At 41.9% G+C, this 232,123-nt stretch overlaps 11 protein-coding genes across 14 annotated transcripts; 8 read left to right on the top strand and 3 right to left on the bottom strand.

The window, feature by feature from the left end:
• The first annotated feature begins 4,716 nt into the window (after positions 1-4,716).
• On the top strand, positions 4,717-11,489 carry GCM1 (glial cells missing transcription factor 1). The gene is made up of 5 exons (XM_065731143.1): positions 4,717-4,806; positions 6,130-6,382; positions 7,158-7,270; positions 8,226-8,354; positions 10,965-11,489. Exons 1-5 carry the CDS (start codon positions 4,732-4,734, stop codon positions 11,487-11,489), a joined length of 1,095 nt encoding a protein of 364 aa, XP_065587215.1. The 5' UTR covers positions 4,717-4,731.
• A 9,689-nt stretch (positions 11,490-21,178) lies between these two features.
• FBXO9 (F-box protein 9) lies at positions 21,179-38,954 on the bottom strand. The gene is made up of 13 exons (XM_065730801.1): positions 38,660-38,954; positions 35,846-35,923; positions 34,898-35,056; positions 34,453-34,510; positions 32,756-32,855; positions 31,494-31,624; positions 27,673-27,787; positions 26,991-27,109; positions 26,488-26,578; positions 25,425-25,520; positions 24,599-24,692; positions 23,558-23,712; positions 21,179-22,582 (listed from the first exon to the last, which is right to left on the bottom strand). The coding sequence occupies exons 1-13, from the start codon at positions 38,660-38,662 to the stop codon at positions 22,474-22,476; spliced, it is 1,308 nt and encodes a 435-aa protein (XP_065586873.1). The 5' UTR covers positions 38,663-38,954; the 3' UTR covers positions 21,179-22,473.
• Positions 38,955-39,131: 177 nt separating this feature from the next.
• On the top strand, positions 39,132-53,296 carry CILK1 (ciliogenesis associated kinase 1). Of its 2 annotated transcripts, none has more exons than XM_065730815.1 (14): positions 39,132-39,198; positions 40,890-41,139; positions 42,789-42,843; positions 43,770-43,891; positions 45,562-45,641; positions 46,493-46,625; positions 47,063-47,234; positions 47,691-47,858; positions 48,533-48,829; positions 49,901-50,091; positions 50,714-50,865; positions 51,942-52,070; positions 52,552-52,665; positions 53,129-53,296. In XM_065730815.1, exons 2-14 carry the CDS (start codon positions 41,039-41,041, stop codon positions 53,281-53,283), a joined length of 1,869 nt encoding a protein of 622 aa, XP_065586887.1. In that variant the 5' UTR covers positions 39,132-39,198; positions 40,890-41,038; the 3' UTR covers positions 53,284-53,296. The 2 variants fall into 2 exon arrangements, with proteins under 2 accessions (XP_065586887.1, XP_065586888.1); XM_065730816.1 differs by having other exon boundaries at positions 39,150-39,198; positions 40,969-41,139.
• Positions 53,297-57,781: 4,485 nt separating this feature from the next.
• LOC136045122 (glutathione S-transferase 3) lies at positions 57,782-64,083 on the top strand. Its single transcript, XM_065730825.1, has 6 exons — positions 57,782-57,882; positions 60,659-60,710; positions 61,673-61,805; positions 62,166-62,307; positions 62,918-63,049; positions 63,323-64,083. Exons 1-6 carry the CDS (start codon positions 57,796-57,798, stop codon positions 63,464-63,466), a joined length of 690 nt encoding a protein of 229 aa, XP_065586897.1. The 5' UTR covers positions 57,782-57,795; the 3' UTR covers positions 63,467-64,083.
• A 10,845-nt stretch (positions 64,084-74,928) lies between these two features.
• LOC136045123 (glutathione S-transferase-like) lies at positions 74,929-83,355 on the top strand. The gene is made up of 6 exons (XM_065730826.1): positions 74,929-75,078; positions 75,734-75,785; positions 79,132-79,264; positions 79,605-79,746; positions 80,767-80,898; positions 83,085-83,355. The coding sequence occupies exons 1-6, from the start codon at positions 74,992-74,994 to the stop codon at positions 83,208-83,210; spliced, it is 672 nt and encodes a 223-aa protein (XP_065586898.1). The 5' UTR covers positions 74,929-74,991; the 3' UTR covers positions 83,211-83,355.
• A 6,616-nt stretch (positions 83,356-89,971) lies between these two features.
• On the top strand, positions 89,972-96,075 carry LOC136045127 (glutathione S-transferase). Its single transcript, XM_065730830.1, has 6 exons — positions 89,972-90,111; positions 91,229-91,280; positions 93,163-93,295; positions 93,935-94,076; positions 94,809-94,940; positions 95,887-96,075. The coding sequence occupies exons 1-6, from the start codon at positions 90,025-90,027 to the stop codon at positions 96,004-96,006; spliced, it is 666 nt and encodes a 221-aa protein (XP_065586902.1). The 5' UTR covers positions 89,972-90,024; the 3' UTR covers positions 96,007-96,075.
• Positions 96,076-96,543: 468 nt separating this feature from the next.
• LOC136045129 (glutathione S-transferase-like) lies at positions 96,544-107,613 on the top strand. Its single transcript, XM_065730833.1, has 7 exons — positions 96,544-96,592; positions 100,091-100,204; positions 101,294-101,345; positions 102,475-102,607; positions 103,089-103,230; positions 104,143-104,274; positions 107,298-107,613. The coding sequence occupies exons 2-7, from the start codon at positions 100,118-100,120 to the stop codon at positions 107,415-107,417; spliced, it is 666 nt and encodes a 221-aa protein (XP_065586905.1). The 5' UTR covers positions 96,544-96,592; positions 100,091-100,117; the 3' UTR covers positions 107,418-107,613.
• LOC136045124 (glutathione S-transferase) lies at positions 96,548-133,860 on the top strand. 2 transcript variants are annotated; one of them, XM_065730828.1, is made up of 7 exons: positions 96,548-96,592; positions 127,416-127,522; positions 128,600-128,651; positions 128,905-129,037; positions 130,062-130,203; positions 132,275-132,406; positions 133,276-133,860. In XM_065730828.1, exons 2-7 carry the CDS (start codon positions 127,436-127,438, stop codon positions 133,396-133,398), a joined length of 669 nt encoding a protein of 222 aa, XP_065586900.1. In that variant the 5' UTR covers positions 96,548-96,592; positions 127,416-127,435; the 3' UTR covers positions 133,399-133,860. The 2 variants fall into 2 exon arrangements, with proteins under 2 accessions (XP_065586900.1, XP_065586899.1); XM_065730827.1 differs by lacking the exon at positions 96,548-96,592 and adding an exon at positions 124,249-124,378.
• On the top strand, positions 117,244-123,191 carry LOC136045126 (glutathione S-transferase-like). The gene is made up of 6 exons (XM_065730829.1): positions 117,244-117,363; positions 118,456-118,507; positions 119,926-120,058; positions 120,643-120,784; positions 120,980-121,111; positions 122,881-123,191. Exons 1-6 carry the CDS (start codon positions 117,277-117,279, stop codon positions 122,998-123,000), a joined length of 666 nt encoding a protein of 221 aa, XP_065586901.1. The 5' UTR covers positions 117,244-117,276; the 3' UTR covers positions 123,001-123,191.
• Positions 133,861-135,626: 1,766 nt separating the features above from the next.
• TMEM14A (transmembrane protein 14A) lies at positions 135,627-141,946 on the bottom strand. 2 transcript variants are annotated; one of them, XM_065730799.1, is made up of 5 exons: positions 141,902-141,946; positions 140,746-140,829; positions 138,918-139,019; positions 136,694-136,781; positions 135,627-135,722 (listed from the first exon to the last, which is right to left on the bottom strand). In XM_065730799.1, exons 2-5 carry the CDS (start codon positions 140,819-140,821, stop codon positions 135,683-135,685), a joined length of 306 nt encoding a protein of 101 aa, XP_065586871.1. In that variant the 5' UTR covers positions 140,822-140,829; positions 141,902-141,946; the 3' UTR covers positions 135,627-135,682. The 2 variants fall into 2 exon arrangements, with proteins under 2 accessions (XP_065586871.1, XP_065586872.1); XM_065730800.1 differs by having other exon boundaries at positions 141,937-141,943.
• Positions 141,947-174,716: 32,770 nt separating this feature from the next.
• Positions 174,717-230,107, bottom strand: AGPAT5 (1-acylglycerol-3-phosphate O-acyltransferase 5). The gene is made up of 8 exons (XM_065730797.1): positions 229,699-230,107; positions 214,904-214,973; positions 214,585-214,700; positions 209,128-209,217; positions 200,810-200,900; positions 190,862-191,023; positions 177,364-177,487; positions 174,717-175,459 (listed from the first exon to the last, which is right to left on the bottom strand). The coding sequence occupies exons 1-8, from the start codon at positions 229,915-229,917 to the stop codon at positions 175,234-175,236; spliced, it is 1,098 nt and encodes a 365-aa protein (XP_065586869.1). The 5' UTR covers positions 229,918-230,107; the 3' UTR covers positions 174,717-175,233.
• Positions 230,108-232,123: the final 2,016 nt, after the last annotated feature.

Here is a 232,123-nt window from a genome sequence, read left to right as displayed (position 1 = left end):
TCCAGGGGTTTTAATTCACCAACAGCCTGTGCAAAAATAAACCTCTTGTAACTCCTCTTTGTGAAGGAAATATGGGTAAGTGAAAAACAGAGAAAATGAGAGACAGGCTTCTGTCTTTCAGCCTTTTGTTCTGAGAACAAGGTGTAAGAAAAGCCAGTGATTCTTATTAAACTTCCACTGCAGTTCGTGCTGCAGCATGATAGCAAATACAGAGGCCATCACTGGAGTGTGTCATCAGATTACCAGAAAATTGCTGCACCGTGCTATTAGATAGGCCGGAAACAAACATAGAGTAATAGTCTGTTTCGAGCAGACTCAGAACAACCTGCAATACTGTGCTGTTTGTGTGGATGGACTTTCATAGCAACATTGGTCAGGCACCCATCAGATTGGGTAGAAAGGCAGAAGGACGCTTTCTATGTCACGATGTGGTGCAATGCACCGCTACATCCAGCACAGCTAACCAACACTGGCAGAGCACCCTGTACAACTTCCAGTACCCAACCAACTACATTGTTTTATAGAGATATACCCAGATTTCAGTGAGCTTTATTCAGGTTTCTTGAGGGCTTCACGACATAATCATTATTCTGCTAATGCAACTGAGTTAGTTGAGCCTAACTAAGGGAGGTCAGAGCTAAGGAGTATATCAGGTATCCAGGGCTACTAGTCTTCCTGCCCTCACTGAGCTTTGTTTGGGCTGCTGTGAAGGCCAGGGGGAAAATGTTTGAATAAAATATTTTGGAGCAGCTTTAGTTGGATGAGATGAAGCCAGTGAGGTGCATGGAGCAAGCTGAGGGATTTCAAGGGATGACAGAGAAAACTCCAAAGTCTGCATCGTACTGCTAAACCTGCACTCATGGTTGAGAATCCTCTCCTAAGAGCTTCAGGGATAGGATCTGGGATCAAATAGATAGCTAAGTGTAATCTGGTATTTCCAAAGCTGAAAAAGACCTGATCTTTTATCGTTGTTCTAATTCCCACCAATCTCTTACATATTGAGATGAGTTCAATTGGAAGATAAGCTATGCTTTCTCAGGGGCAACACAAACTAAGTCCAAACAAAGCAAATTATCCAAAGCTTTAGAATTTCTGCACAAAACGTGAATCCATGTCAAGATGTAGTCTGTAGAAACTGCAACAGTGTGTGTACATACTAGATCACTGTAGCAGATGATTATACAAGCAACAGTAGCTGATCTGAATTTTGTATGTGGGAAACTGATAGGAATTTATTTTAAAATTGCCTATAGGTGAGGCTGGATTCATCAGAGATGATACTCTATCTCACCCTCGAAAAGAAAGAGCTGTCAGAGGCAATATTAGAAATGAGTCAGCTCCTACAAGGAACAAGGAAGACAATAATCATCTTGACACATTAAATTTCATGTGGACATGTGTAGCACAAATGCTAAGTCACAGCTTGAACCAGATTGAGCACCTGGTGGGAAAACAGGGCCAACCCAGGGGAGCTCAGGTGCATGCGATGTACCTGAGTGACCGGAAGGGGTGGAGACAGGATCCACCCCTTCCCAGACTTCATTTCAGCTTAGGCAGTGGAGGCAAGGCTACCTTTCTGGAAATCCCTGCCTACCTCAGGCTTTCTAAAGGTAGGCAGGTTTTTCTTCCTTCATGTCTATGACTGCTGTGTTTGGGCTTGTCCTCTTTTTGCTGTAGCCTAGGAATTTGTTTCCTCACCCCATGTGCTGTTCTTGCTGTATGTTCTCTCACATTATACTCATTTAGTAGTCAGGTGCTCTTCAGATCAAGAAGTGTCAGTCCATAAGATGGTTTGCCTGGAAGTAATGTTTGCGCTATGAAGGATGAAGAAGTTAAGTGTATTTGCACCAGATACAACGAAAGGATGAAAAACTGACTGTAAAATCAAGAAGTGCTCTGTATGAAGGCACTAGACTGTGAAGATTAGCAATCTTCACAAGTAATCACAATGTCTGTACAATAAATTTGTTTTTGGACTGCTCTAAGCTATTGCAATGTATAAGCATAAGACCCCCCAGAATGCATTGCAACTGAAATCTTGGGTAGCTTGGAGGAGCCACTTATTTTAACAAGAGTAGGGGAATTTATGACCCTATAGAATATGCTAGTCCACATAACACTTTCATACAGATGATGTTTTGGAAAGAATGGGAGATTAATCTTTGAAGTTTAAAAAAAGAAAGAAGTGTTCAGCCTCAATAAAGCCAGTTTCAAGTAGGTAATTAAAGAGAAAAAGTAAACAAAGATTTCAAATTGCATCTGTTGTTTTTACAAAGTAACCAGATTACCACAGGGAAGACTTCACTCATCTCTTTGCAATCTTGAGTGGTGAAGACAGCATAAGCATTTCAGATGATGTCAAGTACAGAGGCAGCAATTTGAAAATGTGTTGGAGCCACCTGGGGCAAAGGCTGTCTCCAGAAAATAAGAAACATCCCTGCCACGTTTTGCACAGGCCATAAGCCGTAACTTCTCTCACCACCACTGATATGTTGCTTGTAGAAACAATACTTTTAACAACGCTACTGCTGTAGAAACTTTATGCTTCATGTCTGGGAGTTTAATCAAATTGCTCTATCTTGCTGCCACAGTTGATCAAATGAGAATGATGATAAAATCGGTATTTTAAAGTCTACTGAATGACACTGGGGAAAAAAAAAACGAAGTCAAAGAAAAACACATTTTCTGATCAACTTAAAGAACTATTCTACAAGGAGTATCTGTACTATCTTAGTATGGTGCTGTCAGCTCCTTGTACTGCATTCAGCAGTAATGAAATGAGGACCAAGAGAGGACAGGAAAGCAGTGAGGGCCTGCACTGGCTGCAAGGTACATGGGTTGCAGGTGATCTTAGGGATCATCTGCAGCCTAACTGCTTTCTGTCTGATGCTTTGCATTTATAGAACTGCCTACATGGATATCCCTCAGTCACTTCCATGATTTAATTCAGACCTCTGTGAAATAAGTACTGTATATATTACCCTTCTAAACTCAAAATATTTTAACAGGGTGAAATATGGGCAGGTTTGGCTGGATACGTTCTTGCAATCCATTTTTTTGCCCCTTTCTGCTTTCTTCCCTTCTCTAGATCATCAATAAATACAACAAACACTGGACCGAAGCCAGCATCTTGCTACACCCTGCAGTTTACCCTCTGTTTTGATTACAAGAAAAAAGAAAACAAAAATAAAGCAAAGGGCAGGAGAAGAACTAATTACTTTACTGTTACAATTCATCTCACGTTCCACTACCTCTGGAGGTAGTGGAAGCCTATCCTGAAGTTGCAGCTTGTTTTTGCAAATCAAAATAAATCAGCACTGATGTTTTAATTATCGCTTCTTATCTAAGAGGAGTAGAAAACTGCTTGTTTGTTCTAGACCTGCCTTTCTCAAGCACTTCATAAACCCAGGAAGCCACTCCGTATTGCCCTTTGGGGAGGGAAAAGGGATGGAGAAAACCCAAAGAAGAAAACTAATTCAGAATTTGTATTTTATCAAGCTGTGACATCTCAGTAAAAATTTTAGCAACACAAACGATACTGAAAAAAGTCATGTGTTGCATCATCCTGTAATTATTACTTACAGTTTTCGCTACTCTTTCAGCCTTTGCCAGCAAGTAGCTGGATATGTATGACTCACTGTAAATTGTGGATTTTTTTTTTTTTTTTTGCTTAATATCATCAAGCTATCACTGTCTTTCATTAAGCTTAAAACCATAATTAAATAATACCTTAATCTTTATCAATATAACATAAAAAGAAGAAATATTCTATTCTCTCTAATAGGGTGGAAATTAGAAGGCAATTTCCAAGAGGTCTCATTTTGGAAAGTTATTTTAAAAGCAATGGGACTGCCATTTTGGATTAGGTAACAATTGATTTCATGTTTTAGAGTGCACAATAGACAAGAGTTATTTAGTATATTTATCCTAGTTTTCCAGTGCAGCTCATATTTTGTTTGTCCTGACTCTGCTAACTCCACCTCTGTTGTAATGCAATACGGAAACAGTTGAGGAGCTGATGTTTCCTACAGCCATTTGTATTCCAAGGCAGCAATATCCCCCTCTCCTACTGCCTACCATTTCATCTGAACCTGTGGTGCCCTCTCAGAAACAGCTCAAAGCCCTGCACGAACACGTGAGTAGCCCAGCCTTCTTCTCCACCCTTCCCCTGTGCCATTGATAAGCTCTCAGAAATGCCAACTATTTCTGAAATGATTGAGAGCCTTCTCATTTGGGGTGATGCAGCAGTACACTCTTGCATCTCACCTTTGTCACACATCGTATGTGAAAACACCTAATGAACAACCAGCAACTCAAAGAGCCCTGTGCAACACATTAGTTTAGCTCTGAAAATAGTGAGCTAGAGTGGGTTCTTGCATACAAGGAGTCTGTCAGCAGAGTTACACGATTGGGTGGGAGAGAAAACACAGTAAAATAACACAGAAGAAAGCGTGATTTGCTTGCTGTTCACCATGCCTTTGAAACTTCATGGTCTGTCTCTAAGCTATACTTTCTACTGCACTGCTGGCTTGCAAAACTTTTAATGGAACAAGTTTTTCTGGCAGAAGAACACTGATTTTTATCTTTAATGAGCGGCCTCTATCATTTTGCTTCGGGAAACAGCTTCCTGGTTGTAAACTGCTTGAGAGTGCTGACAACTTCAGAGGCAGCCAGTAGAGACGTTCTTGCAAAGTTCGGGAAGGAACTCAAAAGGCTGCAGACAATTTTGCTATGGAGGAGGAGGACTCTGCTTCCCAAAATGGAGAAATGACAAGTTGGGATATCAATGACATCAAACTTCCCCAGGTACGTGTCTGTGTCTTAGAAATTTACCTGATGCTGATTAGTGTTTTCCACATCAGAACTCTCTCTTTCATCTATGCCTCATTGCATTTATGCTCTTTGTCACCTTGAGCTATAGGACACTGTTTTGATTGAAGGGCTAGAAAATATCCAGTAAAATGGTCTTTCCCTTCTTCCATCCTTTTCCGGTCCCTTTACCTACAAATCTTATCTGTGTCCTCCACGGAAAACCCATGGCACCCCACACCTCAAAGCTATCTCCCTGTCTCTTACCTTAGTACGTATGTACTGGATTCCTCCTGCCATGCTCCTTTGCCATCCAGCTCTGTCCTTCACCTTCCAACCCAGCTTTCTTTCCTGAACACAGTCTCTTCCCTGCTATGTGACTGCCACTCACCCAAAGTCTCCATGTTCTCCTCAAGGTCACCTTCACCTGCATTCAGCCTGGAGGCTTCCCCTGTAGCCTTCTCTATGCTCTCTAGTGAGGGAGCTCAGCAGTTTTTTGTCTTCATATTCTTACTGCTATAATGGCTCTCATTGGCTGGGAACAGCAATTTTAAGTACAGTTCTATTCAGTTTTTATACCTTTGTTATGATCAACCTTTTCCCTCAAAAACCATCAGTGGGTATGCTTCATGTTTTACAGCTTACTACATTTTACAATGTTGACTGTAGCAATAAAGGAGTCGTATAATTAGTCCTTTGCCTTATTTTATTTTCCATTGAGATGTTTTGTTCTTTTATTATTCCTTACAGTATTATCTTTGGGTTTTTTTTCTTTGTTTTTTCTGCTCATTCCACAGTGTTGAAAATAAAACCTGACCTTTGGTTTTGGACTTCAAAAAATCACTGTGGAAGTTTTCCATGGTACTTTTAGGCCAAAAATCCAGAATGAGAGACCTGCAGATGTGCAAACAGCCTCAATCTGATTCAGTATTTGCCCTTTTTCCAGTGAACTGAGATAAATCAAGCCAGATGACTCAGTATAACACTGTTTTCATGACCTGAATGACAAAGCAGAACAGCATGTGTTGTTGTCTTCTGTCAAGTACCCCATCTTTCCCCTCTGGAGCGGTTCTTCATTGAGCTGGACCCACAGGCCAAGCCTCCTGGCCAACCCTTCCTGGCTCTCTGGGGCTTATGAGGAGCCTCATTCTTTCTGCCTTCCTCCTGCCTCATTCTCTGAGGGCTGAGATGCCAATCAGCACTGCCGCTGCTGTGCCGGAATGATCCAGAATCAGGGAAACCCAGCAGAAAGCCATGCTGGGTTCGTACCTGGGCACTCCTCCAGCCTAACACTTTTGTCTCCTTTTTGTCTCGTTTCAGGACGTGAGACAGACAGACTGGTTTCAAGAATGGCCGGATTCCTATGCAAAACATATTTACAGCTCAGAGGATAAAAATGCTCAGAGGCACCACAGTAGCTGGGCAATGAGAAACACCAACAACCATAACTCCCGTATCTTAAAGAAGTCCTGTCTTGGGGTGGTGGTCTGTGGCAACGACTGCTCCACCTTGGATGGCAGGAAGATCTACCTGAGGCCAGCCATATGTGACAAAGCTAGGCAAAAACAGCAGAGTGAGTATGGGGATGTATGCTCATTATATGGCAGCTAAAAGCGAGCACCACGTAAGCCAAATGAAAGTAGAGGATACTCTTTGGGTTGCCCAGCCATTCCTGTACTCAGAAGCAACTCTTGGAATACTGCACTTTACATTTCGTAGTATTAGAGGGTGGTGTTTGTTTGTTTTCTTTTGGACTTGGTAATCCTTATAGGTCCCTTCCAACTTGCAATATTCTATGACTGTGTGACTTTTTTTCTTATGGAAGATGGTTGGAGGTTGATTTGCAGTCTTCTCAGGCCCTGCTGACCTGAGTGTTGGCTTCATTATTTCATGGGTCCAAGAGTAACTTGGGAAAGTCTTGCAGGAAAGACAGTGCTCTTTAACTACAATGACTGGCAAACAGGCCTCATGGCCGTGTCACCAGAGACAAGACTGTACAGACAGAGAAAATGAGCTGGACGCACATCCTCCATTAAGGTATTCCTCAATAGAGCTACTGATTTCTGAAACCAATGAACATTTTAGCTAAAGAGAGGTTTTACTTGAACAGTCACTGAAGTCAGAATGATGTCCCATGGAAAAATCAGACAAGAATGTATCTGAAATTTCAGACACTTTCAAGTTAGAACTGAAGGAAAACATTAAAACTTTTGAAGGTGAAAGCTCTTTATATAGACATAGCTGACCATACTTAACGTGGAGATAGTCTTTGCTAGTTGCATTTATTAATGAAATGGAATAAATGTAATTATTTATTTGTTTCTCTTTGACTTTTGTCTTTGCTCCAGGGAAATGCTGTCCGAACTGCAATGGACCCCTGCGGCTCCTTTCCTGCCGAGGCCATGGGGGTTACCCAGTTACCAACTTCTGGAGGCATGAAGGACAGTTCATATTTTTTCAGGTTGGTATAAAATTACCTTTCCATTATGCAGGTTAATTTTAAAGATTAGATAGATAGGTAGACAGACAGACAGACAGATAAAGGAGATTATCTTGATCCAACAAATAAGGATCATGGAATATGTCAACAATGCAGTTGTAAGGTCAAAAATTTTCATACAAGTTCCTGAGCAATGTGATCTAACTAAAGGCATCCCTTTGAGATGAGCCAGACCTCCAGAGGTCCTTCCCAGTATAAATTAAAATATGCTTCTTTAATTGCACAGCACATTTTTCATTTGGGCTCCCACAAAAACCTGTTGAAGCATTTTTCCCCACAGAAAGGAAACGACAAGTGATCAAAGAATCAGAAATGCCAATTTATATCAGCCTTCCCAGGGAACCTTGTGTAGACATGCCGTTCCAAGGGATTATGTATGGAAAACACCATCTATGCATTATACTCAACCTATACCTGAAAAACAGTGCATCCAATGTTTAAATAATTTGAACTAATTTTGGAAGCTATAGTCCTAATTTAGTACCCTAAACACTGCATTGTCTTCCAGTCTTCTGAGTCTTTATAGTTCTCTTTCACTTACATGCAGGTTAAATAAGATTAATTCTCTGGGGGAGCTAATGGAAATTAATGTTCTGCTAAACTTTTCTAAGAAGAATGATAAGAGCTGCAGGGACAATGTAGCCAGCTGACTTTGTGGCTTTAATTGGGTCTCCAGTGTGGGGAGTCTCTACTGCGTATCAGTGTGGGGTACTGCTTTGTGATTTAAGGGAATTTCTGCCCTATCACACTTCATCAGCGATCTACTTGTTACCTGAGCTCAAATTAAATGTCTTATTAAATACAAAGCATTAAACTAGGCTGTGCATCTGTTTTCAGCCTGTGCAAAAACTCCTTCTCCTTAAGGTTAATAACAAGGCTGTTTCTAAATTTAACATATCACAATTACTTTCTCAAGTCCAAAGGGGCTCATGACCATCCACGTCCAGAAACAAAACTAGAAGCAGAAGCAAGGAGATCCATCCAAAAAGCACATACAGCTTTTTCTCCACCTTCTCCAACATTAATAAGACTCCAGGAGATCAAGGTAACTTTTATTATCAACAAATGAAATTGCAGGGCAAGGGATCCATGGTCCAAGACACTTCTTTTGAGAGCCTTGTCTTTGGGAAGGAGTGGGCTGTATGTCTCCACATTTCATTTTCCTGTCCTGAGCATCTTGCTCAGCTCAGCACTGAGTCCATTGCTGTCGTTCCCCTATCAGAGCCTCTTAGGGCTGGAGGGCTATCACGTCACTGTTCACATCATTCCTGGCACTGTTTTGCCCATATAACTCATGCTTGCAAATAGTTCTTGGCCTCATTTTATTCAGTGGTATGTACGTAACTTTAGAGCTGCAGTTTTTTCCTTTTATAAAAATGCACAAATTGCTTTTAGAAATTTTTCCATAAGTTTAAGTGCAGCTCCAGAAATTGAATTACTCATAAACAGGCCTGGAAATAAAATAATTAGGTATTTGATCAATTCTGTATTGACATTGGAGGAAAACATTAGTAGGTTTTAGATGGATTTTAACTTTTAGTATAAGAAAATTTTAACTAATGAGCACAAAAGGTGGGACATCTATTTGACAATAACTGGGCTCATGAGGAGTATATGTGTTTGTGTGTGCATATAGATTCTACTGTTTAACTTCTGAATACCACAAATACTGTGTAGTATCACCTATACTATATCTCAGTCATATACTGACTGTGGCATCTGGACAAAACAAGCTTGTCATTAACAAGGCAGATCTACAATCTCTGCCCTGGCAGCTGGAAATGGAAACTCTTGTGAAAGGCAAGCTACAAAGGTCCTGTAGTCATCTGTGTGCCTGATGGAGGGAGAAGGTAGAGCAGCAGGGCTGCATCTAGTGACTATCCTTGCAAGGTTGTGTATAGCCACCTGTATACCACTTGTCTCCACATGCAGTTTGTCTTTTGAAGTGCTGGATATGGTATATCTTCCCCAGCCCCATGTCAAAGATAGTGCTCATACCTCTTCATCAACAGATAAAAAAGATAGCTGGACCAAATGCAGTAGGACTGCGTACATTACATGAGGAAGGAGGGGAATTCAGAGCCCACAAAGTAGTTTACAAGTCAGCAGAAGTTAAACCCATTCAAATGGTATATGAATTTAAAAGCTGCAGCTATTTCTACTGGAAATATGCAGAAGGACTCTAACAAACAGAACTTAGGTGTGATTCTCATGATGACACACTGATGTGGGGTGGGACAGTTGGGGAAAACACAATGGTCTCACAGTGACCTCTTGACATAGGTGCACGGGAACAAAAGAAGATAAACCTCCATGTTAGTATCTAACAAAGTCTGAAACAATGATTTTCATAATGTTGGTTTAATTCTGTCCTTTTGAGGAAGACACATAAGAAATGAGGAAGATACTAGAAATTCTTCACCTAGGAATCTTTACTGAGCCATGTGGCTTTTTTTATTTTATATCTGAGCCTACACATCTAGAGAGTCCTAGTCTTCATCCTTCTCTTTCTGCAATGTCATCCTGTTGTTTTGAGTTCAAATTTTAGTAGGTGTAGGAACAAATCACATCTTCAATATCTAATTCTGTAATAAATACTGAAAATAAATACCACTAATTAATATCTAGTGGCCCATTCTTCAGCTGGCCTGACATCATGCAGTCAGAGTGGGACTTGGGAATAACTCATAATATTCATGTTTGCTATGACCAGTTGTAATACAACAGCTTCAGGAACCGGTTCTCATGTGCAGTCAGTATTGCTGAAGCTCCGAGAAGTCTCCATAGAAGATTTGCCTGTAATGTTTTGACAAGAAATGAGGTGGGAGAGCCATAGAAAATACATGAGCCAAAAATAGAGTAAGTGATATGCAGGATGTTTTCTCTCTGGCATCACCTGATTTTTAGCTGAAGATGTGCTGGTCCTAAATAGGTAAGGGGAGAGCAGTTGAAAGGAGCTTTGCTACTCTGAGTTAACAAGCCAGAAAATCACTATAATTAAATGGACGCAAAGGCAGTACTACAAGGAACAGAGATCTGTAAGTACTAATCATAAATGATAGCACAGAATAAGAATTCTGACAGGAATTAAATAGTGTAAAATTATAATCCAATAATTAAGGTGTTTAAAGAAGTTACAAAGTATCCAGGGGAAAAAAATGACTCAGAAGAATAATTCCAGTGTGCTGCTCCCTCCTTCAATGAGAGGAGTTTATGGCAGAAAAAAATAATAATATTGAAGATAATAAAAACAGTCAGTTAAGAACACTTCAGAGCAACCAGTTTATTTATATATATATTGTATTTTTTTTCCAAACTCCATGGGAATAATTTAAATTCTGTGGAATCATTTGTATTTCAATAGTTTCATTTTTCAGGTGCTCCTTCAGTATACCCTCGCAGCTGTGAATGTGAGATCCACTGACTCTTTTTGTTTGAAACAGAATTTAGCTGAAAACCAGTGAGCCAAGCCCAGAGCCATGAGCTCAGAGCCCTGCTAGGTTTGCCCATGGCTCTGCTCTAGAAGGAGGCCCTGCTGCTGCTCCTGCTTTATTCCCTGCATTAACTTAGTGCCTTTTTGAAAGCACTGACTGCTTTTTGTTCATGTCACTAGTCTGGTCTGTGTTTCACTAAACCTCACCTTACTTTTCCCAAGTCCCTGACAGGTGAGGTGCCCGCCCAGGAGGCTCTGCCTTTGCTCCTTTCCAAGCCGGACCCATGTACGTTCCCTGCCAGTTTTGGGGGATGTTTAAGCACACGCTCCCTGCAGCAGACATTGGGCCACTGTGTGGAACAGCCGCCATATCCAAGGGCAGCCGAGGAGCACGTGGAAGGCCGAGTACACCCTGCCCATGGTGGCTCGTGCACACAGGCCTGGAGCAACCCCCTGCACGTCCCTGGTGTGCTGCTGGTGACAAAGGGAGGCCACCATCCCCTCAGGCCCAGTGCTGGCCCTCTGGGGGAGGAATCCTGCGAGGGAAGAGCCCCTCTGCCCTACAGCCTCCCTCCTCCATCCTACCCTTCTCCTCAGCATGGGGCTGGCCTGGGGGGCTCACACCAGCACCATCAGCACCTCCCAGTGCTCCTCAAGGGAAGCCGTGGTGACATGGAAGAAAGAAGGCCCTGTGCGAACCCCAGCTGCTGCAACAACTTGTTCTGTAACCTGTACCCATTACGGTGACTGGGTTAACGTTTTCTCTCAACACCCACCTCTGGCAATGGGCAACATCTTCACTTTTAGACATAAGGAAGGGCTTTTGTGCCTACAGAGCTCTCTCTTCTTTTTTTGCTTTCCCCTGACTGCTTTATTAATTTAATGAAGTACTCATCTCTCTTATAGACTACCCCGGTTGCTACCAGGCAGCTTGGTGGAATTTCATGGTACCAGTCCTATAACTGTACTACCTGACCCAGTTTCACACATCTCTGTACTGCAGGTGCCTTGTTGCTTTTTCCAGACAAATTCCACCTGTAACAAATCCTTAGCAGCCTCTCCTGCACATAACTCTGTGTTTCAATCGCTTCTGTAAGCTATACTTCAGCAGAAGAAATCAGTCCTCTAATTTGTTTAAAAGGTAGGGTGCCAAAAATGAATTTCCTTGCCTAAATTCAGTGGACAGCTTTGAGATTTTTGGCAAAGACTTCTTTAGCTTTTTTTACCATAGCTCAACCTGAATTTCCTAATGTGTGTACTCACTGGACCATGTCTCAGGGACCACCATCAAACAGCATGCAGAGAGAAGCCCCAGTACATGCCCCCACTGTCATCTCTGCAAGGAAGAGCTAAAGGACAAGAAGTCTGGAGCCACATTGATGGCTGGTTCCTCCAGCTTCTATGGCTCCACATGCTGCCCAACTCCTGGTGTCAGACACAGCACTGGCAGTCCTGACTGCCCTGCCCTGCCTATGGAGAAAGCCATGCCCAGGCAAAATAACCTTTTTTATTGGGATGAGTCTTGGCGGACAGTATTACAAAACCAGTGGCAATAAAAATTTCATAGTACCTCAGACCATGGCATATCTGGTATCCATCAAAACAGATTTGGTCTTCTCAGGGCAACTTACAGTGGCCTTTCAGTACCTGAAGGGGGTCTACAGGAAAGTTGGGGAGGGACTGTATATAAGGATATGTAGCAAAGGACAAGGAGAAATGGCTTTAAACTGGAGAAGAGTAGATTTAGGCTAGATATTAAGAGGAAATTCTTTATTGTGAGAGTGGTGAGACATTGGAACAGGTTGCCCAGTATGTTTGTGAATCATCCTCCCTGGAAACATTCAAGGCCAGTCTGGATGGGGCTGTGAGCAACCTGGTCTAGAGGGAGGTGACCCTGCCTATAGCAAGGGGTTGGAACTAGGTGATCTTAAAGGTTCCTTCCAACCCAAACCATTCTATGATTTGTCTTTTTTTCCATCTTGTTGCCAACTTTTTAGATTCTATCTTTTTTTCTTTCTTTTCTCCCTTTTTTTTTTTTTTTAGGGACTTGGGAAAGCTGCTGTCATTATGGAAGGGTGGAGTTTAAAGACATTTACAAGACCAAAAAATATTATATTTATAGAATGTTTCAAAATGTTTGTGTAACAAAGGATGTGTAGTGATTTTTTTATGTGGAAAAAAAATCTAAATGTAGATCACAAAAGGGCAGCCCACTGTTGTACACAAGGGTCAGTTCACCAAACTGTGCCAATCCCAAATTCTGTGTGCTTCTTACACTCCTTTGGATCAATGTCTCAGAGAAGAAATGTCAAGGATATGAACATCCTCCACCTCTAAGGCAGCAAAAGGGAAATTGATGAGAGCCATTAGCACTGGTTCTTGGAGAGGTAAGGTGCAGGAAGGGCAGACAAATCCCTTGGGGCTGCATGTCCCATTGCTGAGATTCCTCTGTGGCTGCCCAACCGGCCACACCAGCACTGGCCCTGCCTTACGTATGTCTCCCCTTTCCCCCAAATTCCTTACAGCATGCAGCTCCTGCTCATGACCCTGTGCACCCAGGCTCCAGGACCATAACCCACTTTGGGGATACAGCTGGCCCCCATTGGTGCATCCCACTGATTGCACCCATAATTCCAAGTTAAATGTCGTTTAGGCTTGGGGATAAAGTGCCTTTTGAAAAGGAGGGAAATGAGACACAGGATGACCATGTGATTTTCCTCAGGTTAAATAAGCACAGAAAGGCCTTCCAGACTTGTACAATGCCAAGGTCAGCTTGACCTTTCCACGTTGTTTCACTGATTTCTATGCTGGCAGTAGCTCCCTCCATTTTTGGTACAATCACACATTGGATCAGAATGGTGCCACAATTATAACCGTTTGGCTCAGAATATGAAAGCATGTCCCAGGTGTGGCCTTTGCAAGAACTTTTTGCAATGTATTTAGAATGCGTGATAAGAAATGTACCTCTCTGCGGTAACTCTCTCTTAAGCACTTGTAAGGTATTGTGCCCAGCTGTGAGCAGTGACAGGAATCAGAGGTGAAAGAAAGCTCTAGGTACATTTTATCCTGCAATTTGTAGAAAATATCATGAACGCTGAGCCAGTTGCACTGCCAAGGCTTTGTGAATATCACTGCATGGCACGGAAAGACTACACTCGCTGCTCTCCCAAGGATCCAGCTCTGGAAGTCCTGCCTTTAATATTCTTTGGAAGCTGTCTGTGCTTGCTTCAAAGCAGATGATATTTTGATCGATGATAAGCTCTTATGAGGCCATTGGAGACACTGTAGAAAAGTTACTCAGAACAATACACATAGCTAAGATACATCTCACAAAAATACAGTATTTCAAGTGTGTTTCTGTTGCTTTTCTATGGATTTGGGTTGATGCTGGGTTTTGTGTTTTTGTGGGTTTTTTAATCATGCAGAATTTGAAGATGAAATATAGACATAAAATTGATAATGATATCAGGCAGCAACTGGACACCTCCAAGTTTTAATGTTGCTGTCTCGAGAATATCATTGTAAGGGAGGAAAATGCTTCTGTATCAATCACAGTAACAGAGAAATGAGAATGCTGAAGAGAGATTAGATCCACATCACCCAAGTGCTGGGTATGGGCCCTATGCAGTTTCTTTCTTCTCTAACTTTGCAAGCAAAAAAAAGTTTCAGTCTGAATACAATCATACAATTCATTTTCAACCACTAATACAAAATCACTCTTTTTAAAAATTTTTTAAATTATCAGACTGAGTCTATAAACTATGTGCAATACAAGGGGCTGTTTTCTAAGGTACACTCCTAAAAGCATTCTCTCTGATTTTAAATAAAACAAGTGTGGAGTAATTTTATCAATTTTATCAAATATTTTCTCTCTTCTTGGCCTCTGTACATCTGGTACTCATGGAAATGTTGCTTCACTTCCCCACACTGTCATCATTTTAGACTTTTTTAGTAGTTAGTTATGAATAAGTATTTAGAATGGAACTACGTAGTCTTTACCACAAGGAAAATGTAGAAGTGGCCCCATAGCGGAATTCAGTAGGGGAACAGGATAGGTGGAGAAGGATGAGGTAGTGGTGAATTCTAGTTAAGAGGAAAAAGTGAAAGAACTCTGATGATAGCTGATTATAAATAGAAGCAATCAGCAATCAAAGCAGAGCATGAGTAGGATATTAATACTGCACAGCCAATACCCTGAACAGTTTGAAGTAGGCTTTTGTGCAATGTCCCGATTCAACACAGCACTTCCTTCTCTCGGAGCTGCTGTAGTCTCCAGTCTCCATGGGGTTTTGCCTTCCAGAAAGTAAATTTCAATAGAGCTCACCTTCAGGTGCAAGGAAGCATTACCATCATCGCAGGATAACAAGTATATGGGCCATGGTAGGATGCTCCCATGGGTCCTGGTGGCCATCAAGTGAACATGAGACAGCAGTGCATACACGTGGCCAAAAAGGTGATATTCAACGTGTTCCTGGGCCCACTGCTCTGGGTGACCCTTAAGTACAAGTTGGACCTGATAATCTCAAGAGATCCCTTCCAACTTCAACCATTCTAGGAACATTTAATATCCAATGTAGCTCATCTCAAGTCAGGCAGTTGCAGTCTCCTTCTTGGGTGCTTGAGTTCCATGAGTCACAGGACAATGTCCTGGATGACAAGCACTTCCCAAAGCACTGTCAGAAAACAATGCAAGCCAGGAAGGCCTCTGACCAGCTTTTCACACCATGTTCATTCCTTCTGTTTTAGGTTAGAAAATGAAGAGCCAAAAGCAGCTGGGAGGGCTTGTCTCTGGTTAGAGCGTTCTTCATTTCTCAAAAATAGTTATGTCAACATTTGAACTGCAGCTCTTCACATCATTTGGCAACCATACCATCAGTGATATGACTTGTCTTCTGTTATCAAGCATTGCACTATTTGCTTTTCTAAAGGCAGTCTTAATATAAATCACTAACAATGTCCTCTTTGCTTGCTGCTTTCTGTGCTTGATGGAAACTTACCAGGCAGAGGCCAGAGCCATGGGGCCAGCACTCCTTGGTGCTTCTGGAGGAGATGGTGAACACTTTGGCCACAAACAGGTACTGACAGCAGTGAGAAACAGCCGCCATACACACAACTGCAAATAAACAAACTCCTGTGGACTGGTGTGTCTTGAAAGGCTGTTTGCCAAACTAGCAGATTTCTTGTGCAAAGTAGCACAAGTCACAGCAGTGACAGGAGAGGTATGATGTCATGGAGGAGGAGGATGCCAGCCCCTCAGCCATTGCCTTGAGCAGAGCAGAGCCTCTGGAGGCAGAGGCTTTCCCACAAGGTCAAGTGGAGTGAGTTCTGTTTTTATTTCCATTTTATAGCTCTTTCCTGTAAAACTAATGCTTTCCCAAAAAGGTTCCTCTCAGGTACCAAGGGACCCCTTCAGTGTTTCTAAGTCTTTCTTTTGTTCCAGTAAGAGAAGAAAACCTCATTAAGCAGCAGTAAGTTTTAAGTTTTTCTAAATAGATACTTTTAAACATCACCCATGGGCATTTGCATCAGAACCGTAGAACTGGTCAAATTCAGGAGTTATTAATGGGAACTGTCAGACCAACAGGGAGATGGCTAAATATCAATCTGCGTTCACAGGGCTGGGAATCCAGGCACATCTCTTACCATTTCACTGAAGAGTGACTGCAGCACAGTTGCTGCTTCTGCTGCAAGTAGCTGTGATTGTCCAGATACACTATGTAACATGGTCTTTTTTCCAACGAAAGAGTCTCTGCATTTCCATGATGACTATAGCCTTTCTAACTCCTATTCCATCTTAGTCCTGCTGATAGCTAAGCACAGATTTACAGCAAGGGAGCAAAAAAACCTTTAACCTTGCGCAGGTTGCCTTCCAGAAATGCTACCATCACAGCACTGCAAATGGCAAAGCAGCGTTAGAAGCAGCACTCAGTCGAGGAAGTGAATGTAATTTCTAAGCCAAAATTGCTATCCAGAAAGTCCTGATTTACTTTATCCTAACAATGTAGGCTGTTTGCTCATAGTAGGAACAGAGATGTAGGAATTTGAAACTACCACCACCAAACTTGCTGTTCCTGCACGCAATCAGCAGCAGCTGTATAACCGCAGCATAACTCTCCTTCAGATTTAGAGACAAAAGTTATTTTGTGCCTGGATCTTGTCTATTAAAACAGTCAAGCCTGCTTCCAGGCCTGGGCTGCAGGAAAGCTCCTGAGCATAACAAGAGAAAGCTGAGCTCACACATTTATACCTGGAGGCCAACATCACCTCTGTCTGAAAAATGTGCACCTTGGGCACAGCCAGAGCGAGGGTCACCAGCCAGGTGTCCTCTGAACATATTTGTAACACAAAGGCTCCTGGGGAAAAAAAAAGGGGGGGGGGGGGGGAAAGAAAGATAGGAATAAATGTAATCAGAACTGCTGCTATGCCACAGCTCAGAGATCACAACACACCGATCAGCAGTGCATCCCACTGTGACTGCTTTGTTGCAGCAAGGTGGCAATCACATGCTACGAATCACTGTATGTTTTGGGTCTCACAAACACAACTCTAACTCAAGAGTCCCTGGAAAGGAAAGAAAAACTTGATCCTGGACTTTGGATGTACCCAGACAAATATTCGTCTTATCATCAGGTTGCTTTTTGCTGCAGTTTTTCAGGTTCTACAGCCCTTGCTTTACATGAAATTTTTAAAAAGACACACTCCTTAGAGAGGGAGCAGGTTCCACATGAAACTGCTGGCAACTGCTTTGTTGGTTGCTACAAAAGCTGTCACCCCCCCTGCCCTCAGCTCCTTCCACTTTATTGCCACTGGAAAGTGCAGCTGACTTTAATATCTGTACGGTTATTTTCCCCAGCCTTTACTTTCCAGATCACCATCTGTCTAGACACTGTCAATTACTGATGTGTGTAACTCAAGGTGAGTTTAAGGGTACTCAGTATTTTCTTCTCCCCATAATTAAATTGCCAGGCAGTACTGAACCAACCCACCGTATTCATATTCGTCATTTCAGGCAGACGTCATGTTATCTGCAACAAAGGAAAGTCCCTTACATTGATTTTCACTGAAAACGGAGCGTAAAGTGTTGGGAAGTACCCTGGATTTCAGAGGCTTTCCCTTGGGTATCCCCTGTCTAAAAAATATTAAGGTGGGGAAAGGATTCACAGACACGAGCTGTGAGCTGATGCTATGTTACACACTTCTGAGAAGGAATGGGAAAGCTTTTGAGGAGCAGTGAGACTAATGATACCCATCCCTATAGTAACCTGTACAAGGAATGATTTGGCTTTGCTGGAAAAAAAACATTTGCATTCAGCTTAAATTCAGTATTCACTATTTCCTGATGCAGTCAGACCCTCCTGTATATTACAGAGATGCAGAGGCAGCTCTGCAAGCACTGCTGCAGACATCAGGTAGCCCAGAACTGAGCATTCAGCCTGCACATCATGACACAGAGCTGAAGAGATTAAGCTCTCTCTATAGCTCAATCTCTGACACGGCTGCTCTTGAAGTTGTCATAGCCAGTAACACAGATCAGATTCCATTGTGTTCCATACATGTAGAATCATTAAGGTTGGAAAAGACCGCTAAGATCATCTAGTCCAACATCCTGGGCCATGCATTTTATAGGGTTTCTGCAGGGACATCCAGCCTTCCTTGTCAAAGCTGTTCTGCAGCATCTAAATTGGTCATCCATGCTTCAGGGCAGAATGACCAATGCCTCACCCTAAAGCATGTTTGACTGAGCTAAGGAGTCAAGGCCCCAGCTTTGCCCTAGGCAACTGGGGCTTTGAACAGACATTCACAGAGCACATCAGGGATGGAGACTGTAATTGCTGCTTTGGAAGTATATGCTCCTCAAGTGGCTGTGCTGAAACTGCATTTCTCTACAGCATACCATCTTTCATTGTGTCAGGATGTTCCCATTTAGCATGCTGGCTGCTTTGGATCTCATTTGGAAGCTGTCCTCCTGGTGTCTGGGATGCAAACTTGGGCCTTAAAACTCCACACAGATTCAAACACACAAAAATGAAGAGCAAGCTTTCCTGTTTCCCATTCATCTTTTAACATGGGCATCTGACTGGCAGGAACTTAAGAAGCTGAATGCACTAAACCTAGAGCTTGCTGTATTTTCTGTTTTCTTTTTCCTGGAATGTTCTCAACTTTAAAAGGAGCTATAGGGGAAAATAAATATAAATGTTATTAAAAGCAAGTGGAAACTCTCAACTGTGGTATGCCACCTAATGGCAAAACAGCATCGTTCGGCACACGTAGCAGTAAATACACATCAGAAAGCTGCATCCCAAAGCTTATCTTTATTACTAAGCTTCAACAACCTGCAGAGCACCATAGCTCTGGGGGCAAAAAATAAAAACACAAGAAAATTCCCTTGCAAAAACAAACTCAGTCAGGCAGAATTTTCATTCATTCAGGAAAAGAATGTGTGTAGAAATGTCTACTCATCTTGGCTTTCCACACTGAAGAATCATTTAATCTGATGGGATTTACTAGCCTTAATATTCTCTCTGAATGTACCCAGCTATTGCTCACATAACATTCTGATGCTAAATTAGCAGATGTGTTACAGACATATTCAGGAGACACCGGAATACATGCAGTTGGTGAGGTAGGAAAGCTGTCAATCCAGAGACATGTAGGAACATTATCTTAGTTGTATTTAATGTATTTTGCCTGCCTATACCCAGATCGCGTGTTTCACAAAATACAATGCTATGTTGTGATTTTACAGTCTGCTTCATACTGCCCGAAGCAATGGTCACACAGCAGTAATCAGACCCCTTCAAATGGGCCACATCACCAGAGCTCAGATATGTTTTAGCTAAGATAAAGTGCCATTTCATGCATCGCCAAAGCTCCCATTCAGTAACAGACTCCAGCTTCTCTTCTAAATGCAACATCAGCAAGGACTTGTGGTTTTAAATGCTGTTTTAAGGATTCAGGAGATACATGCTGGGAGTCACAGTGTCTAGTGCTCCTCTCCGTTGACAGGCCAACATTAGCACCTGCTGACACCGTGTGCAACCTCTGATTAGACTGACTCAAATTAGCATAACATTCAATCATCTGAGCATCTTCTCTCCCCTCTTATAAATGGAAGGAGGGCTATAAGTGAACACATTCCAACAACCACCACCACCTCCTCTTCGGAAAAAGGACTGCACACGTGTATGTACACACACATGATCCTTCCATTTCACAGAATCACAGAACTGTAAGGGTTGGAAGTGACCTCCAGAGATCATGGAGTCCAACCCCCTGCCAGAGCAGCTCCCAGCCCAGGTTGCACAGGCGGGTCTGGAATGTCTCCAGAGAAGGAGACTCCACCACCTCTCTGTGCAGTTTGTGCCAGTGAGCAGTAGTTATGAGTAGTTTAAGTAGTTATTAGTATGAATAGCTAAGGACAACTTGCCAGCAGTAAACCAGTTATACCAGTGTCATTCTATAGTAAATAAAAGGACAATAAATGCCAGCAGTAAAAACACAGAGCCATTAGCTATGAAAGCCTTCAACTACATAAATGAAGAAATATTAAGTTCTCACCTAGTTCCTTGCTGAAACTAATGCTATTATAGTAGTTGCACATGAACAGACTGTAACTGCTGACAGTAAACCATTTCAAGACATGAAGTAGCTTGACTTTCTCATATTGCTAAACATAAAAGGAGCAGCATATTAGTCATAGCTAGCTCTCAGCAGGAGGCTCACATAACTTTCCAAGAGAATAAGTAATTCACACAACCTCAGTCAACAAAAACATCAGGCAGTGAATCTACACCTCAATTTATAATAACCTCAACTTATAATAGGACATTAGATAGTTTTTCCTTGGTGCCTAGAGTGTATTTCACAAAAAAGTAAACAACAGAAGCTCAGAAGTTTTGGTATAAGGAGGGCTTTGGACTGAAAGGATAGCTCAATTACACTTAGCTTGGTACTGGACATAATTAATAATTGCTATCATCTTTTGATTCACATCAGAAAGGCTTTTGACTTTTCTCAGCAGAAAGAATCTGACCTTTATCATCATCAACAGAAGTGGAATCAACTAGCAATCTCTGCTCACAAGCCCGTTGATATTTCATTACTTATCTTCAAAACACAAAGCTGACATACTAAGCAGCCATTTTCCATTCAATAACGAAAATATAATGCACTGAATTAACATGAAGTATGAAGTAATAGTGCGACTGCAGCCTTTATAATCCAAGGACATAGGCCAAACAAGGGCTGCTGGCAAAGTCTTACTAGACAATGTAGAAAAAGCATGAAGTTGTAGCTATAAGCACCCTTATCCAGAACTCAGGTATCTGACAGCACCTCTGCAGGTAGTTCACACACAGCAACTCCTAAGTAATCCTTCACTGTGTGAAAATAATGACTTCTCGACAAAATAAGAAACTGCAAGAGACTGTGTGTTTCAAAATCATGTTTTATTGATGTACTTTAATTGTGTAACTCCTTGCAAAGATACACTTTATAAATTATGGAACAAGTATAGTTCTTCCCACATCTCTTTCACACTTTAGTCCTCAAGTCCAGGTCAGTATTTTGAAATGAGATGTTCAAAGGTAGATTATGCAAAATGGCTTAAAAAAAAACTACACTAAAAGCTTCAATTCTTTCAGAATCTGAGACACATATGATATAAGCAGTGTAACAGTGTCTGCACTACACCCCCAAGCAATATATGCAGGAGAAGCAGCATACAGTACCTGCACCAAATCTCAAGGTACACTTCATGATTAGCAGTACACAGCACCTGAACATCTACAGCAGCCTCAGAATTTATCTTAGTACAACAAATGCTCAAAGGATTTACAGCATCTGTAGCAAGGTTAGATGAAGGATTATAGCATGTTACAAACACGTTCAAGCGAGCTCTGCCTGCTTGTGCAATCAGACCCTGCCAATGCACAAGCAACACACACAAGCATTTTACCATTGCACTGTGACGCTCCCCAAGCAGAGCCACGTACCCTGCCAACTCATCCTACTAGAAGAGAACAACTTCTAGTCACTGCCCACAACCCTCTCCTTTTTATGTCCATGCTGTTGAGAAGGCAGGCTCCACAAACTCGTATAAAGATCAAATTACTTACTATAATCAACTGGCATCATTGCATTGGTGGGGATGCACCTCTGCATTGAAATGTTATACTTCGTGACTGCCTGCCCCGATTGTTTTTTCTTAAGGTTGATGTTGATATAATGCCAGATCTTGAAGGCAAACAAAATTAATTTAATTTAAAGAGAACATTTATTTGAAGTTATTTTAAGTCACACAGTTTAACAGACAGAAGACAACCTTCTCCCATTCACATTTCAAGTCTTCACCTGAGACCACAAACACTGTCCCATGGACAATGATAATTTCCTATGGCAATTCCTTTTGGATAGAGCAGTGTCCAGTGAGATGAAGACTCACATTCTGAGTAGACTGATTTATAAAATCTGTTTAAAAAAAATAAAAACTTGGTTACCAAATTCTTGTCACAAAGTAAAGGTGTTCAGTACTGAGAAGCCTGATCTCAGAAAAAAACCCCAGCCGGTCATAACCAAAGAGAACAACAATGCCTTCAAAAAACAAACAGACAAAAAAAAAAAACAACCCCAGAATTTTAAAATGCTCCAAATATATACACATTTATAACTTAAGTGCTCATTGGCTACAAACTTTTATTCATGCATGACTTGTGAGAGGAAAAGGTGTTTCTCAGAGAGGCTTTTCTGAAAATGCAGTGTAACTCTTCACTCGTGCAAAGAACAAAGGGGTGTACATCTTGTCAATGTCAAAAGTAGTAACTGCTGTCTCACCAGTGGATCTGCAAAGAGCACAGTAAAAGTTACATCAGGCACAAGCTGCAGTTTAACTCCCTCAGTTATGCAGTCACTATCCACAGTTGAGCATGTGCAGCAAAGTGCAGTTGGAATGTAAGCCTCCTTCACACCACCACATTCTGAAACCAAACTATGGCTAGACCATACCATGCAGAATACACCTTTATGCAAACTTTAATAGTAAAAGCAGGAAGGGGAAGGTGACTTCCTTATTGCTCATTCTGAAACTTGAAGTAGTGCAGGATATCACTGAAGTCACCAAATCTTAAAGTAAAACATCCCCTTTCATTTGTTTCAGTTAGAACCATGAATTCAAAATACAGGAAACTTTTTGCTCTTACTTTGTATTGCTTACAACGGAAGAAGAGACAACAAAAAAAAAACCCACAGGTATTTTTAAACATTAATAACAGGAAGCATGTGTCCTCCTAGCTGTGGTTCATACTCCATTCTAGTTTCACAAGGACACCAACACACTAGCATATAAAGCAGAATGTGAGCAAGGCACCACATTGCTCACACAGTGGGCTCAGAGACTCTCACATAATGGTACCTTCTGAAGCATTTCTATGCATTCACAAAGGAAAAAAAAGCAGACCTTATTATTTCTTTCCTGCACCCTTTTAACGGCATCACTCTGAAGTCATTCAACTCTGACTCAGTCCTGATATCTTTCCAATACTGCACAGATCCTTTAACTGACTAAAATACTGCAGTTCTACTACTCAGTGTACTTCCCATACCATTAGGGAAGAATTTACTCAAACCTTGGGATTTCTTAAAGTAAAACTCATTACATTTTAACAATTCAAGACCAGTTACTCTTCCCAAGACATTTTTCTGTCAGACCCTCATGTGTCATGAAATTATATTTCTTAAACTGAGCACTGGGCGAATTCCTGTCACATGTATTTCTACAATTAAGTACCCCTCTCTGATCTTATTCTGCATTTACTTACTTGTAAGTTATGTGACAAGAATGATGGATCCAAACAAGTTTGTTGAACCTCTGGCGCCCACTGGAGCACAACTGAAGTCCTACATGAAAACTATGTTCTGTCTCTTGTACCGGAACACGACGGAAATACCTATATTTGTGGTAGTCAACTGGTTTCTGTACAAAGAAAAAAGGCTTTGTGACATAGAAAGAACATGAGGAGCAACTACTTATCACCAGGATGAAGTAAGTATGATGTCAGATTGTTAAACCCTCAAAAGCAAGTGCTGGTTTTCCTTTAAAATACATCAATTTTGATGCTGATAATAGACTGAGTTTTCAATAGAAAGGTAAGGATGGAGGACACCACCCAATTATGCAAACTCATTGTAATGTATGGTAACACTTCTACCTAATTTAGTTTTGTTTAAAGCTACAGAATGTAAACACAATCAAATTTCAGATACTGAGCTCTTCCACTCTTCCCTCCTGTTTGTTAAAAGCTACCTAACAGGAACACCAATAGTAATTAAGTCTAAGGGAGAAAAACCACTGCTGAAATGTGAACCAACTATTTATCTGCCTTAGTAATGACTGAATCATAGAATTGTAGAATCAAAAGGTTGGAAAGGACCTACAAGATCATCTTGCCCACCCATCCACCCATTACCATTGCTACCACAAGCACTAAACCATATCTTGTAGCTCCTCATCCAGATGCCTCTTGAACACTGCCAGGGACAGCGACTCCACCACCTCACTGGACAGGCCACCCCAGTGCCTGACCACACTCTGAGAGAAAAAGTTTTTCCTTATGTCCAAAGATCATTACAAAAATTTACAAAGATTATGTTACAGATTTGAAGGGGAAAAAAGGGTAATATAAATGCCCAGACTTAGTTATGTCATTATTCTTATGATATTTAAACATGAAACTCATTTTTCAACCCTTTTTCCACATCCGTAATGCTAATTTTCAGGTGCCTTAAAATATTCATATTGAGAAAAACCTTACTACAAAGCCCTCTCTAAACATTTTTCTCTAACCTATTTTGAAACCTACCTCTTCTTTTTTCTTCATTATTACAGCAAATACTTTGGTTTGATTGTCTGTTTCCTGGGAAAGGCGATAATGACCAAGCAAGATTGCATCCATTCTGAAAGGTTAAGAGGAGGATAGTATCAAGGACAAAGATGTTTCATGTCCAGACACTTCAACTGCCTTCAACTCATAATGCAAACATCAGAAACAGAAAGAAGAATACATTTAATAGTCAAGGAAACATTTCTGTTCGCATTCAGAAAATATCAAGCTCACTTACGTTATGAAATGTAGAAAACATTTTGGGAAGATACTTTTAAATTGTCATACATACAACTAATTTTTACTCTTCCATCTTGGGTACTGTTAAATATTTTCAGATTTCTGGTGAGCAGCTCAAGCCTGTTCCAAAGTCCCAAACAATTATCTATATTCATGCAAACACCAGCAAGAAATCAAGCAAAACCTTGGTCAAATCCCACCAAAGCCTTTCCTATACTCCATGCAGTCAAGGAAGTGCAAGAAAGCAAGTACTAACAAAATAGTATCTTTAAAAGTAAATGTTGTTAGATTGGTGATTTCAGTATTTTTTCATCTACTTCCTTTCTAAGTTTTAAATCAATAGCCTGCAATCTAACTACAATACCAGGAGTTCAAAATGAAAGATATCTTGGCACGAAGATCAGAACTTATTGCAGTTCTCAGTAGCTCTCACTCAACGAGAACATTGTTAACAGCTTTATTCTCACTTTGCTAAGCACAAATACAGAAACAGAGACAAAAGCAAACAGAAAGTGACAGGGAAAAAGCAATGGGAAAAGTATAAACCAGTAATTTTTTCACTAACCTTGTATTTTTAGTCCGTAAGCGAGGAACAATAGACTGCGGATCTTCAGGGGTTGTAAGCATCATAACTTGACCATCTGGAAAGAATCTCAAATACCTGAAAAAATAAAATCACACAATGTAACTACAGATTTGATTATTTTAAATCAGAGCACATCACAGAAGAATATAAAACTTTATAGGAAATCAGATTTCCAAATTTATTTCTTCGTACAATGGAGCAGAAGAGACCAGAAAAAAATATAGCTATGAAGGTTAAAAGACTACGGTATGAAGAATTATGCAAAAAGACAAATTCTGCCACTTCTCAATAAAGCAAACACGCTACCCTGAGACAAACCTGACCCCAGCTTAAGTTTCTCCCCCAGCAACACTTTAAGACATATGCTATAAAATCTCAATTACAGTGTTAGTACTGAACGGACAACATCATGTGATCTTTTTCAGGTTCCAGGATCTGAACAACTTTTACCATACTCATATTCCACCTTGTTTGATGTTTGTAAGACTCTGTAAATAGCTAAGAGATTCATCAATTTCTATTAACAGTTTCCAGCCTCAGAAGGGACAGCAGAATGGCACAATAAGACTGGTGAACATCAGGATGAAGGACAACAGAAAAACAGCCAGAGGAACAAACATATTTACAGCACACTGGGAAAGCCCAGCCTCTTGATTACTTTAATTGGCTAAAAATGAGTTAAAAAACAATTCCTGCATAATCACTTGCATTCCCTTTCCTAAAATGGATTAGTATTTCAGAAATGTAAAGTAAAAAATCTTGGGAAAGAAATCTGTGGATGATATATAGCATTGTTGTTGTTTAATTCTTATTCACAAGAAAGAGTATAACTGCAGATGAAATATGTTTATAAACTCACCTCTAATTACTGCAATAAATCCTATTTCTTAAGACCTATTCTCAAAGTATTTATATATAGCTTTACACAGAGTAATCTTCCACTGGGATTTACAGACTTATTAATGTTTGGGTTATCAAGGGCTGGATTTCAAGAACTTAAGAGAGAGAAACATTTCACTCACTCATTGTACTACAGTTCTACCTGTAATATTCCACTTGGTGCCACGCTCTATAGAAACCATCAAGAGATTGTTCTCCTTGGCGTATGTATGTTGTCTTGCTGATATATACACCTATAGAAATGAAGGAAAAAGGTATATGAACAAAAATGAAGCACACAGAATTCTTAAGATTAAAAAACAGTAATCGAAAACTTTGAATTTATTTTACTTACTAAAATACACAAGTTTCTATTTTAGTTCCTTAGATATTCCTCTTGCCTTTACAAATAGTCTAGAGATTCAAAAGCCCAATTCAGAATCATAGACTGGCTCAGGTTGGCAGGGACCTCTGAAGGTCACCTGGTCCAAACCCCATGTTCAAGTAGCAGCACCTAGAGCAGATTGCTCAGGATCACATCCAGGCAGCCCCAATAAATTCAGAATAAGTCTAACAAGATCATAAATATAAAACCCATCTGACTGCCTCTGTCACAGTTACAAGTAATAACAAAAATCTGTTCCCCAAAAAAAAACAACACCTCACCATCAAATCGAACACGAGGCCTTTCCAAAAACATTTCCCTCCAGGAGGAATATGGAACAAGCTTATTGCAGCTCCTACCCCATACTTTCAAACAGACTTGATGCCAGATTTCAGGATCTCTGGAAAAAAAATGAGGGAAAAAAGCTCATCACTCAAAACTTTATTGCAAACCTTATCTTTTATATAAAAGAGCAACAAACTCCATTCTTTGTTTGAATGCAATTTAAAGAAACCTTCTTGAACTCCTGCTGCCATCTGTCATGTGGCACCAAAATGGCACAGGATATTGGCACAAAGGTTCACTGTCCACTGCCATACCACCAACATCTGGCCCTGACATCACAGGCCAACACAACGTCCAAAATAAGAGGAAGTACTTTCAGAGCAGCCCTTGTAAGATACTCATTACTGGCATACTGCAAATCTGGTGAGCACTGTGAGCAACATAACGTAGAACTTTCCTTGGGAAGAAAAAGCATGACATGGTTCTATACATTAGATGGCTAAAATGCAAAACCAAAAAAAACAACCCCAACAACAACCCAATTTCTCCAGTAGATTAAATCCATATGAGAAAGTTTTCTGTATCTCTACATACAGCCTACAAAGTGCTGTGAATAAAAAGTTCTTATCTTTCTTAGAACAGAGAGAAGCTTCACTGTAGGTAGCTTATTTACGATACCTGGCACAAATGTAAAATCCTCGACAAACAAGAGATAATTGCTCTAATGATCTCAGGTCCAAGTCACTCGAAACCACCCATCGGAAAATGTACATTAATACCTCCAGAGGCAATGCTGCAAATAGATCAGAATTTCTGGTTAGATGCTGATGTGTAAATCTATAATTCAGTAACTGATGTTTTGACACTCCACAAAAATAAAAACGCAACCTTACTCTTCCACATGCTAGTCAAATGCCAAGGATGCTATCAAAAACATTTTTAATAAGGAAATTATTATGCATTAGAAAAAAGAAATCAAGAGAATGAAAAAATTATCAGGAGTTAAGTGAATTATGGAAAAAACAATAGGATAAAGCATAGCGACAATTCTAGTGCTACAATTCTGAGGTGTCATAACAAAATTTCCACAGATACACTGTACTTATGCAGCATTTGTGTTTTCTTCAAACTGACCTAATGTGCAACACTGCAGTACATACTGTTCTTCTGTATGACAAGCTCAAATCAGGTTCAGTATTGGAGAGAAAATCCTAAGAGCAACCTGTTAACTGTGAAATCTGTACTACACCACTCTACATTTTGTGGTACAGGTCCAGTCATCAAAAATGTTATGGCTGTGTTTAAAAACTTTAAAAATGTAATACAAAATGATGAAAGTCATCATCAAAGCTTCAAAAGATCATATGATACTTTTCCTAGAATTAGAAGTTCAGTGAGAGTGCCCTAGGAAATGCAGCCAAAATTCTCTCTCATAACTTTCTGCCTTCCTGAGTTTTCTCTATTTTGCTTGCTTGCATATTCTCTTGTGTACTAATCTTCTATCATCTTCACTTACTTTCAACAAGTGCTGCTTTCTGGAGCCTATGGCTTGACCTGTAATACCATGCCCACAAGAGACTCAATGACTTTACTCAGTATAACAGCTTTGAGATCAAATGAAGAAAATAATAGCTGAAGCACAAAGGCACATTAAACAGTAACCAGCTGTAAATACCAGGGTTGAGACCACAGTTTACTAACATTTTGACATCTACTGTAAAAACATGCTTACTACAGCATGAAAAATGTGTGGAAGTCCAAGGAGACTGTCTTTACTACAAAAATTGATAAAACCAAGTTTTCTATTTCAGAATACTGACATGATTAAAAATAACACCTCATTAGGGCAACAGTTTTTGTACTCATTTAATACACATCCCCTCATTTTATGAATCTGAATTGATCATGTTTCACTATGGAGTACTCACGAATTTACAGTGTTGCTTGTATTTGTGATCATTAAATTCATGTTCCACTTATAAACAAAAGATGTGCAGATGCATATATTACTTCAAGGGACAAAACAGTTTCTGGCAATTCATCAGCCCTTCAGCAGACAAATAGGAGATACAAAGGCTTAACATTCTGTTAGCAGCACTAACAGGTAAACACCTTCCACTCACCAGTAAAGCCTTTGATTATCTCTTCATCACCCACCCTTCCAAGTTTCTAGTGAATTAAGGATTGTTAAGACCCTGTTTCAGATACTGGGCACACCCTGTAGGAAAATCTTGCTGGTGAAGAATGCCAAGTCCTAAGCTTTACCCATGTAACAACAATCTCAAAAACAACATACAAAGGAAAGTCACTCCCCAACAAATAATCTTACTTTCCTTCACTATTTCTGTTATGTGTCAGAGGACTAACCCTGTCCTGTACTAAAGTTAATCAATGTTATAAGACTATGAGGGCTAATAAAATGAAAAATATAACAGAAGAAAGGGAATCGGTTGTTTTAAATATGTTGCTTCATGTTTTGATTTTCCTTTGACTGCTGAAATCTGTGACTATTGTACTACTGGGACGATCAATAGGAATCCTCTCCAGCCTACCAAATTCTACAGCAGATATCACGAATTAACAGTTTTCACTGTATCACAAAACACAGATGTGGGAAATAATGCACAGGACTGCCAGAAAGGGAAATAATAAAATCAGAAAGATTAAGATTTTCCCCCAAGGGTCAGTTTTGGGGCCCATCTTGTTTAATATCTTTATTGATGACCTAGATGAAGGAATTGAGTGTACCCTCAGTAAGTTTGCAGATGACACAAAGTTGGGAGGATGTGTCAAACTGCCTGAGGGTAGGGAGGCCCTTCAGAGGGATTTGGATAGGCTGAACAGCTGGGCTGAGCTCAATGGGATGAGGTTCAATAAGACCAAGTGCCGGGTCCTGCACTTTGGCCACAATAACCCCATGCAATGCCATAGGCTTGGGGCAGAATGGCTTGAAGAATGTAGAGAGGAAAAGGACCTGGGGGTGTTGGTTGATGCTCGGCTCAACATGAGCCGGCAGTGTGCCCAGGTGGCCAAGAAGGCCAACAGCATCCTGGCCTGTATTAGAAATAGTGTAGCCAGCAGGAGCAGGGAGGTGATCATCCCCCTGTACTCAGCTCTGGTATGGCCGCACCTCGAGTACTGTGTTCAGTTTTGGGCCCCTCACTACAAGAAGGACATTGAGGCCCTGGAGCGTGTTCAGAGAAGGGCAACAAAACTGGTGAGGGATCTGGAGCACAAGTCTTATGAGGAGCGGCTGAGGGAGCTGGGATTGTTTAGTCTGGAGAAGAGGAGGCTCAGAGGAGACCTTATTGCACTCTACCACTTCCTGAAGGGGGGTTGTGGTGAGGAGGGGGTGGGCCTCTTCTCCCTGATAAGTAATGACAGGACGAGAGGGAATGGCCACAAGTTGCGCAGGGGAAGATTTAGATTAGACCTGAGGAAACATTTTTTTTCTGAAAGAGTGGTCAGGCACTGGAATGGCCTGCCTAGGGAGGTGGTTGAGGCACCATCCCTAGCGCTGTTCAAGAAGCGTTTAGATGAGGTGCTAAGGGATTTGATTTAGTAGTTGGGTAGGGATAGTGATAGGAGGATGGTTGGACTAGATGATCTTATAGGTCCTTTCCAACCTTATGAACTTATGAAGATCAGTGTTAAAAGATGATGTGTCCTGAGACCATTTTATAGTAATGATCTACAATACCTTGACTTTACTCACAAAAAAAAAAAAAAACCCAAAACTTTGATTCCCAAGCATACAGTGCCACACTTGTTACAAATAAGAAATCTCATTTTTTGTTTTTATTTCAGCAGACTGATATATTTATTTTTCTTCCTTAAGCAGAACAGATTTCCAAGAACAACTGATAACTGTAGGTGCAAAGCATATGTTTTGAAGGCACTGATTTTAAGACAGTTCACAACTTATAAACTGTAGAGAGCATGTATATCTCGTAAGGAAGTCTCAGGATGACTATCCTTTAGTTGCAGCACTGAAAATCATTAACCTTCAAAAGCCCTTCTAACTGTTACGTGGTTTTGCTGAACACAAAATCATTTGCTGTAAAGAATCTGATAGAGACAGATAAAAACACAAAACATACACCCCTTCACAAATAATTGTCTCTTTCTTACACTTCATGATTAGAATAAATAAGTGCAAACTAAAACAAATAAACAAAGAAAATCCACAAACCAGAAAAAAAATTCAGCATGTCAAAGTAGAAAAAACTTACTGAAGTAAGCTGATTTCTGGAAGTTATTACTTTAGCAATACTCTTTCTTAGTCCAGAAAAACTGTATTAGAAGCACTACATAAAAAAGTTGTGGGACTAAGATACATTTATCATGCATGGCTTTGCATCTAACTATAAAGATAAGTAAAGAGATACTGTGTTCACTTAAAAGTACCTTCAGAATGAAACAGATAAATGTCTTTCAAAAAGATAATGAAACATCCTTAGAATGTCTTCCTCTGAACATTCACAGTCCTTAACTCATACCTGAGATATGGGTCTGGTTCACATCAAGCTCAGGCTGACAAAGTTTGACAGAAGACTCCTGGAGAGTTAACTGCTGCTGGAAATCTGACAGGAGATCAGCCATTTTGCTATCCTCTTCAATATCCTCAGCACTAAAAAAGGGAACGCCAACACTGTGATATTGGACAAAACACAACAACAAATGTCCTTACCTTGTCATCAATCCATCTTCAACATTAATTTCATTTTATCATACAATAAAACAGCTACAGCAATCCTTTCAATCCATCCAAGAGTGTTCGTGGTGCTGTTAGGTTGATAGTTGGACTTAATCTTAGAGATCTTTCTCAACCTTAACGATTCTATGATAGTAATGGCCTCTTTTTTCCCTTGTTTAATTACTATTCCAGACTCATGTTAGAGTTGAGAGTTCACAGCTCCCTCATTTAAGCCAAGTCCCTGAAGGATTGCCTGATCCCATGAAAAGACAAATCCTATTCTTTAATTTGTCTTATAATTAATATAAGCCATACATAGGAAATAAATCATAATCACTGACGGAACGTTATATTTAGAAATATCTCTCACACTGTGAAGTACTGCAAGCAACTAAGGATTGTTTACTTATTTCTACTTCTGCTTTATTCACCGAAGAGTGACCCCTAGTGGTTTTTACCGATAAGGAAAATTTTCTTTTGGGAAAACTATGTTGTTTTTTCAAATTAACAGATGTAAATTATTTGGGAAGTGAGAAAAAGATGCCCAGAATAGAAAAATTATGCTTACTACCCACCAGTGAGCTTGAAGGATTACAAAGATAACACTACTACATTCAAAAATACATACAATTTACATTTAGGTGTGTGTGTATATGTATCATAGAATCCTTTAAAATAAGCAGGTTTGCCTGCACAAGGTAACCACAAACCATACAATTTTCCTTAATCTCATAAAAAGTACCTTCCTTTCTTTGACCTGGGACAGATACTTGCTAAATGACCTTCCAGTCACTTCTTAAATATCTACACTAAACAAGCTTAATAGAATGAGCTAAGAATATAAAGCCCCACCAATAATAACAAGACATACCAATGGGTCTTAAAATGTACAGGACAGGAAATCACGTTTGGGCCTGCTGTAACTAAATCCATGACGAGATGTTAAACCAAAACCTTCCTTTATTTTGAAGACTCAGACAGAGCCCCAGTAGCTACAGGGCATACTATTAATTGTTTTTTCAGGTCTCAAATACTCTTACATACTCAGCAAATTTTCACACTTACCACCTCTTTCCAACTCCATCACCATCTGGGGATCGTGAATAGGGAATCTTAAACTCTATGTCAGGGACAAGCTGCATGGCAAGACGGTAAAACTTGATGGCTGAAAACAAAAGTATAACACTGAAAAGATGCCTATCCTAGCTTATCAAAGCAAAGATTTTACCAGAGATTTCTTCTAGCCAAAGTGTGAAAAGGAAGTAGAAAACTCCTTTGTGTAAGTCTCTACTGACTGAATTTAAATTCAGTACAGAAGGGAAACAAATCTAACACTGTCAAAACTAAAAACTTCATTTACTTTATCAGAAAAAGATCTCCTATCTTTCATCTTTTACAAATTTACCTTAACTGCTGAAAGAAAATTCATAAGTGACAGAGAATACAAAATTCTACACCAAAATGTTACCAAGTCTTGATTTCATTTGTTGCACAGGTTTTTCAAAGAAGCCAAAAAGATTTTAGGCGTTGCTGTCTTAAGTAACCAAAAGATATGTGAAAAATAGTTCAAAAGAAGATGCAAATGTACGTTACATATCCATTATGGTGCAGGCACTTCAGCTCTACATAACACTACAACAGTAAGATGGCAAAAAATACTGTTGCATGTTTAAAAAACTACAACAGATTCAAACCAAACATTACTGTGGTACAACCATGGAAAGTAGAGAAGGCACAGGAGCAAGCCACTCAGAACACTGAGAGTGAGGAACCTGACTGGGGGAATGCAGCCTGTACAAAAAGTTAGGCAGCTAACAAAAGATCATGGCATGTGAGAGGAAAAATGACAGCTGGGACTTCATCCAGCATTCAGAAGTACGGCTGCCTTTAGCACTCCAAAGATTTTAGAAACGTTGAGCAGAGAAATAGGAAAAGGAAAAACACTGATATTAAGATCATGTATGTATTCATATGTATTTGCGTGTCCTATATTCCCACGTGATGATTCCCAACCTGTAACAGGATGGCTATTTTCTCTTGACACCAAACAGTGAGTTTGGTTATTCTAACAAGTTTGAGAAGCCTGAGTTTGGGGCAAATAAGCATTATTTCCTTGAGCACATGTCAGCACTGCTGACTGACAACGAGTAGCCTCTGGCTGGCAAGGATGAGGAATACCAGCAGCCTCAGCTGAACAGATCAGTCTCAACTTCAACATCTGATCTCACAGCCAGGCCTGCAACGCACTTGAACATGGAAGAAGCTGCTTCACATGACTGCCTCACAAATGTCAGCTATCAGCAGATTTCAGACGCAGGCTTAAAATGTCACTGGGTTCTGGTGAACTGGGCCAGGTCAGCAAACAGAAGCATGGACTGGGAACAGATGTCCCAACACACGCTCAGATGTCTGTGTCTAATATAGGGCCTTGTTACTAAGGTCTCATAAGGATGTATGTGTAGGTACAGTTTTGTTTCTTTATGTCACAAATAAAACTCAACTGAGAAAGAGTGCATAACATTGAGTGCAATGCTGTTACATTTCAAAATACTCTCACATTTTGTCTAAAATCTAGAAATTCTTTCCTTGAACACCCTTTAGCTTCAACTCGATCTGTGATATAATGATTCTTCTCATACCTACTTTGTTTGCTTATCCAAATAACTGAGCTCTCAAATTACGATTAGCCTTCCGTTTAAGATGACTGTTACCATGCAGTTTTGTACATAAACCAGGGCATTCTCTGCAGACTTCCTTGTTACCTTCATAAAGGGCCCCATTTTGCTCTTCTTCCACTGCCTTCAGGAAAAGTTCTTTTGCCTGCACAATTACAAAGAACACTTGTTAAGTTCACTGCAAATACAAGTGCAATGTCTTTTGACTTAGAATTATTTTCATCTTACATACTCTATCCTACAAGGAATGAAATACCTCCATTAATAAAATGCCAAGACATATTCAAGTGCAAACAAACTCCCAAACAACAATCTCTACGTCATTTTTTTTTAAAGAAAAAGATTCAAACAAGTTAAAAAATATATAATTAAGCTATCAGCTCCTAAAGGAACTGAGGAGATGGAAAGAAGCCAAAAAATAGTCTATGTTATTCCTCATCTTAGGAAATAAATATGACTACTGAAATATAGTTGAAAAAAATTAAGAGAAAATACAACTCAACACTGGGCCAGAAAACAAGTATTTTTGTACCTTCTCCTCTTTTGCTATCTCCTGTTTCCCTTTGGTATCTCCAGACTTCAGTCCAGGTCCTCTTGATGATGTTCTGCATGGCAGAGGTTCCAACCCACTAGAACTCACACCTGGGGCAAGCTCAAACATCCACTGAGCTCTGAACATCTGCAGCTCTGCCTACAAAATTACATTACATTCTCAGTTAGTACCACATATTCAGACAGTAGGCTTTCCAATCAGAGATAATATAATACTGACCCAAAAGAGAATTTCAAGATTATGCTTTATATTTACAAGTCTTAAAGTCAGTTTAGACATGGAGAACTAGCCATCGTTTTGTGGATTATTTTTTTTTAAGTACACATATGTTTGTTCAGTATCATTCCATAATAAATGCCTTCATCTGCACTGTCCACCTGGACCATCCACCTCAGAAGAAAAGTTCTTTAAAATAGAGAATTTAGGTAATTTTTGTAAATGAAATGAAAATGAAAAAATGTATTATGCTCTATGAAACAAGACAAGTCATTTTTGCCGTGTGTTCTTCCAGTATCTTTGAAGTCATGTTTTAAATGTTGCAATTGTCAAGGCTTCTGGAGAGCAGCTACATAGAAAGCAAGTAATGTAAGAAAATGTGCTTTTCTATCAGACTGCTTTTATCAACTTTCTGCTCCAGAACAAAGTGACAAATTAAACCTGAATTTAATCCTTACAGAAATTGCTGTCTGATTTCTACAGTTCTTCAAAGAAGTTCCAAATCTGACAGAAATTTCATCTGTACAGAGAACTTGCATCCAATTTGTGCTCTTGGAACACAATGCAAAATTCAACTACTTCCCTTTTGGAAGGGCAGAGAGATTAAGCATGTATGATCAACAAATACGTGGTAACCAAATGAGTACAAGCAGCACAGTTTGAATACAACAGTGCTATGTTTGTGATAAAATTCTAGCATACAAGACATACCTGAAGGTTTGCTTCACCAGATCTTTCATTGTCATCAGTTCTTACCAAATCAGAGTGACAATCTTCTTCGGCTTCTGCCTAGTAGAGAACAGTTCAGTGTGATTACAGAGTCTGCCAAGTCCTAGCAGAACTTCTCTAACACACAGCTGTTATGGTTACCCGTAAGAAAAAAGCCACACCGCCACACACAACAACCCACACCTCTTCCCACCTTCACCTCTTCATGCCCACTGATCAGCCTTAACTGATGATCAAACCTCATCTTAAATTAACTGGTGTTGTTTGCACTTCACTGTTAACCCAGTGCATTGTTTTGCACTTCAGCCCTATCAACCCAATATAGACTATGTTAAGACACACATACATCAGCACACTGCCACAATACCCAGCTAAGAACACCCAGTGCTCAAGACACTGGATCAAAGCTTTAGTACTGTAGTAGTGTGCTTCATGTATAAAATTAAGATTAATCACTACCTTCTCATTGTAAAGGGAACCAATAGTTTTGATTTGTTTAGTATTCTGGAAAGAAGGAAAAGATTATTTCTCAGAGAAGAAAAAAGCTGCTTTATGAAAATTATGGGACAACATGGGCAATCTCAAGGAATCATGAATGAAAATTCAAAGAAGACACCTTAATGTAAAAGCAGTGAAGCTAATATGAGAGTGTGACAGCTGGTTTTATTTACAATACTACTATGAGATAAGCTAAACAAGTAAGACTTTAAATAAGACCTTCAACCTAACAAGGGTCTTGTTAAAATTAAACATGTTGTGAGCATCAGTAATAAGCCACCATCAAAAAAATACACCGTAACACCAAAGATTTTTCAGAGGAGGAAACAGGTAAACAGCAATGTTCCAAAGTACCAGAGAGTTACAGCTGAGCAAGTAGTAACTAACAGAGTTGGACTGCAGGCAGGCCATGCTGCAGGAGTTACAGCTGTCCTATCTCCACAGTACTACAGCTCGCTGGGATTACATCTATGCTGGACAGAGAAAACCAGACAACAAGCTAGCTCTGAAATTGCCTTCCAGCAAGGGCACTATTGCAGCACTGCGGTGACACAAGGAAGGCCCATCTCTGCCTGCACAGGGCACAGATGTAACGCCTCTGGCACACAGTTGAGTTATGCCCAGTCAACTCTCAGCCTGGGCACAGCAGCTCTGGTTTTATTTACAAAATGCAGAGACTGGTAGAGCTATTTCTAAACCTAACCAACACGCTATCTGCCTGAGCATAAAAGGCGCACCCACTAAAAGCTTTAACCTATAAAGCACATACATAAATTCTAAGCCAAGTTGTGGTAAGAACTGGAATTACTTAGGTTTTGAAGCTGGATGAAGTCTACCTAGCACTCATAGACTTTGTTCCCCTAACTATTCAGGAGTCCTGATCTCCTTCCCATTGTCTCAGCTCCAGCCAACCTACATCTCTTCCACTGCAGTCAAAAACCAGTCGTGGTTCTGCACCAACCGCTTCTAACATCATTAAATGCTCTTCAAAACTTAAACGTGCTCTCAATTCAAACAAAAAGTACAACACACTTATAGAGTCCTAGAGCAAAGCCCAACAGCTTTAAGCATTACAAAGCCCATAATGACCCACATTTGATTTTCATCATTACATCCTCTGCTGAGGTTATACATGAGCTGAAGTCTCACACGAAAGGTTTGCTTCGGGTAGCTGTGGCAGCACAAGCAACAGTTTCTCCACACTTACCAGTGATTAGCTCACACTGCTACTGCATGGTCTCTACTAACAACCCCTCTGCTATTTATTACCTGCAAAACCCCCACGCTTTTGCTAATACAAATGAACAAATGCACATGTACTGCCAAAGCAAACATCACCACACACAGGCAGCACCTGAGACAGTATATAAGGCAGGCTTCAGTTTGACAAGCTTGGCTCCTTCCACCCTGTCTGACAAAATGTAAGCTATAGTTGTAGCTTTTGAAGTTCAGAGAACACTGTACTGAAGCTACTGCTTAGTTATAAAATTCCATCCTGGTCATCTTTATGCTGCCAGCCTTCCTCCTGCAACTTGTCAGCTGTCACATCTAACAGCGAGTAACAATATCCTGCTTAAAAGGTGAGCCATCCTCACCCTGTGCTGATCAGCTCAAGCGATTTTTCCATGAGAAAAGCAGTAACAAACCAAGCAACCAAAAGGTCAACATGGAAGCAGCCAACATCTGAGCTAGACAGCGAAGAAGTCAGCACAGTCCCTGCCTGCAATTTGTTTGTAAAGCTTTAGAAAACGCTTGCAAAACACCAGAGCAGCTTATTTGCACAGGTCGGTATTAGCTCTTGCAGTCAGTAACTGTGTGCTGTCTCAACAGTCATTTCCTAAGGACTCAAGGCTACAGCTCAGGATGTCAGACCGTTTCAGCAAAGCAAAGCTGAGCTCAGAAGCAGCTCAACGCGGGCCGAACTGCACGGCAGAGATGACACTGCAAAACAGGTCCGGCAGCTACAGCTGACCTGCGAGAGCCAGGAAGCAACTCGCTTTTTCTCCCTACGCGGTAGGATCAACGCAACGATCAAAACCAAGTTTTGAGTCACAGCGTTAAGGAGCTTCAAGAGCTCCTGAACGACACCAAAGGCGTGACCCGGAGGGCTGAGATGCCGACAGACAGCTGAGCCCAGGCGGGGCAGCTGCCGGAGGGGCGGCACCGGACCCAGCACCGCTAAACCGCAAACGCCGCTCGAGGAGCCCAGGCGGCCCCGGGGCAGCGGAGGGCAGCACAGAGAAGGCAGGGCAGCCCCCAGCGGCGGGCCGTGCCGCGCCGCTCCCCCCGCCCGCTCACCATGCTGCCGGCGCTCGGGCAGCGCCGTCCCGTCCCGGGGGCCTTCTTCCCCCCCGCTCGGCCCGCGCGTCGTCCCCGCGGGGGAAATTAGCAGAGTTCTCGGTCGGAGAAGCGCACCACGCAGCGGGAGTAACTGCGGGCCCGGCGTACGGCAGCCATCTTCCTGGCGAGCGACGGGCAGGCGGAGCGCGAGCGGCGGACGGGCAAACCCGCGGGGCACGGAGCGCCGGCCGCTGCGAGGCAACGGCCGCTGCGAGGCAACGGCCGCGGGAGGGGACCACCCACCCCGCTGGGACCACCCGCCCGAAGCGGCTCGGCTCGGCTCGGCTCGGCTCGGCTCGGAGCTCGCTGGGAAGCGCTGTCCACGTGGGCCGCCGCTTCGACCAATCCGCGCGGAGGAGCGGGGCCTGCCGGGAGCTGTAGTGCCTTGCGGGCGGCCATCCCGAGGGCAGCTCCGTGTCCGCTGGATGGCGCCAGTTCCGGCCCGCTGTGTGGGGCTGAGGGCCTCGGCCCGGCCTGGGGCCCTTCCCTTGCCATGTGTAAGTATTCCGCGGCCGCGGTCCTGGGAGGGGAGAGCCGCCCCGGGGCCGCCGGGCGCGGTGCTCGTGGTGTGGGGCGGCGGCGCGAGGTGCTCGGGTGCGCTGCGCGGGGCTCTCCTCGTTTGGGAGGGGAGCGCTGGCACTGGGCTCCGTGTGCGTGTCTGTGGGGCGGCGTGGGGATGGCTTAAGGCAGAAGTCGCTTTTAAACAAGTTCATGCGGATCCGGGTGGCTTCGGGAAGTGTCACGGGCGCCTGGGATCACCGTACGGGGAGGTGTTCACAAACCGTGTAGATATGTGGCACTATGCGGTTAAGAGGGCATGATGGGGATGGGCTGGTGGTTGGGTTAGATGGTCTTAGGGGTCTTATCCAACCTTATTGATTCTATGCTTCCCCCTAACACACCAGCAGTATTTCAGCCCGTTTGTTGTTTTGGACACGTTTGGCAGCAGAGCTGGGATCTCAAAGAGAGCTTCTTACAGGTTCAGTGGAAATCAGTGGCTGTGGAAGGTAGAGAGGCTTAAAGGAGTATCCCCAGTGAGGACAAGCATCTGAATAAATGACTGGGAACCAGGGCTGCTGACAACTGGAGTAACCAGAGCTTTTCATGTGAATGTTGAGTGAAGATGGCCTGAACACACACTTATGCTATGCTGGGATTGTCGACAGTTCTCTGGGTTGCTTTGCCCAAGTGCAGTGACTAATTTGGGCAGGGGGACCCATGGACCCATACCCTGGGAGAGGGGGAGGGGTTGTAGGGAGATAGGCCTAAAAACAAAACAGTTACAACAAACTAAAGGAGAAAACTAATTTAGTAAATATGATAGTGGAATGCAAGATAACACAATATAATACAATGTAATCGGGGAACCACAATGTCAGTTCCAAGGTGTTGTGTGGAGACAAGCTAGTCCTGCTTCAGGGCAGCTCCTCGCACCTCTCCTACACACTCTCTGGTGTCTAAGGCAGGTACACAGAATCCTGGAATCGTTATGGTTGGAAAAGGCCTCTAAGATCATGTAGTCCAACCATCAGCCCATCGTCACTGCTTGCTAAACTGCATCCCTCAGTGCCACTCATACCCCTTCCTTGGAAACCTTCACCTGCTTTGTTGCTGTTCTTGAAGATGCTGTAGGTTGAAGTGGGATGGTTGCATGATATGTAAATTTGCCCAAAGGTGTGTTGTCACTGAATTTCCTAATTTGTGTTTGTTTGTTCCTGTAGCAGTATTAGTGGGAAGACTGAAAACGAAGAATGTCAGCAATGTAATGCAATCCTTTTATTTTGTGAAATAGTTTTTGTTTTAAAGTAGTTTTCAAAAGGCAAAAATCACATGAATGTTGCTGTGTTCTGAGAACTGGAGAAAAAAGAAAACTGGAACCAGTCTCGATGATTGCAGAGGAATTTTGACTTACTCCAAATGTATGATTAATTGACGTAGACCACGTTTTAACATTTGTTCTACACTAATGTAAAATTTGGGAAATATTTGCAGCAGTTAGGTTAAATGAGGGGATGTAAACTTTCTTTATTATATAGCAGTCCATTGTGAGCAGTATCAGGACAGAAGGTCTGATGGATATCCTGATGTGTCCACTGCTAGAGACTGATCTTTTCTTAGGAGCGGGGTCTGGAAGTGAGCAATATTGAAAGGATACAGAAATCAAATGGATTATGTTCTGTGCTTTCAGACCAAAGGCTAAGTCTTGAGAACATGATTCCTGCAACTGTTGACACTGTCCTGAGTGCTCTGTATTTATGCTGCCACAGAAAGAACTGGTTACAGTCGGAGAAGGAACACTGAGGACTCAAATACGCTTGCAGCTAAAGTGTCCTCATCATGAATAGGTACAGAACTATCAGACAGCTTGGTGATGGGACCTACGGCTCTGTCCTCCTAGGGAGAAGCATTGAATCTGGGGAGCTAATAGCCATTAAAAAGTAAGTATTTTCATTTGTGACTTAAAACTGGGACCACCCAGCATTTCCTTTCTGTGGTGGTATCACCTCATCGTGCACTGGTTTAAACATGCAGATGCCACATGCTTGCAGCTGAACTCTGTGCTTCCTCAAAACAAGTTCCTTAAATCCTCCACAAATCCAGCAGAAAACAAAGTGGCTGAAATACGTAGATGTACTGCAGTAGAGCTCAGCAACTACGAGCTGTCAGACACATGTATATCATTTAGACCATTCTGCAGTGCTGCTTTGGGAATCTCTAGCATCTTCCCTGCTGCATACATGGAACGTACATTTCACGGTCTAATTCCCATTATCTTGTTAATACTGCAGTGGCACTGGACAATGAGATCTGATGTGCCAATTAACTTTTTATTCTATTAACTATTAGTATTTTCAGCTTATGTTTTTTCTTAAAATTCTTAGAGAAATCTGCTTGATTTTTTTTTCCCTCTGCCACTTCAGTTCTGAGCTCAGTTTGTAAAAGATGTATTTGTTCTGGTTGTGTTAAGAGACATTGTGCTGCAGTCACTCTCCTGAAATACCAGCCTTGACCCAGGGATGTAGTTCTCGAAAGAGCTTTCAGTACTGCATTGTTTTGTATGAATAGGCAATAGTTGGCTTCGGAATTTAGGAAGTTGCTCTGTGCTGAGAATGTTTTACCTGCACCAAACTTGTCAGGATTGCTTTTGATTTTCATTTTGCAGCATGATAGAAACTCAACTATTTCAGAACAAACCAGAAAATAGTAGTTCGCTTACCTTTGAATGCCAACCCACTGTTAAGAGCAGAAGTGAACTGGTGCTTGGCAGGACAAGGTGTTAATTGCAAACACACTGCTTAAACAAGCAGAAACTTAAAATTCTTCAGGTAATGAAGACCATGTCAGTATGCTTAAAATATCCTAAGATATTTTAAGTGATTGGAAAATCACTGCAATAGTAACTAATGATTTCTTACTGAGTTCTGACAAAGACTCAGGTCTTCAAGTATAACTCACTCCCTGGGAAATCCAGCCTCCAGGCAGGCAGTTATGTCTCTAAGTATAATCTGTGCTGTTCTGCGTGTATGTACACATACTGCTTTCATTCTGTGTTTCTGAAAGTATCGTTACGTGAAAGAGCTGATTCACAATCAAAGTGTTTGAACATATGAGGCCATATTTTACACATGCGAATACTTTGCAACGGTTGTATTCTGGGTTAGGATAGAAAGGATCTGTCGTGCAGTTTGTTCCTGTTGAAACAGAGTTGCTTATGAACTTGAAAGGAGAGACAAAATTGGAAAAGCAATTGGTATGGTAGGAAACTAGCAAGGGAGCAGTGGACACTGGCAAAATAATGTATAGGGGAAATTCTATGTATAAGAATTAACAAAGAAATCAAATTGTAGAGGATAGGAACAAATAGAATATGATGCAATTGGAAACCACGTGGCATGATCTAACTTGATTTTCAACAGATTTGTTTCAAAACATAGCATGACTCAGTCATTACTGTTGTTGCCCTTGTTCTTTTTACTGTTATATTCTATTCCACCACAGTGCATACTGATGTGTAATGAGGCTTTTGGATCTAAGCCTGTAGCTGATGTTGACTACATCTTAGTTGTTTTTTTCTCTACTGTTGTAGAATGAAGAGAAAGTTTTATTCGTGGGAGGAATGCATGAACCTTCGAGAGGTTAAGGTACTTGCTTTATTCAATGGCTGACTTAAAATTAAAAGATCCCTGACACATTTTTGGGTAGCAGTGAATTACTCCTACCTCTTTTGGCAAAAAGCTTCCCACAACATTGCTGTAGAACGTGGTGCTACAGTTCTATTTCCTGCCCCTTTGCATTTGAGTGGGATGACAGTAATGTTATAAAAGTTCTACAGTTTTCTGAAGAAAAAAAATGCATTAGGTTGTACAGAGCTGCTTCCAGTGTGAGTGGCAAGTGAGTGAAATAGCTTTCTTATCATAAAACTTTGCGTTGGATGGTTCTTTTGTAGAACTAGAGAACACCTTGTCTTCACTCAGCTGTAATCTTTGTATGTGCAGATGCTTTTGTCTGGATAATTGGTTTGGAGATTGTCATATGGTATGAAATTCCGATGCTAGCAAAATATTAAGGATATGTTTTTAGGATCTCCCTTAATTTCTAGGCTTTGCAAACCGTTGCAGATGTCCCTAGGTCACTTCTAGTGTGATGCATTTTCTTCTTGTACAACTGTGTTGCTACTGCAAGAATGAACATCCAACAGAAAATCTAGGAAGGAGGATGAAGAAGCAACAATGATTTCCAGGGTTGTACTTAGTCCTGACTTGACTGTCATCAGTGCAAGTGATCCAAATTCTGTCAGCAGGAAGCTACATCTAGAGAAAATACTGTTGTTTTGGTACCTACTGCTGTCAGACAGCTGGCCTATGGGTAATCAGCCACGCATTATACTGATATGTATATGCAGTTCAGGTAACAGTCTGTATTTGGAAGTCTGGTCTTGGATCTCATAGCTATCTGATTATTTAAAATGTTAGAGTTTTAAAGCTAAGACTCCTGCATCAGTGGAATAATCTTTTCCTTTCTTTTAGAGTAAGACCCTTGTAAAATCCTGTTTGTTTTCTGCTTTCAGTCTTTGAAGAAACTAAACCATGCCAATGTAGTAAAGCTGAAAGAAGTTATCAGGGAAAATGATAATCTCTATTTCGTGTTTGAGTACATGAAGGAAAATCTTTATCAGTTAATGAAAGAAAGGTATGTAACAACATCACCCACTCCTAATTACTTGTGTGACGTGCTCATTCTGATTACTTTTCACACCTCTGCTGTTTTTCAGTGGACTTCAGATCTTTTGTTTATGCTTAGCACACAGACTTAAGCCACGGTGATCTACAGCAGGAGCTGTGGCTGTCCCTTTTGAACATATCCCAGGCAGTTTAAGGAGAGTTTCCAGTGTGTCTTCTCAGATTAGCCTGGCAGATAAGTCGGGTATTCTTTTGAGAATTAGGAACTGTGGACTTGCAGTGTCCCTCAGGCTGAAGAGGCATTGAACTTCTGAGAAGTACTCCAACTGCCAATGATTTTTTTATTAGAGACAAATACTTCTGTCTTTCTGATTTGGCTTCCTCAAATAACTAGCTAAAAAGTGATTGAAATACTGATTATGACTAATTGTGGATTGCTTCTAGAAATCTTTTTTTCCTTTTTTTTTTCTTTTTTTTTTGCCTTGCAATTTTGTTTGACATATCCAAAAGACTGCCTGTTTTGTATGTAGTTTTCTCAGAAAAATCCTCTACCTCTTTGATAAATATCTTAATTTTAGCCTTTAGACCACAATAGGATCCTCCAGAGGATAATTTGGGGTAAAATAGCTTTCTGCTTTGAATGATTCTGTGGAATCCATTTTCATTCAATGGACTTCAGAATTAGGTGGTGAGAGGGCTGTAATCTTACTTGATGTAAGGTTATCGTTATAATATATCTCTGTGAACATTTCATAAATACTTGATAAAATACCTTTTTAAAAGGGGAAATGCTCACTATGCATGCACAGGTATAGAACAACTTTCACTGAATGGTGCACATAGATGTAGATAGTGATCTTTAATTAGATGAAATAACAAAGCTTGAGAAAATAATTCTAGTGGCTAACATAGAGACCAGTGATCTCTGGGAATTATCACAGGAATTCATAGTAATGCTGAATATGGTCTGCCTCCTTATGAAAAGCAGAAAGGAGATGTCTGGGAAAGTAAGCGACACGCCGTGTTTTGTTCAGTTTAGCTAGGTCTCAGACTGGTCAGTCATAAAGATCTGATTGACAAGATTTATTTTATTAAGTCTTAGTTTGAATTACTAGTTCTGTTTGAAGGGACTGTAGAGGAATATTTTTTTTCCTACTGTAATTTAAAAAAAGAAATTAAGGAAGTATGAAAAGTTGGCTGTAGGAGCTGATCTCACTTCCAAGATATGTGGTGATCGTGTTTGTAGAGGAAGCAAACTCAGGAAATTCGATAAGGCCCAGACCATCTTCTTTCACTCTTAGGGCTTTCTGACTAAAATAGTCACTGATGTAACTTTTTTCCCCTCCCCTTCCTCCCAAACCATCTGCACAGTGTTTCCTAATCTGCAGAAGCAGATTGCTGCTTAATCTGAATGTTCTGTTGGTGAGAGGGGCCATCATTAAACTGCCTGCTATGGCTGATCTTGCCTAAATATTGTGAGAAGAGCCTCTTGTTCTCACTGGTAGCAGACTGAAATACCATGCAAGTTTTCACAGAGCAGTAAACTACCTGAGAGTGCTTGGAGTGTATCTAGTAGTTTTACTGTCATTATTACCTTTTATCTTCGCTTCCTAAGAAGCGTAAGTTAATATGTAAACTTAATATTCATTTCCTCTTTTCTTTTTTCTTTTTAACCTACAGAAACAAGCTGTTTCCCGAGGCCACAGTTAGGAATATAATGTATCAGATCCTGCAAGGGCTTGCATTTATCCATAAGCACGGTAAGCTGTGTTTTAGCTGTAAATATTTTGAGTTAGAATGAGATAGCCTCTGTGTAAGGTTTTTGTTTATTTGTTTCAGTGAATGCAAACTCATTACTAAACTCATTAAAGGGAGCGATCAGAAGAGTGGCACTAAAATAGAAATTGGGATTGCTGAAAATAGAGGGCAGGTATCCATATTTTAAAGGTGCCTGGTGTTGCAGTTTAGAGGTTTGTTTGGTTTCTTTGCCGTAGACTTCCACATTCTGTCATAGGCAGCTAACCACTTTCTGTAACTGGTCTAATGTTAATGGCCATATTCCTGATAGACTCAATCCCGAGATTGTGAATAAAGGATATCTTACTCTGTTTATTATTTACTGAGTGCAGAGAGCTCTACAAAAACTAAAAAATACACTGAGATCGACTGCCTGATTGGTGACGAGTAACAGAGTGCTTGCAGTCCATTAAGAAGTTCTCAGATGGGGAAAAAACAAGCTTCAAAGTACAAAGAGCACCTCCTATTTCAATTTCTGCTGTTTTAAAAAGCTTTGAATTAAAGAAGTTTTGATCACTTTGTTGCACAATTTCCATCATAATTCAAATAAACCTTACATTAAAATACTATTTATTATTTTTTTTTTTAAAGGAAGAGTCACTTGAAAGGGAGTTACCAGCCTGAATGCTCAGAATTGTTATAAAGTAGTTGATCAGTCATTATCCTGACTGGCTTTCTTGGGCACTGAGAACATTCAGCTCTGTGTGGTGCTGTTAAGCTTCAGCAGTAAGAATTAAAACAATGTAGGTGGAAAATAAAGGTGATGGCTGGGTGTGGCACTGCAACGCACATCAATGTTTCGTTTGAATTTTAGGATTCTTTCACAGAGACCTGAAACCCGAGAACCTCCTTTGTATGGGACCAGAACTTGTGAAAATAGCAGACTTTGGCTTAGCCCGAGAAATCCGATCTAGACCTCCTTACACCGATTATGTATCCACGAGATGGTAAGTGCAAGTACTGATGTTGTGGGAATCTGCAGGTCTTAAAATGAAGCTCGTAAATAAGTGGTGTAACAATTATGCAGAATAATATGGCTCTTGACTCATCCTCTTTGTGGGACTTTCATTTAAGCTGAGCATAATTGTCCGAGCTTCAGGTGGTGCGAGGCGGTTTGCAGATAGCACCAGCACAGGGACTGAGAGGGACCTGCTAGCACAGGTGGGATGTGGTAGGAATGCTGCATGTCAGGAAGAGGGCTTAAAGGGCTTATATAGCTTTTTAATTCTTTGTTCTGGGGAAAAAAAGGAAGCCTTAAAGGGTAGGAACTTAGTAAGGAATGTTTGCTGTTAACTAGAAGGAACAAAAAGCTGAATGGTTTCATGTACAACTGCTTCTGAATTGTGTTGGTGCTTGGTTTGTTTCTTCTTCTCCTTTCTCACAGGTACAGGGCTCCTGAAGTCCTTCTGAGATCCACCAGCTATAGCTCTCCAATAGATATTTGGGCTGTTGGTTGTATAATGGCAGAAGTTTACACTCTGAGGCCTCTCTTCCCAGGTGCCAGTGAAATTGATACAATATTCAAAATTTGCCAGGTGTTGGGGACACCAAAGAAGGTAGGTACAGTAACATTCCACTCTGCAGTAGTGATCTACAATGCATAAGAATTTTACTTAACACTTACTGCATAAGCATTATTTACTTTGACAGTAAAAATGGAGGGGTAGAGGAGAAATAGACTCCTGAGTAGCAGACAAATTAGACTTTGATTTATTTTGACATTGCAATTTTATTATTTCTTGCATGTAAAGCTATGCTTTAAGAGGATAAAAAAAACTCCTGTGTCCTGTTCACATCTGTGCCTTTGACATGGTGAAATACCAAGCCCTCACTTCTCACTAGAGCTTTGAGGTGAAAATTTTCAGTGAAACCTTCAAAATGTTTTAGCTGGCTGCAGAATGGCTGGTTGCAGTCTGTAACTGATGGGGAGAATATATGCTAGTGCTCTTAGGCACTACGATATTTATTTTACACTTGAATTTTCTTTGTGCTTGGAAATTTCATTTTCCCAGAACGACTGGCCTGAAGGCTACCAACTTTCATCCTCCATGAATTTTCGCTGGCCTCAGTGTGTACCTAACAACCTAAAAACCCTCATACCTAATGCTAGCAGTGAAGCTGTGCAACTCATGAGGGACATGCTGCAATGGGACCCCAAAAAACGGCCAACAGCTAGCCAGGTTTGATTTCGATTTCTTTCTCATTTCTCTGTATGACTTTTCTTTCCATTGCAAGTTATTACATATAGGCAGATATTCAACAGTCGCTCAAGAATGTAGTTCTTGGAAGGGAAAGGAGCAGAAGCCAAGAACGATTTCCAAGGCAAAGAGGAGGAATTAAAAGGAAGTTATTTATCTGTTGCATGCAGCGATGCAGCATCATCTGCATGAGGTGTGTCCTCATGATCAAAGTGTGAGTGCAGTGTGTGTACTCCTACAGGAAGTGTAACCTGGTCACAGTGAATTAGAGCGAAGGTAGGATGTGTGGCTGAAGGCTGTGATGCTGTACTGTCATTGCTGGTGATATGTGTTGCAGAATCACTGAGTGGCTGAGGTTGGTAGGAACCTCTGGGTCTGTCTGCTCCAACCTTCCTGCTTAAGCAGGGACACCCAGAGCAGGTTGTGCAGACCGTGTTCACACAGCTTTTCAGTGTCTCCAGGGATGGAGGCCCCTCTGTAGCTTCTCAGTGCTCAGTAGCTCTCACAGTAAAGTATTCCCCGGTGTTCAGATGGGAGCACCTGCTGCTTTCTACCCCAGAAAAAGGGAAATAAAGTTAGTGCTGTCCCACAGAGTGAGGGGAAGTTAGAAACTTCAGATTCCTAAGTTGGCTCCTAACATCTTCATTATGTTTTAGGCACTTCGATATCCATACTTCCAGGTTGGACATGCCCTGACCCTTCAGGAACTGTCAAGACAAAAGGAACTGCACGAGAAGTCATCTCTGCATATTAAACCTGTCCCTCCAGCACAACCTCCTTCAAAATCCCATGCCTGCGTTTCTTCACGGCCATTTCAGCAAAGCCATACTTCTCAACATTTGGCCTATCCATGTAAGACAGACAATTCTGGGGCTGATCACAGTAAATACTTACAGGAGGAAAAGTCTAACCAGGTTACTCTGCCTGCAATCCACAGTAAGGTTCCTCACCAGGTAAAGGTCCATCTAGCATATGGATTTTCCTTAATTATGTTGATTTTTTTTTCTTGTTCTCTTGCATAAGACTCTTATACTGTGCTATAAAATTAATTGCTGCTGTTTATTCCCATTTTCTATACTTATAATTTCTATAATTAATCAGCAATTAAATTCTGTCACAAACTGGAAGTTAGTATGTTGAAATCTAAATCTGATCGCTATAAAACAAGCAAATGGATTTCTCATTTCAAAGCATTTTATGTTCCCCTTTGTTGAATAGCATGTTTGAATGATGATTTTACATGTCTGAAATGATGTACAGGAGGCAGAATATTAATGGCTTTGATTCCAGGGAAAAAAATATTGAACTAAATGGTATTCAATTGAGATGGTGAACTGTCACCTCAGTCTATTTAAGTCTTCCAGGTTATGTGACCAGGACAGCTAATCTCTTTGAGCTTCTGTACTTGCCATGGAAGACAACATCTTCTTTCAGAATAAGAACCTGCCATTTCTTCTGATTAAAGAAGACTGGCTAGAGGACTAATGAAGGATGAATGCTTCTTGCAAGCAGTTGGTCTTTACTTAAGACTATCTGTACTGGCTGTGTACTGATTTGCATAACATTCATTTGTACAAATGCAGTTCAGTGGCTGAGGATTTTAATCTGCTCTGTGCCACAAGTAGAATATATATTTTTAAATTTCTAGGTACAGACTTGTGGAAGCATGAGTGTGATTTGTACTCCCAAGATGGATCAAGAAATAAAAATCAGAAAAACTGATTTTTATCAGTTCACTCTTGAAGCTGTATAGTAAAAGACAAGTAGAATTAGAATTGAGGCCTACAAAATTTATTCTTTCAGTGGAAGATGCTATAATATAGGATATAATGGAGAAGATTAGTGATGCCTACAGGCTACATGTTGTGTTCTTAGCAAGCTTAATGGAGGCTACATTTCTGCTACGGCTCTGCTACCACTCTTATTCTTTAAGTTAGGAAAAAAGTTGCTTTGGTTCTATCACCTGGTTTGTGTCCTAAGTGTGTGGGGTTCTATTTTGTTTCATTTTTCAATCACTGTAATAGAAAACATCTACTGGAACTGAGAACATAAATGGAGAACTTAAGCCAAAAGCTAGGCGAAGATGGGGACATCTTGCTAGGCCAGTGAAGAATTCTGAAGAGTGGGATGAGTTGGAGGACCTTGATTTCAGCTCTTCTGTCTCAAGGGTTGACTTGAAAAGCAAAAAGAAGCAAAGTGATGAAGCTATTTGTAGGTAAGTTGGGTTTTGTTACATTTGAACTTATTTCCTTAAATGTCACTTTTTTTTTTCTCCCCATAATGTTGCTCTTTATGCTTTCTGTGCTCTAGAAACATATATCCATGCCAATCAAGGACATGCAGTTTTACTCTCTATTACTTTGTCATAGCTTCTTGTTGAGTGCTGACCATTCAATTGCAACATCTTCTTTCATGGACAGTGCATGTCTCTAAGCAATTCTTTGCTCATTTTTTTTCCTGCTGAAAGTAATGCTTAATGTAAGTATTCCCTGTTAATAAGTGTTTTCTGTTTGCCTTGTGAACTGCTCCAATGTATTTCACACATTTTGCATTAGTCTGGGCTACGTTTTCCGTGGATTAAAGGAAGTAGAGAAAAACTTAAGTTGAGATACAAAAACTGGTGAAGCTGTTTATAAGGGAGTTTCAAGCATGGATCAGCTTTTCAGGAGCGCCCATATAGCTTCAGGCTGAAAACAGTCCCTGCTGTCTGTGTGTTTGTGCTGTAGCAAACACCGTGAGGAAATGATTTCTGGAGATGAGCTGGAGGGGAGGAGGCCAACTGTGGATAAACATATACTATAAGTATTGGACTAAGCATGGCAATTTTTGGGTTATAGATTTGAAAGCATTTTGGATCTGAAGCCTTTGGATGCTGTTGGCTCTGGCAGCAGTGCACCTTCCCATGCTGTCTTCCCACGGCAGGACACTCCCACACTGCAAGTTTCTGCAGCAAAGCAGCACTACCTGAGACATTCTAGGTATCTACCCGGTTAGTAAAAAAAATACTGACTTCTTTTTCCTCCTGTAATTGCAGCAACAGTATGAAATAGGCACAAATACGTTGTTCTTTAGCCTTCTAGCTTGTGGAGTTGGGGGCTACTGCTTAAAGAAAGGAGAGCAGGAGTTTTCTCACTAATGCAGGTGGCTATAATGCAAAATACATTCTAGCAGTCTAGCAACTGAGATGAATCCTGTTTACATGAAGGGGATGCTGGCATTTCTTCCTCCTGCCAGATGCTCTTTTGCATTTCTAATTGTGTTAGAAAATGTCTGATAATGTCCCAAGCTATTCTCTGTTTCTTTAAGAAGAATAAGGCTGGTCTTCTAGCCTGGAAAAGATAGTGCCCTGAACTTGCCTCATGGGTATGTAATACCATGAACAGCAGAAGCTAGCTGATAATGGGAATATGCTTTGCCATAGCTTGGGATTTTATGGAATCCAAGTCCTGTCTCTGTAAAGGAATCGTGTGCCAGTGAAGCAACCTCCAGTTATTCTGAGACATGCCCTGAAGTACAGTGAAGTACAGGACTGGGGAGTGTGGCTGCCTGTAATTAAAATGAACACTTATATGTGTCATGTTTCATAATTTCTGTTTACAGAGGAAGTGTCAGCTGTTTGTTAACTGATTGTATGAATACTCCAAAGCTTATGAAGTTAACTAGAAGAGACTGTGATGTAAAACTTGGTCTTTTTTTCCTGGAAAAAAAAGTGGTGTGTGACTTCACCGTTTCAGACACTTTTGAATTGGTTCATTTAAATAGAGTTTGGTAGCCAAAAGTTCTGTTATTACAGGAGGTAGTAAAATACATTAATCCCAAGCCTGCTATAGCTTTACTGTAAACTGTGAGCATATCTTTGTACGTTAGGTACCCAGCTTGTGTATAGTCTGTGTATTAAATAATACATGACGTATGAATTCTACTGCAAACTGTTTTCAAACTCAGTGGTTTCAGTAGATACACCAGTACTCTGGGAAATATTATCTACCATTATTTTGTTAAGTATATCTATATAGAAGATACCAAGCTATATTGTTTGTGATAATTGTTACCTTTTTAAAATAGGAGTAAATGCAAGAAATAGCGTAGTCTCCACTTCAAGCAAGGACTCTGTTCCATCTAATTCCTGGCCCAGTTCTGGTTTGCCTGGAAAAGCTTCAGTTCTGGGAGGAAGTAGTAACAGGATAAATTCAGGTAAGATGGCTCCACAATTCCATTTAGCTGAGTTCTGAGGTCACCCATTTCTAGTACGTTGTTGTCTGCAATGACACTTGCTACTGTGCCTGTTCCTTTTGTTAAGTCAGGTCATGAGCTAAATGGATGAATGTAAATGGCTAACTACAGCTGTAGTATGGCTCTGGATGATTTTATTTAGAACTGTTTTCTTCCAAAAGGAACACAGATAATCCAAAAACTCATCTGTTCTCACTTATGTTAGGGGCAGTTTAGGTAACTGACCTGCCAGATTTGGTATGTGAATCTCTCCCAGTGTGCTGGGATAAATGCAGGCATGTAAAGGACCTGTGGACTTTCACTGTCTTTGGCAAAGCTGCTGTTGTTTCCATCAGTCCCTGATCAGCTTTCATCTCAAATATGGCCCAGCCCTTTGCACCTCTGTTACCCGTACAGGAGATGTACTGCATTGACCATGGATGTTCCTTGCTTTTCCTGTCAGGTCCCATAGGATCGAGTGGTCTAACTGGAGGTTATATCCCTTCATTTCTGAAGAAGGAAGTAGGCTCTGCTGGGCAGAGGGTTCAGTTAGCGCCAATCGCAGATCCGTCTTCAAGTAAGTGTGGTACCACCGTCATCTCGGTCCCTTGCTCATTACTGTGGTTATTCTGCATATATGTGGCATTATATTATAGATCAGTGCTTTACTTTGTGATCGTTTGAGTGACTGGAACCACTGCTTGTAGCCTTGCAGAGCTTCATATGGAGAAGGGTTATTTTTAGTTTATGAGTTGTGTTTTAACCACAGCTGTTAAGCAGTAAGCACATTACACCGGTACACTGTGCCAGCACTCACATCAGACTCTGAAGTCACACTTACAAGTCCAAGGTATAGGTGCTCCTTGTATAATAAGGTTTGGGGGTTTGGATCCACTATTGTTTCACATCGGCAAATCCTATTTAAAAAGAATGCTTTTTTCCCCAAAGCAATTAAGTTCCAGATCTGCATCCAGTGGTTCTCCAGCACGGGCGGCTACTCCAATAACCTTAATCTCCCACTGTTTTCTTTCCTCCCTTAGACTATGCTTCTCTGAAGTCAGCAAGACCCCATCTTGGTCGGCCACCATTCAATTCACCTTCCAAAAGCACCCCCGGGGTAGTGCCGCTGCCCCCCCGAGCTCAGCCCATCCATGGCCGTGTGGACTGGTCTGCAAAGTACGGTGCTCCGCGGTGACCTGTGCGCAGTCTGTCCCAGCAGCGCTCATTTTCCATGAAGCCGTGACGCTTTTATATTGTTTTATAGACTTGTAAATCAAAAAGAAACAGATCTATGATCCGCACCTTTCCGAAGCTCATTTCGGTTTGGATTTTTATTTGTATTAATGTCAATGCGATCTTGTACTTTTTCTTTGTTTTTGGTATGAGATTTTGTTATATAATCGGGTCCAATTATTTTCATAAATCTGGAGCATTTTGTATATGTGGCTTAGCGATCTCAGCGTTTTTATAGGATGCATTTTTTATAACAGACTTTTTTAAAGGGTCACTTTTCCTTTATTGGAGTCCACGTTTTTATAGAGATGAATTTTTAAACAAAAGCGACTTGGTGCAATATTGCGATGGGAGAGGAGAGCAGGGAAGGGGCATTCATGGGGTATTTTCTAACGCATCTAAGCAGGGTGGTGTAAGTCAGCAGTGCCACATCTCGATGCCACGCTGCTGCTGCTGTGTGCTCGTTTGCTTTGTACACCAAAGGAGTGAGTGAGCAACGGTGTCACCTCTGCTTCGCAGCCACTGAGAGACTGCTGGAAGTCCAGAGTCAGTGGGAAGCTTTTCTTTTTATCTTTCTTTTTGTATTTATTTTTCTAATTTCACAAGGCTTCTGTTGGACTGCTGTCTGCCTTTCTGGTCCCGTTCTTTTGCCCTTACCAAACCTGGGTCATGTCTTCATTTCATGAAGGATAATCAGTCAGTTTGTTTTGTGACGCTGCTCGTTTGTCCTGCTTCAGAGTAACCTCTTGGTAAATAGCATGTGGACCTACCTCTCAAATTGGTTGAATTGTTTCCTAATGACAAACATCACGTTCTGTTTTTGCTGCTGTCAGGAATATAAGATCCAAATGCATATTTAAGGCAGTATTGAGAATTACAAAGACGGTTTCATAGTAAAGAAGTATTAATGAGATGGCAGCAGCAGAGCTTGAGGAAACGGTATCTATGCATTTGACTTGATTTTTTGTAACTGTTTTAATTAATTTTTGGAAAAAATGTAAATTTGGAGCAAACAAATATGCTCAAGCTTTGGTTCCTCTTCATTTCAATGTCTTCGCTTGCAATGTGAAGAGTGCTGTAAATTAGGCCCCATACTGTACTGGGTAAGAACAAGGCCTTATGTCATACTGCTAAAAACCATTCAGTCTGAAGGAGAAAACAGACGAGCGGGTTCTAGACAAGGGAAGCTTGTTTCTGCACTGGAAAGGAGTGCTGGAGTTCAGCTGTCAGCAAATGGTTCATTGTGAGCATAGTCAGCATTTGGCCATTCCTTCACCTCCTTCCACGAGAGATTAATCCTGTAGATAAAACAGTTATGGTGCTGTGGGAGAACAACTTTTATAGGTGCATTTTGGACAAACACCATCAAAGCTGAAGCGTGCTGTGAAAACGTATCTTCCCACAGGACTGTAGGGAGATGTTCAGCTTTTGGGAAACCCCATCTGAACTCATTTTGTGAACAGACCGAGCTGGTCTGGAATTTATGAGGTGTAGAGGCAGTCTGAAGGGATCAGAGCAGGTGTGGTTCTTGCATCTGGCTGCTTGGAAGGATTGAAGTGTGCCGGTGATCCCTTCTGTGTGGGATCCGCCTGCCCCATGAGGGGTGCTTGCTGCAGGCCGGAGGCCGGTGACGTGGCCTGGCCTTCTCAGCTCCTTCCATGAGAGCACACCCAACTCAGGAAGCAGCACCCCAGGGTAGGCTGCTGGCTCAGTGCTGGGGGGAACTGCAAGGGGCTCTGGTTGCTGTCAGCTTTTCCTGACTCAATCCACAGCAAGTCTGCAAGGCAAAAAGGTCCAGAGGTGTCTATGTATTAAAAAAGGATGTAAGACTTGCACATGCTGTAAATGTGCCAGCTGCACCAGGCATTTGTTCTTGATGAGTGCTGACAGCAGGCTGTATCTGACTGCTTTCGTGGCAGTGATGCCAGCGCATAGCAGTGACTATTCTGGTTGTAAACCATGTGCCGATGTTGTTGGGGTAAGTGGAAAGGGAAATACGTGTATTTGTGTTAGAAACTGGAAAGATAGCTGTTTCTTTTGGTGGAAATAAATATCTGTATTTATGTCTAGATAGCATTTAATTTATTTTTTTGCTGAATAATCAAGAGAAAATAGCCTGAACCTGTCCTAAGTATCCCCAGACCTGTGTAGGCGGTCGATGTAATCTGTTCTATACGTGCAGTTCATGTGAATGGAAGCAGGAGACAAGTTGTGAGAGCAGGCTACCTGCATGTGCCTGAGCTTCTTGCAAAGCAGGGAGGAGTGAGAATTGCTTCTCAAGAAATGTAGCTCACCTGAGGATTCCCCTGGAGGTGCCCTGGCCTCTCCCTTTTAAGGACAGGGACAGCTCCATGTGCTCAAACTGCTTCAGGATGAATACAGGACAGGCCTGTGTAGACCTGAAGCCCCATCAGCCCAGCCCTGTTTTCTTGCATATGATGTTGTCTTGGTCAGTCCAGCAAAAGTACTAGAAGATGTAGCAGTATTTTTTTTTCCCCACAACTCCTCCTTTCTTGATAAAAGCCTTTATTTTGTGGAAGAAAAAAGCTAATAATCTTGACAATCAGAATGACTTCTGCTACTTTTAGTTTTTTGGGTGGGAAGACTGCGTATATTGGCAGCCCTCTTGTAGCTTTTAGTTCATCAAATTCCTACAGAACTCAGGATGTCCTTTTTCAGTAAGGATTGACCTGACTGAGCAGCATGGGGTGCTGTCTGAGCGCAGCGCAGAGGGAAAAGCTGTCAGCTTTTGGTTATATTGAGAGCTGGACGAGCAATGTGTCAGAACCTATCCTATGTAGCCTCCTATTTTGTGATCTAATGTTCTACAGCATCGTTCATGTGACGTGCTGTTGGAATTCTGCTGTTCTGTTCTCAGCCTTAAGTGTAGTAGTGTCTGCTGGGAAGGAGCGTGCCTCGCTCACCTCTGCCATCCAGACCTTTTTAGGTCTTGTGTCAGTGCCACAGTGTTAGCCACAAAGCCCATGGGATTTCTGTACCTGGTCAGGCTGTTGGTGCAAATGGGGTCTTTCATCGAGGGGAATGGTTTTGAATTTACGTCAAAAGCATGGAAATGTCAAAGATCAAAAAGAAATAATGGTTCTTGTTTATTCAGTGCTTTCCTTCAAATATGTTATAGTTGTTCGTTTCATTCCTACTCTGTCACATCTGCTCAAAAATAAAGTTACTCTTGAAGGAATCGTTGTGTGTGTGTGTGTGTGTGTGTGTGTGTGTGTGTGTGTACAGGAAGGAAGGAGCTCAGAGAGCCGGGGGAGGAGCAAGTTGTTCCCGTTAGAGAAAAGGAGAAAAGGGGGCACAAAATAAAGGCAGACTGCCCCATGCAGTGCCTCATTTGGATGTGTCTGCAGTCTTGGAAGCTTGACTACCCTACGTTCTCCTACAAATGGACCTTGAGCTTGTTTGGAGGTTCTAGCAGGGGAGCGCAGCTACCGTATACCCTTGACCGATGAACGGTACCGTCTCTATCGGGGAAGGTCGTCCTCTTCGACCGAGCGCGCAGCTTCGGGAGGGACGCACATGGAGCGGTGAGGGAGGAAGGGGACACCCGCCTAGCCAGCCAGATCAGCCGAATCAACCCTGGCGATCAATGGGGTGACAGATGTCGCAGCCAGATCGCCCTCACATCCAGAGCTTAGCTCCGCCCTTACAACTATATAAGGGCCAAGAGACCGGCGTCCTGCAGGTCGTGGCGATTTGGGGTGGGTCTGGAAGCCCTAGGAGCCGGGCTGCACGAGCAGCTCTGAGTTCCCTTTCAGTTGGAAACGTTTTTGCTCGCGTCGGCGCGCGCTAATGCTTTTCATCGCTCCGCGTTCCTCCCAGCGCGCCTTGCGCCTTATGCAAAGCACAGCCTTACCCACTGGCGGGCTGCGGGCCGGGCCGCCCTGCCCCGGGGGCGGTACCGGGAGACGAATCGGAGGGATCGTCCAGAGCCGCGGGGACGCCGACTTTCCCGCAGCCGGGGCTGTTAAGGAGCGTTTGGGTGCGGTACTGAGGGACACGGCTCAGTGAGGACACGGCTCAGTGGGGAAATACCACTGGTAGGTGGACTGAGTGATCTTGGAGGTTTTTCCCAACTTTGGTGGTTCTGTGATTTGTGATGCTGTGCTTTTCCAGCCTGAACGATTCTGTGGTTCTGTGCTCTGTGGTTCTGTATTCTATGACACTGTTAACACTTTTGCTGATGTACTCAGTGGCAACGCTTTTTTCTCTTGTTATCTCCTGCTTGGCATCCGCTGATTCCTTTTTCAGCGTCTGGGGTACTAGAACAGCTGCAACCATGCCACAGTAAAACCAAGTCAGTACAGAGGACAGTAGCTTTACTGAAATGTTTTGTCTGAAATTAACCCAATTTTCTGTCCTGCAGGTGACTTGTGAACCAGTATTCCAAGAGCCATCCGTGTTTTGAATTGTTTATTGACAGACTTATGTTTTTAGGTAAAGAAAGTCTGAAGCCATGGCTGCGAAACCTGTACTCTATTACTTCAATGGAAGAGGCAAGATGGAGTCGATCCGCTGGCTGCTGGCTGCAGCTGGGGTCGAGGTTCGTTCTACCTTTGTAACATTATTCCATGTGCTTTAAGCTTGTCTGTGAGTCAGAACATCGGTCGTTAACCAAAAAAGTACCCCTAGATGTAATAGAAAGTACTGACTATTCAATTTCACTGGTCTGATGCAATCAGTTTAGGTGCACAAAAGTTTAAGTTTCATCTCTTCTCAAACACGACGCCATCATCCAAATTCGGTCTTAATGCAAGAATGATTAATGATTAATTAGGCATTCTGTTTCTTACCCAGCACTATATTAAGCTGAATGATAGATTTGTTCTTGGTATAACAAGCATAATCTGTGCCAAGGCAAACAGCAATGAATTTGCCTTGTCCGGCCTTTATCTCTTCAATTGGATGCTCATTCTAGGATTTGTATGCTTTCCTTCCCTCCCTTGCAATAAGCTGCAGCATGGCATTTAACGTTGTCCTGCTTGCACCACATGGGAAGGGATAGCAGGGTAATGTGAACAAGGCGACTGTAACGGCAGATTTCACATGTATGGCACATGCAAACATGTACACATAGGCATCAAACATTGATGCCTTCATCTTTAACTAAATTCCTCCATAAGGAACAGCCGTTCTCAACCACAGTGATTATAACTACATCATACAGATGAAAGGCAAGTTTGCATCTGTTTGTTTTTCATCTGCTGAATAATTCTTCTTCAGGTGTCCTAAATGTGCTTCTGCACTAAGGTTCCTGCTTGGCAGAACTCCCAAACATCATTTTGCAAAGGATTTGTTTTAACTTTCTAAGAATTTGTTCCTGTCTTGCTCCCAAATCAACATATCACAAGGCAGAGCTCTTTTCCACGTATTGGAAAGCATTGTAAGGACAGCCTGCTCTGTACTGTTGAATGTCTCAGTTTAAATTCCCTATTCAATATCAAATAAACCATCCTTGCTCTGGTTCTTAATGCCAGATTTTCTAGTGGGGTTGCCTTTAGCAGTGTTTCTCAGACACAATAGACCAAAGGCATACAGCCTCTTTCTCTGGAAGACAGAGATGGGGAACATAATAGGCCCTGTGTAATCCATGGGGTTTTGGACTTGCGTCAAAAGCTGGACGCTCACAAGTCCATGGGGCCAGATGGATGGCACCCTAGAGTGCTGAGAGAGCTCACAATGTGGTTGCCAAGCCACTGTCCATCATCTTTCGACAGTCCTGGCTAACTGGGGATATCCCAGTGGTCTGGAGACCGGCAAATGTGATGCCCATCTTCAAAAAGGGCCAGAAAGATGGTCCTGGTAGCTACAGACCTACCAGTCTCACCTCGGTGCCAGGAAAGATTATGTAACAGATAATCTCAAGAGCCATTACGAGCCAATTAAAGGTCAACCAGGGGATGAGGCCCAGGCAGCACGAGCTCATGATCCTGCTTGACAGACTTGTTTTTGTTCTATGACAAGGTGACCTGCTTAGTGGAGGAAGGTAAGGGTGTTGATGTGGTCTACCTGGACTTCAGTAAAGCCTTTGACACTCCTCCACAACATCCTCATGGAGAAGCTGGCTGCCCGTGGTTTGGGTGGGCATGTGCTCTGCTGGGTGGAACATTGGTTGGACAGCTGGGCAGAAAGAGTTAAATCCAGTTAGCAGCTAATCACAAGTGGTGTCCCCCAGTGCTCAGTACTGGGGCCACTCCTATTTAACATCTCTGTCAATGACCTTGATGAGGGGATTGAATGTACCCTCAGTAAGTTTGCAAAGAACACCAAGCTGGGAGGGAGTATTGATCTGCCAAAGGGTAGAAAGGTGCTACAGAGGGACCTGGATAGACCAGATTGATGGACCGAGGTAAACTGTATGAGTTTCTAGAGGGCCAAGTGTCGGGTCCTGAATTTTTGTCACAACAACCCCAGGCAACCATGTAGCTTGGGGAGGAGTGGCTGGAAAGCTGCCTGATGGACAGTTGGCTGAATATGAGCCAGCAGTGTGCCCATGTGGCCAAGAAGGCCAATGGCATCCTGAGCTGTATCAGGAATGGTGTGGTGAGCAGGACTAGGGAGGTAATCCTCCCCCGTACTTGGCACTGGGGAGGCCTCACCTTGAGTACTGTGTTCAGTTTTGGGCACCTCAATACGTAAAGGACATTGAGGTGCTGGAGCAGATCCAAAGAAGGGCAACAAGGCTTGTGAAGGGCTTGGCCTATATGCCCTATGAGGGCCGATGGAAGGAACTAGGGCTGTTTAGTCTGGAGAAGAGGAGGCTGAGGGGAGACTTTATTGCTCTCTTCAAACACCTGAAAGGTGATTGCAGCGAGAGCGGGGTTGGGCTCTTCTCACTGGTGACAAGTGACAGGACAAGAGAAAATGGCCTCAAGTTGTGCCAGGGGAGGTTCAGGTTAGATATCAGGAAAATCTTCTTTACAGAAAGAAGTTTACAGAAAGGGTTATAAAGCTCTGGAATAGGCTCCTCTGGGAGGTGGTTGAGTCACCATCCCTGATGTGGTGCTCAGGGACATGATTTAGCGATGGGTTGTTAGAATTAGGGTAGTATAGTTAGATTGCTGTTGGACTTGATGTTCTTGAAGGTCTTTTCCAACCTGAGCATTTCTATGATTCTATGATTCTAAGAGGTTTTGCCAGTGCTTCTGCCCCTGCTATTTTCTCCCTAAGGGCCATTCCTGGAACATAGGGGCCAGAGTATGTATTCTTTTATTTGTTAAGCACCACCCAAGTTTGTCTGCTCTAGAAACGTATAAAGTTGCTCATTTCTTTTTCTTTCCCGTTCTTTTTTATTTTACTTTTTTTTTTTTTTTTCCCAGTTTGAAGAGGTGTTTTTGGAAACACGAGAGCAGTATGAGAAGCTCCTGAAAAGTGAGTGTATATGAGACCTCAAAATAAGCGTGAGCAGGTTCTGCTTGGTTCCAGGGAAGAAGCTTGAAGACTGTGGACAGACTTCCATGTGGCAGAAAGGGAATCAAAACAGAGCTGTGAGCAGCTGCAGAGACTGAATGTTTTCCACATGTGGGCAGGCACAACTGAAAACTGAAAGTCCTTCCAACTCACAGAGTTTCACAGTCCTCTGGGCTGTTTTATTTGTGTGCGCTGCTGCCAAAACTTTGTTGGCAAAAAGTCACCTTAGGTGGATGTGCAGTTTCTGGTAGCCCTGGCTTCTTTCTGAGTCTTCAGCTTTACAGCAGTTGTTTATCAGTTAGCCATAAAATACAGTAGACACTAAGTGTTTGTAAGTCTTTCTTTGAAGCAGCTTTGCTGGGATTCTTGGATTCTCACTGAGGAGAGCGGAGTTGTGAAGTTAATCCCATGGGAATGTTGTCCAACAACCTTATTCCAGGCTTCAGCAACTTGCACATGCCTATCCTAAAAGTTCGTGCAATGCCCTGGTTTATCTTAAGATACAGGTTGTAGGGAAGACATTTTATAATCTAACATTTGCCTCAACTGTGTTTCAAGTAGTAGGAAAGAAATATATTTTTATGTATTTAGAATTAGTTCGTATAAACTGAGCTTTGTGCTTAGTATGTATGTTTAGTGTCACGATTGTCCAAATTATATTTCAATTTCAGCATAAAAGCTGTTGTACAAAGCTCTGCCTGCAACTTCTGTGAACTTTGGCTTTTAAAGAAAGGTTAATAACCCACAATTATTCCATTCTTCACTTTAATTAGTCTTAATTTACTGTCTGCATGGAAATGTGCCAGTTTCAAATAAAGCCTCCCTCGAACAAGCTCAACATAAAAGTGATGCTTTTATGATGACAACAAGAAATCTGACATAGAGGTGCCAATACAATAATGTGTGGCTTTCCCTTTTTTTAGGTGGAGTCCTCATGTTCCAGCAAGTGCCCATGGTGGAGATTGATGGGATGAAGATGGTGCAGACCAGAGCCATCCTCAACTACATCGCAGCAAAATACAATCTCTACGGGAAGGACCTGAAGGAGAGAGCCCTGTAATGTACCAGTACTACTCTTCTTGACTGTATTATAATAGCTTAGATACATCTAGAATTAACTGCATATTTGCTTATTCAGAAAACCGCCTTTGCTTTGGTGATGCCTAATTTGCAGTGAGACCGACAGGCCACAGTTAAATGCAGTCCAACTAATTTGTTCTAATTAGTTTGTTTTTACATAAAAAATACTTGATATGTAGGCCCATCATCTAGTAAAATATTAATACAACTTGACGTAGGTATTCAAGAGTGACTGTGAATACTGAACTATTTTTGCATATGGAAACTCAACTTCAACAGAGTGCAAATCTGTGCTTGTGGAGGCACCACCTTATTTAGGTTTTGTTTGTTTTTAAGGATTGACATGTATGTTGGGGGAACAGAGGACCTTATGGGCTTTTTGTTGAGTTACCCGTTCTTATCAGCTGAGGATCAGGTGAAGCAACGTGCCTTTGTAGTTCAAAAGGCTACGAGCAGATACTTCCCAGTATATGAAAAGGTATGTAGGAGAATTGCTTCCTCCCGTGTTTCATTTTTATTTTTGACCACTGTAACAAACAGTCATTATACAGTTTATAAAGTCCAGTTCCAAAGGTGCTTGAGTGTTCTAAGTTTTCCCAGGGAGATGTAGGAAGAGCACTTCCAGGCAATGAAGTTTTCTGATCTGAATGACCTGCTGCATAGGCCATGTTGGGACCTGAATATTTCTCTTGATAATCCGTATTTTCCCATTGAAGCTGTAACAGAGTTAAATATGTATATGTATATATAGAGAGATTTCTTAGTCTGGAAAGGAGAGGAAACCTAAGAGAGGTCTAACCTGCAGTCCAGAATAGTACAATGTGTGGGGTTGCCTGAGGCTATAGGAAGGAAGGATGAGTAAGAGAAACACTGGGATTCCAGATTGCTGCTGGGAGAACTGCTCACAGATAACTGATCTGAGATTGCAGGCACTGAGCTAGCATTTTCCACTCTTGCAGTATCCCTGGTGCCACAGGAGAGAAAGGTGAATAGAACAGAAGTATTGTCAAAGGTGTACCAGAGCATTTTGAAAAAGTAACTCCATCTGCTTATCCACACTGGAACATTTTCATTTCTGACACCTCTAGGTTTTGAAAGATCATGGCCAGGACTTTCTTGTTGGCAACCGTCTGAGCTGGGCAGATATTCATCTGCTTGAAGCCATCTTAATGATAGAAGAGAAATCGTCAGATGCTCTCTCAGGCTTTCCTCTGTTACAGGTGACTTACATTAACAATATATTCCAAGCTGGAAACATGATAGAAAGACATTTCCAAGTCTGTTTTGAGTGGACAGTATTTCCTGTACTGGGAAAGCAGTACTGGGCATTTATCGTTAGCAGTATCCTCAGTGCACTGATACTATTTGCGTAATAATTTCTGGCAGTGCTCCCTTCTTCAGTCAAATCCTCTGCTTGCACAAATGAGTGTAACTGTTTTTTTCTCCTGTTACTCTGTCTTTTAAATACAAAGTTCTTACCATTTCCCTTTTAGGCATTTAAAAAAAGGATAAGCAGCGTCCCCACAATCAAGAAGTTCCTAGCACCTGGAAGCAAAAGAAAACCTATTTCTGATGATGTATACGTGGAGACTGTGAGGAAGGTTCTCCGTATGTATTATGATTTAAAACCAAATTAGAGTGCTTCCCTAAAACAAGGGCTGCTCTTGGTTGAAGAGAGCTACCAGATGGCATGATTAAACTGTGCAGGGAAGGTGAGGATGTGTTAGAAAGTAGTTACCATGAGCAATATCTTGTATTCGCTCATACAAAATATAGCATGCAACTGTTTTGGTTACTAGTGTAATACTTCACTACTAATCTGTTCTTGAGATTTTCCTGGTAATTTCCACTGACTGAAATAGCAGCAGACACGTTTTTTTACTGGAGTCTCACCGAGAGAGGGGAAAGCAAAAGAGAAAGAAGTGTAAGTTGCTGACTGACAGCTCCAGCATCTTGTGGTAGCTCTGAGGATCCACATCAGGTTTCTGTATGAGCAGTCCTGACTCAAGTCCTTACTGATTTTAGCTTCACTCTAGCAACTGAAACAAACAGCTTTTAAAGACTGGGAAACAGAAGTTTCTCTCTTGCCAGATATGTTGGATGTTAGTGACATGTGTGACATACCAGTGCTGTGCCTTCATAACTAAGCTGCATTCTTATTACTGGATCAGGAAATAAAATGACTGTCAAATGCCATAGGTGTATAACTGGCCTATCTAGAAGACCTATTCTAATCAAATAAACTCATTATTCTCATGTGTGCTTGTTGTCGTGTTTGTCTCATGAATGAAAGTTGAGGTTTGCAAATTGCTATAACTTGTCTTTGAGGATATGCTTGATTTGAAGGAGATCCATATAAACCTGTGTAGCTCACAAAAAAGCATTCATTTTGCATTTATAAACCAAAGAAAGGTGATGGGAAGTGGTAAACCATCACACGAACCTGGTGTAGTTCCTGTCTAAGCTGTAATAACTCCCAAACTCAAAATGTTGTCTTTTCCTCCCTCTCTTATTTTTTATCTGTAGCTTCAGCAGGTGGAATCTATACTTTCAGCACAAAGGAATGGGAGATTTTTTAGTCATTTAAGTAAATGGCACTGGTTGAAAGGACTGCTTAGTAGGATGCTATCTTAGGCTTCCATAGCTTTTGTAGTCCTATATTAATTATGTAGTTTAAAAAAGACTTCTGTTCAGTCTCCAGTGTCACTGCTTAATTCCTGAGTTGACTGCATGTTCAGAAATGGGATGCTTCTTGACCTTGCAATGCAGTGAATACATTTGAGTAACATGTGATGAACAAATGGCCCACTAGGGAGCTCATCAGTCTCACAGCTTCACAGACTGAAGTTCCCAGCACTACAAGAGCCCAAAGAGCAGTGAGATGCCAAATGCAGGTGAAATGTGTCCCTGCAAGGGTTCTGATGGCTTTGCTGAAAGCAAGCTGTGGCACCTGGCACATCAGCGTATGCTTTGATGTGGAACGAAGGAGCTTGCCCCTTGGCTGATTTCCCAAAAGGACGTGTGGGTGCCTGGACCTGGCGGTAGCCCTGGAGCTAATGCCACTGTGCATCAAGCACTGATTTGAGGTTCAAGAGGGGCTTTGCTTGTTGTGCATATTTCGGGGACAGAAGGCTCTAGACATAGGAGGGGAATCACAGAATTGTAGGGGTTGGAAGGGATCTCTAGAGATCATCTAGTCCAACCCCTGCTGCTGCCCATTATAATCTCCTTTTCATACATTTTTTTTAGTAAGTAGCCATTTATGAGCCTGAAAGTCACATACAGGGCAATTTCCCCTTCTATCTTGTTGACACCAGAACATTATGATATTTGGTATACTTGTTGCTGAACTGTTTCTCTTTCATTCATTCTTTGCATACTTGTGATCAATTGTTTCTACTTTTGTCCTGGTTGGATTTCAAGTTCCTCTTTTTAAGACTATGAACCTATTGTTTCTACTCTTTTTTTTTCTTTTATTTCCCCTTCAGCAGACTACAGCCCCCTGCTGAAATGCAGCTCAAAAGCTGTCTTTGTGGAGAAGGCTGCAGACAGCTGGCTGGCTATGGTTGCTGCCAAGTTGGAAGCCAGAGAGTAGAGTTCAGTAGTTGCCATAGAGCTGCCAAGGGACTGTGCAGGAGGGAGCTGCTTCTAAACCAGGATCTTGTAAATAAGAGTCCAACTACCTGCTTGTTTATTATTAAAATGGTAAATCAAGAATTGCAATGCCCAAGTGCCTGCAAATGTATACAAAAAACCCTTTTGTATGGTTACTAGTAGTTGTAACAGTTTTACTGAATCTCTTAACTGTTACGGAACGTTCATAAATGCATCTTGAGTATGACATGGGGATTCCAGAGAGCTACCTTCCAAACACAGGGAAGAGGACAACAGAGCATAGGTTACTCCTCAGCCACAGTAGCTCTCCCATACTAATCAATGTTCTACTGTTGGCATCATGCACAAGATCCTGCTTCTAGTGATGGTTATTCTGGATCCTATTTGCTACAGGAGATAATTTCAGCCTTAGGCTCTTACAAGGGTATGTCTCAGCTCCATTTCTGCACTACAAAAGCTGTAGGCCTTGAATTAGATGGACATTACTCTTTTTCTGCCCTAGATGAAGCCCTGCTCCTTCAGCAAGTGCCCTTGTGGAGATGATGGGATAAAAATGAAGACATGGGGTGAAAATGGTGTGGCCCTGAACCATCCCCAGTAACACAGCAGGAAGAGTACAGCCTCTATGGGATGGAGTTGAAGGACAGAGCCCGGTACAGTAACTTGAAGCACCAGATGCCTGGTTCTATAGTCATGGAAAGAGGTGTGTACTGATGGATGACAGGTTGGCCAGCTGTGTGCCCTGGTGGCCAAGAAAGCCAATGGTATCCTAGGGTGCATTAAAAAGAGCGTGGCCAGCAGGTCAAGGGAGGTGATCCTCCCCCTCTACTCTGCCATGGTGAGGCCTCAACTGGAGTACTGTGTCCAGTTCTGGGCTCCCTGATATTTATATCAGAAGACAGAGATCTCCTGGAAAGAGTTTAGTGAAGGGCTACAAAGATGATAAAGGGCTGGGAACACCTCCGTTATGAGGAAAGGCTGAGAGACCTGGGTATGTTCAGCCTTGACAAAAGAAGACTCAGAGGGAATCTGATCCATGTCTATAAATATCTAAGGAGTGGGAGGGAAAGGAATGAGGCTGGATTCTTTTCTGCAGTGTGTGGTGATAAGATGAGGGGAAATGGCCACAAACTGAAGCATAGGAAGTTCTGCACAAATGTGTGTGGGAACTTCTTCACAGTGCAGTGACGGAGCACTGGCACAGCTGCACAGAGAGGTGGTGGAGTCTCCTTCTCTGGAGATTGTTCAAGATCCACCTGGACCTACCTTGCACCTACCTGTGCAACCTGGGCTAGGGAGCTGCTTTGGCAGGGGGTTGGACTCAACAATCATAGAATCATAGAATCATAGAATGGCCTGGGTTGAAAAGGACCTCAAAGATCAGAAAGTTTCAACTCCCTGCTGTGGGCAGAGTCACCAACCAGGCTGCCCAGAGCCACATTCAGCCTTGCCTTTAATGCCTTCAGGGATGGAGCATTCACAACCTCTCTGGGCAACCTGTTCCAGTGTGTCACCACTCTCTGAGTGAAAAACTTCCTCCTAACATCTAATCTAAATCTCCCCTGTGTAAACAATCAGAGTAAATAATTGTTCCCCCACTTGTTTATATGCTCCCTTCAAGTATTGGAAGGCCACCATTCATTCTCTCTGGAGCCTTCTCTTCTCCAAGCTAAACAAGCCCAGTTCCCTTAACCTTTCCTCATAGGAGAGGTGCTCCAGCCCTCTGATCATTCTAGTGGACTTCCTCTGGACCCGTTCCAAGAGCTCTGCATCTTTCTTGTGCTGGGGGCCCCCAGGCCTGGATGCAGTACTCCAGATGGGGCTTCACAAGAGCTGAGTAGAGGGGGACAATCCCCTCCCTCTCCCTGCTGGCCACCCCTTTTTTAATGCAGCCCAGGATATAGTTGGCCCTCCAGGCTGCAATGCGCGCTGCTGACTCATGTAATCATTATTTATAGAGGTCCCTTCCAACCCCTACAATTCTGTGATTCTGTGTGATATCCAGACGGTGATTTATCTGAGCTTTAGGGCAGGATTAATCTCTCACCATGTGACTGGAAACATGTCTGCACATCTCACAGGAGTTAAAAGCAGAACTTGGTCATGTACAATGCATCAGCAGAGTTCCTTCTAGCATTTGACCACGTCATTGTAAAGTTTCCTTTAGTTGTGTTTGTCTAAAATTTCTATGCTGCAACTTGTGTCTGTTGCCTCTCCCCCTTTCACCTGCTTCTCTGAGAAGAGTTTGTTCCTGTCCTCTCATTAGATAGCTGAAGACAGAAATTAGGTCCTTGATACTCTGCAATTTAATGTTTTATGAGAGGACTAAAAAAACCTGATGTTTGCAGAAGATTAAAGCAAATAAAGTTGATGATAAGGAGGGAGGAAAGGTGAGACTTGTTCAACTCAGTGCACACACAGAATGAACAAAGTTGCAGCTTCCAAGTCTTTCCTGTTGCCTGCCCTACTACTTCTATTTCCAAACAATTTCTACAATACACGCTTGAAAATGGATGTAAAGGAAATGCTGCCTTCTTTCTGGCAAGAGACAGAAGGAGCTTACCCTTGTCCTTCAGCCTGAGACTCCAAAGCTCAGCTCCCAGCCAGCCCACTCAGATGAACAGCAATTCAAGCACAGGCCACCCCTCCACTAGCTTTGTCAAAGAAGTAATTATGTTAGTGAAGACTTGCCATTGCTCTGCAGTTTTGTGTTTGGAGAACTTTAGCCTTGGGATGGAAGAGCTGTGTGTTCCTTTGTAAGCCTGCTTTGGATAATCGTTTCAGAAAACGTTAGACTAAGAAGGGAGACAGCATTGGGTGACAGGCATAACTCTCACTTTGTGTAGAATATTTCATTGTTTATATGTGCAAATACACACACACACACACACACACAAAAGTGAAAGAAAGGAGAGCCTAAGGGGAAGAGAGGATATTTCCCTTTAAAGGGAAACGAAGGTTGAAAAAAACATTAAGGAACTGAATCTAATGAGAATAATGATGAACTCTGGGGAAACACAAACTTCAGTAAAACCAAAGCTGTTTAACAGGAATAGAAGTGGACCTGTGTTCACTAAGATCTATTTTTTCTCATATAAGAAGTGTAGGTAGATCTGGTTTTATAAAGACAGTGGCCAGAACAAACAAACAAAATGTCTCACAGGATAAAAGCTGGTTTAAATATTTTCTGGTGACCAGTTTCATTCACTATTTCTTATACTGAGGGGAAAAAAAATGGAATAAATGCTGTTGTTCAGCTCTATAATTGGTCAACATCAGATAAACATACGAGTCTGCTTTACTTCCTTCCATCTCCTTTTGAAAAGATATATTTTAAACCTAAACTAATTATTTTAGTTGCAACAATGCACATAAGCTTTAGCTGTAACAATGTGCATGAACTGAGAGACTAGGAAAGCACTGCAGTGCATGCCAGAAGCCACACAGAGGACACATACACGAGTTACTAGTGAAACAAGAAGCAATTATAATACATAACTTAAGTTCAGTATTTCACATTATGGATTAAGGTTATTTTCCAGTTGTCTTTAAAGCTTTGATCTTGCACATCTCATGCTACGTGGGATATCAATGCACCCTTTGTTCAGATTTCACAGATTTGGGGCTAGATATCCACGTAGACCCTGCCCCCTTTGGGCATGCATGTTACTGCTAATTAGGTTTGATCCTGACACTGCCCTGAGTCAGCATGAGTCATCTTCCCTGCCCACCTGCTGGCTTTAGCCCACCCTTAAATTGGCCTTGCTGTCCTTCTCATTTTTACGTGTATCACTAAACATCATTCCAGGTTCTGTCTAAAGCCCCTCTGCATTATTTGGCACTTTTTGTGCTGCTGCTGCTGCGGCTCTGGCCCTGCAGCCACTGGCATTGTGAAGCTGGTGCAGGTACAGCCACTCCCACTCTGCCTACAGGGTGGCCACCTCTGAGCCAGTTGTTGGCAACGACCCTTGGCCCACACTTGCCCACCCGCGGTGCCTGGGCACCCTGTAGGACAGAGTTGGTTGGCCCAGGTCACAGCTGTGCTAGGAAACTTTTGCTACAAGGAGAGGTACATGCTGCTGCTGGGGTCTGTGTGCTGGACTTTCATTTTTCTAGCATAAATCTTGTTTTCTGTCCCTCCATTTGAGCTTTCCTTGCCAGCAGCACAATGAGTGTAAATCAGGATTAGGATTGTTTTTCTCAGAATTTTCTGTGCTGGTGGTCTGGATAAGTGCCAACTGGCCTGCAGAAATGTGCAGGAGGTGATGCCAGCTTGGTTGGCATCACACTTTTGGGGATCTTGGCTGCAGGAAGTTGAACATGAGCCAACAGTGCGCTCACTCAGAGAGTGGAGGCAGCGCTGAGCTCTGCTCTGTGTGACAGAGACAGGGCCCGAGGGAACGGCATAGAGCTGTGTCAGGGGAGGGGCAGCTGGGGGGTCAGGGACAGGGTCTGCACCAGAGTGGTGGGCATGGGATGGGCTGCACAGGGCAGTGTGCACAGCCCCAAGCTGCTGGAGTTCAAGAAGTGTATGTATAATAGGGTTCGACTTTTGGATGGTCCTATGAGGAGCAAGGAGTTGGACTTGGTGATCTTTATGGGTCCCTTCCAACTTAGGTTCATAGAATTCTAAGAGCCTATGTACCTGGGTGTTCAGTAACGCTTTCAAGACAAGACTTGCCCTGAAAAGATGCTGCCAGAAGTTGGAATCAGGCATAGTGCCCCAGTACAGCTGCTTAGTGGTTTGTGAGCATCATATTTAGAGAAGTGTTTGAGTTCTCCAAGATGCATCATCATGAAGTGTGTTCACAGACCACACTGGGAACTTGACATGCTGGGTAGGGCATGCTTGTGCCCTACCCAAGATCCTTTAAGTGGTACCTGGGACCTCTGCCAGCTGCCTGGATGTTCACAGGTGTGGCTTATCAGATGTTTTATAAAATAGATTTGTTTTCTATTCTACTCTGGTGGATTATGCAACAAGTCAAGTTAGAGATGAAAGAAATCTCATAGGCAGTAGATAATGGATGTCAATGGAGCTTATAGAGGTGTCAGTTTTTTATTTACAATTGCTGAGCTAAAAGCAAAACAAAAAGTTCATAGAATTGTAAAATGGCTTGGGTTGGAAGGGGCCTCAAAGATCTTCTAAAGGTAGACAACAAGGGATGAACTCTTCCTGGCAAACAGGGATGTGTGGAAGAGGAGCAGTTGTTGAAACCAGATGTGACATTGTTCAGTAAATCCAAAAAGCATCAGAACAGTTTGCTTGGCTGCTCATCACTGCGCCTCAAATCAGAGACATCAAGGACCTCAAAGCAGGAATGGTTTAATCTTTATTCAGTGCTGCCATCACAGACAGGTACAGGCAAACACTTCCAGACTGTACATGTGAATTTTCTGGAGGGTGCTAATTGGGTTTGACATGGAAGCAGTGCAGAAATGTACATTTAATGATCTATTTTGTTCTCCAGATGATGAATCTGAGTTAGAATTAGGCAAAGTAGGAAGAAGCTGAAGGATTTTGCTGACACTATCAACATTTGAAGAACATAAGTTACAAATTTACAAGAGGATTCAAGTGAAAATGCGTCCTCTAGAGGAGATTGCCAACAACTGTCAGGCAGATAAGCTGGAACAAAAGTGAGGAAAAAAGAAAGTAGCAGCATTTTGGGAATTTCTTCAAGATAGTTAGGTAAAGACTTCGGTCCTGAAACTCCCCTCTTGCGATGCTGTGTTGGTACAGCCATGACTGTACCATGACACAGTGTGTGTTCTATGGGCAGACCTTCCGATTAGCTGAGCTAACTTCTGATGCAGGGAGTAAATGATGCCACATCATACATGAGTCTACACTAGAGGTGAGAAAATGATCTTTGGTGCCCAAATCCTATTTCAGCTACATTTGTATCTGTTCACAGCCCCTTCCATTTTGATCAGTTCACCTGACATGTAGATAGCAAAGCTGAGGTAGCTGTACATCACAGAAACAGAGTAGGAAAATCATAGTTTACTTCATCTCTGTAAACAAATATGAAAAAAAATTTCTTCACAATAAGGCTAACAGAACACTGGCACAGGCTGCCCAGAGAGGTTATGGGGTCTCCTTCTCTGGAGATGTTCAAAGCCCATCTGGATGTGTTCCTGGGTGACCTGATCTAGGTGCTCCTGCTCCAGCAAGGGGATTGGACTAGATGATCTTTTTAGGTCCTTTCCAATCCCCAACATTCTGTGATTCTGTAAATTAGCACTGTTTCCTTAAAACATGGGCTAAGTTGTTGCATAAACTGCTCATCAACTTTTTATACCAAGTTATCACTAATTAAATTGTCACTGGCAAGATGTGTTTAGAAGTTGCTGGGAAGTGTTATCCCCTACTTTGGGTATTCTTTTGTGCCGGACAGCACTGAAAATAAAAACCTCCATTACTGTTAAGATAGGCCTAGAAAATTTACCAGTTAGTTTTTTACAAGTTGCTATTATCTTAAATAAGACACAGAAGAACTTTTAATGTTCTCAATGTTTTAAAATGTCTTTCTCTTATATGTGTGTAAAACACCCCAGTAACTCCAAAAGAGGAGCTTGGAAAGATGGTGACAATAGAAACTGTGTGACTTACCCATGGTAGTCAAATTAGCAAGCTGCAAAAGAAAGAGCCTCTGCCTTGAATAACACCTTCAGATATGTATGTATGCCTTTAAGTTCAGTAATGTCAGATTAATGGCAATAGGAGAATTTCTCTTGTATTGGGTACTTCTGGGAACTCCCCATGTGTAGGAGGAGCTCCCAGGTTGAACCACAAGTGAGACCGCACCCATCAGCAGAAGAGACTGAGTTCAGAAGGTAAGTACAGACTGCTAAACTCCCTGTCCTTTAAGCGTTTGGGCTAATGTATAGCGAGAAAGATCTTTTTAATCAGGAAACTAATCCTGCAGTGTGGTTCACATCTGGGTAAAGCAGATTCTTAACTGCTGAGGGAGTGAATAGGACAGAAATATGGAGTTTAGACAAAAGTGGTAAATGTGTATGTATATACATACATCTACTTAGTTTTGTACTTGAAGCAACAGTGATTTGTGGGTCTCCACCAAAGTGGTGATGCTGAGAGCTTGTCTGCACCCTCAGTTTCCTTCCATGCAGCAGGGTGTCTTTTCAGAAGGATGAAGGCCACCAGGATTCTTGAAATGTTTTCTACCCATCTCCAGTGGCAACAGGCACATGGGCATGGGTCCAAGGCTCAGCTCCTGATCCACGCACTGTAACACGGGCGTTGGTCTGTGAGCTATGTGTGGCAGGGCCCTTTGTAGTCAATGGTGATGTTTGGTGGATCTAAGACTGAGAAGGCTACAAAACAAAACCCACGTATGTTTCTTTCTGTTTCAAAGGTTTAAGATTATTAAAATAGACTTACAGCTGATGGAGATACTATTTATTTTAGTAAGCTGCAGCTGATGGCAAGTTTTTATTGTCCACTTGTGATCACCCTCTTCACATAATTTAATGGTACACAGAATTTCTCATTCACGTAAAGCAATAAAATGTCGACTAACGCTTTTCACTCCTGTTTTGTTGCACAGCTGTAGAATCCTTGGCTGTATGGCTAACATCCTATTTACTGCAAGTTTCGGTGCATTACAAGCAGGGTCAGTGTGTGCTGGAATGATATGGTGCAATGCTTCCGATAAGCATGGTAATGAAGAGCTGACAGTTAGCTGTGCAGAGGTAGATAAGCTGCACAGTCACGTCATAAAAACTGTTTGCTCAGCATTCGTAGAAACGAATGCAACCACCAACTTACTGGCAGAACCCTAATTAGCAGCAGTTGTTTGCATTCTAACACTGGAGGTGGTATTTTCTCTTTTGTATTTGGATTACATTGTCAAAATCACAGGGACCATCCTTTCTTATTGTGAAAGCATAACTTAATGCTTATCAGAGTTGTTCTGATTGCTCTTTAAGGTGAAGTTCTGGCCTGGTGTCATCTGAATGTACTTCATTTTAAGCACACTTTAAAAGCACTGTGATTTGAAGAAAAATATCACTGGAACTCACAGAAACTTATTTAAACGGAAAATGAAGTGTGGGTGCAGTCATGTGATAGCAACAGTATTAGTATTGCAGTTTTTGTTTTTAGCTCTGAGAAAATTGAGGTCATCCATAGGATTTATGTTTGTTTATCTTGTTTTGGTTTTAGGACATGCTTAAGATGCCCATTTTTAAGCTTTTTTTTCTCCCATTCTGTAGTGCACGTCACTAACATGTTTGTGAAGGGGGAATTCTGGTCCTATTTTTTAGTAATTAGGGCAATGGAATATGGAGAAATTAAGGTAAATATGTGCTCCAGCTTCAACACAAACAGTCCAGTGTCCATACTGCATGAAGCAGGCTCATACTGACTTGCTGCCTGTGCCACACAGCCTCACGGTGCACACGTATGTGCTGTGATGGGAGCTGCAGAGATCATGGTGTGCTGGTGTGCAGGGCCCTGGGTACACATACTCCCTGGTGCCCTGGGGGACATTCTGGGGGCACCTGCAGCCTCAGGTTGCAGGCCTGGTTTGAGAGGAGACCATAAGCAACAAGGAAATAGGCTGAAGCCAACTAAGACATCTGATCTAGCAACTGATTTAGTGTTTGGTAACCCTGCCCATGGCAGCAGGGTTGAAACTAGATGATCTTTGATGTCTCTTCCAACCCAAGCCATTCTATGATTCTGTGACTGCCAAGGCAGCTCAATCTGCCTCTTGAAACAGAGGGAAGATCCATGATTCATTTACAGAAAAAAAGAAGTGGATGGCAACTGAAGCTGAATAATGCACTCTGACATCTGACAAACAAAGCTAGGTGCATTTCAGCCTAGCAGTCAAACATCTTTTCCTTTCCTTCTTCTCAGTGGGGATCGTGGCAATGAGGGTTACTGAATAACTGCCCTGAGGGCATGGGAGGATTTCCAGCAGCTTTGTATTAATGTCTTGTAATGCAGCAAGGATCCGCATCCAGCTCAGTATTCGTATTTCTTATTTAAACATGTCTGTATTTGCAGATAACCATGAAAACCCCCTCCTAGTTTCACTGGAAAGGCTTTACCACTCAGCACATCTTTCCTTTACTAGTATAGACAAAAGGTAATGACCTCAAGCTGCACCAAGGGAGGTTCAGATTGGAAATTAGGAAACATTTCTTCTCAGAAAGAGTGGTGAGGCACTGGCACAGGCTGCCCAGGGAGGTGGTGGAGTCATCATCCCTGAAGGTGTTCAAGAACCGTGTAGATGCGGCGCTGAGGGACATGGTTAGTAGGCATGGTGGAGATGGATCGATGGTTGGATTAGACAGTCTTAGAGGTCTTTTCCAACCTTAATGATTCTATAGGCTGTGTTGTCACTAATCCATATCTCATATTTTAAGTCAAATGGTATACAATTGCAGCAGATGTAGTGAGAATGAAAAGCTTTGCTCTTTTTTATTCTCCCCAAATAATGGTAGTTACACCTGCTTTATGCAGTCTTTGTTTTCAGCTTAATATTTTTCAAGGCACCAGGAGCTCAGAAGCATGTCGGGGAAGCCCAGGCTCACCTATGTCAATGGAAGAGGGCGAATGGAGACCATCCGATGGCTGCTGGCTGCAGCTGGAGTGGAGGTTGGTTGACACTCAGCTCTTCAAATGGGCACTGTGTGAAACAATAAGTGATTGCAAAAGGAGGGAATAAATTCTTCTTTGAATTAATTTAGATTTGGACCTACACTGTTTAGTGGATGGTATTTGGGATGCAAACTCAATGGAGCTTTGTGTTCCACAGAGCTAGCATCAGTCTTCTGTAGTAATCATAGTGGGTCTAAACAGGGACTTTTTAGAAGGGCCTTTAATGAATCTAAGTTTTCCAGCTGTGTAAAATCAGTTTAGCTCAGCCTTATTTAGACTGCAGTTGCAAAGTGTATTAAAAAAAAGGATGTTGTTGATCCCTGTGCTCTTGGGTGGTGTTAGAAAGAGCTGATTTACCTTGTGCTTTCCTTGGCACTGGCTGCAGCCTGCTCTACCCTGTAGATGTCTGTGTCTTACTTCTGCTCCAATAATTTCTGAATCAGTGAAACAAGGCAGAAGTTGCCAGGCCCTTCCATTGCTATCCAGCCGTGGGGATGGGTGGGGAGACCCCAGTGAATTTACAGCCAAACAGCACAGCTGAAGCCCCAGCTCATCATGTTTTGCTTGGCTGGATTGTTCTGCTTGAGGTTATGTGCAGTCACTTAGAGAAAAATGCCAGAAACATAAAGTGCTCTTCCCTCTTCTTTTCCAGTTTGAAGAAGTTTTTCTGCAGTCAAGAGAGCAGTTATTGAAGTTAATCAAAGGTAAGACTATGATGCTTGAAGTTTTGGCCATCAAAAAGTTGCAAAGAAGCTTATGTGCAAACTTCTAGGTATACATCTAGAACGCTGAAATGCTGTTTTTGTGTAACCCATTTTTTGCAGTGCCGATTAACTCCAAAAAGATAGAAGACATAGCTTCTATTACTGTGCTCACTGTAACACATTAAATATGGCTAGAAACGATTCCTATTTAGTGCAGCTTAGTTCTGTTTAACTGTTTGCATGGCTCCTGCCACACTTTTGGTGCAGGGCAGACAGCACTCTCTGGAGCTGGCCCAGGCCTAGATCTATTTCCAAAATATTGTTTAGATGTGACCACCACATTCTGTAGGCAGAGAGCTGAACTGAGTTTGTGGCCAGCCTGTGCCAGCTGGTTGAGGTGTTGCAGAGCTGACTAGAGAAAACATACCTATATGTAGGACTTAATCCTCAGGGAGGTGGAGATAAACCTTTAGAGTGAAAGGCCTTTGTGGCCTATGCATTAGGTTCTGTGTGAATACCACAGTAATAGTCCTTCTCCGTGCCACTGTAAACCCCCATGTGCAAACAGTAAGCAGAATTTTGGAAGTTTAAGGTAGGATTTGACATGGCAGTAAGGTATGAGGCCAGCTGCACTGGATGAGCCAGACCCATGAATCTTCCCCCAGATAAGTCTGACATGGTCCAAGCAGCAAGCCAGAAAGCCTCCACATAAACTATAGCAGTGAGACCTGATCCCAACACCAGTGCAAACCCTCAGTCACTGAATGTCATACTTGGTCAGCTGAAGCCCAGTTCAAAGCCCTCTGCAACTACCCTGGAAGGAGAAAGCCTTGCTGCACAGGTGGGGAAGGAGCTAGGCATGTGAGGAGCACTGCCAGGTGTGTCTGTCCTGCCCTTTTCCTGCTGTCCTAAGACAGCAAAACCGCAGCGCAGCAAAGAAAAGCCCTTGAAAAGGGCTTGGCTGTGTTCTGGCTGCCCACTCAGATGGGGGAAGCTTTGTTTAAAGGAAAGGTGAAAACAAGACAAAATAAGCAAAACAACAATAAAAAAAGTGGTATCAGTGAGATCAGTTGCAGGTCCAGCTGGCTGGGAACCTGATGATGTGGGAAAGTTGTTTGCTGTAAAGACAACAACGAAATTTAAAAGAAGTCCTAAATACAATAGCTTAGTTACTGAAAGCCCAAATCTGAATTTCCTTCTCAAAGATATTCAACCAAAACAGAATGGCATAACTCTGCATTTAGTAACAAAGCCTATCCATAGCCAGAGAGGAGAATTAAGTGGCAATGAAAAGGACAGGGAAGTCTTCTATGGACAATCAAGGCTCTTTATGCAAATATGTATACTGAGCTTAAGAGGCTGGCTTTGATTCAATAAGTTGAAGAAAATAAAATATGAGTCATTTGGCAAAGTGTTGCCAGATGTTCAGTGCAGGACTGAACATGAGTAAACACCACTCCCACTCCCTCCAGCTATTTTCTCTTTCCTTGCCAGTGTGCCTTGTGCTGGTGCACTGCTACACCTGCCAGGTGTGGCTCTGGCCTGTGCCAGCTGATGGTCTTCTAGCAATCCCCCAGCACTTCCTGGGATTCAGCCTGGGCCAGGAGCTACTCCCAGTAGGCACCTGTCATGGTTTTATGATTTCTGTTATTGGTATTCCACATCATAACATCATGTAGTACAGTGGGAGTTAAAGAGTTTATGCTCCAGCTCTGTGGAGCTGTGACAAACAGGCTAATGTTACTGCTTTTTAATGTATGCCCCCACACCATCATTGGACACACCATACAGTCAGCAAAATGAGCAGCAAACTGCTGTAAATCCTGCATGTATATTATGCGCAGTGGTTATGTGAAGTGGTTCCTCTGCAAAACCAGGAGAAGCAGCCTACTGATGGTCATCAAAGAAAAGTTCTCTGTAGAAAAGAAACAAACCAGGCATTCAGTGTTCTCACATTTGCTACGCTATGCTTCTTGTCAGGGAACAGAAAGACAGATTTATTTATTCATTTAATGCAACTTCTTGCAGAGAAGTATGCTTGCATAGCTGCTATTTTTTCCCATCCTATGGTATTTCTGCTAGATAGGAGTCTTTACAGGTGATATTTTTTCTTAATCTGCAGAGGTGTGTTCTGGTAAGACATGAGGACACATGATCACTTCTGTGTTCATGAGAAATAAGTAGGTTCTTCCTTGCCACAAAGTGAGCTGCTTTTTGAATTTAAGCTGTAAATTAGTGATATGGTGAATATTATTTATTATAATTCTTGGTTAGCAGAGTTCTGTAAAGAACAGAGTAGGTAAAGGTGCAGTGAATTCTTATACACGAAGGAAATGCACTATTAATAAAGATCAAGCAATTAAAATAAAAACTTTGAGCAGTGCAAAGCAGCAGCTGTCTACTTGGATTTAGAGCTTCAGTGTGATTTTAACAGGTCAGGGTTGTACTTTGAATGCCCCTAAACTTGTAAATGTAGCAGGGAGTACCTCCAAAGCTGGCAAATGAGACCAGCAGAACTGCACTAGAAAAGATTGTCTTTGCTGTGCCAAACCCAAGCTCTCAGCACAGCCTCACTGAAGGATCAGCCAAACTGCTTCCAGCACCAGGAGAAAACAGGGCTGCCAGCACAGGGGCACGTGGTAGCACGGCTAGATGGGTTTGAGCTGTTGTGGAACAACACTGGGGACAGACAGGCCTGTAATGGAAATCTACAGGGATGCTCAAAGTCCTGTTTCTGGAGCAACTATGCAACTCTTGGTGCAGCAGTGAGCGGCTGTCACACTCCCAGTCCCTGGCTTTGCTGCTTCACAATGAATCTGGCACTCCTGCTCCCAGTGCCCTGACCTGTCCCTTTATCCCAGTAGCTCAGTCTTACTGTGGTACTACCTCTTTTTTATTCCCATCCATATTACTGTGCCTGCCAGAGAACTGATCTGCATTCAGAGTAATTGGACTTTTCGTTCTGAAGTTCAGATTTAACACAGATTTAACAAGATTTAATCATTCTCCTCAGATGCCTTGGGCTGGAACTGCTGGGTCAGTCTTCTGCCAGCAGGGCCAGGGGCCAGGAGTGCAAGGGAGTGGTGCCAGTTCCCGTCAGGCGCTGCAGCTCTGGCAAAGCTGTAAAGCATGGGGCCCAGCGTGGGGCCCAGCACCGCGCTGACCGAGCTGCAAACCTGATGCCTACCAGGCAGCATTTGATCTTTCTCACAATGTTAATTAACCACATGCAGTTTCAGAGTTAGGGCAAGGCACCTGTGATTTACACTGCAAAAGAAATGCACTCTTCTGTAAAGCTAGAAGTCCAGGAGGAATTAACGAGCTCTCCTTCAACTCTCTGCCCTAGATGGATCCCTGCTGTTCCAGCAAGTGCCACTGGTCGAGATTGATGGGATGAAGTTGGTGCAGACCAGAGCCATCCTCAGCTACATCGCAGGGAAATACAATCTCTACGGGAAAGACCTGAAGGAGAGAGCCCTGTACCGTAACACTTCCTCTTGCTCAATGGGCAATCTGCTATTTGATAGCTGCATTACACAGAACAAATGCAATCTTGTAAATCCAATAGAAAGGTGTGAGAAAGGCTAACACAACAGTCTCTAGCCTTTGGTTAGGTTTTAACCACTGCTTATGAAATGCTGTTGAATAGAAACGGGCTTTTAGTCCTCTTAAAACTTAACCTAGCTTTATTTTGCATTTAGTTTTGACTATGAAAATTGTCACTGTGGTCGTGATATACAATTCCTGCAAGTTACTTTAGTCAATTGGAACACAGATGAAATAACTCCCATGCTCTTGTCTATTGCCTCCCCCCAACAGGATCGACATGTATGTAGAAGGAGTATCAGATCTGATGCAGTTGATTTTGATGTTTCCTTTCACTCCACCCGAGGCAAAGGAAAAAAATCTTGCCTCAATTGCAGAGAAGGCAACAGAGAGGTACTTCCCCGTCTTTGAAAAGGTACGTGACAGTGAGGAAGTGCCTAGAAAACTTGCACTTACAATTATCTGAAACTTTCCCAAAAGTAAGAGCATGCTTGTGGCTCAGTTAGATCTAGATCCTCAATTTTCTTGGCTCTCACAAAGAAGGGGAAATTCAAATACAGCAAATCTTGTTTGTTAGCTTATGTTGTCAGAGCTGTAATATTGGAACAGCTACCAAGCAAACAAAGTGAAATGTTTTCTGTCTACACAGCATATCTTCTTACTGATGTAAAAGCAAGCACATATGTTGTTTGATTTTTTTTCCACAAGAGTGAATTCCACTCTTCTATTTGTTCAGAGCACATCTCTCTGCTATCCTTAATTTTAGATGGAGCACTTTCATTTGAAGTATGCAAAAATCCCTTGCAAATAAATCAGATAGAGACAAAAACACTGTGGTATTAGGACTGCTTTAGTAAAACAACAACCTCAGATTTCTGCATGCCTCACTTGCAGAAACAACAAACCAAACCCACAAGATCTGGCAACACTGTTCACTTCTGTAACATTCATTTCATTTTGATGGAAAACAATAATAAAGGCTGAACATCCTAGAAGTTCTTATTACTGTAGCAACTTGCTCCCAAAGGCAGGGATTCTCCTTGGTTAGCTATTGTAATTTTACATACTAAGTTTGCTTTCAGTATGTTGAACATAACCATAAATTAAATATTTAAAGGGCAATGTTATACATTCTCTCCAATTCCTCCATTATCTCTTTATAACCTTATGACTGTTAGAAGATTATTTAAGTGTGTGGATTTGTCTGTTTTCCCAGTACTGATCATCACTCATCATTACCAAATAACCAGAGTTTGTAATACGTGTATTAGAAGTTCTGTTTTTTGACCAACAGCAGTGAAGTGATTTGGGCTCACAGATCTCTAGCTAAAAACAGAAACTTCACTTACAACCACTTATAATCACTGATGAGCTCTACAGTTGTGCCTTAGCTGCCAGGTATCATCTGTAACCCACGTTCTCTTGTACACTTCAGGTTTTGAAACAGCATGGCCAAGACTTTCTTGTGGGCAACCGATTCAGCTGGGCAGATGTTCAGCTCTTGGAAGCCATTTTAGCAGTGGAGGAGAAAGTACCTTCTGTGCTTTCTGGGTTTCCTCAGCTGCAGGTAATGATGTTATTGAACATGCTTGTATTCAGGAAACATACAGTACAAAGACCTCAAAAATTTCCTGAGGGTACAATCCCACAGTGGCTGTCTCTCCATTCTGTGTAAATCAATACTGTTGGCTCTTCACCAGACTATGAATGTTTATGTATGTTTAACATAAAACACAGCAAGGAATGGATTTTGTTGATTTGTTTAAGGCACGGTGCCCCTGTTTAATCCTCTTAAGGCATATGCCATCTCAATAGAAATCAGTGTCATTCTAAGGAAACCACTGATCTAAGCTGCCGTTTTCATTTTCCTGTCTCCTGCTTGTAAATACTATCTAATACTAATAACAAACTAAGTCTGTGACGTAGATGACTAATAACAAACTAAGTCTGTGACGTAGATAACTGGAACATGTTAGAATATGATAGAGTGTACCATTTTCTGTACTGGCTGGTATTATAATTCTGGGATTCCATTAACTTTATTACAACATGGCTAGAAATTAGAGCCCTGACCAAAAAATAAAAATAAAAATAAAAAGAACAAACAAACAAACAAAACCCCACAGTTTTCTTTCAGTAATCAACTTGATATCATCAAGGATGAACTTTCTGGTTTTGTGCCAAGTACAAAATCTGCAACCAAGCAGAGGCAATCAGAAATCAGAAAATTTCAGATACGCAACCGGCTGTAGAGCCCAGTGCATAAGTGAACCTGCAGGAGTTGGAGTTATGAGACATTGGATCCAAATAGTCTGAGACTGAGGAAAGCAAATACTGTTCAGAAACAAGTACTGTTCAGTATAACCTTGTGCCTGTAATCTTGGCAAAGAAAGAAGTGCAAGCAGTGCAAATTTAGGCTGATGATGCCATGCTTGAGGTCACTGCTTTATTCTTAAAAAATACAACAGTTAACCTGAAGGATGCACTCAAAGACTTCGGCTTTGATCCCATCAACAAAATAAACAGTCCAACATCTGACTATCCTAACTGGAATTTCTGCTTGGTGCTAGAGGAAAAGAGGCAGGTAGGAGATGTTATACTCCCCCCATCCCTCCCCCCCTCCAAATCCCAATCCCAGCAGTTTAAGTCTGAATTTAGCATGACAGAATGAGGTGCTTTAGCAACAAAGTTGGCAGAAACTTGTGCCAGACTGCAACCTGTGCACCATTTTTCAGCCTCAGGAAATTCTGGCTTCTAGTTCCCATCTTTTGGGAAAATATCTTGTCCACCAGGTATGGTCACAGTTCTTCTGACATGATTTGAATTATAAGGATGCCCTCATGGCCAATAGAGAAAATACTTCTAATATCAGTGTTTATTTACTTTACAGTTTTTTACCTGTCTTGTTCTTTCTTGCATTCCCCCTTATCTTTCCAGTGCTTACAAGGAAGGGGAGATGCTGTTCGTACATGTGCCAGCAAGAAATGGCTGTTCTGTGAAGCTCCTCTCCCTTAGTCCTATTAGTCAGAGGAGGTTCTTGTGTACATAATATTGCTGAGCTAACTGTAGAGGTCTTCAGACACTCAAAACCTGCACCAGTGTGTCCTCTCAGCCTGTACAATGAGAGAAGGCATCTCTTCTAATCTGAGATATCCAACTCATCTTCATATTGGCCACCAGACACAGCCCTAGAAGGGAACTGGCCTGAGGCTCACACTATATTTGCCAGCTCCATGTAAATAATTTGTCTGTGTTGAGGTGAAGTACATAGCACTAGAAACCTCCATAGGACAACTGAGTTGAGCAAAGACTACTTCCAGCCATTTCACTTTCACCCATACAGTCTTAGAAGTGCTTTGTGGTAAAAATGGAAATCACGTTGCTAATTTGGTTTGCCTAGGTGGTAAGTTTGCACCATCATAACAAGCAATGGGAAAAAAAGGGGACATGAGCTTGGTTAGTGTACATGGACCTTTGAAACTAATCCCTGATGCTCTTGGATATTGCAGTTTGCCTTCAGTGTCTTGCAGGCAGTGGAGATCTAGGTGTTGCTTGCTCCAACACTGCTTTTGCTGGTAAGAGTAAGCTTTTGGCAGTAACTGGAACCTTCTCCTGTTAGACAGGAGCCCGCAGAGATCTGCTCAGTACCTGAACTAATCTATTCTACCAGCAGGGGGAAGTAGCTGTCCAGTGTCCTGTGCAAGGAACGCTGCAGCTTACATCGTTGGGATTTCTCTCTCATTTATTTTTCAGGCTTTTAAAACCAAAATGAGCAACATGCCTACAATTAAGAAGTTCCTGCAGCCTGGCAGCCCAAGGAAGCCCCCACCAGACGAACGCTATGTAGCAACTGTGATTGAGATTTTTAAGTTAAGTTAGACTGACTGCAATGTTAACTTCAGTAAGTCCCAAAGTAATGGGAAGAAAGACATAAAAACTCAAACACTTAAAGGAAGTAGGAAACTCAGTAAAGTTTTACTGTACTTAAAAGCAATGGTAGAAATAAATAGAAAAATGAAATAGATACTTGGCTCTGAGTTTTCTTACCTTTTCAACACAACAGACTTCTCTACAGTTGTCATGGGTTTTTAAAAACATACCTAAGGCTGATGAAGCTGTCAAAGAAAAGAACTGATGCTTTGGAACAGAGGACACGTGGTTACTGAATATATTGACTCAAGATCAATAGAAAAGTTTACTGTGGTAATGAGACAGCAGATTTGCCTTTATTGGTGTATAATGTTTTGCAACACATGAAAACAAAGCAGAGTGGAAGCAAAGAACTCTTTGTCAGAATAGGGAACTTACTCCTTTGTAAAGAGTGTGATCAAGTGCTAGTGCAGCAGTATGATGCAAGGGATGGAACACCTCTCCCACAGGGACAGGCTGAGAGAGCTGGAGCTGTTCAGCCTGGAGAAAGGAAGGCTCCAGGAACACCTGAGGGCAGCCTTTCAGTATCTAAAGGGAAGCTACAAAAAAGGACAGACTCTTTAGCACAGTCTGTGGTGACAAGACAAGGGGAAATGGTTTCAAACTAAAAGGGGGGAGATTTAGACTGGATATAAGTGTCAATGGTTTGTGGGCTGGTTTGGCCCGATTCCGCGACTGATGGGGCAGGGACCCAGTGACCCATGCCCTGGGAAGGGGGATACTGATAATAAAAAATCATAAAACCATGACAATAAGGAAGAAGTTTGCTACAATAAGGGTGGTGAGGCATTGGAACAGGTTGCCCTGAGGGGTGGTGGATGCTACATCCTTGGAGACATTCAAGGTGGGGCTGGATGGGGCTCTGAACAATGTGATAGAGCTGTAGATGTCCCTGTTCATTGAAGAAGAATTGGACCAAATTATCTTTAAAGGTCCCTTCCAACTCAAAAGATTCTATGACTCTATGATTCCAAGAAAATAGGCTTCAAAATAATGACTACAGAAGAAAGAAAGAATAACTCACTGAATCACTAATCTTTTAAGGAAATAGTCTACTTTCAATAGCAATTTGGGTAAGTGCTTATATTGGTTTATTTATACAGTACTGTGTGAAGAAATGTCTAAATTAATGCTACTTTCATCTATTGCTTCTGAAGCTAAATCCTAACAGCATGTTTCCTGAGTACTTCCTGTGCCCTGACACCGACCCACTTGCTGGCAACATCGAAAATAGAAGTTTTTCTCCCCTTGCAGAAGCTGTGCTAGATTTGCCATTTCTGCCGTTCAGATTGACCCTCCCTTGCTCTAAGGCTCCTCTTGGATCTCTGGAAGGCAAAACTTAAGCTGCCACTTTGCACCGAGTGAACTGTGTGCACCCTTGACCTGCTGCTGCTTCAGGGGCACCATGTGTCCCCACCAACCGTGTGTCAGTGCTGTGGGCCAGTTACACCAAGGTGGTCACAGCTGCTCCAGTGAGGTCTGTCCATAGTGCTGGAGTTGATCCACAGTGGGACAGCAGGGAAGGGAGAAGGTAAGTCACAGAGTAGCATGTTTCATGGACAGAACAACTTAGGTGCATTTAAAGTGTCATACAGTTGCCTAAATTTCCCCTATTGTCAATCTCCCTCCTCTCTTGTTAGTAAGCTCACTAAACCTTTAATGGTTTATGATCATTATTTCTATCCTCAAAATCTAAGTTTCATTGGAAAGTGACTTTGGTCACATTTTTCTGCCTAGATGGCTGGATTTTACTAGGACAGTGACATAAATTATTTGTTAGATGTTGTCACATTGTCACTTCATGTTACTGGACATAGAATCATAAAATCATCTAGGTTGGAAAAAGCATTAAGGATCTTCAAGTACTCTCATCAGTGTGACCTGCCTAGTCCAACCACTAAGCTATGTCTTGTATTGTCCAAACAAGAAAGCTGATGTACTTGGGCCTGTGCATGGAGACCACATCCCCTGTGAACTCCAACTTAAAACAAAAGTACTAGGGCTTACATACAGTTATAGCAGACAAAATCTGATTTGTGGCAGGGCCTGATCTGGCAGGCAGCATTTGTAGACAAAAATTTTGCTCCAGCAGCTTTGCCCACAAACTGCTGCTGAGAACATGCAAGCCCTGTGGCTATGACGTATCTACTCAGCTTACCCCACTCTCACCTGTGACGTTGCTGTAGCCTCAGCCAGCTTTTAGCCCCAGAAAGGCCACAGAGTAGATATGGAACTTGTCAGAAATTCAACTTAAAATATCTCAACAAAATTAAGAAAGAAAACATTCAAATAGTAACAAAATTTGGTGTTTAATATCAACACAACAAAAATGTAGAAAAAAAATGGGGAAAAAAATTGGAAGATGTATTTTGTAAAGAGAAAAGAGAAGAATAAATCTTTTTTGTAGATTGCTTGCTCTACAGCACCCTCACCATGATCTCCTAGCCAGCAAAAAAATGCTTGCTCCCTTCAGAGCTGCACCACTGTAAGCAACTGTGGCCACTGCTCCTTCAACAGACATGGGCAAGCCAAAATTTTGGTCTCCTGCAAACACAGTGAGAAGGAACAGTACCAGTCACAGCTAGAAGAAATTGTTTTATCAAGCATATCCATTTCTCTTGATGGAGTAATAATAATAAAATAAGTCGGCTTTCACTCACCTTTTCCCTATGTCTTTGCATTAGCTGTAAAACAAAAGAACAAAAAAATACTTCTGTTAGGGTGCAGTGAGATGAAGTGGGGTCTTAAACTGTGTATAGAATCATAGAATCACCAAGGTCTGAAAAGAGCTCCAAGATCATCCAGTCCAACTGTGCACTTATCACCAATATTTTCCCACTAAATCATCTCCCTTAGTACAACATTTAAATGTTTCTTGAACACCTCCAGGGATGGTGACTCTACCACCTCCCTGAGCAGCCTGTTCCAGTGCCTGACCACTCTTTCAGAGAAGAAATCTTTCCTGAAGTCCAAACTTAGTCTCCTCTGGTGCAACTTGAGGCCACTCCCTCTTGTCTTATCACTAGTTACACAGAAGAGGATGACCCCCACCTCACCACAACCTCCCTTTGGGTAGTTGTAGAGGTCTGTAGGGTCTCCCCTGAGCCTCCTCTTCTCCAGACTGAGGAATCCCAGTTCCCTCAGCCTCTTCTCATAAGATTTGTGCTCCAGACCCCTCTCAGCACCTTTGTCCTTCTCTGGACATGCTCCAGGGCCTCAATGTCCCTCTTGTGGTGAGGGGCTCAAAACCAAACACAGTACTCAAAAGTGTGGCCTCACCAGGGTAGAGTACATTGGGAAGACCACCTCCATGCTCCTGCTGGCGGCACTACTTCTGATAAAATTCAGAATGCCATTGGCCTTCTTGGCCACCTGGGCACACTGCTGTGTCATGTTCACATGGCTGATGACTAATACCCCAAGTTCCTCCTCCTCCATGCAGCTTTCCAGCCACTCTTAAGAAGAGTTGCCTGTAGTGTTGACTGAGGTTGCTGTGGCCAAAGTGAAGGACCTTGCACATGGTCTCACTGAATGTCATGCCACTGGCCTCAGCCCAGCAATCCAACATGTACAGATCAAACATGCTCTGCATTTTGTCAAAGGCAAGCTATCTTTTATGCTATATTTGATACAGTTGTGTAGTTTTCAGGTTATGAACTGCAAACTCTGAAACTCATCTTTTCAACAGTACTTCTCCATGTGAAGCCAGGTCTATGCCTAAGTACAGCTATAACACAGCTGTAGTGAGTGCTAGCAAATTCTTTATTCACATACATCTTTATACTCTGGGCATAAATAGAACAAAAGTAGAAAACATCCCTGTATGAGTTATTCCTGTGTGATAGGTAGGGCCCTCCTGTAAAATATCATCACATTTGTAAAGTTTCAAAAATGAAAAACACAGTGTGTCCCTCAGTGTTATCAAGACTATAGGCAAGCTAAACAAGATAGCTATTTTTCTGAAAATAAACCAATTATTACATATATCGGTCATATTATCATAAAGGAAGACACCGAATGGGAACAAGCTGGTGGCCAGCAGCAGCACCGTGTTGAATATTCATGGTTAAGCTATTAAGGTATATATCTGAGACTTCCCCTAGCTTTAACACCTGGATAGTTCACCTGAACTGAGAAGTACTTAAAATCAGATGCCTTCAGACATGCCAGACGTTGACCTTCTGAGTGCATACTGCTGGCTTTGGTTTGGATATCAGCTGTGGCTCCAGCATTTGGAGAGGGATTCCTCCTACGTGGATTTAGGTTTATTTAAAGGCGGCCAGATGGCTGGACCAGATGTATCTGTCTACAAATTTATGTCAGATGAGTTTTACCCAAGCTGTCTACACTGTGATTAATTTCATGCTCAAATTCTTACGTTGCAGTTCTTAGATATGTGAAGTCCTGGTAGCTGCAGTCCCAGGACCTTCTAGGATATTTACAAGAGTTCTGGGTTTTGTCAAGGCAAGGCCTGTAAATGATTAAAGAGGTAGTCTACCTTGTAGAGAGGTATGTAGGTCCCTCAGAAAGTAATGCCTCCTATTTATTAACAAGGAAACTGGAACTCACACAAGGTGCACAATAGCACTAATTGATAAAACAAATTCTCAACTACAAAACAAGATTTTTCAACATAGTCACCTCCATTAGCTATGCATTTTGCTAGTGATGATCAAGAGTCTGCATGCTGACATCTTAATATCTGCACCAGTGAGGGTGTGCAGTATCTGAGGCACAGACTCAGATGTGGACAATCCATATAGTCTATTACAGGTTCTAACATCCCTTATATGCACTGATAAGTTTTCTCTTGTAACTTTCCCACCTGCCTTTACATGTGAACAAAATACTCCCCGAACAGTCCTTAACCACGCATACAGGCGCTTATCCAATCAGGGTCGTGAATCGTTCCAAGCCATGCACTCTTCCTCCAGTTGGGTTCTGCTATCACACAGCTTACTTGAACTTGTTTTCCTTTCCTTCTGGAGCGTCCTCCTGAAGGAGACAGCCCAGCAATGTAAGAACTCATTTCTTTGGCTACACTCCATACTTCCTCTGTGTAATACCAGAAAAATATCCTAGCTCACTTTTAGCCCTGGGGAAGTTCAGCAGATTTTCACAGAGTACACTGACCTTGCCTGCATGTGATGCCTACATTAAAAATCAGCTAGATTAGACAGGAGGATGGGGCAAGGGAGTTCATGCAGTACTGACTCTTTAGAGTCAACAAAGTTATCAAAAGACAACAGTTAGCAGTTTGCCTTCCTGATACCACTCTCCATTCACCACATCCTACTATCGTTAGTCACAATCATTTCCCTGGGTCAAATCCAGGGTAATATATTTGACAAAAAGTACAAACAACTTCTATGTCCAAGAAAGAGATTTAGCAGAAGAAAATATCCTGAAGAAACATCCCCTCTTTCTACAGGAAGGGAATGAAGCTGATCAAAGATTCATGCAGAAATAGTTGATAAAATATGGAAGAAAAGGTACAAAACTAGGCACAGAGGCACAGTTGTCCCAAATGATGGTGACCTCTCACAAGTGTTACATATGTTCATAGTCAGCATTAATCAGAAATGCATTTCCTGTAGATAATAAGTGATTAAAACTAAATGGTTTTACTGATTAACAAATAGTGTATCCCAACAGCAGAGAAGTGTCTTCAGTTTGCTTTGTAGGAGGGGCTAAAAGCTCTATAACTTCAGGTCCAATCTGCTGAGAGCTCAGTGTGAGCTCCAGTCTGTACAAGGTAAGCTTTTTGGGTTTTGGATATCTATAGGGAATTAGTGTACTTGATGCTAAAGGCAGTGGATGGATTTTGTGGATTAAATACCTGCCGGTGCATTCTTGCTAATGTGGCTTTGTGCACCAAATGATTAATTAATAATAAGTTGCTTGGTAGGCATACAGATTGTAGAATGATCAGTTTAGATCTCAGAAGTGTGAAGTAGTTCCTATTTTAGAGACGTTGGCATGCTCCTTACAAGGGGGATATGTTTTGCTGTAGCCGTTTCCTTTTTGCTACTGTTCATACTGCAGCTTTTGTGTTGACTTGTTTTTCATGACTGTGCTGCGAGTATAAACTGTGTACTGCCTACGCCCTCACTGTGTTTGCTGTGCCATGGTCCTGAATGAAGCAGGTGCCCATGTGCCTGGAGACAGTTTCTGCTTTAATTTCCAGCATGAGCTGCAGCTGAACTGAGCAGGGATCTCACTTTGCCCTGATGTGGTGATGGCAGCCAAATGATAGCAGGGACAAAATTCAATTCAGGTCTGGCCCAAAGAAAGGAGAGGAATGGGGACTGCTGTGAATTAGACTGTGTATAGGGAGGGAGGGGAAAATCCTTCCTTTACAGTGGAACCTAATGGCTACCAGAGAAACTACAGCAATTACCAAGTTTATATTGAGTATGGAGCAGTATGTGCTACATAACTAGCTTTGCATGAAGAGATGAACTCTTCAGGTTGGAAGTGATCTTTGCTTTGCACATTCTCTGATACGGGCCAAATTATTTCAGCACACAGTTCTGCTTAACTAAACTGCACGTTGAAAATTCATTGCAACCTTTCAATGTATTTTTTTCTTATGTCTTCCAGTTTGATGGCAGTCACGCATCATCACTCACTGATTTAAAAGAAGACAACTCTGAGTAGTGCTTGAGAACAAGCTGGAGATTCAAAAACAGCATTCTAATCCTTCTTTATTTCTGATATTTCTTCTTCATTCTAGGAAGCAGGAAATCAAATACGTGGAAACATGTCTGGGAAACCAGTTCTGCACTATGTCAATGCACGAGGTCGAATGGAACCAATAAGGTGGCTGCTTGCGGCTGCCGGAGTTGAGGTTTGTCTATGGTTGTTCTACTAAAAGAGTGTTACAAATACTCATGTATAGAATTCCTCTTAAGAAATGCACAACTGCAACGAAGCATAAGATCACTACTACCTTGCCCTTTGCAGGAGCAAATTCCTGTTTCACTTCCAAGCATCATATGCTGAGCACACTGTTAGCATTATGAATGCATTTTTCTTGTGACTACTCTAAGAAATCATTTAAAAGCAGAACTTGGCTTAATGTCCTCTAATCAGAGGAGTCAAGTACTTGAACTTCTTAAGGCCCGTAATTAAATCTCAATGTACAAATCAGCATGTATATTATGCCTATTAAAACCAAGTTTATCCTTGAACATACTGTATATTATAAAACACTCATTGTTTTAACTTAAATTATTGCTACATAATAGAGCAGGGAGTGTGAGTTTTATGAGCTGAGCTTTTTGTTTGCTGTTGTGATGGGCAATGTGCCAGAAAGCTGCAAGGAGCACATGGTCTCCATTCCTCCTTTTGTCAGCTTTTGAAATTCAAGCTCTAACATGAATCCACTTTTCCAGCATGAATATACCTATTCTCCTCCTTGCAACACCTCTTGCCAGTGCTCGGTACAGAAGCACAGAAACACTGAATCACATCTTCACAGAATGGTTTGGGTTGGAAGAGAACTTAAAGACCATCTAGTTCCAACCTCCCTGCTACAGGCAGGGACACCTCCCTCTAGACCAGGTTGCTCAAAGCCCCATCCAGCCTCAGGGAGGAGGCATCCACAACATCCCTGGGCAACATGTTCCAGTATTTCACTACCTTCACAGTAAAGAGTTTCTTCCCAGTGTGTAGTCTAAATCTACTCTCTTCTAGCATCATGCTCATTGTTTCTTCACAAGACAAATTTTTGTGCTTTGCATCACCTCAGGTTTAGCCAAAATGTGATGGGCACAGAAATAAAAATCTGAAAGGGAGAGAGATGAGGAGACAATATGGCAAGGGCAAACTAATTCTTTAAAACCTGATTTACCTTTTCTTAAACAAAATCCCCAGCGGCACTGCTTTTTGGGCTCTTGTTGTCTCATGACAAGCAGACGTTAAAGTACGCGGTCAGAACAGTTTTTCTTCTCCATTCCCTACAGTTTGAAGAAAAATTTTTGGAAACAAAGGATGATCTCCAAAAGTTAAAGTCAGGTAAGTTTCCTTCCCTTTTCAATAATCAGATAATAATGATGACTAGAGTTGTTTGTCCTGAAACATGAAAGGAATCTTAGACACAATTCCAATCATGAATCTCTTGAAAAGAAAACCCAGACTGGCTTGTACAGGTGGAATCACAGCCTGCAGACGTCTGTAGACACACATCTGGCCCTGCCCCTGCTCAAGCAGGGACACCCAGAGTACGTATCCAGGACCACATCCAGATGGCTTTTGAAGATTTCCAAGGAGATTTTCACAGCCTCTGGGCAACCTCTGCCAGTGCTCCATCACCCACACAGTAACAGTGTTTCCTGGTGTTCTGATGGGAATTCCTGTTCGTACCCATTGGCACTTGCCCTATGTCAGTGTATTTTCTGCAATCAGATCATCTTGAGGTGCGAGCACAAATGAAAACATCGTTACTACCAAAAGATTTCTGTTTGTGTGCAAGCCTGTCTTTCTGTGGCTCCAAAAGTGGACACAGCTGACACGATAGCTGCCTCAAGAAATGTGATTTCATGCTGCAAATACTCTGTTTCTTTCAGCAGTTCCCAGAGGTATTTTGTCTTCCTCCTTCCTAGTGTAAGACTTCGACAGACAAATCAGGGATTTATACAGCTACTATCTCACACCAACTGGTATCTGGCATATTCAGGAATCACGTGAATCACCCACCATTATTCCCTGCTTCAAGCATGGTTTTGTAGAAAGTCAGTGTAAAAGTCAAAAGGATAAATATTAACAAGTACATTAACATTAATAACAGCAAGCACCAGTACAGGCTGGGGGATGACCTGCTGGAAAGGAGCTCTGAGCAGAGGGACCTGGGTGTCCTGGTGGATGACAGACTGGCCATGAGCCAGCAGTGTGCCCAGAAGGCCAAGGAGGCCAATGGTATCCTGGGGTGCATTAAAAAGAGCGTGGCCAGCAGGTTGAGGGAGGTGATCCTCCCCCTCTACTCTGCCCTGGTGAGGCCTCAACTGGAGTACTGTGTCCAGTTCTGGGCTCCCTGGTATAAAGAAGACAGGGATCTCCTGGAAAGAGTTTAGTGAAGGGCTACAAAGATGATACAGGGCTGGGAACACCTCCGTTATGAAAGGCTGAGAGACCTGGGTCTTGACAAAAGAAGACCCAGAGGGAATCTGATCCATGTCTATAAATATCTAAGGAATCGGAGGTAAAGGAATGAGGCTGGACTCTTCTCAGCAATGTGTGGTGATAAGATGAGGGGAAATGGCCACAAACTGAAGCATAGGAAGTTCTGCACAAATGTGTGTGGGAACTTCTTCACAGTGCAGTGACGGAGCAGTGGCACAGCTGCACAGAGAGGTGGTGGAGTCTCCTTCTCTGGAGACGTTCAGGACCCACCTGGACACCCACCTGTGCAACCTGGGCTGGGAGCTGCTCTGGCAGGGTGATGGACTAGATGGTCTCTACATGTCCCTTCCAACCCCTACAACTCTGTGATCCTGGGAACATTAAACATTAACGGAAGTCTAGGTTTTCAACATCCTTACTAGGATGCATAGGAAGCATAACAGAATTACGTACACAGTAGGTCAGATCGTTTAGTCCTCAGAATCTGTATTGACCTCAACAAAAATCAAGTGAATTAGGGCCACACAGTTCTGGACTTAAGTTTTTCAGCATATGACTGCTGAAGGATCTCCATTTGGGTACTTCTTTGTATTTGAAGAAACTTCAAGAAACTCATTACACGTTATTAGTATGTCACTAATAAATGGTCTTATGGCAAAGCTTTCCATACCATATTATGAGAATGAGGGATGAAAAATAAGAATGGTGGTTATTTTCCCATATCCCTGCAGGTGACCTTCAGTCACACTGAGCTTCTCTTTGTCGTCTTCTTCCCCAGATGGATTCCTGCTGTTCCAGCAAGTGCCCATGGTAGAGATCGATGGGATGAAGATGGTGCAGAGCAGAGCCATCCTCAACTACATCGCAGCAAAATACAATCTCTACGGGAAGGACCTGAAGGAGAGAGCCCTGTACTGTACCAGTACTGCCTTTGTTTGTTAGCATGCAGCTAATACTACTTGTCTGCATAACAAATTGTGTTGTAACACAGAATATCTATCTCTGCTCACATTCAGAGTCACAATGATTCAGCATATTTTGTTAGAGCATGTGTTGAACTTGAATGTGGGCAATGTCTACAATAGTAATAAAAAGCTAGATAAGGCAGGCAGAAAGGCATAAAGGAATTCATAAAGATCAGAGTTCAGTACAGTTATCAGAGGAAAAAGAAAAGCAAGAGCACTGGGGAACCACGGTTTAACCTGAAGTATTCTAAAATGCTTCAATGTAATAAGCACATTTTAAGGTATTTATTAGGAATTGTATAGACTGCTAGTTTGATTAAACACAGCTGATGAGAGCTTTAGCATGGCTTTGGATACACATATGCCAATTCTGTATTCATATTTGCAAAAAAAAATTATTGCAGAGAAGTATCTCCTCTGGTGAAAAATGAATGGGTACAGGCTTTTACTGAGGGGTTCAACTAGTTCCTGTTGTGCTGTTTTTCAATCTCCAGCTGATTCTCAAACACTGCTCAAAGTTGTCACTTTTTAAAGTTGTCACCTTTTCCTCTATTTGAGCTGACCAACTGGCTGTGTTCCTTTCAGAATTGACATGTATGTGGAAGGAATGGCAGATCTGAATGAGTTAATCATGAGGAGCGCTTTCCAACCAGAAGATAAAAAGAAGGAAGAACTTGCAAATGCTTTGGACAAGGTCACAAGCAGATACTTTCCAGTTTTTGAGAAGGTATGTGATATATTAAGCAGCTTAATTAATATTATTTTTCTGAAACACCAGCTTTCATCTACACAAAGATTTTTTATTCAGGTCATCAGAGGAAAAATTAGCACATAAATTGAAATGCTATGGTTGGGTAGGAGTGGATGGGGCAGGAGACAGGATACAACAGAGGGGAGAGAAGATGCTGCAGATCTAGGAGATATCCAGTACACACTGAGTTCCACAGATGAAAAAAAGGGGAAGATGGGTAAGCTGGGTGTCAAGAAACTGAGGTACAGGCTGCATGCAGAGAGCCCCCACTGCAGCATTCCCCAAAGTGAAGAATAAAGAACTGAGAAATAAGGGAGTTCACCATCACTTGAAAGTGCCCAAAGTAATCCTACTACGTCCTTTGTAAATTTTGTACATTTGACAGTTGTGTTCCATGATGCATAGACAAACACTGAGTGAGGCTCTAATTATAAAAGGTACAGAAGTGAAGGCAAGAGGGCTAGACCTCAGCTGGCAGGAAAAATAATGAAATGCATATATATATATATATATGTGCAGAATAGAGAGGACTGCTGTATAATAGCTGTGATGACAGAGTGGTCAGGTAATCAGTTTGTACTGCAGATGTTCTCATTACTCTTCTTTGCTTCAGGGACAATTCCATGAGAGAATGACCTTGTTTCAAGTAACGTGAAGTGGTACACGCATATTTCACACCTACTTCTGGTCCCTGTTCTGTGTTTTTAGGTTTTGAAAGACCATGGACAAGACTTTCTTGTTGGCAACAAGCTGAGCAGAGCAGATGTGCATTTACTTGAGACCATTTTAATGGTAGAAGAGTACAAGCCTGATGCACTTGCAAAATTTCCTCTCTTACAGGTAATTATTTAGACAGTTTTAATGGAAATAAACCATAATATAAGCAGTGGTTTAAACTGCTTGAGAAAGTGTGGGTGTGGGGAGGTAAGGAAAGAAGTGAAAATAAAAATAGGTTCATAGGTACATTAGGTTGGAAAGGACCTACAAGATCATCTAGTCCAACCATCCTCCTAACACCATCCCTAACCACTGAACTACTAAATCAAATCCCTTAGCACCTCATCTAAACGCTTCTTGAACAGCACTAGGGATGGTGCCTCAACCACCTCCCTAGGCAGGCCATTCCAGTGCCTGACCACTCTTTCAGAGAAAAAATGTTTCCTCTAATCTATATCTTCACCTTACTGTCCTTGTAATATTTTGGGAGCCAAACCTGCATGCAGTGCTGGGGGTGAGGGCTGCACAGCACAAAGCAGAGGAAGACAAAGCCTCCCCTTGCCTGTTAGCAGCACTGGGCCTGGGGCACCACAGGGTGCATTGGCCCTTTGTGCTGCCAGGGCATTTTGCTGGCTGACGTTCAACTTGTCATCAACCAGAACACCAGATCCATTTTCACTGAACTGCTCTGCTGCCTGTTGTCCTCTACTTCATACATATATCCAGAGTTGCTCTGTCCTAGGTGCAGAATCCAGTGTTTGCTCATGTTAAACTTCATGTTGTGGGTGTCTGCAGACTTTCAGTTTGGTGAGATCTCTTTCTGCAAGGTCTCTGCACCCATTATTGAGTCAACTGCTCCTCTTGACTTAGAATCACGTGCAAACCTCCTTTGGATGCACTTGAGTCCTATATGCAGATCATTTATAAGCATACTAAAGGACTGGGCCTAAATAGGGCCGCTGGGGACCTGCCATCAGGCTCATGTAACATAGTGAACTGCTATTCTGATGGTTACCATTGTTCTTGAGGATAGCGCTGTATGCTCCATAAAACTCTTTTGTTTTTTTAGAGTTTTAAAGCAAGAACAAGCAATATCCCCAACATCAAGAAATTCCTGCAGCCTGGAAGCCCGAGGAAACCACCTGTGCAGGAAAAAGAAATACCAAAACTGATGGCAATTTTCCATTGAGCAGCAACCTGAACCCACTGAAACTCCATTTCACTGTCTCTGTGTTTGCTGAGAAGCAAAGTGAAATTAACAAAATTAGCGAAAATGTTTATAATGTCTCTTTCCTTGGCCTACGGCAAATAATTCCAAAGCAAATAGCTCAATTAGGGGTACACTGGATGAAACTGTGTCTTAAATAGTTAAGAATTTTCCTCCAATAAAGTCTCACTGTTGACGGTCAAGTGTACGCTCAGTGACTTCTTGCTGCTCCTCGCACATCGGAGGACTCTCCGCTCTCTCTTACCGCCGCTCCCCAAAGTTAACCGGGCGAGCCGGCAGCGGGGGAAGGAGGGGGGCAAAAGCCCCAAAGGCAGCGCCGTATCCCCGCAGCGCTGCCGCTCAGGGCGCCCCAGGGGCGGAGCATCAGCCGGTAGCGCCCCCCCGGCCGCTCCAACCCCCGCGCCCGATAAAGGCGGCGGGGAACGGTAGCGTCGGGGTTGAGGTGCTGTTTGGGGACGGTGATTTCTTCTTGGCCTCCTTCAGGAGACTCTTTCCAGCTCGGGAGGTGGAAGGAGCTGGGCCGAATCCCGGAGGAAACCGCACTCTGGTAAGCAGTTGCAGTGCCCAGGGCGGGCTGGCCGCAGCAGGGTCTGTGTTCCGAGGTCCCTCTGCCCGAGCAGCCCGGTGGAGCTGTGCAATGGCGAAGAGCGGTTGTGTTCCGGCCGCGGGCTGCGGACGCGCTCTGCACTTTGTTTCTGTGCTTCTTCCTGCGAGGCCGGTGCTCGCGTTGTTTTAAACCGAAAAGCCGAAACAACAGGAAAAAAACAGAAACAAAAAAGCAACCAGTGCTCACAGCTGTAGCTGTCGCTCTGTTGGGTGTAGCTGAGGCCCGAGGCAGAAGATAGAGGTGGTTTGTGATTTCTCTTCAGATCAGCAAGTTCTGTTCAGATCAGCAGTAGTGCTGCTCTGGAAAGGTACAAGTTTGCTACTGGGATGTGATGTGTTGCTTTTCCAAGGAGCGTGTGTTGCCGAGCTGTAACACAGCCCCTTCAGCACTGTGCCACGGTAGTCGGTGTTCATCCCAAAGCCTGAAGCTGGGTCCCTCAGCAGTGCCATTGTTGGAAGATGTCTGCTCTTCCTCTCCTGCCCCAAAGCTCCATCCCTTGGCCATTCCCTGAGGGAGCTGTGATGGACAAGTACAGGCCATGTTGATGTGGGGACATTTTTCTACAAATGCTTCTTTGGTGTTTTTTTTTTTCTCTTTTGGATCAGAGCTCTTTGCTGACACTGGAAAACATGGCTTTGGGTTGATTAACAGCCAACTCTCTGCTCTGGGGGAGGTCAGCACAGTTTGCTCTTTCTGCTTAAGCTGCTTGCCCTTGCAGAGAAGTTCCCAGCCTGTACCCACATGCTGGAGGTTGGAGCACTTGTCCAGTGCTTGTCCAGGCTGTGAGAGCCTCCAGTGCACTTCTTCCTTGGTGGGGAGGGGACTCACGACCATCGTCTGTTTCCAGAGTACCTGGGAAATAAGTAATACTGGAAAAAAATGGTGTTTGGGAGCGCTTTTATTGTGTGTAGTGCAAGTCACTCTTGTGCAGATCATGGTGTAGTGTGTGTTTGTGTGTGGTGTAACTGTAATCAGGCGCTCTCCTAAACACCTTCCTACTGTTCAGGTATTAGGCACTAGCAGCTCTAGTCCGACTGTGACTAAATCAAGTCTTTGTTATCACACACGTATTTATGTGAAAGGAGTACTTTGCTGAAAGAGGCTGGGGTGTCTGGGAATCTGCAGGGCTGGATGTTAGCTGAGCAGAGGTTTGGAGCACCCGTAGTGTGGGTTGAGCTGTGCTGCGAAGCAGTGGCTGTTCCTCTTCGAGCATGTTGAAGATGCCACCCAACATAATGGACTTCAGTGGAGATGGCTGTTTCTGTACTCGCAGTAAGGCTGTTCGTTGCCCAGAAGACACAAACTTGTGCCTGTGGTGCCTACAGCTATTAAAGTGGTAGAGTCATTAGGTAGGTGGTGGAGGCAAGGGGAGACCGTGGGATACTAAACTCTTTAGAGTCAATGCAGGTATCATAAACAGCTGGCGGTTGGCCCTCCTGATAGCACTCTCCTGTCACCGCCTCCTACTCTCATTAGCAGCAGTCATTTTCCCCAAGTTAATGTCTTTGACAGTAAGAAAGAAACACTTGTGTGTTCAAAACTGAGGTTCTTCAGATGAAAAGGTGCTGAGTGAACATCCCCTGCCTCAAGAGGAAGGGAAGGGAATGAAGATGATGAAGTAGATGAAGTAGTTGATGCAGCCTATGTAAAGAGGTACAAAACTATAAAATCGTGACATATTTTAATCAAAATTTGATTACTATTCTGGTATCTTTTTAAAAATGATTAAGATCATTGGCAGCTCCAATTATTTTTAGTCAACAAGTTGCCATACGCCGAAAATGGGAAGAATAAAATTTGGTGCTGGCATGATTGTCCTAGCTGATGGTGACAAGAGTTCCGTATGTGCACTGTCAGCATGAGTCAGGAATTCTCTTCTTGTAGGTAATAATGGGTTAAAACTAAATGTTTTAACTGATTAAGAAGTAGTGTTACTCAACAGCAGAGAAGTGCCTTTAGTTTGCTTTGTAGGAGGGGCTAAAAGCTCTGTGAACTCAGGGCAAAGCTGCTGAGAGTTCCAGTCTGTGAAAGATAAGATTTTTTGCTTTGGGATATGCATAGGGAATTGTATACTTGATGCTAAAGGCAGTGGATTGATTTTGTGAATTAAATACTAATGTGACGCTCAACTATCTGACGGATCAGCAAGATGATCCAGCAAACTGTAGTTCTGCCTACCTGGCCTCTGTATCAGGGAAGGTCCTTAAGAAAATTTTCTTCATTGCAATGACACGGCTTGTGCTGGACAACCTGGGATTCAGGCATAAACTGCAAGGGTTCATGTAAGGAATGTCCTGCTTGACCAACGTGATCTCCTTCTATGACCAAGCGACCTGCCAAGTGGATGAGGGAGAGGCTGAGGTTGTGGTCTACCTAGACATCAGTAAAGGCTTGGACTCTGTTTTTCAGTACTCTTCTGGAAAACCTGGCAACACATAGCCTGGACAGGCATACACTGTGCTGTGTGAAAAACTGACCGGATGACCAGGCCCTGAAATCTGTGCTGTAGGGACTTAAATCAAATGCAGTTTTCACATATGGGACCCTCATTGCAGCAAAAGAAATCGAGGCCCTGGAGTGTGTTCAGATAATCTCAGTGAAGATGTGAAGGGTCTGGAGTACAAGTGTTATTGGAGTAGCTGAGGGAACTGAAATTGCATGATCTGGAGAAGAGAACACTCAGGGGTACCTTATCACTTTGAATGAGAAAGGAGGTTTTGGTGAGGGGGTGTCGGCCTCTTCTCCCAGGTAACTAGTGATAGAGCAAGGGGTAATGGCCTGAAGTTGCACCAGAGGAGGTTCAGTTTAGGAAGGGAGGTTCAGATATTGGGAAAAAGTTGTTCTTAGCAAGATTAGTCAGGTATTACACCAGGCTGCAGAGGGAAGTAGTGCAGTCACTGTCCCTGGAGGTGTTCAAGAAAAGGGCAGATGTAACACTGAGGGTCATGGTTACTGGGCATGGTGGGGATGGCTCAGTGGTTGGAGAAGAGGATCTTAGAGGTCTTTTTCAACTTCAATGGTTCTGTGATACTAATCTGTGAATGTGTAGAAGGATGGAGAGGAGTGTCCCCTCTGACACATTACAATGGATGCTAAAGTCTGCCAGAGAAACTACAGTAATTAGTTTTGTCTTGGCATACTGCACAGCCAAACTTTCAGTCAGAGCAGAACACATTGGGCTAGAAGTGGACTTTGCTTTACATGTTCTGCAGTATGAGCCACTTGCTGCCAGAACACAGTTCTGCTTAACTAAACTGCATATGTGAAATACCACTTTTCAATACTTTCTCACTCGTTTCCTCTGATGATTTGATGACTGTCATGCATCATCAGTCATTGGTTTAAAAGGAGACAACTTTGAGCAGTGTTTAAGAATCAGCTGGAGATTGAAAAACAGCATTCTGATCCTTCTGTATTTGTGACAGCTCTTTATTGCAGATATCAGGAAATCGGATACGTGGAAAGATGTCTGGGAAACCAGTGCTGCACTATGTCAGTGTACGAGGCCGAATGGAACCAGTAAAGTGGCTACTAGCAGCTGCTGGAGTTGAGGTTTGTTTTTGTTATACTAAAAGCAGGTGGCAAATACCCATTTATAGTATTCCTTATAAAAAAATGGGACATACCAGCAGTTTCAGATTCTCCATCTAATGCATTGCACAACCATCACCAAGCAAATGATGACCAGGTTCCTGTTTCTTTTCCAGGCGCCACGTGTCAGTCCGTCCCACTGTTAGCATTATCCATTCATCTCCCTTGTGACAAGTGAAAGAAATCATTTAAAGCCACAGCAGCAGAACTTATCTTCTTATCCTCTAATGAGAAGAGTTGAGCCCTTCAAGTTCTGATGGCCTCTAGTTTACTCTGAATGTCCAAAGTAGCATATATGTTATGCCTATAGGTGTGCAGGTGGATTGCTGTGAAAGTAATGCCCCTTTGTGATGTGTCAGTAGAGGCTGAACCTTCCTGGCAGTGTTTGATTACATTTTGTTGCCGTGAGAAAGATGGCAGCAGAGGGGCAGTCTGACACAATGGCATCTGACACGAACGTGCGTATGAAGCAAAGGTGTGGGACTGAATTCCTCCATGCAGAAAAGGTGGCATCCATTGACATTCATCAGTGTTTTCTGAACAGTTATGGAGGATAAACAGTGGATGTGAGCACAGCGAGGCGCCTCAGCAGCTTTCAACAGCGATGTGAAAGACAAGCCATGCACATAGCCATGCAGATTTTCACTGACAAGGCATGCAGACTCTCATTCATCGCTGATGAAAATGCATAGCTGATGGTGGTGACTGTGTTGAAGAAGAGTGTTTTGTTGCTGAGAATTTGGTCTATCAAATAGTATAACTGTGCTCTTTGTATCCGTTGTAGTTTCCATGGTGGGGGGGAGGGGGAGAGGGGAAAGGAGGCATTACTTTTGGAGCAACCTGGGTAGGTTCTTGCCCTGAAGACATCTCAATTGAATGGGAGAGAGATGGGGAGGCAATATGGCAAGGGCAAACTAATTCTTTAAAACCTGATTTGGCTTTTCTAAAACAAAATTCTCAGCAGCATTGCTTTTTGGGCCCTTGTTGTCTCATGACAAGCAGACATTAAAGCATGCAGTCAGAACAGAGTTTTTCTTCTGCTCCCCACAGTTTGAAGAAAAATTCTTGGAAACAAAGGCTGACCTCCAAAAGTTAAGGACGGGTAAGTTTCCTTCCCTTTTTGATAATCAGATAATAATGATGATCGGAACTGTGTGTCCTAGAACATGAAAGAAATCTTTTGTCTCTTCAAAAACCAAACCTAGAGTGGCTTGTACAAATGGAATCACAGACACACCTTGCAGTAAGCATCACTTCGAGGTCCATCTGGCCGTACCCCTGCCCAAGCAGGGAAACCCAGAGTAGGTAACCAAGAGCACATCCACGTGACTTTTGAAGGTTTCCAAGGAGGAGACTCCATAGCCTCTGAGCTCTGTGCTCCATCACAAACTCAGCAGCAGTGTTTCCTGGTGTTCAGATGGCAGCCTCTCTGTATCCATGTGAAACCATTGGCACTTGCCCCGTGTCAATACATTTCCTGCAGTCAGATCATCCCAAAATTCATTCATATTTCAGGTTGCCACAAAGCTGTTGTTTAATAACCTGTACGAACCAGAGTTCTAGCTCTCTGAGTTTAACGTGTGCTTGTGGTGCACTGTGGTTTTCCTTGCAGCATTTCACCTTGCTGTCTTTACATTCCATTGCTGTGAGACTGGTTACTGGCATTTCCTCCAAACCCAATTACACATCCATGCTCATTGCTTGGCTTTTCAGAGATGGCTGAGCTGAGAGTGGCTTTTGCAATCCTCATCTTCCTCAGGGATTTATGCAACTACAGTCTCATATCAAGTGGTGTTCAGCTGTTCCAGGAATTGTGAGAAACACCAACCACTATTCTGCAGTATAAGGTCAAGTCTTGGAGACTTTGAGATAAATATTAATGTGTGTATTAACACTAAACATGGGCACTGATATTAACAGTACTCTAGGTTCCCGCAGGACTTTTTCCACATAGGTTCATAAGGTTGGAAAGGACCTACAAGATCATCTAGTCCAACCATCCTCCTATCACTATCCCTACCCAACTACTAAATCAAATCCCTTAGCACCTCATCTAAATGCTTCTTGAACAGTGCAACCACCTCCCTCAATCAAATTTTTTATGACATCAAATTTTTTATGACGGTGAGGAAGCGTGCCACAAATCAGAAATAGTGGTGGTTATTTTCCCACATCCTTGTAGGTGATCTTCAGTCACACACTGAGCATCTCTTTGTCGTCTTCTTCCCCAGATGGATTCCTGCTGTTCCAGCAAGTGCCCATGGTGGAGATTGATGGGATGAAGATGGTGCAGACCAGAGCCATCCTCAATTACATCGCAGCAAAATACAATCTCTACGGGAAGGACCTGAAGGAGAGAGCCCTGTACTGTACCAGTACTGCCTTTGTTTGTTAGCATACAGCTGGTACTGCTTGTCTGCCTAACACAAGAATATGTCACTTCACATTCACACTTGCAAGATGTTTAAATTCAACAAGTTTTATTATGTCATGTGTTGACTGTAACCAGAGGTGATGTCTACAATAGTAATAAATGTGGTGATAAGATAGGAAAAAAGGCAGATTGGAGTTTATGATGTTTAGAGATCAATGCTTTATCAGGGGAAAAAAAAAAAAAGCACTGGTGGGTTCCATGTTTTCACCTGAAGAATGCTGAAAAGGCTATTGAGTAGAGGTCAAACATTTTAAGGTATTAGGAATTGTGTAGTCACATATGCCAATTCTGTAATTTGGTTTGAAAAAAATTAATGCAGAGAAGTATCTCCCCTGGTGAAAAATGAATGGGTTCAACTAGTTCCTGTTGAGACCTCTAGTTGACCTTACCAACTGGCTCTGTTGCTTTCAGAATTGACATGTACGTGGAAGGAATGGCAGATTTGTATGACTTAATCATGCACCATGACTTCAAACCAGCTGATAAAAAGGAGGAGGATCTTGCTAATATTTTGGACAAGGCCACAAACAGATACTTCCCTGTCTTTGAGAAGGTACGTGGCAAAGATTTAGTAGCTTAATATTGTTTTCCTGAAACACCAGCCCTGATCTACACAGTCTTTTATTCAGGAAAAAAAAGAACGGAAAAATTAAACATAAATGCTTTGATTTTACTGGTAGTGGGCTGAGGCTGAAGGCAGAGCACCACAGAGAAAACACTGCAGATTGAGGTTATATACAGAGCTGCAATAACTCAGGACATGCTGTGTTCCACAGATGTCCACATTTCAGTCTGTATGCTGTTTCTGACAGAAGCCACAATAGCGTTGGCTTTTACATGAAGACTCCTCAAGTACAGAACCCTCTGACCAAACATGCTTTAGAAGAATTGCACCTTGCATACAGATGAAGGATTGCAGGTCCTTCAGTAATATAAAAAAAAAAAAAAAAAGGAGGATGGGTAAGCTGAAAGCTAAGTGTCAAGAAACTGAGGCACAGGCTATGTGCAGAGAGCCCCCACTGCAGCATTCCCCAAAGTTAAGCAGAAAGAACTGAGAAATAAGGGAGCTCACCATCACTTGAAAGTGTCCAAAATAATCCTACTATGTCCTGGGCTGAATTCCTGTCCTTTGTAAATTTTGTATGGTTGATGGTCATGTTCAGTTAAGCTTCGACCAACTCTGAGTGGGGTACTAATCGTAAGGGTACAGAAGTGAAGGCAAGAGGGCTAGACCTCAGCTGGCAGGAAAAATAATGAAATACATATATATGTGCACAGTAGAGAGGACTACTGTATAATAGCTGTGATGACAGAGTGGTCAGGTAATCAGTTTGTACTGCAGATGTTCTCATTACTCTTCTTTGCTTCAGGGACAATTCCATGAGAGAATGACCTTGTTTCAAGTAACACGAAGTGGCACACGCATATTTCACACCTACTTCTGGTCCCTGTTCTGTGTTTTTAGGTTTTGAAAGACCATGGACAAGACTTTCTTGTTGGCAACAAGCTGAGCAGAGCAGATGTGAATTTACTTGAGACCATTTTAATGGTAGAAGAGTTCAAGCCTGATGCACTTGCAAAATTTCCTCTCTTACAGGTAATTATTTAGACAGTTTTAATGGAAATAAACCATAATATAAGCAGTGGTTTAAACTGCTTGAGAAAGTGTGGGTGTGGGGAGGTAAGGAAAGAAGTGAAAATAAAAATAGGTTCATAGGTACATTAGGTTGGAAAGGACCTACAAGATCATCTAGTCCAACCATCCTCCTAACACCATCCCTAACCACTGAACTACTAAATCAAATCCCTTAGCACCTCATCTAAACGCTTCTTGAACATCGCTAGGGATGGTGCCTCAACCACCTCCCTAGGCAGGCCATTCCAGTGCCTGACCACTCTTTCAGAAAAAAAATGTTTCCTCAGGTCTAATCTAAATCTTCCCCGGCGCAACTTGTGGCCATTCCCTCTCGTCCTGTCGTTATTTATCAGGGAGAAGAGGCCCACCCCCTCCTCACCACAACCCCCCTTCAGGAAGTGGTTGAGTGCAATAAGGTCTCCTGAGCCTCCTCTTCTCCAGACTAAACAATCCCAGCTCCCTCAGCCGCTCCTCATAAGACTTGTGCTCCAGACCCCTCACCAGTTTTGTTGCCCTTCTCTGAACACGCTCCAGGGCCTCAATGTCCTTCTTGTAGTGAGGGGCCCAAAACTGAACACAGTACTCAAGGAAGGAGATGAGGTTGGACAAGCATGACCTGCCCTTTGTGAACCCGTGCTGGCTGGGTCTGAACCCTTTATTGCCATGCACGTGCTGTGTGATCTCCCTCAAGATCATCTGCTCCATAACTTTCCCTGATACCGAGGTCAGGCTGACGGGCCTGTAGTTCCCCAGGTCTTCCTTATGACCTTTCTTGTAGATGGGAGTCACATCGGCAAGCCTCCAATCTTGTGGGACCTCTCCAGATAACCAGGAATGCTGATAGATGGTAGAAAGCGGCTCGGCAATCACCTCTGCCAGCTCCCTCAGCACCCTTGGGTGGATCCCATCTGGCCCCATGGACTTGTGGCAGTTCAGATGGAGGAGCAGGTCTCTGACCATCTCTGCTTGGATCACAGGGGGTGCATTATGCGCTCTGTCCCAGACTTCCAGGTCAGGGCAAGTACCCTGTGGACAACTGCTCTATCTGTTAAGGACAGATGTGAAGAAGGCATTGAGAACCTCAGCCTTTTCCTTATCATCTGTGGTTACATTCCCTGCCTCATCAAGTAAAGGAGAGAAATTTTCCTTAGTTTTTCTCTTGCTGTTAATATATTTGTAAAAGGATTTCCTGTTCTCCTTTACAGCAGTAGCCAGTCTAAGTTCAAGCTGGGCTTTTGCATTTCTAACTTTCTGCCTGCAAATCTTGGCAAGTTCTCTGTGGTCTCCCCAAGTAGCCTGTCCCATCTTCCAGAGGACATACATTCTTCTTTTCTCTCAGAGTCTCAACAGTGGTTCATCCACACTGGTCTTTTTCTTCTCTGGCTCAACTTACGGGACTCCAGGATAGCCTGCTCCTGTACCTTTAAGATTTCCATCTTGAGGAGTATTCAGGATTCCTGGACCCCTTTAACCCTCAGGAGCAAGTCCCAAGGGACCCTTGCAACAAATGTCCTCAACAGGTCAAAGTCTGCCCTCCGGAAGTCCAAGGTAGCAGTTTTGCTAGTCACTCTCTTGACATCACCAAGAATAGCAAACTCCACCATTTCGTGGTCACTCTGGCCAAGACAATCCCCAACCTTCACATCTCCTACTAGTTCTTCTCTGTTAGTGAAGAGCAGGTCAAGCAAGGCATCTCCCCTGGTAGGCTCTTGCACCAGCTGTGTCAGGAAGCAATCTTCCACACATTCTAGAAATCTCATGGACTGCTTCCTCTGCGCAGTATTATATTTCCAGCATATATCAGGGAAGTTGAAGTCCCCCATGAGAATGAGTGCTGGCCATCGTGCAACATCTACGAGTTGCTTATAGAAGACCTCATCTTTTCTTCATCCTGACTAGGAAGTCTATAACAGACCCCCACCATGATGTTACCCCTAAAGACCATCCCCCTGATCTTTATCCATAGGGACTCTACTTTATCATTTCCAACCTCAAGCTCTTCAACATCAAAACACTCTTTGATATAGAGAGCTATGCCACCACCCTTTTTTCCCTGTCTATGCCTTCTGAAGAGCTTGTAGCCATCAATCCCAGTATTCCAGTCATGGGAGAGGTCCCACCATGTTTCTGTAATAGCCACAAGGTCATAGTTAGCCTGCCTCACAATGGCTTCAAGCTCTTCTTGTTTATTGCCCATGCTGCGTGCATTGGTATAGATGCACTTCAGCTGAGATATCTGCCTCACCCCTTTCTCCAGCACAGCCTCCTTAGGCTCTTTACTGGTGAGCCCTGTTTTATCCCCTTCCCCCATCACAGCTAGTTTAAAGCTCTCTCAATGAGTCCAGCTAGCTCCTGTGCTAGGATTTGTTTGCCCCTTTGAGATAGGTGCATCCCATCAACAGATAACAGGCCAGGAGCCGAGTAAACTGTCCCGTGGTCAAAAAACCCCAAGTGTCTGTCTCTACACCAACCTCTCAGCCAATTATTCATCACCTGTGTTTTCCTAGCCCATTCTGTGTCCTTCACCACCCCAGAAGGTATGGAAGCAAACACCACTTGTGCTCCCACCCCTTGAACTAATCACCCTAAACCCCTGAAATCTCTTTTCATAGTTCACAGGCTTCTCTAAATTTTTTCATTGCCGTCTGCCTGAACTATGAGTAATGGATAGTAGTCAGTGGGGCATATCAAATCCATATCCAGCATTCATTCACTCATGTTAATGTGGTGGGTGACTGCCAGTCTTGCAGTTTGTGGGGATCTGTCTCTGCAAGCTCTCCCTACCTCCTAGAGACTCAAATGCAAACCTCCTTCGGTTGTGTTTGAGATCCACATCCAGAGCATTTATAAACCCTCTTTAGAGAAATGGCCCTAAACTGCAGCCACCAGGAACCAGGCACCAGGATCATGTCACCCAGTGTAGTGCTACTCTGAGAGTTGTCTTTGGTTGTTAAGTATAGTGCTGTTTTCTTTTTGTTTGGTAGAGTTTTAAAGCAAGAACAAGCAATATCCCCAACATCAAGAAATTCCTGCAGCCTGGCAGTCCAAGGAAACCACCTCTACAGGAAAAAGAAATACCAGGCCTGTTGGCAATTTTCAGTTGAGCAGCTACCTAAACCAACTGAAATTCTGTTCCACTGTGTCTTGTGTTTCCTGTTTGTAATTGAAGAAATTGGTTTAATTTCACTACTTTCATTTGTACGTTAGCAAATGAAGTTGTTATCTCAGTTGTCTCAAATGAAACAAACTGTCTTAAATACTTCAGGAGTTGTCCAGAAATAAAGTTGATATTAAAACGTACATTCAGTGACTTCTTGCTGCTACTTACACATCTGAGAGCTCTCTTGTTCTCTCTTTCTGGTGTTCCCTGGCGTTGCTGGAGTAAGTGGGAGCTCAGCCATTCTGGAAAGAGGTTGGCAGCGCGTGCAGGCTCTGTCCTAACAGAGATGAAGTGTTTGAATTCAGCTTTCCTCTGAACTCAGATATTTCTCGGTTTGGTGTACTTTGGGACTGGGGTCCTATTGCACTTGTGCTATGTCAGTAGCATCTCCGCCTCATGAACGGCCTCTGCACCAATATCTCCTTTACCAAACAGCCAGCTGTGGGCACCAAGTGCACTGGACCAAAAGAGGAATGCTTGAAGCCAACAGCAGAGTGGAGAAGCTGTCAGGGTTGGAGGAAGGGAGGCTCTGGCTGGCAGCAGATGCTAGCAGGTCCTTGATGTGCACAGCTTTGTGGCAACTGATGCTGAACTCAGTTTTGAGCTGCGTGTAATAATCCCTGGAATCCAGCTCTGCTACTCAGAGTCCAGCAAGGTTGAGGTTGGGTACGTACATGGGCGTTCAGTACTGGCCGGCAGCGACACTGGCTGGGGTAACCCGCGGGCGGCCCTGGTGCTCTGAGTGGCTTGGGCGTGAGGGGAGCAAGGCCTAGTCTTTTGTTATCACACACGTATTTATGTGAAAGGAGTACTTTGCTGAAAGAGGCTGAGGTGTCTGGGAATCTGCAGGGCTGGATGTTAGCTGAGCAGAGGTTTGGAGCACCCGTAGTGTGGGTTGAGCTGTGCTGCGAAGCAGTGGCTGTTCCTCTTCGAGCATGTTGAAGATGCAACCCAACACAATGGACTTCAGTGGAGATGGCTGTTTCTGTACTCGCAGTAAGGCTGTTCGTTGCCCAGAAGACACAAACTGCGACCACAAGCTAAGCAGGACAGAGAGGGCGCAAACTAGGGGGAAGTTCACCTCAAACTCTAAGCAGACAGTGTACTTCAGAGGAGCACCTGCTGATGTGAATGTGCAGAGAGAGCTCTAAAAGCAACAGTCAGTAGGTAACACTCTGGAGCTATGTTACTGATAACTGCAAGGCTATCATGTGTAAACATATCTCTGAGGTTAAAAGATTGTTTGGTTACATAACTGCCCAGCCAGATTCAGAGCATGGAACTCAGGAGAAATGTGTCATGGGATATAATGTGTGAGTTGGGCCTTTCAGGTGTGCTGAACACATGCAGCGACAGTTCAGAATAAACAAGAAGTATCCAGTTGCTTTGAATCATACAAGACATCAGATGTGATCTTAGTATGTGCAGCAAGGCAGGGCCTGGCATATCCCTGCAGGTCTCACATCTGAGGCTCCCTTCCCTCCATTCCCTCCTCGTCCTGTTAATATGATAATGCAGTTTGTGCATGCACCAGTTTCCCTTCCATTTTAAAGACTGCCTTGGAATTCTGAGCATAGCTCCAACCCAAGCCAAAGTAATTCTGACACTAATTATGAGAGAGGAGAAATTGCCAAAATCTGTTGATGCAAAACTTTCCTATGCTTTGTCAGGAAATGTGTTTGTGTATGAAAAACAATTATTATGTATATTTGTCATATTATTGTAAAGGAAGACACCAACTGGGAATAAGCTGGTGGCCAGCAGCAGCACCAGTGTTGAATATTCATAGTTAAGGTATACATTTGATATTTTCCCTAGCTTTAACACCTGTGTGGTTCATCTGAACTGAAAAGTACTTAAAAATCAGATGCCTTCAGACATGCCAGATATTGACCTTTGGAGTGCATACTGCTGGCTTTGGTTTGGATATCGGCTGCAGCTCCAGGGTTTGGTGAGGGATTCATCCTGTATGGATTTAGGTCTATTGAAAGGAGATCAGCAGCAAATCTGTGCTGTCCATTGTTATCTATAAGGAGCACCAGAAGGAGCAAGCTCTGTCCTGTAACAGCTCATTTCTCTGACTACAGTTTGTACTCCCACTGTGTAGCAGCCGCAGGGTATCCTGGCCCACGTTCAAGCCTGGGGTGATTCAGCAGATTTTCACAGAGCACACTGACCCTTTGTGCCTGTGGTGCCTACAGCTATTAAAGTGGTAGTCAGGTACGTGGTGGAGGCAAGGGGAGACCGTGGGATACTAAACTCTTTAGAGTCAATGAAGGTATCATAAACAGCTGGCGGTTGGCCCTCCTGATAGCACTCTCCTGTCACCGCCTCCTACTCTCATTAGCAGCAGTCATTTTTCCCAAGTTAATGTCTTTGACAGTAAGAAAGAAACACTTGTGTGTTCAAAACTGAGGTTCTTCAGATGAAAAGGTGCTGAGTGAACATCCCCTGCCTCAAGAGGAAGGGAAGGGAATGAAGATGATGAAGTAGATGAAGTAGTTGATGCAGCATGTGTAAAGAGGTTCAAAATTACAAAATCGTGACATATTTTTATCAAAATTTGATTACTATTCTGGTATCTTTTTAAAAAAAACACTAAAGGTCTTTGGCAGCTCCAATTATTTTTAGTCAGCAAGTTGCCATATGGTGAAAATGGCAAGTATAAAATTTGGTGCTGGCACGGTTGTCTCAAATGATGGTGACAAGTGTTACATATGTGCACTGTCAGCAGTAGTCAGGAATTCTCTTCTTGTAGGTAATAATGGGTTAAAACTAAATGTTTAAACTGATTAAGAAATAGTGTTACTCAACGGCAGAGAAGTGCCTTCAGTTTGCTTTGTAGGAGGAGCTAAAAGCTGTGAACTCAGGGCAAAGCTGCTGAGAGCTCAGAGCGAGTTCCAGTCAAGGTAAGATTTTTTGCTTTGGGATGTGCATAGGGAATTGTGTACTTGAAGCTAAAGGCAGTGGACAGATTTTGTTAATTAAATGCCTGCAGGTGCATTATTTGCTAACATGGCTTTGTGCAGAGGTTGGTATAAAAAGTGAAGAAAAATCAGTTTAGATCTCAGAAGTGTGAAGTGGTTCCTACTTTAGAGACAGTGGCATGCTACTTAACAAGGGTGACATATTTCGCTGTAGACATTTGCTTTCTGCTTCTGTTCATACTGCAGCTTTTGTGTTGACTTGTTTTTCATGACTGTGCTGCGAGTATAAACTGTGTACTGCCTACGCCTTCACTGTGTTTGCTGTGCCATGGTCCTGAATGGAGCAGGTGCCCATGTGCCTGGAGACAGTTACTGCTTTAACTTCCAGCATGAGCTGCAGCTGAATTGAGCAGGTGTCACGCTCCAATATAAAGGAGGGAGACGAGGTTCTTTATATGTATATGTATACCCGATGGTGAGATTAAGACACAACGGGTCAAATGTTAGCCCAACCAGTTTATTACAAATACTAGTTGCTTAGGGATATGGGGAAGGGAAGGTGTGCGATAGAAAAGAGATGAAAAGCAAGGAGACTTGGCAGAAAGCAAGAGAGATATAATCACCACCGTGGATCCAGCGAGGTTCGTAGTAGGTCCGTTGATCTCAGGAACTTGTCTGGTCACCGCGGGGGATGGGAGAAGGCGGCAAGCAGGCCTCAGGGTCCGTCCTAAGTCTCTTCGGGAGTTCTCCTCAAAGATTTCTTCTTTGGGAGTTCTTCTCCAAAATCCTTAGTTCAGTGAAGGCCTTTTATCCCCATTTCTCAGGAGTTTATTTGTGTGTGACATGTCTGGCCCAACAGATAAGCCAGCAGCGGATGTTGCCTTCATTGCCATGCAGGAGCATTGTCTTTGTGGTGGTAAGCTTCTCCAAGCCGTACTCCCACGGGAAAGACTATTTGCACCTATTTCTGCTTATCTTTACAACCGTAAGCAGAGACAATGGCACCATAACACCCATCCAGATAACCGGCAGTTATCAGTCAGAGTCTTGTCACCAGAAAAGGCCTTACGAAGCAAACTTTGAGACAAAAGAAAACAGTTTCTGTCTTTCACACCACCCGGTGGCTCAAAGATTGCTTGAAACTGATGCGCAAACATCTGTCCACGGTGGTGAGGGAAAGTTAAAAAACAAAAACAAGCAGAAGGGAAAAGAGGGGTGGGGGGAGTAAGGAGGAATTAAATGTTACAAAATTGCTGTAACAGATTTCTCGGGCTTAGTTACAAATGTTACTCTGATCTGTTGGTTTTGTCCATCATTAGTTGAAGCAGTTACAATGTGCATTGAAGTTACAACATATTGAATAAATTGAATATAACAGGGAATCATGCAATAAATTGAATATAACAGGGAATCATGCAAGGAATAGACAGAAGTGTTGCAACTACACACAATAGTTAAAATAGAATACATTTCACCCATGGGCCACCCGGAAGGCCAGGAAAAATAAGATCAGAGTCCAAGCCTTTCCAAGTTTGGATAGCAACATGGGCAATTTTCCATATACCCTGGGCAATTTGTTAAACAGCTTTACCATTTCCATCGATTTTAGACAACAACTAGAGTTATTCACTTTGTCACAAACAACCTATTCCTTAACAACATACCAAGCACTAACTGGTTTTGCAATGCATTATCAGTACTTCTTGCATTGGTGATTTTAATTCTCAGAATGCATATCTAGTCTAATTCAACAATACGTGGATTTGCCATGTAATGTTTTCAAAGATCATAGATGGAACAAACATGTTTTCTAATAGGCTGAGTGAAGGTATAACTTCACCACGCTGCAATACTGCATGTTGCTTCAAGGTTAAATATGAACCGAATTGTCATTTAAGCATCTCAAAAGCGATTGAAATGCTGACAGAGATATATACTAGTTTGGCAAGTTCAAGTATTGTTATAATCATAGAACTTTCGCAGGATAGTGTGTTTAGCATATCCCATAATATAAAACATTAGAGAAACATACACAGAAACATCACAGAAACATACACCTTACTCAACAAAACATAAACACTTTCCAACAACCATGTTTTGGATGGAACTCCTGGACTGGTGTTACAATAAACAACATAATGGGTTTCTTTTTTGTGGCCACATCTGACAGACACTAGATGGGTCCTTTGGTTCATTTCCAAATTTATTAGGAAGTTGGAAACACCATAGCAGAGTTACATGCAAATCATAGTCAGTTTGATAAAAAGAGGTAGAAGAAGGGATCAAAAGAAACGGCATTACTGTGCAGGGAGTAGCCAGTAAGCCACAAAACCTGTGAAAACTCAAACCCAAGTGTGACGCGCCTAAAGACAACACCCACACCCACAACAACCTGAAACACAATACTATGCAACCGAAATACAATGTAATACAGTGTAATCAAGAGGTATAGTCAGCGTTCTAGTATGATCAAGTCTTCAGCATTTGTCCCAAAACACAAATGATTAAAGTCAGTTGTCTGCCTTTCTGTGTTCAGTCAAGGTCCAACGGGGGTCTTCTGTAAAACAAAAGAGGACATCGGCTTGCCCTTTTGGGGCTTGTTAATATGGTTAAGATGAGGGAATAATCCTGTGAGTGGTACTTTGGTATTCCTTTTCCCAGGCATCCCTAGCCTTCTAAGAGTATTTAACAGGTCGTTTCCTTTTGTTGTAAGTTTTCTAATGTACATCCACCCTCCTCCCCCCCACTCACTTGAGAGGGGCGAGAGCCTTAGTTTTCCTGCGGTCCTAGTGCCCGTACTGATTCCAAAGTTGGGGACACTCGGAGGTGGAGTGTCACGTCTTTCAGACTTTTGTTTTGGCCAGCCATTAACTAACTTCTCTAATCTGTCTGTAGGAAATCCATCCATTAGTTCTCGCGGAATGCCCTTCTGCCGGCCCAGCATCCAAAAACTATTACGTTTATGATTTATATTTCGCCCACTTGGTTTCACTGAAAATGAGAACCTTTTAGATCTGTGGGGGTCCCGGTTAGATAGGGGAGGGGTCGAATTGGCCACTGCACGCCTCACTGCCTTTATCTCAAATTTACTGTTGAAGGAAGTCACTGGTCCATATTTTCTCCCATAGTTAATTAATTCTTGGGCAACCTCCCCCCACGTCCATACTTTATATCCTGACTGCTGATGGTTAGAGGCTGCAGCACCTTCTAACGCTGCCTGAATTCTTTCTCCCTGAGGCATAGCCTGTATTTTTCCTTGTAGTTGTATACCTATAGGTTTTAATGATTCAGGAAGCCCCCTAATTAAAGGAGTCATCCTCTCAGGATCAACAGGCATCATCATAGGGGATTCATGGTGTGGCTGCAGCTTTCTATCATACATCATTTGCAGACAAGCAGCCTTTTGAACACTTTCTACTAACTGATCAACTGTCCCAGTAATGGCAAGGGGGTCTCCCCTTTCTAGAGGGTTAAGACCACCTGCCCAATAGGCAGCTCTCTGTGTGAGGGACCAGGGAGCACGATTGTTACCAGTAGTTAAAAATACTCCTGGTCCCCAATAACCTTCAGCCTCTTTTTCGGTTAGAAGTATCTGGTCTCCACCCGTGAGGCTGACCCTCCATACGTACTCTGTTTCTGATTCTTTAGGAGAGCGGCCAAAATCTCTTTTCAATTTTGCTAGCTCAGTAGCAGAAAAAGGGGTTTCTTTAATGTTCATTTGAGGATCTAAATCCTCGCCATTATCGTATGAATACTCAGTTTTTATTAAAGGACGCAACTGAGCTGGGGGAGCTTCTAATTTGTCAATATTTGCCTTTAAACTTTGCAATTCCTCCCTTGGATAAATTTTCTCTTGAGGTGCAATAGTATCACTAGCATCCTTACCCGTTAACACTTCCCTTAAAGCTATATGCAACAGATCAGAATTATGTTTTTCCCTTTCTAACTGCTTCTCTAGGTTTGCGATTTGATTTTGCAGAGATTTTATCAGCTCCTGACTTACTTTAACCGATTCCTGCAGTGCTTGTAAAGCTTCGCTCTCTGCTTTAAGCTGCTGGTCGCGGAATTCTATGGCTGCAACCAGAGCTGAACCCAATACTGCACAAATAAATGCCTTTCCTTTCCCAGCTCGGGTACGAGCATTCTTTTGCAAAACACTAATACGGTCAGAGACGCTCTGCACGTTATACCAGTTCTGCCGTGCCCAGTCTACCCCTGTTAACGAGGGTCTGGCACCGTGCTTTTCTAAAAGGTCAAATAATACATCTTCACCTTTCATTGTGACTATCCTGTCGCTCATTTCTCAATGTGCAGAAAAATCTACACGTAGAAAGAGGGAGGGAACAGTATCCAAAACTTCGAGTCAAACAAATGCAATTGCTCAAATCACTCCTCTGTTTACTGAGAGGAGCATGCAAAAGTCAAAGAAGATCAAAGAAAATGCAAATACGTAAATCGCTTCTCACTTCCCTGTGAAACCACACAGAGAACAAAAAAAAACCTTCAAACCCCACACCTAAGTTAGGAGGAACCCGTACATTTCGAGAATGCACAATAATCTTCACGGGACTCAAAATTACTTAATAGGTTCCCGAGAGGCATACACACAAACAGTTCCAAAGACACAGTTAAGTTTCAATATGCGGAGTGATTCTTCCTGGAGAGGTACACACGTCTAAATTATCACAATTCTCAATCCTTACAACTCCAGGAGGCACACACGGGAAAAAAGCTCAAATTTCACACTTAAAACTCAATATGCGGAGTGATTCTTTCTGGAGAGGCACTCACATCTAGATTATCAAAAATATCACTCCGGGCAACTCCAGAAGGTACACACATCAGCTATACCTGGAAAGGCAACACTCTCACTGTCGGTTATCCTGCCGACTACGCCATTAAAATGTCACGCTCCAATATAAAGGAGGGAGACGAGGTTCTTTATATGTATATGTATACCCGATGGCGAGATTAAGACACAACGGGTCAAATGTTAGCCCAACCAGTTTATTACAAATACTAGTTGCTTAGGGATATGGGGAAGGGAAGGTGTGCGATAGAAAAGAGATGAAAAGCAAGGAGACTTGGCAGAAAGCAAGAGAGATATAATCACCACCGTGGATCCAGCGAGGTTCGTAGTAGGTCCGTTGATCTCAGGAACTTGTCTGGTCACCGCGGGGGATGGGAGAAGGCGGCAAGCAGGCCTCAGGGTCCGTCCTAAGTCTCTTCGGGAGTTCTCCTCAAAGATTTCTTCTTTGGGAGTTCTTCTCCAAAATCCTTAGTTCAGTGAAGGCCTTTTATCCCCATTTCTCAGGAGTTTATTTGTGTGTGACATGTCTGGCCCAACAGATAAGCCAGCAGCGGATGTTGCCTTCATTGCCATGCAGGAGCATTGTCTTTGTGGTGGTAAGCTTCTCCAAGCCGTACTCCCACGGGAAAGACTATTTGCACCTATTTCTGCTTATCTTTACAACCGTAAGCAGAGACAATGGCACCATAACACCCATCCAGATAACCGGCAGTTATCAGTCAGAGTCTTGTCACCAGAAAAGGCCTTACGAAGCAAACTTTGAGACAAAAGAAAACAGTTTCTGTCTTTCACAGCAGGGATCTCACTTTGCTCTGTCTGTGGTCATGGCTAGCTGAATGTCAGCAGACAATACTGTGTTCTGGACTAAAGAAAGGAGAGGAATGGGGACTGTTGTGAATTGGTCTGAGCTGGGAATCATAAGGTCAAGACATTGTCCTTGCCCCAATCCTTACCCATTAGGAAGTGGGGAGGAAAGAGGTCCAGGAAGGCTGGACATTGCTCAAATAGGAAATCCTAAAGTCACAGGGACAAAGTGTTCCTCTGTGCCATAAGATGAGCTGGTGGGGAGGAAGGCTGACCTGTCTGAGCAGGGAACTTTTGCTGAGACTCTTAGGAAAAAAGACAGATTACTGACTAGTAGAGAAGTAATCTCCATCCTTTACAGGGTGCAACAGGCAACATTACCACTGAGGATGAGGAAAAGTCCTTAAAAGAATTGTATTTCTATCTTTACTTCTGTCTTCAATACTCAGATCACTTATCTATAGGATTCTCAGCCCCATGAGCTGGAAGACAGAGGTGGGGAGCAGCATAAAACCCCCATAGTTCAGGAAGAAACAGTTAGCAACCTGAAATTCCAGCAGGACTGTCTCATGTCCATGGGACCAGATGGGCTCCTCATTTAGGGTACTGATGGAGTTAGTAGGACAGCTTATCAAGTCACTTTCCATCATTTCTCAATAGTCCTGGTAAAACAAGGATGTCCCAGAAGCCTGGAGGCTTCCTAATGTGACACTCATGTCTTAGAAGGATCAGAAAGAAAAGCCAGCCAATTGTAGTCCTGCCTGCCTGGCCTCTGTATCAGGAAAGGTCTGGGAGCAAAATGGCATGAGTGTAATCACATGGCTTGTTCTGAACAAGCAGGGATTCAGGCATAAACTGCAAGGGTCCATGTAAGGAATTTCCTGCTTGACCAAGCTCATCTCCTTCTATGAATGAGCAACCTGCCAATGAATGAGAGAAAGTCTGTGGATATGTTCTACAAAGACATTAGGAAAGGCTTGGACTCTGTCTATCAATATTCTCCTAGAGAAACCAGCAAATTGCTGCCAGAACACAGTTCTGCTTAACTAAACTGCATATGTGAAATACCACTTTTCAATGCTTTCTCACTCGTTTCCTCTGATGATTTGATGACTGTCATGCATCATCAGTCATTGGTTTAAAAGGAGACAACTTTGAGCAGTGTTTGAGAATCAGCTGGAGATTGAAAAACAGCATTCTGATCCTTCTGTATTTGTGACAGCTCTTTGTTGCAGATATCAGGAAATCGGATACGTGGAAAGATGTCTGGGAAACCAGTGCTGCACTATGCCAATATACGAGGCCGAATGGAACCAATAAGGTGGCTACTAGCAGCTGCTGGAGTTGAGGTTTGTCTGGGGTTGTTATACTAAAAGCAGGTGGCAAATACCCATTTATAGTATTCCTTATGAAAAAAATGGGACATACCAGCAGTTTCAGATTCTCCATTTAATGCATTGCACAACCATCACCAAGCAAATGATGACCAGGTTCCTGTTTCTTTTCCAGGCGCCACGTGTCAGTCCGTCCCACTGTTAGCATTATACATTCATCTCCCTTGTGACAAGTGAAAGAAATCATTTAAAGCCACAGCAGCAGAACTTATCTTCTTATCCTCTAATGAGAAGAGTTGAGCCCTTCAAGTTCTGATGGCCTCTAGTTTACTCTGAGTGTCCAAAGTAGCATATACGTTATGCCCATAGGTGTGCAGGTGGATTGCTGTGAAAGTAATGCCCCTTTGTGATGTGTCAGTAGAGGCTGAACCTTCCTGGCAGTGTTTGATTACATTTTGTTGCCGTGAGAAAGATGGCAGCAGAGGGGCAGTCTGACACAATGGCATCTGACACGAACGTGCGTATGAAGCAAAGGTGTGGGACTGAATTCCTCCATGCAGAAAAGGTGGCATCCACTGACATTCATCAGTGTTTTCTGAACAGTTATGGAGGATAAACAGTGGATGTGAGCACAGCGAGGCGCCTCAGCAGCTTTCAACAGCGATGTGAAAGACAAGCCATGCACATAGCCATGCAGATTTTCACTGACAAGGCATGCAGACTCTCGTTCATCGCTGATGAAAATTCATAGCTGATGGTGGTGACTGTGTTGAAGAAGAGTGTTTTGTTGCTGAGAATTTGGTCTATCAAATAGTATAACTGTGCTCTTTGTATCCGTTGTAGTTTCCATGGTGGGGGGGAGGGGGAGAGGGGAAAGGAGGCATTACTTTTGGAGCAACCTAGGTAGGTTCTTGCCCTGAAGACATCTCAATTGAATGGGAGAGAGATGGGGAGGCAATATGGCAAGGGCAAGCTAATTCTTTAAAACCTGATTTGGCTTTTCTAAAACAAAATTCTCAGCAGCACTGCTTTTTGGGCCCTTGTTGTCTCATGACAAGCAGACATTAAAGCATGCAGTCAGAACAGTTTTTCTTCTGCTCCCCACAGTTTGAAGAAAAATTCATGGAAACAAAGGCTGATTTCCAAAAGTTAAGGACGGGTAAGTTTCCTTCCCTTTTTGATAATCAGATAATAATGATGATCGGAACTGTGTGTCCTAGAACATGAAAGGAATCTTTTGTCTCTTGAGAAGAAAACCTAGAGTGGCTTGTACAGAATCATAGAATCCTTGAAGTTGGAAGGAACCTTTGAAGGCCACATAGTCCTACTCCCCTGCAATGTACAGAGATATACACAGCTACATCAGGTTGCCCAGATCCTGGTCCAGCATCACCTTGGAAGTCTCCCAGGGCCGAGGCATCAACCACATTTCTGGGCAGCCTGTACCAGCGCCTCACCAGCCTCACTATAGAAGACTTAAATCTAAATCTACTCTCTTTAAGCTTGAAAACATTTCCCCTTGTTCTGTCGCCACAGACCCTGCTAAAGAGCCTGTCCCCTTTTCTGCAGCTCCCTGTTAGATACTGAAAGTCTGCTATCAGATCTCTCGCAGCCTTCTGTTCTGGCTGAACAGCCTCAGCTCTCTCAGCTGTCCTCATAGGAGAGGTGTTCCATCCCTTGGATCACTTTTGTGGCCCTCCTCTGGACACACTCCAACAGATGGTATTAGAGATGCATGCAGCAGTCAGGAACACCTCGGGATCCATCTGGCCCTGCTCATGCTCAAGCAGAGACACCCAGAGTAGGTAACCAAGAGCACATCCACGTGACTTTTGAAGGTTTCCAAGGAGGAGACTCCACAGCCTCTGAGCTCTGTGCTCCATCACACACTCAGCAGCAGTGTTTCCTGGTGTTCAGATGGCAGCCTCTCTGTATCCATGTGAAACCATTGGCACTTGCCCCGTGTCGATACATTTCCTGCAGTCAGATCATCCCAAAATTCATTCATATTTCAGGTTGCACACAAAGCTGTCCTTTGATCACCTGTACAAAGCCAGAGTTCTAGCTCTCTGAGTTTAATGTGTACTTGTGGTGCACTGTGGTTTTCCTTGCAGCATTTCACCTTTCTGTCTTTACATTCCATTGCTGTGAGACTGGTTACTGGCATTTCCTCCAAATCCAATTACACATCCATGCTCATTGCTTGGCTTTTCAGAGATGGCTGAGCTGAGAGTGGCTTTTGCAATCCTCATCTTCCTCAGGGATTTATGCAACTACAGTCTCATATCAAGTGGTGTTCAGCTGTTCCAGGAATTGTGAGAAACACCAACCACTATTCTACAGTATAAGGTCAAGTCTTGGAGACTTTGAGATAAATATTAATGTGTGTATTAACACTAAACATGGGCACTGATATTAACAGTACTCTAGGTTCCCGCAGGACTTTTTCCACATCAAATTTTTTATGACGGTGAGGAAGCGTGCCACAAATCAGAAATAGTGGTGGTTATTTTCCCACATCCTTGTAAGTGATCTTCAGTCACACACTGAGCTTCTCTTTGTCTTCTTCTTCCCCAGATGGATTCCTGCTGTTCCAGCAGGTGCCCATGGTAGAGATCGATGGGATGAAGATGGTGCAGAGCAGAGCCATCCTCAACTACATCGCAGCAAAATACAATCTCTACGGGAAGGACCTGAAGGAGAGAGCCCTGTACTGTACCAGTACTGCCTTTGTTTGTTAGCATACAGCTAATACTACTTGACTGCATAACAAATTGTGTTGTAACACAGAATATCTATCTCTGCTCACATTCAGAATCACAGTGGCTCAGCAAACTTTGTTAGAGCATGTGTTGAACTTGAATGCAGATAATGTCTACAATGGTAATAAAAAGCTAGATAAGGCAGGCAGAAAGGCATTAAGGAATTCATAAAGATCAGAAGTCAGTACAGTTATCAGAGGAAAAAAAGAAAAGCAAAAGCACTGGGGAACCATGGTTTAACCTGAAGTATTCTAAAATGCTTCAATGTAATAAGCACATTTTAAGGTATTTATTAGGAATTGTATAGACTGCTAGTTTGATTAAACACAGCTGATAAGAGCTTTAGCATGGCTTTGGATACACATATGTCAATTCTGTATTCATATTTGCAAAGAAAAAATTATTGCAGAGAAGTATTTCCCCTACTGAAAAACTACTGAGTACAGGCTTCTACTGAGGGGTTCAACTAGTTCCTGTTGTGCTGTTCAGACTTCCTCTATTTGAGCTGACCAACTGGCTGTGTTCCTTTCAGAATTGACATGTATGTGGAAGGAATGGCAGATCTGAATGAGTTAATCATGTACCATGAATTCAAATCAGTGGATGAAAAGAAGAAAGAGCTTCCTAATATTTTGGACAAGGCCACAAACAGATACTTCCCTGTCTTTGAGAAGGTACATGGCAAAGATTTAGTGGCTTAATAATAGCTGTGATGACAGAGTGGTCAGGTGATCAGTTTGTAATACAGATGTTCTCATTACTTTTCTTTGCTTCAGGGACAATTCCATGAGAGAATGACCTTGTTTCAAATAATATGAAGTGGCACGCACATTTCACACCTACTTCAGGTCCCTGTTCTGTGTTTTTAGGTTTTGAAAGATCATGGACATGACTTCCTTGTTGGCAACAAGCTGAGCAGAGCAGATGTGAGTTTGCTGGAGACCATTTTATTAGTGGAAGAGTTGAAGCCTGATGTACTTGCAAAATTTCCTCTCTTGCAGGTAGTTTCCTCTCTTGCTTATACAGTTTTAATGGAAATAAACCAGAATATAAGCAGTGATTTAAGCTGGTTGAGAAAGTGAGGGTGTGGGGAGGTAAGGATAGAAGTGAAAATAACAAAGAAATATCCTAAGTGGTTTTGGCCAGCCTGAAATAGTGGTGGTTACGGTGGCCTTCTGTTGCTGCAGCTACCACAGTATTGTAAGAGAAAGTAGGCTGAAGCATAGATTCTTAAAATCCCATAATATCTTGAGTTGGAAGAGGCCCTCAAGGAGGACTGATTCCAGCTCCTGGCTCCACAGAGGACCACCCAGAATTCAAACCCATTGTCTGAGTGTGTTGTCTGATCACTCCTTCAACCCTTCCTCCCCCTCTACTTTGCCCTGGAGAGACTACATCTGGAATATTGTCTAGGTCTGGGTCCAAGTTCAAAAAGGACAGGGAACTGCTTGAGAGCGTCCAGCACATGGCCACAAAGGTGGTTAAGAGTGTGGTGTATCACTCTTATGAGGAAAGACTGTGGGAGATGGGTCTGTTTAGCTTGCAGGAGACTGAGGGGTGACCTCATTAGCGTTGATAAATATGTCAAGGGTGAGTGTTAGGAGATGGAGCCAGGCTCCTCTCAGTGAGATCCAGGGATAGGACAGGGGGCAGCAGGTGCAAGTTGGAACATAGGAGGTTCCACACACATATGAGAAAAAATTCTTCACTGTAAGAATAACTGAACACTGGGATGGGCTGCCCATAGAGGTTGTTTGGTCTCCTTTTCTGAGGCATTCAAAATCCACCTAGATGCATTCCTGGGTGACCTAACCTGCTCTGTCTGGGGTATTGCACTAGACAATCTTTCGAGTTCCTTTCCAATTCCTGATATTCTGTGATTCTGGATTCTGGGATTGTGCCCACTGCCCTGTGCAGCCTCCATCATGCCCACCACTCTCTGGTGAAAATCCTTTTTGTAATTCCCAGACTGACCCTGGCTGGAGAGGTCCCCATGCCCTTCCCTCTGGCCCCATCACTGTCGCAGAGAGCAGAGCTCAGCGCTGCCATCCGCTCCCTGTGAGGAGCTGCAGCCACCATGAGGCCTCCCCTTAACTCCTCTGCTCTGGGCTGTACACACCAAGGGACTTCATCTGCTCCTCATGTCTCTTGCCCTGCAGGCCCTTTGCCATCTGTGTAGCCCCCTGTGGATACTCTGTAATAATTTTATATCCTTCTTACGTTGTGGCAGCCAAACCTGCACACAGTGCTGGAGGTGAAGCAGCACAGAGCAGAGTGGGGCAACCCCTTCCCTTGCCTGGTGGCAGCACTGGACTTGGGGCACCCTGGGGTGCGTTGGCCCTATGGGACTCCAGGACACACTGCTACCTCTGATCCAACTCATCATCAAACAGAATCCCAGATCCGTTTTCTAGGGGCTGCTCTCCAGCCTCTCTGCTCCCACTCTGTACTTACAGCTGTGGTTGCTGCATCCCAGGTGCTGAATCCAGCATTCATTCACTCATGTTAATGTGGTGGGTGACTGCCAGTCTTGCAGTTTGTGGGGATCTGTCTCTGCAAGCTCTCCCTACCTCCTAGAGACTCAAATGCAAACCTCCTTCGGTTGTGTTTGAGATCCACATCCAGAGCATTTATAAACCCTCTTTAGAGAAATGGCCCTAAACTGCAGCCACCAGGAACCAGGCACCAGGATCATGTCATCCAGTGTAGTGCTACTCTGAGAGTTGTCTTTGGTTGTTAAGTATAGTGCTGTTTTCTTTTTGTTTGGTAGAGTTTTAAAGCAAGAACAAGCAATATCCCCAGCATCAAGAAATTCTTGCAGCCTGGCAGTCCAAGGAAACCACCTCTACAGGAAAAAGAAATACCAAATGTGATAGCAATTTTCCATTGAGCAGCAACATAAACGAATTGAAATTCTGTTCCACTGTGTCTTGTGTTTCCTGTTTGTAATTGAAGAAATTGGTTTAATTTCACTACTTTCATTTGTACGTTAGCAAATGAAGTTGTTATCTCAGTTGTCTCAAATGAAACAAATTATCTTCAGGAGTTGTCCAGAAATAAAGTTGATATTAAAACGTACATTCAGTGACTTCTTGCTGCTACTTACACATCTGAGAGCTCTCTTGTTCTCTCTTTCTGGTGTTTCCTGGCGTTGCTGGAGTAAGTGGGAGCTCAGCCATTCTGGAAAGAGGTTGGCAGAGCGTGCAGGCTGTGGCCTAATGGAGGTGAAGTGTTTGAATTCAGCTTTCCTCTGAACTCAGATGTTCCTCGCTTTGGTGTACTTTGGGATTGGGGTCCTATTGCACTTGTGCTATGTCAGTAGCATCTCCGCCTCATGAACGGCCTCTGCACCAATATCTCTTTTACCAAACAGCCAGCTGTGGGCACCAAGTGCACTGGACCAAAAGAGGAATGCTTGAAGCCAACAGCAGAGTGGAGAAGCTGTCAGGGTTGGATGAAGGGAGGCTCTGGCTGGCAGCAGATGCTAGCAGGTCCTTGATGTGCACAGCTTTGTGGCAACTGATGCTGAACTCAGTTTTGAGCTGTGTGTAATAATCCCTGGAATCCAGCTCTGCTACTCAGAGTCCAGCAAGGTTGAGGTTGGGTACGTACATGGGCGTTCAGCACATTCCCCTAGTCTGTAACTGCAGCAGCAGAAGCCACAAAGAGTGGATGTTGTAGCAGTGCCAGTGCGAAGCTGGGCCAGCAGCAGCCCCTGAAACTCCCGCTAACCCCTTCTGCTTTCAGCTCAGTCTGTTTCCAGAGGCCGACACGGCCCCGTGCTTTGGATTTTTGATGAAAACGATACTGAGTTGATCGCCGAGCAGCGCTTCCACGAAGCCAAGGCCGACGCAGCTCGTCCTGGGCGGCCTCGCTTCGCCGTCCCCGCTCAGCGCCGCAGCGCCGCCCAACAGCGCGGAGCGCCGGGGCCGCCCACAGCCGACGCGGGGCGGGGCGGGGCGGGGCGGGGCGGGCGGAGCAGCTGCTGCGCGGCTCCGGCGGCGGGGCGACGTTCGGCTGCGGCGGCGGGGAGACGGGCGGCGCCGGGGCGTGGGCCAGGACTGAGGCCGGGTCAGGGTCAGGGTCAGGGTCAGGGTCAGGGTCAGGGTCAGGTTCACGTTCAGTGCGAGCGGGGGAAGTCCGGAGCCCAGTGGCTGCGCGCTGCTTAGCTGTGCAATGTGTGATTCGTCGTTGTTCTCTTGCAGGCGCTTCTTCCAGCTCGGGAGGTGGAAGAAGCTGGGCCGAATCCCGGAGGAAACCGCACTCTGGTAAGCAGTTGCAGTGCCCAGGGCGGGCTGGCCGCAGCAGGGTCTGTGTTCCGAGGTCCCTCTGCCCGAGCAGCCCGGTGGAGCTGTGCAATGGCGAGGAGCGGTTGTGTTCCGGCCGCGGGCTGCGGACGCGCTCTGCACTTTGTTTCTGTGCTTCTTCCTGCGAGGCCGGTGCTCGCGTTGTTTTAAACCGAAAAGCCGAAACAACAGGAAAAAAACAGAAACAAAAAAGCAACCAGTGCTCACAGCTGTAGCTGTCGCTCTGTTGTTTGTAGCTGAGGCCCGAGGCAGAAGATAGAGGTGGTTTGTGATTTCTCTTCAGATCAGCAAGTTCTGTTCAGATCAGCAGTAGTGCTGCTCTGGAAAGGTACAAGTTTGCTACTGGGATGTGATGTGTTGCTTTTCCAAGGAGCGTGTGTTGCCGAGCTGTAACACAGCCCCTTCAGCACTGTGCCACGGTAGTCGGTGTTCATCCCAAAGCCTGAAGCTGAGTCCCTCAGCAGTGCCATTGTTGGAAGATGTCTGCTCTTCCTCTCCTGCCCCAAAGCTCCATCCCTTGGCCATTCCCTGAGGGAGCTGTGATGGACAAGTACAGGCCGTGTTGATGTGGGGACATTTTTCTACAAATGCTTCTTTGGTGGTTTTTTTTATTCTCTTTTGGATCAGAGCTCTTTGCTGACACTGGAAAACATGGCTTTGGGTTGATTATTAACAGCCAACTCTCTGCTTTGGGGGAGGTCAGCACAGTTTGCTCTTTCTGCATAAGCTGCTTGCCCTTGCAGAGAAGTTCCCAGCCTGTACCCACATGCTGGAGGTTGGAGCACTTGTCCAGTGCTTGTCCAGGCTGTGAGAGCCTCCAGTGCACTTCTTCCTTCGTGGGGAGGGGACTCAAGACCATCGTCTGTTTCCAGAGTACCTGGGAAATAAGTAATACTGGAAAAAAAATGGTGTTTGGGAGCACTTTTATTGTGTGTAGTGTAAGTCACTCACTTACAGGAGTGAGAAACAGTGTCTACTGAATGATAGTATCGTTAAGGTTGGGTAAGGCCTCTACGATTGTCTTGTCCAATCGTCATCCCATCATCACCAAGTCATCTAAGTCATGACACTGAGTGCCATGTCTACACTTCTCTTGAAAATCTCCAGGGGTAGTGACTTCAGCACTTCCCTGGACAGCCCATTCCAATGCCTCATTGTTCTTTCTGAGAAGAAATGTTTCCTAATCTCCATCTGAACCTCCTCTGGTTCATCTTGGGGCTGTTACCTGGGAGAAGAGGCCAACCCCCACCTCACCGCAGACTCCTTTCAGAGAGCTGTAGAGAGTGATAAGGACTCCTCTGAGCCTCCTGTTCCCCAGAGCAAACATTCCCGATTCCCTCAGCCACTCCTCATCGGAGTTGTGGTCCAGACCCTTCCCCATCTTCATTGCTGTTCTCTGGACATTCTCAAGGGGTCTTTCTGTTGAAGGTGAGGCTCTCTAGTCCTCCCTTACAATTCACTGCAATCATCTCCTAGTCTGGATAGTGACACTATTTATGTTACAAGCCTGGATGCCATTGGACTTCTTGACCATCTGGGCACAGTGCTGGCTCATGTTCAGCAAACTGTCAGCTGACACCCCCAGATCCTTTGTACAGTCCTCTACCCCAAGCCTGTGGTATTATGTGGGGAGTGGAAGTGCAGGACCCATTGATCGTGTTGGAGCTCATACAGTTGAACTGAGTGCATTGATCCAGTTTATCTAGATGCCTCTGTAGGGCCTTCTTACCTCCAGGCAGATCAGCATTTCCTCTCAACTTGTCATCTGCAAACTTAGTGAGAACGTGCTCAATCCCCTCATGCATACCATCAGTAAATATACTAAACAGGTCCGGCCCCAATGGTGACCCATGGAGAGCACCCCATGTGACTGGTCACAAAGTTGGACTGTAGTTTGGGCTGGGGCACTATGGTTCTCCTGCAAAGAAATGACTGTTGCTTAACAGGGCATGTTGAGGATACTGCCCATCATAAAGAACATAGATGGAGAAGTTTGGAGGTGCACTTTCTATTCTCACTGTTCATTATCTGTTTTCACTGACACTTTTGAGATTATGGGCAAAGGTGCATTTTGTGGCTCAATGGAGTGCTGTAAAGGCTATGCAAGAGTAAATAAAAGGTGCCCGTCAGAAACAGATAAAACCTTGGCTTGATGATGAAACTCTGTCAGATGATGAAACACTGCTATCAGTCTGTGAGTTTGTCCTCTTACTAAATCTGCTGTTATCTTTTGGGACTCATTAGTGAAGAGTCCAGAGTTACCTTTGTTTCTAGCATCAGTCAATCTCACTCCAGCTGCCAGGTTGCACCTATGGCTTGTGGCTGCACCTGGTGTTAGTGGAACTTTGAAAGGACCAAGTTCAATCCCTGAGCTGTTATCTAGTGGCCTGACTTCAGTCCTTGATGCTGGGAGCACTGTCCAGGCCTTATCTATCCAGTGGTGAGGTGACCGTGATTGCATTTGTTTGGCATGAATCTTAAAGTTGTGTCCTCACAGTCAATAAGATATACATCCCTGTTACAGTTTTAACTGTTCATAATGTTGGAATGAGTCTTGAAGTCGGTCCTCATGCTCTGTAATGTATGATGTTCTGAGCTAATGCTTAGAACAAACTTCATAATGAGTGAGCTAAAAATAATGCTGGTGTCTTGGGCTTGGAATTCTTGCAGAGTCATCAGTTTCGTATAGTAGGCTGTCTAGTATCATGTGACTTAAATACTATCACAAAATCCAACACCTACCTGAAAGATTGCATTATTGTGAGGTTATTTGGTAATAATTCTGTGTTGAACTGATGCATATTCTCAATTCCCCAGCCCCCCCCCCCCCCCCCCCCCTCTAAATCCACAGGAACTTTAGTTGCTCAAACCCCAGTACCTAGGTCTTGATTGTCCTTTTACTTTGATATTCATCCAGATGTATCTAATAGTTTGGAACAGAACATTTTACATGCATTTTTTTAAAGCTTTCTTTAAGATATCTCCTTGAATTTATTAGGAAAGAAGAACTCTGAAATCATGGCAGGGAAACCTAAGCTTCACTATACCAGAGGAAGAGGGAAGATGGAGTCAATCCGGTGGCTGTTAGCTGCAGCTGGGGTTGAAGTTTGTACCTGATTTTTTTTTTTTAATTTTATAAAGTGATAAGGTTAATCTCAGTTTGAAATAAGGATTTGGTTTTGGAAAGGTTTTCCAAGTACTTCTATATTTAGAGATATGTACAGTATCACATGTTTTGCTGCAGAATGCTTAGAATCAGTGACATACTCTCTTGTTATTCAAGTTTTTTTTTAATTTTAATATGCAGAAGGAATCATTTATTCAATTTTGAAACATTGTGTTGTGGAGATCTCAAATTGTTGCTACAGACCAGAGCATTCTGAATTTCCTGCATCTTAAGCCTGCCACGTGAGGAACTTCAGAACACGATCTCCAAATAAAGTGGCTTTTGTTCATTGCTCAGGACCTGGCTATGATAAATCAGCAAAGCTGCACTGAAGCCAGTGGTGAGCTGTCTAGATACAAACTAGGTGAAAGCTGTCCTAAAGCATCTTAATTTCTATTCACTCTTTGCTTGAATGCAGTGCTTTGAAACTATTCCTTAGACACCTGTTGCATTGGGAAGAAAAGGCTTTTTTAGTGGTGCTCATTCACTTTGAGTATTGCTGACAGAGGAGCTGCAGAACACAAGTGCTCTCATTCAGATGTCCTTTTCATTAAGAAAACAGACAAAGATCACTGGGGTTGGACTCAGTGATCCCTGTGGATCCCTTCTAACTCACAATATTCTGTGATTCAGTTGTATATATAAGAAAAAGAGGGACGTAAAAAGCTGTGTAACAGGAACAGAGGCATAACATTAAAAAAATCTCAGTATTTCACAAGGTATGAGCTGCTTTTCAGCAAATGATTCAGTATCTGTGAATTGTTCACGCATGCTAGTAAGCAGAACTTTATGATGGAGGAAGATTCTTTATAGTTTGGAGCACTTTACTGAGGAGTTGGGGATGGTGTAGTCCAGGGTTATTTGCTGGAAAAGCGATGAAGAATAGGAGTCTACACAGTGATGAGAAGTATGGGAAATAAATAGTAGGGAAAGGTGGAGTCTGGCTTCCAGACTCCCTTCTATCTTCCCATTACTTTTGGAGTGACACAGTGTTGTTTTCTGTCTTTACTTTTCAGTTTGAGGAGGAATTTATAGAAAAAAAGGAAGACCTAGAAAAATTGCGCAATGGTGAGTCTGTAGACTGCCTCCTAACGTGAGGTCACACCGACAGAACAGATGGTGTACTTGTGACCTGAGTGGTGAGATTTCTGAAAGATCTCTGATACGATGTTTCTTGTAAAGATATTTGGGAGACCCGGTTGCCTTGTTGAAGCTTTAGGTCACTCAGCATTAGAACTGTCATGACTTGTTATCAAGTCAGTTTCTCAGAATCAGTGTGGTACTACATTGCTTGAATAGTTTGCTTTCTTTCCTTCCCCAGATGGTTCCCTGCTGTTCCAGCAAGTGCCCATGGTGGAGATCGATGGGATGAAGATGGTGCAGAGCAGAGCCATCCTCAGCTACATCGCAGGGAAATACAATCTCTATGGGAAAGACCTGAAGGAGAGAGCCTGGTACAGTAGCAGTGCATACTGTCCTCACTTCTACTCTTCCAGTACTTTTGGTGTATATTAGAAGAATATTGCTCAGAAATGCCTTTGTGGAAAGCTGCACATAATGTACTTGTGCTTTGTCCCCTCAGATCAAAGGACAGCTCGAACAGACTTCAATAATCATCTCTTAGCATCAGATATCAATATAATTAGAATGTTATGGCCACATTCAGGTTTATTTGAACTCCCAGAGTGGAATTACGTTAGGTTGCTGGGTAACTGCAGGACAGTAATGCAATTATAATGGCTAAGGATGTTTATTTTTGAGCTTGAAGGGGGACTACAGGAAAGGTGCTGGACTCTTTATCACGGGGTGTAGTAACAGGGCAAGGGGAAATTACTTTAAAATAAATAAAAGTAGATTAAGTTAGATATAAGGAAGAAATTATTCACCATGAGAATGGTGAGGTACTGGAACAGGTTGTCTGAAGAATCTGGGTGCTCCATCCCTGGGTGTGTTCAAGTGCATGGCAGCCCTGCTTGCAGAAACAGTGGTGGAGCTAGATGGGCTTCAAGGTCCTTCCCAGGACAAGCCATTCTATGATTCTAACTATGAGTTGACAGCCATTTTTTGCCTGGATCCTTTTATGATTGGACCTCAAAACAGTTTTAGTTTCCATAGTAGCCTTCATATGTGATTTTTTTTTTAGTCCTGCAGCATAGATGAGTGTAAAACTGGAGGTTTGGGGGTTGGACTCGATCACTAGAGGTCCCTTCCAACCACCTGTGATTCTGTGAAAACCATGAGAGCATCAGTTAGACTCTGGCTTATACTCTGCTTGTTGCAGACACTGTGAGCCTGTTTCTGAAGGTGTTTAGGAAAACAAACCTGAGCTGGAATCAAAGTGGAAAAACAAAAAAGTGATCCAGTGTTTTAGGCTGCTTTCACTGATAAGCATTCTACTCAGTGATCTCTTAAGTAGTGTATTTCTGGAAAATAACCCAAATGCAGTTTTAGAATGTAAATTTAAGCCTTTTCTTTCAGGATTGACATGTATGTGGAGGGAACAACAGACCTGATGGCAATGATCATGGTTCTCCCTTTTCAAGCAGCTGATGTGAAAGAAAAGAATATTGCCTTAGTCATTGAACGAGCTACAAACAGATACTTTCCTGTTTATGAAAAGGTAAGGGATGAAGCATCAGGAATCCACAAAGGCAGCCAAGCAGGGTCTGGCCCTCCTGCCCCAGCCCTATACTCATAGCTTGAAGGCAGGTGATGATACAGCTCTGGGACTGTATGATGGAGCCAGTCTTCAGCAATGGGAAAAGAATGCAGCAAAATAAAACTGGGCTGATCTCAGTACTGAGCATCTTTGCTGTCTTTAAGACAACTCAAAGGGCAAATTGTACTTGTTATTTGCAAGTAGTGGACTAGAGGTTTTTGCACGTAGCTTAGTAGCTGGTAGCTCCCTGTTTTGCACACATGTCCCATTTAAATACCTTTACAGCCTACAGAATTTACTGCCTAAAAGTGTACATACCCTTAGTGTACAAAGTTAAATCCAACTGTGTTATAATCAAGGCCCTAGTTCCGTGATCTTTCTCAAACCCACTGCTTTAATAGAAGTCACCTAGAGATTATTGCCGTCCTTTTCTGAATTGCTTTATTTGGGCATTCACAAACAGAATGCTTCTAGCTTAAAAGCAATAAGGCAATTATCTGCTGGCTAGCACACACTAAAGAGGTGGCCTCTAAGGAGCTATGAGCTACAGCTAAGCTTAGTATGCTTACTGCACCCCTGAAGCACACAAAAAGCCTTTCTTTGCTAGGCAAGAGTTGGCAAGGAGAGGAAGGGTTGTTCTCTGTTGCTCCCGGGAACATAGCCTCTGTGTTACTGAGTTGCCATTCCCTACCAACTTGCTGTTTGTTTTATTTTTCCCTTTAGATTCTCTTACTTCTGTGTCTATTAACGTTTTTTCTTTCTGATTAGAGCTAGCAATGATCGTCGCCTCCTGTTTGTGCCCTGCGTGGCAGTGCTGCTCAGACTTTCTCGCAGCGCTGTCTCCCAGCATAGCAGTTTCTCCATGTCTGTGCCAAGGGTTCGCAGCCATGTTTTGCTCAAATTTCAAGTTCCCTAGGAGGAGTGTGGAGAGAGGTTATAGAAGAGGTCAAGGATAGAAGGGGTTTTCAAGAAAAAAAATCCTCATGGGATCTGCTCCTGCAAGCTCTGGGAAATCAGAATTTTTTGGAGGATGTCTTTACACAAGTTTCTGGAACTCAGAGAAATGTGATTTCTGTACAAGCTGTGGTACGGCGTGAAAACATCTGGCACCTGTTCGGGGAAGATCTCTTCTGTGTCACACAGGAGACACCACGTATCTGTTAACTGGTGCAGGTCTTGGTGCAGTCTTATGTGTACATTTACCAGAGCACAGGGCTGTGCAGGCAAAGCCCCCCGAGACTGCTGTGTGACAAAACTGAGCTTTGGTGCTGTAAGTCAGCACTTCTGATCACAGAGCACACAGATCCACTTCCACATCTGAGAGAGGCTGTGCTAAGAGAGATTGATTAATCATTAAAAGATTTGAGGTCTGATAACAAATATTCAGTTTTTCTAATTTTCTTTTAGAGGCAGTTTTCACTTACACAGGTTCTCTGAACCTGTGCCTAGTTGCCTGCCATAGGAAACTGTTACAAGTATGTTAGTGGGGGAAAAGTCTTTAAAATAATCCTCATTAACTTGCATTACAGAACTAAACTTTGCATGACTTTTAGCCTAGCTAATTTTGTTGGAAGGATTAATAATTTTCCTTCTGCACTGGCTGCTTAAGTGGTGCATTGATTCAGCTTGGCTGGGTTTGTAGTCCATGCCTCATACAGGCATTTCATGACTGTGAAATCTCTCTAGATATGATCGCTTTGAACAATCAGCAGCAACTGGTAGTTCAAAAGCACTGTGGGGATTCTGCTTCTGATGCTTTGTTTTAGAGTTTCCATATGGCTTTAGCAGTCAGGTTTTGGTGGAGCTTGTTATGGCAGTGTGAGAAATAGCTGCAACAAGGCATCAGGTATTTGCTTCTCCCAGAAGTCACTGCCTCTTTTATGCTAATATTGGCAGGTGAGACTGTAGTAGGAATTGTCTTCATGGGTTCTTATGTGGATTTGTTCTGCTATTTATTTCTGTAGAAACCTATCTGTAACATCTAGGTGAAGTTGTTGCGTGTCTGTCTTCTTTATTTGTTCTTATTTTGTAGGCCTTAAAAGACCATGGTCAGGATTATCTCGTTGGCAACAAGCTAAGCTGGGCAGACATCCACCTGCTGGAAGCCATTTTAATGACTGAAGAATTAAAGTCTGATATACTGTCTGCATTCCCTCTGCTGCAGGTTAGTGATCATGTGATCTCAGCACGGAATCTAACATACCAGTTTTGAAAGCTCATTGATGTTTCTTTTGAACCATTGTACTGCATTGCCAGCAGCTCTCTGATCTTCTGTTGACTAAAACAAGCTGGACACCCCCACAGTCACCTTCCTCCAGCTGTGTTGCTCCCAGTTGCTTTCAGCAGGCAGGAATTCTCTTACTGACTGTACCAGTTTGATCCAGTCACTGCCACTAATGTGTCTTCAAACACAGCTTTGGCCACCAGGACAGGAGGTTACAGCTCTTTGTGGCTGCAGTTCCTGTCTTACTTTTGCTAGTAAAACTACATTTTGAAGAAGTTGTGCACAGAAGCGCTGCGTTTCTTCTGTCTTATCTTCTGTGGTATTTTGCACCGAGGTACTCCTACCCCAAATACATCTGTAGTAATTGGATCCAGGTTGTGTTTTATTTCCTTTTATTTTTATTTATTTTGTTCTTTTTCATTTCCCCTCTAGCAGATGAATCTTAACTCTTTAATATTAAAATTCTCCCATCCTCATCTGGAAAACCAAGGAAACCTTATAGCATCATTTCTGATTAGAATATTCATACTTGAATTTGCCAAAAACACTGATATGTTGTGAGGATGTGTTTCCAAATACATATACAAATACGTACATATATATATGTATATATACTTACAGCCAGCTCAGCACTCATATCCATAACGTATACGTGAGTGCTGAGCTGGCTGTAAGTAGCTACTAATGTTCTCATACATACTTACTTATTAATCAGAGAAGTACAAAATCCAAGTCATCTGATTTCTAAGCTATAAGGGATGGAATTATTGTTTCCTTGCTTTCACTGGCTTTCTTACTTCTTCTTACAGGCTTTTAAAGGAAGAATGAGCAGTGTCCCAACAATCAAAAAATTCTTGCAGCCTGGCAGCCAGAGGAAGCCACCATCAGATGAAAAATTAATTGCTAACGTGCGGAAAATATTCAATATGTAATCGCGTGGCTGCTGCAGGTAACGTTCCTGCAGCGTACTGCCCAAGCTGTGCCTCTTATGTGTAAACCGCACAGATCCCTTCTGTAGTTTGTGCCCTATAATCTTTGAGATGGAAGACAATTTAGATTAGAAGGCTGCTGAACCCACTGGTTACAGAAGGTGTTTATTACTGAGAGCTCTTACTACAGTCAGTTACATGAAATAACATATATTAATGTTTGATTAGCTGTTAACTGCAGTGTGTGCCTGGTGAAGTGTTTCAGCTGTAGCTTCCAAAGCACTGCAAAACAGAGCCTCTTTCCTCACTTGTTATTAATGGCAGCCCAGAAGAGTCACTCCATAACCTTTGGGAATTCATTTTTTTGTTGTCTCTGGTCAAAATTCAGTGTGTCTCTGCTGCAATTAATTGCTGTGTACTTTCAAAAAAACAACAAATAAAAAAAAAATCTCACTGTCTCTGTAAGTTTGTGGCTGAAAGTAAGAAACCATTTTAATCCTCACAGAATCTCTTAGAAGAGATTTTGATTGCTGAAAGATCAAAGCACATGTGTCTAATTAGTCTGCTGCTACTCCTTCCCTTGCTGCTATTCTTGCATGGACTGCTGCACTGAGGAAAATGCCACTTGACCATTGTACCTTCTCAGTCACTCTCCAGCAGCGCAGATGAGAACTGCACTGGCTGCTTTCCTTCTCAGTAAGAAGCTCTGTCACATTCTTTATCCTCATTTTATGAGAATCATCACATCCAGAAATACAGACACTTATAAACTCTTGTCCTTCCCGTTGGTTATTTTTCTCAGTACTCAAGCTGATGAGGCAGAGAAACCTGCCAACTGTTGTACAGACAGAATTGCTGCCAAGCAAAGTTACCTTGTATGGGCCACGTAATGGATGTCAGAGTTACAAATCTGGAATGCCCCAATCACCCAGGCACCTTTGCGTTCTGTAAGTGCGTGCTCTTGCCCTATGGATACAGTAGCTGTGCTCATTCTCCTGCCCTGCCTTGAAGGTCTAATCCAGGATAAAAAGAACCACATCTTACATGGCCAGATATCATTCCAGGCATCAAGGTCCTGAACTGAAATCCACAGAGCACCAGCTCATTTGCTTGTAAGCCTGGTGACACATGGTGGTGACTGGTACAGCATTTGCTAGCAAAAGACTCCAGGTGGGAGCTGGGGTTGGCAGGGCTCTTTTCTTATTTACAGTTGGTCTTTTTGCTCACATATTCCTCAGATGCTCAAGCTGCTTGCAATATTGTGTCTGCACTCTGGCCCCTGCCAACCATTCTTACGTTCTGCCTAAGAACAGGGACAGGCTGCACAGAGAGGTGGTGGAGTCTCCTTCTCTGGAGATGTTCAAGACCCACCTGGACACCTACCTGTGCAACCTGGGCTAGGGAGCTGCTCTGGCAGGGGGCTGGACTCCATGATCTCTGGAGGTCCCTTCCAACCCTACAGTTCTGTGATTCTGTGAACAGGAAGCTTGGTTTTCTGCTAAGGGATTGGTGTAGCATTGAGATCAAAGATACACACTCAGAAATATAACCCCTTATAACAATATTCACTTCTACATGTTATGCATACATATGTATATTTATGATACAAGGGACACCAAACCACATCCCTTAGTGCCACCACAGTTGCACATGGTTCGGGGTGTGTTTTAGATCAGTATGGAGCTGATCACCCAACTTGCCCTGACAAAATGACACCCCGCTCTGCATAAAAAACTGAGGGTAGCTTCAAACATTCTGTATTTTATTAGAACACTGATAGTAGGTCTTATATTTAGAAACAGTACAAGAAGACAAATGTATTAAAAGGAAGCCAGGTTCTGTATAAGACAACACCAGCACATGCCTTTGTTCATTAGTGACTAACAATATGCTTAGAATTGATGACTAAATTAGAGAAGCTACAAAATTATGCTTCAAAACAATGCATCTCTGTGATACAGCTTAATACTAATGCGGTTCCCTGGTGTGCTCAGCACCTCTGAAAGCTATCAAACTTAAGAGGTAAAGGTCCCTTGAGTCAGCAGATTGCTTAAGCAGAAGTAGATTAAAATGTATCATTAAAAAAACTCTGTTTTAGCTTTTATAGTCAGCTTGCAAAACACCAGCTGGCAAGTGCCAGTAATTAGGGGACAGGTACTGATCTTTTACAGAAAAGATAAAAGCAAAGTAAGACTTGTGTTCTAATTGTCTTTCAAGCACGGAGATCCTGCCTGTCTGGGAGGTGAGCACGGCTGCCATACTTCAGTTCCCAAGTTGCTACATTCTTCTACAGAAGCATAAAAACAAGCCTCAAAATCATCAGAAGGCTGTAGGAAAGAAAACAGGAAGAAGTCCATAAATATAATTGTGCATGAACAGTGTAAATCGACATTAAATAACAGCATATTCATAAATACCTGACACTAGAATCTCTAGTAAGCAACCTTTCAAAGTGTTTCAATTTACAGCATCAGTGTCCACCAATAGTCTGTCAAAGCAGACTGTTCAGTCATTGAAACTACAGAAAATAACATTTTCCAGTCTCAGTCCTGATTTATGACTTTTGGCAAAGTAATGATCATTGTACATACTGCAAATAATCATCAGAGTTACGATACATCTAGTCACAGTGAAGAAGCAGTCCTTCAGAAGGCAGACAATTCTGACTGAGCTGAGAAATGTTTTCTGTTATGGACTCACTGCAGAAAAAAAGGTTTTGACTTACCCCAGAATTTATTTCCAAAATATCAGTTACAGAAAATAAAGTTTGTCAAAATATCAAAATAAAGAGTAGCAGTGGAGCAGTCAGAACGGCTGGAAACATCCACCTGAAAAAATACTGAAGTTCTCAGTTCAGAGCAAAAAGTGCCCTGGTTTTAGAGGGTGCTGAGCTTCCAGTGGTTGTGAATGCAGCACTTCCAAATCAAAGTAGTTGTGTGTGTGTGTGTGTGTCTGTGTAAGATGGCTGCAGTATGAAGTCAGATGACTGGCTTTCTGCACATCTGTTTGGAAGCACTGAAGCTTTCCTCGTCAAAGGTCATGCATTAATGTTTAACTGCAAACATCTCCTTTCTTTGCTGAGAAAGGCTGTCTGCAGCTGATGTATCAGCACAGCGAGACAAAAAAGTTGGTCAGTGAAAACAGGACTGTGATATCCAAACTAATTCCACTTAAACCATACAGCTGCTGGATGATGGTAACCTTCACTGATACTAGCTTGAATCAGATGTTGAGAAGCAACTATTAAAAAAAAATAATCAATGAAATCTGTACATTAAGACTCTCAATATGTATTTACCTCAGGCATGCTACAATTCCAGCTGGCATTAGTTTCTTGGACCTCTTGAACCTCATTCCCATTATAACGGTCAAAAGGAAAGCTGAAACTGTAAAAAACAATACGTTAATTCATCTCTTTCACAGAGGACTATTCAAGAATATGGAGAACGATCAAAGGTCATTGATACATTTTACTATGAAATGTAGTTTAGTAAAACGTTAGAACATAGAGATAGTGTAAAAACATGTAGGAACATTCTTGCTTTCCCAAAATTCATTACCAGGACTTCCTCCAGCTGCAGACAGGGTTCCCAGGTGCAGCAGAATGCTAAATCCTTCTCTGTGGATGCAAAGCAGGTTTGTGAGGTGGTGGTTTGTGCTCCTTCACAGATCTGCATTCACGGGGCTACCAACAAAGTTGGCAGAATCCTCAGCATTAACAGCAACACTTATGCTGTTAAAAATACATAAATCTCAACACTGCAACTATTTTTCTAACTAGCTATTCCAGGAGCTAGAACACAGGTTGGTGTTTTTTTTTTTTTTTTACTTTTAGAGTGCTAGCTCTGAATTTGTTCAGCCTTAAAAACTGGATTTGAAAGTTTTCCTTTGTTTCTGCTCCAGAACATGGCTTAACATCTCCCGCACTACGGCCATAAGTTGTTTTGACTTGCAAAGGAGCCATGCCTGCAACGTGAGGTGGGCAGCCACAAAGGGGAACAGATGCAGCGTAAGCGAGAGAGCAAACATTGTAAGAACTGTATCTTCTTCCTGGAGCTTTTACCTAAAAACAGAGGTAGCAACGAATCTGCCTGGGGATTTCACATCAGGCTAATGACTGCTGAGTGCTATATAAATGAGGAGATTGAGAATACATAAAACTGCGAAGATGCAACAGTTAAATTAAAAAACAGACACCTGAATTGCTTCCTGAAGTGGGCAGCGGCAGCGCCAATAGGGCCAGCTGGGCTGGATCACTCTAGCAGCTACACTGTATCACTCTGGCAGCAATCCTACTTTCACGGAGCAGATAAACCATCTAGCGAACTCTCTTTTAACTCCATCTTCCACAGAAGGTGCAGTGCTCACAGTTGTCAAAAATGAGTTTTAAACTCATTTCAACACTATGTGACAAGTTCTGGCAATTACAAACAAAGATCTACTGGCTAAGCATGTGTGCTCATTAAAGACAGCTTGCTTCACTATTCCTTGCTCTCATTTTCTGGTCCCATAGTCTTGATCCTCTCAGGAATGTCTGAAGAGCAGACTACTCCACAGCATGTGTCTTGTCTAGGGCCCTGAGTATATTTACAATTAATTAGAAGCTACAAAACGCATCTGGTTTGGTCTGTAAGGTTCTTGCTGTTACCAGTATTTGGCTTTTCAAACAGGCATCTTAAAAAAAAATAAAAATCAGTGGCACATCTTTTGAAAATCAGGTCTGAAAGCACTGGATATTCAGTAAATTCACTTCCAATCAGTCAAAACAAACTTCAATAAATAAAGCCAAATTCAACTCAGTAAATCATAAAGATAAAACTCATAAACCAATTCAATAGAGCAGATGCATAAAGTTGCATTCTCAACAGAAAACTTAAGCATCAATTTCTACACTTTAACCTTCTAAAGGTTAAACAGGAATATCCAATTTTAGGCCACGTAGGAGCAACTCAGGTACACCGTGATCACCATCAGTTACACGGAGTGAATGCTGTGCCCCTAAGATAGAGGCTGTAGCTCCTTGCTTTCATGAGGGCTTCATGGCAAGCTTGTTAGGAGGACAACTATGGAGTGGTTTGTGCCCTGTCTTTCTCAGCAGTAAAAAAAAACTGCTACATCAACAATTTGTTCCATTGAGTGTTGAGTACGCGCAGTATCATGCGAGACTTTATCTTACTCCACCTCCAATTCTCAAATTACATTCTAATCTGTCTCTTATGATTTTATTCCAGTACTTTTCCACGTTTCTTGGCTGGAATTGTCACGTAACCCTCTAGCAAAAGGAGGCACTGCCAGGTGGTTACACACCTGCTGGCTCTGCGTGAATGAGCTGCCTTATCTTGCCAACCATTCCTCGTGTAAGCTCTTGAATTTTGCAAGCTAAACTGAAGTGTGTAAATCCATTAAAAAAAATAAGAAAAAAACACAAAGAATTGTCACAGCTCTTAAAATACGAATTTTTTACAGGCACTTCAGTCGAGCCTTTTTTGTTTGTTTATTTTAAGCTGTAGTAAAACACTTACACAGCGATATCTTCACATTTCGTGGATCACGTGTTACACAGTAAGCTCCATAACCTGCCACGGAACCGAAGGTAAGACCAGCAGCTAAAGAAATTTTACTACCTGCAAGAAAAGATTCAGCTGTTATCTCTCAACACAGTGTCTTTACACTCAATCTATGCAGTAGCTCTATCTCTACACAGTACTATCTGAATATCCTGGAAAGAGAGCTGCTTTTGCCACGCGCTTCCAGCTCACCCTGTGAGAACAGAGAGGCAACATTGCTGTAACCCCTCCCAGTCATTCTCTTGGGTAGCATTACTGGCAATGTCTGCTCAGTTAAGAGAGTGAGGACCTACTAACACTTGTAATTTGGGAAGAATAATCTCTGAAGAACAAACCTGAACTAGGCTACTTTTTCTACCATTCATACATTCAGATGCAACTCTGTAACCTTTCTGAACTACCCATTCATTTTTATCGCATCTTACAGCACTTGGGAGTCTCTGAAAAATGACACAGAAGTCATTATGTGTCAATGCACATAAGGGCTAAAATTGCATGCCGTGTTATCACTGACATTACATTTAATAAAAATCTAAAGAAATAAAAACAACAACAACAAAAAAATCAAACACCAGAACAGCTAGATGGCAGTGAGGATGAAAATATGGCTTCTTAAGTTAATTTGACATCTCCTTCCAATGCTATTACACAACTGGTTCACAAAGTCCAGAGCTTCAGCAATATATCTGCTTTCTGAATAGGCATTTGACTTGGTACCATATGATAAAAGTGCAGAATCAGCACAGCAGGCAATTTCTGGATTAATCTGATTCCAAAATGATTACAAAGGAAGAATCCAGAACCCCAGAAGTCATATAGATCCCAGTCCTGTTATACTGAACATTTTTAATCAAGAATCTGCAAGAAAACAGAAATCATTACTGATAAAAATAAATAAATCACATTTTCCACAGGACTGTGCAGCTACTAAATACAGAAGGAAACAAGCAAATGGGACAGTCAGTGAAAGCAGACAGGTGAGGGGGGGGGAAATAAGTAAATAAAAGGTTTTCAGTAAGTAAAGATACAAAGCCATCTCTTTAAGAGTAAACATGCACACACTATGCAGGGAATCGGCGATCCCGAATCCCAAGAATCGTAATGGACAATGGCACGGCGAACAAGACTGCTGCACTGCTGGGACTTTCACCTCGGGACAGCGAGCCGGGAGCTCGGGCTATCCTCGGCACTGCTGCGACCTCTGCTGCTCAGGAAGGCAGCTGCCAGCCGGGCCAATTCGTGGCAAGTACTACCAGCGCGACTCGAGCGTGCGAAATGTGCCCCAAAGTACGCGACAATTTATAAACTAGCTGCCTGCGTTAGAGTGAAAATGCACAGTGTTAAAAATGCCAGGCATAATTAACCACGAGATCAGAAAAAGTAAATAAAAAGTATTCTCCCTGGCGTGCATCTGAAAACCCACAAATCAAACCCAGATGCCTCCGCAGAAAATACAGTTTAATTGAAGATAATCTACTGTGCTTAACTCAGGAACAATTAAAGGAAACAAAAAGGCACAAGGTACACTGAGGGTCAAAAGTAGCAGCAGCTTTTCACCCTGAAAACAAACCAATCAGTTGGATAAACACAAAGGAGTGACCACTGAAGCATAAATTGACTCGAGCAAATCTGCTGAGATTCAGCTCACTGATAGCAGTGTGGGCTGGATTTAAGATGCAGTCGTGTTCACTACAGAACAATTTACGTGCCTTTCACCATTTCTTTCTCACAAAGCTTAGCAGAGAGGAAGCATATTTCCCAATCTCAACGCACCAGTACTCACCTTTACGAGTGTATCCTAGAACACCTCCAACAGCCAACAGAGCAGCATATGCAAACCCAATCCAGTCAACAGCCATGGTCCCAGCTGTGGAGAGAAAAACACACAGCAGCTGAAAACCTGGGTAAAAAAAAACCCACTAATTAAAGTGTTCTACGCTCTTGGAAGTTGTGCATTATTACTGTGTCACGCCATTCAAAGGATCTACTGGATGTCACATCATCTTTTCATCAGTTGGGGCATTACTACCCAGTACAGAGGCATAGCATACTTCTCATCAGGCTTTCCCTAATCAAAAATACACATATGCAAGCAATAAGCTGGGCACTAGCTAGCATCAGGTTTGTTGCATTGTGCTCATGGACGGGCTGGCACGGGCTTGCTCCTCCAACCTGGATGTGCTCAGTGCATGTTAGTCAGTACGGCACAGCACTGTGCAGAGCACAGGTTTTCAGAGCTCCTCTGAAGGAAGGCAATGCTTTTGGCTTCTACCTCCTAAATAACCATGTTCTTAAGTTTTAAGCATGTACTTCACAGACCTGCAGAACTGTAGGGGTCGGAAGGGACCTCCAGAGATCACCTAGTCCGACCCCCTTCCAAAGCAGCTCCCTAGCCCAGGTTGCACAGGTAGGCGTCCAGGTGGGTCTGGAATGTCTCCAGAGGAGACTCCACCACCTCTCTGTGCAGCTGTGCAGCTGTGCCAGTGCTCCGTCACTGCACTGTGAAGCAGTTCTTAGGCACATTCATGTGACTTCCTATCCTTCAGTTTGTGGTCATTTCCCCATACCCTATCACCGTGCACCACTGAGAAACCTTCTTTCTCCCTGCACAGGTGTGTCAGGCGCTGAAGAGCCTGCGAACACACCTATCGCCTCGTACCAAGCCTTTAATGCTATAAGGAGGGACGCAGAACAACAACCTCACAGAGCTGCAGCTCTCAGGAGCTAAAGTAGGCCGCGCTACGACATAAGCCCTGAAAACGAGCTCAGGCGCCGGGCTCAGCGCTGCCCTCCGCTCCACCACGCCTCACGGCCTCGGCAGGCCGTGTCCTCCCGGCGCAGACCCCGCGCAGGGCGCTCCCATCCCTTGTAAGCCCCGTGCTCCCTGAGGGCGCGCAGAAACCCCTCCCGCCAGCAGAAGGGCGGCAGCGCACACCCACCGCTCCCCCCGCAGCGCGCTCTCCTCCCGCCGTACCTCTTCCCGCCGCACCGCCCCGCCCCGCCCCGCCGCCCTCCGACCTCCCGCTGCCCCGCCCTCCGTGTGGAAGCTCGAGTGCTTGCGCTGCCGTCATGGCGCTGCGAGAGGCGTGCGGCGTTTTGTGGCGCTTGTCAGAAGCGGGGAGTAAAAGCGAGCTGTTTTTCGTGTCGCTGTAGTCTCCCCTGGGATAAGGTCTCCCCTGAGCCTCCTCTTCTCCAGGCTGAACAAGCCCGGTTCCCTGAGTTGCTCCCCGTAAGACTTGTACTCCAGAACACTCACAGCTTCATCCTTCTCTGGACACGCTCCAAGGCTTCAGTGTCTTCGTAGTGAGGGGCCCAAATGTGAGCTGCAGCCTCACCAGAGCTGAACAGATAGGAGCGATTGCCTCCCTGCTTCTGCTGGCCGCACTATTTCTGATATGAGCCAGGATGCTGTTGGCCTTCTTGGCTACCTGAGCCCACCTCTGGCTCATGTTCAGCTGTCTGCTGATTAATACTCCCAGATCCTTTTTCTTTGTGCAGCTTTCTGGCCACTCTGCCCAAACCTGTAGATGCATCTTCAGAACTGAGGGATATCTGTTGGACATGCAGACAGGATGCTCATGTTGTTTGTTCAAGGAAACCAGCAAGCCCAGACCTCAAGACTCAGATACTGCACACGCAGCTGATTCATCAGACCACTTGATGTGGTTGTTATAGTGCATTCCCTTCTCATCTGCCAGTCCTGTTTGTTGGAGCTGTTCCACTACAGGCTATTTTTGTATATATTTTCTCATCTTCCTTGATACAACTTTAGCTTTCTCTCAAATGGGCTGTTCTTGATCGGTTGGGACGTGTAGCCCGTTGGAAGCTGGAGGTGCCTGCTGTGACATTCTCCACACTTCCATTGTTCCTGCGAGCCAGCTGAACATAAGCGTGGCCACAGGGAGAGACACACAGTGCTGTGTAATGCAAGTTGGATACCTGCCTTGTGTAGGGGTCATTTGAAAATCCCTGCCAAAATCTTGTTTTTCCTTTAGATTTCTTTATTTAAAGGTGTGGGAGTTTTCCGCTCCAAAGAGTTTGCTGGAAAGTCTATCAGTACTCTCATTAAGGTTTTAACATACTTAATTTCCACTACTGATGACCCATTTGTTTTTTCTGTTAGCATTTAATTGTGACACAAACCCACTCCATGTGAGCTGTCCAAGTCTGCCTGCTCAGTGGAAAATAGAACCATTCTCCTTATCTCACAAGTGTCAGTGGGAAGGAAGACAAAAGGTACAGCAACTGCTGGAAAACAAGCATAGGACGCTTGAGGGCAGGAGGGCTTCAAAATACAAACCAAAAGCGGATTCATTAAGCTGAAGTCCAGAAATCTTGAATTTCTTTATGAGCCGTTCTGAGACTTGCAGCTCTTGAAAAGCACAACATAAACAAACATTGAATTAAACTGAGCAAAGCTGTGCAGTCCTACTGGAGGTGGCTCCAAAAGACAAACAACTACAGCGTCTTTTGGCACCTATAGGATAATGCCAGTTGTAATTATACACTGCTTGTAGTGTTCCTCTGTATTTGCAATTATGAAAAGTATTTGATATTGTTTTCCCTAAGCTATTACTTAAACTACTGTCTGTTGTGAAAACTATTGCTGTGTTTTATAGAATAGTCTCTTGGGGGAGGTTTTTTGTGCGAGGAGAATTCATTAAATTAGTATGTTGGTGGCATGGTAAATCACACCCCTCAGCCATAGCAGCGAAGTATAACAGAGCATGCAGCAAGGCTAGTGTAAACGTTGCTCAGAGCTTTCTATTCTCATTTTCAATTGTTCCTAACTGCCAGTCTGAGCTGAAATTTCCCGTCGGGTGTCTATTTCCAGCTGTTTTATTTTAGCATGTTTTGGTTGTTTTGGTTGATATCATGATTTGCTTGCTTTGTTTTTGGAAAGTTCCATTTACAACAGCTGGGCCAATTACAAGGATGGATTTAGAGAATACATGGTTTTGTTCATTATAAACATAACTATTTCACTGAACGGCCTCAATGTCTCTCTGGTTTAGAAAAACAGTTCTCGTATTTGGCAAGCTTTAGTTTCAGGGACATTTTTCCATCTTCATGGAAATGTGATCTTAAGAGAGGTCACGTATTGAGAGGAAGCTTCTTAGTATTATTCAGCCCAGTCCCAGAAGATTTCATCTGTATTGATAAAGGGGCACCTTTTTTAGGCCCACCTGCACTCAATTCCAAGTGTATGTATACTGTACATATGCTGAGCTTCTGTCTTGATTTGCAAGCATTCTATAAAAAACAAGACTTTATGGGACTGAAATGTAACAGCTCATGTCCTTCTTGAACACTTCTGCCCAGGCTGCCTATTGTTAAAAGAGAGAGTGCTGGCAGAAAGAATCACCCATCTCCTGCTATCAGATGTTTATAGGTTTTGCTGTATTACCACAGAATACACTGAACTAGGGGTAAGAACTAGAAGATCTTTAACATCTCTTCCAACTGAAACCATTCTGTGATTCTCTGAATACTGTTCATAGCTGTAAGTAAGGTTTGCCTCTAAAATAGCAGAAGTAAAAAGAACAAAGATCCTGAACTGGGAAAAGGGAGTAGCTATGCGCACTGAGACAGCTGTAGTTCTGGAAGATTTCTGCACAAAAGATTGTTCTTTTCAACAAGTGGGCCTATGGAAAGAGAAGAACAGGAAAACCTAGTTGAAAAAAATGCGAGGCTTTAGATTTAATAATCTATAGTAGAATAGGAAAGAATTCAGTTGTCATATTTTGATGCAGAAAGGTGACCACTATAAAGAAATACTGTACATTTTTGTACACACAATTATAAGCAGCGAGGAGAGCAGTGGTATTAAAATAATTGAAGGCTACCTTAAAAGGCTGAGAAGACTGATGTAGAGCATCACTGGGCAGCATTTATGGATTGTTACCTTTCAATCCTGAGGTATTGCTTCGTGGAAAATTTAGTAGGAAGGCATGGGTCAGTGTAATTTGGTCAAATTGTAAAAAGCTCATGATAATAACCGTGAAATCATCTTTCCAAACTTATATGATAATAAACAGCCACACAGACTAAAACTCTTTCTATGAACTAAACGTATATGAACATGAACTTAAGCCTGAACCAAAAAGAAAATAGTAATTGGACAGTGATTTTTGAGGAGGTGATGCTCTAATTTAATGGCCTGCTGCTTCTAAAAGGGCTTCTTCATTTCCAGTCCTCCTTTTCTGTCCTGTTTGTTGTTCAGCAACTGATCTTTATTGCTCTCTCTCCCCGAGTCCTAATGGCTGAGAACCCCATGGCCCAATGGATGACTAACCAGGCAGAAAAATACCTGTTTTTCTCCTGAACTAGTTAGTGCAGTGAATACACATGAGGGTCCAATAAGCACTGGGGCACAGAGGAGGAGCTGGGACCAGAAGACTGGTGGGAGAGCCTGTGCAAGAATCAGTAAGAAGGTGTGAGATAACCTGAAGCTGCATTTTCCCATGAAGTTTGCCTGTAGGAAAGCCTTATGGAGTGGCACTGAGTAAAATTCTTGGTAAATTAAGTGAAATGCAACTCAGGATTATGGTCGTTCAGTGGTTCTCTGGAATCTTCCCAGATCCCGAATCTAACTAAACATGACACCTGTGGGCCCTGAGAGCTGACACTATCCAGCAGGATTTTATGGCGAGGGCTCCAGTGAAATTAGGTTCTAGCTGCTCCTGGTATTGGAAAGATTGAGGAGGACAAATGTGTGAGTGCAACTGTGATCTGCTTCGATTTGGCAGAGCACGTGTAAAACAGTTTCTGCCCACCAGGCCTGGCCAAAGGGACATAGTAAGGGTTGAGATACCTTGAGTTCTCATCGGTGCAGTGGTGCTGACTGAATCTGTCTCTTGAAGAAATGGAGATTTTTCTCTTCAGTAGCTCAGAAATCTTTCATTCAAATGAATCTAGATTAGAAATGCTAGCTGGGCTGTTCTTCCGAGTTAGCCAAAATTTCTCATCTTTCTTAACAAGTATGCAGATTTTAAAGCAGTTCAGGAAGTCAGAGTGAAACCCCAAGGGATTTCAGAGACATCTGAAGTTGCTTGTTTGTCATTGTGTGATGTTTTTAGCTGATTGAAAACAACTTGTGAGGATGAAAGTTTCTTGGGAAGAAGAAGGGAAATTGTGTGGGTGTGTATGTGTGCATTCTCAGCCCCAGTATTTGTGGTCCTGTGATAGAAATCAGGTCTCTGGTGCCTCTCACCACTGCGTGCTTCATACAGGGGTCCTATTTTCAGCTTCATACACTGAGAGACAATAGGTTGCTTGCCAAAGGCCTGCGGATCTCTTGCCCTTCTCAAATTCTAGCAGAGACACTAAGGCATACCTAAAACCCATGCATGCCTCAAGTCTCCTTCCCTGAGCTGAAAAATAGCATGAAGAAATGAAAGTTTTAGGGTAAAATTCATATGTTCTTATCTTGCACTTACTCTTTCCTAGACGTTACCATGTTCCTTGTTGGCAGTCAATGGTCCGGCACAGGAGCAAAAGCTAGCTGGGCCTAAGTCAAGTCCACTATAAACAATCTTATGATCTTAAAAGCAAATCCAAATCATAAACATACTTCAGATCTTTCTCACACCAACACACAAAAGAAATTAAATGCAGCCTCCCTCCAGAAGGATAGAGACCTATGAGATAGAGACCCTGAGATAGAGACCTTTTATAGGGTGCACAAACAGTGGTTCAAGCTGTGATTTCATAATAACTGGCTTCAATTGCTGGCTTCTTCATTCTCAGTTCCTCCCTTGGCCCAGCTTTGGGACCCAGTGAACTGTGTGCCAAATGATCATGATAAATCATCAAAAACCGAGGAAAGATATTTACTGTTGGCATTTCTGCTCTGTCATTGCAACCTTGGAGAGTTGATGATCCCTGGGATATTTGCTCATGCGTGGAAGAAGGAAATGAAATTCTGCTCAAAGCCATGTGCTGCATTCACAGAGAGCAAATGGAAGGGAGGGAGGCTCCCTGCAGCATAGGCTTCAATTTGGAGAGAGTGGACATGATTTGGAATTACAAAACTAAGGCAGTGGGTAGGGTGAAAGCATGTTGTTATTCTTTAAGTCCTGCAGTACTAGGACTTGGGGCATTCACTTAGGTCAATAAACTGGTTTAGAAAAAAAATATATATACATACATATATATACACACATATTATGTCCCAGATTGTTAACTTCTGGAATCTGCTGCTAGCAGAGATTTTTGGAAGCAGATAGGTCAGCAGACTGAAAAAGTAATTGAATTAAATAAAATGGACTACAGATTCATACTGGGATGCTGGAGGAGAACAAGGGAAATGCATAAAGTAACCAGAATGGCACGTTCTTTTTTTAGTAGTATCTCCAGTAAATGGACAAGGGACACGGGTGATAGTTGGATGTTGGTCCAACTCACCAGGCAACACTTACGTTACTTTCAGGGCCCAAATATCATGTCCAGAGGCATGTGAGGTAAAATGTGAGGATGGTAGGAGAGTTTATATTTGTTTTCTGAAGGTGGTATCTCTAGTTCTGTTAACTCAGTGAAACCTGATGTTTAGATCACTAGCAAGGCAATGTACCCTGTTGAAACATACAGCTCTAGGACAACCCACATAATATGAGCACTTAGACATGGGCCCTTGGGTTAATCTAGAGCCCTCCTGGTGCTGTCTTTTCCACTGGGGATCCTTCTGCTTTGTCTGCACGGGACTTGATGAATAATCATATCCCAGGAAAGACATTTTAAGCTATTACAGAATTTTCCCCTAGGATATCAGTGCATTTTGGATATATAATTTGAAGGTCCTCGGCTGCAAAATGCTTAGTACAGCTGAAGGAGAGGAGGTGTCAGATTAGGCACACTGCTAGGCATGAATCCCAGCCCTTATTTGTGTAAGTATTTCTTCTGCCTGTAGCTAATCACATGAACATCATGAGTATTGCTTACATAAGTACTGCTGAGAAAAAGTGGTGAACAAGCTTGGATTCTCAAAACAATGTTCTTGTTCCAGTACTTTTCCAGTGAGATTCTGACCCTGTTTCCTTTTTCAAAGATCATTAGAGTTGTGATATCCAGGAAGGAAGACCACCCACTACTCAGCAGCCTCCCATCTTCTAGACCTATCAGAAGTCAAATTTTTAACAGTTCAGACATTTTCATTCTCCTTCTAAAGCCCATCCCACACTTAGATACACCAGGGTATATCAGGCAGTGCTGTAGTACATGCTCAGCAGATCTTTGGTCTCTGCTAAAGACTTTTCCACTGTTCCTCCAGTGTCAGAGTGCCTGAAGCCTCCCACAGCTGTGTGGTGGAGTCCCTGGTGGGCATGAGGCTGGTGTCTGGTGATGCTTTCATCAGACAGCGTGGGTTGGATGTGTCTCCTGCCAAGCCAGACCTGGAGAAGCACATCCCATGGAGAATTCAGGGATCTCACTCAATAACACCAATGACCTAACGTGAAAACAGTGAAAAGAGTTTCTTCGTTTCTTTTGTGGCTAATGCCCAAGGGCACACTACTGTGGGTGCAAGGCGGTGATTTTAAGTATCAGCCAACAGGAGGTGTTTGCACGTCTGCTTTCATGAACAATCATTTAAGCTTGGAAATAAGGAAGTTGTTTTTGTTATTACACCTAAAAGGAGGAACCAAGTTAAGGCACTTACATAAATCATCCCCAGAATGTGAAAATGTGAGAAAAAGAATGCCAACAATACTACAACTTGATCTCCAGATTTCAAGCCAAACAACTACGAGGGAAGAAATATTCCATAGAAAAATATTGTATTCCTGCCATCTTTCTGGCCACAGAGTTACACTCATTATGGTAAACTGTAATTGCAGCATTGTGAATACAGTGCTGCAGACAATGGCCTGCCAGTATTTTTCCACTATAAAACCTCATGTGAGGTTTGTAATTTTTTGAAATGCAATTATCTTTGGCTGGGACACCTAGCTACAGTCTCAGCCCAGAAATTGATTTTTTGTTTCCTTTACTAAGTTGTTCAAAGTTCATTGCTCAGTTAAGTTTTAGAGCTTTCACAACTGGGCAATGTCCACGCTGCAAGGATGCACAGAGGTGTTGCTGTCACTGCTGGCTTATCAGGGCTGAGATCCTACCAAAGCATCCACATTTTGGGTTAAATGCCCCTGTTTGTATCAGTGCAGTATGGGAAAACCAGGACAGCAGGGTTATAGTGAATTAGCACTGACTGCATATCCAGGCACGCACAACAAAACGAGCCTTGGGGAATACTGGAGTGTGTTATTACAGCTATTGAAGGAAGGAGAATTGGCCAGGCCAATTAAACGGGTACAACTGAAAAGATTTGTCTGTGTTGTAGAGAAAAAGGAACTTCTGTGTTATGTTACAGAAACACTGCCATGTGGTTAGTGAAACTGCAACATGCGGCAACCATTTACACGGTGAGGGTTTTGATTTTTTCAGCAGGGCCTAGCTAGGGTTGATTCTCTTCTCAGTCTCATTGTGGTAACTGAGCTCCAAATCCAGCCCAGTTTGTTCTTCTCACAGATAAAACAAAGGGAAAAATATGGTGGGAGTGCAGCTCTTCCCATTGAAATATAACGTTAAGAATTGCAAGTGCTCGCCATGTATGAACACATGGGAAATTAGTGGGAAATAACCAGATGAGTAGTGCCTTACTTCAGAATAACTAAGGAGGAGATAAATGTTACATGCTCTTATGGGGTTTCACCTGTACTTAAGTGAGATTCACTGAGCATGACTTTACTCTTCATTTGAATTTGTTCAGTATTAACGCTCTGAAAGAAAACATGAAATCCCTATGCTACCGAGGCCCCCGATCACTTTGTCTACTTGCTAGCTGTTGCAGGGAAGAACTGTTGTGTTCATATAGTTTAATACAGATCAGGATCAAAGCAGTTAATTACTTTATGAGCAATGTGTACTTAACCAGCAATCAGTGACTTCCGCATTCTGGATCAGTCATACAACAGGCAGACCGTACTACTAGCTATGGAATGTTAATAAACCTATGAATTTCTAAGCAGCCTTCTATAGCCTATCCCAAAGCTTTTTTGATGTAGGCATATGCATGCTAACACCCACAGACAGACCCACACACGTGACTGTATGCAATCTTTACTCAAGGATGGAATGGATTACAAAAACGCTCCTTTCCCCAAGGCTGTGAGTTACACTGCTTACAAGTGCCTTCTGTGGGAGATGTGGGTCTCTACCTTCCTGCAGACCCCTGCAGCTCCTTGGTTGATACAATGCCCTGGCTGAGCCACATGACAGGAGAAAGCTGTCTCCCCTCCACATTTCTCCCTGCCATTAAGAGTTTTTACACTTTTATTCTTCTTTCCAGCCCAACTGCTGCTTTCTGTCAAATCACTCTGTAAATCCCTGGTTGCTCTTCAGTCTGGCTTTTGGTCATCTTCTGCAACACGTTCAGTTTGGGCAGATGACCAAACAGTTTGGTGTGTGCTATTTGAACACACACACTTTGGCCACATTTCTGTCTTCACAGGTGTTGCTAAATAGGCCACTTGTGGTAAGGGGCTGTGCATTCCCACCAGGCCCATAGTGACCAGGCTCAGATGTTCATTCCGCGTGGCTCAGGATATTGCAAACAGACAGGCAACCCTGTTTCCAAACTCTGCTCCAAAACCCAAAAACAAAGTTACCTGTTGCTTTACTAGAAGTTACTTGAACACCTATTCTGATCCTCAATCAAGGGGTCATAAATGAGATAGAAGCAGCAAATTGGATCACTGGAAAAATGCATCAGAAGCCACCTGGGCCTGGTGCTTAACTGGATAGTGAAGAATTTACATTTCATGCTCTCACAGTTTACATTTTCTGAGGTAATAAGGACATTTGGATCATCTTAATTTTTGGATATTCTACCTAAAAAGAAGAACTGAGGCTGCAACTGAAACTGGAGTAAGGAAATAATCAGATTGCGTGCAGTATGGTGAAGTGCTAATAAATGCCACGTGTTATGTGATTAATTTAGTATCAGCTCCAGTTATGGATTTGATTTGTGAGCAGTTGGCTCAAGTTTGGGGGTTCCTGGCCAATAGTCTAACTGATGATTTGATCTATAACAGAATCCTCACCTTTTGGGGATGGAAGAGAGATGTGTTTATAAGTTAAAGTATTAAGTGTTCGCAGAATTGTTCTTCTATAAAGGATGGAGATAAGTTATAGGATCTTCATTTAACCGTTAAATAGTCTTTTCCCACAATACAGCGTGATTTATGGCAGTATAAACAGTGTGGGAGAGCACTATGCAACTGCTATTGTTCCAGTATGTCTTCAGGCTGCATTTTGAATTGCAACTGGACTGCAGGGAAAGCTCTGGTTCCCACCAGATACACAGCTGCAAAGCATGGCACTGCTCTTGTCTGAGTTGGGCTCTAATCACTGCTCTGGGCACTTTGGTGTGGGCTGTGGGGAAGGCCATCTGCTGGGGGAGCTGATCATCTGTACGCACTTAACGTCTTCTAACATTTTTTTTAAAGCTGAATGTAAGCCATTGACAGAACTATAAGAAGGACTGCCCATTATTCTCTACATTTTCCAAGGGAATGTAGTATTCTTGTTCAATTGTCTTTCACGTTTGTGTTCTATCCCTTTCTGTCAGAAACTTACTTTCCCCTCATTTCTGCAGTTTGCTTTCGGCTGAAATAAATCCCCATACATTCTATAAATTGGAGATTTTTCAGAAGATGTGCTATGTAAATTACAGGTCACTATTACCACTGGAGCTAAAATGCAAGCAGAAGCTTTCAGAGAATCACAGAATTGTAGGGGTTGGAAAGGACCTCTAGAGACCATTTAGTCCAACCCCCTGCCAAAGCAGCTCCCTAGCCCAGGTTGCAAAAGTAGGTGTCCTGGCAGGTCTTGAATGTCTCCACAGAGACTCCATAACCTCTCTGGACAGCCTGTTACAGTGCTTTGTCACCCTCACTGTGAAGAAATTCTTTCATATATTGGTGCAGAATTTCCTATGCTCCAGTTTATGGCCATTTCCCCTTGTCCTGTCCCCACAGACCACTGAAAAGAAATTGTTCATGTCCCTTTGTCTCCCATAATTCAGATATTTATAAACACTAATAAGATCCCCCGAAAGTCTTAGGATTTTGAGTGGGCTATAACGAGCTTTCTACTTTGCAAAACTAAATGAATGCTGTATTCTCTTGCTGTCTCTTAATCTTATGGTATAAATCATTTGACAAATACAAATGCCAGCTCTATTCCAGAGAAAAGATGAACAAAGGTGCCCTCAGACTTCAGGTACAGTTGGTTAAGGATAAATAACAGTGTGCACTCTTTGTAGGGCTAAACTCTGGATTCTGTAAATAAATTAAGATTTCTGATGGTTACTTTACATGTTGAACACTTGAGTTTTACAATTTTCTGTTTAAACATCTATTGGATGTGTCAGTGTGGAGGACACTGGCTCTGTCACATGCACTCGTGTGCACACACACAAATGTTAAGTAACTTTCTTCCTTTCCATGTCATATCCCATTTTCTCTGAATATAATGGTACTGGTAGAGAAAGTGAAGACTACCTATGACACGCACAGCCCCAAAGCTCTGGGGCTATGCTACAGTATGGATGTTTTTGTCCTGTGGCGTGCTGGGTCTGCATGAAACTGCGTCCTTTGGAAGAGTGCTGTGACCATGATTTGGAGGTGGCTTTCAGAGATGGAAGCTGGCAGCCATTGTGGGAACAAGGCCTTTGTGTCACAGTTGACTGACACCAACTGACCGTTCAACTCTTCGCTAAGATATGTGAGCAAGTTTGAGTATAATATTGCCTCATGGAAGCTACTGTTGTTGGACACATTCCTACTGCTCTTCTGTGGCTCCTAGGAAAGGAGTTTACACTTCTCATTTTTATGGTTTGTGTGGAGGCTTTTTGGAGGAAGGAGGCAAGTTGTTTGAGAGCCTTTAACCACAGGATCCACAAAACACTTGGATTGCTGTCACTAACATGGTGTTCCTTATCAAATTCACACTTAACAATACTACAGCTAGGCTATCTCCAGCTTATTATCGTCTTTTGGGACTATAAACATTTAACCTCAGTCTTGTCTGTTAAAAGATCAGGTGATCAGAACTTCCCCTTTTGTAGCTTATCATAGGGCAACACACGAGCTGCTTTTGATGACAGTGAATTTTTAAGGGGAAGAATAAGGAAGAAAATTCTCACTCTCATTTAAGTTTTCTGTTTCCTTTTCAGCAAAAGTGCGGTGTGCCCACATTTATATGTAACTTAAAGTTATTCATTGTTCCCGAGTCTCACTTTTCATATATTTTATATTTTACATTTTATAGAAGACGGATGTTACTAGCACAGAACAGTGTGCTTGTTATCTATTATACCATGATATATTTACTGAGAAAATTTTAATAAATAAACCACAGGCTTGAACCTCTGAACCCTTATAAACCAGCCAGTTCCCATGGGGGGTTCAGGAGTTTTTATGGATGAATACTGTGTTCTCATGAGAATTTTATTAGAGCTTGTAGACTCAAGAATGACTAGCAAGAGAATTTATGAGCTTACATGGGAACTATCACATCTTTCATTCCAATACCCTACGAGTTTATAAAATGAAACTTTTCTTAAATTGTTATTAAATAGAAGAGTTTGAATTCGAGTTTAATGAAATATCTAACGTTATCAGTGATTTCTGAGCAGTCAGAACAGCGGGTTAATTTTACCAGCTTTCCGGTGTTCATTTTATCCTGGGTTAGAAATTCAGGTAAAAGGTTTCATTATTATTATTATTTAAGGTGATAGAGGTCATATTCTACTTAAATGCATCAACGCTAGTCAAGATGGATAACAGAAAAAGCGAATGGTGTCCTCTATGTATTTGTTTATGCTCTATACTGTTTACTCTCTTGAATACTCTCTAAAATTCCTCTTGGTCTTTTGTTTAAATTTAGGACCATGTTTGTAGTTTGAAGCTCTGTAGTTGATCATTATCCCATTTGAAATTTAACTGAAAATGTTATTTTGCATCATGTAGTTCAGCTGGAAAGCCGCCCAAGCCAAGAACAGAGGTCTGTGGTGGTGAACTACAGAGGAAGTGGTCTAAGCAAGACTCCCTTCTGGGGATATTCCAACATTTCATTATATTGTGTGTACTAATGAATAGAGCAAAGGACTGAGAGCCAGGAAGAGCAGAGTTTTAATCAAATGACTCATGATGTGGCCTTCAGCATAATATGCAACCTTGTAATTCAGCCATCCTAGCTATAACAGTGGGTAAAAATAGGGGCTCAGTGCAGAGTGCAGGCAAATATACAGATGTGCCTGTTTGGGCTTCATTCATGGCCTGCGGATTTTTTTCCTCAGTTTTGGAATTGACACCGTAAGAAGGGAGAAGGTCTCCCTTCAGCTGTTCCAGAGAAGTTTACATCTGTGTTGGTATGCATTCATTCTTGAACAAGAGCTTTTATAGCTGTCAGTTAAATGATGGATGTCCTAGGTCAGGCCTTCGCTCAGCCTAATTCAACTGAGAGGGAGCAAATTTGGGGGATCACATCTCATGTAGAGTAGGCATAGGGAGGATGAAAACACAGATTTTGAATGGCATGTTCAGATCTGATACACTCCTGGTGCAGATTACCCATCCAGGTAGATGTGGAATCAGATCAGGGCTACACAGTTAGACACTGGAGCCCAAAAATTGTTGTTTAGATGACACATGAAGTGCATCAGATTTCTGTGTGGTACTGGAAGTGGTGGCTTGGCCAGCATCCCAATCAACTGTGGTTGTTCAAGATGTCACAGGCCTTGTAATAAATCAAGGGTAGACTGTTGGTGCACAGCCAGCTATGATGTAGTTAGGAACAGCCTGCTTTTTCTGCTGCTTCCTGCAGCCCCAGACACATGCTCTAGTTCTTGTTTCTGCACAGGTCCTGTCTCCAGAACTTCACCTGGGGAGATTAAGTCTCTTCAGCTCTCTGTGAAGGCATTCACCTTTTGTATGAGTTTATTTTGGATAGAAAGTGCCATATATATATATATAATTGGAAGTTATGTATACTATGTATTTATATATCTTAAGAGCTGCTCACTTTACCACATCTGGAGCCATCCTTTAATTTCAATCCTACATTTCACATATAACTGACCATCCTTCAGAAATGGGAGGAAAAAGTGCTGTGGGATTTGACTGTTTACATCGCCAACTTTCATCCCAGGAAGACCTGTTTGGGATGGGAAAGCACAAGCAGTCCAAGTATCCTTGGTTTAAGTTTACTGTCTTAACAGAACTGTATTTTTATGACAATTGTTCAATCATATGGAAAATATAAAAAATGTCTCTTGTTTCTAATCTTTACTATCTTGAGACAGGAAGGAATGGGCACGTTAGATACCGTACTGCCTTTGTTAAATCAATCAGCCTATGTATTATCAGATATTTATGCACAACAGTTTGATGAAGCAAACTGCTGTACTTCAGAGAGAAAGGATCGCTGAGCTAACATTTCACTGATCCTGTGAAGAATAAAGGGGAGGAAATAACATACAAACAAGAACATTAATCATTTAAGTTATTTAATAAGGGAAAAGCACTACGTTGCTTTTTGAAAACCAAACTGGAAACTCTCTTTCTTGAAGTTATCAAGGTGACCACGTAGCTGGATATTTCTATCTTCTTTTTTTTCATTACTATTATTTTTTTCTATATCTTATGTGTTTGCATGAACTTGTTTCTCTTATCTTTGACATTTTGTGTTCACCAGGTTTTCCTTATTCTGTTTTGGTTTGTGTAAGCACAACGGTTTGAGGCTGGATCATTATTCCTGAAGTTCTGCATCAGTTAATAATAAAATGTAGGAACAATTTCAGATTTCAGTTATTTCTATTATTTCAGAAGAAAAAGGCTTGAAGACACAGGGAACATATGTTCTCAACTCCTGGCACTTCTTGTGGAAATTACATGCTTTTGAGCGTCTCATCTCCTCCGCAATAAATAATTAACATATGGGTGATTTTCCATCTCCTTAAAGGTTTGCATCATATCCTGCTTGGTTGTCCATGCAGTGCCTAGCTGTTCCTATTACATAACATTTTTATAGCATAAACATTGACCCATCGATATTACTTCAGATATTTCCTTCTAAAATAAATACAAATTTAGTCAGTGGTCCATGGTACAATGTCAGGTCTCTAATGGATTAATGAAAACATTCTGGTTTTCTCTTGTTCTTTAACAAGAACTTGATGTTTGCCTTTTCATCAACCCACAACATAGTACAAGCAGAAAGGCTTATTTTGTGTGATCTCTGAGTGACCGTCAGGTTCTCATTGAGACACATCACAAACAATGCTGTAAACTGTTTGGAATGAGGGAACAACAGTTTTTGTGGGGATTTCTGCTGCCTCTGGAAAATAAAAAATGGTTCCTATCATAACAGATAGTCGTAGCTCTGGTTATCTGTATCCTCTTCCTGCCAGCCAGTGCCCAGGCAGAGGGGGTGGACACTGTGTGTTTCCTAGTACTGCTCTACTTTGTACTCTGAGCAATTATTTCAGGCCATAGTGAAAGCACGCATGACAAACATGTTGGCCGGTAAGCTGTGCCTACTGACACGGGGGCATGCTGTTATTACTCCATGCAGGTTTCATCCTCCTCTTTGCTGCTTCTGAGGCTACATTCACCACTGGTCCAAAACATGAAAGTTGCTAATAATCGTTTGGTGTTATAGAGTTAGTTTTAAGTGTAGGAAGCTAGAATTTATTGCTGTAAGGTGGTTAGGAATCCTGGTTTCATGCCGGACTGAAGAGTTTATTAAATGTTTGCACCTGAATGTTTAGGAAAATGTGATGGGGAAAGATTGACTGATCTGTTTCTGAGGCTGATAAAGACTTGTTGATTCTTGGGCCTTCAAGTGCACTCCACAGTTTTAAATATTTTTGAGTAAGAAATTATTTGACCTTTGTCCCATCTGGCAGTGATAAATCTCTGTCCTAATCTAAGATTCTGGCACCCTATTCACCCACTCTGTTTTCCTGCTAGTGAGAAAAGTGCTGGTTTCTTCCTACCAATCCAAGAATAAAAAAGCTGGAGCAAAGTTCAGGCTGAGGGAAGGGATGCTCCAAGTTTCCTTTCATTGTGGGAAACTTCAAACGAACAAAAAAAAAAAAAAAAGAATTGAGGAAATTCTTAAAGAATGTTTTCTAATGATGAGCTTTTAGATTTGGGTTTGAATTAAAAGAATGGAAAAAGGAATCTCCTTTCATTGAGCTAATCGATGTCATGGAATAGCAGAGAAATGTTTTGGAAACGCTAGTCTGCCATTCGCCTTCACAGCCAAAGAGGGAAACCCAAGGGAACAGTTGCTTTCCCAATTGTGGAAAGTGCAGGAGTGCAACTCAAACATGATTTTTCCATCTTCGTTTTAATTGTGCTTCGTAGGTTAAGCTTATTTCCATACGGAGCAAAACAGTCAAGAAGTTTGAGCCCTAGGTCATGAAAGAAACACACATGGATATTTGCAGAATGCATCTTTTGCTTCGGAGTATCATTTACGTTTTCAAATTTCTCATCCTTAGGACAATTACTTTGCAGAAAGTCAGTTTCATCAAATGTACTTAAAGTTTATAAAATATTCATTAGATACATTTAAAAATATAGTGTGAGAAAATCTGTTTCTATTGGCAATGCCATGACAGTCATCTATATCTTCAGGCATGTTTTTGTTGGCATTCCCATCTATGTTTGGCCTCATTTTAATGATCTTTTAACTACTAAGTAGTGGTTATCTGGGACACAAGAGTCAAAAGTAGTTAAGATTTCTCAGAGCTAAGGAGAATGGACAGAAGTACTGCTCAGCATTTTACACAGTAAGCTGTGGAACAATGAGCTATAATTATCTCCTGTTAAAAACAGCAAAATAAGAAATATGGCAGTCTAGTTGTGAAGTTGTCAGCAGTTCAAATGGTTGAGAGAATGAGGAGTTATGGAAATTCACTGCCTTATTTTTCGGCCCGTACCTCTTCTATGTGAGTTTTTTCATCTGTGTGCAGGTGCTCAAAGCTTATCTACTCTAGAAACTGTCCTCCATCCCTTCATCATGATTGGTGATAGCATGAAACAAACGAGAGTCTTAAAAATATGTCCGTTGTTGTTGTTGTAGGCATCAGACAAAACACCTTAGCAATTACATACAGTTCAAAGAAGCGTGAAGAACAAAAAGGCATTAAAATCATCATTTTACAGAAGGGAGACTAAAATTAAAGTACAAAGACAGCACAGGTATTGCTCACCTCACTGACTTGATGCTAGTTGCTTAGGCTCCTTCCTTAGTGGAGACAGGTAACTCCACTCACTTATCCCATCAATCCTAAAAGTCTATATTGGAGTGGATGGAGTGAGTTATCCTTTGCAGGGGAACCAAAGGTGAAAATGACTCCAATCAATTATTCCATTGGTGGTAATGAGCAAAACTGGAATGACTAAAACCCCAGACCTTCAGTAATCAATCTTGATCAGTTTCAGAAACAGATTGTTAAACCTCTGCCTATCAGGTTTTCCTAAGCCTTCAGATGCAAGTTTTCCAAGCATCCTTTAGTCCAGAAGGAATGGTTGGGATCAGCAGGCAGTGGCTGATGGTTTGCACGCCACCTGAAGGTCAGCAACAAGTGGGGTGCTCCAGGGGTCTATCCTGGGACCTTTCCTCTTTAACATCTTCATCAATGACCTGGAGGAGCCAAGGGAAGACACTCCAACAGGTTTGCAGATGGCATTGAATCTATAATAAGATTGTAAATGGTTGTGCGGAGGCCACAATTGCAAGTGAGCTCAAGAAGGGATGGGATGAGTTTGTGGAAAATACTGGTACACAAGGATTTGGATGAAATTCTCACTTCAGGAGGTTCCTAAATTCCTGTTTGCTGGAAGTCAAGAAGATTTATCAGGAGAAAGTTCAAACTTCACACCGTCCTAGTTGTTGTGCCCCTGGCACTGGGTTCTGTAGGGGAGAGTCCTGTGCTGGTGGATGGCTACAGGCTGCACTTGCTCCATGGATCAAATGAGCAGATAAAGGAGGACATCATGAGTTCTAAAGGAAAAGAAAGGCATGGGGGAGAGAGGCCTTGGAATTAGCAGAGCACACTTATCATTTGCCTGAGGTTGTTGGGTATTGCCAGACTTGCAACAACTTTTTTCTTCTTTTTGTTCACACTATCCTCATGTATAAAATTTCCCGTTTCAAATTTCCTGCAGGGGTTGTTTGCATTAAAATGCTATTAAATATGAAACACAGGAGGTTCTGTATGAACATCAAGGGATGAATTTTTTACTGTGTGGGTGATGGAGCCCTGGCATATGTTGCCCAGAGGATGTGAAATCTTTTCCTTGGAAATCTTCCAAAGCCACCTGGACATGTCCTGGGCACCCTGCTCTGGGTGTTCCTGCTTGGGCAGGGGTTGGGCCAGATGGGCCACAGGTGCCTGCCAACCTCAAGCACTCTGTCATTCTGTGAAATAGTAATATCAGTAATTATTAAAATGGAAATTATTAGGACTGCTCATTATAAATCGTTGAACTTGCCTGGAGTTTCAACAGTGTGACTTAGAAAGGAGGTTATTGGCTTTCTATCTAAAGAAAGTTTTTTACCATGTTTTTTGAGTAATAATGAGTAATACTGCAGCGCTCCATGCAACCCACCTTCACTGAGGACTGGCTAGCACTGTATTTGGCTATTTGCTGAGATACAAGTGGCAAAATCATAACTGCCACCCTGAAATTTCTTTAAATGTCTCAGCAGGCTGGAATATTCCTAAACAAGTCTATTGCATGATTCAGTGGCCACCCCACATTCAAAGAAAAGTGCCTTGTTTATGCAAACATATTTCCCCTCCAGCGAGCTGGGTACACATCTACTTTCATTATCTCTGTATTGCCACCAACATCCGTATTTTTGAGCTGTGTCTTTGATGCACTTTGATGCATTTATCTGGGTTGATGCCCTTAGCTGAGTTCACAAACACAGCTGTAACCAAACAACATAGGAATCTTACCCTGGGGAGAGAACAGGAGTGTTTGGCATGTAGGTGACAGCTTTCCAGCTGTGGACTCGTTGGTTTACACCTGTCCCTCACTGCTTCTGTGTGCTTGTGCAGAGCAGATCTGCCCTACAAACAACTAATAACTGCAATGGTACCATTGCACCAAGTGGTGAGTGCAGTGTGGCTGCTGTTTTATGTCTCTTATTATGTGAGCTTTGCAACATTAGCACACAGAGCACTTCTATTACTTCTAAAACAGAGGTTTGCATGCGTATCTTGCTGTGATACTGCAGTCCATAAAGCAGATATCCCCAAGAGTGCATACAGCGTGCCCTTAGTGCTGGCCAGGTGGGCTCCTCTCGACGGTACTGAGACTACTTTGGAGATGGAAGAGTATAATGCAATGGTTGCTGTTGCTTATTCAAAATAACTAAAGAGAAAGACAAAAGATACTGTTTATTGCTAGCCACTAGCAATGGGATGAGTCCCTGAAACTTTGCAATTTTCCAATGTTGGTTAACATTTTAATTCTATTATTCTCTAAATAAAAACTGTTGCGGAGACAAGAAATTTGTCTACACCAGGCTTTGTACCAAAGCAGTTTTACCACATAAAATAAATGCCTTGGATACTGCGATTTAGGCCCAGACAAAAGTAGGACATAGATAATATGTGTCAATATGAGGTTTCCTTTTTGAAAATTACTCTTTCTCTGTCCCTAACTTTGGAAGATTCAATGGGATCTTTATTAATATTAAAGCATTATTGATACGCAGGCATATATGTGTGCACCTACAAGGTCAAACACACAAGCATATATAAATATATATAAATATATATATATATATATATATAAGATAGAATATATAAGATAGAATATATGAGATAGAACCTTGGCAAAGCTGAGCAGCTTTAGCATTTGGCTCAGCAAGAGCAGGAGCTCCAGCATGGAGCTGACCTTCTCACAGCAAAAAGTCATAGATTCTTTTTCCTTGAGAAACTCATGCATGGAGGAGATGATACTGTGAACAAATGAATTTTATATGAGGGGAATTCAACATTAAAGCTGAGGTCCAGGAAGAGGGAGATGCATACTCATGTGCTTTCTCCAGCTGCTCATCAGGAGAGGAAGACAACATTCCCAATGAAGCTGTGCCACAGGACAGACGGTCATTGAAAGGATTCCAGAAAAGAAAAAGCAAGAAAAAAGGCACACAGAGCTGAAGTGCAGTGATAGTAACATGACGTGTTTAAGACCGTCAAGGTTTTAAACAGACACGTTAGTGTTGGTTGGAATTAACATTTGTATGTGAAACATACCCACCTTATTTAAAAGGAAGGTTTCACCTCTCCTTCATTTTTGATTTTTAAGGTCTGGATGTATCAAACCTATGCGGGATAACAAGCTCATGACAAGCTGCCTAACGAGACAAATGTATAGACAGAGGGAAGAGGAGAGTCAAAGATAAAATACCCCTTTTCTATGTATTTGACACCATGCTGAGCTGTAGCTTTTTTTTTTGTTTCTTGCTTTAATCTTTTCTTGGTATCTCATTTGTTATTGTAACTTTTCCTACTTCTTTTCTCTCTCTTTTTTTCCTTCCCTTTTTGCTATTTCTTCATGTAAATATGAAAAGCACAGCAGTGAACATTAAGAGCAACAAGATCAGGATGACTTCAGTTGGATTACAGCAGGGGTGAATTTTCTCCCTTGCCATAGGCCAAGCGAAGGAAAGATGAGAGAGAAGGAGTGGATTTCTTTAAAGTAATCAAATGCAGACATCTCACATCCATGCAGCTTTTACATCACTACGACCACTGTGTTTATCTGCCCAGTTTCTCTAATTGCTCTCATGGTTGATGCTTTGGTTTTCTTGAGACATGCTTTCAGTCATGTCAAAGTCATTGAGAGATGGCTATCTTGATACAAATTATTGATTAGGAAATTGATACCACAGGCTTTGTTCTCTCTACTTTACGTGTTGCTTTGGAAAGCAGAAATGAAATTTTACCCAAAATGGCACAGTGGCATTATAAACCTGACAGCAGGGGAGTTTCTCAACTTGAAATGAATAACAGCAATGAATTAGGCCTTGAAGTTAAATGAACTGAGCAGGAGAAGGAGAGCAAGCACCCTTTGTATGCAGGCCAGGAGCCCGTTGCCTTGGCAGTCAGTGGAAAGCAGATCAAAAGGCTGTTTGAAAAGTCGGGCTTTCAGAAGCAAAGGTGGGAAACAACATCTTTTTCTTCTAGCTCTGCAGTTGGGAGATAGAGGAAACAATAGCTATTGTATGGATAGTGCATTATTTGAATTCTCCCTGCCTACCTCTGTGCACCTGATCAAACAGTCCGCAGTTGAAAGGCTGATGGGACATCAGGCTTCCTGCATGATAGGAGCCTGATAAAAATCATTGCAGCTGAAACATCTAAGAGCACAAAGCTTAGAACAAAACATATTTCAGGGAGGAAAAGTGAAACAACACTAAGAGTTCTGTGGTGGGACTCTATCTTTCTGTCCTGCTCAGGCTTCAGGGAAAGACCAAGGTCAGGAGAGGAAAATGCTTTTCAGCAGGGACTCCAAATATGCCTGGGGTGCGCTGTACACAAGCACTAAAAAAGACAAGACCAACTTCACTTCTCCTTTAATGTGATTTTATCCCCCTACACCAGGATTTCAACCCTGTGTATCCCTTCCCTATTAAGAGCCTGATCTCAGTTCAGGATCTTACTCTTTCTATCCATGTCTCTGGTCTCCGTGAGTCATACCCCAACCTCCTTCCTTTCTTCTTTAGGTGGAAACCCTTATCTCACCTGTCTTCACCACTATTTCTCCCCCATCAGCCTGTACTTCTTCTGCCCTATGCTTTCTCCTGCAGCCAGGCCCGGGTCACAGCCTGGACGTGGTGGTCTTCTGCCTCAGGAGCTGCCACGTGGCAGGGTCAGTCAGTCCTGTCAGTTGTCACCTGTTGTTCTGCATGGAAGGACTCACCGAGCAGCTCAGGGAGACACCTCAAGACAGCTGCCACCAAAATGGTACATTAAACCCTAGCACCCTATGGACCGGCCTCGGAGGTACTGGTTCAGATCTGTAGCTCTGGATAATGAAACAGAAGTGAGTATTGAGTCTCCAGAGCAACATAGGAAAGCCATGCCACTTCCCATGTTCATTAGGAAAATGTATCAACTCCTGGGTATTCCTGCTATGAATAGCATACCCGATGTAAAGTCCTAAGGAGTAAATTATTTCAGTAAATGGGATGGCAATTCAGTTTAAGGGATATTGTATTATTATCTCCACTGTAATCCGCTCTGTGTAAAAGACATACAATTACTGTGTTACTGGGAATGTTGTCAAGACAGCTTCTGGTGCAGCTATTCTGAGAAATTTGTAATATCATGCAACTTCTCAGGACGTGACTTAATACACTGCCACATTTTAACCACTTCCTCCAAACCCTTTTTTTCTATCCTAGAGCATTTTGATTTTTTTATTTTTTTGTAAGTATTTTGAATGTTTACAGTAATTAGGGGCAAAGTGAAGTGCACAGTGAGGTCCTCTTAGCTCCCACACCACTGGGGACAGCTGTGCTCTGCATTTCCCCAGCATCCAGAGGCTGTCTGAGCTGCAGTGCGTGGCCACACTGCCTTCCCCAGGGTCAGCATCCCTCCAGCTGAGCTGGGACAGCCCAGGTGCTTCAGCAGGTCCTTCTTACACTGTTCTTTTGGTGTCTGGAGATTCTGAAAGGTTTTGGATTGTCATAATGAGTTCTGAACATAGCTAACAGGAATTGCACAGAATGAATATGTTGCAGGTGTTGAACCATTGTGGCTAAACAAGGATGGATTAAATGCAACTTCTTATGACTGCATGCTAATGAATTGCTGTTTGGAAATCTTCCCTCTTTGTTGTTGTGCTGCTTGTGGTGCCCGGTATGGGTTGGTGGCTCGTGGAGCAGCACAAGGTCCTGCAGCATGGATGTTGGGAAGTTATGCAGGTGAGCTGGTGCCTGGTTTGCATGTCTCTGCAAAGCTGAGGTGCATCCTTCAGGTGCCCGCACATCCCCTGCTGCTCCTGGCTCCTGTAGACCCACACTGCTGGCAGGGCTTGCCCTGTGCAGCACAGGAGCATGATTGCCTTAGGTTTTCCCTTCCTCATTTTGCCACTTTGCATCACCTGGGTCCTGATCTCTTCCCAGTATGACATCATCTTACTCTTTCCAGTGCTGCTGAAATCAATGAAATCGATGGAGTGTAAGTGATGATGAGGCCATAATAGAGAAGATTGAAGAAATGCAGTTGTTCTTAAATGAAATAACAAAGAACCAGGCCAAATAACAGTGTCTAAGCCAGAATACAAAAGCACAGAGCAAAAGCAGATGGGGAGAAGGGCAGCCCAAAATGGAGGTGAATAAAACAGTACAGAGGGCAGGGGCAGGGTAAAAGTGAGGCATAGCAAGGAAGACCGGGGTACCAGGAAATAGCACATGGAGATACACCCTGCGTCTGGCCCAGAGAACAGCGATCAGAGACCACGAGGAGGGAAGAGAGCAGAAAGAAGGAAGGCAGCACAGAGTGAGGAGGCTGGAAACCCCTAGGACAACTGAACAGCAGAGAAACAAAGTTGAAAGCTGAGAGCGTGGGAGGCTGCTAGCTACAAACAAGTACAGAAAAATGCAACGGAACCGTGTGCTGAATTCATTTTGTCCAGGCTCATTTTCTCAGCAGCAGTGATTACTGCAGCAACCAGCAATGGAGGAGCTCTCAAGGTCATCCCATCCGACTGCCTGCAGAGCAGAGAGCTTCTCAGAGCCAGTGGTGCCTTTTATTGGCTTCCCCTGGCTTTTAATAGCGACCAAACATAAACTGAACTGTTGGCAGCGTGAGTTATGCTCTCTGCACACAGTAAAGCACATGGAAGATCTTGAAGATAAGGACTCTGTGGAGGCAAAGCAGGTTATAGGGTGCAGTGTTAGTTAACACAGGAGTTATAACCATGGTCTGTTTTTTGAGAGGTGATTACACTTTCCCCATTTGTGTGCCCCTCCACAGCTCACCACGAACACGGGTCCCTCGCTGCAACACCTGGTCCTCCACCATGACAAGAAACAAATCCCTCTGTTTGTTGCTCTGCAGCTTGCTTTGTGCATGGCCACACGGGCAGAGATGTGCTGTGCTGGTGAACACACATCAGGACACCCTGGACGTTCTGGCCCTGCTGCAGGTATTTCCTTTGATCAGTTTGAGAAGTGCTGTTAGAACGCAATGTAATCTAGCCCTGGGCTCACCACACATCACTCTGCATGGGAAGCGAAGCACTAGGAACGCTGAGGAGGTCATTAACACTGCAGAGAGTGAGCTGAGGGGAGAAATAAAGCTTGCAGCAGTGCAGGGACTCCAAGATTTAGTGCAAGTTGGTTGAGAACTGGAGAGGAGCTGTTGCCTCTGAACCCAAAGGGAACGATGTGTCACATCTAAACCTGGGGAGATCCTGGTGCTGTGGCCATCTCCTGTGCAGAACCTGCAGCGCTGGCAGTGGTGGTGACTTTTGGAGGTGTATCTTAGCACATGATGCATTTTAGAGCTTTCCAAAGTGAGGTAAGAAACAGAGCTCCCAGTGTGCTCAGCCTAGCCATGGTGTGGATTTTTCTTTCTAAAAGCAGGCTTATAATTACACTTCCTGGGCTTCTTGTTTGCTCGGGCAATGGAAAGTCCTGGGTCACAGCATGACATTTAGATGAAGTGCATCGGACATTGCCTAACATGACCAATCTTTTCTGTGGGAACATTGCTAAATATAACAGCTTCTGTTGTTCTGCACAGCTCCCTATCTGCCGAATATCAAGAAAACAGAGAGGTGGAGAAAGTCGACCCTGCAGAAGAGCAGGTCTCTCCCCACATCCGTGCCCCAGAGGGAGGAGAGTGGGATACCCTCTGTAAGGACACTGAAACACCAAACAAACCACGCACACGCTGCACTTCCTTGGGCGCAGTACTCGGGCGGCTGTGCTATTGCTTTTAGCAGCCCCCAGAGGGAGGAGCAGAGGCTGCTTTGGAGGAGATGCAGGAGCCCAGGGCAGCTGAAGCTGCGGGTATCGGGGCTGTCTCGAGTTATCTGTGAGCAGCGTGATGCCAAGTGCTTTGTCTGCTGGGCTGTAGCTCGAGGCCTGCTAATCGCTGCCCACAGATTTCAAACAGAAACCTTCTCCCTGGACAGCCGAGAAGGGAGAGGAGGAATGCGGGGAGTTCGGCACGGCCGCCAAAGGCAGAACAGCCCGCGCTGCTGAGCCCTCGAAGTAACTAACGGAGGGGACGGAAGGCAGAGTACGAGGACCTCTCCTCCTCAATTTGTTTTTGCTGAAAAGTAGGAGACCGAGGGAAAGAGGACTCCGTGCCTACAACATCCAACTGACGGCTCCGTGAGGGTGAAGGAGGCGTAAACCTCGCTGCTCACACGCAGTGAGCTCCGGGTTGGCCCTTCGGGGAGCATCGCCGGGCTCACAGTGCCTCAGCGGTGCCGCCCATCGCCGCGACCGGAGCTGCTCAGCGGCGCCCGGGGGACCCTCGCTGCCCTTCCCCGGCAGCGCGGCACGGAGCGGCCGCGCACCACGAGGTGGTGGTAGATGCTCGCGTGTGGCACTGGCAGAGCCGTATCGCAGTGGCATCGCAGCCCAGCTGCTCGCGACAGTGCCTTGTTGAGGGGGGAAACAGCACCGGGGCGAAGCCTCGGTGGGAATCTCAGCCAGAGCCCCCAGAAAGAGCCCCATGAGCCTGGGGGGACCACTACGTGCCTGCTGCTGAACGTGCAGCGCTGCCATACTGCGTGGTTGAGAACCCGTGTGCTGCAGAGGCAGCGGAATCGTTCTAGTTTAAGGATGCATTCTTCCCCCATTCCTCATGCCTCGTGTTTCTAAGGCATTTTATAACCAGACTATCAAACTTTCCAGGCTGAAGTCAGAAATACCAGCCAACCAACCTAGTTATAGCAGCTCTGACCTTACCTGGGTGGCAGGACCTGAGCATCGCTTCAGAAACACGCTGGTGATGTAGGTGTGCTCAGGAAGAGCTGCTAGAAATTAACAACCAGTGGAGAAAATGCAGTGTCTATTTACATGAGGGAGAGAAACACACACTGAAGTGCTCTGTGCATGGCATAGCTCTCTTTGCTTCAGTCCTTCGGTCTACACAAATTTTTATAACCTGATCTAAATAGCCAGGATTTGTTGGTGTTACCTGGTCTGGCTCTTGTGACCAAACTTCCCAACACAGATGGGAGGCTCTCAGCTCTGTTCAGCAACAAAATGGACCCACTGAAGAGACCTGGTTAAAACTGAGCCTGAAGACAAAACTGCCCCAACCACAGCTGACTCCACACCAGTCCTTCTGTCCAAACTTTCCAGAAATTCAAAGCTGAGGCAGGGAGCAGTGCAGGTTACATTTGTAGCGTGTGGTAAGGACAGTCCAACACTGTGCCTTCTTCATCCTATGTTTACTTGCACATCTGTTTGCCCAGTAAGAAAATATTTATGCCAAAACTTTCCTTACCGGGTATGTGTTTGCCAACTTTTCTTCAGAGCTCTCACCCAAACAAATTCAAAGTGTCTGAGAGCATCTTTTTTCCTTTGCCTAATCATGAGCAGCTTTAACACAAAGGAGAGCCCACGTGCCCCTTCCAGTGTTCTGGCAATCCTCTCTGAAAAGCTGTAGTACTTTGCTGGAAGTCCTTCTGTTGCAAAGGGGACTTGGAATGGGGCAGAGAAACAACCTTACTGTTGGGATGGATGTTTTGTTATGTTGGAGGAAAGTCTGTCCCAGTTTGGCCTATTCTGTAAACTTTGGAAGAAAACCAGAGCAGCTGTTGCTCAGACATGCTCGGCAGAGCCTGCAAGAGCTTGCTGGGTTCATTCTCCGGTGAGCTCCTTGCCATGGGACACACTCCAGGGCTGGGACTGAAGGAGAAGGGCTGCCCTCACAAAATCCCAACATTCGGAGTTGAAAGTGTGGTGACCTTTTTTTTTTATGTGACTTTTAAGCTGACTGTATCTGGGCTATGGGAAGACATCAGCTGAACCAAGCTTGGAGGAGAGGACATGAGCCCTGGTGGAGTGCTGGGAAAGGCAGGAATGTGAGGAGGGGAATTAGAATGGGAAGGGAAAGCTGCAAGGTGATTGTGAGATCATGTGCAGGGAAGGATGTGAGGGGCCTCATTTCTTCCTCAGATGGCCTTCCCATACCTTACTGAATGTGCATTAAAGAAGCCTGGTTATGGAGGTAGAATTATACATCTCCTCCTGATGCCATCACGGTGAATGTATTAAAAAGCTCCAAAACTTTGCAAAAGAAAAGAAAAGTGCTCACTGGACAACCCTGGAATGCAGTGAAAACATTCGATCCACGAAGTCCATCTGCTCTACCAGGAGTCCCTCTGTCCAGGCTGTAGATGTGCTGTGCATGTTCCTACTGCCTTCTACAGCAGCCACTTGGAATCCCCAACATGGCGGTGCAGAATGGGATGTTTTTTAGACGTCGCAGCTCCTTGCATCTGTTGTTATCTTGTCACAGGACAGGAATACAACTGACAGTATCAGGATACATAGGCACAATCTCTTTTTACTGTTTAAACACAGAAGACAATACCATATCCTGTACTGGCACTAGGACTATTTGCTATGCAGAACGGCTTGTCAGGGCTTTGGAATATTTTCTGGTCATGCTCTGGACAATAAAAGCACCATTTATTCAGCAATTTTTACTTTTCTGTCTTTTTAAAAGCAGCGTAGGTTGTTATTCACCTGCATTTATTGCTCTGTTTTTAGAAGAGTAGATGAGCCTGTGACTGCAACTGACTCCTGAGCACAACTGTGCGGTTTCAGAAAGAAGCAAATCTTCATTTCAATTTATCCCTCCTCCCTATTAACAAAGTAAAAAATCCTTCCAACTTAACAAAGTAAATATCCTTCCAACTTCCACCATGACCTGACCAGAACAGAACGCTTTGTGGTCAGGAGGAATTTACTAAAGCACCTTGATGTCAAACCAACCTTTTATATCCTTCATGTGACGAGAAGATTCCTTAGTCTATGGAAAGCAAAAATGATTATGGACTATAGAGACTAGAGGTATGTTTTAATACTCTCTTCATCAAATTGGACTTTGAAAGGCAGGAGAGCAAACTAATATTAAAGGGAGTTGCCAATAATATGTCTCCTAGAATATGGACGTCAGTGCTTGTTAAGACATAAGTGAAAAATCTTAACCAGGGAGTATCGTGCATACAGAATGAAAAGTGATTTAACTTAATACTGTGAGTTCAGGTTTCAGGCCTGAGAGCTCTGCATATTTTCTTATTGGTGCCTAATGATGTTGAACAGCATTCGATACTTTCTGAGATCATTAAAGTGTTAACTCTCACATCTTGCCAAATGCAAATTAACTTTTCCCTCTCAGTTTCCCCTGTGGTCCTAATTGGATGAAACAGCTACACAGCTATGCTCGGCCAGAGGCTTGCTGCATCCGAATCACTCTGGCAACTTCAAACTTCATGTGAGGCACTAAAGATGGGGGAAGAGGGTCTCGATGCAGAAAGTCTAGGGCCAAAGCAGGTGTAGCGGTGACAAGGGTAGCATCTGTTGGAGCCCTTGAGGTGCCAGGTTTGTTCTAAACAAAAGCACTCCAAAAATCACAGAAATAGAGAATCACTTGGGTTGGAAAAGACCTTTAAGACCACCGGGTCCTACCAGGAGCATGACCTACCAAGTCACATCATTAAGCCACATCCACACTTCTCCCAAATACCTCCAGGGAGGGGGACTCCACCACTACCCTGGGCAGACTGTTCCAACGCTTGACCACTCTATCCGTGAAGAAATTCTTCCCAATATCCTATTTGGACCTCCTTTAGGACAACTTGAGCCCCTTCTCTGGGTCCTATCACTTGTCACCTGGGAAAAGGGATCAGCATCTTCCTTGCTGCGAACTCTTTTCGGAATTCATAAAATATAATGTAGCCTCCCCCTCAGTCTCCTCTTCTCCAGACCAAACAATCCCAGCTCCCTAGCCTCTCCTCATAACCCTTGTTTTCTAGTGCCCTTCACCAGCTTCATTGCTCTTCTCTGCACAGGCTCGAGTAATTCAGTACTCTTCTTGCAGTGAGGGACCCAATATTCGAGCTGCGGTCCCATCGATACTGCATACAAGGGGACAATTCCTTCCCTGTTCCTGCTGGCTACGCTACTTCTGATACAAGCCAGGATGCGCTTGGCTTTCCTGGCCACCTGAGCACACTGCTGGCTCATGTTCAGACATGAACACTACTCCGAAACAGAATCCTTCCCCCTCTTCCTCATTTTGTAACCACAGCCTCCAGGCTTCAACAACCAGCACACACAGGGACTATCTCTGATTCCACTTTGTCCTTAGGGCTGTTCATTTTCAGGTAAAGAAACACCCTAGACCATGGCTGAGTGAAGAGGGACATACATTCCTCTCTCCTCTGCCCTGGAGCAGGAGTTTGGGATGGCACCACACAGCCAGACAGCAACTTCTGCCTCTCGACATCTGTCTCCTTTCTGTTATCTTTGGGCTAGTCTCCTAATGAGGCAAACAGGTTAAAGCAATTCTGGTTTGAATTAGTCACGCAGGGAAGACAAACACGAGGCATCAAAATGCCATTCGAAAGCTGAGTTCCCACAGAAGATAAAAGGGAAGCAGAAAGGCTGTGAAACACAGTTTGTACAAGCATAACTAACAAAGTTTTCATATTACAAATACGTGCCAGGAACATAATTTTTAAGGGTAGCTTCTAGTCTGTGTATTTACTTACAGCTGTGCAAACTGCCTGTCGATTCCAGTGGAAGTGGAGGAGAAGCCGATCCAGCACATCCAGTACAGATCTACAAATAAGCTCTTTAAACAGCAAAATCCCTGGCCCAGACACTACCAACATGTCTCAGCCTCTCCACAAGGAGCAAGAGGCTTTCCTCACCCAGTACACTTCTTAAGAGGAGAATGTAGCTTGAAGGAGGTAAGCACCAACGACCCATTAGAGGTTTATCTAGCTGAATACAAATATAAAAATACTTAGGGGTCAGAGAGGAGAACGGAGGGAGAGAACTGAGAATCACAGCCGTGTCTGAAAAATCACACTCTGGTGATAAGGGACTCTTTGAACAGGAGGAGAAAAACAGACAAGTTAAGCAAAGGTGGACGTACAGATCTGGGGCTGAAAGAGGATGGGCAGGAGAAACATTCACTACACGGACAGGGAAATTTGTTCCCATGTGGAAAACAGATCTTCCCTGGAATGGATCACACGCGATTTACGCCTGATTGGAGCTGCTGTTCCTGATCTTTCTGCATTATGTTACTGCTGCTTTTCCTTCATTGGATTGTTACATATTTTGTTTCAGTTGCATGACTTTTGCCATAATACAAATTTAAAATAACATTTTATTTTTTTTTTTGCTGTCATTGCCTTCTCAGCAATTCTAACACGCTATGATCTCCTTTGCTCGGACCACAGAGCTCCAAACTGATGAGGCAGACAAGGACATGAAAAGAATGAGGACAAGAGAAACCCCATCGAGCTCCAAGCCCTGTCATCAGAGCCAAGCTGACCTACAGCTAACCACCAGTATCCATACGTACAATGGAAAAGCCTTTATAAAGACTTTATAAAGAAGGTGACAAGATCTCGGGCCCAGTAGCTGTTTTTTCCATCGCCTTCTCAGGAATGGCTGACCTGAAATTTGTGCCATTAAAAGTGTTTTATTTGGAGGTCAGGGAGGGGAGAAGTCTTTCATCATTTTTAGCAATGCTAATCCCCAGATCCCAAACCTCCTCCTGGTCCCCTTCATTATCCAGTCTTAAAATAGTCACCTCTCCCTCCCTCAAGGTGAGCGCGTAGTCTTTGCTCTCCAAAATGCCAAAATAATCAGGGGCCAATTTTTAAGTACTAAAAATATGCGTCTGCCAACAGTAGCGGTATGCTGCATCCTACTGACAGGAGAAACATCGAAGAGGAGTTGCTTCGGAGGAGTTGGCAAAAGGCAGCAGCAGGTTGGAGCAGCCACAGAGCCAAGAGTAAGCACAGAGCTTTGGAGGAATGTCTCATTTTGACCCGTCTTTCTCTTCTTTTCCAATCCATCTTCCCCTGCTGTCCTGCTCAGTCGTTCCTTCATCACAGCGTCACTCACTGCTTTAATTTTCTGTCTCACTTCACTTTTTATGCTCTCCATTATTTAAGTTAATGTTTCCTTATTAGCCCATTTCCTCCCACAGAAGAAGGCACAAGCGTAAAATTCTGGAACGAGCAGCTGCTGAGTGTTGCTGAATACAAAGGCTTTACATACATTTGACGCAGAAGAACAATAACTGTGTGGAGGGAAATTGCTTTTTTTTGGGGCGCCGATACAACCGGAAAAATAAGAGATGTTTTTGAGAACGCAGGCTGCTCCTCAGGTCTAACACGTCACCAAAGCTCGTGTGACATTTACTACTGATACACGCTCCATGTGTTTGCAGTACCTCCTCCCATCTCCTGCTTCTGAGCACTGTTGGCTGTACACGACCCATCGCAGCAGAGCCCATGTTGTGGTTCTGCACCTTATGTGCTTGTTGTGGTTCTGCACCTTAATGAACATTATTAATAAGCAGCAATTAGTGCAGGTGAAAAAGTTGTAGCAGCCCAACGGGCTGCATGTGGGCTCAGTTGGGCCCTAAAGCACAAAGTAGCTCTGACACATTTCAGCTGCAAGGAGAGGAAGAAAAGGACAAACTTGTTTCCTTTTCATTGACAAACGTTCCCACCGTGGACTCCAAACCACACATGGCCTTCTTCTGCAGCAGCTCCTGTTAACCCAAACAGCAAACAGAGTGACAGAAAAAAATGGAGCGAGCAGACAGGACAGAAAAGTTGAATGAGCATCGGCTCTTATTTTAATGAAGAAATATTTCAAGTTAATATCAGTGCATATTTAGAAATAGCATGTGATACTCCCAGTGCCAAACACATCAGCAAATTACAGTTTCAAAACTTCATAAATTAATTGCAAGGAAAAAAAAAACAAAACCCAAACAACCCAAACCAACAAACTAAGAGTAACATAGAAATAACATAGAAAATAAACATCCTGCTTGTTGCACTGTGTCAGTTATACTCCTGACACGTACGCTGTCAGAGAGGTCCAGTATTCTGTGGTAGTTAGGCTCTCCAAAACAGCATTTATTTTCCTACAAATGAGTTAAGCATTGACGTGTAGTTAAACGCCATTCTTAGCAGTTACAAAGAAACTTGATCGATTTCATCATGTCAGAGCAAAATTTCATTCCATGACTCAAAACCGAAGTGCCACGGGAATGCTGCCTTCAGGTTACACTCACTGGCAGCGGTCAGCGGAGCATAGGAAGAGCTGCATGAGAGCACGTTTGGCTCTTACATAAAATGGCTTCTTTTTTTTTCTGGTTTCGCAGCCTCATAACAATACTGTTTTTCAACATTGTTCCCAGTCATTGTTTTTAACACGGTTCATCAACATATCCTGAATCAATCACTGATATAAATAACTCCAGTGACAAAATCCATTACGGAAGGACACCGAGCTGCAACCTGAAAGCCGTGCCGAATGACTTTTAAGGTGGAACTGTCATCATTCTATCAAACAAACAAACAAAAAAACCCAACAAGAAACAAAACCCACACTAAAAGCGGCATCTCCGATTAAATGGCATCAGTGGAATCTGAAAAGTGAAGTTATAATCTTAAAGAGACGTATTTTAATTCACGATGGGTCTGAATGCAAGACAAATCATGCCGCAGCAAAAAAGAGGTGCACATTTAAAGCTTGCAAGTGTGATACAAAAATATTCTCTAATTCTTTCATTTTCACACAGGGAGTCTGATTCCTTAGTGGAAGAAGCTAACATACATCCTCTTTCCCACCCCGTTGCTGTACATGTGGATAATTCCCTGGATCTCAGGGCATGGCGTTTCCCCAAGAAAAACCCCAGCCATGGCGATGCGGGCTTTGTGGTAGCAAGGGTTGGTTTGATGCTGCCTTTAGAAGTACGTTTGCGGGCAGGTGAAAGGATGCACATTTCTTTCACTACTAGACTGCTGTGCAAGTCGTATACGTCAACCCCATAACTTCAGAGCCTCTGCAATCTGCATCGCCCGGGGTGACTTGGAAATCTAGTGTGCTACTACAACACTGAGATGAGTGCCAGCTTATGGGACACCATGCTGAATACGACTAGCGGGAAAAGGCACGTGCTCCGTGTTTCACAGGGACACCTGAAGGTTGCTTTCTACCGCAACCCACGCTCCTGAAGCCACCATTGCTCTGTGTGCTCCCCAGAGGGCACAGCTTGCTCCTGGACACTGTTGAGGTAAAGTGAATTGTAAGTGCTCACTGCTGCTTGTGGCACGTGGACACGGCGGTTCTGTGAGCTCAGCTGGAAGGCCCAACACGCTACGGACACATGGATGTCTACAGCCCTGTTTGGCCACAGGATAAACAAGAACGCGTTGTTATACTGCATACATTCCTTCTGTGCACAGATACAGGGCGTGCTAAGTAAGCTGCTTGCTCAGCAAGACTTAACGTTCTGCATGTGTAAAATAATCGGCTAACACTGCGATAGAATCAAGGATCATGCACTAGATAAACAGAGCTTCTCCCCCATGAACGTTTTATTCTGCTGCAGGAGCGTCTCGTCATTTGCCAGCTCACCAGTCCCTCTCCCAAGAGCATGGTACTTAGTTAAAACTGAAAAGCACAATTCCAGGGGGAAAGAAAAAAACAGGTTTTGATTTTAGTTGCAATATAGCTGGGGCAGATGCAACTGGGCAGCGCACCAAGGAGTAACAAAAAGTCAACATGAGTATCAGAATAAATATATCACCTAAATTAATCTCTGTAAATACATTCACAGGTCCACTTAAGACACCCTTATGCATAACTCATACTTCATTGAATCTGCAGATAGAGATGGGTGTTAGTTCATGGGGAAAGCGATTTATCACACAACTCGGTTTATCTGCCATTATTCCAGCAAAAATCAGTAGCAAATTTGAAAAACTACATTTATTTTCCCCAGACCAACCACACAGAGGCTTAGGTCACAAGTTCTATAATTCCCAACGTTCAGTCGATAAGGCTTTATTTACACGTTGTTACTACAAATTCAGGAAAAAGTTTGGTGCAATGTGCAAGAAAAGACAGCACATCCCACTGACTGGAGACTGACACCTGCTTATGGTTTAATGCTAACCCACAGGCAGCCAATTAAAGTCCCATATATCCACGTTTTTACATAAAGTTTCCTTCCAGACTCTGTCAGAAGCATACTAGCAGTCAGGCCACCTAAAAAGAGCAAAGATGGCAAAGTTTTCTTGAGGCTTAATTTGGAATGAACGCTTTTTCCAGGGAACTTGTTTCTTCTTTTAGAATCCTTTGCATCATAAAACTCTATTAGTAACCTATAAACAGAGAAAAGTAGGTGGTTAAATTTATGCTACTGATCACATGTTACCTAACTAACAATTTGACAACAGGTAGCAGCTCATCTGCAGCACGTTCAAACGATCAGTATGCTCTCAGTATTCATGTAAAAGTAACATCAAGCATCAGAGCACTCAATCTGAAGCCTTGTGAGCAGTAAGAGCACATTTTCCTTAGGGGACAATTACAACATTGGATATAAAGGCTGAAAAATACCCTCTTCATTCAGGATTTAGCAAATAAGCCAAGAGGGCTGGGCAATATCGTAAGATAAAATACCATACATTTGGTCACTAGAAACTGAAGTGGGAGGCAGAGTACCTTCATGAAATAAACACATAAATAACAAAAGCTCACAAGAAAAAATATTTTGGAAGTCAAACACACGAGTAAAAGATGACACCGTGGGCTTAGCAGTCATTTTTTTCTCTACCTTTCATAAACAGTAATGAACAGATCTGAAAATTCTACATTTCTGCAGCTCTAAGTCTGCACAACAGATTACTTTGGTCCCAGGAAGGATTCCAGTCAACATGAGACTACAATGCGTTTGGTTTTGCTGCTCCTCACCAGAAGACTACTGGTGGGACACTGGACAGCCCTTTATGCTACACATTGGTTCCTTGTCCAGGAAAGGAAATTACCTATGGACCCTGAATGTCTTATGTCACTTCAGTAACAGTGCCACGCTTACAGATAAGTACGTTAATTTCCACACAGCTTCAAAAATCACAAGTCAAACTCATTTATTTACTTACTTTTTCATGGAGTGCCAGAATAAATTTTAAAGCAAGCACACCTGAAGAACCTGTCAAATTTCTGACTCACATAACATATCCAGTCATTTAGAGGGTGTAGGGTGAATACCCCCAAACAGTACCCACACCAAATAATGAAGGTGGACGGTATATTTTCGTATGGCTTGTGCAGATGGCATGAGGACAACTTGTAAATAAGGAAAGGCTCACCTGTCACTGACAGTTGAGGTTCACCTGGAACTCCACATGGGAGGGATCTTCAACAAGAGACCCTTCCCCAGTGGTGGTCAGCCCTTAAATGGGGTCTGGGAGAGGTGGAGCCAGACTCCACCCCTTCTCATCACACAGTGCATTGCCTTCACCTGTGCTCCTGCAGCTGAGTCAGTGCTCACCTCAGGTGATCAATCAGTGGCTCAGGCCGTGATTCTACAGTTCCCATACAGAGGGCAGAAAGATTCAGTGCCCTTAGGCTGGACTTCAGACATGGCAAATTAAAATCCATCAATACTTCAAAATCCCGCATTTAGGCACATCTTCATTCTGGCACACCAAGTCCCCTAGACCTGCTACAACGCTCGCTGGTGACCTTGTCTGGAGGTGCTGGAGGCATCCAGGCACTTGTGTCCGGGGCAGATAAAAATTCACCTAATTTCCCCAGTGATATCAGGCATCTACGGATTACTTCTGTTCTTATCCAATCACTGCCTAATGGTATATGCATATACAATTTTGGCAAAAGAGACTGTACCAAGACCTACCAAGGTTAGCAAGGTCTAACCGTAGTGCTGATTACTAAGCTAGAACCAAACTCTTCTTTCCTTGCTTGCCTGTCTTAAGAATCTTGTACTTCTGGATGCACGTGACTCAGCCTCAAGAACATAAATGGAAAGTATTCAGATGAGTAAGGGCCTAGCCAGGAACACGGTTCTGCTGCAGTAAGAAAGGCCTAAAACCTATGAATCTCAGCTTTAATCACAGAGGTATTACAAATAATGTGCACAGGAGTACCAATGCCACCAGTCTTCAGAGTGCCACGGGTAACACGGAGATCACAGGCATATCTACTAATATCAAAGAAGAAAGCAAGCCTCTTGACACAGAAAGTTCAGCTCAGTGTTACTCACTTATCCTTTATTTCAAAGCGTTCATGGAGCCACCTTCTCATATACATCTGCTCTTCTGGGATGTCCTTCAGTTCAATTCGATCAATGAAAATATGAACTCTTGGGCATTCCTTGCAAAGAAACTCTAAAAGAGAACAAAATAACAGGACCGAGTTACAGAAACACTGTACAGCACTTATTCATCTAAAACATGCTGAAAGTCTGACCTCACAGCCGTTAAATACCTTGAAAGCTTAACTTGGGTTTTCAAAAGCCTTCCCTATTTATGTTTGAATTCTGAGTAGCTCACTGAACTTGGCAGCCATCTGACCTATGGGCTGTTGTAAAGGGTCTGCTATCAAGGGCGGCACGGAAGAACGCTCTAAAAAGCATGGCAGGAAAACGTTGCATTTCTACCTCAGCAGCAATCTGTTTGCTCTGTCTTGCTTGACGCTGTTAACTTCTTTGCAAGAAAGTTAGCCAGCCTGCAATTTGATGGAAGTCAGCAATCTTCTTTTCTTCTCTTTATTAAATCTAAGTGTTGTTTGCTTCCAGATGACAAGAAATAGCCCTACTGTGATTCTCCTTCCCCGTTTCTTCAATTTCTCCCTGGAAAAGTGTAGCAAGCGAGCATTAAGCCAATAACTGATAAAACTCTATTATCCAAATGGCTGTGTGGGATATCTTACCAGTAATAAAAGGTATGAATACTGCATGTGGCAGGAAAAATCCATCAGTATTTGTCTATTAATACACATATATCAGTAGCAACGGGGTTTTGTAGCAATGCATCTCTATTCAGAAAGATTAACGATGGTGCATGATAGTACTTGGAAATTTGGACAACTTTCATATTTTGAAAAGGAAGAGGTGTCTTTCTACTATACAGATGGACAACAAATCTGACACAGACTGGGTGGTCCCCTCAGGTTGCTGACATTTTTTTGGACAGCCATGCACATGTACTGAAGACTCTGACCTATAATTGTTAGGGGTATCTCAAAGAATGTCTGTGCAAAATAATTGTCACTGTGTGTACATGTTTATTATCATCTGTCAAAGGAGATATTTCCTACATTTGCTTTCCTTCTTGGCAAGATTATTCCATTTTTAAGGATCTTATAATCCTTATCATATACTAGAAACTGCCTTAAGGAATTTTAAAAGCCTATGCAAATGTGTTTGTGTGATTCTAAAGGGGGATGGAAGGAGAAGAGATAAAGGGATCAGTGAAGTCTTATGGCACACTGATGCAGACTGTGTCTAGTCCTCAGGCAGAGAGAGCCCTTCACTGTACAGGCATCAGCACACGGGGAACAACACTGTCTGCCATCAGCTCCAGGACTGAACACGGGCTCCAATCAGAAACAGGCCCACCTCCTAGCCATGGCAAACACAACCGACTCTAAATATACTACTGCTCTTAAAGATCTGGCAAAGCCATCTCCTAGCTACAGCTATTAGTGGCAGGCAAGCGAAAGACCTGTCAGTCCAGAATGATGGTATGTATACACAACTGCCTTCAGCTTTATGCACAAAGCTTTTCCTAGCCAGGATGAAATCAAGGTTCATGTATCTGAGAAGAGGTTTTCCCACTTGGTTTTAATAATCAGAAAGGATTTTCCAGGTCTGATTCTCTGGGGATACTGTCCAAGACAGCACATGAAGGTCATCCACTATACAAACGCCTAGAAGTATACCATTAATATTTTAAAAGGAGGGACATATTGTCCAGATCTTAACTGCTGATAATGTTCACTGATGTATAAATCCTCTTTAGGAGGTAACATTACCTATTATGTGGGATATTCTAAAATTATGCAGAGCTGTATTACATAAAACAAGTGCCCAGAAGCCAAATGGCATGGTCTTTTTAATACTACTATAAAAAGCATCTCTGCCATGTATATTCAGCTACTGATGAAGATCTAGCTTTAAAATATATTTAAAATGTTCCGTGCATTGTATAGCATACATTTCTTTTTATTCAAGGCACACAGGTTGTTCTGTATAGGAACAAGCAGCTCCTTCCTGATGTTATTTATAATCTGCCATAAATGACTCAAGAGAATTACAAAAGTATAATTTTATGTTACGTGAGAGGATTGTTAATAGCCATGTGATAATTTTAAAACTAACATTATACTTCTTAAAAAGGACTGGCATTTTGTTATTTAAAGATAGCAACAGAGTACATTATCAAACTCAAGTTAACAAAAATGGAGTAAGATATATTTCAAAAGCAACGCTTTCCCTACTGAAGTCTGGAATACAGAAACATCACTAATCTGCTTTGAAAGCAAAACCCTTTCAAATACCTAAGCCTTGCTGCTATTTTTTCTACACTAAAGTTCCAGTGCAAGCTGATTCTTTCTACTTCCTACACTAGTCTTCTTCAGTCGGTTTACATTTTGCCCACAGCTGTGAAGACCCTAAAACTTCCTCTTCCCACCTACGTAAATCCCAATGGCCTTCTCCAGAGCCTTGCAATTAAGTACAGCCAAACTGAAGGCTGTGTGATCTGCAACTATAGGGGCTTCTCCCTGGAGAGGATCAATGTTCACAGCCATTGACTCGAAGCCATTGTATCCAAAGCCTGGACATCCAGTACGACTGCAGATGACCTTGTAACATGTGCAATCAAGTTAGTCATGGAATTTGATTAGTCTTTAACTATCCAATTCATTTAATGGTCTAATGCAACTAATCATTTTATTTTTTTCTTTTTCCTTCTTATTTTTTTAAGGTGCGTAATATCACTGCAATCACCTCAGAACACCAATGGATAAGAACAGTTTACAGACAGGTTGATCTTGAAAAGAAACAGCTGGATTTTATCAACAAGGTTTGTGGTGGTCCCATGACCCTTAATTACACATTAGCTTAATTCCCAAAAGACTTATGCAATTAAGCTAAGAAACAAAATCTTACTGAAGCCATTTATTATGTGCAAATTATGTCCAACTTCAGGGACATTAGCCCTTAAGGCCAACATCTGACAGGCTTTTCAGATTTCTAAATTTGCCAGAATTTGTTATAATTAACAATTATTAAGCCTGAACTTGCCTTCAAAAGATAAAATATAACTGCAAATCGTGCATTATAATCAAGCATCATACCAGAGACAGTGTTAGTCGATCAAGAATCAACCATGATCTGGCTTAAATGACCACCAACAACTTGTGTGGGAGACAAGAGGACTGATTTAGATGTGAGAGGGACTTTCCTAATAAAACTTTGTCTGGCTAAATAACAGATACAAGTGCAGAATGTTTATAATGCTTGAAGTGACCAATCAAAGCAGAAGAACTGAAAAGAATAAAGGGCACCTTACAATTCAGTTCTTAAACTGCGAATTGACAACCCTTCCCTGTGGGACAGAATACATACTAACCCAGGAATGAAGGATTCAATGCAGATCTGGAATTAATGAAAGGGATGCAACTGCTTCCAGGATAGGAACCAGTTTCCCAGAGTTTTTAATTGCAAACAAATATTTTGCACACACAGTTTTGCTTGCTGGGACTTAGGCAAAGATCTGTCAGTGTTCAATGCCTCACATTCAAAAGTCAATTTGTTCTATTTTTTTTTTTTTTTAAGTTAACAGAACTACCAGGGGAAGTGAGAGAAAGGAGAGAAACCCCAAAACTTAACCACTCCTGATATTGAGTAGGGATATATTAATGGCTTTAGAATACGTTTCCCCCTAACAAGAAGTTTATTTCACCACTCCAAATTATTTGTTTTGCCCCTTAAGGAAGCTGTGACAGAGATGTTGCACTTGCACAGATATTCCAGTCTCCAATAACTAACAAAGTCTGGTTATGTGCACTTGAAATACGACAGCAATAGGGTGGCTCAGATTTCAGCCTCTTACACTGGCTTTTTGACTGCTTCATCATTATTGCCAAAGTCCTTCACAATTAAGAAAGGGCAAATGGAAGCCTGATAATAGTCGAATCCACTTCAAGAACCCTCAGTTATTCGCTATTTTAATGGACTTCACAGAATCATAGAATGGCCTGGGTTGAAAAGTACCTCAAAGATCATCAAGTCTCAACCCCCTCCCATGGACAGGGTCACCAACCACTAGAGAAGGTTGCCCAGAGCCACATCCAGCCTGGCCTGGCATCCACAACCTCTCTGGGCAACCTGTTCCAGTGTGTCACCACCCTCTGAGTGAAAACCTTCCTCCTGACACCTAACCTAAATCTCCCCTTGTCTTAGTTTAAAACTGTTCCCCTTTGTCCCATCATTATCAACCCAAAGTAATGCTTGCAATATGATGAGAATGTTATCACAGGAAACTGAGACCTGAATAATGCACTTTTATTCAAAATAACTAATATTTAGAACACATAACAGCGTGTCTCCTTCAGTAACAAAACACTGTGTGTTGTCCTGTGTACAGTTTTACTGGCAAAATCATGACAACCAATGTATATTCCTCTCTGAATTGCGGATGCTTTCTTTACTTCTTAAATTTCCATTAGTGTGGACTTAAATTCAGGTACCAAAGCAGTTTGGAGATTATCTCCTCCTCAAAAGAATGAAATCCTATCTCTCTGCTTTCATTTATTTTGTACACCAAATTAACCACCAATTGGCAAAACAAACACAGATTTAAGCGCTGCATTGTTTCTCAGCTCTGCACTTTCCATCACACCAAGATGAGCTGCCAGGAAACTATTTCACTGCTTGCTCTGAAAAATAAAGCAGTGCTGCAGTCAAACAGTGCCGGAAGGGAAAGCAAACCAAGGGCAGAGAGAGGTCCGTTTCTCCAGGTTAACCTATGAGGGATACAGTGTAGTATAGTGTGGAGCTGGAGGACCTTTAGATACAAGAAAAATAGGATTCCCCTGGATCTTAACTAAGCCAGGGTGCTGGCAGTGAAAACTGAAAAGGCCTTAGAGAGTACTTCAGCTAGGAGTTGGGAAAAGTAAATATCAGGAAAAGCAACCATTCAGGTTGAAGGAACTTATGAGGTGAACATAGCTAAAACGTCATGTGAAGGAAAAACTCAAAAGCCTACATCAAATAAAAAGCCTTCACGCAAAGACAAGAGGACAGCAGTTTGACTGAGTGGGAAATACAGATGAGGGCATAGCAGCACATGCAAATGCTTTATATAGCACAGTAGCATAAAGACAGTACAAGGAGACAAACGCAGAACAAACAAACAAACAAACCTTGGTGTATCTTCTAAAAAATGCATACTAACTAGATAGACTAGATGGTGTCAAGACTGCCTTATTAATAAGATTATAAGTTTGATTACAGTGGTGAGAATGTTAAGCCGGACTGAGAGCTGCAATTGCAGGACTGGTAGCAGGAGTGTCAGATTCCAGCTTTTTTACTTTACTGAACCACACCAATGCTTTGTCGAGATGACATGCAGAGGAGGAAAGAGAGAAAGAACAGCAGATTATTTCCTGGAACAACTATTTGCAGAACCCACAAGAAAAGATGATGTTCCCAATGGGGCCTAGAATAGTGCACAGTGTTAGTGAAAAGTGGTCTGTAACAACTGTAAAATAAATGCAGAACCATCATATACAATTAAAGGAACTCTGTAATTGGAGGGTGCATGGAGGAGGAGAAGGTAAAGTGTTAAAATACTACAGAATCACAGAATCACCAGGGTTGAAATAGACCTCTAAGACCATCCAGTCCAACTGACCACTAAGTATTTCCCACTGAACCATGTCCTGTAGTACAACGTATAAACGTTACGTGAAAGCAAGAAGGAACAGCAGAAAGGCAGTCCACAGGCTGTTAAAAAAAAATCCTAAACAGCAAAACTTGTACTAGAAACTCAAACAAAACCTGTGCAACACTGGAAAACAAAAAGTGTGAAACCCATCTGCATGGCTTAATAGGAAAATTAAGAATGCTACTGTTATATTCCTTCTCTTTTGAAAAATAGAAAGCTTGTCGAAATAAGGAAAACTCATAGATCAGCTCATGCCAAATGCAGATTGAAAGGATGAAAACAGAACTTAAAAATGCAAATGATTAAACTGTTTGAATACATCAAAAGGAAGAAACCAGCTAAGGAACTAGTGGGACTGCTGGATGACAAAGGTGTGAAGAGCGTGGTAAAGTGTAAGACTGCACAAAAGAGGCTCAAATAATTGCCTGCACTAGTCTTTCTAGCTGAAATTGTCTTATCCCTACACCTATCCCATTCTTTGTTCCATGTTGTTCAAAGGAACTAGATCAGTAAGTAAACAGACAGAAATTATTAGACTAAATAAACAAGTTAGATGCCAGGAAGTCACCAAAACCAGACAGCATTCATCCAAAAGCTCTCAAACGTGGGATTTGAACACAAAAGTGTGTAACCCATCATCACAAACAGCCACTCCACCAGAAAAACGAGGCGTTTCCTTTCCATAAATGTGGGCTGTAGAGATGATTCAGGGAAATACAAACCAAAGAGTCATCCCTGGGTAAGATAGCAGGGTCTATAGAAAGGTCTCTAGGCACACAGATAATCACTGCCTGTTGGAAAAGAATAGATTCTGTAAAGTGAAATCCTGTCTCACCAATTTGATGGCTTTCTACAACAGTGTTAAGGAGCAGGCAGATAAAGGGGATTCGCTGGACATGACATTTGAATTTTCATAAAGGCTTTGACAGGGTTCTACTACACTGAAGGCTATTAAAGAAACTAAGCTGCCTGGGATTAGAGGAAATGATGTTTTATAGACCAAAAGCTGCTTAAAGGAGAGGAAACAAATGGAGGGACTTAATGGTCACTTTTCAGGATGGAAAAAAAAACCCAGCAGCTGTGGTACTCCAGAGACTGATTGATGCTAGGATTGATTTTATTCCTCATCATGACCAATGACCAGACAGTGAAATCTCCAGTATTTCATATCTTTTTCAGGAGATCTTAAGCAATTTCAGGAGATCAAATGCCAGATGGTGATGAAGAACATCTAAAGGACCTCCACGTTGAGCAGATGGGAAAAATGCAGCAGCCAAGCCTCAGCCCAAATAAGTGTGGGGAAAAATAACTGAAACAAGATGCTTTGCTTGGAATTGGTGGCTACAGTTTGGGAGATCAGTGGCGATTCTCTGAAACTACACCCTCTGAGTCAGATAGTAGCAGTCTCAAATCCTTCCAGAACACTGGGCAGCATCAGCAAGGACACAGAGAAGGTAAAAAGGAGCCACCTGCAGCGATATATAAGGATTGTGAGCCCACATTTTGAAGTGTTTGCAATTCCAAACTCTGTATCTCAATGAGAATACAAAATTGGAAAACAATACAGTAGAAAGGAATAACTAAAACATTTAAGGCAGAAAAGCACATGCATTATAAAACAAGGAAACATTTAAAAGGCTGAGTTTTCAGTTTGGAGAAGGGAAGCTGAGGGAAAGATGTAAGAGCTCAAAAAAAAAAAAACCCACTAAAGATCCCAAAGATGACAGACAACAACTGCACCTTAAATCCTTTTACTTCAAGTGTAGATAACTGTATTTCTGTACCTTTCTAAAGACATCCAGATGGAAAGGACGTTTTACAGCTACTATCAGAAAATGGTGCATACATTTTTCTGTACTGGTATCAGCACCAGAGCTGCAGAGTGTCACTGTTGGCTGTCTTGCTGAAACAAGATGTTGTGCAATGAAGACTCGCAGCCCTTACACATCACAGTTCACTGATGCAATCTTTGAATGGCTTTAATCTGTTTTTTTAACAGAAGCATTCTGGCCTTTGTGCTGCTCTATAACAATTTGAAAATATTGTATGTTGGCCAAATTCTGTCGCTTCCTACAGAAGTATGAGAGTTTTGATCAATAGGTTGCCAGCAACAGCCTGGATTACGTTGGGCCTCACAGATGGTGGCTGGAAAGGACCAGATCTGTGAGACTTACCACACATAACTCCATCTTCCCTGGCACATTTTTCAAGTTTCAGAAATGGGAAAAACAATTTTAAGACATGTACACAGAGAAAGAAGAAACTCAAAGATTGGAACAATTCAGAACAATGATCTCTCCAGCCAATAAACAGGATCTGTTCGGAACCATGCCAGTACTGTTAGTATTTCTGTTTTTCCCTTTTCTTCAGCCAGTTTGTTTTGATAAACAGAGAAAAGTACCACAAACACTGCAGGAAAAAAAAAGAGGAAAAAAAGACTCTGATGTACAAAATAAACCCCCTAAAAAGCAAAAACAAACATAGCTCTCAGTGCAGCAATGTATTTCTGGCTAAATCTGACAGTGTGAAGAAGTTGTTATTGCTATCCTCAGGGTTTAAATGCACTTTTGCATAAGGATCAGGAATTCCTCAAGCTATTGTACATAAATGCTGCCCGAGCATTTCTTGCACATATGCATGAGGCGCAGGGAGCAGAGCAATTTTGTGAAGGTAAATACTTTGAAAAAACAATTTGTTCAGCAAAAGTTTGCTGATGACCATTCTGTCTTCTGATTATACAGTCCCAAAGGGAAGCCACTGATGCCTACATTCAGTAGAAACTGCCTGAAGGTAATGGAGATGTACAAGGCTCTTGTTTATGATGAGAAAAGCACCTATCTTGGGCTCATGGGGAAACTTGTAAGGGTTGTTATCCCCGCTGAGGGCATGTTTGTAACACACAGAATCAGCAGCCACAAGCGATTGTCATTTGGAAAGAGGAAGTATCATTGGTGCTTGCCTTATTCTTACTGCCCTCAGGCACCCAAGATACTTCTTGGAGGGGGCAGGAAACAGGGCTACAAGGACTCCCATCTCTTCATGTTCTTATTTTGAGATAGGCAAAAAACCAGATGTCCTTAGTCCTTCTGGCAACCATGCCCTGACAGGCTCATTTTCTCTGGTTTTTGAAGTCCTATGAGGAACTACAGCAAGGCCTGTATAGCCTGTACACATTCCCACAAACTGATGCAGTTGTTTGGCAAATGCCATTATTTACAAACAGTAGCACAATGTTTAATTGTTATGGAACTAAAATACTTCTCATTTACCAAGACAGTCCTTATGTACAGAATACTGACACACAAGTACAAATCTGGGCCTAAAGTGCCACTTCAAATAAGTCATCCAGAAACTAATGGACAGGCTTTGTGCTCCTCAAGCTACTTTCAATAGAAAATGACAGTGGTTCTAAAGTGACAAATCTAGTCCCATGGAGGACAAGAGAAAAAGCATTCCATTTAAAACAGATTGATTACTTGTTCTGTGGTAACAGGTGAAATCGTTGTATTTAAAAGTGTCATATACTTTACACTAAATAAAATCAGAGTTTTCCTTTCAAACATGATTGTAAGATAGAATATCATTAGAACCTTGCTCCCAAGCAGTGCTGTTATCAAAAATGCTCCAAATATTTCAATGGAAAATTTGCATTATGAAATATGAAAGGTAGTTACTTAAATTCTGCTTGAACAGATGCAGCACGACAAATTCATGACAGTAGATTTACTGTAAGTGTCAAAAAAGCCATAAAAGCTATCCCACACTTGCTGCAAATCTCACAGCATTATGGAATTGCAGGGGTTGGAAGGGACCTCTGGAGATTTCATCAATACTGATGTCCAGCCTCACTTCTAATTCACATCCTTTCAGTTGCTCTAAAGTGCAATTTAATTTTAAATGTTTTTCATGCAACTAGCAGAGATTTGAACAGATTATTAGTCACTTCATCATTATAAATCTCATTTTTGTCTGTTTTATATACCTAATACTGTTTATCAGCTTAAACATGCGGTTTTTAATTATTTCAACTTATCTGTAACTATGTGCCTGTTATCATTCCTTGGATATTAAAAAACAGCAGATATGATCAAATGCAGGCTATGGTCCAGACAAAGATTGCTTTCCATTGCTCCAGTCTCTTTGCTGTTGCTCTGTACTTCACTGGCTAACTGGATTCTAATAAAAGTACAGGCATTTGGAAAAGCATAATTTCCCCTGGGGAAGTTTGGCTAGCCTGACCTCCTCAAATTATACCGATCAAAGTGATGTACTGATTTTCAGAAATGTACACACACACATGCTTTCAAAGTGTTTGTTCTGGAATTGATATACAGCAGAGTCAATAATTCTCAGGAACTCCTCTTACTTCTTTAAGACAGAGTCTACATGTACTTTCTATTTTTGTTCAATGTTTACCATTGTCACATGCTGCTATTTCACACACTCTTTCATCTGTAGCGGCCAGATAAATACCATCTGGTTATGGTAAAACCTCCAGGCTGCAGGCAAAATAATAAAGATGTAAATGTGTGCGTAATGCTCTTTCAGGTGCAAGAATGACAACAGTTCCCACGTCCCGTGAGAGCTACCCCTTAACATCAGGCAAAGTGGGATGTGAACACTCAGCACATTCATCTGGAAGAAGGAAAAAAGAAAAGAGAACCTATTTTTTTTTCTTTTTTTCAGAATAATAATACATGGTTTAGCTATGGTAAAACATTACCAGCAAATCCAGCACAAGCGGATCCATTATCTTTCCTTTTTTCTTCTAAACTGTTGAAGAATTTAAACATAAACTGCATCCCAGTTGTGCTGAACTGCCCACATGATTATTTGGATCTCAGAATTCTAAGGATCACGAATAAACACAGTCTAGCAGCATGTTCTTCCCTGCATGGAATCATCACTGTTTTTAATGATATGGACAAACCATCTTCAGTACTGGGAGAGGGAAGACATCTGTGAGAAACTGCTACTCCTCGGAGAGGTTGCCATGTGGGGGGGAAAAATTCCACTGGAAACATACCAAGATCCAAACTTGTTGGAATGAAAAGGAATGAATAATGTATACACGGTAGAAAAATATACAGAATACGAATTGCAACCATTAAGCCACAACTGGATGTGAAGCACTAACCACATGGAATGTCCCTGTACACAATCACTAATTAAATCTACTTCTGAAACAGAACTTCCAGCTGGAAAGCGCCAATAAAATTTTTAAGTGCACAGATAGCCACAGAAAATTCAACACATTTGAGAGGATATACTACAATAATTTGTCCACAATAAAAAGGCAGCATGTTATCAGATGTGCTTGGCATTCACGGCTCTACTCTTTGCATTAGTGCAGAAAGGATGGTGAATGTCATTTTTCCAGTTGTGAGCATACTGTGTTCGGTTTTAATCCTGTTGAACAAGTAAAACATCATGATATTTAAGTTCTCTAGGGTGAAAAAAAATCACCTTCTCTAAGAAAATTCTGTATTACAGAATTTACAACTCAATTTTTTTCTCTTTTTATTTTTCAGTTTGGCTTATTATTGTTAACATGATTTCCCAGGTAAAGCATGGCTGTACTACTCACAATGACTACAGTGCTCCTTGTACCTGGCTTTGTTTTCTACTGAAGATGGCAGCCAAAAGCCAACCATATCCCTGGATAAGTACACTTTTCTCCAGGCTTTTCTGAGGAACTGGGGCTTACAGAACTGAAAGTGAAATGCATTTCAAGAAACATATTATACCTGCGTGGAATTTGGGTTTCATTCATATGGGGAATGTCACACTATGGGAAATACGGTCATGAAGTAAAACTGAGTTTATCAGAAGTTTGTTTTTCATGTAATAAATTTCAATCAGATTTCCTAGATTGAAAAAGACACACTGACCTTATATTTTACAAATTACCATGATTGTACTGCCACTTTTTCTGATCAGAATTAAAACCAACATTCTCATTCAGCTTTGACACAAATACAAAATGTTCATATGAAATATACATATGAAAATAACACTTTATACACTGTTTTAGTGTTGTAAAGATTAAGAATGATAAAGGATCTCAAATGCATATGTATAATTCAAATCTTTTTATTGTATTATATTACTGAACAGACCAATTGTTGGACTGTTGCAGAGCAGTAAAATGATGTTGACTTTTTACAAGAGAAATTACTATTTTTTTCTTCCATCTTGTGTCTGGAGGGTCTGAAAGAATGTTCCCCTCTGTAATTTATAAATACTCCTTAATCTACATAATTTATATTATATGGAATATATGTGACTGCCACAAAATCTTGGAATGTTCTGGATGGATATTCCTTTTATCTACTCTATAATGGATAACAACTGGTTGGCTTCACTTCATTTTGTGTTACTAGCTATGTTACTTGTATATATAAGCTATGTAGCTTGTGTTACTGTTACCAAAGCCTCAGACAGTAATTATTCCAGCCTCATCAGTAATGCTGATATACACTCCTGAGTGATGCATATCTAGCCTTGCCACAAAGGCTGGGCTTCCCGCCCTGGAGATCTGAGAAAGCTGGATGTGCAGTGGTCACCCCAAAACACCTGATTACCACTTGACACCAGGCACAAGAAACAGCCAACAGGGAAATTCAGTTCATTAGTTCAGTTTATGTAATTATATCATATTTCATAGAAACCTGAAAGCTCAATAGGTGAAAACTGTTCGTAAGGAATTTGAACGTTTACCATTTTATCATTAGGTAATGATATTTTAATAGCTTAATTAACCATCAGGAGGTGAAAAGTCCAGCATGAGAGTCTAATCACCAAGTTATGAAACAAAATATGCTACAGGGAAGGGGAAACAATTCTATTTGCTTTTAATGGAATCTTGAATGACAGGATAAGAGGGAGGCTGTCAGTCTTCACGGAGGTCTGTAGTTTGATTTTTTTTTTTAAACTAAGTAATAAAAATCTCCAAAACTAAGTTTAAAATAAGATTATGTCTGAAATAAAATACATTAAATTATAATAATAACTCAATATTTAACCACAAAACTATTCTAAGCACTTACAACAGTTAATACACAGTACTGGTAGTCACGTTTCTTACCTATTTTAAGCTTGGTGTAAACTTAAAAACAAAGAATTCCAGAACCAGGGAAAAAAAAAACAAAACAACAACAAACAAAAGCTAGCATCTGGAAGGATGAACTTCACATCACCTCAAGAAGTTGCACCCATTAACGAAGTGAGATGGAAACAGCTGTACTGACAACTATTTTTAGCAGAAGGAACTAAGTCCTAGCCCTACATTGACACTGGACCAGCTTAGGAGTGGTAAGTTAGCTAAGAATTTACCTGCAAGCCCCTCAGACAACACAAGGCTGAACTAAGATGGCATATTTTCCCCTTGATATCGGAATTGAAACAGACTGGAAAGTACCACTGTGAGCCACCTAACAACAGACAGATTGGCTGTTCAGGTATGGGTGGGAGAAGTCACAATCTTGTCAAATGTGTGTCAGAAGAAACATGAAGGTGAAGGGCAGCCGTGGCTTCTGGCTTCAAACTCATTTGAACTCCAAAGAGCACTAGTGCACAAAATCTGACCTCAGAAATATTTTCTGTGTGTAAGTAGGGAGTGGAAGGAGAGGATAGGAATGTTGTGGATAAGCATTACTGCCAAGTCACTAATCCATGATACCCAATCAAAGAATAATAATGGCTGGAGCACTGTGGACATTACCTCCAGAGCACTGAAAGGCACCAGAAGTTGACTGCGTGTTAACATGCATGCAGCTGCTGCACGTCTCGTATACATCAACTCACCTGTCATAGATGGCGCCAGTTTTCTTTGTCCTTTGTGGTCCACAGTACCTTCATATGCCACGGTCACATCATACACTGCATCCAGATAGTCTTTCATCGTGTCGATTGCTACATGAGTTGCCTTCACACGTGGTGTTAGCACATGCTTCAGTACAGCAAGTCCTAGGGAGAAAAGAAAACTAAAGCATTAGAAGGTAACTTGAGGGATACTTGCAAAAGGAACATAATGCCAACAAACTTCAGCATCCCCACTCAAAATCACAAAAGGACTATTTTTAATCTGATTTTTCATCTGAGACCAAATTGCAATTGTTCTACAGAACACACATAGAAGATAAAACAGAATTATTACAGGATATTAAAGACAGGCAGGCTGCTCAACAAAAGATTCCTTGTTACAGATGCTGCTCTAGAAGCAGTGACAGTTTTAAGGTGGCTCACAGATGATGAAAAGCACTTCTTACCGTTTATGTTTGTCCAATATAGATAAAAAAATAACTAAGAAATACAAAACAGAGGATACTAGCACCTGAGACCCTGCCTCAGAAACAGATTTGGTAAATGAGGCATACACACAGATAATTTTAAGTGTTCCCAATGCTCATCCAGCATTTTACTTCCAAAGGACAAACCAATTCCATCAACATACTGAATCCTAATACTGTTCCACAGTAATAAAACAGCAGTTGTCCAAAGCTACAGCGCTATCAGATATTTAAATACGTTTGTTATTTTCTACTTCTGATTCTCTTTTCCTCTGTTTTTTATAAAATCATTAAGGTTGGAAAAGACTTCTAAGATCATCTAATCCAACCATCAACCCGTCACCACTGCCCACTAACCATGTCTCACAGTGCCACATCTACCTTTTGCTTTCTTCTTTCTAAAGGCACACACTTGGATAATGGCCATGCTGACTGTCTTCATTTTGAGGAAGGATGACAGAAGGCAGTTAGACTCAAGACACCTTTAATCAATTGCAATGATTTGCTTTTGAGAGAAATGAGGAATTCCACTTTATTCTTGCAGCCACGCCTCTACTACTCTTTCCAGCAGGCTTGTGCCTGCTACTAACTCCATTGCTCTGGCACTGCCCTCCACCAGCCACATCAAGTCACCACCCCAGCATGTGAAGAGGGAAAGCAGCACAGAGCTGACAGCATGGACAAAACCTTCTCAGTTTCCCTGTCAACAAGCTATCAGAATGGCTTAGCCATTAACAAAACCATAGTCATAGAAATCTACAGCTGCCTTTAACCATCCAGGCCAAGATGCAGAGATTGGTATGCCATGGACATAAGAAGGAAAACTTTAACAGCGATCAGCAGGTCCTAACGACAGCATTTCAGATCAGTGTTTGCTTCAGCTCACCACTTCCACTGAAAGCATACTGAAGAACACACAAGCACACTGGCCTTTAAAGTATGAACTTTATTCTATTTCCAAAGTTTTAATACACAATGGATTAAAAATAAAAAATAGACCAAATCTTTCTGTGATCTGAACACCGCTCTCCTACACTTACTTGAAAATGCTTCTAAAAACACCCCTGAATTTTATGGGAAAACAAAAAACAAACAAACAAACAAAAAAAACCCACACTGTTTTTTCTGTATGATGTATAATGCGTATTTTTCTCAAAGAGAAATATGAGAATATGATTGTGATTATTGCTTTCTTGCCTTATCACCTGCAGGTTTACCTTTCATTTTTTTTCTTTGAAATAGCACCTTCCATCAGTGCTATTGACTCCTGACATCAGAAGAAGAGATTTTTTAAAAACCAGATCATTGTGGCACTGCTTTAGATATATTTCCACTTGGTAAAATCAATACAAAAGATAATATAGAATGTCCCCATTTTGAACTGAACTTCTGTCCCCGTTCTTTTGGATAAAACATACTCTAATCTAAAATTATGCATGTATCAACTGAGCAGTACAGCTTCTACACTTCTTTAAGATTCCTATAGTTGAAAACTTCAGTATAAATCATTATCTTGATTTCTTAATATTTGCTAAGAGCCTCTTTGATCAAACAGGAGACAAAAGGTTATTTACTAGCACTCTTTCTGAAGTCATTGTTCTAAGCCTTACTGGCAGTAGCGATAACTGTCTATGCAAAATGTTATACAGATTAGGTAAATATTTTGAAGCATAATATGGTGGTAGTGTTTTTTTTTTTAGCTTGTGAACTGTTAGATCAAACAGCTAAATTTGTTATGTTTCTAAATGTTTACTCAGTAAATGAAGTACTGAATATTCTAGCGTTGCAACAGCAATGGTATTAGTGTGGACCCCACATTCAAAACAATTCTCATTGATACAAATTCTCTAACACTAATTTTGCTCTAAAACCACTGTCATTCCTTTCCTGTCTATTTCATCTTCCCCTTACCTAAACTAGTGCTGTGGGGAAGGAAAGTAGAAATCAGGCTTCAACAAAGACTCAATTATCTACACAAAACAATACATGTATCTAACACTATTCAACGCTAAGGTTTTTTTAATTAATTCATGGACAGTTTTGGTGGTGAAGATAGTCAGTGACCACCTGTGAAATGCAACTGTAGGATAAGTCCCTCTTATGCCACATGCTACCGGTGAACTCTTGAATGTTTAGATTCAAAATGAGTATTCATCTAATTAACACTAATAAAGACCATAATCTGTTATTTGCTATAGCTTCAGTGCATGATAAACAAGCATCAGCAATAGGAGTTCAACATATCCTTTTAAAGAATCTTGCAATGTACTTGATGATCTTTGTTAATATCAACAAAACAGAATTTAAACCCAAGCAGCTACAGTATGGTTACCTTGGCAAGCTGCCCCCATCCAATTCACAAAATACACTGTGTTTAAACTGTTTTTAATGTTGTGCAATACTGAGTTAGAACTCTCTATCAAAGTATTTGAGGTCATGAGATTTCTTTTTACATGCCAAAGAAAACAAACTATATGTCTAATACTGAAATACTCTACCTTAAAATGCTACAGCTTTGCTCTTTTATGTTAGTTGATATTTAAATGATTAACAAGCATAAAATAACAAATAATGTAGTGTCTTGATGCAGGCGTGCAAGAGAGTCGTATCAACGGCTTCTGAAATCATTATAATCATATGAAAATCTAAGTAAGTAGGTTGAGTAACAGTACCTCAACCAGCAACTGTTGACTAGACTATATTATACAAGATGCAAAATTTTGCTGCAGACTTTCTGAAAGAAACAAAAGTTTTACTTTGGAAACATTAAAACATCAATTCTGGAGATGCTTTTTCCCATGTAAACAGAAAAGAACAAGAGCAACAAAAAACAAAGATGCTATTTATCTAATTTCTCAGGATGTAGTTAGATGTAAAAGCTGAGTAGAACTGGGGAGATCTCACTGTGACCTTCCAGGGCTTGAATGGAGCTTATAAGCAGCAGGGGAATTACTTTTTACAGAGCCTGATAGTGATAGGACAAGGAGGAACAGTTTTAAACTAAAAGAAGGGGAAATTTAGGTCAGGTGTTACAAAGAAATTCTTCACACAGAGGGTGGTGAGACACTGGAACACACTGTCCCATCACTGGAGGTGTTCAAGGCCAAGGTGGATGGGGCCCTGGGCAGCCTGATCTGGTGGGTGGCAACCCTGCACATGGCAGGGGGGTTGGAATTAGATGACCTTTGAGGTCACTTCCTACCTAAGTCATTCTGTGATTCTACGATTTCTATGGAGAAGATCTCCCTTGCTTTTCCTTTGAGACAAAAGCTCACAGAGCTTCCAGTGCAGGCAGGCCACCCACCGACACTTTCAGACTCCTCCATTAGCTATAATTTTACTTCAGACACGTGCACACACCCTATTCTGAAATGAAACCAATAAAAACAACCACAGCCATGTTCTAAATAGTGAAAACCCTGTGTATTACACAAGCACTTTTAATCAACAAATGTCATACTCCTGCTGAAGTGAATCTCAGGTTAGTCTGGTAAGCTCTTCCTCCTCCTATAAAACTGTTAAATGATGGTAAAACAAAGATCAGAAACGAGGCAAAAAACAGTGTTTAATACCAACTAGGTCTTTCCTCTTTTTCCTTTGTGTGTGTTCATGCAGCACTATTTGACTAAAAGCCTTGCAGTTTTTTGGTGCCTTGTGCACTCGCCTAACACTGGAATGCCCTCAGTAGTTGAAGGCTTAGTTACACGTCCAGAGAGACACACAAAATTACATATAACTGGAGTGCTCAGCATTCATGAAGGAAGCTTCCTCTCCCAAACTGCAAGTATCTAACTTCCTATATATCATCTCTCATGTAACAGATTTTAAATATTTTGCCATGGAAATTGTAGAAGAAATGTGCTCATATAAAAAACAGTTATAATACACTGCATCTTCCCATTCCCACAGTGAAAAGTTAGGTATGCAGTAGCACGTTTCACTTATAATTCCAATATTCTCAGGTACAGTTTGCTACCTAACCATTAGACAACACGGTAATTGGTCACAAGTCCCCATGATAGCTGAGTAGCATTAAAGAGGCATCAGTAAACACACAGCTTCAATTAAAAATATTAAAAAAAAGAACAACTGGTGAGAGGAGTTAAAAAATAAACAGACATAGGGCATAAAGTCATTTACTTGTGTGCACTTACAAAGTACTGAAATAGCAAGATTCTTAAAAGCCATAGTTTTAATTTTTCTAGGCAAAGTTTGCCAGGTCATTTACTCCTTTGCTACAAAATGGCTTTTGCCTCAGTGAATGTAAGTATACATTGAGACAAATATGAGACTGTGGGAATTAAGAAACATCCATTTGGAACAACAATCTGGAATAACATTCAGTTATTGCTAATGTGAAATGAAAAGTAATACTTTCTTATCTTTCCGAAAACAAACAAACAAAAAAAAAACAGATCAAGAGGTAATTTCATTTAATAACACTGTAAAACATTTTTCTTATCATTTCAGACACCACTGAAAAAACTAGAGAAAATATCAAGAAATCTGTTTGTATGGTAGTATTCCACTGACATGCATACAAAGGACTCAGCTGATAGTACTAAAAATTCGCATGCTCTTGAAGAGAAGTGAGTTTTGTTATCATGAACAACAGTACAAGAGAAGTAAGAAACCCTCTCAGGAAGAGCACAGCAATCCCACACCAACACACAGGAGATATCACACTGTGGTACACTTTCTTCTGTAACAGGTACACCCAGAAATAAAAACATAAGATAGCTTCTTACTTTCCTAAACTTGATTTTCTAACGACAACTACTGATAACAGAAATCCTTATTACACCTAAAGCATATATTTCTCAAATGCTACTTAAGATGTGCTCCAACACAGCACTTAAAAAACATTACTCTCCTTTTTAAAATTCAGCATGCCCTTTTACAACAAGCATGCTTGCATTGAAGTGTGTGAAAAAAATACCACCAACAGATATTTTTTAAAGACTATTTCTAACAATATTTCTGGATGTTAAATACTTCAGATTGCTTTAAAATACAATCTATAACCAATGCCAAGATCTGGAAGGGAAACATTTTCAATTAGCTTGGTAGAAACACCTCTTTTTCACATGACCTGTAAAAGCCATTTTGAGATAAGCATATCCTGCACGCACAATCATCTTAGTAGAAAGCTTGATACCAGTCAAGATAAACTTAGCATTAAAAGAACATTCACATTTGCAGCTTTTCCACACAAAACTAGGGGGATAGTAAATGAATACCTGAGATGTTTCCTTGATCAAATGACCTTTGTTAGAAATCAAACATTAATACAAAATTCCATAAAATGCCTTACACTCAAAAAGATTGTTTTGTCTTCATTCAGCACAGCAAACCATGCTACATTTATCAAGCTTCTTATCGTGTTCTCTTTGAATTTTCAGAAGTTAATAGTAACATTAGGAGTAGGAGGGCTTTGGATTATTCTCATTTATTTTCAAATCTTTAAAATGTCATCCCTTAACATTACGATAAAGTTCATATTCTACTAAACCTAAGAAATGTGGGGTTGTTTGGAATATTATAGAGATCTAAATCCTATAAAAGTATTAAAATCCGCATACAAATATTGTGGAAACATATAAATGAAATATATTTTATTCCAGAAGCTGTTATAGAAAAAAAATAAAAATAAAAAACCTCCAGTATATGGGTTCTACTGAAAGTCTGTTCTATAGTCAGGTGTCAGTAATATGCTTCAAAAAATTCACAGTTCAAAATGAATACATACAATAAAAATTGCCACTTCTAACACTACAAGATTTAAGTTACATCCCTACAAAAATAAGTGTCGCCTACACATTATGATTTTCTAGACTCAAAAACTCAAGCCCATTGACTATCATGGAAGAACAAAAGCACTTTTAAGATGCCTAAAACAGTCGATCAGAGACACTATAGCCTCTGACATGTACCAACAGAATGACCACATCAAACTTCGAAGATGGTGATCATATTAGTTGATTACTCCATTACAGTAGAAAGGCTAAAGCAAATTCTAAGATTACTGACTCCATACTTAAATAGTGGAAATTGGAAGGCAAAAAATCCAGGAAAAGAGAGAAAACTTTTCATCAAGTAGAAATATTTCCTTTCATTATGAGATTTCAGGAGATGTCCCATTGGAAACACATGAGTAACCAACCATGTAAATAAAGAGGGGAAAAAGAAACACAAAAACAGAGCATCCTGGTAGCAATCACTGGAAGCATCTCACATGGTCACTTACTTACGATGATCCTTGTTATCCTCTCCTGATGTTCAAATCCACCTACATAGGTGGCACTGATGCCAATGGCTTGCAAGAGGAGGATGTCTTTTACTTGACAGAAATGTGAAAACCTGACAGATGCTTTCACCTGAAATTTTGGCAACGTTGCATATATGGTTTCCTGGCTATGAAACTCTAGCAAGTACTACAGTTTGTGGAGAATTTTTTTTCTATGAATAGCTTCTATACCAATACCAAATTGCTTAAAGAGTTAAACTTCTGTTTTCAAAATTCAGTCAGCATATTTTTCCTTCTCCAGTGCAATCAAATAAATCTATTTTTAGTTTAATACGCTGCCTGTTCTACTCTGAGTAAAAATCTGATTGGACTGGAATTGTTTGGCACTTGTAAAATGTGTAGAATAAATAATCTTCAGTTTTTGAGGGTAGTCTTATTTGATTGCCCTTAGATGACAACATTCTCAGTTTATCACCACACATCCTAGTGGATCTCTGGAAGTAATGCATCTCAAAAACAATTACAGTGAAAAGAATTGATATTTTGTGAGACCCCAAGTCTAATGACAGAATAAACTGTAATATAAAGTATAATCAGTATTTTAAAAAGTTACCTTTCAAGGGGGGGCCTCAATCACCTTTATATTCTTTTGCTGTTTGATATCCTTTCATCCTATTTATAGACAGATAAGATTTATTTAAATATTCGTATCAATGATAAAGACATAATAGTTGCAGCCAGCAATCTGAAAATAAGCTTTTGGGAGGTGAACCTACACATTTGTTTCTGGGTTGGGTTTTATACATATTTCAATTGGTCCCTGACTAACTGTAAGGGGCAGTGACTGTGTCCATTACTCAGATTTTTTTAAAAATAATATCAAGCTATGAGATGCAACTCAATCGGTCATATTAAGACCAGGTAATTAAGTCCATCACAACAATTCTGCTCAAGCCAATGACCTTCCCTAGAAGAGAATCCAGCCCATGGAGAATAAAAATAAACACCAAATCCACAAAAACTTTTCGTACTTCCTCCCTGAAAAACTAATAAAACATATACACACAGTTATGTCAAAAACAGTATTTCAGACAGCATGATAATAAACATTAGTTATGTTTGAGCTCTAGAAATAGCTTTGTTATCTTTGGGTACAGTATCTCTGGTTCCATCTGTTAGAGAAAATAACACCAAGTCAAAGTTTAATTCTTGCAAATCAAACCACTCTTTCAATATCACACTTGCATTATTTCCCCAATATACTAACTGCAAAAAATGTAGGAGAAAAAGTAATTATAAAGCTTATTCACATTTCATGATGTTTTTTATAAAGCAACAAAATATTCTCCTGCATATCTGTAAAGCAGGCACTGAAGCATCATGCTCTGTATCAAAGACCAGATAAAATCAGCAGACATTTTATCTCTCCATGATGACTGAAGGACAAAATTTAAATTACAGAATGCCCAGGAACTATGACTTTCTACAGAACCATACAAAATACGTGACCAGTGAGGTTGCAGCTCTCGTGCTGAAGTCCTCCCTTCCAGCAAACAGCTAGGACCTTGGTGGCAATGGGGCTGCCAAGCAAAAGCCACAAGCTGCGTTGGCACTGCTGCATGGAAGGGCTCTGGGGAGTAGTTGTCATCTCCTGCCAGCAGTCACTCAGAGTTTCCTGTCCTCGGAGATCCCCAACATACGTGGTCTGTGCCTTGTGGCTCCCAGCCATAAGGATATTTTGGTATGCAGCTTTTAGCGTCAGGCAGGCTGGCCATCCTGGCTAGGGATGCTCTAGTTCAAGTGAGTATCAATCTTCCCATCGAATTGCAGGGATAATTCCCACCCTCTCCGCATAAAAAAAATTTAGAGAGTCTAAATTTTTGTGAACAATAACAACAAAAGAATTCAGCAGCAGGGAGAAGCAGATCAAGAGGATTCTACACTACACTAGAAGGTACTTCCTGTTTAACAAGTACATGTATTTAATGTTTTTAAAAGGATTAACCTTTACAAAATAAAAGCAGATCGAAACTAGAGACAAGCACTAGAAGAAACAAACAGGTGCTCTGAAAGCACAAAGCAGATTATTATTATTATGCTATTGATTTTTATTTTACTGTTATTCAAACTGTAGATATCATGACAACGAGAGCTGCTCCTCTTCTCTAAAAAAGGAGAAGAGAGGAAAAAAAACCTCATATCCAACACCCCTTCTGAACTCTCAAAGAACCGTCAACTAAATGAAACATTTGACTTTCATTTCCGACAGGAAGCTGAAGTGATGAATAAATACGTTATGACTTCAGCTCTCTTGAACACAGACGCAAACAAATTCCATTCTTCCCAAGGAGAAGAAGAAAAGCATATATCCTTTTGGACAAGAACAATACCTAGTAGCTTGATGATATCAACAGGCTGATTCAGAGACTTCTGAGTTCATTTCAGTGTGTCACAGAAATTAATTCACCAGACCTATTTGTTACTTTGTTTACCTACAGAATGAATTATTTCACTTTTCGTCAACAGGAAAAAACAAAACCAGGAAATATGTTGACAGAACTGTTGGAGTTAAAAGTTTATGTGTATTGTGCACATGCTGTGAGAAAAATGAAAAGGCTTGGGAGCCTTTTCAAGCCATTCCAAAGATGAAATAACTCCATCTGTGGTTACAGAGAAGATACCAGTGTTCACTGAGGCAACTACAGGACAAGTTTCAACCAAGGAGGAATAAGACTGGAAGATGAAAAAGGAAAAACCCAAAATAAATGGTAGTATTAACAGTAATTAAAAAGAGAGAGAAGACCTTCTTCTAAGGTGCAACATTCCCTATGCTAAATATCCGTCGTGTCAATGACAACTGTAATTGGAATTATAACATCAAATTAGACAGATCAATGCCCTGATACAATGTAGGTTATTCCTATGCCCCTGAAGAGTAGGGAAAGAAATGTTCATAAACACATATAAATAACAGCTGAAGAGAACTTTCTTGCAAATTAATACTCCTTTAAAATGTGAAATGCATGAAACATCTGTATACAAAGTATATTCACCTTACTGTGGTATGAGAAACATTGGCTCCTCCTATCTAACCCTTAAGTATCAAGCAGGCAGGCTTAACAGTCCAGTTAAGGTGAGGTCTTCCAATTATATAGTGTTTTATATAACATATGCTAACACTATAACAAAAAAAACCATCAAGATCTTTCTGCTTACCTTCTTTTTCAGCAAACGATTGACTGTCTGCAATGACTTTTGGCATCTCTGGATTGTAACGAGTCCCCTCTGGAAAAATCACTAAATACATCTGTGGGATGAAAAAACAAAACAAAACAAGAAGTTCTTATAAAGAACGCAAGTTGATTCCTTTTATAAGAATTACCATAAAAATCTGAGGTAAAATTTCTTAGTTCATTGTGTGGACTCAAAATAATTTTCTTAGAATGTACATCATAGGTGCCCAGGTGATTTAGGAAGGAAGATACCATGCATTATTAAAAAACAAGGAAGTTGGGAACAGTTGACATCAGTAACAGTGTTGTTTTTCTAAGCGGAATAAGAGGAGATACTCAGAATTTCCAAAGTAATATTCAATTTGAAATATACTGTCTGCCCTTTCATATGTCATAATGGATCTAAATTAGAATTGTTCTGCTTTAATACAGATCTTGCTTCTAATCGTCCTGTGTAGTGAGATCTAAATTTAATGCCAATCATAAATGGGAATATTAATAATTGAAATTATGATGGCTCAGACATACGCCTTTATGGATCTCACTCATGTATGAATTATCAAACATACAATGAACTTAAACTGATAATATAATTTGACAAATTTTCAATTTGCTTTTGAAACACAACTGAGGTTTCCAACACACCCTCCTGCCCTGCCTCGTATAGCCTCCCACATACAGAAGTAGAAGAAAATAATCCTAAATTGTGAAAATTTCATGCTGGGGGCTCATCTACAGAAGATAGGGCTCCTGCCATGAATGGTATCTACGATGGAACTGAACATAAACTGACACAAGCACAGCAAAGTCTTGCCTACTGTGGCTAGGCTATTTAGTTTCATTGTAATCTTTGCAGAAATGAGTCTCAAGAAATATTTGAAAGAAATGAGATAGTGGATTTACAAAACAGTACAAGAAAGATTATTAGAGTACATCAAGACCTTGACAGGTGGGAGAACATATCATGAAAAGTACACAGAAAAATAAAAGCTGAATACGCAGAAAAATAAAAAAGAAAAATGAAAGATACACAGTAAAATAAAAGCTCAGAAGAGATAAACAGGACTATACTACTGCTTCTGGCTCACAAAACATCAGTGTGCTGGTATTTTGCACATTATGATGGCAGAACAGTAAAGGAAGAGACTGAACACAGAAAGGTAGAACCTAGCAAGTGAATGCTCCAGAATTACTGTAGAAGAAGGTTGAAATGTGCTAAAATGCAGAGAAGGAAAGAAATCTAGGAAGTGAGCCAACTGGAGAGGTCAGTATGAGATCAGGAAAGAGAAAAATGTAGTACACAGCTGTGAATCTAGCAGAGGAGAAAAAGATAATTAAAATGGCAAAACCAGTATCAGCAGAGCATGGTAAAGGGATGGGCTACAAGACTTTCTGAATACAGCTAGAGGAAAGGCTGCACTTGCAACAGCCATTTGCAGAGAACTGACAGACTGCAGAGGCTGGTAAAGCCCAAGAATTTCCAAAGATCAGCAGAAAGTAAGGTGTATACAGATATCATGGGAAAAAACAAAACAAAACAAACCAGCACCAACTAAATGAAAGAACAGCAACAAAAAACAAATGGTTTGAGAGGCATGGAGTTTGCATTTTATCCTAATGTGACAGCAGCATAGCTACAGGGATGAACGCAGGAACTCCTGGACCAGTTTAAATTCACACTTTCCTCTAGTCACATAAGCATGCATGTTGAAAATATTTAACTGGCAAAAGAGAACTTTCCAGAATTAGCTGGAAAGGGCATAATATTCAAATTAAGGTCCATTTCTCTTTTCATAAATGCGCTTATAGTCAAACTACGTCATTTGGATCCCTGAAATAGTATGTCAAGATGAAGATACTTCCTCCCTCATTACAGCTTGAATGCTCAGCTCCAAAGTGTAGTATAGTGGTTATGTGCGAAGGGCACAGGAGTGGAAAACCTTTTCTGGTATCCAGATCAGCACTTAAAAGAACATAGCACCATTAACAGCCATCAAAGCAACAAATCAGCCCTGAAAGCTGATTACACAATGGAGTGCAGAATCTACTTATCCCAGTACTAGATGTGTAATACAAAGCAGGGGAGAAATTATATTTTAATTACTCTTCTAAACCTTTAAAAAACAAGTAGCTGAACAAGTTTGCTGACCAGAATCTGAAAGCTCTGAATTAAAAGCATACTAATAAGACAAAGAAGTGCTTTAAACTTGAAATTCAGCATATATAAACATAATATGCATGCCATTAGGACTGCTTTACCTGAGTAAAATTCAGGAATGTAAAGAGATGCCCTATTATATTCACAGGTAGTATTGCTCATGATACTCTGCTAGTGCACTCAGCCTACCAAGATTCTTGCACCACTGGCTTTTCTCACAACATGGGCAGCAGAAGTTAAAACCTTAAGCACTATTTCCAAAGACTGTAAGAACTACAAATCTCTAAGATTTTAATAACTAAATAAGCTCCCCTGAACTTGTAGGAGCATTTTAATTGCCTAGGAACACCAGATACAGCTAAGGCCGTATGCTTTTTTTGTCGTCGTTGTTACAAAATGTTTAATTTAGAGTCATTAGCTACATAAAAGCTACTTACTTTCTTTGCAAAGGACAAAAATAACTTGCAGTATCACACTGCCCAGCCTGATAATTTTAAAGCAGAATTGATTCCTCTGTTCAGAGGGAAGTTGCACTTTTCATTCCTCTGTCTGTATAATAGATAAAGTTCAGTATACTATCTCTGATCAATTCAAAAGTTTCAAAGAGTGGATTAGGATTCAGCCAGTAGAATTTTACTGACTTGAGTTCAAGACAGGAAACCAGAAAAGAGACACAGTTCACCTGAGGAGTCCCCAGTGTGAAGTCAGTAAACTTGTCCCTTATTCTACATATTAAAGGAATGGATGATAAAGGAATGGATGATGACAACTGCTTTCACGTGTACAGCAACTGTTAATTTTCTCAGTGTTGTCAAAGTTTCCTAGCAATGGCACAGAGGGGGGCAAGGCAGAGCTTACAGAGAGGAGAGGAAGCAGCTGAGGAAGTCCTTGAGACAGAACAGTGTCAGAAGAGGACTTGGTGTGGCTGGAGCAGGGGAAGGGGGAATGGAGCAAGACACAGAATACAAAACAAAGGCAACACATAGTGTAAGCACACAGGGAGGAGATGCTAAAGAAAACCTGTCCACACACAAGGCTTTAGGGAGTGTCCCTGCAGAGAGAAGCTGCCACCGTACAGAACACAGGGCAACAAGAAAGTGATACCATTGTCTGCAGACATCTTGCTCTTATGGTACAGTTCTCAGGAGTGTGACAACGAGACGACAAATATTTTTTATTTACAAATTTCCAAATCATATTAAATCATGCACTTTTTAAATTTTGCTATTTTCATTATTGTATTCTGACAACTAGGTGAATTCATATTATCTGAATCAAATTAGACTATTGCCTGAAAGATATGCTTCTGGTGAACCAAATGAGAAACATTAACACTAGGATCAATAACTGAGAAAGAAATTGTATGAGAAAGCACATCTGGCATGATTTGAACAAAATACAAAAATCAATATAAGGAAAGCAAGCAAAGTCATCCAGAATTTTAAAAAAATTAATTTAAAATTTAAAAAGAATTAAAAAAAAAATTGCCAGGGATCTGCAAAATAGGAAGTATATGACAAAATAATTACATTAAGCCTCTTAACAGTTGTATTAATGTATCTGTCTTCCTCAGGCTTCTGCTGTTTGGTTGGCACTGCTTCAGATGACAAAGATTTATACTGTTGTCAAATAAATGACAAAAACAAGACACACAGTAACTAGCTAAATACTGGATGCACTGAGTTAAATCACAATCATAGAATGGCTTGGGGTGGAAGGGACTTCATGGACCATGAAGTTCCCACCCGCCTGCCACAAGTAGAGTTGCCAACCACTAGATCAAGTAGTAGATCAGATGGCCCAGGACCCATTCAGCCTGGCCTTAAACACTTCCAGGGGTGGGGTATCCACCACCTCTCAGGGCAACCACATGCAGCATCTCACAAGGCAGATCTCTTTCTCTTCAGGCACAACAGACAGAAACACAAGTTGCATTTTCAAACTGAAAATTTGCTGTTCAGAAGAGTCAACTTCCTTTAAAAAACAAGCTGACTGAGCATATAAAGTATCTTCTGGATAGATCATTGCATTGGGAAATACTTTTATCTTCTTAGAACTTATGTGAAAAAAACATTAACACAAGAGCATCCCTCAAACTGTGTGATGGCCTCTCACTACAAGATGAGAGATTGAAATTTGTTAACCATAAGCCAGGTCGTGGGAACAAAGCCACAGTTTTGAGTGAGCTTTCCCTATGAATGGTCCAATAATGGAACCAGTGTGCACAGTTAAGTAGTAAAAGAGTTTCATGGAAGAAATAAGCAAGTTTAGCAGTTGAAGATCTCTACTATGAGAATACAGGAGGAGCAGCACTTGAACCTATCATCAGAGCCTAGTGTGCATCCAAGCTAAAGCTGCACTGCCTCAGGAAGCGAGGAGGAACAAGGTGAGGCAGTGGGACAGAAGGGGCTGTTGAAGGCAGGCAGGTAGAGTCCTAAATGAGGAAACAGTGCCATGCAGCCCACTGCCCAGTGTGAGACTGACAGCAGACTGCTAGCCCACGCCTACTGTGACAAGAGGCAGCCTAAATTTCTGCTTGCATTCCACCTCTAATTTACTTTTCATTATAGAAGAGCCTAAAAGGAATCAAGTGAAAGGAGGCAGCAAAACAATGAAAGGGCTTGCCACTCTAGCTAGAGTAGGAGGTTGGTTCTGTCTTCCTACATGTCTTAGGTTTCTTAATGGGAACAGAGATGGCTCCGGACAGACTGAACATTAATCATTTGGATTCTTCTGTTTAAACTTTATGTGGAGAGAAACTGTAAATAACCAAGTGACCCTTAACACAGATTCCCTTCCATCTCTCTCTATTGGCAATAATTCTTTCCTTAGTGGCTGAAAGGCAAGCTTTTCTCAAGCACTGCATTAAAGGAAAAAACCTCCATCACGCGTGCCTACAACAACCAAGCGGTCACAGCAGCTCACTAAGCAGAGCAAAAGCCTACTCTGAACTGCAGCATCCAGTGCATAAATTTTAACAGAAATTTAGAGTAGTACATTCATTATTTTCACATGAAGCCCGCAGCAATTTATTCTTGCGCTGACGAGTTCAGGGCATACTTGTTTTCCTGATTACAGTGTTTTCATTTTAAAAGCACTATAGTTGATGTGAATGTCCCAGTAATTCAGAGCCACAAAGTTTCTCCATGAATAATGTATAAGGACACAGGTTATCGTGTCTTCTCTCAGTAGTAATTGCAGGTTAAAGAGCATTTACGGCATCTACATCTAAATTCTCAGATAAAGTGGATTATAGAAAGTTCAGTCTTCCCTCATATGACAGCTCAGCGGTCTGTCTTTTACCCCAGCAAATGCAATCATTTGTCTCAGTAAACAGGCTTTTGGCAATGTCAGTTTTGTTAAGCGTAAGCACCCCTTCCTATGTGTTTTGAGATTTAAAACAGTAGACATTTTTACAGTGCTTAAACATTATTCTCTTCTGTACTGCTACCCTGTGTAATAGGAGGACAATGGCAACAACTGCTTGGTAAGTACATCCAGTTTCCATGCCCTATTTCCGACTCCATGGAACTTCCAGGCAGGCAAATTTCACAAAAAAAAATAAAATAAAATAAAAAAAATCAAACATACCCAAGTGCTCCCAAATGTACTTAGCTGAGATAGCTTAGTTTTTTAATTCAAACACAATCAAAGACTAAGAAGAAAGAAGATTCCAGGAAAAAAAAAAAACAACAAAAAAAACCCCACAACCTTCTGGACTTAATTCATTTATTAATCACATGTAAATATCATCCACCACAAAAAGCAGAACCCACAGTGGAAGGAGCTTTAATGAAAAGCTTTACACTTCAACCTCCCTTTATACTGCAACCAGGCTAACACCACGCATCACTCTTGAGTCAACATACAGCACTGGAGCATCACCAAATACTACTTACAATTTTCCAAAAGACAGGCAGAATTAGATGAATTTCTGGATACGTGTTCCTAAGACTGTATTAAAAAGTAAAAAATCCAAATGTTTCTATAAAGCAGAGTGATTTAATGCTGAGTTCAAATAATGACTTATTACAACCAAAACATTATTATTATGACAACCCCCTGTATTTCAGTGGATGCAGAGAGAAGCCAGAAAACCAGATTCAACCAGAAGCTGCTTTTTTTAGCTAGCAAGAAATCAATGGGTCTTTGTGGGAAAACACCCTGCCAGGAGATTCCACCCAGACTAACCAAAGCAAACTGAACCAGTGCTTTACTTAGGGGAATGACTTGAAACACTTTTCATAAATCCTTCTGTTTGTCTGTTTATTCAATCACACTGCAAATTTTACAGAAAACAGAATCTTTGCCACTTACATACAGAAAATAATTTAATTTTGAACTCTCCTGGGTAATGCAGGCACAATCTATTGCTATTGAATATGGCCATCTTTTCACTACAGACATTAGATGGACAGGTCTAAATATACCTATACTTCATACCAGTTAAGCAACTGCCAATGAACTCTGGAACAGAAAACACATTCTCAGAGAGAGATTCCCAAGATAACGCAGTCCTAGATGATATACTGAGGCATACTAACAGGAAGAACAAACATACTAATCAAAGAAATTACACACTCTCAAAAGAGTGTTTCATGAAGACTCAATGAATAGCAAGTACCACATATACCTCTACTGTAATGCTGAAAATACATTAAAATGTTTAAGCTACTTTCTATCCTAAATTTCTATTTTCCACTAGCAAAAGCATTTAAAAGACACTAACAAATTAAAAGTATTTATTAACTATCAAGTACAACATTAACTATAGAGTTACAATATAGTTTATAAAATATCATTAACACAAAATGCATTCTCTACTACAGAATTACAACATCCTTAGAGAATGATCATAGGAATATTGACAACCAGAAGTCTACTTGTCCATTTTACACTCTGCTACAGAAGATGCACATTATTTGCTGGGGTGCTGGAAAGAGCTGCTCCCCTGTGGAACATGTGGAAATCCACTGAAATGATGTAACTTCACGTCAGCCAAAAACTCTGTTGTGGTAATGTATTTCTACCCCCTGTAACTTACATTCTCAAAATGGGAAATAGATTCACTTCATTAAAAACAAACAGAAAAACATTCATGCTAAATCTTAGAATGAGTTTGAGCACTGTCTTGAACTATCTTAAACAGGGATGTTTTGCTTATGTAAAGCATTCAGTAAGTGTAAGACTGGTTTAACTTTTCCATCACAGACAGACGGACACAAACACACCATCTCCAACAACAGTATTCAGAAGGTTACAGAAGGTTATAGTAATCAATACGTTCCTTTTACCCAGACTTCAGCTTTAAGAGGTTTACACCACTTAGTATTTGGAGTGGAAAGTCCTAATCACATCATTTTATATAAAATGAACGTGTAACTGTTCAATATCAAGACTGCCTGAGTTGGTTTTCACAAGCCTAGCCAAAAAGGCAAAGGACATTTTAATGCACAGCAAGTAATGGAAACGAAACACACTGATTCTAACCACTGAGCCACAAACCATAAAGGGAGTCATGAGAAAAGTCACTTGGCACTAGCAATCATTCTTCAAATAGAAAATTACTGCAAGTTGTTTTTTTGAATTTGCTTGTTTTTCTTTTTTTTTTTTTCTCTCCTGCAAGCGTAGAGAACAAAATTGCTCAGTTCTAAGATGTCACAGCCACTAACAGTGGATTGATCGTTGGGATGGCTAATTAAGATTTGGCAATAATATTTCTTGACTTTCAGAAGGTCGAACAACTGGTACTCTACAAAAATACCAGTTTCTGACAAGGAACAATGCAGTAGTCAACATTTGTCTTTCAAAACATGGGGAACACTGGAAATGGTTACCGAAGAAAGTTACTCCAGCAGTTAATAAGTGTTCTAAGATTCATCCAAATCCTCCCTGCCTTCTACAGACAGAATCAGAAAGTTCATTATCATTCATAAAAAGGACTAGTCTAATTTTCAGGACTTTCATTAGAGAGTTGTCTCTAACCACAAAAAATAACTGCAGAAATACAGAAATAAATAAATCCACGACTGCTTTCTTGTAGGTGGGGGATATGAAGCATAGGCTATTTTCCCCAATGAACCTTTGACACTAAAAAGGTCAATGAAATGATGAGAGGAGGGGAAAGAAAGGTATAATCTTACCGGAGTCTCAGCTTTCATCTGGGCCCGCAACTTCCCTCTCATTTCTTTTTCATTGAATTTGGCACTTCTTTTTACATAGACTCCTCCATGCTAACAGAGGAAAAATTGAAAAGGATTAAATATTGAAACAGTTTAACTTGGAATATTTGATAAAAGAGCAAAGATGACAGTAACATTCACCCTTATGACTCATGCTGTAAATTGCCCACAAGACATTTTCTGCTAGGATGAAAGCACTTGAAACTACATTTGCATGCAAGTAAGTTCGCAAGATCTGTTTATACAAAGATCAGATCTACAAAGAATACTGTAAGACACTTGAAGTGTCTTGTTTAAAGGTGCTAAATAATTGATTGGAAGACAGCATTGGAATCAACTGCAGACAAGCACCTTAACTTGTAGGTCACAGGAATTCACACAACAGAATTTGTTCTTAAGTAGTTACAAGCTAACCTTTATCAATTTTATGTGCCTCCTCTTAAGCAGTGACTAATGCAAATACTAGAGTTACGTGCATTATACCAATGCATCCAAACATTAGTACAAAAGTAACTATAATGGGCATGAAAACATTTCCATATACTTTACTAGAGAATTCAACCTTTAATAAAGAAGTTAAATACCAAGATATAAATTGAATAAGGGAGAAGATTCTATAAAAGTATTGTTACTTAAAGCCATTACAAGAAGTTAGACCATTTCCTGGAAAAGATTCATTTTATAACTTGTTCCACACAATTTATTACTAAAACTTCAATAAAAGGATGATGACAAAGCACATAACATACAAGTACCATAAAGAAACTAAATCTGCCTCATCATATCTCCCTGTTCTGTGTCTGCTTTATCTATAGTCTAGCTACAACATGTTGTTAACAAACAAGATCCAAAATTAGCAGCTAATGCAATTAATTAAAAAAAAAAATCAAGAAAAAAGAAAAAATCTTCCAAATAATTTTATTTTTAAATGACGTCTTAAGGGATTCTCTACCTCATTCCCTAACTCAGTCCTACTCCTCTCTGCCTGCTTTGACTGTTCACACTAGGATTTGTCAGACAATTTCTGATTTTTAAGTTTATTCATGGTTTTATATGCTACTAATTGAAAGGTGAGAGTAATATTAAAAATTCTAAGAGCTGAACCTCAACCAAATATCTTAGGAGAGAAGATACAGTATCCTGTAGAAACTACAGTATTGTAATGCATGCGTGTGTTGGGGTGAGCATAATGTGGCATGGACAGGACTAAAGCTGGAAGGTCTAGGAGGAGATAGCCAGAAGAGAAGGCTATGTGAAGCTCTTTGCTTGTCACGGTGTGGAGAGATAGCTGTGCAACTGCTCAGCTAGTAATATTTGATGAGACATATATAGCTCTCCAAAAGCTGCAGTGAAAAAGAAAAAGTCAAAGGTACATTAACTCCAATATTAAATACTCAGTGTTAGTGACTGTGCCTCCCTCCATGGTGCATCAGACAGCCACAGTGCTCCACTGTGTCGCTCTGGTTGGCAAGAGACCAGAACTATGGAGGGAACAGAATGCCCAGTCTGCAGAGCCCGGGCTTAAGCAAAATAGAGCACCATAGTCTCAGCACATGAACAGTTTACCAGTACCAGACAGATTACAGCATGAACAGAAAAATCTTCCATCAACCGTGCAGCAAGCACAGAGTCACATGCTATGTACACACTATACATGGAAGGCTGTTTTCAATATCTGACAGCAGTAAAGGGAAGCAGAAGTCTTATTTTGGAAAGTGACAGCACAACAACTGCTCTGATGACGGGCATGGAATGAGAAATGAAGCATCTACTGTACAAGACTTCCATATAATCTGTAAGTCACTATTCAGAGTGAACTCAGCTATCTCTAGCATCGATGACAGACATCTCTCATTTATCAAAGTATTCCATTACTTAGGGAATCACTAACCAGATGAACCACCTTTTCATTATTTTAAGATCGGTGAACATGCAGAAACCAAGTTCCTGCTGCACAGTTTCTGAGGGACACCAAAACACAAATGGCAAACCCAGCATCCCCACCTCAGACTACTTTCTTGCTCAGAAATAGACTTGTACTTCCCACATACATACAAATATACAGACACTTAACACATAAACAGAAAAATAGCCCACTGTAAGGTCACCCCTCACTGCACAAAACCCAACTACAAACATGTTGCTTCCCCTACAGCACAGAGATACAAAGCCAAAGAGGCAACAATGCCACACAAGCTAAATAATTGGCTAAAATTCAGAAACAACCAGAAGTGTACGTGAGCTGATGCTGAACAACAGAAAGGACCTACTTCCTCTGTCAAGGAGTCAAGCAAACTTTCAGAGATCAAAAATATTTATCTAAGTTATGCCCCAGCTTCACCAGGTGGCATAAGATGAATAGGAGCTAGCTGCACTTTGGTGGAGAAAGATAGGGCAAAACAAATTTTAGGTCCATCCAAAAATAATAAAGTTAGTTTCATGAAATCTCACTGCCTAATAAATCAAACTTGGAACATCACAGGTTAATTAAGTAGTTCCTCTCTTTTTGTCACTATGAGATATCTGCCTTCAAAGAAGAATGTCAGTTATGCGACTGTATACAGCTCAAATTCCCCAATTTGTATTGCATTTCCTTTTCAGTAAGAGATCAAATATATGAATGCTTTTCAAAACACGTTTCTGGAAGTATTGTTTTTAAGTTTTTAATTTTTTTCCGCTGTACTTTAAAAGCCCCTCTCTCGGTCAACAATGGATTATGTTTACAAATATACTTCCTCTGTGCCTGAATTTCTCTCTCCTGGACATCCAGACCACGTTTATTTCCAAACAGGATGTTTACCTGAGGCAGGGAATATGAATTCTGTGAGCATGTCGTAATTACGCAGCTCTGGAAACTTTTAGTGGAGTGCAAGTGACATCACTGACAGAACATCAACAGGAAGGGCAGGAAGTGTTTTATGTTTTTGCACTGTTTGGTGTGATAAAAACAATAAAAATACCTATTAGCGTGCGCTGCAGTCCTGCTGCATCCCGTATCTGTAACCTAAACACATGCATCACCATTGTCAGTAAGCTGCCTTTCATTTCTGTCTATGAATTACATTTATATATATATATATAAAATTTTAACTACCTAGACATAAATATATCCACCAATTTAGACATAAATATATCCACCACTGCATCATTGAGGAATATGAAGCTGAACAGGTTTAATTATTATTTTTTAATTAAAAGCGTAGCTCGCATACAGATTAATTTCCACAGGAACCTTCTTTTAACAGTCAGTAGAGCAGACAGGAAACTGAGCGCAGGATATTCCACAAAGCAACAGTCATTTTCCAAAATTGTGGAAAAAAAAATTCTGGACACCTAGTGAAAGCAGATGGAATAGATGTCCTGTCTGTAATTTAATTAATCAGACTTAAATCACCACCAGTGGAACGGCTAAAGGCAAACACAAATGGCACGCAGCTGTGTGGTCATTGTCTCTTCAGAGGAATTGAAGTGTAGAGAAATGGAGTCATTGGTGAGGATAAGTACGAGGGCTACTCCAAAAGTAATGCCTCCTATTTTATTGTGTTGGCCCACAGTGTCAGAGGTGGATGCTGCTGCGGCAGTAGAGGTTGACCCTTCTGACCAATATTCCTTTACATGTTATTGCTGTGTGACAGATGGCAGCAGAGGACCAGTCTGAAAAAGTGGTGTCTGACATGGAAGTGCATATAAGCAAAGGTGTGTCACTGAGTTCCTCCATGTGGAAACAACTGCACCCACTGACATTCAGTCACACTTGCTGAATGTTTACAGAGATCAAACAGTGGATGTGAGTACAGTGAGGCAGTGGATATAGCAAAAGGATGTGATGTTTTGTACTTATTTAAGAGGACTGGGAGAGCAACCTTTGTAGCAAGAAAAATAAATCACGAATAGTTTTATTTTCTCTGCAGGATATTTCTTTTTCTAAACAGTATGATTTTAGAAGGAAGGATGGCAAGCACACTTGCTTCAGCCTAGCTTTACAGCTCCACTCATTGCCTAGGGCACTCATTCAGAGGACAAAAACGACAATCCATTGTCAGGCTGAAAACAACACTGATTGAACCTGCATGTCCAGATACCTTGGGGAACACTTGAACTGCTTACACACTGAACAGAAAGCAGAAACCTCAACAGTATCTGTGCTCTAAAATAAAACAGTGAGATAGCTCACTCCCTAGACACGGGCATTTTAGGTGACATGATCTAAGGCTCTGAACTCATTGTAGGCACCCACACCAAACAAAAGCAACATCTGATTACTGGAAGAGGACACCGTTTAAGGCACTTCCTATTTTGCAGCACACTAACAGTTCACTGTTCACACAGGCAGTTCATGGATCTGAGCCTCCCCTCATCCAACAGCCTCTAAACACAATCCAACTTTCATTGGCTTATTGGAGGCAAAATACGAGTCAATCAATAACAGCTGTAGTTGATGCCACAGAAGGGCAGTTCTACCTCCTTCCCTCTTCCCACCAGTGGCTGTACGCTCAACTGTTTCCCCTCCTTTTGCTGCTCTAGAAATCAATTGTTCTGACTTGACTTACGGATACAAGAGTGAGGGTGCTGCAACATAGATAGGAACATGCAACCAAAAACAAAGAACAGAGCTTCCAATTTGCTCAGAAACCCAGAACAAGATTGACTGTGGTCAAGCATACAACACCAACATTGGGCATTTCATTCTTCATATACAATTTATAAGAGAAAGTTGTTCTGCTTTAAATTTAGACTAAAAATGTCAAATACTAGCAACAATACATTCCTCAGTAACAGGGAGAGGTAAGTCACCTATTCTTCACATTTTTCTTTACAAAGTAATAAGTAGGTCACTCCAAAAGTAATGCCTCCTATCTATTTTCATGGAAACTGTAACAGATGTACAGTAACATTACTTGATACAGCAAATTCTCAGCTACAAAACACTGTTTTTCAACAGCTGCCAACATCATCCATATTAAGACCCTCTTCTACACTGTGTTAAAACCAAACAATTGAAAAATAAATAGCACACTAAGAATGTGAATTTATTCCCAGTTTGCAGCATAACAACAAAACAACAACCAAACAAAGAAATCCCCCCAAAAGTCTGTTTTCACTTACTCCTAAATGAGCAACTGCATGGTAGAAAGAACAAAGCATAAGAATATTTTGAAATTTTTGAAATGGCTACTAACAGATTCTACAGTTGATATTTGTAGCTACTAATGCTGTCCATAACAAGCATTTATTTATAAGAGTAAACTGATTCTTTAACAACTGTCTCAACTCAGATACACACTGGAAAAATGAGCTGTTTTCAATTCAAATAAGTGTTAGCTCAGAACTCCACCTTCCCAACATAAAATAAATAGAAGGGAACAGGATAATAGATATTTGACCCACATCAAGCAAGGAAGAAGTGACTGGGCTTACCTGTGAAAAATACCACCCATACAATGGAAGCCACTTTAATCCATCTTTCAGAACATATCGGACATGTCCAAGTGCATTCTGTCTAATTGCCAACATATCAGCAATAATCCAATCAACTGCAAAGACAACAGCCCAGAATGTTTAGTTAAGCTACTTTTCACCTGCCACTGATGAAAGAAAAGGCGCGTTCTGTACAAAGAAATATCACTAGAAGTTTATGAGCTAGAAGTTCTGATGGAAAGTTCATTAAAGCAAAACTGGAAAGAGACACAGCAAACAGATGAGCAGATCTATAAAGAAGTTATGAAAAAATACGAACCTGTACACTGATGATTTGATAAATATATTACATTTTCTTTATTTTTTGGCAAATCCCCATAGATTATTACCTAAAAAAAAAAAAACAACGAAATGTTACTTTTTTACAGTCATTGCATTAGTCAGTGATAAGACCAAATGAGGTAATTACCTACTTTCTAAGAAAACTGTCAGCAAGTTAGCATCATTAATCCCATTAATTTACATTAATTTATCAGAATCCATCATGCATACAATCTACTTATCAAAAAGGAAGCTGATACTAACTAATTAGAGCACAAAAAGTTTATTCTGTTCTCATGACTTAGCTCTATAATGGGATCCACGGAAACCAACTTACATCCACAAGACCCTTAATGCAATTAAAGGTAACAGCAACCTTTGGACATGTATTAAAATATCATTTAACTTCATAACTCTAACACATAGAATACGCTTCACCCAGGCACATTGTTATGAGTTTGGTTAAATTTAAAACTATTAAGTTCTCCTGAATTTGATAAAGAAAAAAAGTCTCATCATTTGCTATAATTTTAGCCATCAAGCAAAAAAAAAAAAAAAATATATATATATATATATATCACAGGATGGGAGAGTGAAAGGGGTATGGGAACATCTTTAAGTTGGGATTCAGTTTTTATTATAAAATTATAACATTTTTCTCCATTACTTTAAGGTTCACTTTTTAACCTCACAGTTTATTATTAGTGAAATAACCTCTTGAGAGCAGGAGCAAGATGCAAAATTAGTAATCCAGGCATCTTTTAAAAGGATGAACTAAAGTTCATTCCACATATGAAATGAATTAAAACATCTTAATTCTCAACTGAAGAGTATCTATAGCAGTTTATTACAATTATTTTCATTATCTAACTCAGCTGAGTTTTCCAATGAGTATTAAATTTCAGCTAGAATTCCCCACCACTCTCCCAGTGCTAACAGGTCGTATTCTTTGTTTCTGGAAATTAGCTGCATTAAAGACATATTCTTGTTTGAAGGGACAGCATTCACCAAAGCAAAATCACTACTTGGAAGCTTTACCCACATATCACCACCGATTCCACACTGTGAACTGTGTGGATATTTTTACCAAGAAGATGCGACTAATATTCAGATCTTGATTAAAACCATTTAGCATGCCAGATCTTATACTGATCTTTACAGCACGTCCTTAAGCACCACTGAAAAACCTGCCTAAATCTTGGTTAACTTGTCACATCGAACCTACAACTTTTTGTATTGTAACACTAAAACAAACACCCCACGAAAATCTGAATGTTTACATTCACAGTGTTACTCATCTGCAAATACAACCGCGCTGTTAATCAAATTTGTTTTCAAGGCAAGAAACCATATATTGGCAAATTGAGACACTCAGTAAATATGTGAACAAGAGCTCGTCCAGCATACAGTAAAGAGAACATTACTTGTTTGAATTTAGAGGAAGGGAAAAGGTCCAAAACAACAGATCACTACAACAGAAGGTCCTGAATGCTATCTATGCTCTATAAAAGAGAATACAAACAAGAAGAGAACAAAATGCCCTTGAAACTCTTAAGAGCTATTCCACAGAAGAAAACAGAACAAACAGGTTTGAAATACATAATTTATTGCTTTAACTTCTAACAATTTCTACTTTTAGTGTACAAATTCAAAATTTCACTGTAATCAGAACCACAATTCAAAGCACTCACTTGTGACTACTGCATTAGTAAAAACAAATATAATGGATTGTGCTTGCCAAATATAACAGTTAATCGGTACTACTTTTTATTTCAATAGGATTGGATGCAGTTCACTTTTTAATCCCAGAGGAACACCCTCTCATTGTTACTGTAAGTAGATTTCTGTGTACAATATACAGCCTTACCGTAATGGTTAGCCAAAACATGTTTATATGTAATGAACCAACATTTTCTAACTGTGATAAAACACACAGCCCACGTGACTGTACAGAACCAAAAAGCTCTATCTATCATTAGCTCTCACTGAAGACAATAAAGGATATTTTACTTCAGAGAGAAGTGAGAAAATCTGAAAAATCTATTTTGCTTGCTCAACTGGCTCAGCCTAGGAGGGTGCAATGGCTTTAACTGCACCATCACTCATTTCAGCAATCTCAAGAAAAGGTTTCTAGAGTTCACTAAAAGCCAGCAAACAGCTATTCACAGATTAGATGCTCACAGCCAGGAAATGAGGGCTACAAACTACATGGCATATATCACAAGCAGATCTGAGTGGCACTTTCCAGCCTTTCTCACCTAGAGGTTTCTTCAGCTCTCACAGGAGAGGCCGCCATACAACATTCCTTCTAAGAAGCTGCTGCATTTCTCAAAATTTTCTAAGAAATCATGAAGAGCCTTGAATCCTACAGAAAAGTTGTCCTTTTCCCTGAGATGATGTCTGAGGAATTCATCTGCTTGGGGTAAGTGGGGAAAAGTCCCTTGAGAGCAAGCCTTCAATTTCTGTGAATACAAAACCTTTAGATGAATCAGAGTACCTACTATAAATTATAGCTGAAGGATGCAACACAATGCTCTTCTTCCCAGCCTCCAGAAAAAAAGCTGACTTTGTGCCATTCCTTGCAGCAATGTCTCCATAGAATTCCCTGCTGCCACAGGGAAAGTGGAAACCAGTGATCACGGTGCCAGGTTACATACTGCCCCTTTCGAAGCAACCTGGAGTGCAAAGAACAGTGGCCTGCCAAGAAGTGCAGGAAGTGGGAACCTTTGCAGGCACTGGCTGGACAGCACCAGGCAAGAGACACAAGATGTGGTTGGGAGGCAGCTTCCAGTTTCAGGAGAGAAGATAACACATTGCATTTCAGATATTTTATGCAAGTTCTCCAAAAGACAACAGTGTAAATACGCACACTTTCTACATATGTACCAGTTTGAAAGACTGAGAAGGTATACGTGCTGTCTGGGACAATGAACCAAGTGAGGCATTCATGTGTTTGAATAGACGCTCTCTTGTTTTATTTTAAAAAGACAAGAAGAAAAAAAGCTGGAAAAAAAGCACAATGAAGTACGGCAGAGAAAAGAAGCAGAAAGGAAAAGCAACACGGCAAGCCAAACTGAACAAAGATCTGAGGGAAATTAGTTAAAATGCAGATCTATAGTCTATGATTACAAACATAACCTGAGTACAGAGGATCAAAATCTGTGCTTTTAGTCATGCTGTGGTTATTTCACAGCCCAGACCACAGTACCAGGTCAGGCTGTTACCATTGGTACAAGTCTGTTTCATTCATTTATGTAGCAGTGCTATCAATCCCAATTCAAGCTGGGCTCAGCTAAAGGAAATTGGGTGCTAATAGGTTCCCTTCTGTATAAGGGCCAGGATCTCACTGTCCACTTGCTTGGCAGGCACAAAGCATACCTTGGAGGCAACAAGGCCAGAGGAAACCTCAAGTTCTCCCAAAGAGGAAACTCACTAACTCAGTGCTAAGCTGATCCAGCCATGCAAACAGGGTGATCTGGTGACATCAGCTTCTGTGTTCATAGCAGCCTCTGATTCTTCCAGTGCTATTCAGCAAGGGCTATACAAATGTGGTAGCTTGCATCACAATGCAAGGCAGTCCTGCATGGAAGCCACATCTCAGAACACTGTGATTTCCAAAAGGCTTCACAGCAACAAAATCTCTGAATCAAGTTACTATTCCTTGCTTAGAAAGTCTGCACATATCAAAGAAAATTAAATAAATCATTTAATCACATACTAGCTACGTTGGCTCAGTAAACCGGGCCATTGCAAACTAACTAGAGAAAAGTAACCATGCGATCAGAAGACCTGCATGCAGGTTAACTGGTGACCACACCAAACTCCTAGCACAGATTACATTAATATGATAATTGGATGAGCTCAGTCATGTGAGCAGTTCAGAGCTGACCTCCACACAGACCTGGCACCTCTGCTTCAGTGGCAGGGAGGCAAGGCAGCTGGTTATTGGTGGTAACAACATGGGCCCCTCCTCTGATGTCCCATCAGCTCAGCACACTCATTCCTCGTTCCTCAGACATCTCCATCCTCCCTTTTTCCATGTTCAAGAAAACCAGACACAAATTGCAGAATAACACCCACTTCTTCACTGTTTCTTCAGCAACAGAAGTGATGAGCACTGGGGGATGTGGCAGCAAAAAAAAAGTGGAGTGTTCAGAACAGGAAAAAAGTTAACTTCAAGCAAAAAAGCAACAGCAACTGGAAATATGAATAAAAGTAGAGATACAGTAACATACGATAACAGCACACTCCTTCCCTCTCTTGAAGAGTAACAGAACACTGAAGAAATCCAACACTTCATTTAAAACAAGCATATAAACTCCACACATTCAGCTTTGCACCCCTTAAAACACACAGTTCTCTCCACTTTGCTGTTTCTGCCTGACTACTTTTATAACTTGGACAGCAAGCTCTTCAGAACAAGAGCTTCTTTGTTAGCTGTGCACTGCTATGACTGGAGTGCTTATTAGAAATAACTGGTATCCTAGGATGCATTTTGCATTTTTTTTTTTTGGCAAAGAGACTGGAAATAATTTTGTGGTAAAAGGGTGGAGTTTGCATCAACAAGCCTCCAAAGGAACTGCTTAGATATGGCTCTGAAGTCAACATGCAACCCTAGGCAAGCTGACTTCTGCAGCATTGCTACTGTGGTCAGAGAGCTACTGTAAGAGTACTTGAATTCAAATAATACAGGTATCATGTGGGAAGTTTAAATTGCTTATTCAAAAATTCTGCCTGGTGATACAATTAGCAGTACCAACTTTTGTCTCAGCAAAGTATCACAGAATCTATTTGTCCTGTCCTGCTGGACAAGAAGCAGGTTCAGGGCAGGACACAGTGGGGAACCCTGCCCTGTGACAACAGATTTCAGAGGTTTCCAGATGCCTACTACGAGCATTTAAAAATGGTTATCTTTCTTCACAGGAGACAGGTAAGCACTTCCATTCTCATTTAACAAATACACATCTCACTTGCCTACACCATAAAGATACAAAAATTCCCCCAAGCACTGTACAGGATGGCCCCAACATTTTACAGCTTCATAGCACTACAAAACTACCTTTAAACAATACTTTTTCCTAAAATATATTGAATATATAGAGTATTATTAGATCACTGGGAATGATCATATTACTGCAACACCATGTAAGCTCTTTAGTCAGAAATACTATCTGCTTCATACTGAACTGCACAAGCCTGAGCTCAACTGCTCAGGTTCAGCACCAAACCAAGTGGGGAAATACTGGTGGAAGGCGGACAGTTGCACTAGATAACCTTGAAAGTCTTTTCCAACCTTGGTGCTTCCACGAGTCAAACCATGAAAACATATAAATATTTTTAATAAATTAGTAATCAATAAAAGTAAAACTTCATAATTGTGCACATTCTACTACTACTTTGTATTTGAACATAGAAAAGACTTTCAAATAATTAGGTTATAAGAAATTAGTTCCCTAATTTTCCAGTTATACAGTGAATTAATTAATTTTTGCTGTAGTCAGTCAGTAGTTGGTAGTTTCACCACCATCACTGTACCAAAACAATAAAAGATAAAAAGTAAATAAATAAAAATCAAGCAACAGCAGCAACTATCATACTTATTTCAACACAGAAAAAATGTCCACAGTCCTATAAGGTTAAGGAGGCAATTATTATAGATGAGCATTATTCACATAAATGGACTAGTTTTATTTGTGATTTCTGCTTGCCTGGATCTTTTACAGATGCTACACAGAGGACTGAGACATTAAAGACTTCTACAGAAGCATTATTTGCCTGTTTCTACAGTCCTCCTGAAAGCCTCATATAGTGATTTACAACAGAACATGATTTTTTTCACAATTTTTTTTCCAACCTGAACAAAAAATTAATTTCAGAGGGAACAAATCATCACAATACAAAGCATGCTGGGCCATTTTCAGTTCATATGTACTTAAACAATGATCCTATACTGCATAGATTCAGACATAGAACATAACCCAGAAGCGAGAGCCCATAGCTTCTGGAAGAGCTCAGTGCTGTAGAACGAGATTCACAACACTGCACAACTGAGCCTGTCAGCTTTGAATTGCCAGGATATAGGCCACTGAAAACAGATGCAGAACTTAAATCCCATCCTGCCCTAACACTCCTCAGTGCTTTCAAAAGGTTCATTTGAGGACAGGGAATTCTCTTTTCTGAGAACACACTGCTAAATGCAGCTTTTCAAAGAAGTGCATGTAGAAAGAACTGAACTGATGAAGTGCATTGGTACAGCCTGTGCTCATTAACTCATTAAGTTGAAGAGAGGTACTATCATTTCTCCCTTTTTCTTCTTTTAAATAGAAAAAAAGAGCTCAAACTGCTTTTGAGGCTCCCAGCGAAAGTTAAATATCACTTGAAAGTGCTTTTGTTTTTTTTTAAACAAGTACTGCACGTATTCCAGATATATATAACATATGTGATGTAAAAGGGGATTATTTATAAGCTGAGATTTCCATAGAGGAGTTTTTCTGAACATCTGGCACCTTGGTATGATGCAAAAACCTGCACATGCCTTCCAGCACAAGTGTGGAAGGAAGTTTCACATGTTTCATTATGAGAGAATGACATTCCTCCTTTGGCATCTCTGAAGAATTTTTCCTCAGATTTTTGCAATTTCCTTTAAAAGGAAAGGAAATAAAAAATGACCTACATTCAATGTAACTACTGTTCACTTTGTTACTCCTCTGTAGTGGAAAGTATGTAATGTCTTCCCCCCAGAATTAAAAAATTACAGTGCCTTGGTACATTAAGCACACTCTGACAACTTAATTACTTGGCATCTCACACCAGTAAGAAGCAGGAACCCTCGTGTAGTGATCTTATTAGCAGTGTTCCTCCAGCTACAGCTCCTAATAATAGGTTCTCTGCTTTTAAATGTGAAGGACTCCACGGAAGAGCTCATTAAACCCTTACCTGTAAAACTCATACAAGTGAGTACGTCCAGTACAGACTGAACTGGTATAACATTATCAGTGAGTCAGCATGCATGGGGAAGGGGAAGAAGAAGAAATCTCCACTTTCTCTGTAATAAGCCCTTCCACACTTTTTTTTTTCTCCAGTATGTATTTGGAATTTAAGCACTATGGGCTTCTAGGAAGACCCACCTTTACACAGCAGATGTCATACAGGAAGGTGCCTGAGCTAGCTCTAATTTAGCTCCAGACCCAAACATAGCAAACTTGAGTCAGCTTCAAAAAGAACTGAAATTAACATCCCAGTAGCACCTTCCCACACCACCACAGCACAGAAATGAGCTGGTTCACCTGCAACTCGCTCAGCACCGTGCATCGTGTTTGCTCACTCAAGGGAAACATGCATGCCCTCCAGATTCTCAAATAGCTTTGGAAAATGGGACCAAGTCTTCAAGTTCAAGAGGAAAAAAATATTCTAATTATCACAATACAGTTGGAAGTCATGCTATTTTTCTTCACGTTTAGCTACCTGCTTAAATTCTGAAATTCAACCAAATCATAGGTAGGTAGTTTCACAACTGAAGAAAAAAAGGTAAAGAAAAGACATCAAACTAGCATGAACTGTACAGCTTTCTAGTCCCACACCAAGGAGCTAACTGTAACAGGGAAGATGACAAGTAGCAAGTGACAGATATGAAATGAAGAAAAGAAGAAAATAATTTCCGTTTTCCATCCCAAATCTCTTCAGAGCATAAATTCAAACTGACAGAACAAAGACTAAAGAACACATTTCCCCAGAGAAGTTATGCTTCCTCATAATTGTAACATCAAAATCCTTGACATTTGAGACTACTTCATCTAACACAACTAAAACGGAGAAGAAAAAAAAAGACACTCTGTAAGCCTGAGGTAAATAGATTGCAATAATTGGAGTCAGACACTTAGCAGGAGTCTGACAGTGTAGTACCAGGAGAAAACTTCTCAATTATCAACCACCCTTACGTAAAGTATCTGGATGTGTTATGCAACAAAGAAAAGGACATGGAACAAAAAAACAACAAAAACAAAACGGAATATAACTTCATGGACCAGGATCCACCAAAACATGCACATATCTCTCTTTTTGTGATTATGTAAGTTCAAGTATGCAGGTTTAAAAACACTTATCCTTTTTTTTTTTTTTTTTAATGTGATAAATAATGGCCGTATTTACAAAGGCAACAAATCAGATTAAGACTTACACAATTTACATTACGAACTGAATACACTATAAAGCTAAATAGATTTTAATTTGAATATCTTAAAACAGAAAATTTAGAAGTCAAAGCATGAGGTCATAAAACTCACTGGCTAAATGCTTGGAATCAGAATTTTCCAAGTGCTTTTAACATCTATCTTTTGACTCCTTAGCTCTTCACACCTGACATATACTTTTTATTTTCCTTTTTTTTTAGGATTTTCTGAAGCCATACATAGCTGTTCTTTAACCATACACAACATGACAAGGGGAAGTGGCTTTAAAATGGAAGAGAGTAGACTTTGACTAGACATTAGGAAAAAAATCCTTTACTGTGAGGGTGGTGAGACACTGAAATAGGTTGCCCAGAGTGGCTGTGCATGCCCCCTCCCTGAGGCTGGATGGGGCTGTGAGCAACCTGGTCTACAGGGAGGTGTCCTTGCCTGTAGCAGGGGGACGGAACTAGATGACCTTAAAGGCCTCTCCCAGCCCAGACCATTCTATAATTCTACAATATTAATTTTAATTCAAAGACAGTATTAGGTGAGGCTGACATAAAGTTCAGGTTCAATTGTGACTTGCCAATTAGAAAATAAATGCCAGGCAAGCTTCCATATAAAACTTGTAAATTATGAACCAAAGCAGCAGTAATTTTGGTGCAGGTAACTGATAACTTGTTTCTAATAAAGCTAATAGACCTCAGTTTTTGTTTTCTCATTTAGTTCTTCAAATACCAGGGGGTGTGACAGAGATGAGAACATGCAATGACCATGCAATATCTCCACACTACATTCTCTTCAGATTGTCCCCGTGCCAGAAGCTGCAGCATACAACTATCCCAGATGACGTCCAAAAGATCCAGTGTCACGATGGATTTTCACCTTCAGAGCAGTAGCCAAAGGCAGTCGGAACAAAAGTTAAGATTCATGTAAATATATCTTCAGCAAAATCTAAAAAAGAACGAGCGCAAAGCTTATATACCTCGTGTATCTATTTTTGTTGCCTCACACCACAGCTGAATGTAAGAGCCTAAAATTAGATATCCATTTCAGTATGAAGGCAGCATCCCTTAGGCTTAGCAGGTATCATTTAATTTCTTCTACTATAGCACACAGGACTTTGTTGTAATACTATAAAAGACACACACACCTGGAGAGAGCTGCTGTCTGAAATCTCTAATGAGATGAGCCAGGGCAAGCTGCCTTCATGGAGCCAGCACCACAGCAAGAAAATCTCATTGCAAAAAAGTAGGTCTTCCTTCGGAATTTCACCACTCAAAAATGATTCACTACACTACATTCTCAGTTTCTCTCTTAGCACTGCACCAATCCCAAGTTTTCATCACACTTCCTACATTTATTTAATTACTTCTGCCCTTAGACAAACGACAGCTTACAATTACCTTTATTTCTCAACATGCCTCCCAAGAGCTAACAGCTTCACAACGTGTGTCTGCATCACCTACAAGAGCTGCTGCTGCCCATTCATACTATTTTCAAAGCATGCCACAAGCAAAGCACAGTGCAGGATTAAGAGGGAAGTTGTAAGCTTTCCAAGGCTGCTCCCCCTGCCCTCGGGGCTTGCCTTACCTGCAGCACTGTGCCTCCCAGCTCCAGTACCTCCCACTGCTCACTCCCCAAGCCTCCAAGCTGTCAGGCCGGCTGAGCAGGCTGTGGGGGGAGCTCAGACCTCTCACACAAACAAAAATGATAAAAAGCAACTACGAGAATCTTCTCTGCAAACACAATCAGAGAAGGATGAGAAGCGGCATTTCCTCCTAACTTTCTGGTTGAAGCATTTGTCTAGGTGCTCATCCTGAGGGTATTCAGCCCCCGTCACATCTCTGGACAGAAAACAGTTAGAAAAGGAACTTTTCCCCTCCTCAAAGAAGCTGTCTCACCAGCAAAGCTGCTGTGCTGGGGACAGACACAGGCCTCCTAACTCTCACTTCAAGGCTGAAGGCTGCGACAGGGAGCGTCTCTACCCCCACCTGAAGGGCTGTGTTCTCTCTTAGGAAGCCAAGCATGGAGCCCAGGCTCTACTTCACAGGATAGCGCAGTGTCTTTGTGAAGTTTTCATATGTTCAAATACTAAGTAGTCTTCAATCTTGTTGAAATATGGCAGCCCAAGCTTCAATACAAATCTAGAAAGTGCATTTTACTACTCATCTGGGATCTCACATGTTTGCTAAAAATCACTGTTAGAAATAACACAGCTTTGCTGGAGATGCTGAATCAACACTGAGGCTGCATCTGATTCCAACAGCCCTTCTAGAATCCTGCAATGACAATGAAAACCAGAATTTCATAATGCCTTTAATGAAAGCACCACTTCCAAAAATTCCTGTTCAGAAGGAAGCAGGGGTAGGGCAAGAGAGTTGACATAAGCAATGAAAAAAAATCCATGCACGCTAATTCAGTCACAGATTTTGTTCAGTTGTCAAACCTTTCAGATGGAAAATGATCCTTTAGGAAGCAGTCTAAGTGAAGAAATGATAAAGAAATCATCACTAATTACAACAAAAAAAGCTGAAGAACATTTAGTCCTCAGCTGATCTGAAATGCACACAAACAAAACACGTGTTAATTTCCATCACCCTGACAGCAACTGGGATGAGATGTTAAGGGTCTTAAGGAGATGGCAGCATTCATCATCCTGAATTACTCGTCCTTTCAGCCCTTCAAACATCCTAATCATGGGCATCTTCTCAGTTATCTCAGTTTTCAGATTCTATGCTAAGGTGTAATTGTTTATTGTCTGTGCTGTTTGTGCAGCAAAGACAAAAGCAATCAGATAGTCACACTACTCAGATGCTACTGAACGACTTGGAAACTTGGGGCCAAATCAACAGTTAGCACAAACAAATGCAAGTGCTCCAAAGCACAAGAACTGCACCTGTTTGCATCAGCAACTGCTTTGCCACATTGCTGATCAAATCAACACTCCGCACTCTCTAAGACTTTCTACTCACTTCACACTCAGTTCAAGCATCTGGTATATTCTCCCTAGAAAAGGATATAGTAGCACCTTCTGCAGCTTCCAGCAGGACAGGTGAGATTCAGCGTAACGGCATTTGCATCCAAAGCAACATATGGAAAAACAAGGCCATTCTCCCTGCTCTGCTTTTCAATTGACCACCTTTACAGAGTTGCTTTGCTATGACTTTTTAATCCTGGAGACTGTTGAGAAGTACTGTCACAATGCCATGCATAGATTTAATTTTATATATTTATAGCTCCTTAATAAAATTCATGGATATTTGCCAAGCTGCAATTGCACTGACGAATCTACAGCACACAGTACGACTTCTCAATTTACAGTCATAATGTTTTTGTCCAGTTTATCTAATTTATAGAACTGGCAGGTCCTGGCTTGGTTTACTTTTTTTATTTTTTATTTTTTTTACGTACTCTAAATACTGGTTCTTTGATTTTCTAAAGCCAAATCTTGCGTGATGCCCTTGCAATGCATCTATTTTCAGTAATGCATTTACAGAATTCTAATATTACTGCAAAACCTACACCAGCCTCCCCCTTAGCTCAAGTTCTATTTAGGTTATGCAAAACAAATCCTTTGGGTGGAAAAAACAATTAACTGATGTGACTAAAAATAAAGACAGGGAAGTATTTATAGTATAAGAAAATTAAAAAAAAATACAACTGACATCTTGTAGTTATCTTGTGAGCCATTCTTTACAATGTAAATAATCAGTACAAGTCCACAGTTACAGCTCTGTATTTATTTCAGATCTCAGGTCCAACACTTAAGAGAAAGGGAATTTGTTACAGTTTCAAGACTTCCTGCCACGAAGCTCAGAGTATCACCTTATCTAGTTATACTTCACAACTGAAGTGTTTGCTATGAAGACAAAATGCCTTCCTAACACCAACTGGAATTCTTGCTTTCATGAAATTAGCTAAAAACACCTAAGTCAAGAAGAACAAAAGAATTACAAAATCCTCGTGCACACAGTTGTGAGAGGAAGACAGGATTAGATACACTGTGAGCTAAAAGCTGTTGGCGCACAGAAACGTACTTTCCTAATACATAAGATAAAAAAAAAAAATCAAGATATGCTACTATTTCATTCAGTAAAAAAGTAATCCACGTTCAAGATTCAAACCAACTTTTGGTCTACTGGCTGCCACTACACATGGAAACATCTTCAAATAGTGGTTCTGTTGAAAAGACAACCCAAATATTCACAGCCTTGGAGTGCTATAGTACTGAAAAACCACAAATGCACTAAACATAAGATGACAAAGTGCTAAACAGAACGCAGTGTTAAAGACATATTTTTGTTCTGGACAAGACTGTGGCAGCACTAAGAAAATGTCACTTCAGGCACCTGTGTAATCCTACTGTGCAGTCTCACTGAAGTCATTATGCTAACGATACTCTCAATGAGAAAAAAAACACAAGAAATGATCCCAACAAACTGTAATTTATTGAAAAAAAATTAAAATGCCTCAAAAAAAGAGGCTGAATTCTTCCTCTCAGTGACTATGATGTCTTAACCCTGGTACAGCATTATAGCTGCTTTTATGAAAGTACATAAGTTAATATTTTTATGTTTAGTAGAGGAGATTGTGTTTAATGATGATACACTTTTCCATTCAATTAAATACTTTAAGGCAGCTCTTGGGTTCCCATCCCAACCTCAAACATTCAGGCACATGCTTAACTTTCCACTATGAGTTTCAAGTTAAACAAGTTCACTGTTTGCATGGCAAGGCCTGAAAGGATACCCTGTTTCTCATTCTGAAGCAAATGGGAGATACTCCCAGTTAACTGAAACACGGATCTTACAGATTCTCCCACTTACATCTCTATAAATACATCATGGTTTCCATGTTTTTATTTAGCTTGGAGTTTCAGTTACTGTCTTAACCTATGACACATGCCAAGCTAGCTTTGTGGGCCCTGCTGTTTTCAGTACTCCCTGTGCCATTTCACCTACCCTAAGATCATCTGCCATTAACTGACAAAGCACTTCTACTCCCACCTTGCTCTAACAGATCACCTGGACCAGCCTCTCCTTTCTTTTTGCATGAACCAAGTTTTGTCCACATAACCAAAGAAAACAAAGATGAACAGACAACCGATGCCTTTTTGTTTGTTTTGGTTATCATTGTCCTTTCTGTACTTCAACATGACAGGCATTTTTTGCAAAAAAGTTATCACAAGTTCTACATGGCTGCTACTTTGTGCACACTGTTTGTAGGAAATCTGAACAAATGTCCTGTTAGAGTTTATATCTTGATTTTCTGCTCCCTCATCTTTCAAGAGGTTGAATTAGACTACTGTTCTGCTGCTTTCAGCAGCTAATTACTGAAGTGCAATACTACACATCAAAGTACCTGCAATAAAGATAGAAAATAAGGGAGATAAAACACTAAGTACTCAGCCTGTGAATAGCTGTTCCTTTTTTTTTTTTTTAAATAAGTCATAAGTTAACTAATTTGGACAAGATGCAAGGGTGAGGTGTCGTGAGCTGTAAGCTGAGTCAATCAATAACTAATGAAGGCTAACAGAAGACCTCAGTTTCCTTTTGTACTCTTTCCATTCAACGTGATGACAAAGTGTGTCGTTTTGCTCTCTCTCTCCAGCTGGCTTTGCAGGTTTCCATGAGAGCTGCTATTAAGTGAGGCCTACAGCTGCAGCTTGGGAGCAGAAATTAGCAGAGACTTAGCCTGATTTTGAAAGAAACATATAATAAAACAGCAGATGAATAATTAAGTTGCAAATATCAAGGACCTATTTGTACCAGCTCTGTAACTTGCCAATCAACATCTATGTACTTGTTATTCTTTACTTCCAAGCAGCTGATGCTAATTTCAAATAGATTTCTATATACTCAGCTTGGCTGAGGCTCTGGAAGCACCTGTCATTTGCTCAACTGTTCTTTGAATACTGCATTAGAAGTCTCCTTATTTGCTTTTCAAATGGTAAACAAATATGTAATTCTTACAAATGCTTAACTTGTGATGAGAAAATGCTAAAGCACAGCATTATTACTTGCACCCAAACCCTCCGGTAAGGCAGGACACACTGCCAGCTCTGCCTTCTTCGCCTGACTCTTCATGCTCCCCTTTCTGATGTACTGCATAACCACAGTCTGTCACTGATCCAAAACCTGAGGCCCAAAGCTGACAGCAGGTAAACTACGACAGAAGTGGGAAGGTGTAGTAACATAAAGTTAATGTAAATGTACAAAGTGCAATTGCAGCCAGCCGTATTTTTATCCAGTACCGTGGATGCGCAAAGCAGGCCGCATGGTTCGAGTGTGCAAGTGGGCTGCCGCCCGAGCAGCTGACAGCGCGTGACTGATGTCACGTTCCTTCAGCCAACCTGCAAAACGAACGCATCACCAGGACACCGTGAAGAGCATCACCCGGGGAGGGACGGGACTCGGGCGTGACTCTCGCAGAGAGCGAAGTGCGGTCAGGGAAAGGCCGAAGCCCGCACCTGCCGACGGCGGCAGCCCGCTCCCTCCCGCGGCGGGGGCAGCTCCGGGGGCGGGGGCAGCTCGGGGGGTGCCCGGGCAGCGGGGCGGGCTCAGCGCTGCCTCCCGCCGCTCTCCCCCGCTCGCCGTGGGGGAGCCCCGCGCCGCCGGCTCACCTGCACGCCCGCGTAGTTCTCGAAGAAGAAGAGCACCATGCTCTGGTAGATGGTGTAGAGGCGGTCGTCCACCTCGCGGTAGAAGCGTGCGGGGAGGACGGCGGAGAGCAGGCGCCAGGCGCCCCAGGCCAGCACGTAGGTGGGCGCCGTGCCCATCATGACGGCGGCGGGCAGGAAGTAGCGCATGGAGTATGTGTGCAGCACCAGCGACAGCAGCATCTTCCCGCTCGCTCCCGGCCTCACCGGGACACCCACATGGGCAGCGCGCTCAGACGCGGCCCGCCGGCCCCATCGCCGGGCGGAGCGGGGTGGGGGTGAAGGAAAGCAGCGGCCGCCCCCAGCAGGGAGGCGCGCGGCGGGCACCGGCTCACGGCTCCCACAACGCCGCCTCCGCCACCATATTGCCCGGCCGGGGGAGGAGCCGCGCCGGCAGGAAGGCGGCCCCGCGCTGCCCGCGGGGAACTTCCGGGCCGGGCGGAGGCGGAGGGTGCTCGGGGCGTTGGGTGAGGGCTGTGAAGCCTCTGCCAGACTGTAACTGGGATGGGCTGCTGTTGTGCTTAGCTGCTGTTCACCTTGTGCTGGTTTTTATTGTGAGGTCTCTGCAGTGAGGGCTCGTGTTTTCCACGCTTCGTAGTTTTCGCGTTTCTAAGAAAACGCTTAAATTCTCTCCCCTCTCTGAAAGGAGGTGATGGCGGACTTTCAGCCAGTTTAAAGCTAAGGCCGGGGAGACACAGTGAGGCATTCTTGTGCAACTGGAGCACTCTTGTGCAACTGGAATGGTGGGACAAACTTGGGAGGATCCAGACACGCTGCTTAGCAAAGGAGACTGCAGAGAGGCTAGGTTTCAGGGCAGCTAGGCATGCTTAGCTACACTGCAGGTAAAAGTAGAAAATGTAGATCAGCAGACTGTTAAATAAAATGTGAGCTGGAATCGGGAAATGGAAGAGGGTTGGGAAAATATGGGGAAATTCAGCTGGCTGAACTTAAAGGCAAAGTGTGAGCTTGTGAGATGGGATTGAAGTCCCAAGTGAACAGATTGAAAATCTTTGTTACAGTGAAGAGAATGTGAAAGGAATAAAAGCATTTGTATGAAGGAATGAGCTTATGACATCTGATTCTGTATATGTACAATCATATATTTTCTTAAAGGACTACTGTGAAGATAAGTTCACTCATACTTCCGAAAAACTTGTGTATTATTAAAAAAAATCTGCAGAAATGAACAATTCTGTCACTGGACAATGGCTTGACTATCATGTAAGATAAGATAAGAACTGAAGACATGCATCGATCAAAATGGGAGATAAGATACCAAGCTCATCAAGAAATTATGCACATTCTGTGCACTGAATGCTCTAGACGTCTACTGGAAACATGATACCAGATCCCATAGATGGACTCAAACAAGCAGTTTTAATCTGACATTTCTTGGTATAATTATGTGTTTGACTTTGCAACCTTAGTAATATTCTTTCAGTTTAATATTTTACGGGTCCTTTTGTATGTGTGTTTTTATACATGGCTATTCTATATTCTTGAGTCTGACTTAGTCCAGTGATAAAAACTGAGCATCAATACCCACTGAATTAATTATATATTAAAAGACACATTCTTTAGCAGCTTTAGTGTGGGTTCGGTTGCCCTTAGTTCCTCTGAATGTTGTTTCTTCTGTATTACCAGTGAGCGAGTAAGACTGCCTGATTTTATTTTGCTGCATTTTACGGACTGCATGTTTATAACATGCCCCCTCTTATCTTTGCTTTCTTTTATTCATTTTTCTTTTTCTTTTATTGCATTCATATTTTATTTGTTTTTTCATTTTACAATTTTTTGGTTTCTTAATCTGCCTTCATCCCATACCAAGCAGACTCACACAGGCACATGCACAATTCATTTCTGCTTTTGGTCATTTGTTATTTTTAAGATGTGATTTTATCTCAGTTTCCTCTCTTATTAAGTCTGTATTATCAATTGTATGGGTACAGAGCACTATTTTAACTTCTAGTTACATGGAAGGTATACAGTCCCTAGCACTAAGGTTTAGGACTTCTTTTTATTTCCTACTATAATTGTATCAATAGGATACCATAATGTGGTATTGAAATGTCTATAATAGAGTGAAAACCAAACTCTTCAATTCAGGAAACTGATATTCCATAATAATTAGATGTGGGCTGCTTCCTTCTTCCTTGCTTCTCTTCACTCATAGGCACTTTTTATCCAAACCATTCTGAATTGAACCATGGGAGTTTCAGTATTGGTCTACTGAACATTCTAGACTACAGGGACAAAATCAGAAAAATGCTGTGACCCTCTCTTCAATTTTTAATTTGTACTCTTCTGAAAGCATAGGCCCTAATTATACCTCCTTTAAATGTAATGCTGCTCTACCAGGTGACTTAATTCCTAGGCATTTTGCTTTCAG

This window comes from Cyrtonyx montezumae, unplaced genomic scaffold, assembly GCF_038088225.1.
Source record: "Cyrtonyx montezumae isolate F1298 unplaced genomic scaffold, pur_monq_1.0 scaffold_13, whole genome shotgun sequence".
Lineage (NCBI taxonomy): Eukaryota > Metazoa > Chordata > Aves > Galliformes > Odontophoridae > Cyrtonyx > Cyrtonyx montezumae.
This window is presented reverse-complemented; position numbering and strand designations above follow the sequence as displayed.

Coding starts and splice junctions, on each gene's coding strand:
- GCM1 (XM_065731143.1), top strand. CDS start 4,732: ATGGAGGAGGAGGACTCTGCTTCCCAAAATGGAGAAATGACAAGTTGG. Junction 4,807..6,129: donor ATGACATCAAACTTCCCCAG/GTACGTGTCTGT, acceptor GTCTCGTTTCAG/GACGTGAGACAGACAGACTG. Junction 8,355..10,964: donor TAAGACTCCAGGAGATCAAG/GTAACTTTTATT, acceptor ACTTTTCCCAAG/TCCCTGACAGGTGAGGTGCC.
- FBXO9 (XM_065730801.1), bottom strand. Junction 35,057..35,845: donor CTGGTGAAGCAAACCTTCAG/GTATGTCTTGTA, acceptor GTAATTTTGTAG/GCAGAGCTGCAGATGTTCAG. Junction 26,579..26,990: donor GCCTCGTGTTCGATTTGATG/GTGAGGTGTTGT, acceptor TCATTTCTATAG/GTGTATATATCAGCAAGACA.
- CILK1 (XM_065730815.1), top strand. CDS start 41,039: ATGAATAGGTACAGAACTATCAGACAGCTTGGTGATGGGACCTACGGC. Junction 47,859..48,532: donor AACGGCCAACAGCTAGCCAG/GTTTGATTTCGA, acceptor ATTATGTTTTAG/GCACTTCGATATCCATACTT. Junction 48,830..49,900: donor ACAGTAAGGTTCCTCACCAG/GTAAAGGTCCAT, acceptor TCACTGTAATAG/AAAACATCTACTGGAACTGA.
- LOC136045122 (XM_065730825.1), top strand. CDS start 57,796: ATGGCTGCGAAACCTGTACTCTATTACTTCAATGGAAGAGGCAAGATG. Junction 60,711..61,672: donor GTATGAGAAGCTCCTGAAAA/GTGAGTGTATAT, acceptor CCCTTTTTTTAG/GTGGAGTCCTCATGTTCCAG. Junction 63,050..63,322: donor CAGGCTTTCCTCTGTTACAG/GTGACTTACATT, acceptor TTTCCCTTTTAG/GCATTTAAAAAAAGGATAAG.
- LOC136045123 (XM_065730826.1), top strand. CDS start 74,992: ATGTCGGGGAAGCCCAGGCTCACCTATGTCAATGGAAGAGGGCGAATG. Junction 79,265..79,604: donor GACCTGAAGGAGAGAGCCCT/GTACCGTAACAC, acceptor TCCCCCCAACAG/GATCGACATGTATGTAGAAG. Junction 80,899..83,084: donor CTGGGTTTCCTCAGCTGCAG/GTAATGATGTTA, acceptor TTTATTTTTCAG/GCTTTTAAAACCAAAATGAG.
- LOC136045127 (XM_065730830.1), top strand. CDS start 90,025: ATGTCTGGGAAACCAGTTCTGCACTATGTCAATGCACGAGGTCGAATG. Junction 93,296..93,934: donor GACCTGAAGGAGAGAGCCCT/GTACTGTACCAG, acceptor TGTTCCTTTCAG/AATTGACATGTATGTGGAAG. Junction 94,941..95,886: donor CAAAATTTCCTCTCTTACAG/GTAATTATTTAG, acceptor TTGTTTTTTTAG/AGTTTTAAAGCAAGAACAAG.
- LOC136045129 (XM_065730833.1), top strand. CDS start 100,118: ATGTCTGGGAAACCAGTGCTGCACTATGTCAGTGTACGAGGCCGAATG. Junction 100,205..101,293: donor TAGCAGCTGCTGGAGTTGAG/GTTTGTTTTTGT, acceptor TGCTCCCCACAG/TTTGAAGAAAAATTCTTGGA. Junction 102,608..103,088: donor GACCTGAAGGAGAGAGCCCT/GTACTGTACCAG, acceptor TGTTGCTTTCAG/AATTGACATGTACGTGGAAG.
- LOC136045126 (XM_065730829.1), top strand. CDS start 117,277: ATGTCTGGGAAACCAGTGCTGCACTATGCCAATATACGAGGCCGAATG. Junction 118,508..119,925: donor TTTCCAAAAGTTAAGGACGG/GTAAGTTTCCTT, acceptor CTTCTTCCCCAG/ATGGATTCCTGCTGTTCCAG. Junction 120,785..120,979: donor ACTTCCCTGTCTTTGAGAAG/GTACATGGCAAA, acceptor CTGTGTTTTTAG/GTTTTGAAAGATCATGGACA.
- LOC136045124 (XM_065730828.1), top strand. CDS start 127,436: ATGGCAGGGAAACCTAAGCTTCACTATACCAGAGGAAGAGGGAAGATG. Junction 127,523..128,599: donor TAGCTGCAGCTGGGGTTGAA/GTTTGTACCTGA, acceptor TTTACTTTTCAG/TTTGAGGAGGAATTTATAGA. Junction 130,204..132,274: donor ACTTTCCTGTTTATGAAAAG/GTAAGGGATGAA, acceptor CTTATTTTGTAG/GCCTTAAAAGACCATGGTCA.
- TMEM14A (XM_065730799.1), bottom strand. CDS start 140,821: ATGGCTGTTGACTGGATTGGGTTTGCATATGCTGCTCTGTTGGCTGTT. Junction 139,020..140,745: donor TCTAGGATACACTCGTAAAG/GTGAGTACTGGT, acceptor CTTTTCTTGCAG/GTAGTAAAATTTCTTTAGCT. Junction 136,782..138,917: donor AAATGTGAAGATATCGCTGT/GTAAGTGTTTTA, acceptor TGTTTTTTACAG/TTTCAGCTTTCCTTTTGACC.
- AGPAT5 (XM_065730797.1), bottom strand. CDS start 229,917: ATGCTGCTGTCGCTGGTGCTGCACACATACTCCATGCGCTACTTCCTG. Junction 191,024..200,809: donor ATCGTTTGCTGAAAAAGAAG/GTAAGCAGAAAG, acceptor TTTTCTCCCTAG/GACTTGCTGTACTGAAGCAT. Junction 177,488..190,861: donor ACTGGCGCCATCTATGACAG/GTGAGTTGATGT, acceptor GTTCTCTTTTAG/AGTTTCTTTGCAAGGAATGC.